We start from the raw sequence: 257,306 nt of genomic DNA, 5'->3' as shown, positions 1-257,306 counted from the left end.
CAATATGGTCGGTCGAGAGGGGGAAGTTAAAACCAACCTTGTTATGTGGGAGCCTCTGAACAGGTTTATGATCTTGCCCCTTGTCAAGAAATCTGTTTTCACTTATGAGAAACAGGCTTGGGATGCAGCTCAGTGGTAGAGTGCTGGCCGACCACGTGGGTTCAGTCTCCAGCACTGCAAAAAACGCAAAAAAAGAAACCAGCTCGGGGTGCGGTGAGCAGGGCAGCGAGACGGTTACCCTGACAGGTACCAGGCCCTCAGTCGTGCCCTCGACGCCCCACGATGGCTCCCTTCTTCAGGAGCCTGCAGGGATGGTCTGGAGAAGTCGAGAGGGAGGGACGATGTAGAGGACGGGAGGAGGGTGAGAAGGGGCACGCGCCCACAGACATGCCCAGGTTAGCTGCATGGGCACCCTGGGTGCCAAGGGCGAGCAGGAAATCTGGAGGTCCAGCAAGAAGAGCACTCTGCCTCCAGCCGAGCAGGACCCCAAAGCGACAAAGCCCTGGAAAGGCGCTCAAGGCCGCTGCTCCTGGACCACGGAGTCCCTGGCAGTCTCCTCTGTGCGGGAAGGACCAGCTGGGGAGACCGCTCCGCAGGCACGCGGCTCAGCGAGCCGGCAGGCAGCTGTAGGCACAAGAGCCAATCCGGACCCCGCAGGGTACCCCGCCCCCCCCAAGCCACAGTGATTGGCTTTGGGTGATCACATGACCTCAGCTGAGTCAATCAGAGTCTGTTCCTGGGATTGGGTGGGTGGGGCTAGCAGCCTTCTTGGAGGTAGCCTGGTGAGGATGCTGCAAACCTGGACACTTTAGTGGTCGCCTCCTGCCTCCGGTCTTCGTTTGGTGCTGGGCTCTGGCGGCGACCAATCCCCAGACTCCCAGATGGCATGGCTGAATAAGCTACAGGACTCCTAGTTTAATTTTAGTTTCGAGAAAGAAGAAGAAATTTGTGGTGCGTGTATTCCATGGAATATTTAGAACATACTCATACTGAAAAATGATTCATTCTTTTATCTGAAATTTAAATTTAACCTGACATCTTGTATTTTATTCGCTAAATCCAGCAACCTTGAAACCCATCTGTCCAATAATAAACTAGGTATTCTGCAGCCCACCTATCAATAACCAGGTATACCAGCTGTCCAGCTAACAGAAAGGATGGATACAAAAGAGGCCAAGTAGTTGCTGGACACTGAAGGCCACTGGAGCCCACCTCTGTCATGTTGACCTTCCCTCACCGAAAATTCAATGGCCCCTCAGAAGTCCAGCTGAGGGGCTGGGGATATAGCTCAGTTGGTAGAGCGTTTGCCTCACAAGCACAAGGCCCTGGGTTCAATCCCCAGCAGCACCAAAAAAAAAAAAAAAAAAGTCCTGCTGATCAAGGAGGTGGCAGCCACGTTTGCAGACAGCTCTCTGTATAATGTTGGCAGTACCTCAAGTGCATGACTGAGCCCTCAGAGCCCCACTTTATAGCACAACCCTCCCAGGATACAGAACATCGAGCAGGTGTCTCCACGGCGAAGGTCAGTGAACGCTCAAGCAGTGCCCGACCCTCTAGTCAGACTCGAGGGACTAGGAATGAGCAAATGGCAGCCAAGTGTCAGGCAGGTTCGAGGTGGAGAACATCTTGGGCTGTGCCCAGCTATGAGTGCCCACGCGAGCGTCGCAGGAGGCCCCACTGCCAGTGAGTGCTTAATAGTCAAGTGCATGACCCACTTGCAACCTGGAGCTTGCCCGGGACTTGTAGGTCGGGAGCACAATCACGCACAGGACCCCACCATGAGACTGCGTGCCCAGGGCTGGCTCGGATCCCTACTGACAGATGTCAGGAGCCAGGACAGACCTTGATTTCCAGTTGTGGGGTTGCTGACCATTTTGGATACCCACGTCGTGGCGCGGGTAGCAATTTGTCCTCACCAAGAGTGGACTCTGGATTTGAACGTGCCGGGGACCTAGACAACCTAGGCCTGCCCCTAGAACACACCCCGCCCCTGAAACCCAGGAGCTCATTTCCAAGCACAAGTTCAACAAGGAGCTGAGCTATGGCCCTTCACCACCCTGCCCCTGCCCTGGCATCCAGGCTCCAGGGCCTGGCCCACTGAGGTGGGGCAGAGCCTGGACCAGGAGGCAGAGCTGGGAGGAGCTGAAGCCTCCCACTGTCACACAAGTGTCCTAGACTCTGCCCTGTCCCGCCTCAGACCTGTGCTGCTCTGCAGTGTGGTACCACAGGAGGACAACCTGCCAGTCCAGGGCCTGGGAGCCACGATCATTTGGCCATTACAGGGAAGTGGGAGAAAGAATGCAGGCCACCAAGATGGACTGTGGCTGGGCAGGGGGACATGGGTGGAAGTGGGGACCTCAGGAGCATTCCTCCTCAGGTGTTATTGGGATAATAAACTTTTGTGACCCTGGGAGGCCAAGAGCCACAGGGGCTTTCTCGGGAATAAAGGTTGGGTTGCCCCAGCAGGGGAAGAACCCCCCATGCACAGCTTTGCCTGTAGGAGGCAGCAACATGGCAAAGGCAGCGTGGGCTCAGCCCTGGAGGGACTGCAAAGATCCACCTGTCTTGACCCCTCGGGATGAAAGGAGGGCACCCGCTCATCATTTCTTGCCTGGGCCAGAGGCTTTTCATTTCCTCCTTCCTCCCCCTGCCCACTGAGGGTTATGAGATGGGCTGGTGGGGGTAGTGAGGACTCCACCTTGCCAGAACTCAGGAGATGGACGTGTCTGGAGAGCTGGCACAGGCATCACCTCCCACAGCCATGGTCAAGGCCTCGGTCAAGACCTGGGGCCAGGGCAGAGTGATGGTGACCACTGGACAGCTGCACAGTGCTAGGCCAGCCCCCAGGAACTGAGGACGTGAGCTAAGGGTGAGCACGTGAGCACACGGCTGTAGGTGGTCCCTGCCGGCGCTGATCTGCTCCGGAACCTCCTGCTCACTCGTGTGCGTGTGCACACGCACGTGTGTGGCGCTGGGACTGAACCCAGGGCCGTGCACATGCTAGGCAAGTGCTCTGCCCCAAAGCCACCACGGGCCCCTCTGTCTACTTCTCATGGAAACAACCCCTCCCTCAGGCAGGAATTGACCTCACCCAGTCCACACGATTCTGGTCGAGCTGCTGCTCAAGACCCAGGCCTGGAAGCCACACAGCCACGTCCCCCGGCCCAGGCAGCCGGCTTGGGAAGAACCGTGTGTCCCCTCCAGGCTGGGCTGAGGTGGCCTGGCCCTGCTGGGGTCACGTCCCTATGCTCCGGTCCAGCCACGGGGAGAAGACATCTGCTGTGAGGAAAGAAGTCAGCACACAGCCAGGTCCTGGACAGAAACACAGAGAAGGGACAGCCGGCAGACAGACAGGACTTGGACACCTACGTCCCCAGAGGCCCCGAGGCCAGTGCGAACCCTAGCTGTTCTGGTGGTGACTTTCTTTTTTTCTGAACGTGTTTGAGTTGGTCTTCCATCAAGACCAAAAGGATCTTGATGTGCCAGCCCTGGTGATCAAGTGTCGTGACTCCTCCATGTCACAGAGCAGTGACAGCCTGCTACAGCTATTGGTGAGTCCACACCCTGAGCACCTCTGGGCTTCTGGAGCCCCACAAATACTCTGGTAGCAGGTGGGGCCGGGGGGAGCCTGATGAAGGAGAAGGACCCTCACCCGAACACCCACACACCCACAACGCAGGCACCTCCTGAGCAGTGAGGTCCAGTCTCATGTGAGTGGCAGCTCAGTGCTCAGCACGGACTCCTGGGCCAGGAGGTGAGCGAGGCAGCCGTAGGAGAAGAGGTCTGTGTGTGGGGAACGTCCAGCTGGGCCTGGGCAGGCCTGTCACCTCTGCTGCCAGGGAGACCGAGGCAGGCGTGGCCTTGAGTGGGAGAGGAGACCCTGCCTCCTAAAGGAAGAAAGTGGGGAGGGAGGGAGAATGAGCCCGGTAGCCGCTGCGTGAGGCCAGCCTGGGGCCTGCGGGCACTTCATAGTGTTTGTTCTGGTTGTTCTCTGCAGTTTTTTTTTTTTGAGACAGGGTCTCGCTGTGATGCCCAGGCTGGTCTCAAAGTGGAGAGCTGCATGGAATCTCGCCTCAGCCCCCCGAGCACCTGGGACTGCCCATGCGCACTGCTGGGCCGGTGCCCTTCACCGTAGAAGGGTCTGGCATGTGCCCTTTTGTGAGTTCTAATGCAAATGTCAAGGCAGTAGGACAGAACAGAGCAACTGCAACCGGGGGTCAGGCTCAGACCCCGCTCAGGCACTGGGGGCCACTGCCCTTGGCCTGAGAGGAGGTTGAGACCAGGGGAGAGCAGCATGTAGACCCCCTTCTCTCTCCGCCTGGCTCCCGCTGTGTGCCAGGAGGGCTCCCAATGCTGAGTGTGCACCTGGTCTTCCAGAGTGTGGCCTCCCTGGCTGTGGTCCCCTGCCTTGCTGGAGGTGCCCAGGGCAGAGGGGAAGACATTTGTGGCCAGGCCTGCGTCCCATATAAAGAGGTGGTGCTGACGCCCGGCTGTGGAGGGACCGGAGAGAAGGAGGAACTGGGGAGGGAGAGATGGGACCCCTGAGCTCTCAGGGCAGAAGCTCTGACCTGCCGTGGCAATGCTGTTGCTTTGGCCTGCCTTCTGGCTGGGGGTCTTTGGCAGGCCCTTGGCTCCCTGGGCCTTATTTCCTTGTCTGTGAAAGTGAAGAGAGAAGCGTGTCAGGGTGAGGACACACCCCAAGGAGGGATGCCTCCTGCCTCAACCCCAGCCCTTCCTCCTCACCTACCAGGAGGACCCAGGACCTACACTATCCTTTGTTCTCAGTAATAGACCCCCAAGTCATGACCATCCAGAGTGAATTGCATTTCCCAGTTTCCCTTGCAGCTACACGCAGTCATGTGACTGAGAGTGAATGCAATGCCACACAAGATGGGAACTGTCCTTATACATAGGGACTGTGTCCTTTCTCCCTTCCTGCTGGTTGTATTGTAGGTGAAATGGCTGGAGCATGAGCAGCCACCTTAGATCATGAGAAGAAAGCCACATTTGGGAATAACAGAGATACAAGACAGGAGCCTGGGTCCTGGTGATCATGGAATGACTACAGTTCTGTAGAGTTTCTGCGGTGCCTACATTCGATCATGGCTGATGTGTTGGGCATGATTCAGTCCAGCCCCAGTCCATGGCTCTCCTTCTATTACTAGCCCTGCCTGTCTACATTCATTATTTCCACTCTCTACTTTCCCCACAACCATTCCCTCTGTCCAGATCCCCCTGTCTTTCTGCTGGGACACCCCATTAAGAGTCCCCAGGGCACTCTGGTCTCTGAGGCTGTAATTCCCCCTGTTTGATGTCAAGGCCAAGGCAGGCCCTCCCCCAGCACAAAGGGCCCATCACAGCCTGAGTTACTACTGGATTGCTGCCTTCCCAGGGCTGTCATTGGCCTGAGGGCAGGGCCACCGTGCTCACCGTGTTGTCCCCAGCACCCAGCTCCAGGACAGGCGTAGCAGGTGTCCGTGAGCACTCCCAGGTGGGCCTCACAGTGACATCCACCCTGCACATCGTCCCCAGGTGAGCCTCACAGTGGCACCAACACCCACCCTGAGCATCGCCGGGGCTCAGCCCCGTTCGGGCTGCTTCTGTAGCCCACAGCCTTCCTCTCCTCCGCCTCCTCCTGACCTGTGCTGTAGGTCCAAGCCTCAAGGCCTTCCTGCAGCCCACACCAGCCACATCTCACCTTCTGAACTCTGGTTCCAGACTTGAGGAAAGAAATGAGGCCCGAATTCCAGAAGCAGCCCCAGGCTTGCAAATGGGCATAACGGGGCCCCAGCGAGGTGCCCTGTCCACAGGGGCATTGAGAATCAAGGGTGGAGCATGTTCCCCTGGCCCCAGATGACCAACAGGAAGGGACAGACAGTCCCAAGTGCTGATATGGATGTGGGGACACCAGAACCCCCTCCCCGTGCTGCTGAGGGAAGAAGTGGCGGGCAGGACGGTGGCTTGGAGGAAGGGCAGTCTGCACTCCTGCTGGACGTTCGCCTCCCTGGCAACCTAGCTACTCAAACCCAGAGACACATCGGAGCGTCCATAGCAGCACTATTCATAAACTCTGGGGATGGCCCAAGTGTCTGTTAGCGGGGTAAATACGCTGTGCGGCACCCCTACAGTGGAAGACAGCACAGCACGCAGAGCCCAGCGCAGACCTGCAGAGCCCGAGGGGAAGCCGCGGCATACACCACGCAGGAGCCTTGTGCATGGATGTGGAGGCCAGGCAAGATCCACCCACGGGGCGTCCTGCCACTGGGATGGGAGAGGCACAAGGGAGCCCCTGGGGGACTGAAGGTCCCCGGATGATAATGTAGTCACACGGGTGTAAATTTAGAATTGGTGCACTTACCTCGAATTTTTACAAATTTTTAAAACAAGGAGATAAGGCTGGGGGCGTAGCTCAGAGGTACAGAACTTGCTTGCTTGGCATTTGGCAGGCACAAGACCCATCCTTAGCATGACAATAAAAAAAGAAACAAAAAGAAAAAGAAAGGGGGTGCAGCGTGGGACGCAGAGTGTGGTCCTGCAGGCAGGCTCACCACCCAGCCAGCCCTCACTCTCCGCAGCCCCTCTCTGTTTAGGGCAGCGTGAGAGCAGCTTCCTTGAGATGGCTCTGCGTCACTCCCCTGCCTGAGCCCTCTGTCCCTGACTTCTGGCGGCTCCTTCTGGTCCATCCTCTCTCTTCAACCTTGATGTGGCCTCCCTGTCTGCCTGCAGCATGAGGGGCTGTTCCAGCTGTGCAGAGCACGCACACACCCTGAACCCCTGAGCCAGGGCTGCTCCTGTTAAGGACAGGCTTCTGAAGCCTCTCCACCGCACTGTCCAGGTGCACCCTGCCCATCTGACTGAATGCACTTCCAATCAGGAAACAGGCTCAGAGAAGACTCAGACCCGAGCCGCGGGGTCCAGAACCAGCACTAGTGATTCCAGGCCATGAGATCCCAACTTCTGACTGGTCTAGTCAGGGGTGGCAAACAGGGTCACCTCTGTGCCAGCTGAGATTGCTCAGCAGGGACTGCCTGGAGACTGCTGTGGATTCTGAGGCCGCTTCCCGGTGCTGCAGGACAGAGTGGCCGATGGACTATCCAGGTCTGCCACATGACCTCCCTGAGGCCCATCCTCCCTGGAAACCCTCTACTGTCTGCACACAGGTCGCCTGCATCCCACCTCCCTGACCACAGCAGATACCGATGGCTCACGTGTGCTCACCAAGCCTGTAATCACCCGGCAAAGACAGTGTGCCACACACGGCATGCGGGCCCTCGTCCAGCCTGCCCAAAGGACCCATTATTATCCCCAGATGACAGGTGTAGAGGGGTGGCCTGCCAGGGCCCCCTGACTCCCATGCGGCAGAGGCTAGCTGTGCACACAGCCAGACTCCACTGGATGCCACATAGCTGGAGGCCCTAGCGTCACCTCCTTGCCTCTGCCTTTTCTCACCTTCACCACCCAACTCCTATCTGCCCTTCAAAGAGCCCCCCCCTTCCCTGTCCTTCTGCAAGCCCTCCTCCTCCTGAGCCTCCCAGGGCTACAGCCACTGCAGCCTGGACCACAAACCTCTCCAAGCCTGGACTGCACCTGTCCCTTCCTCCCTGGGGCCCTCATGATTGAGCCCAGGCTGGCACAGAAGACCTCTCCAAAAAACCTTGCTGAGGTAATCAACGCCCCCTGCCTCGGAGGGAAACCCTCATTTCAGACTTTGTGCAGGCAAACTCCTGGCTCTTCTTCCTTATGTGCTGAGTGCTTAGAAAAGCAGGCCCTGTGGAGGAACAGTGAGCAGGATTCACCCTTGCCCTGGGACTTCCCGTCCCAGTGGTGCCCTGGGACACACGATGAGCACCTAATGAAAAATGGAACATCCAAGAGGGCCACCTGGAGGCGGAGCAGCCGGAACAGCCCTGTCCATGTGCACTTACAGGCCAGTGCTCCTCATCCACTGTCTGGCTCCTGGTGCGAGTCCTCACTGAGGGGGATGAGGACCCCTCCAGAGAAGGCCGCCTTGGTCTAGGGAGGCTCCAGTGGTTCTGCAACAGGAGGGGGCTCAGCCTAGCCAGCCAAGTCACCTCCAGGCTCCAGTATAGGATGCACATCTTTCCACTTGCATTGCAAGGTGCCACCCACAGAAACAAAACTAAACAGCGACATGTCCTAGGAGGCTTTTATTCACACTTCATGTGCTGGTCACCCTCCCACTGTCCTGCCCCAGCCCCCTGCCCTGTGCCCTAGAAGCTGACTGCAGGCGCCATACCAGTGGGCCTTGCTTTTTCTTCCCAGGTTCAGCCAACGGGGAGCCCCAGCAGACAGGAGGAAAGTGAGTCCGTATGTCATCAGGCTCCTTCCTGCCAGGTCACAGCGTCCCCTCTCCAAGGTCACAGCTCCCAGAGAGGGGCTTCTCCTGCTGCCGCTGTCCTTCAGGTCTGGGGTGGTAACAGCTCCCCTTTGTTGCTGGCCCTGGGTATTGCAGGTCTCTCCTTAAGTGCATGTATTTCCATTTATTCAACTCTCCTCAAATGCCCCGTCTGAGGGCGCCATAAAAATGTAAGGCCGTGTCAATTGCCCATATCAAAAAACATTCTTGTATGTTCCACTTGGAGTAGTTTAGAGGGGAGACTAATGGAAACGGGGGGAGGCTAGACCCCAGGCCTCCGCGGGGGCCACTGCTATGTGTGTCCCCAGGGCATCAGAGGAGGTGTCAATAACCCACTCCATCAATGAATGAACTGATCCCTCCACAGCGAACAGCAGGACAGCTTCTTCGTTCCTTCCATGCCACCCGCTTCGGCCTCCCGGCCAAGCCTAGGCGGTGCTCCGCTCCTTCCCCTGGTTCCGCAGTTCCTGGGCGCCTGTCTCCCGAGCGTGCAGGGGACCGCCACCACGCCGGCCGCGCCTGGGAGCCGCAGGCTCAGCGCTCCGCCAGCGCTCTGGAAGCTCGGCACCGCCTGCGGGCCCCGGGCGGCGGGTACGCTAAAGGCGGCGCGGGTCCTCCCCGAGCCCCCGAGCGCGCTGCGCGCGGCCGACCCACGCGCACTACAGCCCGCATCCGCGCGCACCACCCCACGTGGGGCCTCACAGGCTCGCGGTCCGGGTACTCGATTGGCCAATTCTCAGCCAATCAGAGTGTTCTGGCTGCAGCGGTCGCGCCGATTGGCTGGACCTGGCCGGGCCGGGCCGGCGGGACGGGGGCGGGGCGCCCTTTTGTTCTCTGCGCCCGCGCCGCCACCCTCCGGTCCGGGGTCTGTCTGCGCGCCGCTCCCGCACTCCGGCTAGCCCGCACTCGAGAGCGAGAACCAGCTTCCTGAATCGCGCAGGCCCTGACCTTGGACAAGCCCTTGCATTCTCTGTCCCCAGTTTCCTTACACTGGTTTTATCCCTGTCTTCTGGGAATTGTGGCGAAGAGCTGTCCCTTCCAAATGAGCTTCGGATCTTTCTAAAATCTAACATTAATGATAGAAGGGCTCTGAGCTTTTCCTGAGAGGGGGCACACAGGAAATTGTCTAGCAGGGGAGACGCGGTTTCCAAGTTTTCCCAACCTGAGCCTGTCTTCAGGGTGAGTTCTAACCATGGCGGTGGGAGGCCACTTCTCCCATCCCAGGGCTGGATGGGAATAGGGCAGAAGCCCTGCTTCAGCCTGGCCAGCTGTGCAAACTCTCTCTATTAAATCATCCCCTTCTTCAGTCATCCTCTCAATCAGTGGTAGTGGCCTCCCTCTGAGGGGGAAAGTAGTGGCCCCAGGAGCCAGGGGCCCTCACAGGGAACAAGGGCTCTGGGCTGGGCTGGAGGGTCAAGGGTTCAAGTCTGGATCTGCTGACCTCAGAGTCCTCCACCTTCCCCTAGAAACTGCCTTTTCCCAGCAAAGCTGTAGTCAGAAGTGCTGCCAGCTGTGGACACAGGCCCCCAATCTCCCCAAGGGGGTATGCAGGCGAGGAGATCAGGGACTGGGAATCCTCAGTCCCCCTGCCAGCACTGATTTACCTGGAAAAGCCCCCACGTCTTAGGGCTTTGGTAGAGAAGAGTGAGCCCTGAGGCTCAGGGCCTGAGATGGCAACTTGGCCAAACTCAGTGTCAGCTCCAAGGTCACCCTCCCAGACCTGGGAGTCTATGAGAGAACCCGGCTCCCTGAGTATGCTGTTTGAATCCGGGCAGCATTCAGGATGGCTGCGTGCTGTGGGTGGAGCACGCCCTCAGCCACAGGGTTCTCCTCAGCTCTGGTGAACTGGGCCACCCACCTCAGCTCCCAACAAGCAGCATGGGGACCAGGGCCTCCCCTGCAGCCTGGGCTAGTGGCCCCTGGAAGGACTCCCAAGCCCCAGGGCCTTGGCAGGTGTCTGCCGCTCCTCAGGGATGGGGCGCTGGGAGTCTGACATCTGTGGAGTGTTTTTACTGTTGAACAAATTGAATCAATTAAACAGGCCCCATCAGGGTGGCTAGGAGCTGGGGGAGCAGGAAGGAAGAGGGAAGCAGAGCCAGGGCGGCGTGGCTGGTCTGCAAGGGTGTCCTCCACCCTGTGAGGGTTCAGACATACTCCCTTTCCCTGCTGTTTGTCAGCCTCTGTGCTGACAAAAGGGAGGCCACATTACCAGAGGTGGATGGTGTAGGAGGAGACTGGGTGGGGACTGGTGCCCCCGATCACACGAGGCCCATTTCTCCATCCAGGGGGCAAGCAGCACTGGGCCTTTCAGCTGCCTGCCTCCTTAAACCTTTTGGGGCAAACCAGGCTCCCAAGATACCCCAGCCTCCTTTCCAAAGGCATCTTGTTATGCTTGCATGGAGGACTCTGGAAGCTGGGAGGCTCCACTGGGGACAGGAGGTTGCCTAGGGAATCTAGAGGAGGAGAGAGAGGAAAAAGGAAGCAGATTGCAGGACTGATAGCCACGGCCAGGGTCACCCACGAGGAGCAGAAGCTTCCCCTCAGGCAGACTAAGAATGATTTAGGTGCCTGCTGCTGTGACCCAGCTGACCAGGGTGGCCACTGCTTGGGAGCCCTCGCATCTGCCGCAGCATCCCTCCTGCCCAAGCGGCTCCCAGGCCCCCACTCAATGCACAGGCAGCACAGCCACCTCCTCAAATGCCTTTTCCAAAAAATCCAGGGCCAGTGGCTTCTCTTCACACCGCTTGCTGTTCAGAGCGAGCAGGCCAAAATCCCCATCACTGGCCACCACATTCAGCCAAAGAGCCATCCTTATTCTCAGACCAGGTCTGTGCCTTGATGTCAAGTGGCCATTACTGGGTCACCTGGGAGGCACATGGTAGTCTCATCAGCAAGCTCCCAGGGCAGACAGAATGGCCAGCAGGAGCCTTCATCTGCAGCACTCCGGAGCCCCAGGCTGGGAGACTGAGAGAGGGCATTGGCCAGCATGAGGTCAGGGGCTGGTTGAGGTTCCAAGAAATATCTGGGAACCAAGGCTAGAGAGTGCCACTGTCTTCCACGAGAGGCTGTGCAGGGAGCCCCTGCAGGTGTCCTGTCTGTGGCCATGTGGATGCTGAGCTCTTTCCTGGCTACCAGGTTCAACTGCTGCAGGAAGATATACACAGGGAGGAGCAGTGCAGAGAGACAGGGAGTGGTGAGGAGTGGGACCACGGTGCTCTAAGTTCTTGTTTGGAAGTCACCAGTGAGGACCACACCTCTGCCTTTGGGTTTGGTGTCGAGGTGTAAAGGGTTGGGGTGAGTCAGATGGCAAGGAAGGATGCCTGGGCCATCCCGCAAGCCCCCAGAAGCAGGATGCACTCATACATGTTGGACGTAACTCCAGCTGCCCATAGAGGGGTGGGCACCAAAGCAGTCCACAAGTAGGTACCAGGTGCTGGGAGAAATGAACATGTACTGTTAGTCCATGGGACTATTTCTATATTTTCTCCCCATCTACTGACTTGCTGAGCTTTGGTGCAGCCTGGGACTTCCGGTGGCCACAAGTGAGTCCAGCCTTGAACTCAATTCGACTCTGCAACCTCCCGCTCTGGCCCTTCAATTACAATTCTGGCGTGAACCAGGAGATCAACTTCTAGCACCCCACACAGGGGTCCTCCCGCGGGAGCCGACCGGCCGGTAGGAGCAGTGCTGGGGCGCCCTCCAGCGGTCTCATTAGGGATGGCGAGCTGGTGAAGGGTAGGCGTGCGGGCCTCGAGACTCTACCAGCAAGGCCCGAGTTCCTGATTGAGGCGCGCGCTTCCTGATTGGAAGCGCCTGTGCTGCGGAGGAAAAAGCAAGAGGTCTCCTGAATGACCTCATTGGGGTCCCGAAGGGGCGGGGACAGGAATGCAAGCAGCACAATGCTTGGCGGGTGGGGGTGGGAGGGTCACATCAGGAGATGGCTGGAGCTGGGAACACTGGGTCAAGAACTGGAGGAGCACCGGGTCGAGAGCTAGGGAGCATCAGGCCAGGAGGTCGGTCTGGTTTTATCCCCATCACTTGGAGCTGTGAGTCCTGAGGAAAGCCACGCCTTGTGCAGCTGGGTCTTCCATCTGTAATAGACCCCGACTCCGCATGAAATTTCCGAAGGAGGCATCCTGCCCTGTCCCACAGCTCAGCCTTGGCAGTTGGAGCTCAGTAGCTGCTACCCTTTCTCTTGAAAGGAAGCAACTCCCCGACCCATCTGAAGTGATCACCCCCTCCTGGGAACCAAATCCTGCCACACCCAGAGCCTGCTTGAAGCAGAGACTTGAAGCACACACTGCTTCCAAAATGATGGCGGTAAAGTTTGTAATAGCTGTATGGAGATGGAGTTCGCACACCTTAAAATCCATCCATTTAAAATGTACGGTTCGGTGCCCTGGGCATATTACATCGTTCGTTTTCAATGAAACGAAATTGTGGAGCTAAGTGTGTATATTAACTATTTTACCTGCTTTTGCGTGTACAATTCAAGGACATTAAGTACATTCATGGTATTTGTTGTACACTATCACTGCTATCCATCTGCAAAACTTTTTGATCATCTCAGAAACTTAGTTCTCATTACCCAATAACTTCCCATACCCCTGTCCCAGCCCTTGGCAAGCTCTCTCATCTACTTTCTATGACTTTTCCTATTCTAGATGTTTCAGATAAGTGGACTCATACAGTGTGTGTCCTTTGTCACTGGATTGTTTTATTTAGCATGAGGTTTTCAAAGTCATCTTGTTGCAGTGTGTGTCAGCATTTCCTCCCTGTTAAGGCTCCTTCATTGTGTGTATACTCCACATATGTTTATCCATTCCTCTGCGGATAGACTCGTGGATTGTTTCCACCTTTTCGCGGTTATGAATACCTGCAATGCACATTGGGAAGACCAGTATCCAGGGCTCCGCTGGAGCCCTTTGAGTGTGTGCCCAGGAGTGGAATTGCTGTGTCACACAGCCATCCTATGTTTAGCTCTTTGCGAACAGCCAAACTGTTTTTCACAGCGTGCACCAGCATTGCGGGAGGGTTTCAGTTTCTCCATATCCTCATCAACACTTGCTTTCCAGTTTCCACTAGGAACAGCACATTCGTTGAAATAATTTACAAATCTGATGAATATCTGAGCGATGACCACTGCTAATTTTGGGTGACACTTTTCCACAAGCATAGGCTGGCTTTTACCGACTGGCAGGACAGACGCAGGGAGAGCGGAGGAGACAGGCAACCACGGTGAGCCCGACGAGGGGCAGGCAGGAGGGGTCTGGCCCAGGGGCCGGCTTTGCTACTCGCGCACTGCGGTTGTGTGCACCAATCCCTCGCGGGGGGCCGTGAGGATCGCAGGGGCGCTTGATCAGAGCCTCACCGCCCTACCCGCACGGCTCCCGGTCGGCCAGCGCAGCTTTCCACGCGGTCAGATCCTCCTAACGACAGCAGCAGCGTGCCCATTGGCGGAGAGTGCGGCCGCCGGAGCCAATCACAGGGCGGCGGCCAAATGCCCAATGGGAGAGCGGCAGGCGGGAGGCGCGCGCGCGCGCATGGGCCCTGCGCGGTCCGCCCTCCGCCCGCGGTCCGCCCTCCGCCCGCGGTCCGCCGAGTCTGCCCGACTCCTTCCCTCAGCCCGCAGCCCTAGGCGTGACCCGACGCCCGCATTCCAAGCCCCGGTGCCGTCTTGCCCCGGGGACCCTGGCGTGCCCTGCGCCCCCACCCGCGACTCGCACCGGGCTCAGGGAGCATTTGATTTGCCGTGGAACTGGGGTCACCGTGAGAATAAACATCTCTGCACAAAAGCGAGGCGCAGAATTCACGAGGCAGGACCCCCGAGCCCGCGACGGCTGGCTGCGGCCTTCTGCGAGCTCGGCTTTATCCCAGGACAAAAGCCAAACCGCTGCGCAGCCCTGTCGGCGCGCGGCTGCGAGACTGCGCGCTGGGCTAACCCCGCGCCTTCCTTCGCCCGGCCTTCCCGGCCCTGCCCCAGCGTCGCGGCCGAGCAGCCAGGTTGCTCCTTGGAGCTTTCAGGGCCAGAGACGGAGCGCGGCTGCGACCACCGCCCCCGGAGGCGATGCTCGGGTCCGCAGAGCGCTCAGGGCAGGGTTTTGCGGTTTTGCTTTGCGCCTCCTTTCCTTCTTTCGTGTGTGTGTGTGTGTGTGTGTGTGTGTGTGTGTGCGCGCGCGCGCGCGCGCGCTGGGGATCAAACCCAGGGCCTCGCGCGTTGCTAGGCAAGTGCTCTGCCACGGAGCTACATCCTCAGTTCTTGGGCCGCCCTTTGAGGAGTGTCCTGGCGCCGCTGCCCTCTCGTGGATGCGGCGGAACACATAATCCCCGTTAGTCTCCTGGCCTCTGGCCTCCACCAGTGGCCCAGTCTCGTTTGACCCAGAACCCCGACTGCGACCATGAGACTGCGTGGGACCTCCAAGAGGGTCAAGGGTTATGCAGAAACCTCCAGGAAGGGCCACCCGCTGTTGTCCCCAACGCCACTCGCTACTCGGGGAGAAGATGGAGGTGGAGCCTTATGGAACCCAGCTGAATGCGGGCACTCTGCACCCCAGGGCAGTAAAGGGAGCCACCCTTCAGGAGCATGCATGAGAGGACAGTAGGGACCCAGGGCCACCAGGCCCACTACCTCCTACCAGCACAATGTAAAGAACTACACCACCCGCTCCCATCACTACTACACGGTCCCTTCCCACCTCCCCGCATCCCTGTTGCTCCCTTTGGGACAGAAAGGGACATTGTTATAACCTCACTAGTCTAGACAGACAGGTCAGGAACCCCAAGTTGTAGAGTGCAGGCAGGGGCAGGCAGACCTATGGACCAAGGCTGGGCTGTAAGTAAGCTTGAAGGTCCCTGAGCATCAGGTGGGGAATCCTGCTCACCTGCCTGCCTTACCCTGCTGAAAAATGTCAACCTGTCCACCAGCACCCAGAGAGGGCACCTGGGAAACCAGGGCCCACCTGCCTGCCTCCCTGTGCTGTCCCACCTACCTCTGCGTCCTCCAGGCCTGGAAGATGCCAACTGTGCTCACCTTGGGATTTTTGCACTACTATTCTGGGTTTCCTCCTCTCCCTGCTGTCCAGGACCCCCCATTGAAGGATGTGGAAAATAACAACCTGCAGGGAGAAAGGAGAACAGTAGGCCCCAGGGAACTTCCCTTATCTACAGCTGTTGCCCTACATGCCCTCCGCGCCTCGCCCTAAATGAGCCCACCACCAGCTGTCAACAAAATTCCTGCTATGACCTGGCCCTGCTACACCTATAAACCCAGACCCTTGTAGCCCGTCGCCATTTTCCCCTTGAATGCAGCATCCCTGGTCCGTGGAGGTCTGCCTGCCCTTCTTTTTCTTTTTGTGTTCTCTTTCACTCGCTTTCATCCATCCCCTCTTAATCTTTGTACGAGTGTCCTCCTCAGGGCCTTCCCCACATACTTTCGATGACCCGCAGTCCTCCTGTCCCCTCTGGCAGCCCCCCGGGTTCTCCCTGCAGGTGTTCCTTACCCAGTGCGCAGGTGGCCTGCCGGTCACACACTCCTTCCCTCAGCTAGGTTCCAGTCCCTTTTGCCCTTTTCCTTTCCTGCTGTATCCTGCCTCGTTCTAGGGAAGCTCCAGGGAAGTATTTGTGGAGCAGTGGATATAAATCCATTATAAAATTCCACCTGAACATGAGGGGATCTCAGGCTGGGGTCACCTTCCTCCTAGCCCCATAGTCGGGCCGCTGCTGCGTTGGGTTTCTATTCCAACATTCCAGAGGGTCCAATCAGCAGGGAAAACAGATGGGAGTCCTTCCATAGGAAACAGGAAAGACATTCCAGTGGCTGCAAAAGAAGGAAAAGAGGTACAACCCTTCAAAACCCGAGAAATGCAAATGCAAACAGTCCCAGAGGCTTGGGAGACTGAGGCAGAAGGATCATAAGTTCAAAACCATCCTGGGCAACGTTGTGAGACCTTGTCTCACGATAAAAATAGAAAGGGCAGGCGGTGTAGCTCAGTGGCAGACCACTCACCTAGCATGTTCAAGGCCCTGGGTTCATCCCCAGTACTACCAAAAGCAAAGGAAAAAACCCAACCAGCAGGTGTAATGGCAGGTATTGATGGCGATGCTGGGGAAGTCACCCTGGGAGAGAGGGCACAGGCTTAGCAGCACAGTCTGGCTGTGCAGGGCTGTGCAAAGTGTCTCGCTAAGGACGGGGAGAGCCGCAGACCTCGGGCTCACTCAGCCTTGGTGTGACTGTGTCGCCAGGCCCCTTGAGCTCAGGAACCAGGACAGCTCCCGACCCCCGCTGGGCCTCCTTGCTGTCTGTCCCCAGTGCAGTAGTGACAGTCCTGAGAAATCAACTGGGAGGAGCCTGGCTCTGAGGCTGACCAAGTCAGCATGGGAGGCTGGACTCATGACCTCCATGGAGGGGCCTGCAGGCACCATGTGGTCAGCCAGAGGAAGCCAGAGCAGCCCCAGGAACACTGACCAAAGAGCCCATAAGTCACACCTCCACCTGCCTCCTCCCTGACCCTCCCCTCTGCATTTCTGCCTGAGTTCTTTTTCTCCCAGAACCAGGGTTGGGACCTCAGCCTTGCACATGTTAGGCAAGTGCTCTTCCACTGAGCCACACTCCCAGACCTTATTTTTATTCTGAGATAAGTTCTTGCTAAGTTGCCCAGCCCCTGCTTAAATTTGCTATCTTCCTGCATCAGCCTCCAGAATATCTTGGATTACAGGTGTGAGTCACTATGGCACCAACATTGGTTTATATTGATGGATTTATTTATTTGCAGCACTGGGGATTGAACCCAGGGACACTCTTCCACTGAGCTACATCTCCAGCCCTTTTTTAAAACGTTGAGACAGGCTGTCTTTCATTAAGTTGCCCAGACTGACCTTGAACTTGTGATCCTTTGCTTCAACCTCCCAAATTGCTAAGATTTACAGGTATGAGCCACTACACCTGGCTAATTTATCTTTAAAAATGGGCAAGACTGGGCTGGGTTGTGGCTCAGTGGTAGAGCATTTGCCTAGCTACATGTGAGGCACTGGGTTCAATCTTTGGCACACGTAAAAATAAATAATGGTATCGTGCCCATATACATTTTTTTTTAAATAAGCAAGACTGCTTATTTGATTTCCATAGAGGCTCTGTGAGCGAGAGAGCTGAAAAGTTATCTCCTGACCCTGGGATGGCTGATATCATGGGTCCCCTGAGTTGAAGGTTAGCTCTGGGATGCTCCTATGTTTGGTTCTGGGCCATTACCCCCCCCTCGTGCAGTGGTGTTAGTGTTATTATCAGGGTGTCCAGTTGGGGTCCAGGTCCTTGGTGTCCTGAACAAAGAATTGAGCAAGACACACCAAGTGACAGGCGAAGCTCAGATTCATTGAAGGTGAAGGTGGAAGGAGCTCTCCATGAGGTACAGTGGAGTGGTCCAGGAAGAGAGGCCAGCTCGAGGCTGGCGAGTGGAAGCCAGCGCCTCATTTGCTGACCTATGTGACCTGACTGGAGACTCACCCATTTACCTCCATTGGTTTCTCTATGATACCTGATCCAATTTCCCCCATGGGCTACTGTAGAAAACCTAATTAGAATACTGCCCACTTTACCCCCATTGGTCATTTTAAAATACCGAACCTGTGGCAGGAGTTGTCATGGAGATAAGTCCTCGGTGGCTGTGGCAGTTGTCATGGCAATGGGACTTCTCCTCATCAGGGACAGGACTCCTCTTCCTGCCTTGTCCTCCAGTGGCATCCTTCTTACCTGCTTCCGCCATCTTGGTGTCCGGGACTCCTACCCAGCATTAGCTGGTGCAGCCCTTGCCCCAGACTCCTTTGCTCCCAGCCAGGATGCCTGTCAGCCCAGGACACTCTTGGGCCAGCATCGCTTTGCCCTTGCACCTCCATTCCACACCACAGGGACCCTTCTTGGCCTGACACGGAGTGGCCATGGCTCATGGAGACAACTTAGATCCTGCCTGTTCCTTGTCTACATCATCAGGACAGGCAAGATCTGAGAGCATCACAAAAAGGGTTCTATTTGCAGCAAATATGAGTATTTTCAGAAAAAAAAAAAATTGAGAGAAAGTTGTCCACGCTGGAAAGACTGAGCCTGCAGGACCTCCCAAGAAGGGGTTGGGAAGAGCTGAGTCTGTTCTCTGGGTGTGCCCTTCAATCTGCTGCAAGTAGCTTGAGGCTTCTTAACAACAAAACTGGCTAATTAGAGATTAAAGAAAACACAGACAGGCAGACACACACAGAAACAGAATGGCAGCTACCCAGGGCGGCCAGCCTCCAGGTGCTTCCGCCCCTGCCCTCCTTCCCACACCGTGGGCTCCACCTCTTCAGGCCCAGCCCGCACACCATCACACTGGGGTGCAAGCCTCCAACAGTGAAACTTGGGGGACCAACCACACCCAAACCATAGCACCATCCAAAGAAAACCTGGAGGGCCAGAGGCCACTACAGGAGGATGGCAAGTTCAAAGTCAGTCTGAGCCACTGAACCAGACCTGTCTCAAAATAAAATGTTTTAAAAGGGCCGGGGAAGGGGAGAGGAGAGGGGAGGATGGAAGGGAAAAGGCCAGGATCACGAACCAAAATCGATTTCCATGCAGTATGAGTTAATCAGGATGAACCCAACTACTGTGTATAACCATAAAGTTCTACTAACTTTCTTAAATTAAAAAAATAAAAAGGGCTGGGGAGCCAGGCCTGTAATCCCAGCAACTCAGGAGGCTGAGGCAGGAGAATCACAAGTTTGAAACCAACCTCAGCAACTTAGTAAGGCCCTAAGAACTTAGCAAGACCCTGTCTCAAAGTAAAACATAAAGCGGGGCAGGGGACTGGGCTGTGGCTCAGTGGCTAAGTGACTCTGGGTTCAATCCCTGGGAAAACAAGAAAACAAGAAAAAGGCTGGCGTGGAACGCAGAGGCCGAGCAGGCGCCTCGCAGGCGCCTCACAGGCGCCAGGCCTGGGTCCGTCCCCAGCACTGCGACAGGGTCCACTTTATGCTCTGAGTGAAGCCCTTGCTGCCGTCACAGCAACTTCTTTCTTTTTCTTTTTCTTTTTTCTTTCTTTCTTTTTTTTTTAAGGTTGCTAGTTATTCAGAAGGGAAAGGCGGGAAATACCTTCTTTTTTATTTAATTTTTTAGTTGTTGCTGGACCTTTATTTTATTTATTTCCTCGTATGTGGTGCTGAGAATCAAATCCAGAGCCTCATACCTGCCAGGCCAGCGCTCCACCACTGAGCCTCAACCCCAGCCCAAGAGCAACTGGCCTTTACGATGGACGAGTTTCTCTTCCTCTCTGCCCGCTCCTCCCCAGCCTCTCCCCCTCCCTAATCTCAGGGAACACAGGATCACCCTTCCTCCCATCCTAGGCAGAGTCCCCTGTCCCTGAGCACACACGCACCATAGGAAGGAAGCCACCCGGGCGTTGGGGATGGTACCAGAGATCTCAGAAATGACTGTCTCCCACATAACAAGTGAATTACAATCCAACGGGGAACACGTGGACGGTAGCCTTTGAGTCACTGTTTAAGAGCCCCCGTGCCTGCCGCTGGGCAGAATCACAGCCCCTGGGACAGGAGTCGCCTGTGCGTCTCCTTTGCTAGCAGAGCAATAAACCTGCTTTTCCTTTTTCTCAGAACCTTGTCCTCCTTATTGGATTGACATCGGGGACGAGGACTGAGCTTTCGGCAACAGTACCAAGAAAAAGAAAATAAAAGGTTAGAGGAGATATAGCCACACACCCATCAGGAGCTGGCTATAAATCCAGGAGTGGGGGAAAGAGGAAACCCGGGCGCAGGCTGAGGGCCGCTGGAAGGCTGCACTTGGGCTCAGAGCCCCAGGTGACAGCCTCCACCCTGTCCCCATCTCCTGCACCCAGTCCTTCAGGAGTCTTCCGACCAGGGCCCCCAGGGTCCCTGCATGTACCAGAAGCTTCCTGCTCACCTCCAGGGCACTTACCCCCCCCCCCCCCCAGTGGAGCAGGCCTGTGTCACCCAGTCTCCCCCCCAGGCCAGCCTGGGGCTAAGCAGACAGGGGTGGGGTGGTAGCACTCGGTTACACAGATCGACTCCGGGGTCCCCAAACCCGCCTGATAGGCAGATACCCAGGAAGAAGAAACAGGCACAGAAAGGCTGGGGGCAATGGCGCAGCGCGGCAGAGCCGGGATTCACATTCCGGCCCCGAGCCGGGTCTGTGCTGGGGCGGCCGTTCATACTTCCGGACCCAAAAACTCAGGCTGGCTGGGGCTGCAGGGAACACCCACACCCTCCGCGCCAGCCCAGGCGCGGGGAGCACGCGCCAGACGGAGCCTGCCCCGCACCAGCAAGTGGGATCCGTGCTGCCCTCCGGTGTGGCTGCTCAGCCAGACCCGCCCGGTCAGAACACGGTTCTCTCCGCAGACCCGCAGAGCGCTCGGGCTTTTGTTCCTCCAGAGCCGCTGGGTGGTCCGTGCAGCTCTGGAGGCGCTGCAGTTACTTCGCCGAGCCAAGCTGGAGTCGGGCCGCGCGGGCCGGGAACACGGGAGCCCCGGGCTGGGGATGCAGTTCAGAGCAATGTGGAGTCCTGAGCGACCCGTGCCTGCAGCTTCTAGTGGTTTGATGCCAGTCAAACAAGGCCTGCTTCTGAGCCCAAAACGGGCGACAGTAACAGCCCACCAGGCAGCTGAGCCCGGCTCAGCAGATCAGATGTTTTCATGAGACTGAATCTCCTGGCTGGGGCCAGGGCTCAGTGGCGGAGCTCTTGCCTTGCGTGTGTGAGGCACTGGGTTCGATCCTCAGCACCACATAAAAATAAACAAATAAAATAAAGTCATGCTGTTCATCTACAACTCAAAAAAAAAAACCCAAAACAATTCAGCAGCACTGAGAACTTTGGAGTCCACAGCAGAGGACAAAGTGCAAGGAGGACCCTGGACTGGGCTGTCCTTCGTGCAGGGTACTTCCTGCCCACCTTCTGAGGAGTGATCTGCGTCTCCCAGTGTCTTAAGCGGGCTGCCTGATCTCATCCCCAAGTCCACCTTTTCTCACTTGGCTTGAGTGCTGGTTGCATGTCACCAAGAGTTCTGCGTGATTTCTGCAGCCCGTGTCCACGGGAAGCACAGTGCACACGCCCGCATCTGCCCCAGCTTGCCCAGCTGCACCCAGGTAGGCGGGCAGGACTAGCCGGGAATGAGCTTGAGTGCAGGTGACACAACACCCAGCTGACAGGAGAGTCCACTCACAGGGCTTGCTTTTCTCATTTAACCAGCCTCCCGAAGGTGGGTGGTCCCTGCTGGGGATGAAGACCCCTCAGTCTTTCTGTCGCGATGTCCCCAGCAGGAGAGCGCTGGTCCTCGTGGTGTGCATGGGGCTGCAGGAACTCCACACACACCTTCAGTCACAGCGCGTGGAAAGGACAAGAGACTCTCTCACCCTGCGCCCTCAGGTTGGTCCCCAGAGGCAGCGCTGCCACCTTGGACCAGAGCCGTCAGCCAAGACAAGCCTCTTTTCTTTATAACTTTAAGAAGTTCTCTTTGTGACTTAAAAAGGAAGGGGGTGAGGTGGGGAGGAAAGGAGGAAGAGCCCCGGCGGGTCACCTTGCTCCCCTCCACGGGGAAGAAGCCCCTGCCGTGGACCCCACCCGCCTCCTGTCCAGAGCAGCTGCCCACGCCACGAGGGATGCCGAGACGGGGAGAGCCCAGCTGTCCAGCTGGCCCTGTCCACCAGGGCTGGCAGCCCCAAGAGGAGTGCTGCCCGCAGCTAGAAGGTGGGCCGTGCACTGGGCGGGTGACAGGCCTGCCCACCGCAGGCCGCAGGGTGGGTGCGGAGGGGCTCACCGATGGCCCGGGGGGAGCTCTGTGCCACGGTTGTATAGCCCGTGGTCCTGCTGCAAAGCCGGAGAGCGGGACCTGCCTGTGCTGCCCCCGGCTCAGCCACCTCAGCTAGGGCAGGGGTGCCACTGACGCGCACTGGGCCACTGCCGCCCGCTCTCAGCCCTGCCGCCCCGTGGGCAGCGCCGGTACTGTCCGTTCCTGCTTGGTGTGCGCCAGGTGCCCTTTCAGTTCCAGGTTGGAGACACACACCTGATGCGGGGAGCCCGGGCCAGGCATGGTCCCAACAGCAAGGGATGCGGAGGGAGTGTCCTGCATTTTCCTTTTTTCTTTTCAGCGTTGGGGACTGAACCCAGGAGCGCTCTGCGCTGAGCCACACCCCAGCCCTTTCTTCTTTTTATTTTGAGACAGGGTCTCTCTGAGTCGCCCAGGCTGGCCTCAAACTCGTAACCCTCCTGCTTCAGCCTCCCACGTCACTGGGACGACGGGTACACCACCACAGCTGGCACGTTTCTTGGTTTTGCACTAGAAGACAGGTTTCGCCTCTTGACTAGGAGGTGACTTGAGGTACGGAGACTCCTCGGGCCTGCTAGAAGCCTCAACCGGCACAACTCTAGGGGGAGTCATTTGGCAATGTGTAAAACCACCAAAAAATGACTCTAACCCGTTGTCCAGGACTCGCGTCAGGTCGTCTCTCCTAGGGATGGTGGAGGGAGGTGGGTACCTGACACCTGTCATCATGGCAGGGTGGTCGTAAGCGCAAAGGAGTGACAGCAACTGATGTGCCCTGGGGTGGGGAGGTGAACCTGGGCCGGGCATCCTGCAGAGAACCTTTAACAAGTCAGGGAAGTGTCAGGGCTACAGCAACAGGGCGAGGGCAGGAGGGCTGTAGTTGTCTTGCAAAATCTTACAAGGTGTTAGTTACTGAAAGCAAAAACTTTCTTGTCGGGCCAGCCTGACAATAAGTTAGCCAGGAAAAATGTACGGAAGATCCCAGTACTAGGTAGCCATGAAGGCTAATGTATGTTCACAGATATATGTAAGCTCTTTATGAATTTAAACCCATGTTCACGAATATAAAAATATGAACATAATGAAGATAGAAAGGAATGATATCAAGGAAGTCAAATGGAACTTGTAAAACTAAAATATCTGAAATTAGAAATTGACTTATGTACTTCACAGTGGATTAGATAAGCAAACCAAAAATCAGCAAACTTGAAACACAATAACAGAAAGTATCCAAACTGAATCACACAGAGAGAGCAACTCCAAAGAATGACAGGCCTCAGGGACTTGTGGCACCTGCCAACCCACCGTCCAGACCTGGGACTGGAATTCCAGGATAGAAGGCAGAACAGGTATTGAAGAAAATTACTGTTGAAAACCTCACAGATCCAAAAACTTGACAAAGCACAAGAAAAATAAAGAGAAATAAGACCATATGGGGGCTGGGGATCTAACTCGGTTGGTAGAGGTCCTGGGATCAATCCCCAGCACCACCTCCAAACAAACAAAAAGACCATATGAAGTAACATCCTAAAGCTTTGAAAACCAGTCATAAAAAGCTTAAGAACCAGCCTCAGGGCTGGGGAGATAGCTCAGTCGGTAGAGTGCTTGCCTTGTAAGCACAAGGCCCTGGGTTCGATCCCCAGCACCGGGAAAAAAAAAAAAAAAAAAAAAAAGAACCAGGCACAGTGCCATAGTCTTATTATCCCAGCCTCTTGGGAGGCTGAGCTCAGTAGTGGAGCAACCCTTGGGTTCAATCCTCAGAACTAAAGAGAAGGAGGAAGAGGAGGAAGACTAAAGAGTGCTGTGGTTCAGGCAAGTGTCCCCAAAGGCCCTGTGTTGAAGTCTCGGTCTTCAGCCCTGGTGCTGCTGGGAAGTGGACACTCTGAGCTGAAGCTTAGCTGGAAGCCTTGCAGTCGCCAGCCAGGGCATGCCTCTGACGGGGACGTGGGCCGGCCCTCCTCTTGCTCGCTCTGCTTCCTGGCTGAGCACAGGCTCCCCACCAGGAGGGACTGTGCTGCCACAGGCCCAGAGCAAGGGGGCCAGCGGGCCACGACTGGAGCCTTCAAACCCCAGCCAATACAAGCCCTCCTCTTCGTAAGTTTGTCCTCCCGGCCATTTCATCACGGCAACGAAAAACTAGCACCGAGAAACACTAAAGCAGCAGAGAAGAGGTCGTTTTACGCTCAGCTGAAGCTGCAGCCTCTCAGGGGCCAACCAGGAAGGCCGGCAGGCCGAGGCACCTCCACGCCCACGCGCGCAGGGCTCCCCACCATTAGGACGTCGTCCTTCACGCTGGACTGTAGACTGACTGTATTCTAATCAAAGTCCCAGGAAGCTTCGTTCGTGGAAAGTGACAAGCTGATTCTAACAGTCACATGAAGTGGGAAGGACTCAGAACGGCTGAGGTGATCTTCTGTTTTGATACGCGGTCTTGCCAAGTCGCCGGGCTGGCCTCGACTCGGGCGCCTCCTGCCTTGGTCTCCTGAGCAGCAGGCGTGACGGGTGTGCACCGCTGCACCTGGCTTGTGAGATCACTTTAAAGAAGGAACAAAGCTACTTTACCTCCAGGTGCCGCGAGGCCACGCGGTGCCAGCTCAGGGATGAGGCGCGGGCGCGGCCGAGCACACGCTCTCCCACGGGACTACACCACCAGCCCCCGGCAGGTTGCTGTTTGCCGAAATAGCTTGATGGGGAGGGGGAGTCTTCAACAGGCACTGCTGGACCGCCTGGACATCTGCTTTGGGCTAATGAACACTCACCTGGCACAAAATTCCACCTCCCCTGACCAACTCTAACCAAGTCATGGCTCCAGCTGGAAGTCGCAACTGTGCAACCTCTGAAAACACGGGAGAACGTTTCGCTGGCCTTGTTACGGGACACAAAAGGCACAAAGGATGAAGACGGGTGCGGTGGCACACTGCTGTGGCCCCAGCCCTGGGGAGGCCGAGGCTGCAGGGTCGCCGCGGCCCAGGACCTAGGCCAGCCTGAGGCCAGCCTGGGCAACACTGTGAGACCTCATAAAAAAAAAATGGTATTTGACTTCAACAAAATTTTAACTTGGTGTGTTTGAGGCCAGCCTTGGGAACTTACTGAGATCCTGTCTCAAAATTAGATTAAAAAGCCTGGGGTATGGTTTTTCACACGCAGGTCCCACAGTGGCTGGCTTTGAGCGCGACACCCTGGCGAAGCCGCTGCCCCAGGGCAGAAGCTCTCCCTTCTCAGGTCCCCCTACCAGCTGGACCTCATGGACTGGGTGCTGCCACCCCCTTGGGGAGACAGTCTTCTTAGTCGATAGATTCGAATGCTAATCTCTTCCAGAAACACCCAGAAATCATGTGCTGCCAGCCATTTGGGCCCTTAGCCCAGTCAAGTGGGCACATTAAAAATAAAAAAAAACTTCGCCATGGGTGAAAGACCCGAGCAAACTTCACCACCGGAAGGTCTAGACTGTGCCAACGCACACGTAAGAAGATACCTACTGTCATTATTCACCAGGAAAATGCAGATTAGGGCCACAGTGAAATACCACACTGACCTCGCTGAGGGCGTCTGAGATCTAGGTGGCTGACAATATCGGGCGCTCAAAGGCCGCGGGGCTTCTCCTGCCTCTCCAGAATGAGCGTGAAGCGCTGTGAGCCTTTGGAAAACCATCCGACAATTTTTTTAGAAAGTTAAATAACCACCCACCGCGTGATCCAGCAATTCCAGTCCTAGGAACTTACCCAAGAGAAATAAAGTGTAGGTTCACGTAAAGACTTGCACATAAATAGTCAGATCAGCTTTCTTGTCAAATCCCAGACTGGAAACAACCCCCGAATCCATCAGTCACCCCGTGGGTACCTCAGCTGTGGTGGGGCTCCACGGTCACAGCCAACTGAGTCTCGACAAAGATGCGACGGACAAAGGACAATCTGAACACACAGTTCTGGATCCACTGACTATGCAGACGAGAAAAAGAAAAAGAAGCCAGGCTCAGACCTGGCTTCCACCAAAAAAATAACTCAAAACAGAGACTATAGACTTCTAGGTGAAAGGCAAACTCTAAAACTTGTGCAAGGAAACAGGAAAAAAAAAATCTATGTGGCCTTGGGTTAGGAAAAATGAGCTTTTAGGTACAATACCAAAATCATGATTAATGACAAAAAATTAAGTTGTACTTTATTAAAAGTTAAATATTTTGCTCTGTGAAAAACACTATTAAATAAAAAGAGGAAGTCATAGACTTGAGAAAAAAAATTTTGAGACAATATCTCTGCGCTGCACAGGCTGGTCTTAAACTTCAGGCTTCAAGCGATCCTCCTGAGTAGCTAGGACCACGGGTGTGCACCGCGCCCCCCTCAGACAGAATTCTCTAATTATTTATTATTTTTGCAGTGCTGGGAATTGAACCCAGGGATACTCTACCTCTGAACTACATTCCAGTTTTTTTTTTTTTTTTTTTTTTAATTTTTTTCTTTTTTGTACCAGGGATTGAACCTAGGGACACTTAGCCACTGAGCCACAACCCAGCCCTTTTTATGTTTTTTTTGTTGTTGTTGTTGTTGTTTTTGTTTTGTTTTGTTTTGTTTAATTTTGAAACAGGGTCTCACTGAGTTGCTTAGGGCCTTGCTATGTTGCTGAGGCTGGCTTTGAACTCACAATCCTCTTGCCTCAGCCTCCAGAGTAACTGGGAGTATAGGCGTGAGCCACGGTGTCTGACTCTGGAGAAAATATTTAAATCACATATCTGATGAAGTTCTTGTATTCCAAATATACATAGAATTCTTAAAAATTGGACTAGGGCTGTGGCTCAGTGGTGGAGTGTTTGCCTTGCACGTGTAAGGCACTGGGTTCAATCCTCAGCACCACACAAAAATAAACCAAATAAAGGCATTGGGTTCATCTACAACAACAACAAAAAGTTTTAAAAGGAATTCTTAAAAATTGACAATAAAAACGTAGCAATTCATAACCAAGTAGACAAAAATCTAAACAGACCCCTGGCCAAAGAAGACACGTAGAGTAAAAGTAAACACAGGGAGGCATGCCCAGCCCGGGCAGCGCTAAAGAAATGCAAATTAAAGTGAGGAGGGCTCTGGAGAGGGGCCTCCACCCAGGACAAGAGGGGCTCTCAGAGTAGGGAGTACGTGATAGGAGAAGACTCAGCAGGCGCCAGTCAGAGCTGCAGATTTACTTAGGAAAGCAGATGCACACTGGGGGGGAAGGCAACGTGGGCTATCTCCAGAGAGAGCTTTTGGATTAAAGAGATGCACAGTGACCAGGCACGCTGACACACACCTGTGCTCCCAGTTACTCAGGAGGCTGAGGCAGGAGGATTGCACGTTCAAGGTCAGCCTGGGCCACTTCGAGACCCTGTATCAAAATAAAAAGGACTGGGATGCAGCTCAGTATGCATGTTCTGGGTTCAATCCCCAATACCAAAAAAATAATAATGATAAAAATAAAAATAAAAATAGAATCACCATGTGATCCAGCAATTCCATTTCTGAATATATACCAGAAAGAACTGAAAGAGGGTCAGAGGGACATTTGTACACCTATGTTCATTGTAGCATTTCCACAAGAGCCAAAGATGGATGCGACTTAGGCGTCCAACCACAATGAATGGATCAGTCAACTGTGGTCTGTTCAAAGGGCGGAATATTATTCAGTCTTAAAAAAAGGGAAATGGGCTGGGTGCATCTCTATGGCAGCCTGCTTACTTGGCAGGCTGGCTTTATCCCCAGTGCAGGTGCGGGGAGGAAATTCAGACTCACCTCCAGATGCGCTCAGCGCAAAGGGACCACCACCTGTGTGTTCCACACACGTGCTGTGCACAGAACAGGCAAAGCCAGAGACAAGAAGGAGCGTGGGGTGCCGGGGCAGGGAGGGGCTTGCCGTTTAAGGCACAGCCTTTCAGTTTCCCATGAGGAAGAGTTCAGAGGTTGGGGGCAAGACAGTGGGAAGTACTTAACAGGTACTTAATAGCACTCGCTGCACACTCCAGAGTGGTCGAGGTGGAAGATTCTAGGTTATGTTCTAGGTTATGTGCATTTTTTTTTTATTTTATTTATTTATTTTTTAATTTATTTTTTTTATTTTTTTTATTTTATTGTAAACAAATGGGATACATGTTGTTTCTCTGTCTGTACATGGCGTAAAGGCATACCATTTGTGTAATCATAAATTTACATAGGGTAATGCTGTTTGATTCATCTTGTTTTTTTTTTCCCTTCCCCCCACCCTTCCCGGTTATGTGCATTTTACTGCGGATTTTCAGGAACCTGTCCACACCGGTTGCTCGCAGGGCGTAGAGCACCAGGAACTCACTCATTGCCGGTGGGAATGTAAATGCTGTGGTCACTTGGGGGACAATTCGGCAATTTCTTGCAAGGAGAAACATATCCCACAGGTCAAACCCAGACACTGTGCCCACAGATGTTTTACCCAAGTGACCTGGAAACCTAAGTCCACACAAAAACCTCCACAACAATGTCAACAAAAACCAAGGGAACAAGACGTCGTTCAACAGGCAGCCGAGCTCGCAGCGGCTCTGCCATTGCAGGGGTCACCAGTCAGTGAGGAAAGGACGACGTGGCACCCAGCACCCACACAGAACCCAAGGAATTGTAAACACACATCTTCAGGGAAGTCAGCCAGCTGGTAACGCTACCCAGTGTGTGATTCCACTTGTGTGACATTCTAGAAATGGCAAAGCTACAGACAGGGTAGAGATCAATGGCTACCAAGGGCTTGGGGTGGAGGGCGAATTGAAAAGGTGAGACAGGATTGGTTGATTGATTGATTGAGGTCTGGGGATTGAACACAGAACCCCACACATGTGAGGCAAGTGTTGTGCCACTGAGCCACACCCCAGCACTTTTTATTTTCTATTTTTGGGCAGGTCTTGCTAAATTGCCCAGGCTGGCCTTGAACTTGTGATTCTCTTGTCACATCCTCCCGAGTAGCTGGGATTGCAGGTGTTCGCCCCCGTGCCCGGCACATGGAGGATTTTGGGCGGGTGGTAAAAGTGTTCTGTGTGACGCTGTGATGATACAGGTACTTGACCACACGCGCTTGTCAAAAGCCATAGAGTTTCACAGCGGAGCTGGGCACGGTGGCCCACGCCTGTGAGCCCAGTCGCTCAGGAGCCCCAGGGGCACAGCTGCCTCCTGCACCTTCCTGGTGTTGGATCTGTCTGGGGCTCTGAGCAGGGCTCCTGGGGCTCTGCCTTCCTGCCTTGAAGACAGCACTGCACCTGCGAGTTCCTCCAGACTCTTGGGTCTTTTCTAGGAGGTCCTGGTGAGCAGGGAAGAGAAGAGGACACCACCATCCACACTGGCCCTAAGCTCCTACCCTCTCTCGGTTGTCTGAGATGTGGCCCTGGGCCAAGCCCACTGTCAATGGGAGACGGCAGTGTAGCCACCCTCAGCAAAGGGCAGTCTCCCGAAACCTGCAGGACCCTGGGAACCAGGATGGAGCAGACTGGCCCACAGACACCCAGGGAGGGGCCCCAGCAGGAAGCTGGAAGGGACCAAGCGACAGGCCATGGGCAGATGGGAGAGGCAGGTCTTTGTCCTGCTGCTGTCCACCACGCAGGGCACTCCATGGCCAGTGGAGGAAACACTCTCTGCAGAAATGTTCTAGAGGTGAAGGAGGAAGAGGAGACGAGTCCCATGTGCAGCCCTTCGTGAGACGTGCCAGTGGCTGCCCACTCCCTCCGACAGGTGGCCGGCCCCCTGCCTCAGTGCACGGGGTCACAACGCCACCTGGTCGTATCCTTTTTTTCCCAGTACGGGGGATTGAACCCCAGGGCTCTCAACCACTCATCTGCATCCACAGCCCTTTTATTATTTTTCATTTTCAAAAATATTTTTAGGTGTAGATGGACACTAAACCTTTATTTTTGTGCAACCCAGTGCCTCATACGTGTGAGGCAAGTGCTCCACACCGAGCTACAATCCTAGCCCTTTGTTTTGAAAATGTGGTTTGCTAAATTGCCCAGGCTGGCCTTGAACTTGCAATCCTCCTGCCTCAGCCTCCAGAGTTGCTGGCAGTATAGGTGTATGCCACCGCACCCAACTGCCTGGTCAGATTCTTGTTAAAAATAATTAACCTGAATTAGGCTGACCAGTGAAGACATTGAAAGTCAGACCTAACTGGAGGTTTAAAGGGAATACCAAGTACTGAGAAGCAAGGCACCCAAGCATGCCATCAAGGTCCAGAGTGGAGGAACTCTCTGGAGTAAACATCTATGGTCTGTCAGGTACAGTGGCGCAGGCCTGTAATCCCAGCAGCTTGGGAGGCTGAGGCAGGAGGATGGAGGGTTCAAGGCCAGCCTCAGCAACTTAGCAAGGTCCTAAGTAACTCACTGAGACCCCGTCTCTAAATAAAATATAAAACGGACTGGGGTGGGCTGAGGCTGTGGCTCAGCGGTAGAGCACTTGCCTGGCATGTGTGCGGCAGTGGGTTCTTCCAGAGCGGAATGTTCCAGGCTTGTCTGTCGTGGCCTGTGCTGTGCTCCTTTAGGGCTCCACAGAACCCGTCCTGTGACAGATGGAGGTTGCTTTACCTGCTCACGGGTTGCTGGTGATATTCGCACCGTTTGTTTGAACCACTGTTTTGGTTTGGGGGAGTACGGGCCCAGAGTGGAAAACTGCGAGTTGCTGTCCCCAGTGGTCACAACGCCTGCTGGCGGGCTCTGAGGGCGCCCACCCTGGCCAGCTGCTCTTCTCCCTTTCTCTCCCCACCCCACCCCGCCCCCATACCTGGGTTTGAACCCAGGGCCTCACCTGTGCTGGAGTGCCCCACACTGAGCCATGTCCACACCGACCCCTTCTTCTCCAAGGGCCGTGGCAGGGGCTTGGATGTGTTCCCCTAGGGATCGGTGATGGCACTGGGTACAACCCAGGGCACCTCACACCGAGCTAGACTCCTGGGACCCCGTCCCAGCCCGAGGTGAGCACCGTGGAGCCCCGGGGGCCCTGCGTGGGGAGCACCAGGCCAGGCCTTCCAGAGCAGCCTCCCTGGGACTGCATGCCCGTTTAGTTGAGGTGAATAAGTGCTACCTAGCAGAGGGCCACGTGCTGTCCTCTGACATCCCAGGAGACTGCAGTGCGCACCTACCAAGCAGGAGCGACATTGGGTCGACATCTCAACGTCTCAGAACTCCACAGCAAAGTCCAGTGTTCTCCACTGCAGCCTCCAGAGGGAGGCAGCCAGCCGGAGGGGCAGGGCTGCTTTGGCACCTGCAGGCTGGCCTTCCTGTCAGCCAGCTCCCAGTCAAGAGCCAGGACAGGTGGTTGGGGATGGGGCCCAAGTGGCATGGACACCACTAAGCCACCTCTTGTTCCTGCCCACTCCCCTCCACAAACTGCTTCTGCCCAAAGAACCCACCCACAGGACAGGTCAGACCTCCACTACACAGGGCGGGAAAATGTTTTGCTGGGGCTGTCCCCGAGGCTGGGAGCAGGCAGGGGTCCCAGCGTGGCAGGGACTTATCTTAAGCATCCTGCCTGCCTGCCTCTGGTTCCTGATGGGCTGATAAGAGTCCCTTCCCCTCTTGGGTGAAATTTGCTTCCAAACAAAACATCCCTTACTTTCAAATATGGATCCTTACCTTTCGACAATCCTCGAACTTTCCCAATAAAAAAATTTTTTTGGGTGCCAGGGATTGAACCCAGGGCATCAGGCATAGTAAGTACACTACACTACAGCCCAGCCCCAGGTTTGCAGCTCTGCCTTAAGAGCACGTTTTGCTGGCTCTTACCTGGGATTCAGCTGGGATCGGTCTTCAGGCTCACTTTGCAGGCCCCAGGCCAGAGCCCTCCCTCCTGGACAAACCCTAGCACCTTCAGCAACAATCCCTTGGCTGCTGCTTAGCCAACCAGAAGCAGCCTCCAGCCTTAGTGCCGTGCTGCCTCAGGTGCCTGGCGGTGTGCAGGACCAGACACACCAATGACTCCGAACCCCAACATCCAGCCTGTCTAGCAGAGGCCCCATCTCTGGTCTGGAATAACTGCCACACCCACGACGCACACCCCAGCCTCCAGGCCCGTGTCCACCCACCCCGCCCACCCCACACAGGAGCAGATTTCCATGTACTGCAGCACTTTATTTTTCCTTACTCAATGAAGTGTTGCTGGGGCCTAATGTTCTCACATAACAGTAGAAAACCAAAAATTTGTCATCTCGTAAAGAATTGAGTACAAAAAACCTTACATAAATTAAATGAATAAATTTACAGGTGTAAATGCAAACCGTTTCCAACTCAAGGCAAGTAATAACCAGTGGTGGTCAGGCGGGAAAACATTGGTAAGAACGGAAACTGGGTCCTAAGGCTCGAACTGTCCCACCCTGTTAGAACAGGGAGAAGTGACAACTGGTCCAGGAACTCTTGCCAGCCTGAGCAATCCTGGAACAGCCTGTCAGCCGACACAAGAATACCCTGCACAAGCACTGCTGTGGTCTCAGATTCGCTAAGCCACAGACTTTCCTGTATGCATGCTCCCACCTCAGGCACCAGGTGAGTGAGCCACATGGACTAAGGGCTTAAATCAAAGATATGCACAGGGCATCAAACACATACCAAGGAAACAGTTAACTTGAATACAAGGTCAAAATCAGCAACAAGCTCTACGATCCAGTGCTGACATCAGATACAAGCTTCAAGGACAAATTTCTTTTCAAAGGCTTATTCCAGTTTCATGAGGCTAGCATGAGGTGTATACATTTGCCAGGGCAAATTTATACTTCAGAATCAGCTCATGCAGCAGGTGCCTGGCACCTGCTCAGTCCATCTAGAAGCATTTGCGGTGGACGATGGAGGGGCCCGATTCGTCATACTCCTGCTTGCTGATCCACATCTGCTGGAAGGTGGACAGGGAAGCCAGGATGGAGCCGCCGATCCACACAGAGTACTTGCGCTCAGGGGGAGCAATAATCTGTAGAGGAAGGACAATCGTGAGTGCCCCAGATGCCACACTGCTCCCCACTTCCTGGGGGCCACACCAAAGCAACTACCCTCTCCACAAGAGCCCAGCCCCCAGCCCCCAGCCCCCAGCCCGTCCCCGCGGGACCCGGCCTGCTAAGGCTGGGTGGACGCGCACCTTGATCTTCATGGTGCTGGGGGCCAGGGCCGTGATCTCCTTCTGCATCCTGTCTGCGATGCCCGGGTACATGGTGGTGCCACCGGACAGCACAGTGTTGGCATAGAGGTCCTTGCGGATGTCAACGTCACACTTCATGATGGAGTTGAAGGTGGTCTCATGGATGCCGGAGGATTCCATACCTAGGGAACAAAGCTCTCCCTTAGTGGCCTTGGGAGTTCTGTGTGGCTTGATCCTCCCAGACAGCAAGGTCCTAAAGCCTGCACCCCATCTAGACACCTACCCAGGAAAGAGGGCTGGAAGAGCGCCTCTGGACACCGGAACCGCTCGTTGCCGATGGTGATCACCTGCCCATCAGGCAGCTCGTAGCTCTTCTCCAGGGAGGAAGAGGATGCGGCGGTGGCCATCTCCTGCTCGAAGTCCAGGGCGACATAGCACAGCTTCTCCTTGATGTCACGCACAATCTCCCGCTCGGCTGTGGTGGTGAAGCTGTAGCCGCGCTCTGTCAGGATCTTCATGAGGTAGTCTGTCAGGTCCCGGCCAGCCAGGTCCAGACGCAGGATGGCGTGGGGAAGGGCGTAGCCCTCGTAGATGGGCACTGTGTGGGTGACCCCGTCACCAGAGTCCATGACAATGCCAGTGGTGCGCCCAGAGGCATATAGGGACAGCACGGCCTGGATGGCCACGTACATGGCCGGTGTGTTGAAGGTCTCGAACATGATCTGGGGGGACAAGGAGCAGCTCAGTCAGAGGCGGGAACCCAAGGCCACCCATGCCCACACACTACATGCCGCATGCCACAAATGTGATGTGTGGAAAAAAGAACAGAACGCAGGCAGAAACAAACAAGAAACCTGGAGGCCTCAAGGAGGAAATGCCAGGAGAGGAACAGAGCCCTGGAACAGCAAAGAAACACTTGACCGTCAGGAAATGAGGCTCAACGGAAAATGACTTGTGAAACGAGGGCACCAGGCTGGGTGCTGCCCTACCTGAGTCATCTTCTCTCTGTTGGCCTTGGGGTTCAGGGGGGCCTCGGTCAGCAGCACCGGGTGCTCCTCCGGGGCCACGCGCAGCTCGTTGTAGAAGGTGTGGTGCCAGATCTTCTCCATGTCGTCCCAGTTGGTGACGATGCCGTGCTCGATGGGGTACTTCAGGGTCAGGATGCCCCGCTTGCTCTGGGCCTCGTCGCCCACGTAGGAGTCCTTCTGGCCCATGCCCACCATCACGCCCTGCAAGGGACGGCCATCAGGCTCTCCCGCCCTGCCGCGCACCTGGGGGCCGCGGGGGTCTACGAGCCAGGGCCCGGGGGCCGCGACTCACCTGGTGGCGGGGGCGCCCGACGATGGAGGGGAACACAGCCCGGGGGGCGTCGTCGCCCGCAAAGCCAGCTTTGCACATGCCGGAGCCATTGTCGATGACGAGCGCGGCGATTTCCTCTTCCATCGCGATCTGCTCAGAGACGCGGCTCATTCAGGGGACCCTGGCGCTCGGAAACGGCCCTCCCCAAGGGGCAGCCTTCCGCCCAGAGCCGCAGGGCCGGCGCCGCGCCGCAGCAACCGTCCGCAACCGGCGGCGGGCGGAGGGCCGCACTGCGCCGCCCCGCCCCGCCCGCGGGCCCGGGTCCCGGCCCTTTGTTCCCGCGGGCCGAGCTGCGGGGTTCCCGGGCGGCGGGCGGGCGCTCCGCGGAGCGGGGTTGGGGCGCGGGGGCCCGGGGCGCGGGGCGCGGGCCGCTTACCGGCGGAGGTCGGGCGGCGGAGCGGCGGGAGGACGCGGAGCGCGGGCGGCGGCAGCGAGTGAGACCCAGCGCGGCCTCCCCCGCCGGTACTTAAGCGGGCGCGGGGCGCGCGCGGCCCCAGAACATGTCCATATATGGCGATCTTTCCGAAAGCCGGGCGCCCATTGGCCCGCCCGACCGGGACACGTGGGGCCCCGGCCCGGCCCGCGCCGCCGCCAACCGCCCCGCCCGCGCCGCCCCCGCGCGCCCGCGACCCTGCGCCGGCCGGCCGGGCCTCCGGGGGTCGCGGGGAGGGCCGCGCGGCGGACCGGCCGGCCCCGCCCCGGCACTGCCGCACCGCGGGGAGGGCCGGCCGCGCACCGGAACTGCCGGTCCCGGGCGAGCCGCGCCCCGAGCTGGGGTGAGTCCCTGCGGCTCCGGGCCCGCGGGGGGCCTGGGGCCCCTGACGCCCCCGCGGGCTTCCCCCCGGGTCCGCGGAGAGCCGGGTCGCCGGCTCCCGGCGGGGGAGGGGGCGGCGTCCCCAGGCGCGCGGAGCCGCACGCACTCGTGGTCGCAGGGGAGGGGCCACTGGTCCTCGGGCCGCTCGGCCGCGAGGCGCTGCCTGGAGGAGGGCGCGCCCGGGGCTGGGGCCGCTCCGCCCCGTCCTCCTCGCGGGAGGCGGCGTGCAGGGTGCTTCGCTTCCTTTGGTCACCTGTGGCTAGTCTAGGGAAACCGAGGCAAGGATAAACCCGACTTGTTCCCTTGGGCCCCCTCCGTTCCCGGGCTGGCTGGGCGGGCGCCCTCTCCTCTGTTCACGGTGCTAGGAAAGAGCTGGGTCGGGGCAGGAGTGGGTTTGGGCGCCGAGCGAATCCACCCCAGGAACCCACGCCGGAGGCCGGTCACCTTTGACTGCGACTGGCCGCACCTGCCGGCGTGTGTCCCTGATCACGCCCGGAGGGAAGCGGGCACCGTGGTTTCCTCGGGCTTACGTGTAAGCTTCTGGGCTGTTAGGGGTAGAATTAGCCGCACAGGCGGCCGAGCGGGAGAGGCCGGCAGTGGAGCGAGAGACCAGCCCAAGGTCACGGGCGCCCAGCCTGACCCCGGCAGGTAGGGGGGCGGGGCCGGGCTCCCCTGGAAAGTCCCGCACTTGCTATCTCGGCATCTTTGGGCCAGCAAGGTCGGATCGTGCCCCGCCCGACATGTGGACACGGGACTCGGGGCCAAGCAGCCGACACAGCTCACCGCTGGCGGAAGGACCTGCGCGGACGGCCACCGTGCCTAGCAGGGAGGCTGCCGAGAGTGCGAGCCCCCAGGTTTTCCAGGGGCACCGGCAAGGCTACCAAGTGTGCCCCACCCACGGGAGGAGGTGCGGCTGGACCGCCAGAAAATCCACCCTGACGCGGGTTGCGGGGCAGAGCCGCGCTCCGGCCTGAGCCCCGCCGGAGTCTTCCACTTGCGGAGGCCCAAGATGCAATGTCACACACAAGAGCCCTGGGGATGCGGGACGTAGCCCTAGGTTCGGCCTGGGCGCACCTGTGCCGCCTCAGACCCCAGCCTCCTCCTGGAGGCCTTTGCGCAAGCGAAGCGGCGCCGCGGCTCCCCAGGTGACTTCCGACGACCTCTGCCCCGCCACGCCCTTCCTCTGCCCACCTGCTGGCGGCGAGGGACTGGGGGGGGACTGGCCGTTCCCTACGGGGCCGCCTGCCCCTCCCTTCCTCTCCCCCGGGCGCGCCGCGCGGCAGAACCCAGGTGCGCCCAGGTGTGCGGGCGGGAGGCGGTGGCGCGCCGCGCGGCCTTATTTGGCGAAGTCGGCCGGCGCCCCGCCCGTCGCCGGGAGGCCCGCGGCCACCCTGAGTCACCGGGCGGACGTAACGGACGGGGCACCCGACTGCGCTCCTCGCCTTATTTAGTCAAGCAGGCTACCCATTGGCTCGCGGGACAAAGGGCGGCGGCGGGGAAGCCCGGGAGTGGGCGGGCAGCCCCCCGGCCCACCCGGCCCCGCGCGTGCCCGAGACCCTCAGCTGCGCGCAGCGGGAGCGGTTGGTCTGCAAACTGAGTGCCCGCGGACTGGAGCTAGGGAGGGAGGTGCCGTGTGTGCAGTGATTTTTCTGTTTTGCATCTGGGCAGAGGGAGACCTCGCTCAAGGTCACGTCCGGACGTTCTGGACTGTGCTCTGGAAGCAGGTGGTGCAGGAATCCCCAACCCATATTGGAGCTGGAACCTCCCTGGGAGGGGACCCTGTATATGTGGCAGCCCCTGGCTTCAGTGAGCTGGGAGGCCCTGGGCAGCAACTGCATTTCTGCCAGAAGTGGGTGTGTCTTCCCATTGTAAGGAGGAAGATCTGTTCAGAGAAATGTTGTGATTTATTTTTATAGTTCTGTGCTGATTTTAGGGGCTTTTTATTGTGACCTTGCAGTGTCTCATTTCATATTTCACCTGTGTAGGGGATGAGGAAGCCATGGCCTAGGGAGGTGGCCTCTCCCCACCTCAGGGAGTGTGGCAAACCTGAGACAACTCAGGCCGGTCCTGCTCTGCCCTGGTCCTTCCTTTGTGTTCCTCTGCACAGGCTCAGCTTCTCATCTCCCCGTCTCAGCCTCCAGGGATTCTCCCTGGACTCCAGGCCACCTCCGCCCTGGTACCACCGTGCCCAGCACACACCTCAACGCTGGCACCTCTCACCACCTCCCACAGCAGACAGCAAGGAACTTGGTAATGAGATGCCACCTCCAGCTTTTGCCTCTGGGTTGAGTGCCTTTCCTTCTCCCACCCAGTGCAACCGGGATCTTGAAACAAAAAAGACATTGGAAGAACTGGTGAAACTCAAGTGAAGTCTGGAGCTTAAAAGTAAGTCCCGTCGTTAACCTCTCAGCTGTGACAGTCATGCCATGTTTCTGTAAGTTGTCAACGTCAGGGACGCTCATTCTGCCTTTGCAACTTTTCTGTAAATCTTAAATTATCCCTCAATAAAATAAGTTATTAAAAATCCAAGGAAACTGAACTTTATCTCCTCCTCACTGACTTTCCAGTTCTTGCAGACCTTTGCAGACAGATCAAAATCAAGGCAATAGTCCTGTTTCCTGAAGCCCTTTCCAAGGTCTTCCAACAGCTCTGATAGGGACCAGGGCAGTTCTTGAAGTGGGCTCTGCCCGTTTGGAACAGTAGTCCCAAGGGCTGCCCTGGTGGGCAAGACCAGCTTCCTATGGCTTGGCTTGGTAGTCAAAGGATGAGGCCATGGTCACTCACTTCTGTCCCCTGGCCCGGGTCCAGCCAGGGGCCCCATTCTCCTGCCACCACTGCGCAGACTGAAGCCCAGCAGGCCCTGCTGCCTGGAGGTCTCTGCATTCCAGAGACTGGGCGTTAAGTGGGTGCTGTGTGTCTGTCCAGGCCCAGGAGGCATGGGCTGGGCCTCTGTCGACATTGTCTAGTCCCAGCTACCTGTGGAGGCTCCGAACTGCCGGAACACTCCTGGCTCACGATGAGCCCGAGTGCAGGGCCATCACATCCTTGGGGGTCAGAGGTTCTGGAGGGTTGTGTGGGTACCCCACATGAAGTTGGGGGGAATGTTGGCCAAGGCCCCCACCCCCACCCAGTTCCAGGTCTTTGGAGGACAGAATGCCCACTGGAGTTTATCCAAGGGGTCCCATCTCCATGCCATGATGCTGCAGGATCCAACAAGGCCCCTAGAAGAACCCTGGGCTGGGAGTTGGGCCACCTCGGCTCTGTGAGGGTGTGTGGCCCAGCAGTGGCTTGAAGCTGGGAAGTCTTCCTGCATGGACAAGAGGTCTGCATAGAAGGCCACCAGATGGCTCAGAGAACCTTCCCCAGGCCTCTGGACTTGCTGTCTCCAGGCTCTGTTCTGTGATGAGTAAGCATTTAGCATCTCCATGTCAGACCTGAGCCTGAGCAGGGGGGCCAGCTCCTCAGGCTGCTTTCAAGGACACACCTGCAGGTCAGGTGCTGCCCTCAAGGAGGATGGCTCACTGCCTGGAGCCTTGTTTCTCTGTTGACCTCACAGAGTGCCTCCTTGCCCCAAGATTGTCCACGTCTCACTTCGTTGCTGTGAAGTGCACATGGTAAATACGTAACTACCAAGAATGATTAGGAGGAAGCCACCCTGCTCAGGCCGGGCTATCCAGGGCCGGTGTCTCCACCTCTGCTGGGACCGCACCTGCAGGCTTCGACAGGAGGCCCACCCTCCGACAGCTGCACCCCACGTTTTCCACTTTGGGCACGTGGTGGAGCCAGAAGCCAGCCCCACCCGCCCCACTTCTCAGACTTGCCCCGTCTGGGCCCGCTCCCAGAAGCCTCATCCTCGCACAGGCTGGGCGTGCCACCTACCATGGTTTCTGTACCATCAATCCCCCTGTGGGAAATCAGACTCCAGCTGCTTCCTGGCCAACCACTACCTGTGGCAGAATCTGCCTCCCCGACACTATTGCACCCTTGCTCACTGCCCTCTGCCTCTGGCCACTGCCAGGCTGTTGCCTTTGCCCCCAGGTCCTTCCTGCTGGCTGCCTCCTCCCCCGGCCCTGTACCATCCACAGTACTTCTGTGTCCTTGCTTCTCCGCCTAGTACTCCCTGGGGCAAACAGCCCTGCCCTCCTTGGTGAACCGGTCCGCACCCAAAGCAGCGCTGACAGGTGGGCGAAAAGCCTCAGCGGAGGGGAGGCAGAGTGAAAAGCAGGGTGTCCCACCTCCGCCAGCCGGAGGGGCTGGGGGCGAGGAAGTGGGGCAGATTCAGTAATACCCCGACCCCTGGGCCTGCAGGAAGGGTACGGTCTCAGCCGGGAGAGGAGTCTCAGGCTTGGCTCTTCCTAGGGACCCTCCTCCTGGCCCCAGATGGCTAAGTTTCTCCTGCTCTCCCAGCTGCCGCTATGGCAGGGAACATGGGTGGAGGGGTTGCATCCTACTCTGGCGGCAGGCTACATGAAGCTCTCCCAGTGAGATAACAAAGCTAGACTAGGCAACCCCACACACCTGGTAGGATGCCTAGCACCAGGCCAGTGGGACAGCTGGACAAGGCAGAAGGGTACTGCTTCTGGACGCTCCGTAGCCCTCGCCTCTGTCCCAGGGGCTGCGGCTGGTGTGCACAGTGTTGGGAGGTAGGGGCCAGGCTGAGGTCGACCCGGGATCGCTCTGACCTGGACCTCCCCTTCCTGGCTCCTGGTACACACCTAACCTGAAAGGCGGCTGCTGAGCAGGCTGGGCTGGAACCAGCGGGCCAGTGTGCAGGGGCGTGGCCAGGTGGGCACCGGGAGGGGTGGGCATTACTGCCCTCTGCCCAAGAGTGAGTCTGGCCTTAATGACACGGAGAGACCCCTCTGGGTGAGCCCCTGGTGGCCTCGCCTGTCGGGCTGGGGCTGCACCCCTTAACTTATCCTGGGGCCCTGCGGGGTTTGCGGCACAGCTGACTGCACGTCCTCGTGGGCTGCCCCACTGCGGGGAGCCTGGTCCGCCACCTTCAAGCTCTCCCCCGCTCCCGTTGAGGTCAGTGCTAGTGTCACCCGGGGAAAGAGTTGTTCCCCGAGGACTTGGTGGGCACGAGCAGCAAACCTACGGGCGGCGGGGTGTGTGCGCAGAGGCTGCGTGGGAAGGCGCGAACCGGGCCGAGACCTGGCGCCCCTGGCGGGCCACCATTGGGGCACTTGTGCGGGCCACTCGGCGCCCGCTGCCCCTGGCGCTGGAGCCCCTCCCCAGCACGCTTGGCGCGGTCGCCTGGCTAGGTGCGGGCGGACCAGGGCGGCGGAGGGCGCGGGACCCTCGAGCCGCACCCCGCTTCCTGGGATCGGGCACCTGGGGCCTTTCGGCGGCCGGTGGGTGCAGGGCTCCCACTGCCCACAGCTCTCCCGGCGGGCGCAGACTGGGAGTGGGGACGCTTCCCGGGGGCCGGCAGATGGCGCCCCTGGCGCGGGCGCTGAGACCGAGTGGCTGGCCGGTGTCGTTCCCCGACGGGCCGCCAGGCGGATCCGGCTACCGCCGCAGGGCGGCCGGGTCAGGAGCGCAGAGCCCGCTCCGCGCCGCCCGCAGGGACCCCGCGGCCACTGGCAAGGCTCGGCCGGGCTGCGCTCCCGCTGGCCGCTGAGTCGCTGCCCGCCGCCGGGGTGACGGAGACAGGGTTGCGGGGAGCGGCCGGCAGCGGCCGGTGGCCTCGGCCAGCGCTGACGCACGGGAAGGAGGGGCCCGGGTCGCCCGCGGGCAGGGCCCAGCCTGGCCAGCCCACCGAGGGCCCGGGCAGCTGTGTCTGTGGCTGGCACTGGGGCGCTCGGCCTCCAGCCGCGCCGCCCTGGGTACTTACTGGGCACCACCCGGCTATTTCGTCCGCTCCGCCATCCAGCAGAGGACCGCCGGCGACCACCGTTCGGGTCCCGGCAGGGAAGCGGGGCTGGGCGGGGCTCAGTAGCCTGCTCCCTCGCTTCTCCCCTTTGTCTTCTCTGCGGGAAGGAGTTCCCCTTGACTTCTAGGCTTTGGGTGGAATGTTTCATTTCAGTTATTATAGTTTTAACCTTTGTTTTGAAATAATCCCAGGCGTGCCTGGTTCAAACGTTTTGCAGCACTTGCTCATCATTCTCTTTGTCTCTGCTTCTGAGCCATTTGGAAGCAGGTTTCAGGCACGATGCTCTTAGCATTTCAGAGCCTTTCTTCACAAGGCGTCATGCCATCTAATACAGTGCAGGGATCAAGAGCGGGCGATCCAACACCAGGCCAGCAGTGTTCGCTCTGCAGCCCGTGTTTCAGTGACCACCCTTGTTCCTGTACTGGATCGCGTTCTCCTGACCTAATCCAGGATCATGTGTTGCATTTTATTGTCATAAGCTCTTGTTTTTAATTCCCAAGGCTTCACTCTTGTTTTCTGGACTGTTTATGGAATTAACTGTAGGTGATGAGACTTTTTTGGACAGCAGACCAGCACACTGTGGGGCTGAGAAATGAGGCACGCTCCCATGGGAACAATGACAACCCATGACAGTGGCCAGGCTCTGAGCCTGTGTCACCCTTTCCGAGCGAATGACTCATGTCTGTCCTGTCCCAGAAGTCAGAGGCTTCCTTTGTGAATCCCCAGCCGGGTCTGGCACCCAGCAGGTGCTTGCCAAGCGCCAGTGTGATACGGGAGTCTGCTCTTGTGGGATGAACTGCGTCTCTGCGGACAGACGTGGTACTCTGCATCCAGGCACATCTGTGCCTGTGTGAGCATGCGTGTGTGCACGTGTGTGTAGATGCTCAGGATGGGGTCGGCAGAGCTGTGCGATCATGGCTGTCCCCACCAGGTGTGGACACTCGTATGTCTGTGAGCCCAGGTGGGGATGAACAGCCATCTACCTCTGGCAGGTGGTCTGGCCCTCACTTCCGCCCCACGTGGTCGGGGGGTTTATGTGATGACTCCTGTGAATGCTCCCTCCCACCCCAGGAATGGGTGCAGTCCTAGGGTGTGTGCAAGGATTGCCCAGCGACATGGGCGTCTGGACGGCTGAGACACCCTCAGCCCTGCCCTTGTGCTTGCTCTGGGGACTTTTAGCTGTGCTGGGGCCTGGGTTTTCTGGTAGAACCTGGGGCCTCTGTCTCCCCTCCCCGTTTCTTGGCTTCTGCAGGTGCTCAACCTTGTGGTTTTACAGGAGACTGCGAAGCTTTTGCTTGAAGGACTGGGGAGGACCCAGCATACTTCAGTAGCTTCTGTGAGCAGGCAATGCTGGGCATGGGGCCCAGGGCCTCGGGCTCTGCCACTGAACTACACCCCAGCAAAAGCAGCTCTTACACTGAGCCACCCTGCCAGTGGGCGGGGGGTGGAGTGGGAGGAGGTGCACACTGCGCACTCTGCAACTTGGGAGCGCCCAGCTCATACTCTTCATTCCAACACAGACCCCCCTGCTGAGCAAAGCCTGTCACTCTAAACCAAGGCCCGTAGGCTCAGTAAACCTACCCAGGCTGGAGTAAGAGAAGCATGGCCCCTGGCTGGCCCTGTAAGTAGAACTGCAGGGAGCAGAGAGCTCAGCCATGAAAAAATCATGAGGCCACCAAGCTGGCGACTGCCTCAGGAACAGCACAGGAGGCCCAGCCCTGGGTGCCTGCCAAGCTGGACCCCAGGTGGGGGAGGAGCTGGCGGGACCCAGGGGCGGGGAAGTCAGAGCCTGGGCCAGTGCCCAGCAGCGCTCCAGCGACGGGAGGAACCTGGGGACAGATGGCCAAAGGGATGCCCTTTGACCGTGGGACGGGGCAGAGCTGAGGACTGAGGTGGGGCCCTGGGAGGTGGGTGGGGTGCTGGGGCTTCCCCATGACCTCTGCAGGGAGGATGCCGGGGCCCTGGAGGACGGCCCTCAGCGGCAAGGCTGCCCTGGCTGCATCTCCCAGTTTCCAGGGCTCCCGGCCAGTGGAGGAGGGCGCCGCCCTTTCCCCAGCACACACAGGCCCACGCCAGCTCACAGCACCAGCGTCAGCGTTGCCCGGGCACCCAGCCTAGCGCACGTGCCGGTCGCCATGGCGTTAGGCAGTGTGCTGGCAGGCGTCCAGCCTGGGCTCTGGCGGCCTAGGCCAGCAGTCCCGACAAGACAGGTGGTTATCTGTCCCCGGCTAACCCCATGGTGGGGAGTAGAAAGGAGGCCCTACAGTGACCAGGGCACCCAGCCCACAGCATCCTGAGAGAGCAGCAGCTTCCTGAGGGCTTGAGGGTGGGCACCAGAGGGCTGGGGGCAACAGGGCTCTCTCTGCTCTAGCCCAGCTGGGCCCTCACTGAGAGGGGCAGGGACCGAGGCTCAGGCCTGGCCTTGTCCCCAGGGGATCCCACAGGGAGGCAGTCCCTACCTTCTGGCCCACCTGCAGCCAGCTGCTCACTGAGTAGGGGCTTGGGGCACTGCTCACCCAAACGGCCTGTCAGCACCCATCAGGAAGAGATGGCCCTCTCTCAAGACAGACATTTAGGTTGGCGCATCAGATGGCCTGACTTCTGTGTCCAGGCCCGCTCAGTGCAACAGCCATGTGTGGCCATATACTGGGCACACACGGTCTTCCACCTGGACTTAGAGGTGGGCTGTGCAAGGGCCTGGGGCTCCCAGAATGCCAGGGCTTGGGTGTTCCCAGAGCACAGCCCGGACAGGCCACAGCGCAGACAAACGTGTGCACTCCTGGTGGGGCTTGCTCAGAAGCGAAGCTGGAGGACCCAGGCTGGGCCTGCTGTGGGCTCTTGTGTGTAGTATACATCTGGCGTGTGACTGGCATCCTAGAAAGAGGTGTCCTTGAACAGTGCACCACCTGGTTACCCTGCTGAGCAGCCCTGAATGGGCTCTAAGGCTGGGCTGCACAGTAGCATCTCCAGGGGCCGAACTGGATCAGCAGGCAGCAGTGAGGCCCAGCCCCCGCCTCAGGGGACCTGAACACACACAGAGACACCCGTGTCCAACATTCCACCTTACTGCAGAGGCTCAGCCCATTGCACGAGAAACAGACCCCATGTGGAACAGCCTAGGCGCACTACCTGGTAGGTACGTGTGAGCACCTACCAGGAGCCAGAAAGCTTGCTGGACCCAGAAGGAAGCTCTCCCTATCAGGTAGCTGGCTGGAGCCCTGGGGCTGCGGGGGAGGCTGGTGTGGAGGGAGCTGGCGAACTGCCTCTCTTCCCTGGGACCCAGCAGTCCCCTGGCCAGCGCTCCTGAGTCGGTGCCAGCCCCCCGCCCCCCCCCCCGAGCTGTCGGGCCACAGAACTGAGGAGGCACTGCCACTTCTGGCCCTGCCACCCGGAGGCTGCCCAGAGCCAGGACGCTTAGTGCCTGGCCACTGCGCTGCTCCTGAGGGCCTGCCAGCTCCTGTCAGTGCTAAGGAGGCCTTCCTGTCGGTCCCAGGGACACCACAGCCATCTCCAGGCTGAGGCCTGGGACAGTGGAGAGCAGCCAGTGTCCACACCTGGAGGGCACCGTGAGCAGGGCCTCCCCGCCTCACTCTGACTGACTGAGGGGAGGCTGGGGTGTGGCAGCACCACTGTTTGCACCCCCACCAGGGGCATGCCCCACATGGAGGCTGGGCCTGGAACGTGAGGGGCATCATGGGGGGCTGGCACACAGCTTGGCACACAGCCGGCCACACAGTCAGGCCTCTCAGCACCTGTGGCTCACGGGGTGGTCACACTAGCCTGCAGGGGGAGTGCCCACGGCCGGGATATTCACTTGACAGTCTCCGTGAATCCTGCCCGACCCTGTGGGGGGACAGGTCCACTCCACATCCTCAGCGGCTTGGCCCGGAAGGACCCGTGGCACTCTGTGTACTCCCACAGTGGACCGCTGTGCCTGACTGCCCTGCGAGGGAATGGAGGGCCCAGGGGACAGTGGAGGGACTGGGCGTGGTGGCTGGAAGTGCCCCATCACTCTGTTCCTGGTCCCTGGGGAGACCCGAGGGTCACCGCTGTCATGAGGAAGAGGACACCAGGTCTGGACCCAGCCCAGGTTGGGCAGCTCTGGTTTCCCCTCTTGGCGCCTGGCCCCTGAGGCAGGTGCAGGAGACAGGCAGGCAGTCTGAGCAGGGCCAGCCCGTGGGTCCCACCCTTGGACAGGTACCAAGGGGCACCTTTGGGAACAGGAAGCAAACTTCACCCCACAAGGCCCCTGGACCTGCGTCTGTAAAGACCCCAGTCAGGCCGTTCACCCTGGCGATTCAAGTGGCAGTTACTAGTTCCCAAGCCCACCCTGCAGGTCTGCTGAAGGCTACCTGAGGCTGAAAGTGAGCAGCCTCATGGCCCCAAGACTTGCCCAGGGCACTTGGAAGCCTGGACAGGCGGGGCCTCTGACCACGGGACAAGGGAGCTCCTGCACCGTCCTCGGTGCAGGGCACTGGACTGGCTCCCCTCCTGCCACCTCCCAGCCACCCCAAGGGAGCGTCAGTCGCCAGGACTGCGGGCTAGGGTGGGAGCAGGGTGGCCCAGGTAGCCCAGGACGCGCCGCAGCCAGCGGGTGAGGACCCTGCCTGTTGGGGCCTTGGGGCTCCTGGCAGCAGGAATCAGAGGAGCAGTAACTGGATCCTGCCAAGGACCTGGCGGCCACTGAGGGTGGAGGGCTGCGATCGGGTTGCGCCCGTGCTGAGTTTTCCACTGGGTGGCTTTTTCTACCTTGGGAAGGACTGGGCTGGCCCAGAGGTGGTGGACAGGAAGGAGAGAGGCCAAGAGGTATGGACATAGGGTTCCTGACTTGGGCCCCAGCAGCTGTGGGAGAAGATAAGGTGGCTAGCCTGCTGTCCAGTCCTGCAGGGCGTCCGGCTCCAGCCCCCGTGTGAGCCAGGAGAGGCTGCAGCCCCAGCCGGGGTGACGAACGGCAGCCGCTGCCACTAAGCCGGCACACTTCCGACACGCCCTCCCCACCGCCCTCTACTGCCCACTGGCCACGTAAGAGCTGCCTGGGTGGCCAAGCTGCTGGCCAGACGGTGTTGGAGCAGGTAGCAGGGTCCATGACGACAGCGGGCCCTGGGGGCCAAAGGCCAGTGGAGCAGAGCTGGGCCTCTGGGAGGCCCCGGGGCCTGTGAGCACTCAGAGAGAGCTTCCCCAGCCCCTGCAGAGACCTGGCCAGCCTGGAAGATGCCCACCAACGGCCTGCACCAGGTGCTCAAGATCCAGTTTGGCCTGGTCAATGACACTGACCGCTACCTGACAGCCGAGAGTTTTGGCTTCAAGGTCAACGCCTCGGCACCCAGCCTCAAGAGGAAGCAGATGTGGGTGCTGGAGCCAGACCCAGGGCGGGGCACGGCCGTGTTGTTCCGCAGCAGCCACCTGGGCCGCTACCTGTCGGCAGGAGAGGATGGGCGGGTGGCCTGCGAGGCAGAGCGGCCAGGCCCTGACTGCCGCTTCCTGGTCCTGCCACAGCCCGACGGGCGCTGGGCCCTCCAGTCAGAGCCACACGGCCGCTTCTTCGGAGGCACTGAGGACCAGCTGTCCTGCTTCGCCACGACTATCTCCCCGGCTGAGCTGTGGACTGTGCACCTGGCCATCCACCCACAGGCCCACCTGCTGAGCGTGAGCCGTCGGCGGTATGTGCACCTGTGCCCTCAGGAGGACGAGATGGCCGCAGACGGCGACAGGCCCTGGGGTGTGGAGGCCCTGCTCACCCTCATCTTCCAGAGCCGGCGGTACTGCCTCAAGTCCAGCGACAGCCGCTACCTGCGCAGCGACGGCCGACTGGTCTGGGAGCCTGAGGCCCGTGCCTGCTACACACTCGAGTTCAAGGCCGGGAAGCTGGCCTTCAAGGACTGTGATGGCCGCTACCTGGCACCCATGGGGCCTGCTGGCACGCTCAAGGCTGGACGCAACACGCGGCCCAGCAAGGACGAGCTCTTTGACCTGGAGGAGAGTCACCCACAGGTGGTGCTGGTGGCCGCCAACCACCGCTACGTCTCCGTGCGGCAAGGTAGGGCAGAGGTGGCCGCCCTCTGCACGTCTGCCGGGCTGGTGTGTGTCTGGGGGGACACGTGTCGGGCTCTCAGGCAGGGGTCCAGCTAGGGCTGTGAGGAGCGGTGGGCAGGAGGCCACGGAGGCCCTGCCACCGCCCTTCTGTTTCTTCTTCTTCTTTTTTAATATTTTTTAGATGTCGATGGACCTTTTCTTATTATTTGTATGTGGTGCTGAGAATCGAACCCCGGGCCTCACACACGCCAGGCAAGCGCTCCACCACTGAACCCCAGCCCAGCTCCTCCCCTGGTTCCACCATCCCACTTACTGGACCTTAAGGAAAGTGGGGTGGGGGCCGGGGCAGGGTAAGAAGACAGCACAAGGGGAGTAGGGTCAACAGCTCCACGTGCCCCCAGGAAGGGGGTTTGGGCCACCTGCCCCAGACCTGGCTCCCCAGTGGGATGGCACTGCCTCTGTTCCAGTGGCTGTCCCCATTCCCAGCCACTGGTCACCTGTCTCATGGGACCCCCCAGCAGCCTGGGGTTGGACACAGCAGTTCCCACCTCCCTGTGAAGGAGCACTGTGCTGCTGAGAGCAAGGCCCTGGCCCAGGCCAGCCTCACCACACTACTTGAGCTCCCAGTCCATGCACCCCAGAGCGGCTGGGCATGCCCGAATCTGGGGTCTGAGTCAGGGGAAGAGGGAAGATGGGGAGAGCTCCTCCTTACCTGCTCAGGTCCTGCCAGGCCAGCACTCCCCAGGCAAGGGCAGCTACCATGTACCACCAAGTCCCTACCCTGTGAATGGCAGTTTCCCTGGGCACCTGCCTCACCTTAGGGATCTGGGCACCAGCTACCTGGACCAGATGGCAGAGGTAAGCCATGCCCAGGGGGCCTATGTCTGCAATCAGAGCCCTCAGGCCAGTCAGGACAGCAGTGGTCATTAGAGGCACCTTGTGAGTACTGGTCCTGGCATGTGACCAGAGTCTCTGGTGGACAGGCAGTGATGGTCTTTCCTTCCTGCCAGTCCTGAAGTGCAGACACACCACTTTCTGGCCTTGACCAAGGTCCATATGTTTGCAGTCCTTAATTAGTAATATGAGTTAACTAGGAGAGGGGTGGAGAGAGGGCTTCCTGTGGAATCAAGGGAGGTGCTGGGCACCAAGCACTTGTGAAAGAGGCTCATGGTGCGTGACAACAGTGGTGTTGATACTGATGGCATGGTATGGGGTGGCAGTGATGTTAATGAGAGTGTGGTGGTGGAGGTGAGGGTATGGTGGAGGCAATATGGAAGGGTGGTGAATGTGGAGGTGAGGGTAGAGGGATAGTAGAGCTGGAGGTGTTGATGGTGAAAGTCTTACAGAGGAATGGTGGAGGTGGAGGTGATGGTGGAGATGGTGGTGATGGAGTTGGTGGTTTAGTGATGGTGGAGGTGGAGGTGATGGAGGTGGTGGTTTAGTGATGGTGGAGGTGGAGGTGATAGAGGTGGTGGTTTACTGATGGTGGAGGTGGAGGTGATGGAGGTGGTGGTTTAGTGATGATGGAGGTGGAGGTGATGGAGGTGGAGGTGATGGAGGTGGTGGTTTAGTGATGGTGGAGGGATGGTGGCCATATGAATCAGGTTAGTCTCGTCCCACCCTGGATCATCACCTGCCTCCCTCCCACTTTGGGAGTGGGAGGCACCTTGCAGTAAGAGTGAGGCCACCTGACCCGTCCCACAGGTGTTTCAGACAGATGTTTGGCAGCCAGTGGTGGGAGTGTGGGAGGAGAGGCCAGGGAGCGGGTGCCCGACTTCCAGGTAGTCGCTGCAGTGAGTTCTGCCCTCTCTTCGCCCTGCTGCTGTCCTGTGTCAGCTCCTGGCCAGGCAGCCCCTAACCCTGTCTCCTTGCCCCGGAGGTGTGTGAGCTCCCAGTGCGCGCTTTTCTCCTCTAATGAATTCCTTTCCCGCCTCCATCAGCCAGCCTGTCTGCCTTCCCTGCCTCACAGTGCCGGTGGGTAGCACAGCGGTCAGGTCACTGACTAGGATCGGAAAGACACTGATCATCATGTATAAATGAAGTCCAGCAGCCTCAGGGAAGGTGCAGTTCCTGGCAGGGCATCATGGTCAGCTCTGTGGTGCCACTAAGGGCCTTTGTTCTTACCTCCTCATTGAACCACTCTCCTGGGTCAGTGCTGACCTTAGACTGACACCTTTATGTTCACGAAATAGCTGCTGCATCTCCAGGCCTCACATCCAGACAGGACGAAATCCAGAGGAAAAGGGTCACTGGCTCTTCATATGCTTTCTTAGGAGTAAGAAAATTTCTCCCCTGAATCCTAGCAGATACCTCATTCACACTCATTAGTCAGAACTGAACACTGCCCAGCCCAACGGACCCCTCCAGAGTAGGGTAAGACAGCACTGCCCAGACCAATTTGAACTCTATGTCCTTCCCACTGTGAAGTTGGCTTCCTCAGCAGGCAGCTGTGAGCCCAGGAAGGTGCTGGACAGCATCTGCCTGAGAAGGGGTGTGGGGTGAGGTGGACACATCGCATTCCTGGCCAGGGAGACAGTAGCAATGGCCACTTGGCATGCCCAGCCAGTCCTCCCTCAGTCCCTGCAGGGAGGCCAGCTGCCACCATCTCCCACAGTGGCCCTCGACACTCAGTGGATCTTGTCCTCTGCCCAGCAAGCCCAAGCATGTGTGGGCAAGGGCCATGGTCTAACTCACGGCCAGTCATGGGCCAGGAACAGCTCAGGGCCAGAGGAGCTACCCGTTCAGTTCAGTGTTGGTTGCTGGGATGATGGAGCTGGTGTTGGTGGGTGGACAGTGGCAAAGATGCTGGACCCCTTCCAACTGCTTCTCTGCATCAGAGTGGTGACCCCCCAGTGAGAGGGGGAGACCCTGACCTAGGGGCCACCTTTGCGCACCAGTGAAGGGAAGAGATCCCAGGCTGTCCCCTAGGGGTTGCTGCCTGATGCCCTTCTTCCCATGGGCAGGACTGGGTAGGTTTAGTGGCCCCCTCAGACCCTTGTAGGGCTCTGTCTGCCACTACCTCCCATTCCCTAGCTGGCCACACTGGAACTCCTGGGCCTCATAGGGTCTGCAACCTGTCACACCGAGTGCCCAGTAACCATGGAAACAGGGATATAGTTTTCAGGAGGGACCTGGAGATGCCATGAATGGGAAGATCCTGGGGAGGCTCCAGGGCCTGCCTGCTGTTCCTAGTCCCAGGCATAAGTGCCCACTCCCACCCTCTTCTGAGAACCCCAGGCACAGCCTCAGGCAACTCCGACCTCCCCTAGGGCTTCTGGGAGAACAAGCATATATGCATCTGGGGTCCTATCTGTCCCTGGACCCTGGCCGTGACCTGGGTCCACAGATAGGGTAGGGCAAAGACCCTGCTATGCTCACCTGGCAGCTTAGGGGTGAGTTATAAATAGAAGCTGGTGTAAGTCCTGGGTCAAGAGAGCAGGAGCAAGCAGATTACCCACTGATTAGCAGGAGTGGGAGATTTGCCAGCACGGAAGGATCTCTCTTCCATGGAAGAGCGAGGGGCCCTGAACCGGGTCCCCCTGGACCTCATGGTCCTGGTAGGTGCTTTCCAAATCTTCCCAAATCCAGAGGTTCTAGATGAGACTGTCTGGCTTTGGGGATGCCCCAAAGCATGCCTCTTTAACCCCGTCCCCCCAGGAGAGTTGTGAGGGCTTCCCCATCTCCTCCCTCTAGGGGTCAACGTCTCAGCCAATCAGGATGAAGAGCTAGACCACGAGACCTTCTTGATGCAAATTGACCAGGACACAAAGAAGTGCACCTTCTATTCCAGCACTGGAGGCTACTGGACCTTGGTCACCCATGGGGGCATTCAGGCCACATCCGCACAAGTGTGAGTGCCCCACGTCCTGGCCCCCACCACCAACAATGCGTCCATGGGCCCCTCACCACTTGCACACCACCATGCCTGCCATCGCTGCCTCGACTGCGACCCAGTCAGGGAGGAACGCCTGCTGGGTGGGGCAGCTCCTAAAGGTGGTGGGTGTGTCAGTGGAGGGCCTGGAACCTGGTGGGGAAGGGGAGGTGGACCCTGCACCCCCATATCTTGCCCTGTTCCCTTCAGTTCTGCCAGTACCATGTTTGAGATGGAGTGGCGTGGCCGGCGGGTGGCACTCAAAGCCAGCAATGGACGCTATGTGTGCATGAAGAAGAATGGGCAGTTGGCAGCCACCAGTGACTTTGTGGGTGAGCATTCCCGCTGCTGGGCGTGGGGGCAGGCTCTCCACCCAGCACCAGTGCCTGCACTCAGGCCCTTCTCCCCCTCCCAAGAAACGCTGCTGCTGGGCAAGGCACCTAGTCTAGATGCCCACCGGGGGACAGCTAGCTCCCAGAGCCTCCTGTGTTCTTCATTCCACCTCTGGGCACCCGGGAGCCTCTTCCACTCTTGCACGTGTGGAGACTCCTGGGCTCCACTTTGGCAGGCACCCTGCCAAGTCTGCACACCAGGCAAGGGCAGATCCGGGCAGGTTCAGGACTGTGCTCCCAGGGCGCTGTGGAGCCGCCTGCACAGCAAAGAGGGTGGGAGGGCGGCTCCACAGCGCCCTCTCCTGCAGGCGAGGACGAGGAGTTCATCCTCAAGCTCATCAACCGGCCCATCCTGGTGCTGCGTGGCCTGGACGGCTTTGTCTGCCACCGCCGAGGCTCCAACCAGTTGGACACTAACCGCTCGGTCTACGACGTCTTCCACCTGAGCTTCTGCGACGGCGCCTATCAGATCCGAGGTGCGCAGGAGTGAGTGGGGGACACCGGGGTCGTGGGCGCACAGGAGTGGGGGGCGCGCGGCGGGTGGCCCACGCCGACGCCCCGGTCCCCGCCTCAGGCCGCGGCGGCGGGTTCTGGTACACCGGCAGCCACGGCAGCGTGTGCAGCGACGGTGAGAGCGCCGAGGACTTTCTCTTCGAGTTCCGCGAGCGCGGCCGCCTGGCCATTCGTGCGCGCAGCGGCAAGTATCTGCGTGGCGGCGCCTCGGGGCTGCTACGCGCAGACGCAGACGTGCCCACGGGGGTCGCGCTTTGGGAGTACTGAGGACCAGCCGCGAGCGTGCATTAAACCGCGTCTGACAACTGCTGTGAGCTCTGGGTGCCCCCTGGGTTCAGAACGGTTGTCTCGCAGGATGGCTGGGCTACGTTGCTGAGCACTGGGCACTTTTGTCCCTGGGAAGACCCTGGCCCGCTGCAGCCCCTCCCTGCATCCTCTGTCCAGGGACTCCTTCCTGCAGTGGGCCACTCACCCTTCCTTCCATAGCTGGGAGTCCAGAGAGAACCCCCCATTCTGGACAGTCACCACCCTGGTCCTCCTCTGGTTCCCTCACCTGCCTTGGGTGCTGTCATGTCTTGGCACACAGACCCTCCTTCAGGAGAGACACCCCAAACCCCTGCCGCTGACCTGGGCAGTCCCCACCCTTCCCTGGGGCCTGGAATGTCCTCCAAGGCAGGTGATGCCCAATGAGGGATACGAATCTGGGCTGAGGGTCCCCTAGGGCTGGGATCTGCCCACTGCCTGGAACAAGAGTCTGCCCTTGGCTTCTCCAGAGGGGTTATCCCTGGGGTGAGTGCTGGGCAGGTCAGTTAACCCTTGGAGGGCCAGACATGGGGAACCTGAGTGGGCCAGGAGGGGCAGGTAGACCCAGCGTGTCCCATGGCCTGACCCCATGGTCAGTCAGGCTGGAACCAGGTGGCTTTTGTCCCACTGTCCTTCCCAGGTAACTGAACAGTACTGATGCCTCAGAGAACTTATCTTTAAGAATGCCCTCCAGGGCATCGGGGCTGGGAGGGGCTTCAGCCTGCACAGTGCACAGGCATTGCACTGGCTCCACAGGATGGCAGACCAGTGCCCCTGGCCAGGTCTCATTCTGGGTCTGTGTGTCATGTCCAGCTAAGGCCTGACAGCATCACTGCTCTAAGACAGCGGCCTCTTGGAACATCTGCTCTGGCTCCTGAGACTGGCTGGTGCCTGCTGGGGAAAGGGGAGCCCTGCAGGCAGCCCAGACCCCACCATCTCTGGGATCCCCACAGCCTACGATGGCAAGGGAGGCACTGGGAGGTGTCAAGTATGACAGGCAGAAGCCAGCACAGCCTAGGACATGTCACCTTCTCCAGGGCAGATGGACGCAGGCCTTGCATATCCTGGGGGCTGGACTGGCCTCTTCATCCTTGCAAGACACAGACAAGAGCACTGGACAAAAGCTGGAGCCAGAGGCTTCCACCTGTCCTGTTGGGACAGCTGCGATGAGGTCCTGGGCATGCCAGGCCAGGCCAGAGCTCCTTCGAAGGCCAGCCCTTCCCCAGCCCTGGAGCAAGTGGCTCTCCCTGCAAATGCCTGGCCTTGTTACCAGGGCCATGTCTGGTGGAAACGGGGGCTCTCACAAAGGCAGACCCGCTCCACCCTCAGCCTCCCTCCCTGCAGAGCCCTCTTGGCCCTCCAGAGATACCACAGGGCAGACCCTCAGCAAGAGCAGCCCTGGTTGAGGGTAACTGGGTGCTGCAAAAGATGCCCTTCCGCAGGGAGTCCCAGTCGAGGGGCCTCCTGCTGGCCCCAGGGCCATGGAGAGAGCAGCTCTGGCAGGGGTCCAGCAGAGCAGGGTGGGTGCTTCTTGGAGGGTGCCGAGAGGTAAAAACCAGCCAAGGCCCAAGCTCAACATAAATGGTCACTTGTCAGCAAAGCACCTCACAGCACCTGCTGTGCCCATCGCCAACAGTGCTCACAACAGGAGTGGGCACGCTCCACAGAAGTCCAGACACACAGCCACCCTGATAGCAAAAACAGCACCAGCAGCTGGGCACTGCCCGGCTGAAGGAAGAGGCTGGGGGCTGGGCTGCTGGGCTGCCCAGGTTTGCAGTCCCTGGCCCCGGGTGACCCTAGAGCAGCACAGTGCCGGGTGCGGCTCAGGCACGGCACCTCGCTGTGAGCACCCTGGCATGCGCCACCCTGCTAGCCCTTCATCAGTGAGGCAAGAAGCCACTGGCACCTGTAGGAGCCCCACGTCTCTGTGCTTTGGTTGCAGGGTACCCTCCCACCTGGTGGCACCAGAGGGGCAGCTGGTGCTCCTAGGGTGTGGGGGGAACAGCAGCAAGTCATGAACCCACCCCAAGTCCCAAGCCCAGAAGCTCCTGTCCCTCCACGGACTGCCTGCTCCTGCTGGGGCTTCAGAACTTCAGGGGATGAGATGCTGCCAGGCGAGCTTCAAGGCCTGGGCAGAGTGCCTAGCAGTGTGGCAGGGTGCAGCCAGCTGCTGGGGAAGGGAAAGCGTGGGCGTTGGTGGAGTCCAAGTGCAGACACCCCGGACTGCTTCCCACCCACTTCCTGGTGCCACATGCAGGGGCGGGGACAGTCCAGGTCTTTCTCCGAATAACCAGCAAGGGTCCACGGGTTGCTGGAGAGGGCTAGAGGAGGCCTGGACTCACCTGCTCACAGCAGGACGAGGCTGGGGCTGCGCAGCTGCTTGTACACCTGCAGGAGCCTCTGCGCTGTGGCGCAGGAGCTGGCTTCATCTTCTGTGCACAGCCGGTCACGCAGGGCCTGCACCTCCCGCAGCAGTACCTACGTGGGCAGCACAGCTGGGTAGCTCTCAGCATCCGTCTGCACAGGGGCCTGCCAGGGACACTCCTCCCTGCCCAGGCTGGCAGGACAGCCTCCCACAGGTGCTCACCTCATGGTTGGCATGGATCTGGCGAAGATACTGCATGCGGAGGTCCGGTGGGCTGGAGTTCTGGGCAGCCTGCTCCCTGACCATTGCCTAGAGGAGACAGTGGGGGCTGAGGGATGTGGAGGGTGCTGCCCACTGTCTGTCCTAAAGGTGTCTGCACTAGCAGGCCCTCATGCCCATCGGGCAGGGTGAGGCCTCCCCACCTGCCCGCAGCCGGCTCTCCAGCTCATCCCCCCTGCTCTGCCCTGTGCAGGACCGGCCCCGACCCCCACTGTTTGGTGTGACCGTCTTCTCAGAGCCGCAGCGGCATGTGAACCCCACCCGATAACCAGTTATTGACAATAAATTTCTATTTGGTCCTTCTCCTCCACTCATCCCTAAGGAGCTTTCCTGTGCTCAGATCCAAAGTCCCCTCTGCCCACTGTCCTTGGCTCACTGGCTGTAGAAGCTGCACCTCGGGCAGGCCCCACTCGGCCATCTGCCATGCACTCAGCAGGCTGAGGGTGCTGGCAGCCAACTCCCGATTTCTGAAGGCAGCCTGGTGTGCCACGTGCCTGAGTGACCAAGACAGCGAGGCCCCTGCTGCCCTTTCCAGAGGTGAGGGGGGCCCGAGGTAAGGTCTCCACCTGAGAACACCCCAGGCGGTGCTGGCCTGCAGTGGGAGTCGTCCCCCTGGTCAGGGTTCTGAGAGCTCTGGCCAGTGGATGTGGGGGTTGGTGTGTTGCCACAGCAACACTGAGCCCCATCCGGGGAGAGTGCACTCTCCCTGTCCAGGCTGGTTGTGTTCTCCAGATGTACACGTGGAAGTCCTAACCCCAGCACTTCTGAATGCCATGGTTTTGAAATGGAGCTCTTTCAGATGACCAAGACAAAACCCTTAGGGTGGCTCTAACCTCACATGACTGTGTCCTTATAAGGGGAAATTAGGACATGGCTGACAATGTTCTTGGGGACAGGGTGGACCGTGGGAAGCGCCTCCTCTGATGGGTGGCAGCACTACCCTAGAGGCTACCCTTCCTGTTCACGGTGTCAGGACCAGACTCCTGCACTGCAGCAGAAGCCACCCCATGCACCAGGGGCCTGCTGCATGGGGTGAGCTCAGGGTCATGGCACGGCACTGACCACTGGAGTCACATGCTGAGATCACCAGGTGATCTTTCTGAGCTCTGATGGCAGCTAACACCTCCTGCCTGGCTCACGGTGCATCTTGGCACACTGTGGATCCCAGCTGCCATAAGGTAGCAGGTCCTGTTCTCAGGGAATGTGCTGCTTAGGGATAGGCAGGGGTGACAGGTTCCTGAGAGCCCACAGTGGGCCAGAGCTGAGAGCCTGCTTAGGACTGGCTTACTAAGGCTACTGCAGACTCAGCAGCAAGGACCAAGCTGCACAGCCAAGACAGGTGGAGAGGGGTCAAAAGGCTCTGGACTGAGCCGCCCTGCTCTGGGCACCAGTTAGACTCAGTGGGAATATGGGAGTTTCTCAGAACTGGAGGCCACTGGCCGAAGCAGCCTCGGCACAGCACCAGCACATGTTTCTGCCCAGCAAACTGCTACTTGGCATGGGCAGACACCGTGTCTGGGACCCATGCCCATGGTGTGCCTGTCCACACAGTCTCTGCTTGAGCAGGGGAAAGAGGAAGCCTCAGGATGTCCTGGAAGCCATGTGTGGTGCAGGCAGGCCTTGGATTCGGGGTGACACAGGGCTGATGGCACAACTGGGTGGTCGTCTGCTGAGTGCTCGCCCACACGCCTCCCAGGTGCCTACATGTGCATAGCACTGCACCTGCCAGCAGAGGCAGTGGTGGTCACAGACCACGTGGCCTGCGGCCGCACGGCACCATGCAAAGACCTCAGCAAGTCTCCACCACCCGCCCACAGCCCTCACCAGCCCACACCAACCACTATACCTGCATGCGCCCAACAATGGCATGATGTGCCCTGCACATGTCTGCCAAAGAGGAGCTCTCCACTTGGATCTCCACGGCCTGGATGGGCCCCGCTGGGCACAAGTCCGTCACAGCCACCTGCAACACAGAGAGGCCTCAATGCCAGCCCCTGCGCTGCCCTGGAGGGCTCAGGCCACACAGAGCCTCCCAAGGTGCCAGCATGTGAGGCCCTGGGTGGCCCCAACTCCCTGCCTGAGTGCCCCTCTACACCCTGAAGATGGGCAGGGCTACAGTCAGAAAGGCCCTGGCCTAGGAACAGTCAAGTACTGATGGCAAAAAACCTGCCTGTCTGGGCACAGATACATCCAGAAAGACCCTCAGGACCCAGACCTGTGGAAACCACCTCACTGGGGAGCTATGACCAGGCCCTGTACATCTGGGCCATGTTCATGCTCTTGAAAGCCCACTGTAGGCCACTCCCCACCCACACTGGGTGCCACAACCCATCTCTGACAGCAGGGCCAGGGGTGGAGCCTGTAGGACGGCCAAGTGCCCTCCCAGAAGCTCTGCCTGTGCCAAGCTGGACAGCCAGGAGCTGGTACCCCAGACATGGACATGAGGTAACACCTGGAGACTGGGTCACTGTAGGCTCCTCCACAGGACAGAGCTATTGCCTGACCCCAGGCTCAAGTTGCAGGGATGCTCTGACCCAAATGCTGGTCCACCCTTGGCCTGAAGGGGCCATACAGTGGGCAGCAAAGAGATAGCATCTGGGAGACACAGCTCGGTTCTAAGGGCCCTGAACTACTCAGCAACAGTGGCAAGTGGTGCCTGAGGGTCTGTTGTAGGTGACTCTGGCAGGCAGGGGAGGAGGGCAGGAGAGGGAAGGGCAGGGTGTCCACTGGTGGTCTAAGGGCTCAGCTTCTCAAAGCCCTGTGGGCCCCTGCCTGCTACAACTCCAGCAATGTACCGGAAAGGGGACCTGGTAGTTGAGTTAGTGGGATTGGTCCTCAGAGGGACCTGGGCTGACCCTTGTCTGGGTGACCCAGGAGGCTGGTTCCTCTTGAACTTCCTAGTGCTGCTGGTCCAGGGACCCCCTTCTGAGAGTCCCTGGCAGACAGGCCAAATCCCCATGGACAGGTGAACTGACCCCTGCTTGCCTCACGGATGATGAGGTGGATGTCAGTGCCACTAGGGGCCACTCCCTGGATGGAAGAGAGTGCCTGGGCCTTCACGGTGTCCACAGCAGCATTCTCAGCAAGCAGCCACTGCAACGTGGCACTGCACAGGGGGACACCTGGAGGAGAGAGGCCCGGTAGGGAGCTCAGGCGGGTCCTGCTAGCCAACACCGGGTGGCTTCCTGCAGTTTACCCTTCTCAGTGCCATCTGAGTGTCCCACCATCCTGCAACTCACCCAAGCAGGGGGCCAGGGCAGCTAACCGAGAAGCAGCTTTCCAAGGGGGAGGCAAGGAAACTGCAGTTAACTGAAGTCAGAACCTCACTCTGGAGGAAGCCCTGCCAATGCTCAGCCATGTAGCCCTGAGAGCTAGCAGCTCTGCTGCAGCAGACAGAAGCTCCCCGCAGGGATGCCTGCGGCGGGGTGGCTGCTGCTCCCCGCCCTGTGCAAGACAGCCCCAGAAGCCATCAGACGCGCGCCAGCAGCAGAACAGAAGCAGTGACACAGGGCACACGCTGACAGAAGACCCAGCATCAGACACCGTGAAGGTCCACAGCCAGCAGAACGCAAGGCAGAGAAAGCAAACGAGAGCTCAGACAGTCCTGCCAAGCTGTGCCATGGGCTTTGGGGCTGGGCTGGCTGGTTCCCTGGGTGCTCGCCATGCAAAATCTCCCTGGTGACACCTCTGCCTCTCTGTCCAGGTCATGCTTCCACACATGGTGTTCAAGAAGCACAACGTAACAGGACAGGACTGCTGCAGGGTGCAGCAGAGCTTGGAGGGACAGGGAGGGACAAACATAGCCAGGGCCTCTAGGCCCTGAGGCCAAAGCGCAGCCAGTGAGTGCCACCAACCTGAGCGAGCATCCTCCAGGGCCGTCCTGAGCAGCTCAGCTGACACCTGGACAGAGGCCACAGGTGGGGGCAAGTACTTGGCCCGCAGGGAGGCAAGGCCAGCCGGTTCGCGGCTGGGTACACGGCAGGTTTCCAGGAAGGTGTCCACAGGGTCACAGGCCGGACTGAGCAGGCAGGGCGCCTGCGCATGGGGAGAGGCCAGGCCAGGAAAGCGCAGGCACTGCAGCATGTCTACCGTGTGCCTGCTCAGAGGCAGGCAGATGCCCTCCTGCTCGGGAAGGAGGTCAAGGGCATGCTCCTCCAGAAAGGGGTCCTCCAGGGGGTCTGAGGGGGCCAAGGCCCCGCCCACCACCTCCCTGAGGCTGTAGAAGAGCGCGCAGGACACAGTCACAGGCAGGTCAAGCACACCGCTCTCAGTAGGGCCCAGGGGCAGCGTCACCTCCCGCTGACTGCCAGGGCCAAGCCTGTCTACAGGGATGGTGTAGCTGACAGCTGAGCCAGCTGCGTCCAAGTCTAGGGCAGAGGAACTGGTCAGCACCTGAATACACAAGGTCCAGCCCCGGTCCAGGCTGAAGTCACCGCTGTTCTCCAGCAGGCAGGTGGCTGTCAGCACATCCTGCAGGGGCAGGCGGCTCCAGGAGGTGGTGGTGGTACAGGAGATAGGCCGGGGGCCCTGCCGGCTGGACAGCAGGGCGCAGCTCAGATTCATGGCCTCATTGAGGCTCGTCAGGGCCTTGTTCCGTTGATCGACTGCCTTCTTCAGAAAGGACACTCTACAAAGGGCAGATATGGTACCCAGGGAAGGGAGGAGACCACAGCAGAGGGAGCCACATCCCTGGACTTCAGGCGGGGAGAGGACCCAGAACCTGCTTCCACAAGCTGGCAGGGTAAGGGTGTGGGCCAAGTCTAAGGAGCAAGCTGTCCTAGTGAGCATCTCTCTCCTCATCCCACCCACATTGAAAGCCCTTGGAAGCTGCCAACTTCTCCTCTTCGCCACTGGACGCAGGGCATATGATGGAGCTGGTAAGGTGGCAAGTGCTCTGTGGGGCTGGGCCAGCCCCCCAGTTCAAAGAGGAAAGTTTCCCACCCACTCAGCGACTCAGAGTCATGGCTGCAATGGGGTTTGCCCAGCCTGTCCTCAGCTGCCCTAGATGTTCCTAGTCAGTCTGTCTCCTTTCCGGTGCTCCAAACCACAGTGACAGGGGGAGGGGGATGCAGGGCACAGGAACCTGGAGCCTACAGGACATCTCTAGGACCAGAGGAGCCAGGTGAAGACCAGAGGAGCCTTATAGACCCTGGAGTGTGCCCTCGCCACATCCCCTGAGCTGGCAGTAATGGTGGCTTTTTGCTGAGAGCAGGAAGGCAGAGCCCTCTGAGAAGGGGAGTCCATAGGGGTGGAGGGCTGAGGAAGTGGCATGACGTCTCCTGTGCCCCCTAGTGGGGAAAGGGAGTGGGGCATGACCTGAGAAGAAAGGGTCTGGCTCGTCTCCCAGAAGTCTCCTGTGAACCTCTAGGGCTCTCTTCTGGGACCCACAGGCAGAGTAATGGCCCACACAGACCACAGCCAGTCAAGGACATTCCCAGTTCAGGACAGCCCCCGAGGATGCAGCCTCTCAGGAGCAACGCCAGCTCACTGGGCCCGAGATCCTGCTCACCTCTCAGAGACATCACCAATGCCAGAGAGCAGCTCCTTGATCTTCCGGTCCGCGCTTGCTGCGGTCATTCTGGTGGGGCCAGGAGTCTTGCAGCTCAGGCTGCAGGTCATCAGGCGCCCTTTGGCAGACAGAGCTAGGAGCAAGGTCTCACCTGACAAAGGACACGGGTAGGGCTGCTCAGCAGTTGGGCAGCTGCAATGACAATCAGCAGTGTTTGTGCCAGGTGCCAAGATAAGCATTGGCAGAGCACCAAGGCAGTGTCCAAAGTAGGAAAAGAAGGTCCTCGTGGTGACCTGGGAGATGCTGCCTGTTGGTCTTTGACACATTTTGAAAGGCCTCCCTGAGATGGGCCATCAGCCCAACACAGAAGGGACACCATGGTGTCATTAGGTCCCATTGGACATGGATAGGAAATAAGGGGCTAAAGAAGGACACTGTGTGCCACCATATTTTCTGGGCACAGTCTGACCTTTAACAGGCCACAAAGAGCAAGACTGCTCCAAACTTTTATAAATGCCCCATGGGGGCCAGGTCCCCACTCACCCTCCATCCTCATGGGGCTTCTAGACAACCAGAGACCATCACAGGAGACAAAGGCTGCCTCTGCTGAAGTCAGACTGGCCCTGCCCCAACACTGGGCATGCACAGCTAAAACACTTCCTGGCTCAAGAGCTCTGCCTTCAGTCAAGCGGCCCACAAGCACATGGAGGCTTGAGTAGCGTGTCCCTGCCCTCGGAAGATGCGTGCAGGCATGCCCTGATCTAAGACCTGATGCGGGAAGTGCTCTTGCACTGGCCACTGGGGGCCACATGCTCTGAGTGGCCACTCCAGTGAGGGATGGAAACCCACCCAGGCAGAGCAATGGCCTGCTCAAGTCCAGGAAGGACACACACAGCCACTCCTTGGCTCTATGACGGCAGGCTGTGGCTGATGAGGAAAAGCCTGTGCCTGCCAGTTTAGGAGCTGGAAGAAGCCAGGGAAGAGGACAGGCAAACCCACAGGGAGAGTGCCAAGAGGGAGCCCCTGACAGCTTCGGCTCTCCACATGTAAACAGCCACTCGTACCTGCAGGCGCCCTGGGTGACACAGACACAGTGAGGACGCTGCAGATGCTCAAGCTCGCTGGGCACAGTGTGGGCGGCAGGCCTCCAGGGGCTCTGTTGGGCTGCTGAGGGTCCAAGGGGATGCTTCCCTGAGCCAGATCCACCACGCAGAGGTCCAAGGGGGTGCTGTGATATATGCGGCCGCCACGACCACAGGCAGCACAGAGTACAGGTCCTGGGAGGCAGTACTCTTGAAGCTCCGGCACCAGATTCCCTGACTCGTCCCAGCTGGCCTTGATGGCCAGCGTCCGGCCATCATGACCAAGGGCTACTAGGCAGTCAGAGTGGACCTCCTCACTGGGCAGCTCACTCTCCACAGCCTCCTCAGTCTGTGGCTCTGTCTTCAAGGCCCCAATGAAGATGACAGGTTCCTCCAGGTGATGGAGGATCCTGACAAGGGCCTTCGGGTTACCAGGGGCTGACTTGGAGGTGACCAAGGCCCTCAAGACCACACAGCAGAGCTGGCCATCAGGAAGACCACAGAGGATCACAGGTGACTCCAAGAGGGTGGCATCAGCTCCAAAGAGTAGCCCAAAGAGGGCCTCCTCTAGTGTGAAGGCCCCGCAACCCTGAGGGTGACCATGTGGTGCTCTGGAGCCTGGCAGTGACACACAGCACAGCACTGGCAGGAAGCAGGGGGCTGTGGGCTTCCCTGGGATCCCAGCTTGGGGCGTGTAGGTGGACAACTCCACCTCACCGACCTGGCCTGGCTGGGGGTCTTCCCCTAAACGGGGGCGCTCAAACAGCTGCAGCTTCCACTGGGTAGGGCCCTGAGCCAGGGTAACAAGCAGGTCATCCAGCACAGTGAACGCACAGAGAGTGGCATCCGGGAGGACGCAGGCATCCGGGTCCACAGGGATCACAGGGTAAGGGAGTTCACCGTCTTCACTGTCCTTGTTGGCCTGGCTCACAGACCTTCCGAGAACAACGGAACTAGTCAGGATGGGGTAGGGCAGACTGTTCACCAAACCTGCCTGGGAAGGGCTGGGCAGGGGTCTTTACCAGGAGTGCTGAAGGGCCTCCACAGTGACTGTCAGCCTCTTAACAGGCCATTGGCCACACAACCTCCCAACTCCCACAGGCTGCTCAGGACACGTTTGACAGAGTTCAGGTCTAGACACAGGGCTCGGATAGAACCACCTCTCAGAGCGGGTCTGCGGGCTCCAGGCCAGGCCGTGAGCTGCGCGCTGCTTCACATCACCCGGCAGCCGCCAGACCTAGAGCAGGCCTGCTACCTGGCTGCAGACTTCGCTCCTGAACCCCGCTAGCTACGGACTCCCTGCGAGCAGGGGGCTCTTGGAGAACGCGGCAGCACGGTGCTGGGTGTGAGGGGCTCCAAGTGTGGCAAGGACCGGGGCGAGGCTTCAGGGCCACGCACAGCCCTCTGTCCCCAGTGTAGTGATGGTGGACTGTCTCTCTGAACCAATCCAGGCGCAAAGTGCGTGCAGATCACAGAGGGATGCGTGAACAAGTCGACGCCGTGCAGGCCACACCGGCCCCACCGTGGACAGGGACGCGCAGGGCCACGCCCACCCCTCACCTGCTGGGGGTGTCCAGCGACAGGCAGTAGATGCCCCTCCGGGCGCACAGGACGTAGAGCGCCCTGTGAGGGGCCAGCAGTTGCAGGTGCCACACCTGGCCCGGGAACCGGTACACCGCCTGGACGCCGGGGGAGTGCGGTCAGGCCAGGCGCACGTGCGGCCCGGGTCTCGCTGCTGAGCCGACCCGACCCCCGCCCGCCGCCCGCCCGCTCGCCCGCGGCCCGGCGCTCACGGTCAGCAGCCCGCCCTCCTGGTCGTACACGTAGACGAACTCGCTCCCGGTGGATAGGAAGACCTCCGCCTCGTGGCACAGCACGCGGGGCTTTCCCGCCTCCAGGCCACCAAGCGGGCAGCTGAAGCCCGCCAGGTAGTGGACGCGCGGCGCATCGCCAGCCATTGTGCGGGCGGGCGGCCGGCCACCGCGGAGCCCGGCGGGGGCGGTGCCGCCTGGGGGCGCTTTACGGCCGCCCACGGCAAGGCGCGGCCTCCACCGTAAAGCGGCAATGCGGGGGCGGGGCCGACCCGGAGGCGGGCCTGTTGTGGGCGCGGGCGGGGCCTGACGGGGCGGGGCCCGACGGGGCGGGGCCCGGGCTCCTCGCTGGCGAGCTGAGGCAGCTCTTGGGTGCCGTGGCGCGCAGGATCGGCAGCAGCCCGCTCTTCCGCGCGTCTTTGCGCGGGTTTTGGTGTCAGCGCCTCGTCTCCAGGACTTGGGAGGGCCGCGAGGAGTCCGGCAGCTGAGAGAGGGTGGGGGCAACGCCACCTCTCGTCACGGCCCGGCGCCCTCTGCTCGTGGAGCGGCCCCAGGCAGGACCCCTTCTCGGCACACTAGGTGCTTTGTCAGAAAGCGCACCACTCCCCTCACGTTTCACGCTTGAACACGTGGGGTCAGAGAACAGCAAAGGAAATGACCGGCTGAGACTTGGGGGAGGGATCAAGGGTGAGGCCACTTCCCCTCCTGGCAGCTCTCCACTTGCTCCAGAAGCTGCAACCAGGGCCCAAGAGACCCACTCTACACGCGTCCCTAAGTGAAAATCCAAGACCCTCCACCCTCTCATAAAGCCCACCTGAAGCAGGGCAGAGTGGGTTTCCATCCCACTGAGGCTGAGGCATGATCACTTGAACCCAGGAGTTTGGGGGCAGATTTAGCAACACAGCAAGATCATACCTCTTATACCTCTTATAAAATACTACTACTAATAATACTAATACTAATAATCATAAAGAGTTCATCTGAAAGGTTCTGAGGCCACTCAGGAGGAAAAGAAGCCATCTGGGGTATGGCAGGCCTGGCAGTGGAAGGGCCAGCTGGACAATGTCCAGAATGTGCCCCAGGCTGAAACATGACCCAGTCCTGGTGTACTTGCCAACATGATCAATGGCCAAGTCCCGACCCCACAATGAATAGGGCGTGGGCCAGCTGCCGGTATACCCACGCCAGGTGCTGACCAGACTTGAATGTGGCCCCTGAGTTCTCAGCTCACTCTGCACTCCTGGGCTGGTCTGAAGGTGTTTTGCCTGGAAATGCTTCCCTTGTTGCTGGGGAGGGCGGCTGTGGGTATGAGAGCTGAATCTGACTCTTGTCAAATTACCAGCTCACATGCCTCAGGCTTCCTGGATCCCACCAGGTTAACCAGGTGGCTTCCAAAATAGAAAACATGCCAAGACTGTTCTAGAAGCAAGTGGATGTGGGAGGTGGGCTGAGCTGAGCAGGACTCATGACGGCTCCCTCCAGTCTAAACATACAGTAGACCTGGATACCTGGGTTGAGGAAGGCACAAGGGAAGGGCCCAGGACCATGCCCAGCCCCGCTCTGCCAGTGGAGTGGACGGTGCACACAGTCCTTACTGCAGAGCATGCCACTGGAGGTCACAGTGACTCTGCCAAACTGGGGGACTGCTGCCTCCCAAAGGACAATTACAGGGGCAGATGCGGGAAGAGAAACTATGGAGCGTGGAAACTGCCGGCTATGCCAGAGGTGCCAAAGCCCAACTGGAAAACCTGGCAGGTGGAGGTTGGGACCTGGGGTGCAGGAGCCCTCATTTCTACTTCCAAGCAGTGTGATTTGACTTCTTTAGGTGGAGACAGGGAGGAGGGCACATCCCAGAGCCTGGTGACCTGTAGCACCCTGGAGGATGAAGGCACCTGGACTCCCAGTCCCTCTCACAGGAACTTTCTTCACAGGCCTCGTGTGAAGGCCAGCTGCTGGTCAGACCAAGCAGCCTATGCCCCACCAAGGGAGCTGTGGGTGATGAGCAGGATGCTCAAAGAGCCGTGTCACCTGTTGGGAAGGGCCCTTTCAGACACAGCTGTTGTGCTTTTTAGTGCCATCCCAGGGTGCAGCTGAGTCACTCGCCTGAGGACTGGATGGTGCTGAGCTGTGGATGTATGCTGGTACCAAGGTCAGAGGAACATGTTAGAGCCTCTCTGGCTATCCAAGAAGATGGCAGTCAGCTCCAGCCCTGCTGCTCACTGTACCTGTGGTTGTGTAGACATTGTCCTTCACCTGCCTGTCCATGATGCAGACTCACAGGCAGCCAAGTGGGGAAGAGAGAAAAGGTGTCTCAGGGAAGCTGGGCAGCTCCCTTCCACCCAGAAGCGAACTTGGAAGAACAGTGCTCAGGAACCATGCAGGGTAGCAATGGGCAGGGGAACTGAGTCCCAGTGTGAAGTGGTCCAAACACATCAATGAGAACAGGACAGTCTTGGGAGCAAGCCATCTAATCACCTCATCCTGATCAGATGCCAGACAGGGCCTGTGGACAACCATTCAGCGCACAGGAAGGACACGCTGGGAACGGGCAGTCACTTCAGGCGCTTTTTATTAGGTTCCACTGCAGGGCTGGGGTCAAGGCAATGCTAGTCCAAACCCAGGTGACGCACACCTGTGAGCCCAAAGCAGAGCACCTATGTCCCAGGAACAGACTGGTTGGGGGTGGGCTGGGTGGGCAGGGCCGGGGCCAGGAGGGGACCTGGGCAGCCACTGTGTTCACCTGGGTAGGTGTGTGCTCAGGCACCCCACTCTGGAATGTGGTGCCTGGTGGCATGAGGCTGTGTCCACAGGGATGAAAGATGGGTCACTCCTGAGCAGGAGGTGGTGGCTGGGCCTCTCAGGCCTGAGCTCTCAGAAGCTCATCCCAAGCCAGCAGCATGAGCATGACTCTCTTTGGACAATAAAATAAAGTGCATTACTGAACAGAGTAACTCAAAACCATAAGCAGCAAAATCACAACACTTTCTTTAGCTAAAAGACAAAAGAAAACATGGATTGTGTGGATGCCAGAACCGCAGAGTGATAAAAACTATTCGTCGAGGAGAGGAAATTAGCTCGGTGGATAAAGACGAGAGCCAGTGGAGAGGAAGCACAGGTGTTGGGGCAGCGAGTCTCCACAAGTCTGTGCTGTCCAGTGTCTGCCCGGGCTGGGCAACAGCACTGGCGTGAATGGTCCTGGAAACAGGTAAGTAGCTGGCACAGCAGCGCCCAGGCCGTTCAGGTTCACAGCTGATTGATCTCAGGGACCAGAAGAGACAGGGAAGGCGAAGCCACAGCCAAGATGGCTCCCAGGAGGGAGACCAGACAACCCTCCAAATCTTCTCCACAGTGTGCAGCAGATACAGGGGAGACCACTTGCTTTACAGCCCTGCTGTGGCCAGGCCAACCCAATGGGCCCACAGCCCCAAGGTGGGATGAAACCTGGACCTCCCAGTAGGGGTGCCACACCAGGTACACCTGAGGGTTCCAGACACAGCCCTGCCATGAAAGAGCCCAGCAGGCAAGCATTCTGTCTACAGGGCCAAGGATGGGGAGGGCTGTGTGGGCTTGTCCTAGGTGACACACAAGCCTCCTGGCAGTCTGTGACCGGGCCAGCCTTTCCCTGGGTGCAGCACAGCTGATTTGGCTCATGTTAAGGCAAAGAGGCATCAAGATGCCCTCAGCTTACCTGGGGTGGGCCTGTGCCCCAGTCCTATTGTGGAGGACACTTAAGAGACTACTAGGACCCTATTGTGGACTGCCTGGTCCTCACACTGTGTGCATGCCATCAATTGTCCAGGTTCCACAGAGGTCGTTTCAAAGGCCAAAGCACTATGCCAAACCGGGGTGTGGCAAGGCTGTGGGTAGAGGAATGATGCTGGGGGAGGGGACCTGGGCACTGATGCTCACCCATTCAGTCTAGAGAGGCTGCCCGCCAGGCAAGGGCCACCACTCTGCTCCTGCTCAGCTGCCCATATCACCAGCTGCCACAGCTGTGTGACTTGGTAGAAAAGTCTCAGGCACTGAGGTTTGCTTCATAGGAGGACTAACAGTGGCCCCCATCCACTACCACCCTGAACTCCCAGGAGGGGCTGCGCTGAAGAAGGGGAGGAAGTGGAAACTAGTCTCTCACACCCCTGTTGTGCAGTTTTATCTTAAAAACAATAAATAAAAGTCTTCTGGAAAGGAATTGCTGAAAACTGTTATTGCAACCAGCGCAGACTTTAAACTTCCACCTGGCGCTGGGTGAGAAGGCGCACTAGCCTGCAGGCTGAGCAAGGAAGCTTTGGCCGGCACAGGCAGGGCGTCTGCCCCAGAGCAACAGAACACAGAGGCAGCCAGGCACTCCCAACCAAAAAATCGAGCGGGGGACAGAACAAAAAGCATTGAAGAGGAAGGAAAAGAAAGCTGGGTGGCAGCAGCAGCCTTCCCTGCACCGCCAATTTCAGGCGACCGTCTGGAGGTGCCCAGTTCTTCCACGGTGGGGGCTGTTAACTAGGTGAGGCGTGTGTGGTGTTCTCAGGCAGGGCCTCTCTTTCCAGTCGGCGTTTACTTAGCCCCAGCACACTAACTGAGCTCCCTCTCTCTAGGATCGGTGCCAAGAAGCTTCCCTGGGTACCAGGGTGGCAGGCCCCGCCTCTCAGGGCTGTCAGCTCTGAGCCTTACAGAGAACACCTCGCGCTCCTGGCTTTGGAGGGCTGGGCTGGCCCAGTCCCACCCAGCAGAGGGCCGGAGCCCTAGGTCCTGGGGAGGCTGCACATCTCGCAGTGGCCAGTTCCTGGCTGGTTCATGAAGGTGCAGTGCTGGCAGGCCCACATGGCAGAGGTGGCAGCATGTGCGGAGCCTCCGACGGCACCATACTCTTGGAGGCCCGGGAGCTGCACACCAACGGTGCCTGCAGGTGGGAAGAGAAGCAAGCACTCAACACTTGTGCAGAGTGGGCGCTCTGCCTGGCCTGAGCTCTGTACTGTGGGCAGGACAGCTTGAGCATGCCCACTCCTCGCACCAAGGCTGCCATCCTGCAGCTGTGGTGCACATGGCCAGCAAACACGATCCTGCTCTGCATCTGCATGTGTGGTTCCTCTCTGGTGCTGAAGAGCACTCCTCTGTGAGGACCGTCATGCCTACTGGTGGATATTGGGTGGTATGCAGTTCTGAGCTATGAGGGCAAAGTTGCCATGAGCATCCTGCCCTCCTGTGGACCCATTTTTACTTTTTCTGGCAAAAGTCCAGCAAAGGGAAGTCTGGTCAAGGGTGGATGCATGTTGAGCTTCCTGAGACTTGCACCTGGCCTTCCTCTTTTGGGGGACAGGGGGGTACTGGGGAGTGAACCCAGTAATACTGAGCACATCCCCAATCCTTTTTATTTATTTATTTGTTTATATTTTTTTTGCAGGGCTGGGGATTGAACCCAGGGCCTTGTGCTTGTAAGGCAAGCACTCTACCAACCGAGCTGTATCCCCGTCCTTTTTATTTCTTAAGACAGAGTCTTGCTAAGTTGCTGGGATCATGGGTGTGTGCCACTGAGCCCAAACTGGGCATCTCATGTTTTGTAATGCTTTTATAAACGCATGCTATTATTCCATTGCCAGTCCTAGGCACAGGATTGGACAATCCCACATTCAACTTTTTAGCAGAGTGCGTATTGAGCACAAGGAGCTCTAGGGCACAAGCTGCTTCAGGTGAGGAATCCAGACCCTGTCACCTACTGCTATGGGAGTTGGGTTTCTTTTTATACCATCACAGCATAAGGGGTTGTGCCAAGTGCCCCATAAAGATGGCAAGGATAGGCTAGGTGATCAGACAGATCTTTTCCAGATGGAGGCTCCTGGGACACCTACAGCTGGGCGTGTCTGGCCTAGACAGCACTGTTATTACATCAATGAACACAGCACTGTGCCTGGCAGGTAGGCCCTGTCTTGTCTGTTCCTTATCCACACCACATCCCCAGTGTGCACCCAGGGCCACGAGTCCAGGGCATAAGGGGCAAAGTGTGGGGCACTTACTGCAAAGTTGCTCAATAGTGGCCCACTGCTCAGACTTCTTCCACGTCTGTGCCAGCTCCTCATTCCTGGTCCTCACTGCCTCCAGCAGAAGGCTGATGCTGTCCTGCAAAACGCCAAAGGAAGGTTCATCTTGCCAGGTTTCTCAGACATCAAGACACATTTCAGGGCTGGGGAGATAGCTCAGCTGGTAGAGTGCTTGCCTCGCAAGCACAAGGCCCTGAGTTCAATCCCCAGCACCGCAAAAAAAAAAAAAAAAAAAAAAAAGACACGTTTCAGAGGGAATTTAAAACATTGTATAGGCCGTCACTATAAAATGCAAAATGCTGCTTAGGTCTATGAATTCATGTGTTGAAGCAAGTTGGGATTTCAATTCTTCCCAAAGAACTCCAAGGGGCTCCTGTGCTTCCCTGTGCCATGGGCTGACAGTGGGCCCAACAGCCCAGATGACAGAAACTCACGTCCCTGGTCCCGGGTTGGGACCAATACTCCTCCCTCACACTTCACCCTCTGCCTCCTCTTCTCCATCGTACCTGGAAACTGCACACTATATCCTAGGTTTCCAGGTCGACACAGAGAACTGAAGTAGCTTCTGTAGTGAGAGGCTGGTAAAGCCTTCAAGGGCTCTCTTCCTCTAGAAAACGTGACTATAAAACAGTTTACAAGCAAGGTGGCCCAGTGCAGAGGGAGCCTCACCTGTCACCCATCTCAGATGGCAGGCTGACCCTGAGAGAGGAAGTACAGTGGGACCCTGAGAGAGGAAGGGACAGTGGGAAGAGCCACATGGTTCCTGAGGTTGCATTTCAGACTGGGTGGTTGGGACGACAAAGAGAAGATAAGTGGAGCAGCATGCAACAACAGCCACAGCTGCCCGCCACAGCGGCCTGGGAGGGAGGGCTTCACTGTCTCCTTGGGGAGCGCTACTGGGCTCAGAAAGACTCCTCCCTCCTTGTGTTCCTGGAGGTCTCAGGCAGAGAAGAAAAGGTCATTGGAGGCCAAGGAGGCCAAGACATGTGGCAGGACCTGCTACCACCCCCTCAGGGAGCCCCGCTGTATGCTCGACACCTACCCCTCCTCCCCACATGGGCTTGGGAGCCAGCCAGGCTTCTGGGCCAAGGCAACATGCCAGTGTTGACTCAAGAGGCGGGAAGGGAAGGTAGGCTGAGATCCTAAAGCTGTCGGGACTGGGGCTGTCTCAACCATGACCCTCAGGACTGTAGGCCAGATGACGGACCACATTTGCCTTGCTCTCCAGGTGGTCACAGCCAACAGAAGTCTCAAGGGAGACAACCCTGCACACGAAGCTTCACCCCAACTCCCCACCACTGTGGCTTAAGGAAAGTGGGATCAGGGAGGTCTCCTCAGAGCCACGCCCTACCTGTAGAGGCATGACTTCATTGGTGACCAGAAACAGCAGCAGGTGGAAATCCGAGATGGTATCCAAGAACACAGATGAAGTATTCTGGGACAAATAGGTGGCCAGACTGTGGAAGTCCTGGGGCGAGAGTGGTAGGAGAGAAGGGAAAACGGAACTATCTCAGAACCAGAGCTGGAACCCCCCACCCCACAAAATGCTGAGACATCCCACCTCTCTTCCAGAACCACCGAAAGGGTACAAAATGAGGCACAGAGAGCTGCAGGTGAGCTTCTTCTGACCCTCCTGCCCAGGGGAAGCCCTTGGCACACCTCACTGATGGTGGCACAAAGAGCTGGTGTGTAGACTGGCCCAAGGGAGACACAGACAGACACATGGAATCCACCCCTTCACCTCAAGGTGGAAGAAGGCTGAGGGAAGGCCCACTGGGGAGACCCATCTGGCCCCTAGGCTGGACCAGCGAGTACGGAAGAGGAGTGGGGAGGGCAGCAGGACAGAGAATGGGACAGAGAATAGGACAGAGAATGGGCAGCAGGACAGACTCCCAGAAGGCAGTCTGGGAACCAGTTCTGGGTCTGGCATGCATCCCATGTCCATTCCTGGGCAGATGGACAATAAGCAATCACAGTACCAGAAGAAAGCCTCAGTGCAGACACTCCTACCAAACCACTGTGAGTACAGACTGTGCGTGCAGAGAGCAGAGGGTCAGGAGAGAAGGCGTGAACACAAGCCCAGTGGCATGACACGCCAGGCCCCTGTGAGACCCACAGAGCCCTGATGGAGCCCGAGGGGCCTGAGAAATGTAGTGGGGGCTGGAGGGAGACAAATAGTAGAGAAGCAGACCATCTCCACTGTTCACCTCCAAACCCACAAACCAGGAGAGCCTGCTGGCAGAGGACACAAAGCGACTGACTGAGAAGGTGCTCCTAGCAAGTCTGTAGGCCCATGACTCAAGGTTACCTAGCACCTGGCTTGAGAGGGTGCCCTGACCCCCTTGTTGGTGGGGGTCTGGCTCTGGTGGGCTTGTTACAGGATGTGGGAGGAAGCTACGAGCATGGCACATTCTGGGAAAGCAAGACTGATGCTGGACAAACAGGTGACTTAAAGTGGCTTCTGAGACAATGAACTTACCTGTGTCTCACCCAGCACGTCCCGATTTTCAATAGGAAATGGATTTTGCGAAATAGAAAAAGTGTAAACTGGATCCTTGGGGAAGGTTGTTGTGATCTAATGAACAAAAACACAGACTGGTGAACTATGCTGAAGATGGGGTGTCCCTCCAGCCAGTCCCAGCGCTCAGCACGTCCTACAGTGCTTCCCAGAGTCCTGCAGGCTGGGTATGGAGGGGCAGTTCACTGTTGGTATCAGATCTACTTGGGAAATCTGAAATCTCTGGCACTGGGGAGCAAACCGAAGCACATGTTTTTAAAGTGCACACATCTGGGCAGCTCCTGGCACTGCAGCGCAGTAGCTATGACACCTAACTGCTGCGCCAGGACAGCCTCAGAGTCTTGCTGCTATGCTTGCTCTGCCCATGAACAAGAGGCTGGTCTGCCCCTGGTGCAGGCTAACAGAACTAAGCACAGAGAAGGCCTGAAGGCTTGTGTGCAGTCAACCAGTGCTGGGTCTAAGAAAATGACCCTCTGCTACAAGTCCACTGGGAAACCACCCTCTAGAACCCATGGGCTTTTCAGGCAGGTGAGAATCACAAGTAACCCCCGCTCCCTCGGAGATGAGCAGACTGCAGTGGAGAGCTTCCACCGAAGGTGAGCCAAGTCTTTCATTGGCTCTGACATGCCTTAGGAACAGCAGAGGGCATCTGAATCAGAAGCCAGGTACAGTGGTGACTGCGCAGGAGCGGAGGCAGACAAAGGCTTCGCTCCTCCTGGCAAATGCCCTCCATGGGAGAGCACCCAGTGTGAGCGATAAACTACCTCTGGCTGACGCAGCTCCCTCTGCATGTGGCACTAGCAGCACTGGGCCACCCCCTTCCAGATTCAGGGTAGCCAACATGGCTCCTTTGGGACTACTTCTAAGGAATAAAAGCATCATTCTCTTCTGTCTTCTGTGTCAGCAAAGGCAGTGAGCTATTTCTGGTTTCCAGCATCAGCACTCTGGAAGGCGAGCTGAGCCACTGGAAGTGCCCTAACCCAAGCTGGCCAGTCCTTTGCAGACAAGCTTGTGCAGCAGGGGCCAAGGCATAGAGCTGGGCCCAGTGTCATGAGCTCATCTGGGAGACAGATGATGGGAGGAGCACATGAGGCACTCAGTCCTAGCTGAAGTCTGGCTCTAAGGGTGGACAGTGTGTCCACATTGCAGAGACAAGGGCCTGGACTACTTGGGTCCCTTCTTTTGGAAAGGCAGCAATAGGAGTGAAAGAGTGACTGAAGAACACTTACCAGTAAATAAGCTAGTACTCTCAAGAGAGGTATTTGTTAGCCTTGTAAGTGGGCCCTGGAGAGTGACAGAACCAGTCTACATCAGCCCTGGATGACCAGCCCACCTCATCCTGTGCTAAAGCCCTCTCTTTTCCCAGACCGTCTTGGGGTCACCAACTGGACGATGCCTAAAACCTGCAGAGGCCCAGAAAGTGCTGGCTCACACTTTCCTTACCTGCAACAGCTGCCCCTCCCTAGGTTCCAGAACAGCACTCAGGGCCTGTGGACCAGCCAAGGAGACTTTTGTGGGCACCACCTCTCAAGGGATTCCAAGGCTCACTTCCACAGGGACAGAGCCTACTTAGGGGTCACAGGGCAGCATGCTCCCCAGCAACTAAGCAGTGCTAGAAGAGGACACACTGGCAAGAATTTGACTTCCTATGTGAAAAGAAAGCAGGGTGGAGAGGTGTAGTGAGGGAGGAAGCCTTAGAAGCAGTACTAAATCATGCCGACCCTTCTAAAGTATAGGTCCCATCAATCTGTTTTCATCTTAATTATACCCTAGGTAGTCTAAAAAACAGATGCCTTTATGGCCTGGGTAATAAATATGTTCTTGAGAGCTGTCAATGGAGTGGAGCATCGATGGGTTTGGCTCAGGGGACCCTCTGCTTCAAATGCAATGATGTTTTACTGCCTGACTCACATGCCCATCCTCAATCCAATGCAGTCTGCACAGATCCTGGTATAGCAGCAGCATACCCATCACCCCCAGACAGAGCTCTGGCAGGCAGCCAGCTGCTCAAACACAGGCTTTGTTCTATGGCACTTGCTGCCCTGTGGTGGACGGTACAGCCATCTCTGTGACCATGTGATGCCTCCAGAAATGAGGAGGGCTCTGAGAAGATGCAGCAGAGTCAGCCTCTCTTGTTTTCTGCAGTTCCACCCAGGAAACCATGCTGACCCTCCCTACTCAAGGACATGGAGTCACAGGTATGTTCTTGAAACTGGGTAGGACAGAGTAGCCCCCAGGGCACTGTGCCTGTAGCAGTGTGCTCCGACCAAGGCAATACCTGCACAAGCCGGGCAGCAGGTAAACCACCAGCCAAGCACAGTGTCCAGGGCAATCCTGCTCAGACACCCCCAAGGACTGGGCCTTCTAGAAGTCCCTGAACAAGGGTTGGGGGTCCTTTAGAACTTATTATTTTTAAAATCTTTTTAGTTGTAGATGGACATAATACCTTTATTTTGTCTATGTAGTTTTTTTATGTGGTGCTGGGGATCAAAGCCAGGGCCTCACACATGCTAGGCAAGAGCTCTACCACTGAGCCACAACCCCATTCCCTCCTTTGTACTTTAGTATGCAGAAAGTTAACCCCTAGGTTGTTTTCAAGGACATAAAAAACCTGAAACAAAAAGAAGTCATTAAAATTGTGAGCTTTCCAAGGAACACCAGGGGCTCAATAATAGAACAGACACCCCCAGCACTACAGAAGAGAGTGTGTGGCCAGGCCCTCCCTTTCCCCAGAGTACTGAGCTCCTGGGCCTTGGTGTCAGGGTCACCCGTGCAGGATGAGTGGGGAGCACTTACGTCTATGATCAGATACTCCACGGGCAGGGGGCGGGCCAGCTGGGTGATCTCATTGCCAAACTTGTCGATGTCCTGAAAAGTCAAAGGTGCGTGGCTGCTGAGTGAAGGCGATAGTGACAGTGCCCTTTACAAACATCTCTCACCTTTTAAACCACCCTCACTCTGCTGAGGTGCATGAGAAGCAGATGGGGAACAGTCACGTTGTGGCCACCAATCCTCCTTGCACTGAGGAGAAGTGCTCTTACGCCAGGACCTGGGAACAGCTGTGGGGCACCTCCCTGGGGAAAGCACGTGGGCCCCGCACCTCTGCAGGGCTCAGTCTGGCACCAGGGCCCAGCTGAGACACGCAGGTAGCATGCTGACCTGTGCCCGTCCACCCTCTCAACCACGCAGATGACACAATCTGAAGGCCAGTTCTCAAAAATCTTACTCATACCTCTGAAAACCAGACTCTGTGGGAACTGAGTATTCACACATTAACAAAACAGACATGCACAAATGAGCGCGCGCACACACAAAATATGCAGACAGGGAAGACCCCCACCACCTATCTGTCAAAGTCTAAACTTGTTTTGCTCTGTCAGATGAGCAGGACATAAAGTTTAATTATGGGGAAAAATGGCCAGCATATGTTCATTAATCATGAGATGACAACTAGGTCTGATTTATGTCAGACGTGCTGCTGAGTTCCAACAGGGCTCTCGAAGTACATTCCTTAGAACCCATGCTTTCCATTAAAGATTATGTAAGAGGGATCGTACTTTCCTTCTAAATCATCACTTAACATTATGTGAATTACTGATTGAACCATACATAAATTATACATCCATAATTTCCAACACAAGGCTTTACACAAAAGTCTGGTCTATGTAGGCTCTCAGGCATGAACTGGTTGCCAAGCACTTGTCCCCAAGAAGTGCTGTGAGGCCACTACCAGCACATCTGCACCTTCTGGGGACACAGAGAGCAGTGTTGTCTTTTGACAGTCATCACAAGCTGGTCCTCAGTCAAACCAAGCCCATCACCCTAACAAGACGTCACTGGCCCAAATGACTCTGTTCCTTGTTTAAGTATGCCACTGAAGGACTTGCCCTTCCCCTCCAGAACAAGTGGTCCAAACGTATCTAACCAGCCCGCTACTCAGAAAGCATTAACTCAACTCCATTCACAGGCTGCTCGTAGGCTATTCCCTACCGTGGCAAACACCATGTCCCAGCGAACTTAGGGCTCTGTTTCAAGAGCCTCCTGGAAGCTGAAACACCTCTGCACCCACCAACCTGAGGAAGGATCCCTTGCTCCTCCCCACATGGTAACTATGCAGTTGCGGCAGCCTCCACATCCCATGGCTCTTCCAGACCACAAAAGTGTGGGCCTGAGGGGTGGAGTCCTAGGACCTCGAACAGGCAGGAATTAAGTCCAATCAAACTAAATTACCATTTCCAAAAATTCATGCTTGCCCCTACAAGAAATAACCTGAACAACTCACATATAATTAGCCCATCTGGAACTCATCTTCAAATCTAATTAAGCGCTAATATGCAGAAACATTTCTGCAGCACCTGTTCACTTGAATCTCCCCTCCAGGGAATGCTCTTGTTAAATGCCCTCTCTCTTTTTTTGTGTCGTGTTATTCTCGTTCAAATTTAACTACCCAATGCTACTTTTTTTTCCCCCTAAGAAAATAAAGGTGCTGTATCTCCCTTTTTTCCCTGGGGGAAAAACAGGTACCGTCTATCTCTCCTAAGCCTTCACTCAGATGTTTCCTCCAGACAGTCACTATCCCTATACTCCACTCTTGACAACGATTACTTTTTACGGTGTTAGCAAATGTCAGGGAACATGTGAGGAGGAAGCTGTCTTGATTCTGAACCTGGCAGCTGCCAAAGTGTCAGCAGTTCTGATTCCACCTGGAGCAAGACACCAGGAGAGTCAGAAATGGTAGCTCTCGATGCTTCACTAGCCTCACGCCAGGTCTGGAAGCAGGGCAGCGTGGTCTTGACACTGAAGGGAAACAAAGGACCATGTCTCTGTGGGCCCACGGAGCCTGGACTTTGTGGGCCTTGCCTTAGAGAAGGTGGCAAAGCCCCCAGTGTGATGCTTTTCTGCTAAGAACTGGCAGGAGACAAGTGGACTCGGCACTGAGTTCTCAGCACAGGTGTCAGAGCAGGGCGTAGTCCATGAGCGTCCAAAGGATACCTGTCAGAGTCAAACTGAAGCAACAGCTGGAGTTTCTCAGGCACTCGCCATGCCTGCTCCAGGCTGGATGCCACGTGCACAGGCCCATCTGGCCCTCACAACTGCACAGGTCACAGGCACTGCCACTGTGCCTAGCAAATGCTGGGGAGTAACGGGTTAGTCGTCCCCAAGACCTGGTGGCCGGCAGAACGAGAGGAAGGCTACAGGGCAAGTTCAGTCTCATTCACAGCCAGGCTCAGTCACACCCCTCTCTGACGTCACTCCAACACTGGTGCTTTGAGGTCAGGCACACTCAGACCTGACTCCTGTCTGTGTGGACCTGAAGGCTCAGGCTCTGGCCCCAACACTTCCACTGGCATGGAGGGGGAAAGAAACACAAGATGACAGGGACCACAGACACCTCCTCCTAGACCAGGACCACGCCACTGTCAAGACCTAGGGAGACATGGGCACTGCCATCCTGGGTCAGGTGCACAAACGTGGAGAAATGGAAAACTGGTCTCTCCTCTTACAACAAAACAACATAAACAGCTTACAGGTCTTAAAATAAAATCAAACCACAGTAGCACCAAAATAAGACATGAATAAAGACAGAGCTTTGGGGTGAAAAATTACTTTGAATTTTCTGATCATATAATTTACAGTGCTGGGAATTGAACCCAGGGGTGCTCTACCACTGAGCAACATTCCCAGTCCTTTTTATTTATTTCTAAATTTTGAGACATGGTCTCACTATGTTGCCCAGACTGGTCTCAAACTTGCAATCCTCCTTGCCTCAGTCTCCTAAGCAACTGGGATTACAAGCGTGGCCCACTGGGATTATTGCCCAGTACCAACAGCAAAATTATAATGAAATAGATTAAGGTATTTTTGAAATAAAAAAATATTTCAGCTCCTTTAAATACAAAATACGAAGAAAATAAAAATCTGGCATGTGTTTGTGACATATGACAGAGTCAACACACAATGACCTCACAAATGATGCAAAAAACGATGAATCACCTTATAAGCATCTAACACAGGAACAAGAGAGTCGCAAAGAAAACTGCTGACAAACACAGGCCTCCCTGAGAGTAAGCCAGCAGAGATTGTGAGCTGAGCGCGAGGCCTTGCCTGACAGGCAGCCCTGAAGGAGATCTCAGAGAAGGCACACAACTGTTTAAATATATGGTGGCATCTGACAAAGTAATATCAGCTCCATGAATTTGTCCCAAGTAATTAGAAATACACACAAAGAACAAGTTAAGGACCGTTCACCAGACACTGTTCCCAGCAGGTGCCAGGTCAACCTGCATCCTGCTGAGAAGAAGCTGCCAGCCTCAGGACGTCCCCTCTCGTAGAAAGACCGACATTCTCCTACAACATGTGGAACTCCAGCACCGTGTGGTCCTCGCCCAGGCTGCTGGTCAACACAGCTGTCAGGGCTACCAACCTTAGCACTGTCCCTTCCTGCTGGGACATCAACTTTGGCCCCCTCTGTGACTGGCCCCTGCTGGGCAGCATCCTCAGGGATTTCAGTTTGTCTCATCTATGGCCAGGTCTTTGATTTGGACGTTCTATGAAGACCGACGGCCTCGAGACTGACATCACTGACCCACTTCTCCTGCCAAAGCTTCCCAGTCTCAGTGACAATTGACTACCATTCTGTCACTCTCGAAGGCACCTGGATTCACCTTCCTCCCACAGACCCAGTGCTCTGCTCTGGCACCACAATCTACCTGTTTACCCGGAGACGTTCACCAGAATGCTCCCTGCACCCTGCTGATCTCTGCGTCCCTACAGGTCACAGGAACCAAAGGTGGCAGGACCCTGTCCAGCACGCCCCAACTCTATCTTGCACCCCAGAATGTCAGTGCCTGTACTGGGTATGGGTTCTACCCTACCCCACCCTCTGACCTACTACCCCTCCTGACTCAGGCCACAGCAAGGATGCCTGGACCATCGCCAAGCCTCCTCCAGATCACTCCTCACATCACATCCATAAGGAATGTTCCAGAACTCACTTTCTACCCTCTCTCCAGCTTCCTTGCCTACCGTGCCCACCGCCACCTGCACTGACTTGACTGGCACATACTATTCCCTAAAAGCCTGGCTCAAATGGAACCCACACCACAACAACTGAACTCATGCCCTCAAGTCTCCACTAGGGCCTGCAAGCCCAACTCACTCAGCAGTCAAGGCTCAGGGCCAGTGGAGTGCCTGGGTGGAAAAAAGAGCAAGTCTAGGGAAACAAGAAGGCTGTGGCCCAGAGCCCTCTGCCACAAACACAGGTACAGGCAGCAAGTGAGGGGCCACCCAAAGGCAGGTGAGGGTGCCTTCCAAATGCTGGTCCCAAAAGCCTCAGAGCCCTCTTGTCCCTGTTCTGGCTCAACCTGCACACTAAGCCTCAGGAAATCCTGCCTACCTCCAGGATTTACCCAGACTCAGATCATTTCCTCCACTTGCACTGCTCATAGCCTGGCCTGCCTCCTGTCACTACTGCTGCTCCACCATGTCTCCTTAATCCACTCCCAACCCAGCAGCTAGAGTGACCTTCTGCACCCCAGGCCTGAATGCTGTGTTCTGTCCACCCCACTCAAAGTGGTTCAGGATGTCACATGCCCCCTTGCATCTATACCAGCAAGACCAGCTCCTCACTCATCACTCTGCATGCTTGGAACAGGCTGCTGCCTTTCTAGGATGATCAGCCCCAACCCACAGGGCTGATTCAATTGACACTTCCTCTACCCTTGACAGCACTCCTGACCTGTCAGCCTGCCCACTTTGGTTGAAGGCTGCTGCTCTCTGCCATAGCACTCTCCATAGTACAGAGCCCTATCTTATTCTCACTGGCTCTAAGGCTCCCCAAACAGCCAACAGTACTTCCCACGTATCCCCTATGCACAGAAGTGGTCTTCCTCAGTAATGCATGTCAGTGCTGCCACGTGCTGGTGGTGACACAGGCCCAAGGGAGAGGCCTAACTTCACCAATGTCCATGGGGCTGAACAGAAGCAGACCAACACCCCAGCTCCAGGGCTCTCTAGGGCAAGGGAAGGGGAGCAAGCCAGCTCAGCAGCTCACAGTCAGCACTGACAGCCGCAGGAACAACATCTGCACCTGAGCAGGGCTGTGCCTCCAGTGCAATGGAAAGCTGGGGAGATGCCACGTGGACCTGCAACGCTGCAGGCAGATCTGTGGGCTGGATATCACCCAGCTCTGGGTCTGCCAGCTTGTTTTCACCAAAGCCAAAGATTATAGCTTAAAGGAAAAGAAAAGAACCTTTTTAAAACAAGTCAACAAGATCACCATGTCACAACAGAACTGAAAGCCAGTCCCCTTGTGACTCACTGTCACTTGTTTTTGGGTGGTTCCTTTTAAGTCCACCAACTAGTGACCCCTGCCTAGTGCCCCTGCCCTGGAGCACGTTCTGCTCCAGACCAGACAGGGGCAGGAAGGCTGAGCACCCTCACAGAGGAGCCACCAGTATGTGAGGCACCGCCCGAGTCATGGATTCAGATTCCATGGGGAGGGCACAGTCTTATATCCTGAGGAGTCAGACAAAGCTCCAGAGCTTGAGCCATCTTGCGTAACATCTCCAGCACACACACACCACACAGTGCCTGGGAGGAACATTCCTGGAGCAGAGGCTCAGGAGCCCCCCTTACCTGCCACATGGTAAGCAGCTCCAGCTCTGACACCCCTGGGGACATGCAGGCACAAGGTGGGCTCCTATGCACAGAGAACACACAGGGGCCAGGAAGCCTCACCACATGTGGTCTCCAGCCAACAAGTCTTGGTGAGGGCAGTCCTTCAGTGCCACACCCACCAGAGCCCCAGCATTCCCCTCAGGCTGCTGCCTCCTGTCCAGAGATGGGCTGCTAGCACAGCAAGAGGTGACAGGATGGGTGTCCCTACGCAGCACCTCAAGACACTGGTCCTGGAAGCAGAGCAGCAGAGCATTCAAAAGGTAAATGTGAAGCCTGGTGCATTACACCTGCAATTTTAGGGTTAGGGCATAATGCAAAATAAGGGGTATTCAATCAAGTTTCCCCTTAGGGGGCAGCTACATAAAGTGGCTGGTTGTGTGACCTAGAGCTCTAACTGTATCATCTTTACAGGGAAAGGCAGGAGACAGCCAAATACTTCATACCTGGTTGTATAAATCTGGTCTACAAGTGGAGTGGGTTTTGTTACACTTGGAAAACAAATAGGAAAGAAGTCCAGGCCACCCAACAAAACAACCCCCAGACCAACCTGGGGCCTGTAGGAGGCTCTGCAGCCAAAGCCCTCAAGGTGGGTATGTGGAGTAACAATCCCCTCCTGATCTAAGGATTTCCTGATCTAAGGCCAGGTGTCCTGCTTAAAAGGACCATCTGCCATATCTGCCCAGCCTATGTGCCATCAGAGCAGCTGCTGTCACAGGCACATTAACACACCTATGTGTGCACTTAGAGCTGGAATCTATTTTAATGTTTTTTTCCTAATTACGAAAAGAAATACTGAAAATAAAAAATCTTAAAAAAAGAAGAAAGAAAAACTAGTAGGACCTGTTAAAGGGCAAGGTGGGAACATCTGTCATAATTCAGAAACCTTTAGGCACAGTGGCACACACCTGTAATCCCAGCTACTCAGAAAGCTGAAGCAGGAGGATTGCAAGTTCAAGGCCAACCTCAGGGACTTAGTGAGATTGTCTCAAAATAGATATTAAAAAAGACTGTAGATGTAGTTCAGTGATAGGGTGACCCTGTGTCCAGTCCCCAGTACTGTAAAAAAAAAAAAATACAAAAATTAAAAACTCAAGAAACCTAGTGCCCAGTAATTCTGCTTTGAGGACATATGCATGAGGGTGTAAGACTGGCCACTTTGTAACAATAACCAGAAATAATTGAAGAAGCTATCAATACTTGACTAATTAAATACATTCTGAATTGGTCATTTACTGATAAATGTATTCATTTATTCTGCAAGATTATAAATTCTTTTTTCTTTCTCTCTCCTTTTTTTACTTTAAGTACAGAAAAGAAATGTCCTCCTCCTATTTTTCTGCTGGGAAACAAGTGTCCATAACAAATGTGTGCAGCTATTTTCCAAAGACAAGAACTCCCATGGAGAGGAAAGGCAGCATGGAACACAGAGGAAGCCCCAGCCTGAGCATCTGAGATGAGTGGCAGCAGTCCTCACTCCTCAGGGAAAGCCATGTCTCCACACAGCCTCATGTGCACTGATTTTCAAGGCGCACACATGGGGTGCTGTACCCCTAGGCCTTCAAAGTCCTCCTTCAGCATAACTCTGTCCCACCTCTTCTCCTCCTGCTTCAGTGGCTGCAGAGGACAGAGGGGTACGCAAATATGCCTCCTGTGGCACCCACAGGCTTCCCACTCTTACCTGTGTGAAAGCATACATATATAAATACCTACACATCCTAAAAAACAAAGTAAACTGGGGATTGGGGTGTAGCTCAGAGGTAAAGCATTTGCTTAGTACAACCAAGAGGCCCTGGTACCATCATCCCCAGCACAGCAAAAATAAAATAAATAAAATAATAAAATGGGATTATACTTTACAGATCCATTTTAATCTCACAGCACAAGTCGCAGCCACATCTCAGGTCTCTAGTGCCACACACACAAAGCATTCTGCCATGCATGCACCGTACGCCAGTGTCCCCAAGTTACCAGATGCTTGGTTGTTTCCAGTTGGCATAGGTCTTGTTTAAAACGCACATTTTAAAGTCAACCACAAAGTCCACAGGAGGACTAAAGGCTCACTTATATATTTGCTTTTTTTTTTTTTTTTTTTTGGTTGTAGATGAACACAATACCTTATTTCATTTATTTATTTATATGTGGTGCTGAGGATCGAACCCAGTGCCCCAAACATGCTAGGCAAGTGCTCTACCACAGAGCTACGACCCTGCCCAAATATTTGCTTTTAAAATTCATAATTCTCATTGCTCAGACTGATGTCTTCCTGGAAGCCATGATAAATGTTTCAAACAATACAAGACTATAAAAATTTCAGATTCGCTTTCTGTCTACTCTCATAAGTGGGCAGCTAAGCACTCTATGAAAGCAGCAGGGTGATTAAGGGAATACCACATATTTCAAGACAAAATAAAACTCAATTCTTAAGTGCAAGAAATGTGCAATGAGGACTGGGGGGTGTGACTGAGGGACTGCATCTGCCCAGGAACTCAGGAGGTTGAGGCAGGAGGATTGCAAGTTTGAAGCCAGTCCCAGCACTCTAGTGACACCCTGTCTCAAAACAAAATACAAAGACTGGAGATGCAGCTCAGTGATAAAGCACTGCTGGGTTCAATCCCAAGTACTGAGGGTGGGGGAACAAATTTCCAACCTGATAAAAAGGCACTGGGCTGGGGTGTGGCTCAGTGGTAGAGTATTTGCCTAGTATATGTGAGGCACTGGGTTCAATTCTCAGCACCACATATAAATAAATAAACAATAAAAAGGTCTATCAACATCAAAAAAAAAATTTTTTTAAAGGTATTTAAAAAAAGCCCTCCAGCAAACTCAGTTACTGACAAAACCCTAAAAAGCAATTAAGATGAAAAGCTGGTAGCCACTGCTGTTGGCACTGTGTGGGCGATTACAGGGAGCAGGTAAGCCACAGGAGAAATAAGGCTGCCGTGAGCAGATGACTGCACGCACAGAAACCCAGGGCTGTGCCACCAACGGCAAAGTTGCAAAGCAAAGTCACCTGCCTCCTAGGACCTAGGAATGACCTGACAGACAACAAGAAGCAAGACCTCCTCAGAGAGACCCTGTAGCCTCCAGAGACAACAAAGAGCACAAGTGCAAGACTAGAAAGGGTCAGAAGCAGAGGAAGCCCTGGGGAGGTCCAGTGAGGCCCCAAGGAGGATGTCCTTTTCGGAGCCACCTGGAAGGCTGGTTCTGGAACACTGGGGCAAGGAGAGTCAAGCTCCTGAAGCAGCAGAGAGCAGAACAGCCAGCAGTCACTGTGGTAAGCCCCGGTGCTGGTTTAGGAAAACTGGCCAACAGGGTCCAGGACCCCATCCGTGACTTGTGGAAATAACTGAGGGCTGAGAGATCTCACATGCTGACAGGGAAAAGAGGGAGGGTTTCCTTCAACAAAAGGGGCTCAGACAGTTGATCATCCACACGGAGAAACTAGAGGAAGGCACCTAAGGGACCTTCAGCGGAAGCGTGGTTCTTCACAGGTATGGCTCACTCTGAGCCTGCATAAGGCACAAGCAGCTGAAAATGGGGAGGAACCACCACCAGGAAGGGCCGATGGCAATGGGATGAAAGTCCTCTCCCTGCTGTCTGCAGAGGCCACAGCAGGAAATGCAGGCCCAACAGACACTGTGGCTGCTGCGCAGGGATATAATGAGAGGTCAAAGACACAGGGTTACACACTTGCCACCATTGAGATGTCAGCAAAATCTTAGGGTGCACAGTGCAGGGTGCCCACCATTTTAGCTGTGGGAGACAGGAGCCAAACCTAAACTAATTTTTTTTTTGGTACCAGGGATTGAACACAGGGGTACATAACTACCAAGTCACATTTCCAACCTTTTTTTACAATTTTTTATTTAGAGACAGGGTCTCACCAAGTTGCTTAGGACTCACTAAATTGCTGAAGCTGGTTTTGAACTTGCAATCCTCCTGCCTCAGCCTCCCAAGCCACTGGGATTACAGGTGTGCACCTCACGACCAGCCAAACTTCAGGTACCTCCCATAACTTCGTCAGGCCAAGGAGACAAAAGCTTTAATGTGGTTTAACACCTTATAAGTTACCTGAGAACTTGCATGCCTAGAAAGTGGAAAACCTGGATGACCCCACTCCAGAGACAGGGATATCTGATGGCAAAACAACTGGGTCTTACCAAATCCAAGTCGCTGGAAAACATCATGGTAAGTGAATTAATAAGCCAGATACAGAGTCAAAGGTCAAAGACTTTCTCTCATGAGCAGAAGCTATTCCAAAAAAGGTGAAAAGGCAGAGGGACCCCATGAAAATAGAGGGGAGATATGTGGAGTACAGAAAGGGGAGGAAGTAGGGATGGGAAAAGGGAGGAATGCCACTGACCAAACTATCCTATGTGTATACACGAATACACCACAATACATTCCACCTGTATGCATATCTACACAGCACTAATTTAAAGAAAAATTATAAATAAAAAGAAGGAGGACAAGTAGAGTGGAAGGAAGAGAATAGGGGGAGGAGGAGGAAGGGAAAGGGGAAGCACTGAATCGGAGCAAATTATATTCCCCACTGGTAAAATTATGGCAAAATGAACCCCAATGTTACATATAACTACAATGCACTAATTAAAAAAAAAACTGTTGCCTTTAACCAAAAAACAACCAAATCAGACTGAGCCAGCCATCTGCCAAGGGAATGGAGGTGACAAGCTACCACCTACTTCACCACAGAGGGGAGCAGAGCCCTAGCTGCAGGAAGAGGCCCTGGAATTTCTGGCTTCTTCGTATATAAGGAGCAGCACATAACAAATACCTCCACGAAGAGGGATGACAGTGGCCCACAGAGCACATAACCAGAGACTGGACCCACAGAGCCATGGCAAGCACGAGCAGGGCAACTGTGCAGGAGAAAGAGCAGCAGAGCTGCTCCCAAGTGACAGACAACAGCAATCACAGATGAGGACACCGGAACAGTCCTCAGAATTGTATCTGCATGCTGAGGAAGTGGAAACAGGGAAGCATAAAAACGACAAGAAGCTGGGCATGGTGGAGCACACCTGTAATCCCAGCAGCTCAGGAGGCAGAGGCAGGGGGATGGCAAGTTAAAGGCCAGCCTCAGCAACTTAGCAAGTCCCCAAGCAACTCAGTGAGACCCTGTCTCTATATAAAATATAAAACGGGCTGGGGTGGGATGAGGCTGTGGCTCAGTGGTAGAGCACTTGCCTAGCATGTGTGAGGCAGTGGGTTCAATTCTCAGCATGGCATATAAATAAGTAAGCAAACAAAGGTCCATCAGACAACTAAAAAAAAAAAAAGAAAAAAAAAAAAAAAAAGACAAGGGAAACTTCCAGCAGTGAAAACTACCACATCCGAGACAGACAACGCACTAGACGGAACAGCAGATCAGATGCTACAAAGGTAGATTCATAAATCTGAAGACATAACAAAAACTGTCCAAAATGAAACAGAGAAAAAAGGCTGAAAAGATGAACAGCATGAGCTGTGGGACTTCAAGCAGCCAAGAGTGCACATGATGGAACTCTCCAGAGGGCAGCCAAGGACAAGACCTCCAGCATTTCTCGCCACCTTCTGTCTTTAGACACTGACAGTCCTCAGCTGCCATGGTCTGCTTTGGTGCCAGGTGGTTCCACTCCAACACCTCAGGAAGTCTGAGTGGTTAAAAACAAGCCTCAGAAGCATGACAGGTGCCTTGAAACACAAGTGGAGCTCCACCACCATGGCTGACCAGTGACAGGTTCCACCAGGCCACAGGACGAGCAGATCCAGGCAGGCTCAGAGCCTGCACCTCACGCCTTACCTTATAGAACACGTCAGGCACGTACTGCTCACTGCTGGACTCCTTGGCGTAGCCGAGCTCAGGGGCATCCTTGCATGGCAGCAGACACTCATCGCGGACTAGGGCCATGCACTGATTGGATACCTGATACCCCTCAAAGTGGACCTGGTTGTCGGGACCACCTGCAAGAGACAGAGCTTCAAAGAGAATCTTCCGAAGGACACTCAAAACCAGTCCATGTCTGCTACTCTCTTGACCACAGGAAGCAGATGCTCAGAAGTCTGTCCCAGGTAACCTGGCAGTGGCTGAAGCACCAGACTAAGCTCACTCCTCCACAGCTGCCTAGCCTCACACAAATACCACCACAACCCGGCTGTCCGTCAGAAATCCAGGCACTGAAACTCCCCAACACCCATCCCCAAAGCTGTGCTTAGTGCCATCAAGCACACAGGCTCTTGGATCTTAACAACACTGGGGTTAAAGGGCAAACTCGGTATTCTGCATGCTTTAGTGCCAGAATGAAGGGGGCTGAGAGGGGGATAAACTCACCTGGGGGCAAGGAGGGTACCAGGTGTAGGGACACAGGACTACCTTCAGTACAAACACCCTGCACGCATCCTGCAGATGCAGCAGTCTCTGCCTTACAGAGACCTCCATGGCCACACCGGGGTCACACACCGGGGTCACACACCAGGGTCATGTCCTAAGCACCGCCTTTCACACGAGGAGGCATAGTGGACACATGGCATGCTCTCGGCCCTGCACTACCCTCCAGGTTCCCTCTTTTCCTCCCTCCCAAGCTCCACGCCCTAGAACCTGAGAGTCAAACACATGGAGCACAAACGGCCAGTAAGAGGGACAACCCAGCCAGCTACCCCAGATCTCTGAAGTCTGGAGGCAGGCAAGGCCATGCAGAGCTGGTCCTGGGGCAGACCTCTGCCACCAGATGTGCTTCCAGAACCATGGCTACGCACTAGGACAGCTCCGATGTCCAGTTTTTAATCTCTGGAGAATAAAAATCCCTCAGTATTTCTATTTCACTTTAACAAAAGAGTACTTTACTGATCAGGGAACAAATCTAGTTCATCTAGCTTCCAAACACACATCAGAAACCGGACCTGATGACCAGGAGAGTGGAGAAGGTGGAAGGCACAGGCAGAGCCAGCCCCCAGTGAGCAGACAAGGCAGGCTGCTGCTGCTGCTCACCTCACACACAGTAGGTCAACTAAGCTGGCCGCAAATGCTATCTCCAAAGGCCCCACTCGGTCCAGAACTTTCTCGTATTCCCTAACACCTTGGTGGCACACACCAAGCTCTGTCTGGTTGTACAAATGTTGCACCAAGACAGAGCGCTGGTTCACGAGGCACAGAGGCAAGGGATGGAGGAGTATGGAGGGGCCACCTGTGCATGCCTGCTTATGCTCCACTGTGGGCACTGTAAACCCACACTGGATTTTACAATCATCCAAGTGTGGTGGGTCATTAGAGGAAGAAAAACATGGCCTACTGAGAATGAGAAAAATGCAAAGCTGGATTTGCAAAACTGAAGCCTGTTTAAAAGGCAGCCTCAGGCCATGAGTGGCATCCAAAGGTCATTCCCTAGAAGGGACTGCAAACAACCCCTTCCCCATGAAGCAGGAGCAAGACAAGACCCTCCATGCCCATAGGCCATGAGGCTGCCCTCACCTGCACCCCACAGGGCCAGGAAAGGGGCAGTGGCAGAAGGAGCTGAGCTGCTCTTGGACTTTAGGTGCATTTCTGCCTTCTGAAACCAGACTCAGTTATCTTCACAGCCCAGGAGCCACATGTGTGTCAAGTGATGAGATCACAGTTTGGAACTCAGATTCGGGCTCCATGGGGCACTCTTTCCACATCCTCCTCAGGGTTCAAACTACCACAGTTACGCCACAGAGGCTGTGCACAACTGCAGGGCAGAGGAACAGCAGGCAGAGGCAAGGGCGCTGGGCTTTGCCTGCAGAAATGCCAGCCCCAAGCCACAGGGGGCTCAGCTTCTGGGAGGTTCTCGCCCTGTCATCTGGCAAGGGTGCATTTTCCAGCAGCTCCACAGGGTCCCCACTAGCCCTCTGGCCAATGGTGGGAAAGCAGGGGAAGAGCACACCTTAGGGAGGATGTGCAGTGCCACAGGCAGCCACGCCCCTGAGAGTAGGTGACACCACAGCCCAAAAGAGAGCAAGCAGCACCCAGATGCAGAAAAATCCTGCCTGTAGAGTTCGCTGTGACTGAGACAAGTCATTGGCCCATAGTTCCAGAACGTTCTGTAAGCGCCAACTCCTGAAGCAAAAACTTCATGGGTGATCTAGCTATATAGTTTCCAAACTCTCAACAAGAGGTGGACTCTATGAATGAAGGTGGCAGACCCCAATCTGGAAACCATAACTTTAAAAAAGGAACAGTTCCTGCCAGGTGTGGTGGCACATGCCTGTAATCCCAGCATCTCTGGAGGCTGAGGTAGCTCGAGGATTCCAAGTTCAAAGCCAGCCTCAGCAACTCAGGAAGTCCCTGAGCAACTCAATGAGACCCTGTCTCTAAATAAAATACAAAAAAGGGCTGAGGTTGTGGCTCAGTGGTTAAGTGCCCCTCGCTTCAAACCCCAGTACCGAAAAAAAAAAAAAAAAAAAAAAGGACCAGTTCCTTTGGCCCATAGGACAATTTTCCAAGAGAACAGTAATTACAAGAGCTGGGTCATCACGGGAGCTCCTGAGAACCCAAACAACAAGTTCCCAGCGACAGTGGCAGCCCTGGAGGCCTCTGAGGTGTTTCTGGTTCTCACTAGTGGGGTACCGCCAGCCTGTCCACACAAGCTGTGTGGGTTGGAGCAAAGATGCCAGGCATCTTGCCAGGCACGGGGGTATCCCACACAGCAAGATGTTCTATTCATATGACCTTCAGTGTCCCCTGTAAGCAGGCAGAAAGCCTTATTATCATGATCTGAGACTGAACTCAACACTATTTTATAAAGAAGCACCAAAACACACGGTTTCACCCACTTAATTCTCCAGGGCTCTAGTACTGTGCCAGCTGAGGGAAGGACACGCTGCTCCTCTGGGGCAGAGCAGCACACCAAGGGCAGCACCAGTGCCTCTGTGTGGACCTCGCCATACCTCCCAGGCACTGACACTGGCGGGTGGCCCTCCCGTAACCTGTCCTCTTGGGTCTCCCTTACATTACAGTCAGGTGTCACTGCTTGCTCACCAAGCTCTGTATAGGCAGGCTATGCTGCCCATGAAGTGTACATGTGCAGAGCAAAGGGTGTCACAGAACATTCTAGAAAGGGAGGCTGAGAAAAATACATACATAGAAAGGTAGACCTTAGCCTAGAAAAAATAGTGATAGGCTAGGATTGTGACTCAATGGTATAGAATGCTTGCCTGGCATGTGTGAGACACTGGGTTCGATCCTCAGCACCACATAAAAATAAAGCTATTATGTCCATCTACAACTAAAAAAATATTTAAAAAAAAAAAAAAAAAAAAAAAAGTGAGGCTAAGTCTGGCAAGTGTGAGAACTACCGGCCTCTGCCACTGAACCAAAGCATGGACCTGAGAGCAGGGCGATAGGAGGCAGGGACAGAGGCAGTACCTTCCTTCCCTTCTTCAAGGGCAGCCAGCTGAATCTGGCCATGCCTTCACTCTCTGTTCAGCAGTTACCAGCGTCCCTCCCATGAGAAAGAACTCCCTGTGGGTCTTTCGTCTCCTTCAATCCTAGCCCAAAACCTCAACCCTCCCCTTCTGCACTTGACCACAGCAACAATTTAGAAAATTCATGTGTGTGGGACTTTTTTTTTGTGATACTGGGCATTGAACTCAGAGATGCTTAACCACTGAGTCACATCTCCAGGCCTTTTTATTTTTTGAGACAGGGTCTCAGCAAGTTCCTTAAGTTGGCCTCAAACTTGCAATTCTTCTGTCTGTCTCAAATTCCCAAATTGATGGTTTTACAGGCATGCACTGTGGTGCCCCATGTATGTGACATTACTGCCAGTGTTGCTCACTCCTCATTCACTTTTGAAAAGGTGCCTGTCAATCCAAAGGAACCTAAATCAAGGATCTGCAGTTTGCTAACATACAGCAAACCTTAAAAATTCTGTCAGCGATGGTCTGAGGTGCAGTTTAGCACTGGAGCACTGGACTACCATGTGCAAAACACAGGGCTCCACCCAGTGATGCAAAATAACCAAATTCTGGCAGTGTGCACGTCTTCCTAAACAAGGGTCCAACAGTAATGGAAACTGGATTTAGTTCTTTCCTTACGTGACACATGGGCTGGTGTGTTACATGAGGATGCATCTACGTAACTAGGAAAAGGGTAGTTACTAAGAAAACTGGATTATCATGTCTCTTTGAGGGCAGAGACCAGGTCTTCACAGGATCAAGATTAGTGCTGAGTTCTGACCAAGAGCAAGGTGCACCAGTAACCCCAGTGACTCACAAGGCTGAGGCCTGGGAAACTGTGAGACCCTGTCTCAGAATGAAAATAAAAGGGGTTGGGGATATAGCTCAGTGGTAGAACACTTGCCTCGCACATGCAAGGCTCTGGGTTCATTCCAAGCATTGCAAAAACAAACAAGAGTAAACCTGGACTTGTAAGGAGAGTGCTGGACGGGGGGAAGCTGTGCTGAGGTTCCAAAGTTTTGTCAGTTCTGCAGAAGCTGTTGCTAGGTTCAGCATTGTCACCATGAAACAAAAGGAGGAATCTATGTCCCTCAGGTCTATCAAGAACCCTGTGACAACTAAGTTAGGGATGAAAAGCAGCTGGAGAGAGGGACGAAACATGTTACCAGGGCAGTAACGCTCACGACATGACTCTGTCCCATCCACACCTGTGGCCACTGCAGTCACAAATTTGGACCCGAAGTGCCCATCCGGAGAGAGCCGGCAGGCGTTGGGGTGTTTATTCTGGAAGTCTCCTGCAGTGATGCACTCTTCTGAGCTCAGGAAGTAAGTGTCCTAAAATGAGAGGAGCGGCATGCCAAATCTTACAGCATCATGTTAAAATAAGTTGTTTATTCTTTAGGAAATAATAAATGCTAAAAACTATATGTCTCCAAAACCATAGTGACACACACCCATGAATCCTAGCCACTTTGATTCCTTCAAAACTACCAGGAAAGTCAGAGGCACTAGAACCCATCCCGAAAGGTCTGTATAACTAGTGGGTTTGGCCCTATGGGTCAGAGTCCACAGACCAGCCTTGATTTACCGAGAAGGTCACGTTGAAAACTACTTGACCTAGAAGCTCACAGGAGCTATTCAGAGACCCTGAGATGCAAGTCAGCACCGCCTGCACAGAGCTCTGAGGAAAGCCAACATCCCTGTCTCCTCACCTTATTCCGACTGTATCGGACTGTACCCTTTCTGGTATCTTCCGAGACGAGGTCTGTGAATATCCAGCCAACCTTAACAGAACAGCAAAGTGTCTTAAAAGGTCTCCATGCCACAGACAACAACAGGTCCCCAGTCCCACCCAGCGAACTTGAGGGGTCTTGGGTCAGTAGCTGTCCTTCCTCCACCCGGAGTCAACCCTATGAACCACTCCCCAGTCAAGTTACCAAGCCACACCACAGTTTTCACAACCCACTCAGCAGAAACTGGTCACCTCCTCTGGTGCTGCTGGTTGGGCAAATGCAGCGCTCACTTCTTTATCTGTTAAAAAAGTTCTGCTAGGCTGAGGGCATAACTCAGTGGCAGAGTGAGCACATGCCCCAAGTTTGATCCAGAACCACAAAAAAAAAAAAAAAAAAGCGGGTGGGTGTTACGCTCAGCACCAACTGTGCTCAACACTGAGCAAGAACCCAATGTGAATGAGACCAACAGGATGGGGTGGAACAGAGGCCAAGCTCCAGAGCAGACAATGAGAAGCACTGTGCAGCTTCTGGGGCTAGACACCTCTGAGAGGTGAGCAAAGGACAAGGTCGTCCTGGAAAGAACTAGAGGGCACCATGATGGGTACTGCACTCATGTGCCCAGAGCACCAGGACAGGTCCAGCAGGGGCATCTGCCGGCATAGCATCTGGAAATCTGCCACTGGGAAGCCCAAAAGGTCAGTCCCAGAGTTCGGGCAGGGTACAGTTCCTGCAAGTCCTATAGCAACAGCACCTGCCTGTTCTAATCTAGGCCCACCTTGGCCTCCTGGGTCGCAAGCCTGTGGGAAGTTGTCTGAGCAGCACCAGAGGCCAGGAACAGTGACCACCTCCACTCTTGGGAGTCCCCAGGGACTGTCACCATCATTAGAATGCCCCAAAACAGCCCAAGCAACAGCAATGAAGACACAGAGATCAAGTAACCAGGCAGCAAATAAAGCAGCTAAAATCAATGGAGGCTATTGAGGGAAGAATGTGTTCTGAGAAAGGCACTTAACTCTGAGACTTTCTCCTACCATGAGGTTATCAACAAATGTTACAGCAAGCACAAGCCAACTCATAGGACCGGTTTCTCTTTAAAACAGAAGAAACTTCCAGGATTTGAACTGAACTCTAACCCTACATTGAGAAATTGACTCCCATTGTTTTTTTTTTTTTTGGGGGGGTGCTGGGGATCGAACTCAGGGCCTTGTGCTTACAAGGCAAGCACTCTACCGACTGAGCTATCTCCCCAGCCCCCTCCCATTGTTAACTGTAGGACATAAGTGCCCTGTGACCCACATTTTCTTTAGATCACATTTTCACTCTTCCCCCTTTATTTGTAGAAAGATAAAATAAAATAATCCACAGATTTTCTCTCTCTGTCCAAGGTGACTAGGGATAAAGGGTAACACTGACACAGCTACTAAGACTGAACTTCCAAGATGACCACAAATTCAGCTCAGTGTCTGCAAATGCCACTCTCCTGGGAACCTTATCAAGGATTAAGCCAAACCATCAATAGACTCTGGAAAAGTCCCATTCTGCCCTCTAACTGTCCTGGAAACTGAGCGGACTCTAGGCTCAAACGCCTGAGTCGCAAGCAGGAAGTCTGCTGATGGACAAGGAGTGTGAGGATGAGGATAGCCACGCTGTGTGGGACAGGAGCTCCTCAGAGGCACACGCAGTAGGGCTGTGCAGCTCCCGCCCAGCAGTCCCCAGGCAGTGTGGCTGACAAGATTGAAGATGGCTCCTGTGTTGGGGTCACACTTTCAAGTTCAAAGAAATATTCCCACCTCATTCTAGGTGAGAGGATCACACAAGCTACCAGTACCCAATGAACACAAGTGATCTTTCAAATGGGTCAAGACTGCACCTGACCCTAAGTGGGTGGGGGCACTCTGTCCCAGACCAGACCTGGCCACCCCACCCACCTAGATGTCCCCAGTAGAGGGCATGAGCACCCCCAAAGGCCACCTCGTTGATAGAAGGCCCTGTACCTTCCTCAGGCCAAGCTTGGCAGCGATCTCATCAACCACCTCGGCTTTCGGGTCTTCAAGGAGCTCCAGGCTGTTCTGTGTACCGATCTATGGGAATCACAGGGAGAAGATGGAGTCAGAGGACAGGGCTTAAAGAGAGCACCTCCACTGCTGTCCTAGGGGATCACAGGCATGCTTGTCTCCTCCCTGCTGGAGATGTATAGCCACTGAAGAACACAGTCCATTCCCTTTCTAGGCCTTCTGTCCTGAGGCTGTGATGTGCTGAAACCTGGTGTGGTCTTAAGGTGGGAGTGCCACCAAGTTCTGAGTCAAACGTGTTCAGGATGTAGGAAAGCTGTCTATGCTGTCTGAAAAGCCCCTTCATAAGAGAACGAAGTCACTTTTGAAAAGCAGTTCTGCTGGAGATGGATTCTGCTGACAGACAAGACTACAGCTGTATGGTGGCATTCATCCCTGCACCAGCACTGGAACATGCACACACCAATCCTGTGAGGATGACATTCAGTCCCACAGCCAAGACCAAGTCAGAGGGTCAGTCTGGCCCACAGAGCAGCAGACACACCACAGGAAATACACCCTCTGCAGCTCCAGGTCCCATCTGCAGACCTTGAAACACTCATCCCAGCAGTGACTGCCAGACATCTTCCCCAGCTTAAGAGGCAGGCTGGCAAGGAGTGAGGTGAGAACAGCAGGCAGGAGAGGGTACACACAGAGAAACCAAGGGGGCGCAGCACAAGTCTGCAGGCCTGCACACCTGCCTACATTAAAAAGTCAAATGCAGCTGGGGGCAGGGCGCACGCCTGTAATCGCGGAGACTCGGAAACAGGCGGGACACGGCAGGTTGGACGTTGGCAAGTTGTCTGGGCAATCTCTTGAGGCTCTGTCTCAAAACAACATGAGTTGTAGATGCAGCTCAGTGTTAGAGCACCTCTCGCTTCAATCCCCAGTACAACAGGGCGGGGGCGGGGGGAGTTCAAACTTTAGAAGTCAGGCCAAAAAGCCTTTAAAAATAAGAGGCAAAAAATTAAAAAAAATAAGAGAGAGAGAGACAGAACCAGGTGAAGAGGAATACACCATTTTGTAAACCTGACTCTTCAACTGTGCAAATGGTTTTTATTTTGTTTCCAACTTTTGCTTAATAAAATCTCAAATCCTTTGCAGCCCTATCTTGGTGGTAATTTTTCAGTGATTTTGGTCCCTGTGAAATGGGTCCCTATCACTCAGAGGATGGCCACACTGCACAGAGGTGAGACAGAATCAGAGAGAAGAGCTGCAGCAACTGCAAACCTGGATCGCAGTGGCAGGTGAAGCACTGTGATTGGCTCCACCTGCCTAGTCAATACCACACTCGCCCATCAGAGTACCCACCACGGAGGAAACTCAAGTGACCTTGCTCTCCAGTAATTCAGATGATGGAGCCTGTGCGCAAGGGAGTGCATGAAGAGGCAGGGAGCACCAGTGACAAAGCACATGGAGCCAGTCGCCAGCTCTGGGAAGCGTCGTCCACAGCACTGACACAAGCCCAGCCTTGGGGACTGCAACCCTGCACACTGTACCTGAGGAGGTTCATAGATTGCAGCCACCTCGGCCCTGATGCCCAGGGGAATATCCTTGTGCTCCGTGTACCGTCCATACAAGTACCCAAAGTGCTGGTTCCCTGTCTTCCTCCAGAAGTCAAGAAAGCGGTCAGCAACGGTGTGGTTCTCAAACATGATGTTGTCCACGTGCCTGTACTTCTATAGAATTAACAAGGGGCTAAAGTAAAACATTCCACCAAAAACCAACTGTTTTTTTTAAATCAAACCATCCCAAAGTGTTTTTTCCCTAGTTCTTTAAAAAACAAACCCCAAGTTTTAAGGACTTGGGCAAGGGGTGGGGAGTGCGGCGGCGGCTATCAGTCAATAAATTCAATAAATTCAAATTTATCTCACCAAGATTTCACCTAAAAAGGAGATTTTAACAATCTCTAGAGCAAAAAGTAAAAATTGGTTTTCAAGAGGGAGTAAAGGAGGGTGGTTTCTAGAGTCAGGAGGCATAGCCCTCTGTGAGGGGCTCGGCGTGGGCAGGGTGGTAGGGGACAGATGTAGCGGCTGCTCTCAGGGCACTGTGCCGAGTTACAAGGCCAACAACATTCCTGAGCCAACTGCACAGGTGCCCTGCTCCGTCTCAGGAAGGCTCCCGCACCAGCACCCACACCTCCATGGAACAGGTGCTTTAGAGGCAAAGTCACTGAGCATTTACCAAAATTTCCAAAACATTCCACCACTACGGGAGCCAACAAAACACAGAATGAAGTTTGTGCACCAATGCCACGAGCTAGAAGTTCTACAGATGACATCCTCAGCACATGACTCCCACAAGAAGGCTGATTGACAAATCAACAATGCCTGAGGATCTGCCACACCTAACACCCTCTCCCAGGGAACATCCACATCTCAGTCACGAAAATCAAGCTCAGGAACACAAGCCATCTCACCTGCCTGTTCAGCGTGATGGCACTGGGCTGGCACTTGGTACAGATGCCGTTGGGCCACGGGAGGTGTCCCTCACACCCGGACTTGATCTTGCAGCTGATGTTTTCAAGGGCAACGAACTTCCCCCTGAAGGAGAGTGACTCAGTTAAGCTGCTGGTGGTGAAGTCTGGCAGACGAGGATGGCACGTGAGCCAGCTTATTCTCACCTCCTGGGCAGCGTTCCCAGGGGACAAGCATGCAGGGACGAGCCACCACCACTCTAGTGCAAGTTCCTAAGCCCAGCTTGTCCTACACGGAGACCACAGCTCTCTTCCTGCAGAAGTGCACGTTCATTCAAAGATCTACTCAACATCCCTGAGGCTTTCAAGAACACAGCCAAGTCGCTGTTGATCAAACCAGTGCCACTCAGAAGCAGTTCCATCAATTTATTAACAGGCGGGATGTTATCAGCCCAGTATTTACACATCTGTAAAAAATTCTGACTCAGGAAAAGCCCGATTAGGGTACAACACCTTCACACTGCTTTTAGTTGGGGAGGGAAAAAAACTGCTGTTAGTTACTTGTCAGTGAGAGGTTCTAGACTGCCCCAAACTTTGGGTGAATCTGTGTGAGGACTGTCTTCTCATTCACACCATGGTCTAATAATTCTTTTCCTTCTTTCCCCTCCCAGCTTTACAGAGATATAACTGACAAAAAGTTATACATGCATTTCACAGGTACAGTGTGATGTTTTCTTAAGCAAATAAAAACTACATTTTTAGTATTCTTTTTGTGTATGGTACTGGGGATTGAACCCAGTGGCAGGGCACTCTGTCACTCAGTTACAACCCCAGATCTTTTATGTTTTGTTTTGAGATAGGATTTCCCTAAGTTACTCAGGTTGGCCTCCTACCTCAGATGTGCCACCGCACCAACTGGTGTTCACAATTTCTCAAATACATTCACCTTGAGGAATTGCTAGGTAACATACACATCACCTGCTCGCCGATCTCCCTACTACCACAAGCACAAGCCTGATGACTTAGCAGCTGGGCAGCATTATGGGCGAGCCCATGACTCTGACAGACAAAGGCTGAGCAGCTCCACTCACCACAGTGACTCTCCACCCAGAGCCCAGCAGAGGGAGCCCCATGGCTTTCCCACTGACAGGCAAAGTATGTTTGTGGTGGATTTTATTTTCTGGCCTAACACTTTTAAAAAGTCATTTTAGGATGTCAGCAGGTTGTCAGAGAAAAGCTACAATCAGGAGAATGGAATATTCTTCACAAATGTTGCTGACTTGGGTTTAGCTACCATGCCCTCATGTCACATTGACAGGAATGACAAAGCTATCCTTGCGGTCCACTGCACCCTGCTGTGGCGTACAGAGTGTACAGAGGGAGCTGCACAATTGAGCACTCGATGTAGGCTAAAAGAAATCAAAATGCTCTCAGTTTATCCCTTTCTGACCGCTGCTGCTGCCCAAACTCAGGAGATGAGAGAAGGCTGCCCATTCTGCCCACCTGACCAAGACTGTGGACCACAACTGCTACAGGTCTGAAAATGAAGCTGACAGAGGACCCCGGGGAAAAGGCTGATGGCCTGATACAGATGAGCTGAGACTCTCATAGGGAAGTCATCTCTCTGAAAAACAGAAGACGACTCAGGCCCACAGGCACAACAGGCCACCTCCACCACACACTCAAACCCCCAGGGTGCTGTGCACATAGCAAGGTCAGTGGCAGGATCCATCCGCAGCCAGGTGTCTGTGCTCTGAGCACAGTGGGCAAGTAGAAGGCTATCGGACTCTTCACGCCCATTTCTAGAATCAACAAAATTCAGCAGTCCCATGGCTTGTGCCCTGCCTGATTCTCATTCCCACACCCGCTGGCTATAGGCCACACTTGGAGAGACACAGCAAAGAACGTGTGAGCCAGGGCCACAGTGGCTGCTTACTTGTCGGCCCCGCCCTTCAACTTGCGAATGTAGGCGTGGAAGGACATGTGCTTCACAGGGGGCTCCAGGTGGTTCAGGTAGTCCTCGTCAAATGGCTGCCGAAACACAGGAAGCAAGCAGTCACACGCCTGCCAGGGGAGGCAAGGGCACATGCACGTGGGGGCAGAAGGGGCAGCAAGCCTCTGCAGTCAGGTCCAAGGTAGACAGGAGCTGGTCCAAGCTTTTCTTTGTGTGCTAGTCATCTTTTCTAGGGGCGGGCATATAGCCTAGAGGTAGAGCACTTGCTAGCGTGTGTAAGGCACTGGGTTCAAACCCCAGAACTACAAAACTAAAAAATAAAGTAAAATAAAAGCTTACTAAAACACAAATGCACCAGGCATGGGAGTGCCAGCCTGTACTCCCAGCAACTCAGGAGGCAGAGGCAGGACAATCACAAGTTCAAGGTCAGCCTGGGTTACTTAGAGACCCTGATTCAAAAAATAAAGGGGCTGGGGGTGTAGCTCAGTAGTACAGTGGAATTAAAAAAAAAAAAAAAAAAAAAAAAAAAAAAAAAATTAAAAATAAATATAAAATACAAAATGCTTTTTTTTTTGGGGGGGTGGGTACTGGGAATTGAACTCAGGGGCATTCAATGACTGAGCCACACCCCCAGCCCTATTTCATATTTTATTTAGAGACAAGGTCTCACTGAGATGCATAGTGCCCTGCTGTTGCTGAGGCTGGCAATGAACTCGTGATCCTTCTGCCTCAGCCTCCCAGGCTGCTGGGATTACACCTGGCACACAAAATGCTTTTAAGTCAAATAAGTTTCAGGAGAGTTTTGCGAAATGAAAAGCCCCAAGGGGGCTGGGGAGGTAGTTCAGTGGTAGGATGCTGAAGCCCTGGGTTTGATCCCACACCACCAGAGGAACAAGAAGACAACCATGAGATGAAGCCAGAGGGGCTGCAGGCTGGCCTTGCTGCCCTGAGTTCAGTGTCTCTAACATCACCAGTCAGCATTATCATGGTAACTCTCAATCTCACCAGGACACAACGGAGACGTGAGATTCACGACATGGTAAATCAAAACACTGACAAGCACAAACCGACAGCCAGCTCTATGTCAGATTTTAAAAGGACAGTCCAGGAGCTCCTATGCCTGCTGCCCCTTCATCAAAGCAACACAAATGCGTTGGTCATTCATAATCCACCACAAAGGTCACTCCCATAAATACAGGCTCTTTGTGTTGCCTGTTCAAGCAGGCACAGCAGGACTAAGACAGTAATAGATATGTCCTTCTAACCACAACACCCGAGTGCAAAAACTCAAACTGCTTGGACAGCACTGTCGTCAGTGGTCAGCTGGCAATTCTCTCTGCATACTCACCTCCAGGGGGACGCAGTGCACACACTTCCCCAGGGGGCCATGGCGGCATCTGAGGAAAACAGGCAGAAGAAAGGCACAGTAACATGCAGGTTACTTGCTGTTAGTGCCTCCCAACATTCTTCACATTAATAAAGTGTTGCCCCACCCAGGAGGAATTACTTTAGGTGGCACATGAATATTTTTAATAGTTTACTATTTATTTTTATGTGCTTTTAGAAAAAATTGACCAGCACATCAAATCTGTGATTTCATGGATATTAACCACTTAAAACAGCACTAACGAAAAATCAAAGTAATGCTTGGAATCCCCAGGACACACGCATGTGCGTGAGCACACACACACAAATGAAAGGATTTAAAGCCAACTTAAATTTTTAAAATGTTAATAATAAAAAAACTAATACTACACAGATATGGCAAAAACCCTAAGAGTGGTGCATTAACCCAAGTTGGTAAAACACCCACTTCATGCACATTTGGAAAAACACAAAGGATGCATGGCTCTGGACATTTCCAGTCAGAGACCTCAGAAGCTCAACATGCGTAACACGAAGCAGAGACGTGCTTGTTTAGGAGGCGGTGATGAAGTGGCTGGCACAGCCAAACTGTCCCCCAGGGGCAAAGCCAAATTCCACTAACGGGGTCAGGAATCTGGATGCGTATGAGCTCTGCATCTCAGAATGGAGGAGGCCTCAGTGCCTCCCGACAGCACGTTCTTACTGATGACAGGTCAGAATTAACACACTCCATATGCATATGCTAAAAGATCCTAAACAAAGCCATGAGGGCCCAGATCCTGAGGGAGTGAGCGCTGGAAAGGAAAGCTGGAAAGGGCATGCTGGCCGGGGCCACGGGCACCCGCAGCTCCAGGTCAACTGCAACTGAGCAGCATTTGTGGCTTTCTCACATAAGACACAAAAGCTGCTAACGCAGCATCTGGAATCCCAATATCTCAGAGTCAGCACCCTACCACATTTACAGAGTGAGGCATTCAAAGACTCCACAGCAGAGACAAACAGCCTTCACTCAGATAACTGTATATCACTGAATATAAACTTAGAAGTTTGTTAATGGTTTCTTTTAAAAGAATCACAAAAATTCTAAAGCAATGTACACATGCATCAGCATTTTACATAACCCTGGGAAAGTATACATTCACAGAGTGGCACCCTCTGCAAGTGGGGTGCTCTCCCGAGGCTGGAAAGCACCCACAGGCACACACCACCAAGGCCGCTGCTGTCCCTGGCAGACATCCTTCCCTCAGTCACTTGGACTGTTCACATCTCTATTGCAAAGGGTCACAGGATCACCCCCACCCACCCCTGGACACCTTTAAATCTCTCAAACATTTAAAACATTTTACATGGAACATATTCTGAGGTTTCAACTGATGAAACACTAAAAAGATAATATGAAGTGAAATTGAATCTCAAGGGCTGGGGTTGTGACTCAGTGGTAGAGAACTTGCCTAGCATGTGCGAGGCATTGGATTCGATTCTCAGCACCACATAAAAATAAATGAGTAAAATAAAGGTCTATCAACATCTAAAAAAAATTTAAAAAATAATAATAAATTTAATCTGAAAATACATGGTCAAACTCAAATCTTCCCTGTCTTTACCAGACACTCACACCAGACAGCATTTCCTTTAATGACTCAGCAAGACCATGGGCTGGAGTCGGAGACAGGGCTGGGAACCCCACAGAGCACTTACAGCTGAGGGTCTCGGCTTCTGTAAATCTTCCCATCCTGCTTGCTGAGGTACTGATCGATCTCATCCTCCACCACGTTGGGGGCTCCAAAGGCTTTTAACCCTGGTGGGGTCGACGTCTCCATTTCAGATGAGGGTCCAGCAAGGCTCGAGGGAAACAAGAACAACAGATCGCCATGCCTGTTCAAAAGACAAAAAGTGGAAGTCGTCCTGTACGCCACCCAGCTGCACACTTCACCCTGGAAGAGCGAACTCTGACTCCTTCAAAACGCAAATGCCACTGTCCCAAACTCCCACATCACAAGGTTTCTAACAGTAAGAGACAGCAATTCTCTTCGTGCTTCTTGTCGTCAGGAAGATCAGCAGCAGAAACTCTGTAATGAATTTCCCATACCACGTTATTTATTTATTTTATTCTTTTTGTGGTGCTGGGGATTAAACCCAGGCCTTGTGCTTGTGAGGCAAGGACTCTAACAACTGAGCTGTATCCCCAGCCACACCACTTTATTTTAGAAGTGGTAACACATACACACGTGCCTGTGTGAATCCACACCCGAGAATGCAGTCAGCACTGTGCTCGCCCAGGCCTGAGGCAGCTCCTCCTATTTGTCCAGTGCAGCCCCCAACTCCCCTTTCACCTCAGCCCTCTGATCAGCGGCCCGCACACCATCTGCCCAGCTCAACGTGCAGACAGACCTAGGGGAAAGGTCACTGCTTTACAAGAGGGCAACGCAGTCATACCTTGCTCTTCACACCCAACACCCCTCACAAAAGATGCCGCTGTCTGATCGTGACCCGAGGGCTGCTTAACACTCTGCGTGACATGATGAGGGACACTTCTGCCCCCCCACAGCACCCACAGATGCCCACAAACAGAAGCTGTGTGCCTCCCCTCCCACAGGAGAGGATTCCAGAAGCAGCCCTTTCAAGTCTGCTCCCGAGGCTGCTGCCATAAGCCTCATTTCCAACGGCAATGGCTGGTGTGCTGTCACTGTGTGTAATGGTCAGATTCACACGGTAACCGGTAGAAGCTGAATGGAGGGACCAGTGAACATTTTCACTCATAAGCTGTCCACAGCTGCACTGTGGGTCACGTGGACCAAGGTGCCTCACAACACTGAAACAGGGCCAGTCCTGGAAGAAAGGCTGCAATGGACCACTTGGCAAACACATGACCATCTCAAGGAGATGTACACATGGGAAAGAAGACTGATGGGTGGCCAACCACAGTACTGAAGAGCAACCTGAAGGGAGAGCGGAGGCCAAGACAGCAAATCACAAGGACATATGCATGGCAAGACCCCAGGTCACAGCCCTTTCACAGAGTTGCTCTAACTCCTTCTTGCTCCATAACGCAACAGTGACAAAACTGCCAAGTTGTAATCAGAGACTTCTATTTCTAACAGCGGATTAAATAGTCCCAAAACAGCCTCCAGCTACAAAACCTTGGCACAGACTTGAGATAGATTTTAACAAATACACCCTAAAAACATTAACTGAGCTCCAAAGAAAGTGAAGGAAATCCTCAGGGGTCCATAATCCAGCAGTAGAGTCACCAAAACCAGGAGACACAATTCAGAGCTGACGCAGGGCCAAGGCTGCGATCAGGAGCTCAGGGTTTGGGGCCTACAGTTGTTCACTGAACAAGAGACAAGGCCAGAGCCTCCCTTCCCAGGCAGGCTGCTAAGCCTAAAACTCCCATGCGAAACCAGAAGGCTGTCTGAACAGCTGGGGAAAGCCTCCATTCATATCCATTCACACCGTATGGAAAAAACCACCTCCAAGGTCTGAGCAGGGGCCATGCATCCTGGAAGAAACCTAGGCCAAAACTCAAAGGCAAGAGTTGGGAGGAGTCCGGGCTCCACAGTAGCCCTTGTACCCACAGAAATAAACATGAGACTCTTCTGTAGAAACATTAAACCCTTAGGATGCCCCAAAATGAAGTTTGGTCAAACATAACCTCTAAAAACCAAAAATCCCCAGAGGCACAAAGGAAACAAGCCACTTCGAGCAAGGATGGTCAAAGACTACAACACAAGCACCGAGAGGTAGGCCCAAGACTCAGTGCTTGAATCATCACACACAGAAGCAAAATGCAAAGAGCAGAACAGAAATCTTCTAGGAAGGAGCTATGGACAGAGTGACCCGGACTGCTCAACACCAAGAGCCAGATGGGAATGGAAACCAAACTTTGAAACAGAAGTGAAAACGGCCAGGCACGGTAGACTACCTACAGTCCCAGTGGCTCGGGAGGCTAACAGGAGGATGGTTCAAAAGTCCAGGAGTTTGGGGCCAGCCTGGGCAACAAGAAAATTCTGTTTTAAAAAAAGGTTGACACCCTGTCTCAAAATTAAAAATAAAAAGGGCTGGGACTATGGCTCAGTGTTAAACAACCCTGGGTTCAATCCTCAGTACCAAAAAAGAAGTAAAAAGCAGACACCCTCTGGTCCCAGTGAAAAGGCACACCACCCCTTGTTTTTGCTAAGGGCCTGGCCCAAGCCCATCAGGCCTCTGCACCTAGCATCTGGTCAGCACCCCACACCCACAGCCAGAGTCCTTCATCACACAAGTCTTAAGAAAAGGAAAGGGTGGAAGGGGGAGCTAAAGACCAAGAGATATAAGTCAAACAAAAGATTTCTATAATCAAGGCCACACCATAGCATCCCAAGACAGACATTTGGTAATGAAAGGATAGGAAATGCACAAGACACATGACGACTGCAGAGGCCAGAGCAGCGGGCCTTTAAGGAGCAGGCAGCCCCCAGGCGGCACTTAAAGACAACACATCAACACACACTGCCTAGGCTTCAGCACCTGCCTGATTCAATAATAAAAAGGGGAGCGGCTGGGGATGTAGCTTAGTGGTAAAATGCTTGCCTAGTGTGGCAGGAGGCCCTGGGCTCAATTCCCAGCACCATTAAAAATAATAATAATAGGGGGCTGGGGAGATAGCTCAGTCGGTAGAGTGCATGCCTTGTAAACATAAGGCCCTGGGTTCAATTCCCAGCACCCCAAAAAAATAAATAAATAAATAATAACAATAAAAAGGGGAGAGGAGAGAAACACCAAACAATGAAAGGTAAGGGAGGTGGACAGTGGCACAGGCAGGACAAGACTGGCTGTGAATTAATCATCCCTCAGGCTGAGGAAGGGAAATAAGGATTTCTCCATGTATTCTGTTTACTTTTACATATGTTTAAAATGTTGCATATTTTTCAAGTTGAGCTTAGAGCTGAGCTCAGGGCAGAGCGTTTGCCTAGCTAGCACGTGTGAAGCACTAGGTTCAATCCTTTGCACTGCATAAAAATAAATAAGTAAAACATTTAAAAAAAAAAGTTGGGCTGAGGTTGTGGCTCAGTGGCACAGCGCTTACCTCACACACATGAGGCACTGAGGTGTATCCTCAGCACCACATAAATAAATAAAATAAAGGTACTGTGTCCACCAACAACTAAAAATAAAAATAAATAAATAAAATTTTAAAAGTTGATCTTGGACTGGGATATAGTTCAGTAGTAGAATGTTCACCTAACACCTAACATGCAGCATGTGGGAGGTCCTGCGTTCAATTTCCAGTATTTTTCCCACACACACAAAAAGCTGATCTCATAGAAGCTGACAGTAGAATAATGGTTACCAGACTCTGCAGGGAGCAGGAGGGAGGGATGGGAAAGGTTGATCAAAAAGCCCAAAGAAGCCAGGTGCACGCCTATAATCCCAGCAGCTTGGGAGACTAAGGCAGGAGGGTTGTGAGTCCAAAGCCAGACTCAGCAAAAGCGAGGTGCTAAGCAACTCAGTGAGTCCCTGTCTCTAAATAAAATACAAAAAAACAGGCTGGATGGAGAATGTGGTTCAGTGGTTGAATGTCCCTGAGTTTAATCCCCAGTACAAAAAAACAAAAACACCTGAGGAAGGTATTTTAAAGGTTTTTTTTTTTTTTTAGTTGTAGATGGACACAGATTTATTTTATTTATGTATTTATTTATTTTCATGTGGTGCTGAGGATTGAACCCAGTGCCTCACACATGCCAGTTGAGCTCTCTACCACTGAGCCACAACTCCAGCCCTAAAGGTTCTTATCATAAAGAAATCACCCATGTTTTGAGAAGATAGGCGTACTTACCTGACTTGAATGTAACACAATATATATGTATACCAAAACCATACATTTCATAAGTGTGTACAATGTTTTGTATTAACTTAAAAAAATTTTTTTTTTAAAGTTCTACATTTAAACAGTCAGTTGCAGGGCTGGGGTTGTGGCTCAGTGGTAAAGAGCTTGCCTAGCATGTGTGAGGCACTGGATTTATCCTCAGTACCACATAAAAATAAAGACACTGTGCTCATCTACAAGTAAAATTTTTTTTTCTTTTTTGTGGTGCTGGGCCTTGGGCTCACGAGGCAAGCACTCTACCAACTGAGCTATATCCACAGTCACTAAAAATATTAAAAAAAAAAAAAAAAAAAAAAGAGGGGTTGGGGAGATAGCTCAGTCGGTAGAATGCTTGCCTTGCAAGTACAAGGCCCTGGGTTCGATCCCCAGCACCCAAAAAAAAAAAAAAAAAAAAAAAAAAAAAAAAAGAAGTTAGTTGCAGTTATGCACACCTGTAATCCCAACAGCTCGGGAGACTAAGGCAGGAGGATCTCAAGCTCAAAGCCAGCCTCAGCAACTTAGAGAGGCCCTGAGCAACTCAGTAAGACCCTGTTTCTAAATAAAACATTAAAAAAGGGCTGGAGATGTGGCTCAGTTGTCAAGTGCCTGTGGGTGAAATCTCCAGTACCAAAAAAAAAAGCAATCAGAAGGAGCGGGACATGGTGGTTAGCATAACTGTAATTCTAGCTACATGGGAGGCTGAGACAGGAGGATCACAAGTTCAAGGACAGTTTCAGCAAATCAGCAAAACCCAGCCTCAAAATAAAATTTAAAAGGCTGGGAATGTAGCCCAGTGGTAGTGTGTCCCTGGGGATTCAATGCCCAGTAGAGTCAAGGAAAAAAAAAAAAAATAGCAGCAAGAAGAACAAAAAATATATACCAGCTAGAAAGGAACACCATTTAGAATCACAATGCACTGCTAACCAGCAGAAATGGAAGGAAATGGAGGAAGATCTATAGAGCCCCAAGAAAGTCAAGACCACCATTAGAAACAAGGATGAGGCTGGGCATAGTGGCACATATCTGTAATCCCAGCGGCTCAGGAGGCTGAGGAAGGAGGATCACAAGTTCAAAGACAGCCTCAGCAATGGCGAGGTGCTAAGTAACTCAGTGAGACCCTGTCTCTAAATAAAATACAAAATAGGGCTGGAGCTGTGGCTCAGTGGTTGAGTGCCCTGAGTTCAATCCCTGGTACCCACCCCCCCATTCCCCCAAAAAAAGAAACATGGATGAGGCACACAAACTTCAGATAACTATTCTAGCAGTAACAGAATCCAGTTCAGTTCATGTCCATGTCCATGCTGGCCAACAAGAGTCACAAGGCCCTCTATACACACACAGGGCATTTGAGGACAGTGCAAAGGCAGTTCTCTCCAGTCAGGAAGAGACTCCACCAAAAACCATCCAATGGTACCAGGGTCCTGGACTTCTAGCCCCCAGAATTGTGAGAAAACAAATTTGTTGTTTAAGCAAATAAATATCACAACTATCACTAAAAATATACGCTCTAGGATAACTCTGCAGAATCCGTGCTCCAGTCGCCCTCTAGTCCCACACTGGCAGCACAATACCACAATCTCCTGGTTTCTGTGTCCACCCTTCCTGGTTTCAGCCATGAGATCATTTCTTACAGTGCTCAGTGGAGGGGTGGGATGTGCCCACGCGATGGAGGCACCATTGCCCTCTCAGATAGGATCCAGCATCTTCCCCAAGCTCACGGTCCATAAGTGCAGTTTAAGTACAAGTGCACATAACATTCATGAAAAATGATTCTCAGGATGCAAAACCCAAGGAACGCTGCCTGGGTCATTCAAGAAATGGTCACAAACATTAATGAAAGGCATAAACTAATTATAGGATAGGAAAATAGTGGGCGCTTGATAAATCTTTGTAGAAGAATAAATAAATGCTATAACTACGTATTTTTCCTAGATATTCTAACTTGTGATCAAATTGCCAGACCAGCACACTGATACCCAGGCATGCAAGCAACCAGAGGCCAGGCCCAACCTTTTAGCCAACAGCCACAATATGTGCCTACAGTCAAGGACTCCGAGGCCCACAGCCTGAGCAATGAAAGCCCATCAAAGACTCTGCTCACTGACGCACCAGAGCCCATATGATTTAGATGGGAATCATCAAGCTTGCTCTGTAAAGGGCCAAAGAGCAAATACTTTCAGCTCCACAAGTCACATGCTCTATCACAATCACTCAATGCTGCCCCTGCAGTGTGAAAACAGCCACGGATGAGGTGGCATGGCTGTGTCCCAATAACACAAACACAGGCCACAGGTCACAAGTCTCTGCATGCTGGAAGCTCCAGCACGATAGATCAACTCAAAGGACTGACGTGGGTCACCACGTCGTGGACTGCCTACACAGAGCTGCCTCCAAGATCCTTCCCTCCAGACAGGCAGCTGAGTGTAGACAGGGACCCAAGACTACAACCCTCTCCTTGATGACACACAACCCGAACCTGCTCAACAAAACCGGCTCAACAGAGCCCCAGAGCAGATGATGGTGCCTGCCTCCTGAGGCAGGAGGATGGCAAGTTTGAGGCCAACTTGAACAATTTAGAGGGACTCTATCACAAAAAAACAAAAACAATAACAAACCCATTCAGGCAGACCCAGTCTGAGTGCTTCACACCTGTGGAGCAATACAATCACCTATACTGTCAGCAGTCAGCAGGACTATAACTGAAGTGGTAAAAAAACAGGCACAATCTGGGCAGCCTCAGGGGGATCACAGGTGGTGATTCCTCCTGTTCCCAGGGTTCTCCTAGGTGGGCACTTACTTGATTTTTAGCAAGTGGAGGGATTTGCTGGACGATGCTGTTATCTCCCCAGTCTTGTTTCTATTGATGTACACTGAGAAGCCATTGTTTTGGAAGCCAAACTCCTTTGCAACCTACAACGAGCCCCAAAACAACAGAGATTTTATAATATGTTCAAATATCACTATACATATTGCAATCCATCAAATACCACTGGAAGAGTCTGACACAGTGGCACACACCCATAATCCCAGCAACCTGGGAGGCTGAGACATGAGAATTGCCAAGTTCAAGGCCAGCCTCAGCAACTCAGTGAGGCCCTGTATCAAAACAAAAAATAAAAAGGGCTGGGGGTGGGCAGGGGGTGTAGCTCAGTGGCAGAGGGCTTGCCTAGCACATGTGAGGCACTGGGTTCAATTCTAAGCACCACATTTAAATAAATAAAATAAAGGTCCATCAACAATGAAAAAATATATTAAAAAAAAAAAAAAAAAGGCTGGGTACTTTCTTTTGGTTCAGTGGTAAAGTACCCCTGGATTCAATGCCTAGTAACAAAAAACAAAACAAAAAGAAGTTTGAAGCAAGCAACAGTCACAGTCATGAGTGAAGAAATTAATTTCTACTTGGGAATCAATTATAAAAACTCAATTGTGAAACCAAACAGAGAGAAAATAACAGTGCAAAATACTGCAAATTCAGTAAGAAATGTCCACTAAGCCAGGCATTTTATGAGATACTGGGAACACTGAATCATTTGTTCAACAAAATATGTAACATTTCTACTTCTGAGGCTCTAGAGTTCTGGATGCTGAGAACACAACACTGAATTTAAAAAGATGAGGTCCCTACCATCAAGGATCCCACCATCAGACAGGGCAGATTTAGTTAAGGGGTGACACAAAAGGAAGAGAAAGGAACCTTTCCAGAAGTGACATAAACTACACAATCCAAAGATGAGATTAGAAAGAAAACCAAACAAAACCTGAGGCAACCACAGGACAGTGACAAATGATCAACAGGAAAAGAGTGAGATCAAGGCAGAAAAAGCTCAAAAGAGTGGACATCAGGAGGAATGGTGCATGTGGGGACATGGCTCAGTGGTAAAACACCTTTGGGCTAAATCCCTAATACCTTAAAAGAGAGAGAGAGAGAGAGAAAGAGAGAGAGAGAGAATGAGAATGGCCAAAAACCCAAAGTTAAAAACCATTAAACAATAAATCCAGGAAGTTCAGAAAACCAAAGCAGGATAAATACAAAGAAAATCATTGCCGGGCAGGTTAAAGACAAACCAGTGAAAGCCAGAGACCAGTGGGGACCAGAGAATGATGGAACAATCTCCTCAAATGTCAAATGGGAAATAAAACCTGGCCACTCCAAATTCTCCATCTGGTGAAAAGTCTTCAAACAAAGGTAAAATGGAAACATTTTCAGGTCAACAAAACCCGAGAATACCTCCAGCAGGTCCACATACATCAGGCTGAGGAAAAACACCAGACAGAAACAGACGAGAATACTCTGGGAAAGCAAGCAAGGCAGGATTGAGGATAACTCAGAATACACACATGGAACCAGCACATTAAATAAAATGATATGTGACTGGTTAAAAAAGAGTCCACACAGAAATCCCAACCAAAAAATGATGCAGGTCAGGAGTGACACCAGGCAGGAGCTGTACAGGCTTCTCTGAGTCAGCTATGGTCTTGTCCACAACTAATACCTTGCTGTGCCTGATGTTCTTTCCCACAATCGACATCCTACCACATGCATATGTGTGTGTATATATATATATATATATATATACACACACATATATATATATACACGTGTGTGTGTGTATATATTTATATAGAGGTTTTTTTTTTTGAGATGAGATTGATGTTGTCCAAGCTGTTCTCAAACTCCTAGGCTCAGTTAATTCTCCTGCCTTATGCATGCTACTGTACTTGGCTTTTAAAATAGAATTATTGATATAAACTTAATTAGGACAGGCATGGTGGCTAGCACCTATAATCCCAGCTACTCAGGAGGCTGAGGCAGGAGGATCTCAAGTTTGTGGCCAGTCAGGACAACTTAGCAAGACCCTAACTCAAAATAAAAAATAAAAAAGGGCTCGGAGTGTAGCTCAGTGGCGGAGCACATACTTATCATGCATGAGACCCTGGGTTCAATCACCAGTAACACATACACACACACACAGACACACACGATTAACTATAGAGTGCTAAAGAGCCCTTCATGCTTTAATGTACATTTAGTTTTTGAGTGTTTTTGGTGGTGCTGCTAGGGATTGAACTTAAGACCTCAGACATGCTATGCAAGTGATGTACCACTAGATTAATCCCCCAGTCCTACGTTAGATATTAAGCAATGACATAAATTAGTTTTGTTTATGAAATTTTTGCTCATGAAAAAAATATATAAATCTTTGATCATTACAAAAGTAAAACCCACTTGCAAGAATTCAAACACAGAAATGTATTAAATAGGGGTTGGCGAACTTTTTCTGGAACAAACCAGACAGTATTTCTTGCTTTTCACAGGTCACACAGTCTCTATACAACACTCAGATCTGCTCTTGTATCTCAAAAACAGCCACCATAGTTTGCTGACCCCTGGCATAAAAAGCATAAAGCAATAGTCACTCCGCCTACTTGGGTCCTCTGGTCCAGGGTTGTCCACTTTGGATCTGGTTCATGTCTTTTTTTGGGGGGCAGTACTGATGACTGAATCCAGGACCACGTGCATACCAGGCAAGCACTCTACCACTGAGCTTGCCCTTTCTTAACAAGACCCCATCTCAAAATAAAAAGGGATGGCCCTTTTTTACGTTTTGAGATGGGGTCTTATTAAGTTGTGCAGACTGGCCTTAAACTTGTGATCCTCCTGGGATTGTGATCCTTGTTGGGGTCACACCCAGCTCTTTCACATCACCCTCTGTGCTCATACAGAAGTGTGTGAGGCTTTAATTTCCCCGAAACAGAGTAGAGTCATTCTATATGTTCTTAAAAATTCCCTTTTGAAGGACAACTAAAATTTTCTCCAGGCCAGGTGCAGTGGTGCCCAGCTGTAATCCCAACATCTTGGGAGGCTAAAGCAGGAGGATCTTGAGTTCAAAGCCAGCCTCAGCAAGAGCGAGGTGCTAAGCAACTCAGTGAGACCCTGTCTCTAAATATAATACAAAATAGGGCTGGGGATGTGGTTCAGTGGTCGAGTACCCTGAGTTCAATTCCCAATGACCCCCAAAAAAGAATTTTCTCCTAATTTTCACTTTCATAAATACTACTCCTGCAAAATACTTTGGCTCTTGGTCCTGCATTTTAAGGAGTGATCAGTTTGTGACCAATATCAGATCCAGCAGCAATTCAGCCTGACCATACAAAGAAAAGCCATTCAAGAGACAACCTGGTTAGACTGGGGTTGTAGCTCAGTGGCAGAGCGCCTGCCCGCTTGTCTAGCACGTGCAAGGCACTGGGTTCAATTCTCAGCACCACATGTAAATAAATAAAATAAAGGTCCATTGCCAACTTAAAAAAATATTTTAAAAAAAGAGAGAACCTAGGCTAAGCAGTGGCATACTACTGTAATCCCAGCAACTCAGGAGGCTGCAGAGGAGAATCATAAGTTTGAGGGCAGCTTGAGCAACTTAGCAAGACCCTGTCTCAAAAAAATAAAAAAGCTTGACGGTGGGAGGAGAGAGAAAAGGTGGAAAAGAAAGAAAACAGATGGGAACAACAGCTGAGAGTGAACAAGACCTTGGACCTTGAAAGGTAAATGCTTTGTGTGGCAGCTTAAGCAGGTAAATGCTCACACCTTTTTCAAAAATGTTGCAGCAGTTTCTCTCTTCGTAGCTGTGATCCGCTTGACCCCATCAGGAGACTGGACACGGATTATCTGTTAAAAATGACACAGATGGTTAATGTACAGCCTAGTGAAGCCTGACTTATTACTAAAACTTACATCTGCAGTTTTTCAACATCTGGGTCACTGAAACTGAAAGTCAAACTCCAAGTTCCCCTCTCAATACCCAACTCAAATCTTTCTAGAAGAAGCAAAGGGATGAGGTTTAAACACAAAGAGAACAGTCTAAGAGCACTGTGCTGATTCAAAACTCTTACAGTTTCACCCCAAAAAACACAAGTTCAATATTTAATCTTTATTTATAAAGAGTATATCTGAGCTGGGGTGGGGTTGTGGCTGCTGGGCTAGGTGTGACTCAATGGTAGAGCGCTTGTCTAGCAAATGTGAGGCACTGGGTTTGATTCTCGGCACCACATAATAACGAAATAAAATAAAGGTCCATTGACAACTAAAAAAAATTTTAAAAAATAAAAAATTTAAAATAAAGAGTACATCTGAAACCTTTACTTTCTTTCTTTTTTTTTTTTTTGTACCAGGGATTAAACTCATGGGGCACTGGACCACTGAGCCATATCCCCAGTCCTATTTTACTGAAATCCAGTCCAGGATTTCACTGAGTTGCTTAGCACCTCGCCATTGCTGAAGCTGGCTTTGAACTTTAAATCCTCCTGCCTCAGCCTCCCGAGCTGCTGGGATTACAGGTATGCACCACCACGCCTGGCTTGAAAGCTTTTCTTTCTTCAAACTTACAAAAACAGAAAAGAAAGACCCACCAGGAATTATGAATGACTGGATTCTTTTTTTTTTTTTTTTTGGGGGGGGCACAATACCTTTATTTTATTACTTTTTATGTGGTGCTAAGATTGAACCCAGTATCTCACACACAGGAGACAAGCGCTCTACCATTGAGCTACAACCCAGTCCCAAATGACTGAATTCTTTCCAAACGATCTTACTTTGCTATAGGCACAGACATTAGTTAGACTGACATATAAGAATCACAGAAAGCCTAATTTATTTGCTTTTAACAAAAAAAAAAAGAAAAAAGAAAACAAAGAAATAAAGGTCTTTAACATCTCTGTAAACTTTAGTAGATATTCAAACATTTTCATAGCAGGCCGGAAAAGGATGGCAACACCGCAAGGCTACTGGACAAAGGCATGACTTTTTAGGACCTGATTTTTGTGTCATCAAGCCCTTCTGAGGGTATGTTATGCTGGTTACTGTGCCAGCTCCTGTTCTAGTCAGGGAGCATGAATTGGCATGCCCTGGTGTAAATGGGGCAGCTGTTGCCAAACCACCTGAGGGGTGGGAGGGGAAACATAGGAACATGACAGAAAACGCAAACCTTGCATTCTTTCCTCTTTCTTCTCAGCAATTACTCATGGGGCACTGTACTTAGAACAACCCCATGCAGATGAAAAACGTCACAAGACATTGTTCAAAAAAAGATTCCCAATGATACTCTACAAAACATCCCAGGGGATTAACTTCTACTGAACTCTGTCTACTCAAAGTAGTTGAAATGCTCTAGATTCTCCTATAATAGAATGACCATGACTCTCATTTTTTAATAGCTTTCATTTGGTTTTGCAGCATCTGAGTTTAACAAAAAAACAAACAAAACTTGTACTGAGGATTGTGCTGGCTTAGCCTCTAACTACAGAGCAAAATACATAGGAAGAAACAGACTTGGTCACAAGAACACACAGTCTCTAGTAACTTAGGTTTCCCTATTTGTAAGAAAATTTGGCTGAACTTGGGGGCACATGCCTATAGTCCCAGTTGCTCAGGAGGCTGAGGTAGAAGGAACACCTGAGCACAGGAGTTCAAGACCAGCCTTGGCAACACAGAGATTTTTGTCTCAAAGAAAAAGAGGCAGACAAGGTGATACACCCCTATAATACTAGTGACTCAGGAGACCAAGGAAGCAAGATCACAAGTTTGAGGCCAGCCTGGGCAACACAGCAAGACCCTGTCTCAAAATAATATAAAAAGCACTGGGAGGCTAGAGTTGTAGCTCAGTGGTAAAGCACTTTCCTAGCACATGTGAGGCACTGGGTTCAATCCTCAGTACCACATAAAAATAAATAAAGGCACTGTATCCAAATACAAGTTAAAAAATATATTTTTTAAAAAAGTGCTGGGGGACTGGGGTTGTGGCTCAGTGGTAGAACACTCGCCTACCATGCGTGAGGCCCTGGGTTCAATCCTCAGCACCACGTGAAAATAAAATAAAGGTATTGTGTACACCTACTACTAAACAAGTTTTTTTTTTTTTTTTTTTTAAAGCTGCTGGGGATGTAGCTCAGTGGTAGGGTACCACTGGGTTCAATTCCCAGTACCGCATTAAAAAAGAAAAAGATAAAATCAGCCCAAAAAACCTCATACAACTCATTATCCCTACAGGGATTTTCGAGAGACTTTGTCTAAATTTAAAAAAAAAAAATTTCTAAACTTCTAAAATCAGTTTCAGAAGAAAGGTCAGTTTTAATCCCTCACAATCTGAAAGATTCTATCACAGAGACCCAAGGCTGTCTGTAAGAGCACAGACTACATTCACTAGTGGAAATTGGTCTTGCCCAGAACAACTCACTGGTACAAGGTTGTTTTGACTCAGTAAAAATTTAATTACACTAAATAGAAAGTTTGAAAGCAGATCTGAGCGCTGAACTCTAACCTATTTCTAGGCAAGTCACCAATGACAGCAAAACTTTATTCTTAAAAGGAGTATTTGAGGTTTCCCTTGGGACACGAACTCATTCACCATCTACAAGCAGGGAAACACTGAGAGGGCAGGAAGCCCTAAAGCGAGCCATGAGGGAGGAAAGGAGACCCTTGGAGAAAAGCCTTATATGCAAAAGCTGGATTTTCTTGGAGACCGAGACATCCAAAAAGAAGGACCGCGGCCCTTCGGGGCACCGGCAGTTAGCTGCAGGGGCGTCCCAGGGGTGAAGACTGAATTCGGCTTTGCCGCCCCCAGAAATCCCAAATATTCCTTACGGTCGACCAAAACTCTGCCCACCGGGGCTGTAACCTACGCGACGGCAACTCCCGACCCCGGCCACATTTACGCAGGGGGACTCGGCTCCAAGGCGACCGGCGACGTCGGCCCGGCTCCCCCGACTTCCCACTGACACTTTTCACTTTCAGAGGTAGCGGGCCTGGCGAGCCCTATGTCGGGCAGAAGCGCAACCACCCTTCTTCTCGCTCCTGCCGGGCAGCCAGGCCCGGGCGCTCCCCCCGCCGCCTCGGGCCCGACTCTCCCCGAGCGGCCCGAGAGGGCAGGAGGGGCGCATCCGCGGGCCCGCGGGGTCGCGCCGGCCGGGTCTCCGGAGCGGCCTGCGCCCGCCGGCCTCCCCGGGCGGCCAGGGCAGGGCCGGCAAATCTGCTGCCTCATCCCGGCCGCTCCCGCCCGCCACACTCACGATGCTCTCGGCCATGGCGGCCGCTCCTGCCTCCGCGCTCGGGCCCCGGGCCCCCGCCGCCACCGCCGCCCCCTGCCGTCCCACGGGCCTCGCAGCCCCGGCCCCAGCCTCAGCCCCGGCCCCGGCCTCCCGCCGCCGCCGCCACCGCCGCTCCAGCTTCGCCGCCCGGTTCCGCCAGCCGCCGACGTCCGGTGCGTCGCCTAAGGCGCTCCGCGGGGCGCGCAGCCCCGAAATCGGGTTCCGGCCCGAACAATGGCCGCGCGCATGCGCAAGCAGCGCCGCCGGACTCAGGCAGCGTCACGCAGCAGGTGTCTGGGAAACGTCACTGCGGGAGGCACAGAAAAGAACCAGAAGAGACGCACACCCGAGATCTCACCCAAAAATAACCCTCATTGGGTTGTACTCGGGGAAAACAGCATTCCAGAGAATTTAAACTGCATTTTAGATAATGTAGATGCCCCAGGACCAGCGTCAGTGCGATCCACCTGCGATCCTTCTGCCGCTCCGAGGGCTTGGGTCTTGATTTAATGCTCCGTGTTGACACTCAGCTTTCCAACCGAGAGATCCGCTTTTTCAGATGCACTGGGCCCTGCGAATTTTGTAGCTGGTCTCGCGTATGATTTTTTTAAATATTGTTTAAGTTGTAGATGGACACAATGCCTTTATTTTATTCATTTTTATGTGGTGCTGAGAATCGAACCCAGTGCCTCACACATGCTAGGCAAGCGCTCTACCACTGTGCTATAGCCCCAGCCCCTCGCGTATGATTTTGAAAAATAAAAAAAGTTACGAATCTCTGAGAGCTTAAAAGATCATTTCTTTTAGCCTCATGGTTCAATTTCTGATTGTATTTATTTAAAAGATATTCTCCTTTCCTCCCCACACCCACCTCTTAATTCCTTGATTTCTCTAACCTCCACTTCAGTAGTTATCTGCTGCTTATTTACTTGTCTGTAGCGTGACTTTTACACTAGTGATAGAGCCGAAAAGAGATAGACCTCTGTCCTGGTAGGATTTACCAGCAGGAAGATCACCATGCCAATCTGTAACGTCAGGTTGTGATACTACCAAAGCAGGTAGACTGAGGAGAGTGACATGCTGTTTGAAATAAGATGGGAGTGTAGTTCAGTGGTAGAGTGTTTACTCAAGTCCCTGTGTTCAATCACAAGCACCACAAGGGAAAAAAAAAAAAAACAAAAAAGATGATGAAGAAAGACCTCTCAGGAGAACTTTGAGCAAGATCCCAGGTGAGGTATGCTTTGCAGGAACCTGGAGAAAGAGCAGTGTGGGATGAGGGGGAAGCACATGTGAAGCAGCCTGAGATGTGCTCGGGTGATCCCAGGACAAGGGGGCCAGTGAGGCAGGAGTGCAGTGGAGTTGAGGGGAAGCATATCAGGAGGAGCGGGGTCGGACATAGAAAGCCCTTGGATTCTATTCTAGGCATGTTGAGAAGTCTTTGGAGGGTTGAGAGACTTGCTTTCTGTTACATTTTTTGAGGATCTTTCTGGAGGCTAAATGGAGAATGGACAGCAGGGGAGGGGCAGAAGGCTAATGCCCAGAGGACAGATGGTGGGGCAGCCAAGGACCAGAGGTGGCTGGACCCAAAACAAGCACTGGGATTTGCCTGAGAGGCAAGTACAGGACTGCCTGGGAGGCACCAACTGAAAGACCAGCCAGAGCCCAGCTGTGTATGATGTTGGGATTCCTACTGGGAAGCAGCTTTGTGGGCTCTAGATGTGGGTGTAGTCAGGACGGAGGACACATCTCCTAAGGTACTTTGTCACAATGCTGTGTCAAGTCTTAACACAAAGAATAGATTTTTTTAGGTGCTAGGGTTGGAACCCAGGGCCTTGAACATACTAGGCAAGCTTGCTCTACCACTGAACCGTGGCCCAGCTCAACACAGAGAACGATTTTGAATGAAGTCCATTTCATTTGAACAATGGCATAATTCTCCACATTCTCACCTCAGCCACCTAGAATCTGTCTTGGCCTGTCCTTGCCTGTTCTACCTCAGGTAAGGCATTTCCCACCCTCTCCTGCCAGATGCAAATGCCTCCACCTGGTGGGATTTCCCGACTGGGTCTTTTGCTCAGACACATCCCTCTCCTTCTGTCCTGTTCTTACACTTCACAGCCTGTGATCTTTCTCCATCTCTTACATGCAGACATTTGTGATGCAGAAAGGCCAGCTCTCTCTGCCTAAGATACTCCTAGCATGGTCCTCAGTGTCTTGTGCTAACCCTGCAGGACAACATCCTGTTATACCTTGCTTGCCTTTGACTCTCCTTTGTGCTACTGAGGGATTTTAAAATTATGTTAATTGGTTAAGTTATGTTAGTAGTTGTATTCTTTTTGCTAGAGCTGCTATAAAAGAAATACCAGAAGGGCCAGGCACAGTGACGAATGCCTGTGATCCCAGCAGCTTGGGAGGCTGAGACAGGAGGATCGCAAGTTCAAAGCCAGTCTCAGCAAGGGTGAGGCTCTGAGCAACTCAGTGAAACCCTGTGTCTAAATAAAATACAAAATAGGACTGGGGTTGTGGCTCAGTGGTTGAGTGCCCCTGAGTTCATTCCCCAATACCAAGAAAAAAAAAAACAAAATACCAGAGCGTCTGGGCATGGTGACACATGCCTGCAATCCCAGCAACTTGGGAAGCTGAGGGAGGAGAATTGCAAGTTCAAGACCAGCCTCAGAAATTTAGTGACCTTGTCTCAAAAACCTAAGAGAAAAAAAAGGTAGAGGAAGTGACTCAGTTGTAGAGTGCTTGCCTAGTCAAGCACAAGGACCAGGATTCAATCCTCTCACCCCCACCCCAAAAAAAGACATGACTTTTTTGTCTAGCTTATGTCTAGCTTATGTCACAGTGTTTTTAAGTTTCAACCATGTCATAATGTGTCAAGAACTCTTATTTATTTGTTCATTTATTTATTCTGCAGTGCTGAGAATAGAACCCAGGTCCTTGTACATGCTGAACAAGTGCTCTACCCCTGAGCCACACCTGAACCCAACAGTCCCTGTTTTACATCAGTGGAATTATATAAAATATGAATGGAGCTGGACATGGCCGTGCACACCTATAATCCCAGGGACTGGAGGAAGGATGGCAAGTTCAAGGTCAGCCTCAGCAACTTAGCGAGACCCTAAGCAACTTAGCAAGACCCTGTCTCAAAATAAATAAAAGAGGTGAGGGGTGTGACTCAGTGGTTAAGCACCTAGGTTCAATCTCAAATACCAAAAGAAGAGAAAAGAAAGATATGACAGGAGGGCAGGCTACTGCTCCCTGGACTGTGGAGGAGGACTGCATGTAGGAGGTGGTTTGAAGCTGGCTGAGAACATAGAGAGCTCTTGCCGATGGTGACAGTGCAGGACGGGTACTTGAGGGGATGGCGAAGGTCAAGGCAGGTGCAGCCAATGGGGCCAGCAAACAGTCAGCTGAGCTGGATTGTAAAGTGATGGCCAAGAGCAATGGCAGTGGACCCTGGGTTCAATCCCCAGTACCTCAAAAAAGAACAATGGGCGGCTGGGGTTGTAGCTCAGTGGTGGAGTGCTTGCCGAGCGCCTGTGAGGCACTGGGTTCAATCTTCAGCACCACATAGAAATAAATAAATAAAATAAAGGTCTGTCAATATCTTTTTAAAATTTTTTAAAAAGAACGATGGTGGATCTAAAGCTCCAGGAGAGGAGGGGCCTTGAGTGGCAAAGAAAGAAGTCGAGGGTGGGGAGGGGCTCGGGCATGCAGCAGACCTGCAGCCGCCCTTTTTCTTGCCATAAAAGCACATGTGCAGAGGGCTTCCTTGACATTCCTCCCCTGAGGCTTCCAGAGGACCTGGGTCCATCACGATGACCTAGATACATTCATGTCCACCTCCCACACCCCAGACAGCCCAGGGAAGCCAGGGGTGTGCCCAGAGCTGGTGGTAGGTGGGGATCCAGCCTTGAGAGCCTCAGAGCATACTCTTGATCCACATAGTGGCTATGTGACTGGGCTTCTCCCAGGCACAAGGACCCAACAGTGACCATGACAGAGTTCTGCTCCTGAGACGCTCATAGGGTGGTATCCTAACCCTGGTACCTCAAAAACCAAGAAGGATGTGGTCTGGCAGATGGCTCTCTCATCCTTGCAGGGCATCCACTGGGGAAATAAATCAGAGTGAACAAGGTCTCAGTGCAGTCAGACAGCTGCTCCCTGGTAGGACCAGGTTGGAATGGGATCCCTGTCTAGGCACCTGGCCACAGCTTCTTAACTCACCAGCAGAACTGGACACCTGTAGGGCTGCCCTCACCTGCAGCACTTCAACTGGTTGTGCATTGGGATTATTGTACTATGAACCAATTTCTGTGCATCTGATTCCCTGGGGAACTGATGAAGCAGCCACTGAACCTGCAAAGCTGAGGCCCATACTGGACCCTGGGTGCTGGCCACAAGGCACACACTCCAACAGCTCTACTCATGAGGCCCCTGAGCAGGGCTGAGGAGATCCACAAAGCCAGGCCAAGAATTCCGAGCCAAGAAGAAGGCCTGTCTGCCTGCCTACAAGCAGGGCCGCCCTAAGCTCTAGAGTGTGACTTCTCACATGATCCCACTGTGACTCCAGCAAGCATGTGGGGCTTGCAGCTCCCAGTTCCTGGACTCTACAGCTTACAGAGTAGCCCAGGACCACAGCAGGGTCAGCCAGTGGGCCTAGCGTCTGTGCTGAGGGCTTTTCCTCTCCGCATGGAGGATGGAAGAGGGAGAGAGGCGCCCCTTGCTGTCCCAGGTAAGCCAGTGCCCTGTGGCCTCTGCAGGTGGGAAAGGTTCCCTGCTGTGAAGCCCCACCTAGGGCCCTACCAGGTTGCCCAGTCCCGGCTCCCCCCAGCCTTGTGTGCTGAGACTTGCCACTGGGCAGATGCCAGAGGACAAGCTGCCACGTTTGGGGGTGGGGGTTTCACTGTTGAGGTGCCAACCCCTCCTCACTGCTGTGGTTCTCTCGGTCTGCCAGCCTCTGGCAGGTCTTGTGGATCTGGGGTCCACTCTGGCCCAGGGCACAAGAGAAGGGGAAGATGAATATTCCGGGAAGACAAATATTCCTGGAAGCCAATGGTGGATGCCCACTGCCTCAGATAAGGCCAGTCCAGCCTGCGGGGCTCTGCCAGCCTGTCCCTTTACTCCTGCTGATTAGCAGGGACCCCAGGGGAGGGGGTGGCTGTAAATAATTCTCCTCAAGTTCAGAGTGAACAAGGTCTCAGTGCAGTCAGACAGCTGCTCCCTGGTAGGACCAGGTTGGAATGGGATCCCTGTCTAGGCGCCTGGCCACAGCTTCTTAATTCAGGCGTCAGCAGAACTGGACGCCTGTAGGGCTGCCCTCACCTGCAGGAAACCCCTCTCACACCTAGCTGCTTGGCTTAGCATCTGGCTAGAGGGCAAGTGTCTCTTGGAAGGTGCTGCCTCTTATAAATGGCTCCCCAGTGTCCTGACTACCCCCTCCTTGCTCTAGAAGCCAGGCAAACAGGGTCCTGGCCAGTCCCCTCCTGCATCTGCCACCACAGGGCCCAGCTAGCAACCACATTTGGTGAGGGTTTAGCTGATGGAGCAACCTTACAGTTCGTGGGATGAAGGATGAGTTTCAGAGGAGGAGGCAGGAGGGTGGCCACGTGGACCAGCCCCTCTCCTGGCAGGCCTGCACCTCCTAGCCTGGGTGAGGAGGCCCCTCTTCTGACTACACAAAGTCACTGCCAACCTAAACAGACCTGTTTCAAACACAGGAAAAACAGCCTTGCCTGCCATGTCCCTGGTGTACAAAGGTCAGGTCCAGGCAAGGTCAAAGTCAGCACCTGCATTGCACAGTTATGCAGTGAAGGGGAGAAGGTGCATTTAATGAGCACCACCCTGCTTAGTCTTTACCGCAGACCTTGCAGGGTATGGTCATTGCTCTGTCCAAATCATTAGGCAGGAGACCAGGACCCTTACTGTCCCTTCGCTGTCCAGCCAAGCAGGACAAGCCTAAAGGCCCCCATGCCCCTTCTCATCCCCTTTCTCCCTCCACCATCCAGCCTCCTTCCATCCCACTGATCCTCCTGGAGGCGGTGAGGCCTCACCTCTGCTGATCGTCATGAGGTCTTGCCAGCAAGCCACACTGGCTCCTCTTCCCTCTGCAGGATGCTGCCAACCAGGAGCCTCCCTTCTCTGTGAAGAGTTCACTCACCACAAGTCATCCTGGTCCACCTAGGGAGGACCAGGTGGGGGCCTGGAGTTGCTGCTGCTGTCCTTGTGGGGTCAAGCACCAAGCCTGGACGGAAGGCCTGGGGGGACGCCTGGCCCCCTTCCTCCCCTGGGGGACCAGTTGCCTCAAGTATCTGACCTTTCTCTCCAACTTCCTCTTCTCCTTGCTGGCCCTTCTGGCCCTGACTGTGGGACTCTGGGGCCTGGCTGTCAAGGGGTCTCTGGGGAGCTATTGGGAGGATGTCCTGCCCCCAGACCCCATGCTGGTGCTGGTGCTGGGGGCGCTGACAGTCAGCACGGTGAGCCTGTTTGGCTGCCTGGGAGCCCTCTGCGAGAACAGCTGCCTGCTGCGCTGCTTCTGCAGGGCTGTCATCCTCTTCCTGGTGCTCGAAGCCCTGGCCGGGGCCCTGGTGGCGGCTCTCTGGGGCCCACTGCAGGACAGCCTGGAGCACTCCCTGCGTGTGGCCATCACCCACTACCAGGACAGCCCAAACCTGCACTTCCTCCTTGACCAAGTCCAGCTGGGGCTACAGTGCTGCGGGGTGGACTCCTACCAGGACTGGCAGCAGAACCTGTGAGTCCTGGCATGGGCGAGGGAGCGGGCAGTGGCCGGGCAGGCTCACACCCACCCGTGTGTGCTCACTTGTGCCCACACACTTGTGTGCTCACACTCACATTCACCTGGCACATTCCTGGGTGTCCTCACAAAACTCGACCACACACTCACCTCCAAATACGTTCACACACACACATGTGCACACCCACCCATGAGGTGCAGGGGTGTGTGCCCCCCACTGGGACACTGGCTCACTGGGCCTTCTTGTGCCCAGTCCAGACAGGGCCTTGCAGACACAGGGTCCTCATGGAGAAGCCACACCAACAGACTTAGAAAATCACTTTTTTTCAACAGTTGACCATCTCAACATCAAATGAAAGTAACTTTGAGGTTAACTCAGGACTCACAGCTTTCCCTCCACTGTGTGTGTGTGTGTGTGTGTGTGTGTGTGTGTGTGTGTTTGTGTGGCATTATGCCAGATGTGGTGGCAAAGTCCTGTAATCCCAGTGACTCAGAGGGCGAAGCCTAGAGGAGCTCAAGTTCAAGGCCAGCTCAGCAACTTAGTGAGACTCAGTCTCAAAGTAAAAAGGGCTGGGGATCTAGTTCACTGGTAGTGCACCTCTGCGTTCAATCCCCACAAAATATAAAGACAAAAAATAACCGCCTGCCTGGGGACGCGGTGTGCTGGGGATGGAGCGGCAGAGCCTGTGTGCTCCCACCGAGCGCACCCCAGCCCTTGATGCAGTGTTCTGTGTACTGCTCCAAGGTACCTACTTTGTAGTTTCCCCAAGTGCACAGACACCCTGAGCAGTGCCTGTCCTCCCTGAGATACCCAGGACAGCTGGCCACAGAGAGGGACTCAGAGGAGACTCCAAAACTGGCCATTTGCTCTCAGGAGTTGCTAGGACTAGTTGGGTCCTTCAACGTCACCGTGCTTTGCAAAGTTCCCACAGGCTGCTGTGAGCTCTCCCTGCAGCGAGGTGCCCTCCACTGATGGCTGAGTTAGCCTGTGAGCTGGTGTGGGTCCCCCGTGGGGCTCCTCAGCAGGGGCCAGATAGATGAGGTCCAGCCCCACCAAACCAGGCCTGCGTGCAAGTCTCTGGATACCCATGGGAGGCCTGGGGCCCTTGAGGACCCCCTGCAGCAATGCTCCCCAGCTGCCTGGAGCTCCTCAGAGCCCCCTGCCCCTTGTCACTACTCAGTACTGCCACTTCCCGTGAGACATTCAGACCATCCTGGAAGCCTCTGTCCGAGCTCTGTCCACCTTCTGCTGCAACTCTGCCATCTCAGATGAACTCGCAGCATCTGTAGTAAGTCTCCTCAGCCAGTCCTCATCAAACGTTGTCTGCCCCTTCAGCCCTCTCACTAAACACTTCCCTTCTGGTCACACAGCCACTTCGCCTACCCAAAAGAGCAGGGGGCCGTCAGGCACGGGGATCCAGGAAGCCGGGTGCCCTGCGTCCGCGTGTGTGCGTGTGCACATGTAAGGGTATGCATGTGTTCATGTGTGGGCCTGCATTCTGGTGCATCTGCCTGTGCGTGTGGCCTGAGTTTGAAAATGGGCAGGAGATAACCTCCTCAGGACTGAGCTTTGTGCACCTTGCAGGTACTTTAACTGCAGCTCTCCGGGGATGCAGGCCTGCAGCCTCCCTGCCTCCTGCTGCATCAACCCCAGGGAAGATGGGGCTTCGATGAACACCCGGTGTGGTTTTGGGGCACTGCGCCTGGATGAGGATGCAGCCGGGCGTGTTGTGCACCTGGAGGGCTGTGGGCCTGTGCTCCTGCGGTGGCTCCACAGGAACGTGCCGGCCCTGGGCGGCTGTGCCATCGCCATCGTGCTGATCCAGGGGACTGAGCTCCTGCTGGCCACCTGGCTACTGAGGGCCCTAGCTGCCCACAAGGCAGTGGAGGCCACAGAGCCTGCTCCTCTGTGAGCACAGATGCCAAGCAGGGCCAAGGAGAAGCTGTGGTGCAGATGGGATCCAGGTCTCCCTCACCTGTAGGACTGGGATCAAAGACATACCCCCTCCTCCTCTGCCAGGCCACTGCTCCCTAGGCCTCTGGCCTCTGCCACACCTGTCATCCCAAGGGCCAGCTAGACTGGCCACCTGCCCGACAGCTCTGACTGCCTGAGGACCCACCTAAATCACCCTGCTCCAGGCAAAGTCTGTGGGGGTCTGTGTCTGACCATGTCTGCCTCCTGTCTGGCTGGTGGGAAGAGCATGGGGTGGGTGTTCCTGCCTCCCACTTCTGCCTCCCAACACACCCCACCTTGTCTCTGCTCAGCCCCAGACCCCATTGCCTCACTGCTGGCACTTGCCTGCCCTGAGGGCCACCTCCCTCTTTCTGGTCCTTGGTGCAAGGGTGAGGCCCGGCTCCTCCTGCCAGATGTCTGTTTGTGGGGAAGAGTAAATCACTTGTTGAGGGGCCTTATTCGTTCAATAAACTGCCAATCTCAAGTGGCTGCGTGAGGAACTCTCACACCACAGACCACCACCTGGTCAAGACGGGAAGTCCCAGTCACCCAGACTCCCCCGTCTGTCAGCCCTGCTCTGACTTCATCTCTTCTTTTTTTCAGTCCTAGGTGGACACAGTACCTTTATTTTACTTTTATGTGGTGCTGAGGATCGAACCCAGGGCCTCATGCATGCTGGGTGAGCGCTCTGTCACTGAGCCACAACCCCAGCCCCTGACTTCATCTCTTGAAAGTGGAATGACAGAGGGCACTCTGAGTCACATGCAGCCATTGCTGTGGGGTGGACCTCACGACCCCCAGCCCTCCCGAGGAGGCATGCAGTGCCACCACCCAGCCTCTGGGGCACACGTGCAGAGTGCAGTGTGGCCCATGCTGCTGTGCTGCTAGGTGGAAGCTCCAGGTCACGCTGGGTGTGTGCTAGCTGTAGTGGGCACAGTCCAAGGGTGGGCTGGGGTCTGGGTTTCCTCCCCTGTGAAGTGGAGACAGAGCGCCTGACTCGTGCTGTCTGGCACCTCCTTCTTGATGAGGCCCGCTCCGACCATCCACATGCTTCACTGACTAGTCCCTAGGAGTGAGGGAGGCAGGCTGGCTTGCGTGTCTGAGGCTGCTGGGGGCAGCTCTGTGGGGCGGTTGTCCGTGGGTCATACCCCTCCACCTGGCCAGCCCCTCCTGCCCTGCCCAGGGCCCCGAGCGTCCCTCCAGGCATTCCTGCCAGCACAGCCCGCACCCCAGGGTCCGACCCAACAAACACACCCAGACAAGCAAGGACATGCTCATTTTATTGTGACATGGGGACAAGAAGGGTGGGCCACGTTGGAAAGGCTGATGATGAAGGGCCTCATTCACTGCACGGCAGGATTCTCAACACCCACCATGGCCAACCCCTGGTCCAGCTGGAGTAGCTGAGGGGAGCAGCACAGGGGCTGGGAGTGGGGGACGCTCCTGGTCTCCCTCTGTTCCAGCCATGAGGAGGGGAAGGCTTGGGGCCGGAGCCCACCTCCCCTCTCCCTGCAGACCTGAGGGGGTGGGCCAGGGTCTCCAGGAGGTCAGCAGGGTATCTTGGGGTAGGTGGTGTGCTCCTGGCAACTACCATCCAGGGCCGAAGATCACCCGCCCTCAGAGGTCAGGGGCCAGCTGTGCTGGGGCCCCTGGCGGGATGTTGAGCAGAGCTCACAGTGGGCAAGGGGAGGGTCCAGGACCCCAGAGGGTCTGGCTAGATGATGCCGTACTGGGCCAGCTCGTGAAGCTCCAGGTGGTTGAAGGCTTCCCAGGGGCAGATGACTGTGATGTCTGCAGGAAGCACGTGGTCAGGAGGATCCATGGCCCAGGAACCCCGCCCCTGCCCTCCTGTCCCCATGCCAGCGCGGATGGCTGAGGGGGAAGGGCAGCAGGGATCTCATTCCGGCGCTTAGTATATGTGCGCCCCCATGGGAACAGCCCCACTCAGTGGGAAGTAAAGCTCGATGTTGGGGGAAGAAGCGAGAGGCAAGCCAGGGGGACAGTGGCCTAGGTAAGAAGCTGGGGGAAGCTGGGGTTGCCGGGCTGTGGGCCCCAGGCATGCCTGGGGGGACCTGGGAAAACCCTCAGGACAGCACTAGCCATGGGGATACCTGTTCCCAAGCCTTCCATTCCAGGGATGTCATCCCCAAACCTGCAAGGACAGAACAGTCAGGAAGAGTGGTCCAAGTTCAGGACCTAGCCCTCCCAAGAGACCAGGTGCAGGCTGGGAGCCCAGTGGACAGAGACAGGTCTCCTCCCCAACCTCCTGCTGTGTGCCAGGCAGGCCTGAGGGTTCCTTCCAGGAGCACAGGCTGAGCCCAGCAAAGGGGGAGTGAGCGGGTGGGCAGGTGTATGCCTTTGCAAGATTGCAAGAGCACAGCATGAGGGCTTCTGGGTGGGTAGAGAGCAGTGTGTCTGAGTGTGCTGCTCTGGTTGGAATGTGGCTTGTGCTCGAAGGTTCAGTACTGGAGGCTTGGTCCCCAGAATTTAGTATGGAGAGGTGGTGGGTCTTTAAGAGGTGTCTAGTGGGACATGATTAGGTCAATGGGAATTAGTGGGCTATAACTCCGCAGAACAGAGTGAGGCTGTCATAAAACTTGAGCCTGGTGTCCCATCTCACCATGTGATTTGTCCCTGGCAGCCCTGCCATGACACCATCCACCATGCTGTGATGTAGGCATGGGGCCCTAACCAGAGGCTAATCTGATGGAGTGGCTCCACCAGGGAGACTCAGCCTCCACACCTGAGCCAAAGAAACCTCTTTCCTGCATCAAGTGCCAACCTTCATTATAGCAGCAAAAAGTAGCACTTCTCCGTGTGCATGTGGGTGTGGCCTGTTTGTGTGTGCACAGGGAGTACAGTGGTAGGGTGCACACACATCCCCAAGTTGAGCCAGTAGCTGGGGCTCTGACTGGCTCAGACCTTCAGGAGCTGCCTTTCCCCAGTTACAAGGTGGCTGAACTCCTCCCCAGGCCCTGCCTCCCCACTTCCTGGGCAGCCCCGGGGACTGGCTTTCTGAGGCTGCCCCCGCTCTGCTTACCCTTGGACGCCCTTCTTGGGGGGCTTGCTTTTGAACTGCCTGGTTTGCCGCTGCTTAAATCTGGGTGGTCCTTTCCTGGGAGTGACGGGTCCTCCAACCACCCTGGTAGCTGGTCGGATCTCCGCCTTGGGTAGCTCCAGGTTCATGGTGAGGCTGGCAGAGACACTATGGTAACCCTTGGCTTCTGGACTTCCTCAGAGTGGCCCGGACTCCTCATATGGCTGGGGTCAGACCACCCAGGGGTTCTGGTCAGCCCTCCTGCTCTGTTGGGGTTGCAACCCACAGAACAGAGAATCCAAGACAGCACCACCGGCCATCCTCCAGTGTGCCTGAGATAGCAGCCCCACCCTGGAGAACGCCTTCCAGCTCCACTTGGGTGCACCCCCAGAACTTTCGTTTGCCACTTGGCCCCCAGAAGGTCCCTACTGCTACACATCACTCAGGCCGTCTCTCTGCAACCCTGGTGTCTCTGGTCTTGCTCATCCAGCCTCACACAACCAGTCCATGCCAAACCCATCCTCCTGGCCCCTCCATGTCCTAAATCAGGGCCCCTCACCTCCTTGTTCTGTGCAGGTGGCTGCCGGAGACCCTTGAGGCCCATACCCCTCCCCCTTTGCCCATGACTGACATTTAATCCAACCATGTCACTCTGTTGAGAGCCTTCCGGGGGCTCCTGCTAGAACTGGGATGAGACTCAAATGAGGTCCCCTTCCAGGCTTTGCAGGTCGGGCTCAGCAGCCTCTTCTTGGGCCACACTGGCCTCTGGTCTTTCCTTCCTGACAATCTACCCTCAGGGGCTCCAGTTCCCCTCTTGGGAAGGCCTTCCCTGCCCCCTGCCTCACAGTCACTGTGCTTCAGGCCCTGATTTATTTATTTATACCATGACTTGTCCATGTGATCCTGTGACTGACTGTACTCATAGTGATGTGCTTACTCTGTTTATCATCTGCCCTTGGGACATGGGTTTGGGACATGGAGAGTTAACAGTGGCTCACAAAGTGGGCGCTCTGGGAAGGGCCCTCTCAGAACCAGATGCCTTTATCCTCCTGGCTCCATTTCACGGGGGACAATGGCTCTGGCGTTGGACTCGGCTGCTGATGACACCCCTTCCCAGAGCCACTCCCTGAATGCCCATGTCCCAGTGACCTTGGTCAAGGGCACCTCAGCTTTCTCTAAGCCTATTAGCATCAGAGAGAAACTCCTAATCTCCCAGGGAACTGCATAGCCCACATAGAGCCAGAGGTGCTGAGGCTGTGCACATGACATGGACAGAGGACACTGCCCCTGACCCCAGGTGCCCCAGGGTCTACCTTATGGGCTCCTCTTTCCTGTCCTGCCATTTTGTGGGGTGGGGTGCCTGACTGCAGCCTTGGGCTGCTGCTGGCTGGAGCACCGGGGTGGAGACGACCATGGCCTTGCTGAGAGGGCATGGCAGGGTCCGCCCAATCCCAGGGGCCCCACTTCCTCTACACAAGGCCCTGTCCCTGGGGCCAGCACCAGTCTGGGAGGAACCAGGGCTCAGAAGCCTGGTAGTGCTGGCTGCTCGACCAACCTCTGTGGCACCCATCCCTCACTTTCCAGACACCCCAGACCCAGCCGGACCACCTCTCCAGCCCCAGGCCACGGGCAGCTTGGGCCTGAACAGAGCTCCAACTATGCTGTTCCCATGGTAATACCTCCTGAGTTGTCCTAGCCCGGCTTAGTCGGGGGCTGGTGCCAGTCAGCTGGCTGGTCACTTGGGGCCCCAGGCTCCCAGGCCATCACTGGTCTTAGGAACACTGGCACCACCATTCGACACTGGTAGGCTTCCTCTCTGAAGGACAGGGTGGGGATGGACTCCTGAAGACACAGAACTCAGCCTTGGGGGTGAAGGCCCATCATCTCTCCCCACCCCAGGGCAGATGGGCAGATGCCTGGCTGCCGGGAAAGGCAACTGTGTTAGTCAGTACTCACCAAGTGTTGGTCAGGTCTCAGGGAGCCGCAGGTGCCAGGGGCTGAACCTGGGTCAGCAGGGTGCTGGTCCAGCCATTTATCCTGCTGCCTTTGAACGGATTATGACTCTCCTCTCTGACACACACTAATGAGATTGGGGATCTGAGAAAGAAATCCTACCAAGGACTCCAGGGGTGGGCAGAGACACTTAGGTGCAGCCAAGGGCCTGAAGACAGGACACCCAGAAGATGGCCAGAGACCAGGAGGCCAAATGTGGTCCTAAGCAGCCCATGGGTGGGACTCTGTCTCCAAACACCACCTGCCCGTCTCTGGCTCGGGCCATCCCCATTTCAGCCCCAGCCTCTGAAGAACCTGCCTTCGGGGCACCCAATGCCTGTGTGGCCTGGTCTGATCCCTCTCCACTTCTTTGATTTCACCATTTACCCCCGCCTCTTGAGCCCAGGATCATTGCATCTGCTCCTGCTGGCGCAGTTCCTGTGCCTCTCCCCTTCCCTGGTCCTCCCTCCTGGGCCTCTGGATCTCTGGGCCCAGCACCCCTTCTCAGGCAGCCCCTCAGGCTGGACCAGGGGCCTGTTTTGGCTAAGACTTGCCTTCCTCATACATCTTGTATTTATGTGTTGAATGGTTCTTGTCTTAACTTTTGTCCTCACACTGGAGTAGAGGAGGCCGGGTGGATTTCTGTCAGTCTTGGGGGCCAGCCCAGTCCTGGGCACTTCACGGATGCTCAGCAGGTACCTGTAGACTGAAAACTGAAGACAATATCTGAGTCAGTGTGATAGTCTGTAAGTTCTCCAGGAGAGGTTTGGCCTCACACTGGGGGCAAGGCCAGTGACTTCTCTTTAGGGATGACTGAATGGTCTGCATGGTCTGATCAGCCTGTCATAGCTGCAATTCCAGAATAGGCTGGTTTTGAAAACCTGCGGGGTAGGATGTATGTATGCATACAAGCATGTATGCATACATACATGTGCACAAATGTGAAAAATAAAGGGACCTCTTCATTCATGCATATATATTTTTTCTTTTTTCTGTTTGGGCTCTATCACTGAGCTACATCTCAGTATTTTTTACCTGAGACAGGGTCTAAGTTGCCTAGGTTGACCTTGAACTTGTGATCCTCCTGCCTCAGCCTCCTGAGTAGCTGGGACTATAGGCAAGCACCACCCTGCCAGGTGTTGCAGGCATTTTTTTTTTTTTTTTTTTTTTTTAATTTTGGGGATCAAACCTAGGGCCGTGTACTGGCCAGGTAAGCACTTCACTACTGAGCTACATCTCAAGCCCTTTTTGTTTTTTGAAACAGGATCTTGCCAAGTGATTCAGGCTGGCCTTGAATTTGCCATCCTCCCACCTAAGCCTCCCAAATGGCTGGGATGACAGGAGCATGCCATGGTGTCTAGCAGACTTCTTGTGTCTCTATTGTGGAGACAACTCCCCTCTATGTTGTCCACTACCACAGGGCCACCAAACCCCATGGTGCTGCCCTGTCTCTGGGCAACATGTTTCTTTTTCTGGGCTGACTCTCACTCCATACAAGGTCTGGGTTAGACCATGCATTTGCCAAGTTTAGGGCCTAATAGTCATGCAGTCACGTATTTCTGAGTCCACACAGGACTTGGTGCTTTTGGATGGTGCACATCAGTTGTTCAAGACACCAGGCTGCCCCACCGGTGTGGCACCCACCTTGTAGCCTCATAGTCCTGTTGCCACAGATCCCTGTGTGAAGCTGGGATACAGAACAGCTATGTGCAGCTCTGTATAAGCCTAGCTTTCCCTAAATGATAAACATACACACTCAAGCCCAGTTCTGACCTGGCCACTGGCAACAAGAGCTTGGAACTGCTGGCAGGAGAGGTTGGGGTGGGGAAAAGTTCCATGGAATGGGGAGGGAAGTGGGCAGTGAGGACCCCAAGATCAAACCTTATCCTTGGCTAAGGTCCAGTGGCCAGGATTGCAGCCAAGAATCAGGCTGGTGCCTGGCAGCTGGCATTGGAGCTGATGCCCCAGGTCTTCCAACTGCCTTGGCGGCCTCAACCTAGTGAGTTTGGAAGGACTGGTTCCAAGCAGAGCTTAGGCTCCTGTGGGTGCCCACAGCCTCTACCTGGTAGGACCCAGCAGGGGACTATGAGCTGCTGGAGGAAATGGCTGCCTCCAAGGACCTGATCACAGACCCTCACAAGCCCAAATAGCCTTCCTCCTCCTGCACTGGGAGTATTAACTAGAGCTGGCCTTCAGTAGGACATGGGGGATGCTGGAACCCAGAGGGAGCCTGTCACTTGGGCACTCAAGTTGATGGGGTCTTATTTCACCTTGTGGGCTAGGGAGGTTGCTTGGCAGAGGTACGGTACCAACACCTGCTTTCTTTTTCTGTTTGGAGCAATTCCAAGATATTCACCACTGAGTTGCAACCCTGACCTTTTGTTTTTTCTTTTGAGATAGGGTCTTGCTAAATTACCCAGGCTGGTCTTGAACTTGCTATCCTCCTGCCTCAGCCTCCCAAAAGGTGTGCACCACCACACCTGGTTGCAACTGCTTTGAGAAGGCAATGTAGGCCTTGTAAAAGTACAAAAGCCTCCTGTTCAACCACCATCAGAGATTTTATTTATTCTCAGGGAAAGTCAGTGAAGAGTTCCTCCTAGGCTTGTAAGATGTATCAAACCCAGACAGGGAGTGTGAATAAAGGCAACTACTGCTGCTTTCTGAGCAGAAGCAGGACTGGCCTCTCTGTCCAGGGTGAGGGTGTCTGGGGCAGGATGGTTCAGTCTCCACTTCGCGTGCGGAGCTGGATTTCCATCCTGAGGAAGGCTTTGAGGTTCTCATCGGCCACGTGCTCCTCCAGGGCAGCCAGGGCCCGCTCCCCGCCATCCTGGTAATGCCGCAGTAGTGCTTCTGCATACTCCACCCACACGCAGTTGGGACAGCCACTCATGCAGCAGTTTGTGGGAGGCTGGAGCTCAGGTGGCAGAGGGTATGGGGGTTCTGAGGGGCTCCGACAGGGCAGGGAGGCCTTGGACTGTCTGGCATCATCTGCACGTGCTTGGGAGCTCCCCTCCATAAGGTCAGTCTCCAATTCTCTGGGGCCATCACTGGCTCCCACTCGGTCATGGTGCCTGTGAAGGATGCAGCCCGCGCCCTGTGGATGCAGATAAGCATGACTGTGCAGGAAGCTGGTAAGGCCTTGCTGTCCCAAGATACTCACCACTGGGAGGCTGGGAATACAGCCTGGGGAGCTTTCAGCCTTCCTGTCCCTTGACAGGTGGCTCCATGTCCTTATTAACTTCCCCACTTTCTGCATGACCTCAGACAAATTATTTTACCTTTCCAGATTCAGTTTTCCCACTCATAAGACCATTAGAATGGTTGGTGTGAGGACTGAGTTCAGGGTATGTGCTCCACCAGATGGGGTCGGGGGGCTGGGGACCTCCAGCGCAGAAGACTAGCTAGATGAGAGCTCCCGGACAGGAATGAGGAGGTCCCCAAGCTCCTGGCCATGCGGATACCCTCTCCTTCTTCAACCAGCGTGGTAAAGCCGTGCCCCTCCTGCTAGACCATCTCGACTAACCACATCGCCCTCATCCCCGCGGGCGGCCCCCCCCCCCGCCCTGGTGCCCCAGCCCTCGGTCGGTCCCTCCCCCGCATTCGCCGCGTGGCACTGGTCACTGCCTGGCACTCCACACTGGCAGCCTGCACTTATTTACTAGCTCCTCCTGCGAGGCGCATCCTCACTGCTTAGCCCCAGAGCCCGGAGGGTTCCAAACAGAAGGCGCTCAGCGGACGCACGGGACAGCTAACCAGAGCCCTCGGCCCTGCCTGCCTGCCCGCCGGTACTTGCCCAGCGTCGGATGGTGGTGCCCAGGGCGCGATATCCCGGGGCCACACTCCACAGCAGCATTGCCGCGGCCAGGCTGAGACGACAGCGACAGCCGCGCCAGCCAACCCCAGCCCTCCAGGGAGCCGCGCCGCTCCAATGAGCGTGGGACCGGGTGCCGGAAGCGGAAGGGGTGATCGTAGGGCGGGGCTAAAGGAAGGGCGGAAGTGGCTTCACTCGAGACGTGCCCGGAGTGGCGATGGAGGGAGCTGAGAGCCAAGCTGCGGCGTCCGCGGGGTTGTCGAGGCTTGGCGGTCCAGGGCGATCACAGGCGGGGCGGCGCGGTCAACAGCAGCCGCGCGGGTCGCAGCGCTCGGCCCCGCGGCTGGGGCAGCGCGGGTGGGTGCCGTCCTTGGGGTGGGGGCCCAGTCCGCGAGCTTTTCCGCGTGCACTGGGCGACCGGGCCTGGGTCCTGGTTGCATGGGCCCCAGCCACGCGAAAGTCAGTTGGGTGAGCGGGCGTGAGTTCCTGGCTTCGCACTTGTCAGGTCCCGGCTGTGAGGCCGGCCGTCGGCCTTCCAGGGCTCTCGGAGCGCCTTCCGTCCCGGTCGCCGCAAGAAGGCTGTCCGGGATAGCCTCAGCGCGGGTGGGAGCGCAGGCTTCCTCCCTGCCGGGTGGCTGGGCCACACCTCTTCACGGGCCGGGCCTCCCTTTCTCTGATTCTGCTTACCCTGCTCTTGGGACGGGTCTCATCCCCGGATTTTTCTTACCAGCAAAAAAAAGAAGAAGGTAAATTGCAAGCCCCAAAACCAGGACGAACAGGAAATCCCTTTCCGGCTCCGGGAGATTATGAGGAGCCAACAGGAGATGAAAAACCCCCTCAGCAACAAGAAAAGGAAGAAGGAGGGTATGTGCAGGTCCCTGCTGGGTGGCAGCAAGCTTAATGCTTGAGGTTGCCCAGTTGTCCCACGTGGGTGTGGGCGTTTCAAACAGGAAATTCACCCTAGTTCCCTAGTGTTCTAGGGGCAGGGCCTGGGCAGGAGGACTGAGCGGAAGTCAGTGTTGCTGGGACCAAAGCTGTGGCTGGTGGCAGCGTAGTTCCAGAGGAGACTTAAAAGGAGCTTGGAGCGGGTTCAGGGAGCTATGGGAAGGAGTGTTAATATTTCTTCCTAAAAGTAATGGAGATCCATCATAGGGTTTTTAAGCTGGAGTAACCGGTCAGATATTTTGCCTGCCTGCCTGCCTGCCTCCCTCCCTCCCTCCCTCCCTCCCTCCTTCCTTCCTTCCTTTCTATTGAACTCAGTGGCACTTAACCACTCAGCTACATCCCCAGCCCTTTTTGTATTTTATTTGGAGACAGGATCTCACCAAGTTGCTTAGTGCCTTGTTTCTGCTGAGACTGGCTTTGAACTGACTATCCTGCTGCCTCAGCCTCCTGAACTGCTGGGATTACAGGTGTGCTGGCCTGGTCAGATTTTATTTGAGAGCGGATCACCAGAGCACTGAAGCCATGGTGGAGAGAAGTGGGTGGATTTGGAGCATAAGGAGGAAAATTATACCCCTCTGAGGAACTTGCTTTTGTCATCCCCTGCTCCCATTGTCTGGGTAGGGGGTCCACCTGGCAGCCTTCTACCACTATGGGAAGGTTGGAGAATGATATTCATCGTGTTTGTATTTTATGTGTACACACATTTGTTTTCCAAACATGGGGCTGATTTTACAGTAGCGCTGTTTTAGAATTTGTATGTAAACTTCAGACTTTTCACCACAGGATGGTGAAATAAAGAGGTAGGAAAGGGGAACAGGTAGAGGAGGTTCTGGCCCAAGTCGAGGTTGGCAGTGCTGGGGAACCACCCCAGGGTTGCATGGTAGACAAGTGCTCTACCACTGAGCTGTACCCCAGCCCACGATGGCACATGTTGAACGGGGCTGCACTGCGCTGGCTTTTTTTTTTTTTTTTTTTTGGCGGTACTGGGGATTGAACCCAGGACCTTGCACATCCTAGTCAAGCATTTCACCATGGAGCTATGTCCCTAGTCTTTTTCTTTTTTTTTAATATTTTTTTTAGTTGTTGACTGACCTTTATTTTTATGTGGTGCTGAGAATTGAACCCAGTGCCTCCTGCATGCTAGGCAAGCACTCTACCATTGGGCCACAACCCCAGCCCCCTAGTTTTTTTTATATTTTGTTTGAAATAGGATCTCACTTAAGTCACCGAGGCAGGCTTGTGATCTTTCTACCTCAGCCTCTTGAGTATCTGGGATTACAAGTGTGCACACCACTTCTAGCTGTTAGATTATTTTAAAAATAAAAACTCAGGCTAGGTGTTGGGTATATATCTGTAATCCCAGCTACTCAGGAAGCTGAGACAGGAGGATCATGAGTTTGAAACCAGCCCAAGCAACAGTGAGATGTGTCTCAAAAAAAAAAAAAAAAAAAAAAAAAAGGAATATATTTAAGATATAGTTTAATGGTAGAACATTTTCCTTGCAGTTGTAAATCTTGGTTTGATCCCTAGCACCACACAATATGCAAACATAAATTTATAAATAAAGACTGGTATCATAAGTCAGCAGTAGTACACTTGCTGAGCATGTATAAGACCCTGTGCTGTGAAAGAAATATACATGTGCAAGTTTCTCATCTTGCACATAATATATATGCATGCTCACATACGTGGTAAAGTCACATAGCTCTGCAAGAGGTGTGAAGTAAAGTGTGGACCTCCCTCCCCTTGAAGGGAACCACTGTTCATTTTCTGTCTAACCCCTGGAAACATCTATCCACCTATGCACATACTTACATGATGCAAAACCTCTGATTTCATCCTGTACTTTATTTTGTGGCCTACACTTATTTACAAAGGATTGTATATATCTCTCTACATCCCTCCACATAGGTCTCCTGGACTTGTTTCAGAAGTTTGTAGGTGAGCAGAGGGTAGTTCATTCAACCAGACAGCTTTGAGTGGATATATAAGTTGTCTCTGACTTTTTTCATCTGTGCTGTGCTGGACCACCTGACATGTACCAGCAGGCTATGGGGTTGCATTCCTAGGGATGACCAGGTTGGGCATTTTAGGTCCTTTGGCGGTCTTCTCCTCCTGTAACCCTGGGAGGTGAAGTGAGCTTGGGCACCCTGACCCTTGGGTTCCATTCCCTCTTGGCCTCAAGACATGCTTCTTCTGGTGTCTCCCTTTGTCCTCAGCTCAGGTGGCCTTCAGGAGGACTTTAGAGAAGGAAGCAAAGGGAATGGAGCCAGACATCATTGTCCCCAAGTTCAAGCAGAGGAAGGGGGAGTCTGATGGATCTTACATCCAGCGCATGGAGCAGGAGGCTCAGTACGTGATGTTCCTCAGTAAGAACCAGGCTAGCCGTCAGCCAGAGGTGCAGGTGGCTCCCAAGAAGGAGAAGTCTGAGCGGAAGAAATCGTGAGTTGAGGGATGGCGGGGTCAGGGTCACCCGGTGGCACCAGGGAAGCAGGGCTATGGGTTCCAACAAGTGTTCTGTAGTGACAGCATTTCGTTGCCATGGTCAGGTCTACCCACCTGCTGTGATTTCAGAAGTTAAAGCCCTGGTCATAGCAATTTCTTAACATGGGGGAGGGGACTCTGGACTTCAAGAAGATCTTGTTTTGTTTTTACCTTTTTCTGGGAAAGCACGAGAGAGGTCCAACAACCAGGCTAGATCCAGGTCCAGGCCCCCCCACCTGCTGGTGAGCAGGGAAGTGACTTTGAGATGTGTAACCATAGCTTTTCTAAACGAACCAGCTCCAGCCTATTTTCCCTCTTTGCTGGTACAAGGAGGGCACCTTTGTGTTTTGTTTTTGAGATGGAGGTATCACTATATTGTCTGGCTGGTCTTAAACTTGTGAGCCCAAGTTCTTCTCCTGCCTCACCTTCTGGGTAGCTGGGACTACAGGCCAGGAGTTCACCACATCCAGCAAGTCATACCTTTTGATTCTCTAAAAGCTGCAAAGGCTATATAGATTGTTTCTGGGTTATATAGAGTTTTTCTGCTTCTGAGTTCTTGTAATACTTATAGTCACGTTAGCCAAAGGAAATCACATCACAGAAAATCTAGCCCAGATGCAGCCTAACACTTCAGTGGTTTCCAGAACTGTCCTGAAGCCTTAAGGTTCAGGGTCACAATGAGGTGCTGTGTCCTGTGTCAGCACTTTCCTGTCTTACGGACCGCTGACACCCTCAGGGTTCTCTTCAGTGCTGCTGTCCTGTCCATTGTAGAGTTTCAGCACCATCCCTACCCCATCCCAGGGTGGCAACTCAGAATGTCTGCAGACGTGGCCAAGTGTTTCCTGGGGCTGAGAACCACTGTTGAAATCCCTGAGAGGCCTGGTGGGTGTAGAGCAAGCACTGGTGGTGGCTGTGGATTGGGGGTGAGGAGGGAATGGGAATCAAGAGTGGCCACCTGGTCTCAGCTCTGCCACCAGGCACCACCCCTAAAGGGCAGAGTGACCTCTGCCTTCTCAGGCAGACAGAGGTTAGGAACCTGGACAGCATCATGCTTTCTTCCCAGTTTCCAGAAGCGGCGACTGGATAAAGTCCGGCAGAAGAAGGAGGCAAGGGCAGCAGATAGACTGGAGCAGGAGCTGCTGCAAGGTAACTCTTCCCAAGTGGCCATGTCCACTATGGTCCCCACAGGGCTGGGCCTGGACTTGTGCTCTCCTGCCAGGTTCACAGCCAGAGAGCAGGCTAGTGAATGAGCCTGTGTTCTGTGTCCTGGCCTGTGGGGGAGAGCAGGCAAGAGGGCAGGGACAAAGGGCTGTGGTGGTTGTATGGGCAGCAGACTTCTGTCTACTCTGCCCCTCCAGATACAGTAAAGTTTGGAGAAGTCGTCTTGCAGCCCCCAGAGCTGACCGCCAAGCCCAGGAGGAGTGAAACCAGGGACCAGGTATGGGGTACCAGGTACGTGGGGGAGGTGGAGTTGCTGGGTTTGCATGAGGTCACAGGGAATGAGAGCCCAGACCCATGGGTGCTGGCTCCATGGGGCCTCGTTCAGGACTTCCACACTGGATTTGGAGCTCTTGGACCAGGTGTGACCTTGGCCATCTCCTGAGCCTGTACCTCAGCCTTCCCTCTTTTCCTCAGCCTGGCCAGAAGTCACTGATGCTAAGGAAGCTTTTGACCCCCAGCAGTGTGTGCCAGCCCCTGACCACCTCACTGGCCCGGCAGCGAATCATGCAGGAGGAGCGGGAGCGGGCTGTGCAGGCCTACAGAGCTCTGAAGCAGCAGCAGCAGCAGCGGCAGGGGATACTGCCTACACAGCGGCCTGGCCGCACCCAGAGGACACTTGAGGCACAGCCATGATGGAGAGATCCAAAGCCTCTGTGAACCCCTAAAAACTGGCCTGGGGGTGCTGAATCTGAACAGAGGCGGGCTACACGAGTCCATTTCCCTGGACAGAGGCCTGCAGGCCAGCTTGCCATGCAGGAGAGTTCCCAGGTCTTTTCTCTTGTTCTTCCCCCTAAGGACTGTCCTTCCAGGATTGACCACCAGTGTGCTGATCACAGGATTGCCCCCTAGATTGGGGTTGATACCTATTGAGACACAGCCAGTGGGGCCAGTGTCTCATTGTTCCCCTGAGCCTAGCTTCATTCTAAAATAGAAAAGTCCAGACTGAGACAATCCAGGGCCACTTTAGGGTGGGCCCGGTCCCATAATCCTGACTCTAAACACCAGTTATTTATTGAAACTGCTGATTCAGGTCAGCTCAGAGTCTAAGAGGCTCTGGTGGATTCATCAGCACGATACAAGGCAGGGGCCAGGCTGAGTTAGTTAGCAGGCCAGACCCGGGGCAGGGCTGACGGGCAGCACCTAGACCACTTACAGGGTCTGTAGGTGCCAGGACCCCTGCCCACTTAGTGCTCCCCACAGAGGCAGGGGAGCCCCAGCTCAGGTGTGGTTTGGAGACAGATGACTTCCCATGTGCCAGGAGAGTAGAAGCAGGTTTGACCCACAGGATAGGTCTTTGGGAAATGGGCTGACCTCTAGAGAGGGCTCTGACTCGGATGAGAGCTCCCACGTAAGCAGGATCTTGCCAGGTTTGAATCTCCTGTTGGCACCAAAGGAGGGAGCACCTGACTGGCAGTTCCAGGTGGGTGTGTGTCAAGGGAGGCTTAAAACTCAAGTCAGGGCTGAAGGTGCAGTTCAGTGACAGAACACTTGCCTAGCATCTGTGAGGCCCTGGGTTCCACCCCCAGCACCTCCTTGCACCCTGCTGGGAAGTGAACAGGCCTTCACAGCTGCACACCTCCCTGTCTGCCCCTGGTGAAGTGGTCCAGCGAGCTCAGCAAACGCCCTGTTGGCCCAGAAGCACTTCAGAAGTGGTGTGGTTGTGTGTTGCCCTCCCCAGGCTTGCATTCTCTAGAATAATGTTTATTAAAGTTTTCTTTTCTTTGAAATTGGGTTGGGGTTGCTGCCTTCTTGAGTGGTTTTGCCACTTTTTTTTTCCTTAAAATGTTTTTTAGTTGTCGATGGACCTTTATTTGTTTTATTCATATGTAGTGCTGAGAATCAAACCCAGTGCCTTACACATGTGAGGCAAGTGCTCCACCACTGAGCCCCACCCCAGCCTGTTTTGCCACCTTGTCGACTCACTGGTGGCCCCAGATTGCATCATGGTGACTCGGGGTAGGTGGCTATACTTGGAGATATACCTGGCAGTGCTGATAGCCTCAGGCAGTCCAGAGAAGCACAAGTCAAACTGTTTGCCACCTGATTTCCTAGTTTGCATTGGGACACTAGAGCCAGGCACAGCTGGTTGCAGGCTTAGACTCTGAATCTGTCGGGAGCAGCGTGGCCTTCCACCTAATGTACATGATGGGCCCTTTCAGCCACTGTCTTGGATTAAGGAACTGTTTATCTCTGCTTTCCTTAAGCCTTCCTCTTACAGAGACTTTAGCAGAATCCTGCTCCCTGTACCTGGGCCAGGCTGGGTCAGGCTGTCTGGCAGGTTTTTCTGCTCTTGCCTTCTGGACAGCAGCTGGCACTCTGCCTGTACCAGGGTTAGGGCTCTGTCTTTGCCCGAGTACTCCTGCTGGTAGCCAGGTGGTGGCACTGCCACTTTTTGATGGTGGGTACTGGGATTAAACCTAGGGACTCTACCACTGAGCTATATCTATCCCAGCCTTTTTTTCTTTTTTTTTTTTTTAAGTTTACTTTAAGACATGGTCTCAATTGCCCAAGCTGGCCTTGAACTTGAGATCCTCCTACCTTAGCTCTTGAGTCTCTGGGATCACAGATGTGCCATTGTGCCCTGTGCAACGACACCTGGAGATGTTAGTACTGACTTGGTGGGTGCCCCTGTGGTGTCTACCTGGAAATCTGGGGTCTGGGGGTGGTGGGAAGTACAGGGTACCTACGGCATCCTCCAACTTCCCCACTGTGTCCTGGCTGAAAATCAGAGCACCTTGACCTTGTGTGATCAGCCAAGCTTGAACCTTCCCAGGCACTGATAAACAAAGCATCTTGTGTGTGTGTGTGTGTGTGTGTGTGTGTGTCTGTAGGGGTGTCACAGGAATGTGTCACCATGCCCTGCTTCCTGCGCATAGGGTATTACACTCGTAGGCACAGTGATCCCTTTAGCAAGGTGCTAATGCCCAGCCAAAGGAGCACCCTCAGACTTAAGGAACTGTGGGTTAAAACCTCAGGCACTCCAGCAGAGGTAAACCCTCAGCCCTTTTTAGAATTCTCAGGTTTCACTAAGTTGCCCAGACTAGCCTCAAACCTGCATCTTCCTACCCTGAGCCTCCCAAGTAGCTGGGATTGCAGGTGTGCACCACCACACATTTAAGAAACATCAAAGCACACGTAAGAATGCTGTGACCATGTGAGCAGTACATGAAGCGGGAGCTTCAAGCTTGGTGACCTGGAGGCTTTACACCACCCACCTGAATAGGAGGTGCCCTGTCCTCTCTGGACCACTCATGCTCTATGGCAGAGCTGTGAGGCAGAGACCCTACTTCTTTTTGGTGACACCTCACACTCAGGCCACACTCATCTGCTCAGAAGATTCTTCCACTGCTGGGGGCACGACTGCAGAGTGGCCATGGTCTCACTACGCCCTGCCATCAGGTGGGCTGGTTGACTACTGGCTAAGACGACAGGCCCCTTGTGCCAGAGCACTAGGGTCCTGTGGGGCCTATTCGTGAGCTCCTTGGCAGTCCTGGCCCCAGCCTATTTCTGAAATGCTGCTACAAAGCCCATGTTGAGTCAAGTGAGCTGTAGGTTGGTACTGGGAGGGTCTGGAAGGACTGAGGGGCCCTCTGGTCTGCATGGGCTCAAGAGCTGCCTTGGGGAGGACAGAACTTACAACTAGTGATCCCTCCACATCTGGGATCCTCATACCCTCAGCTAAAGAATAGGACCAATTTCACTTTGAAGAGATGCTGCTAATACTTGGTGATTTTAACTAGGCTTTGCCTAAGTCCTCTGAAAGTGGGAGACCTCTGAAAGCCAAACTTGGACTCTTAGTTTTTTGTTGCTGTAAGGAAATACCTCAGGCAGACTACTTGTGAAGAAGAGGTTCATTCATAAAACTATTTTGGTACTGTCACCAGCTCAATTTGGTGAGGCCCTCTAGGAAGTGTCACACGGCAGATGGCAAAGTAGCTATCTTCAGCCAGGACCTGCCGTCATGGCTCACAGCAGGAGAACCCAAAATATGGCGCTGAGTACTTTGAGGACCAGATCTCACCAAGTTGCTAAGGCTGGTCTCAAACTTGTGATGGTCCTGCTGCTGCCTTCCGAGTCACTGGGATCACCACACCTGTCCCGTAGCCCTTCATTTGAATAAGGAGCCCTGCCCAGCAGAGTGGACGACTGGACTTCTGCAGAGGTCGGGCTCCCTCTGCTGCTTCCACAGCTCTGTGCCAAGGAGGAGGCAGCAGGTCCCTGGGACCCTTCTGTGGTTACAGGAGCCTGAAGAGCCAGCAGACAGAGCCATTTTCATAAAACTCACAACCACACTCAGAACAGTTTTATTCAATTATTGTAGGTTGAGTGGTGGCCCCAAAGGTGTGGCCAGATCATAGCCCCAGAATAAGTAAAAGTGACTTTACTTGGAAAAAGGGTCTTTGCAGGTGTGACTATGCATCATCCTGGATTTCCAGTTACAGATATCCTAAAGAAGAGAGAACACAAACACAGAAGAGGAAGACAGGGAGAGACCACAACTCATAAAGACCAAGGACTGCAGCAGTACTAGAGAAAAGAGGAAAGGGCTCCAGAAGGAACCAACCCTTCTGACACCTTCACTTTGGAGTTGTGGCTTCTGAACTGTGAGAACAAATTTCTGTGGCTTTAGGCTCCCCCAGATGGTAGTCATTTGCTTAAGAAGCCCCAGAACACACTGATGCACCACTCATCACAGTAAGCATTCTCCCACAAGCTGGCTTGGCTGAGGTGACAAGCCCCAGCAGGATACCAAGACCCCAGGCCTCCACCCCCTGTGCACCACCTGGCCCTCACCTCCTGTCCCTGAGGGAAACAGTGCATGCTCTGGGCACCCCAGAGCAGTAGCCACTTGCTGAACAAGTGAACCAAGCTCGTTTGTAACCTGGGCTCACTTTGTCCACTATGTCATGCTGTCTGTAGGGGACATGGTCAGGGATTAGGAATTGGAAGACTGGAGCTTGTACTGCAGGCAGGAGACTAGGTCTCAGTGGCACTGTGCAGTCCAAACACCCTGGGGCAAGGAAAAGGTGTCACAGCACCATCCAGGATGGCAGCAGGATGCCAGTCGCCTGCAGCCCTGGAGAGTCTTTTCTTTTAGAGGCCCATTGTCAGGAGCTGACCCACTGCTGCGCCTCCACACCAAGCCCTACCACCTGGGCCACCCTGCGGGCCCCCATGAGAAAACACCAGCGAAGGCAACAGTGCTATCCTCTGCCTCTGGGCGCACTTGTCCACTGGTCACCTGCTGCTTCGGGGTTCATCCTGGAGCCACTGCAGCACCTTGGCCAACCCAGTGCCTTCCCGGGCGCTGATTTCCACTGTAGTAATGTTCTGCTTGGCACAAGCAATGATGTCGGGGAGCCTGATTAAGGACTTAATCTCCTCCATAGTCATATAACAGGGTAGGTCACTGTAATTAAAGAACTGCCTTGTTAGAATGATGGCCACCGCAAACCTGCCTGTCCCCCAGGTGCACCTCCTCATGGGACCCGTGCCACATCCTTCTCAGCAAGTAAACCCATACATCTTATTGAAGAGTATCAAGACTGATGCTTCTGCAAGTTGTTCTGAAGAAAGAAGACCCAAGAGCTGCACACAGGAGGCAGAGAGCTGAGTGGGGTTGGAGGCATCCATCATGAACTGGGGAAGAAGAAAAGTATCAGTAACACCCTGCTTTGAAGACAGTTCTGGCCACATTTCCTTGCCTGGGGGTTACAGGCTTATGAAGAGCACCACCATCCCTCACCCCCCAATACTGGGGGATTGATCCCAGGGCCTCAACTGTGCTAGGCAAGTGCTCTATCACTGTGCGACATCCCCTCCCCCCACGATGACTTAAACAGAGTGCTTTGGAAATAGGCAGAAGCAGAGGCATAGAGTTGTAGGACAGATAACTCTATGTCATTTGTTTCTATTTTGATCTACATGGAAATCCATATTCATGGGGTGATCAGTTCCCCATCTTGGAATTTGGGCACAGGTCTTGTCAGGATGGGGCCAACCAGAGAATGTGGAAATCAGATGTGCATGTAGGACACAGCCAGGGACAGGAGCAGAAGACAACAGACGCGGCCTCAGCAAGCCATGCCGTGCTCTAATGTCAGTTTTGAGCACAAACACCAGAGAAGAGATTGGTGCCCTGCTTCTTTGACTAGCACAGTCGCCAAAGAAGCCAAACCCCATCCTATGCCAAACCCGGTCCTATGCCAGGGACCTGAGGGCTCTAAAGGAATTTTAAAGCATGCTGACCCACCAGGAGGGAATGGCAGTTTCCGCAGTAACTGGACCAGATAGGGCCCATGCAACCCCCGAGCTCCCGGATGGTAATCTTTCTCTGGGCCACGATGTCAGTAAGGTTGGTACCCACCTGCGGGAAAAACCACCAGTCACGCAGGCACTGTCCTGCGTGAATGCCCGGACAGCGGTGCGCCAGCTTTACCCCGCAGGCCCGAAGCAGGACCAGCTGCCAAGCAGGGAAAAGGCGTTCCCTGGTGGCGAAGGCGACGACGGTCCCTCCGGAGGAGGGGGGGAACGTGCCCGCCACGGGACGGGCCCCGAAACGCTCCGCTCGGTCCTGTGGGGAGTCCCTCTGCCGGGTCGGTGGGCTCTGTCAGTTGCAAGGTGACCCGCTTCAGTCCCTCTCGCGGCGGCCGACACCTACCGTGGGCCGCGTCGGCGGGGGCTCCCCCAGGTCGCCCTTGCAGTCGCGGGCGCTCAACTGTGCGGGAGGTCAAGGACCCGAGAGCGGCGGAAGGCGGAGGCCCAGCGCCGGGCGACGCGGCAGCCCCCCGCCCGAGCCCGAGCGCCCCCGCCCGCCCCACGGCGTGGAAGGATATTCTGCAGGCGTTTCACTAGCAGCGTCTTCCCGACGCCCGCGGCCCCCAGCAGCAGACACATCCAGACCCTGCGCCGGCACCCGCGGCTCGGCGCCGCGCCGCCGCCGGGCCCGCCTCCGCCCGCTCCTATTGGATAGGCCTCGCCTGCTGGCTGCTCATTGGTTCTCTGGGCTCACGCCGCCGCGGGCGCGGCCCAATCGTCGCCCAGCGTCCGCGGCCCCCGGAAGGCCTCGCCTCCTCGCGGTTCCCTGGAGCGTGCGGCGACGTGCGTGTGCGCGCGCTGGAGCTGGAAGACGGAAGCGGAAGTGGGGGGCGCGCCAGCTCGCGGAGGGGGAGCGCCCGCGGCGTCTGTCCGGAGCGGGGTCGCCATGGGGCGAGGCAGCGGCACCTTCGAGCGTCTCCTAGGTAACGCGCCCGCCCGGCGCTACCCCCAAGACCCGAGGGCAGCGGCTGGCCGCCCTTCCGCTGCTCCCGGCTGCGGGCCTCGGGTGTGGCCGGGCGCGTCCCTGGGCGCCAGCGAGCGCGGCGCCGCGAGAGTGGACGCGGGGCCTGGCTTGGGTCCCCTTCCGCCAGCGCGGGGCAGAGCGGGCCGAGCCTGAGTCACCGAGTGGGTGACGGAGCCAGACCTCACGCGGGGCCTCCGACCGAATGTCGGCCCGAAGGTGGAGCCCGGGGTGCCCTCCCGGGACCTTTCCAGCCCGGTTTGCCCGCCCTGAGCGCCCGCGGCTTGGGAAGGCCTTTCTGCTCGGGCGGGGCGCCCGCGGAGCCCCCGAGCCTCCTGGAGATGCCAGTTTCAGGAGGGAGTGTTCGCGTGCATGTTCCATCCTCCCGGTGAAATGCGCTTGTCTGGGGACGGGGCCGGTGCTGTCACCGTTCGCCCCAGTCCGCCTCCTTCTGAAGCGTGCTTTTTGGGGAGCCCTCAGGTGCAGCTTTCCTTCCTCCGGACACGCAGACCCAGTGTCTCATCCTTAGGGGTTGGTTCGGGACTTCACCGTTGAATTCAGAAATTTGCTGAATCAGTGCCCAAAGTGGACCCCTCCGTGCTGGGGGAGGATGATGCAGGGAGTTGAGTGGTAGCTCCTCATTCGTGGCCTGAGGCCGCACGGATGTGGAGAGAAGAGGTTTTAACTGGAGAATCCTTGGGGGGGTCCGTTCTGCCTTCATCTCTCAGAGCCCTTGTAGAGGCCTGGAGTCCATGTTACATGTCTCCCCAAGGCTTGCCCCGCTAATATCTAGCCGAAGGGCTAAAATATCCGAATGACAGGGATTCTGAGGGACTAAGTGACAGACTTTTGAGAAGCAGCAGAGCTTTGCATTTCAGAGTGATTCCCAGCTCTGTGTGTGGCATGCTGTAACTTATGGCAGTGCCCTCAGCCTGCTTGGGTTTTTTTGTCTGCATGTACATAGGTAGTGCGTAGCTCAGAAGGTTGTGTGGGAATTGGTTGAATTAATTCCAGTGTTTGAAATGGCACCGAGTGTAACAAGCATGTAACAGCCGTTCTATATCATTTCCATTTGCATCTTGTTTGGAAAGGATGGTATTTCCATGGTGTGCTCTGGAAGGATTTTCATATGGATTTCCATTCAGTCTAGGTGTCTTAAAGGGAAGGGGAGAGTTCTCTTTTCCTGTTACTGAGCTGGGGGCTGCCTAGGGAATCACAAACAGACCTCCTGAATGGTATCTCTTTCCCTCAGACAAAGCCACCAGCCAGCTTCTACTGGAGACCGACTGGGAGTCCATCCTACAGATCTGTGACCTGATCCGTCAGGGGGACACGCAGTAAGTGATAAGAGTCTGTCCTATACAGCATTGAGGTTGCATAGTGCCCACTGATCCTCCAGGCTTCAGCTGACCACATGAGACCTCATGTGGGCAGTCACATGGTCCTGGGAGTGCTGATGTCTTTTAACAAATAGGGGATTTTCCATGCAGCTTAGGGACACTTGGTTACGTTAATGTTTGCTTAGAGTATCTGAGGACCAAAGCAGTAGGGCATATCCCCCATCTTTCTTGCTGAAAGTGTTTTTTCTCTCTGTTGCTACCTATAGTCTTTTTCTTTCAGAGCAAAATATGCTGTAAATTCCATCAAGAAGAAAGTCAATGACAAAAATCCACATGTGGCCTTGTACGCCCTGGAGGTAACTGGACCCCTGCTGCTGTTCTCTGGCTTCCAATCTCAAGGGTTCCCACCTCCCAACATCAGGCAGGCTTGTTCCCGTCCTGGGCACACAGCAACCCGTGAAGCCTCTTCTAGTCTTGAGTGCAGTTGTGAGCAGTGCCACTGAGCTTGGTCACCTGAGGAGTACAGGGGAAAAGTCATGCCACTGGTACTCTGGCTGTAGTCCGTAGGCGAGCCCTGACTGTCAGCTGTTGGTTGCAGTTCATGACTATAAGACATGATGTTGTAGGGGCCATGGTATGTGGGTTTGCTGCCTGTCACTGAAACTGCTGCTTAGAGTTCCTGACAGGCTGGGTGGTCTGAAAGGCCTTCCCATGGGGATGTGGGTCCCTCCAAGGGGAGGAGAGGACACTGCCTTGACCACTATAGTGACCCTTCCCTTCCTTGGGGTCTGCAGGTCATGGAGTCTGTGGTAAAGAACTGTGGCCAGACGGTTCATGACGAGGTGGCTAACAAGCAGACTATGGAGGAGTTGAAGGAGCTGCTAAAGGTAGGTGTGCCCAGGAACCATGAGGCTGGGTTTGGGGGCAGGTGTAGTCACCTGCTTTTCCAGGTGTTCATTGGGCATCTATGACAGGAGCAGCACTGGATGCAGCAGAGGGTGTGAAGGCAAGCACTGGTGGTCCTGCTCAAGCCTGGGCTCAGGCCTGGGCAGACAAAGGCTCTTGGTTGAAGCCCAGTTGTGTCCAGAGCACAGGGGCGACATCTGATTTTTTTGAGGTGCCAGGGAAGGCCTGTCAGAGCCAGGGTGTGGAGCTGAGTCTTGGATGTCAAAAATGGTGGTGCCAGTGCTGTGCGGGCAGATGCCTGGAGAGGAGGCTTAGGGCAGCAGCCATGCGGGCGTGGGAGGGATCTGAGCAGGGGAGAGACAGTCTTCTAGCCATGTCTCTGGGAAGAGTCAGGAGGGCAGACAGCAGGTGAAGGAGCTGCCTTGGAGAGGGTGGGTTTTATACCTTCCTTTGTCAGAGAAGGAAAGGTCTTTCAGATACCTGGGAGGTTGTCTCCAGGACCACCTTCAGGGATTGTGATGTGGGTGGTGATGCAGAGTGAGGGTGCTGTGGCTGTTGTTTGAGGTGAAAGGATGTCCCACCGAGGTAAGGCTGTTCCTCCTCTGCTGTGACCCAGGGCCTGGCCTTGGTCTCATAGGAGACTCCAACCTGGACCCATGCTTCCCAGAGCTCACCTCCATGTCCAAGCTGACAGCTGGGCTTTTGAGAGGCCATCACTGGTACCTCGACCAGTTTCTTATGTGGCCCTGGCTGAAGGAGGGGAAGGTGTCCTTGTATGGGCTGCTCTGTTCAGTTTGTACTATGGGTGCTCTGCTGGCTTGCCCCTGTACTGGGAGGCAGGGTGGTGATGGGGAGGGAGTGACTGCTGGAGGACCAGGTGTGGAGGAATACTCGAGTCCTCGTGTGAGAGCTGTTACTGTGTCTTCTGGAAGCAGCTTTCTATCCTTTGTCCTCTGTGTCGATGTCACGGCCTCCCTGAGAGAGCACCAGCCTGAGGCTTGCCTGCGTGCTCACTGAGCGGGGATGGTGTTTCTGAGGGTTTGGGGCCCCACTGTGTGTGGAGAAGCTTCCTGGGCGCCTGCCCACCTGCATTTCCCAGTCTGCGACTGGATGGGAGAGCAGCCTTTATCCTTAGTCCTGAGGCAGTACTTCATGGCAGGGCCTAGTTGACTCTGGCCCTGTGAGACTGTCAGGAGCCTGGGACTTCCATGGCCGGCAGGGACTGGGGAGAGGGAAGGAGACACTCAGCTGTGGGCTCTCAGACTTGGAGCAGTTTGACTCCAGGGAATCCCTTGGCTCCTTGTGAGGTTTAAAGAGTCATGGTCTCAGCAAGTGTCTGCTCAGGGAACCTGGGCACAAGTTGATGCCTATCCTATACATCCTACCAGGGGATCTCCCCATACCCCACCTCTGTGCCACTCCTGTCTGCTCAGGGCAGCTGCCTCCTCTTGCTGCCTCTCAAGTATCCTAAGGCCCTTACCACCTCCTCCCTGCCTCACAGAGACAAGTGGAAGTAAACGTCCGCAACAAGATCCTGTACCTGATCCAAGCCTGGGCACATGCGTTCCGGAACGAGCCCAAGTACAAAGTGGTCCAGGACACCTACCAGATCATGAAGGTGGAGGGTGAGTTGGGACGGCTCAGGACCCCGTCCAAGGCGAGGAGCACTGCTCCAGAAGCCACAGGGCCACCCTGCTGGGCATTCATGCCAGCTGGAACCAGAGATGCAGGGCGAAAGAGGATAGGCAGGTCCTCACCGAGTGATTGGCCTTGGGAGCAGGGGAGGTGGTGTTCTGGGAACTCCAGAGAGGCCCCATTGTGGGAGAATGGACTTCAACAAGCTCCTCTTTTCTGGACCTACCACAGCAGACAGTATAGGATAAAAAGTCAACAGACAACCATGTTTTGGGGAGCAGCGTGGCCCTGGGGGCAATGCAGGATGAGTGGCCAGGGAAGACCTTGTAGGCGGCTGCCCTAGGTGCCAAGACCTGGGCATAAGAGGGAAACAATAGAACTCTTAGATTCTGAGGCCCTGGGGTCAGAGCTCACTTGGCTACTGAAGGACAGAAAGGATGGCACATGCCCAGAAGAGAGCTAGGCCAGGTTTAGTATAGCTCTCTGCATGGCAGTCAGCAGTGGGCTTCAGCTCTGGCCATGGCTGCTGGAGTGTGTCAAGGCCCCTTTTCTGCATCCCTCTTGCTGTTATGGTGACCCTGAAGAGCTGGTGGAGTGTGGGAGAGAGAGGGACAGTGGTTTGAGAGTACATTTAGAGGTGTAAACTGGGCTCTGGGTTCTGAGGGCTCTGGGTGTCCTCTGGTGGTTTTGTCTGGTGGGGAAGAAGATGTCAGGGTGGGACCTAAAGGTGACTGCAGCTTCCTTTCCTAGGACATGTTTTCCCGGAATTCAAGGAAAGTGATGCCATGTTTGCTGCTGAGAGAGTGAGTCCTGGGTGGGCCACTGCCAAGGGGTCTTGGAGTGTAAAGAAGCCGGGAGGGAGGGTCTTCCTTCTGTCTTATTTACACCTTAGTGGGTAAGAACTGAGAGCATCAACATTCCTGGAGCACAAGATGTAGCCATGACTTTGCAAGATGAGATGGAGATGTGTTTGTGGTGTTACTGGGAAAGAAAGGACATGTTAGCAGAGCTGGAGACCTGTGGGAAGTGTCGCTGTCATGTCTTTGGCAAAGGAAGAAGTCTAGGCTGGGGTCATGGTTCAGTGCTACAGTGCTTGCCTAGCATGTGTGAGCCACTGGGTTCGACTCTCAGCACTGCATGTAAATGAGTAAAAGTAAAGGAGCATCAACCACTGAAAAAAAAAAGAGGTCTGACTGGGGGCTTCCCATCTGAAGCAGTTCAGCCATGGGCCTTATGGCTCAGGCCAGGAGGAGGGCTTAAACTGGTGCAGCTGCTCTGGCCACACAAGTCTCTGGGTCCTTTTCCTGTCCGTGGGACCTTGGGTGGCTCTGCCACCTCTGGGAGCTTGGCCGGGGCCAGGGAGTATGGGCCTGAGTCTTGCTGTCCCGCAGGCGCCTGACTGGGTGGATGCAGAGGAATGCCACCGGTGCAGAGTGCAGTTTGGGGTGGTGACCCGCAAGGTGAGTGCCTGCCCTGTGGGCTAACGGGGTTCTGTGGCCAAGTCCCCGCCAGCTTCACGTGTCACCAGGCAGACGTCATCACTGTGTCCACTGCCCCATTGGCATGGTTCTGTCCTTTCTACTGTAATGTGGTAATTTTGGCAGCCATGTGCCAATGCCCTCCACCAGAGTTAGCCTTATAAAGGGCCCAGACCTAGAGCCACAGCCCTGGCTAGGTCTGCTCTTCAGTGTTGCTGGGACTGAGTGACTGACTCAGTGCCTCAGATGAGAGCCCATGTGGACTCTGCCCTGAGGCCGTGTCCTCACTTCCCACAATGCCCTGAGGGTGCCATGGGGAACGCTAGGGGTCAAAACAGCCACTCTGGAACAACACACTGCACTCGGAGCTCATGTGTCAGGATTCCTGCGCCTTCTGTTCTTAATTCCCCTCATTTCTCCCAAACTGGTGACTGAAGTTGAGTCTCTTGAGAGTGTGTCCTATTTCTCCAGGGCTTTCACGAAAGTCCCTCTGGGCATTTGTTCTGCTTGTCCTTGTCTCCTCTTTGCTCCCAGACTGAGGCCCAGCCTCAGCATTGTCCAGGGTGGTTCTGGCCAGTGGTTGTGGTGGGTGCCCCAGGCCCGTCACCAGGCTGTCCTACCCACACACAGCACCACTGCCGGGCGTGCGGGCAGATCTTCTGCGGCAAGTGCTCCTCCAAGTACTCCACCATCCCCAAGTTCGGCATTGAGAAGGAGGTGCGCGTGTGTGAGCCCTGCTACGAGCAGCTGAACAAGTGAGTCCCCTCATGGGATCCGCAGGCCACCTGCCTGCCTCCCCTGGCCACAGTGCCCCACAGGCCTAGGTAGGCCCCCAAATGCCAGCAGAGGGCTTAAGGGCCAGCCCCAAGGCCAGGTGGGCAGGCCAGCAGGGCAGCCTGACGCTAACCCAGCAGGCCAGTTGCTTGTGTTTGTCCTTGGTTTATTTGTACTTTAAATTTTGGGGATAAAACTTGGAAAAGTCATAGGCTAGTGAAAAGTCACAGGTGTACCTGAAGAACACGGGCAGGTGCCTCTGCCTAGACGCCTCCGTTGTGACCTGTGCAGGTCTCTGCAGTGTGTGCTCTCCCCTCACCCGCGTGCCCACGTGTGCACGTGTTCACGTGACTGCAGTGAGTTGTGGCCCGCATGTCCCTTTGTGCCTGAGCGCTCCCACATGTCTCCTGGGGAGGAGGGTTCTCTGAGGCAGGTCAACACTGCTCTCAGTGGGGACATCTGACCTTGCTGTGGCACTAAACCTGCTCTGCTGAGGCGCTCCAGTTTTGCCGTCACTCCAGGAGGCCCTCTGGCTTCCCATACCTGTCAGGGCCCATTGGGGCCCACACTGCACTGTCCTTGTACCTCCCTAGCCCTGACCTGGAACACACCTTCAGCCTCCGCCATCCCTGACAGATGCTGCTGCAGTGCCGGCCATTGTGGCCTGTCTCACGTCTCCCGAGTCTGAGTTTACTTCCTGCTCAGGTTCTGTAGGTTTTTTGTTTTGTTGGTGATACTGGGGATTGAACCCAAGGGTGCTTGACCACTGAGCTCTACCCCTACCCCTTTTTTATTTTGAGGAAGAGTCTTGTTCAGTTGCTCAGGCTGACCTCAAACTTGTGATTCTCTTGTCTCGGCTTTCCTAGTCACTGGGATTACAGGTGTGTGCCACTATGCCTGGCCAGGATTGCTCCCCTATTGTGTTAGTTTGTTCTTCATCACTGGTTAAATACCTGAGAAAAACACAACTTAGGGAGAATTTATTTTGACTCACAGTTTCAGAAGTTGAATCCATGGTTGGCTGGCTCCATTGTCTTGGGCTTGTGTGACAGAGTAGCCTGGCAGGGAATGTGTGGTGGAGCAAAACTGCTCATCTCCTGGCAGCCAGCAAGCAGAGAGAGAGGAAGGAATTTGGGACCAAAAGCAGGGACCTGCTTTAGGATCATGTTTTCATTCAGAAAAAAGTCAGGGCTCACTCTGGGGAGGGGTCTGCTCGTGCTGTTAGAATTGTGAATGTGCTGTGTGTGGCCCTCGGCCTGCTTGCTCTGGAGAAGGTCTTTGTGCTCCAGGTGGAATTCTAGAAAAGGCCTGAGCTGGCTCTGTGATCACGAAAGGTCTTGCAGCCTTTCCCAGCACCTTGTTGGGGTGAGGCCTGTTGCTGGTCACGGGGACACTGAAGGCAGTGTTCCAGGTGTCCTGGCCAGCTGGGATTTTGAGTTGCTATTTCCAGGAGAGGGATTGGGCTTAGGCTGAGTGACCCACCCATGTCCTGAGTGACCCACCATGCCACAGCCCCTCCTGCTGTTCCCTGGACCATGGCCACTGGGCTTCATCCTCACTTCATGGGAACAGCATGAGGGAAGCTCTGGGTGGTTGACAGCTTTGGTAGGGATGGGGCAGGTGTCAGTGGGTGGTCACCTGCAGCATCCCATCCTGCCTCCAGGAAAGCAGAAGGAAAAGCCACCTCCACGACTGAGCTACCCCCGGAGTACCTGACCAGCCCCCTGTCGCAGCAGTCGCAGGTACCCAGTCCCCCCACAGTCCCCAGCATGCCCCTCCCCTGAGCATCCCTCACTGGCCTTGTGTCCTCAGCTGCCCCCCAAGCGGGATGAGACAGCTCTGCAGGAGGAGGAGGAGCTGCAGCTGGCCCTGGCCCTGTCACAGTCAGAGGCAGAGGAGAAGGAGAGGCTGGTGAGTGGTGGGAGGAAGGAACCTCCAACTTCCCTGGAGATGCTGGGCAGTGCCCACATGCCTGGGGCCCACCGCTGTGTGCAGTCTCTGCCCTCCTGCTGTGTCTCCTGCTCCCCCAGTGACACCGTACCCCATTCTGCTTCAGAGACAGAAATCAACATACACTGCACACCCCAAGGCAGAGCCCACACCCCTGGCGTCATCGGCACCCCCAGCTGGCAGCCTGTACTCTTCACCTGTGGTGAGCCTGCCATGTGACCCAGCCAGCCTGGCTTGACGCTGCTTGTGGGAGGTGTGGGGGCAGGTGGGAGGACACCCAGGTGCCTGACTGTCCTGGCTCAGGGCTCCCCTGCGGGGGCAGAGCACATGAGCACAGGCCCCGTAGGTTAGACCCCTTGCACCCTCAAGCACTGAAGCACTTGGTTGGGGCCACCTCACTCCTCCAGCCAAGCCCCACTCTTAGTAGGGCAGGCTGCAACAGGTCTAGGAAGTCACATCACATGCAAGCTCTGGTGGGCTCTGTAGAGTGGCTGGGCCACGGTCAGGCCCCTGGCTAGGAGCAGCCCTGCCACGTGCCAGCGGTGCAGCCTCCCTCTTTCTGTGCTGTCAGCCGGGCCCCCACAGTGCTGTGCGGGCCACATGGGGTGCCCTGTTCTGGCCTTGACCTGTGCTGGGAATTCATGGGAGTGCTGGCCAGGTGCCACTTGAGCCTTTCATTAATGTCACAGAGCCGTGGTGTGTGACGATGTCAGAGCCTTTCTAAGACCTTAAGGTGGTGCCACCCCACAGAGGAGAGTGCTGGCCTTGGCACCTGCACTGCCAGGAGCCTGTGAAGCCATGGCTGTGGGCACCAAGCAGGCACAGACTGGGACCCAGGGCCACGTGGCACCATCTAGGCTCCTGCCTGAGTCACTTGGGAGCCGGATGCTGCTCCCCTCTACTGTGTCCCCTCAGGCCTCCCTTTGTCTCCCCAGAACTCTTCAGCGCCTCTGGCTGAAGACATCGACCCTGAGGTAAGGGTCCTGTTTCTGCAGTGCTGTCCTTTCACGCTTCCCAGACCACCAAAGTGACCCCTTTGTTGCTGTGCAGCTTGCACGGTACCTTAACCGGAATTACTGGGAGAAGAAGCAGGAGGAGGCTCGGAAGAGCCCCACACCGTCTGCTCCTGTGCCCCTAACGGAGCCAGCCACCCAGCCCGGGGAGGGGCATGCAGCCTCTGCCAGTGTGGTGGAGGTGAGAGGCCACTATGCTCCTGGTGCCTGTGCCTGGGGGTTGTGTCCAGGGCAGACTGGATGGAGGCCCCTCACCGTCTGGTCTCTTACAGGCTCCCCTCCCAGAGACAGATTCTCAGCCTATAACTCCCTCTGGTGGCCCCTTCGGTGAGGTAAGCTGGGTCTCCCTCCCTGGCCGGGAAACACTGCAGAGCCTGTCCTAAGCAGCAGTCCCACCAGAGTGCCGACGCTGCTGTGCCCATGTGGCTTCTCAGAAGAGAACGGGTCTGCTCTCTGTGGACCTGATGTTAACCCCACATTCCAAGCAGCCCAGGCCTACTCAAAGGCACTTCTGCTTCTCCTTGGGGCTTCTGGCTTTGTCTGCCTCAAGTCAGACCAGGCCCATGTCACCAGGGCAGGGGGCTTCCAGTCAGCTCCAACCTGAGTGGCACTGAGGATGAAAGCCAGGCCTTGGACCTCATTGCTTTGTCTGTGGACTGGGGATGCTAATGGCCTGCCTTGTGGAGCTGACTGAAGTCCCAATTGATGGTCTGCTCCAGGCTCTGAGCACAGCAGGCATCATCCAGATGCCCATGTGCCACTTTGCAGGGAGTCTGCTGAGACCTTGCAGACTGGCCCGTGCCCAGGGAAGGCTGGCCTAGCCAGCATCATGGCCATGCTCAGCCGTCCGCCTGGTCCCCAGCAGCAGTACCATAATGGAGGATCGGAAGAGAGCCATGAGCAGTTCCTGAAGGCCCTGCAGAACGCGGTCACCACCTTCGTCAACCGCATGAAGAGCAACCACGTGCGGGGCCGCAGCATCACCAACGACTCGGCTGTTCTGTCGCTCTTCCAGTCCCTGACCAGCATGCACCCACAGCTGCTGGAGCTGCTCAACCAGCTGGACGAGCGCAGGTGTAGGTGCCATGGCCGGGCCCCTCAGGCAGGCTTCCTGGGCAGCACTGCATGCTCAGCCCTGACTGCTGTGGACATGGGCTGCCCCAGGAGAGCTGGTGCTCCTTTTCTGTCCTTCCCTGAGGCGTGGGCTCTGCCCTTCTGTACCCTGCCCAGCACAGGACCCTCCACCCCTCCAACCCAGGTCCTCAGTGCCTGCAGCCTCAGGAGGTGGGCTGGGTGGGTGAGACCAGCTGGAGATGCAGGGGCCCACACGGACTGGGCCCCATCTGTGCTGTAGCGGTCAGGGCCGTCCTCTCCTCTCTCCACAGTGTACTATGAGGGGCTGCAGGACAAGCTGGCACAGATCCGGGATGCCCGAGGCGCTCTAAGTGCCCTGCGTGAGGAACACCGTGAAAAGCTGCGCCGGGCAGCAGAAGAGGCTGAGCGCCAGCGCCAGATCCAGCTGGCCCAGAAGCTGGAGATCATGCGGCAGAAGAAGCAGGTGCGGCGGCCAGCCCAGCGTGTGGGCGGGGGGCCCAGGCCTGCCTGACCCCGCCCTGTTGCCACCACAGGAGTATCTGGAGGTGCAGAGGCAGCTGGCCATCCAGCGCCTGCAGGAGCAGGAGAAAGAGCGACAGATGCGCCTGGAGCAGCAGAAGCAGACTGTCCAGATGCGCGCCCAGATGCCCGCCTTCCCCCTGCCATACGCCCAGGCACGTGCTGCCCCGCCTGCCCCCCCCCCCCCCCGTCTGAGGCCCTCTCTCACCACCGTGTCTTCTCTGTCCCCAGCTCCAGGCCATGCCTGCAGCCGGGGGCGTGCTCTACCAGCCCTCAGGCCCTACCAGCTTCCCTGGCACCTTCAGTCCAGCAGGCTCCGTGGAGGGTTCCCCCATGCACAGCGTGTACATGAGCCAGGCAGCCCCAGCTGCCAGTCCCTACCCCAGCATGCCTGGCACCACAGCAGGTATCCACAGGGCTCAGACAGCCCCAGACCACAGCTTTGGTTTTATTTTAGCCCAATTTATAGAAAGTTAAGAGAATGACACAAAGAATTTTTTAGATTTTCTAAACGTGAACATTTTCTCAGGTTTGCTGTTTCCATCCTCCACATGCACACACACTTACCTTGAGAGTAAGGGGCAGGTAACACCTGCACCCAAACACCTCTGCTAACACTGGGGCATGCACTCAGGCCAGGAGGTCATCACAGAGTACCATGGTGACAGCTCATTGCATGTGGCCCGCAGGGCCCCTCCAGAACATTCCTCAGGCACGGCTGCTTGGCACTGGCCTGTGAGCAGACTGCCCTGTGCAAGTTTGTTCTGCCTAAGGAGCTCTGGGCTGCACTTTTGGTTAGAATGGCATGGAGGGGGCTGTTGTGGGGACAGTGTTGCTTTGTCCCAGCACAGCAGCCTGGTTGGGATCTGCATGCGTCTCTGCAGACACCGCCTGTTCTTCTGTCACCAACAAGTGTGTTAGGAGAGAGAGGTGCACTCTTGGGGCTGGGGTGATAGCTCAGTTGGTAGAGTGCTTGCCTTGTAAGCTCAAGGCCCTGGGTTCGATCCCCAACACTCTTCAGGTGTCTGTACTCTTCCATCATTTTGCCTAGCCTCAGCAGTTTTTGCTCAATTTTGCCTGAATTTATGATTGATTGTTTGCAATGAGGTCTAGCTGTGTTGCATGGGCTAGCCACAACTCCTGGGCTCAAGCAGTCCTCCTGCCACATCCTCTGAGTACCTGGGACTGCAGGTGTATGCCACAGTGGCTCTCAGTTTGTTACCTTGCCAGGTAGCACCTAATTGTGCCATTGACTTCCCAGTGGAAGGAGGGGCTCTTCCCTCTCCACTCCTGTCCTTTATGTCAGCGTGGACGCACAGGCTCCTTCAAAGAAGGCAGTCCTTCACTATCACTGTTGGTTTTGCTCACATTATCTCGGGTGGTCCATGGGAGCCCTTGGCTGGCTCCTGTGACTTTGACCAAGGTGGGTCAGCTGGACACTGCATGACCTGTCCATTCTTGGGCAGCCTGCTTCCTCCTACTGGAGGGTGGCCTTCACAAGCCACACTTTTGTCTTTTGAGAAGCTTGTGCTTCTCAGTCCTATGGGCAGATGAACCTGGAAGTGTGTACGTCACCCTCATAGGTGTGCTGTGTGGCATGTGAACGTGCCCTCAGGTGTAGGACCGGAAGCTAACGTATCCTAGTGTCCCCCAGTCCAATAGTGCGGGCTTTCTTCTTTGTTCTCATTTGTCCGTTCCCGCGACACAGAAGGCTGGACTGCAGTGGGAAAGCCACACCTGGCTTGAGTTGAGTTCATCTGTAGATCCTGTTGTCTGTGACCCGTCAAGGTTCTAGGGTCAGCTCCCCCAGCCCCTGCAGTGTGACTGGCACTCATTTCAAATACAGTCTGGCTCATTTGTTGGATTTCATTGTGTTTTAGAACCACCTCTCATCCTTATTGGCTTTATTTTCCTTTTTTGAAAATATGAAACATAAATGAAGTTCCCAAAAAAATCACAACAAAATCTCAAGAGGCAGGCACAGTAACACATACCTGTTAATCTCAGCTTCTCAGGAAGCTGAGACAGGAGGACTGCAGGTTGAAGGCCAGCCTGGGCAACTTAGTGAGACCCTGTCTCAACAAGTAAAAAGGAGCTGGGCACAGTGGTACATGCCTGTAATCTCAGTGACTTGGGAAGCTGAAGCAGGAGGATCACAAGTTCGAGACCAGCCTCAGCAACTTAGCAAGGTCCAAAGCAACTGAGACTCTGTCTCAAAATAAAAAATGGTTGGGGACGTGGCTCAGAGGTAAAGCACCTCTGGGTTCAATCCCCAGTACCCCCTGCCCCAAAAGAAAGAATACTGCAGAGAAGGGTGTCCAGCCTCCCTGCATGCCCGCTCCTCAGAAGTAGCTCATCTATCCTATTTGTCACAGATCCTAGCATGGTGAGCGCCTACATGTACCCAGCAGGGGCCCCTGGGACACAGGCAGCCCCACAGGCCCAGGCTGGGCCCACTGCAAGTCCCGCCTACTCGTCCTACCAGCCCACTCCCACCCCAGCCTACCAGGTATGTAGACAAGACTGCTTCTCCCAGCTGGGCACAGGCCCTGCCCATTCCCCATTACACCTCTTCCTTCCACAGAATGTGGCCTCTCAGGCCCCGCAGAGCCTCCCAGCCATCTCCCAGCCTCCACAGCCAGGCACCATGGGCTACATGGGAAGCCAGTCAGTGTCCATGGGCTACCAGCCATACAACATGCAGGTATGGGGCACTGGGCAGGCTGCTTCTGGTGTTGGGCTTTGAATTGCTCCAAGCCAGGAGGCCTGACATCTGTCTGGTCACAGGGCTGTCCTCTCAGTGTCTGGCTTCATCTTACTCTCCACAGAATCTTATGACCACCCTCCCTAGCCAGGATGCATCCCTGCCACCCCAGCAGCCCTACATGACAGGACAACAGCCCGTGTACCAGCAGGTGAGCCCCTCCCTGTCCACTCCCTCTGGTGTCTACTGACAGGCTTGGGCTTTGTGGGTTAGGGACGAGACCCTGACTACTGTGGGGCCATCCCATGCTGCATGTCCCATGGGGAGACAAGTTAATGCTTAGGATCTCAGCAGACAAATTAGGACGTAAAAGTACAGGTGGACAGGTTCACGTGTGGACAGGAGACCTGTGGAGTCACGTGGAAGGTGAGCTTCCTGGGCTCCATGCACCAGTGTTGAGCTTCTGCAGTTGCCTTGTATGGTGGTGCAGCATGATCCAGATTGGCCTTCCCGGAGAGCCATGGCTCACATCTCTGCTCTCCTGCCCCACAGATGGCGCCCTCAGGCGGTCCTCCCCAGCAGCAGCCTCCTGTGGCCCAGCAGCCCCCTGCACAGGGGCCTCCGGCACAGGGCAGTGAAGCCCAGCTCATCTCCTTTGACTGACCCTGGGCTGGAGATTCAGACCATCCACAGTAACACTACGTTCATCCGCAACCACCTGTGTCTAACTAGCTGTCTCCCTTGCTCCGTGTGACCTTCCTAGCCCCAGTTCTCCTCCCCACCCACAGCCTGAGGCTTCTGTCACTGGCTCCCAGCTTTGGTCCTGTCTTGGTCTCTGACTTCTTTCCCCAGGGCTGGGCCTCGGGGAGGGGAGGGGGAGGAAATGACCTTCCTCGGGAATCCTCAGCTCTGTGTGTTGGAACCTGCAAGAGTGGGGCTGGAGTGGGGACTCTCAGCCCTGAGGTAGCCCTCCGTGGTCCCACTGTGATGGCAGTGAGCTGTCCAGGCCTGGCCCCCCATTCAGCAGGGCGAAGGCTTCAGGCTCTCTGGCTTCTCTGCTTTTCAGCTGTCCTTTAACGCAGAAGAGATAATAAAATGTATTTCAAAAAGAATCCGCTGTTTGGTGGCTCAGCTCCAGAGGCAGATGGGCCGTGTCCCCATGCGCTTGCTGTGGCTATAGCAAAATACCTGAGGCCGGATAGTTTGTAAAGAACTTATTTCTTAGGATCTGAAGGTTGCGGGGAGCTTAGCCTTATTGCAGGTGGGGACCTAGGGCGTCCCTCTAGCGCAGGGCATCACGTGGCAGGCGCATCCGAGACTTGCTGCAGTGGCGACCCACTCGGGATGAGCCGTTATCCTGAATGGAGGTCCCACCTTCAATGCCAAAGTGGGGCTAACTCAACCTGGGTTTTGGTTGCGGCGTCGGAGCCACCGCAGGAGCTGCGGCCTGCTGTGAGTGGGCTCCGCGGCGGGTCTTACGCCTCACCTCTCGGGGAGACGCCAGCTGTCAGGCAGGAAGTCCTGGAAGTCGCCGCGCGGCTCTGCCGGGCCCCAGCGGGGTTAAGGTGGCTGCGCGCCTGCGCGCCGCGCCGCCTTATGGGTAATCTCGGGGCCCGCCGAGGCGAGAGCGAGCGGCGGCTAGAGTGGCCGGGCCCAGCTCGAATGCCCGGAGGCCTGTCGGCTAGAGCGGCCGCCCGGCTCGCCTACTCCTGGCTAGAGCGTCGCCTCTGCGCAGAGCCGCGTGTGACCTTCCCGCTCCTGGAGCGATGCTGCCGGCGACCGCCCGACGCCTGTGGGGGCCGCTCCTCGGGCTTCGGGGCGCCGCGCTCCGCCTCGCCAGGTACTGCGAGGCCCTAGGTGCCTGGACTGGGCCGGAGGGTGGGGCCGATCGGGCGAGGGGGCGGCGGGCGCGCGGCCACCCTCCCGGGCGGGGCCGCAGGCGTGGGGTCCGCTCGGCCCGGGCGACCTTGGCGTTCTGGTCCCCGGGGTGCGGTCAGTGCGGGTGGCGGCCCGGCCACAGGCCCGCGTTCTGGAAGGCTTCTTGCAACGAGTGCCCTGGCCAGGTGATGGAGTTCGCTCCAGAAGCCCGCCGTTGTGGGGGGTCACTGCACAAAGTATCGTGGGTTCCTCAGAGCAGCCCGAGGTGGCCCGGAAGCCCTCAGCCTGCCGGGCCCAAGGAGCGAGGTGGTCTCCCGTCCCGGTGGTGGTCCTGCTCGCGTGGACCGCCCGCCCGTGCCCTGGTCTGTGAGTGCCCCACTCCCTTCCGGGCTTGACGGCTGTTTGCATGGGGACTAGACAACAGGCGCCGGGTGTCTGCGCCGTGCGACACATGAGGAGCAGCAGCCGCCGACGGGGTGAGGCGCTGGCTGGGGCACCCCTGGACAACACCCCCAAGGAGTACCCCCCCAAGATCCAGCAGCTCGTCCAGGACATCGCCAGCCTCACGCTCCTGGAGATCTCAGACCTCAATGAACTGCTGAAGGTAATGGCGGAGTCAGCACAGACCACACACCGGTGAGGTCCGAGGGCCGTGCCTTGGGTCTCTTTTGGGAGTCTGGTAAATTGTCAGTAGTGTGCTTTCGGGTCAGCCATGGGGGCATATGCCTGTAACCCCAGCTACTCCGGAGGCGGAGGCAAGTGGATCACAAGTTCAAGGCCAGCCTGGACAACTTTGCAAGACCTTGTCTCAAAATTTTAAAAAGGACTAGAGATGTGGCTCCAGGATAGAGTGCTTGTCTAGCATGTGCAGGGCTCTGGGCTCAGACCCCAGAGGTGCTTTACCAGGTCCAAGGACCAAGCCAGGCTTTCCCCCCAGTAGTACACTTGGGGTGTGACAGCCATCTACTGAGACTGTTCTCTGTCCCCACAGAAAACGTTGAAGATCCAGGACGTTGGCCTCATGCCGACCAGTGGAGTAGTACCTGGAGCCCTCCCTGCTGCGGCAGTCCCTGAGGTGAGCCCTGGCCGTTCTGGGCAGAAAGGCTGATGTGTCCCATCATCTCCAGTCTCATGTCATGTGGCACATTTCTCCTGTCCTCATCTTGTTCCTGTAGCCGCCATCCTCGGCGCCCTACACCTCTGTAGGGTCCCACTGTGGGCTTCCCTGCCAAGAATGTTTGCATCACCTAGTAAAATGGGGCAAGTGCTGTGGAAAAATCAGGAAGAAGCTTGAGCTTGGGGAATATTAAGATTTCAAGGAAGTCCTCCTCAAGGAGAGGACATCAAGGAAAACTGGGGGGAGTTGAAGAAAGAGTCCAGGCGTTCCCAACGGGAGAGGACAGATACGAGGGCTCCCAGGCAAGAACATGACCTTCTGTCCCCTGGCAGAGGGGAACAAGTTCCTGTCTGAATGGAAGCCAAACCCAGCCTCTGATGGGTGGCTTGGGGGTCCCTTGCTCTACAGAGGACATGAGGCCAGTTCCTGCAGAGCATCCCATGCTCAGAATGGGTGGTGCTTCCACGGGGACCATCCTCACACTGCCACTCGGAACTGGGAAGTGGCTTTAAAGGCTCCTTCCTGGGGTGCAGTTCAGTAGCAGAGCACCTGCCGGGAATGCAGGCAGCCCTGGGCTCCATCCCAGCACTGGAAACACAGAAAGCCTGACAGATTCAGCCAACACTTGAAGCAAGGGTAGGACCGTCATATGATCTGTTGTCCAAACTGGAATGCTTTTGAGAATGGACAGTGCTGTCGATGACCTGGCAGCAGGCCCAAACCAGGCAGCCCAGGCTGTGGTACTCACAGTGGCCCTGGCAGTTTGCGCTGCTGCCCGTCGCTCCACAGTCTTGCTGGGTGAGAGTAGAGGTCAAGGCAGTTGGCTTGTCGTGGGCCTGTGCCCGTGCTCAGCCAGGGACTCGAGTGGGACTGCTTCCATGGAACCCTGGAGTCTGCAGAGCACTTCGGTGTTGCTCCCCCTGCCTCATGAGGACGATTTTTTTTTTTTTTTTTTTTGGTAGATGAACAGCATGCCTTTGTTTTATTTGTTCATTTCTAGGTGGTGCTGAGGATCAAACCCAGTGCCTCACACATGCTGAGCAAGCACTCTGCCACTGAGCTGCAGCACAGTCCATGAGGAGTGTTTTTATGGGCAGTGGGTACTGTAGGTGTGTGAGGCAGGCTTCAGGGTGATCTGTAGTGGAGTGTTTCTAGGTGAGGAGCCAGGTCCAAACCCTGACTAATGTGTGAGGGAGGAAATGCACCTGCTGGTCCCGGCATCAGCCCTAGGCAGCCCACCTCCGACCCAGACTTTGCTGGGGCTGGAAGCTGAAAATGTGCGTGTTCTTGCCTGCACTTCCCACGGGGGCGGCCCAGCAAAGATAGCTCTACCTTCGCCCCATTCTTTCTTACCTTGCCTGCTTTCTTCTTCCCTAAGGCGGCAGAGGAGGAAGACCTCCCGAAACAGAAAGAACAGACGCATTTTACCGTCCGCTTGACAGAGGCAAAGCCTGTTGACAAAGTGAAACTGATCAAAGAGATCAAGAACTACATCCAGGGCATAAACCTTGTCCAGGTGGTGCTTCCTGTTCCTGGACCCTCTTCCCTGGGACTGGCATGTGCTGACAATTGTCTGGGGTGGTCCCTTCCAACATGGGCTTGGTTGTGGTAGCCTAGGGCCCACAAATCTCCTAACTTTGCTGTCTGTCTCTGGCAGGCCAAGAAGCTGGTGGAGTCCCTGCCCCAGGAAATCAAAGCTAATGTTGCCAAAGCCGAGGCAGAGAAGATAAAGGCAGCCCTGGAGGCCGTGGGCGGCACTGTGGTTCTGGAATAGCTCCCACCTCTGAGGACTTACGGACTGGGGTCCCTGGGACCCAGGCGAGGCCCTGCCTGCGCACTGTACCCCCAGCACCAGGCTCCCAGATGAAGATTCCAGGAGGCTGGAGTTACTGGCCATCAGTCCATCTGGGAGGAACAGGATGGACCTGCTGTGGTGGGGGGAGGGAAGCCACTGCCTGTGCAGAGCACGGGAGGCCACCTAGGAAGGTACGGGGTTAACAGGAGCTCCTCTGGTGGCTGCTGAGAAAAATAACACTGTTGAGGCTCAGGAGTGTGGAGTGGTGTGCCTCGGTGGGTGGTGTGGAGGGCCCCTGGGTGGTGTGCCCAAAGCTCCCCAGGGCTGGTCCTGCTGCTTCACCCTCTCCACCAGGGTGCCCGCGGGTCTGCAGACATGCCTCCACTTTCATGTGCAGATAGGCCTGTGGTTAAAGGGACTGGCAGTACCCTGGCCAAGCCTGGAACACAGGAGCTGGTGTTGGACTGGCCTGGCCCACCCTCGGCTGCAGGCCCCTTGCTGCCTCTGCTGTGGGGCTGGCTGAAATGGCCAGGGCCCCTGCTCTGAGGACCCTTGGCCTCCTTTCCTCAGACAGTCCCCTGTTCAGCAAGCCTGGGAAGACAGTGTATATCCTCACTGGCCCTAGATAGGCTGACTTCCACTTCCTGGATGGCCCTCAAGTGCCTCTTTGGGGAACAGGATGCCTGGGCAAAGGGCCCCTGGGGGCCACACCTGACTCTCCTTAGGTTTGGTGTTGGCCAGAAGAGGGCACTGTGTTTGGGAGCACTGCCCACATGGTGGGAGGCCCCTCCCAAGGACCTTCAGTGTCCCTGCTCCCCTGCCAGGCTCCACCTGGAGGTTCCCTCTGGCCCTGGCAGTTCCTCAGGTTAATGATTCTCCAGCAGCACATCTCTGGCTTCACCTCAGCTGAGGTGAGCTGACAGGCCTGGGTGCAAATAGACACCCTGCTGACGCCGGGGAAGGCGGCGAATGCCTCGGCCCAGGGATGGGCCCCTTCTGCCATCCGTCAAGCCCCTGCATCCTTAGGGAGCTGGGAGGGTGACTGCCGGAAGGTGGAGATGACCATGACCCTGGTTCCACCTCTCCAGGTGGATCCATCCACTGGGAGCTGGTACTTACCCTCCAACCTGTGTCTCCTGGACACCTTTCCCCTGATCACTCCTGGCCTCAGGTGGCTGCGTGGTCAGGCCCTCTGGTTGTTCAGGCCTCCCCAGCTCCCTTTCACCTGCTCCAGACTGTGAGTGGCCCATAAGGAATTGTCGTGCGTCTGAAAATAGATGTAATGTGACAACTCCTGGGTAAAGTGTGTCCCCAGGGTCCCTGGAGGTCTCTTGGCTTTGACCTTTGCACCTAGCATCTGGAGGTGGGTCTGTGGGCATCCTGAGTTCGCTTCTTAAGGACCAAGCAGAACTTGATTGATCACCAAGTCCTGAGAGATGAGACAAGCATCAGGCTTCAGGCTGGCGAAGGCCTAACTGGACATTACTGACCAAACCCGCTTCACAGAGCACTGCTCAGGGACCCAGTGACTACTTAGGCATCTGCTAAGCTGCCTGCATGGCCCCATCCCCCATGCAGGGCACCTCAAAGTGTGTGCCGAGGGACCTGGCACCCCATGCTGTGGACACAGCATGGTCCAGAGCCTGGCTGGGAAGTCCTGTAATTAGCTTTGTCTACGCCTCGGGCCCAGGACACGCATGTTCAGTTTTGAGGATCTAACTGAATTCTCACCGGTGGGTTTGCCAACCCGCAGTTTGTGAACTGACTTCCCTTAGAGCTTCTAGGCTCAGGCGCATTGTTCGCCCTGACTCCTCATCTGTGGGTCCCGCTTACCCCAAGGCTTTTGTCGCCCTTGCTTCAGCTATGCGTCCTACCTGTGAAAGTCACTTCCACGTCTTGGCCCCTTCCTGGGCTTGGCCTGGGTAGCGTTTTTCACTCATCTGGCTCCCCACACACAACTCCTGTCACTTCCCACAGCCCGGCCAAGTACACCTGGCACCTCTGTGTGGGCAATACTCCCAACACACCTGGAAACACCACAGGTGAGGGGCACTTGACTGGGACATGGACCCCAGGCATATTTACTGATGACCTCAGGGTCAGAGGCCACCTGGAGTTCTACAGGACAGTCTCCTCATCTCTGGGTGGCCACTAAGCATAGGCATGGTGGGGTCTGCATCTGCTGCAGGATCACTGGGTCCTCGGGCAAAGCTGGTCACCTTAGTGGCTGGTCAGCAGGCTCATAGCACCAGGGTAGAAGTGGCATTAGTGGCCAAGCCTGAGCCCTAAAGCAACCTTGGATTTCATCTTCCAGCAGGTGCACCTTGGGCCAGGAGCACACCTGTATTTCCTATGAGGAAGTATGATCGGGTGGGAACCGAGATGTGCTGGGGCCAGGTCGATTCAGAGCACCTTCCAGGCGCCTGCATCCCAGCGACGCTGAAGCTTGTACAGCCCAGAACCCACCTCCCAGCCTCCCCCAGGGGGGCTGCCTGTGGTTGACTGGTCAGAGCAAGGTCTGACTTGGACTTGCTGGGAGCGCTGGGCGTTGGGGGTGGTGCGGTTGTCTTAGCTAATTGCCTTTGGCCCTAGATTTTACTTAATCTGCAAGCCGGCTCCCAGGAGATTTCCTGTTCCTTTGCACAGCTGGGCGGGGACTGGGCCCTGGCGCAGCGGGTAGGTGGGGGCGAGATTCACTGCCCTTGTCTCCCGACAGGGGCACATGCGCCGGTGCAGGGCGCAAGTTCAGACTACGGTTGAGGCCAAGGCGCTTGCAGGGACCAGGCCTCCCCGGGCGTGTGGTCTGGCAGTGACTTTCGGAGCCGAATCCTAGGCCAGGATCTGGGGAGCGGAGGCGGTCATTCCACCGGCGCCGGGCCCGTTCGGTTTCGGTGGGGCCCAGGCCCGGCTGCTCACCGCGGCCGCTTTAAGGCGCTGGGCCCGCGGCCGAGACGTGGCCCGCCCGCCCGCTCTCGCCGGGGCGGAGTCCCGCAGGCCCCGCCCCCGGGCCGCGCGGGCGCATTGGCTGCGCGGGGCGCGGGCGCGCGGTGGCACTTTGAACCGGTCGCGGGGCGGTTGCGGCCGGGGTCGCGGTAGCTGCCCGGGTCGGACCGGGTCGGGCGGGCCGAACCGCAGCGGATCGGGCCATGGCGGCCGAGGCGCGCGTGTCGCGCTGGTACTTCGGGGGCCTGGCCTCCTGCGGGGCCGCCTGCTGCACGCACCCGCTGGACCTGCTCAAGGTGAGGCCGGCCGGGCCGGCGCCGGCGGGACGTACGCCCTGGCCGCACACCCAGTGATTGTCGCAGCCGCAGGACGGAGGCGCTGGCGCGGCGGTCGCCATGCGCTGCCCTCAGGGCCTGGGCCTGCGGGCCGGGCCGAGTGGAGGAGCCCTGGGGACCCTCTGCAGGTGGCGGCCAGGCCTCGAGAGGCGGCCGCGCTCCCCAGCTTACCAACTGACTCCCGGGTCCTGGCAGGGGACCGTCCAGCTTTGCGCTTTAATACCTGAGTGAGCCGGGAAGGATGGCACACACTTGTGGCCCCAGCCACTTGGGAGGCTGAGGCAGGAGGATCACAAGTTTGAGGTCAGCCTCCGTGATTTAGCAAAACTCTACCCCATAGTAAAAAATAAAAAGGACTGGGGATGCAGCTCAATGGTAGAGTGCCCCTGGGTTCAGTCCCCAGTACCCTGGGGGAAAATTGGAGGGTTTGGGGGTTCACAGGTGTCGGGTCCTACAGATCTGCCTGCACCGCACACCTGGCCCAGGGCCAAGCTGCTCCCAGCCTGGTGAACGATAGAAGGGAAAGGAAATGAGGGCTGAGGCCTGGGTTAGTGGGGTGACCCAGGCCCCCTGGCCTGGGCTAACACAGCCCCCTGGAGAGATGCCAGGAGCCCCTGCATCCACACGGCTCCCAGCGAGTGGCGTCCCTGCCCAGCAGTATACATGCCTCAGTTTTTCCTTTGAAAAAAGTGCTTATGGGACAAGTGAGGACAGAGCTCCCCTTGTTCCCTGGGCCAGCTGGAGGTGGTTTCTGACCCTGCCTCCCAGCAGAGAACAAAGGAGGGCCCGAGACCGGACCCAGCCTGCCTGGGGGGCTCTGCCTTCGCCCCGATCCAGAGCTGCTTGGGATTGGCCCCTGTGGCCTGGCTGGCGACCCAGCCGCAGGCTGGATCCTGTGGCTGGGTGTCCAGGCCCTCGCTCGGCCTGCGCACCTCTACTTTCTCGAGGGGAGGTGGGTTTTGTTAATTAGTAACAGGGCTGGCCACCCATTGCAGACAGGGGCTGACACCCACGTGCCAGAGGCGCCTGCACAGGTCCAGCCCCAGGTCCAGCCCCAGGGCCAGGAGGCCAGCAGAGGGAGCAGCAGGGGCGGGGCTGGCAAGGGCCCTCCTGGGGCTGCTGCCTCTCCTCCTCCAGATGGCCACAGTGCCCAAGCCTCTGGTGTTGATGGACGGCGACTTGGAGTCCTCACTCCTGTCCCTGGTCCCAGGCCCTTCAGGGCTCACTGCCCCTGCCCCTGGCCCCACCTCGGTGCTTTCTTACTACAGAACACTGCCTGGAGCCTGGGGAAGTGTGAAGGGTGGACAGGGGCAGTGCCCCACCGCTGGGGAGGAGTGGCCAGGGCTTTCCTCTGAGGGCTACCCACCAGGACCTCAGGGTGTGGCCACTTGAAAAACTGTTTTGAAATTCCTTGATCTGTCCACTCTGCCTGCATCCCAGCGTGGTCCTCTGGTGCTTGTCACCTGAACAGGGACTGCTGTTCACATGGCCACTGTTCTGGGGTCCAGCCTTGTCCTGCCTGGGAGGACGGTGTTGCTGCACAGGTTCCTGGCCCTCCCTCTGCCCCTACCCATGTTGGCTGTTCCGGGTCCTCTTGGGGACTCCCCTGAGTAAGCTTTAGGGGGCCCATACTTGACTGTGGACAAGCTCCTTGGGGTCAGTGCTAGGGGTGGGGCCTGGGAAATGGGATCAGGGCCTGGCTGCTGGCCCGTGGGCCCTGCTTCTGCGTGAAGTATAGGCCGTCAGCAGGAAGATGGGGGAGGCCCTGCGAACATCCCCAGCAGGGGACTCCACTGCCCTGCCTTCGAGATGGGGCACTGATAGTGCTGGCTGCAGGGACACTGCTGGGTCCCCAGGTGGCCATCTGGAGAGGTCCTGGAGCTGGCCCCAGGCCACTCCCTCACAGCCTCCTTGCCTCTGCTCACTGCGCCCAGGTGCACCTGCAGACCCAGCAGGAGGTGAAGCTGCGCATGACGGGCATGGCGCTGCGGGTGGTGCGCTCGGACGGCGTGCTGGCCCTCTACAACGGCCTGAGCGCCTCGCTCTGTAGACAGGTGGGCGCGCAGCTGCTTCCGGCCTCTTCGAGGTTCCCTGGGGCCAGCCTCCCGGGTGGGGTGGGGCTGGACCCCAGGCTGGGGGGGCAGCCCCTGGTGTGTGGACGGCCCCACACTGGCTAGCCCAGTGGCCTGGGGTCAGCGCTTGCATGTCCCGGCCCGTGGGGTGTTCGCCATGCCTGCTGAGGCTGGTGGGGCTGCCCTGCTGGCTGAGCTGGCCTCTTCCCCAGATGACCTACTCGCTGACTCGGTTCGCCATCTACGAAACTGTCCGGGACCACCTGACCAAGGGCAGCCAGGGGCCTCTCCCCTTCTCCAGCAAGGTGTTGCTGGGTGGAGTCAGTGGTGAGCGCCGGGCGGTGAGCCGGGGTGGCCTGGGCTGTCACCTCCAGGCATCACACGCTGTGGCACGGGTTGTGTTGCCCCAGGTTTAACCGGAGGCTTTGTTGGGACCCCAGCGGATTTGGTCAATGTCAGGTTTGTGGGTACCCCCACTCCCTAAGGTGGGGGGTCTCCTGTCCCCAGACAGCCCAGGGCGTGTCCTGGCGGCTTGTTGGGGTCTGCAGCACACTCACCCTGGAACAGGCCCCGGAGTCCTGGGAACGGGTGGGGGCCTTACTTCACCAGGGCCTCCCGGGCCTCGGGGGCACATGCATCCTTTGGCCCACCCACCCTGCTCTTTCAGGATGCAGAACGACATGAAGCTGCCCTCAAGTCAGCGGCGCAAGTGAGTAGCGGGTGAGGCTGTGCCGGCAGGGCCAGGCTGGTCGGGCAGGACTCCAGCAGGCTGCATGGCCCGCGGGTCCCGTAGAGCCCGTGCTGGGGGCTGATGGTTTTTCAGGAGCGGACGTCGTACGTGGCTGGTGCCACTTGGGTGCTGGGAGTATCACTGGGTCCCCGGGATCTCTGGGTTCCTTCCCCGTGGGAAGAGAGTTGCTAGGTTGAAAACCGTCCCCAGCCTCTGACACCTGCCCACAGCTGGCGATGGCTGAGGGGCAGCCACACCCAGACGTCCCTGTGTGTGTGTGTACGGGGCCCAGAGGCTCCCGGGCGGGCATGCCCTCCCTGCCCACTCCCAGGGCTCCTGGCTGCAGGGAAATGGGTCGGGTGCAGCCACTCCTGCTGCAGCAGCCCGCTCCTTCCCACCGGCCTCAAATATCCCTGGCCAGGGCCCGAGCCAGCAGGCACTGGCCTCCGTGGTAGGAGCTGTACTGAGCCTGGGGCTCTCTGGGGAAGACAGGACCTCCCCCAGGACAGGCAGGGCAGGGTGGCTGAGCTGGCAGCCCCCAGAGGGCCCAGCATTTCCTGGGCGGACCCCCAGGAGTTAGGGAGGAGGTGAGCCTCATGCCCATTCTGTGTCCCTGGCAGCTACGCCCATGCCCTGGACGGCCTGTACCGTGTGGCCCGTGAAGGTGAGAGGAGCAGGCTCCCGGGGCCCCGCGGTAGGGGCTGCAGCGGGGGAGTGGGGTGCAGGACTGGGCGGGGGCTTGTGCTGTGGGCCCTGGGCTGGCTGTGTGCTCAGGCCCGCCTCCCCCTGCAGAGGGTCTGAAGAAGCTGTTCTCAGGTGCAACTATGGCCTCCAGCCGCGGGGCCCTCGTCACCGTGGGTCAGGTAGGGCTCCTGTGCAGGGCGGGGCTTATGGGCAGCCTCCCTGACCTTTGCTGTCCTTGGGGGTCATGGGTCACCTGCTGTCCTGTGGATGGAGGCTGGAAGGTGGGGACGGAGGCCAGGGCTGTGGCCTGGTCTGGGCCTCACCTGTCCGCCCAGGTGTGGCTCCGGCATAGGTGACGGGCAGAGCAGGTGCCTCGTCAGCACCCTCTCCAGCCAAGGGCTGTGCTTGGCCTGACCACCCTGCCCCCACCACAGCTGTCCTGCTATGACCAGGCCAAGCAGCTGGTCCTCAGCACCGGGTACCTTTCTGACAACACCTTCACCCACTGTGTCGCCAGCTTCATTGCGGTCAGTGCCCAGCGTGGCAGGGGCGGGGTCCCTGTGAGTCCAGAGCCGGGCGGAGGCGTTGGGTGAGCCCAGAGCTGCCTCTCTGGGCCACACAAGAGGCTCCAGGCTGGCGCGGGTCCTGATGACCCCTGAGGCCCTGGAGCCTGCACCCTCTCGGCGAGGGCCCGTTGGTGACAAGCCCCCTCCCCAGGGTGGATGTGCCACGTTCCTGTGCCAGCCCCTGGACGTGCTGAAGACCCGCCTGATGAACTCCAAGGGGGAGTATCAGGTGAGGCTGCGGGCGGGTGTCCCCTGGCCTGCCTCCCAGGCCTTTGCTTTTGTTTTAGATGGACGTCCCTCAGGCGGCCTGTGGAGGCGGCCTGCTCTGCTGGGCCTCCTGCCTCAGGCTGCTCACCCCTCCCTCCTGCCAGGCCCTCCTTTGTCCTCCTGGCCCCACCTCCTCCTGTGCCACCAGCCCCTGAGGGCACAGGCAGCAGGGGCCTGGGGCCCTGGCTTCTGCCCCCACCCCCCGCCCGCGGGCGCTGACCTCAGGCTGGCCTGGGGCCGGGTGCCAGCCAGCGCTGGGCTCACCGCCGCTCTTCCCGCCGGCGTCTCCTGCAGGGTGTGTTCCACTGTGCTATGGAGACTGCGAAGCTCGGACCACTGGCCTTTTACAAGGTGGGCTGGGTGGCGGGCGGCAGGCGGCCGTCACGCCCCGCTGGCCCTGCTGGCCCTCACGTCTCCGTCCCTGCCCAGGGCCTCTTTCCTGCGGGCGTCCGGCTCATCCCTCACACTGTGCTCACCTTCGTGTTTCTGGAGCAGCTGCGGAAGCACTTCGGTGTCAAAGTGCTGACCTGATGGCCCCCGGGCTGCTGGGCAGCAGGGCCCCAGCCACCGGCACCAGCCCTGGGAAGAGGCGGGCTCCTGTCCTTCCCAGCCTGGGCCCACCCTGGGCCACCTCCACACTGGGGCTGGGGGCCTCCCAACCCTGCCTGGGCCAGGGCTCCCTGCAGGGGCCTGGCCCCCTCTCTGAGCCTCCCCACCCCCACGGGTGTCTCCCCAGCCTCTCCCCCGACAGGGGCCGGTTCTGGGCTGAGGCTGGTCCCCAGCCCGCTGGTGCTCCAGTTGCTGCTGGAGCTGGGGTCCTGTCGCTGCCCCACCCCCATCTGCAGAGGTGCGCTCCATTCACCGGTCGCTGCCCGGGCCTCCAGCAGCCCCCAGCCTTGAGTGGCAGGTGGGGCATGTCCGCCAGCCACGGAGCATGTGCACTTTCAGGTCACCAGAGGGCTTCAGCTTTGGTGCCCCCTCCAAGACCTCCTGCTCCCTGGAGAGGGGACAGGTGACGGAGATCACCAGCCGGAGCCAGGAACCAGCGCTGGTGGCCCCCTTCTCACGCCCAGCTCCAGCTGCTTTAGTGGTTAGTTTTGCCAAAACCTCTCAGCGCCCACAGGCCGCTGCTGCTTCAGGGGTTGGCCCAAGCCCACCTGTGCCCTCTCCTCCCTGGCTTCCTGGGGACCAGCCCACACTGGCAGCGATGGGTGGCTGGGGCATCCATGGGCTGCAGAATGTCCCCCAGGGCTTTCTTCCCTGTGTGGCAGGTGGTCACCTCACAAGAGCCCCACAAGAGCCAAAATCCATCACCAAAGCTGCCTGTTTCCCCCAAGTGGGGTTGGGCACCTATCTGCCTCCTCTGGTCCCTTGGCACTGGGCCCAGGATGGAGCTAGTGGATCCAGGGGTGCTGCCCGTGCAGCTCTGCAGGGGACCTAATAAATGACAGACCTGCTCCACGCCTCGTCCCTACACAGACCACTGGCAGGGGCAGTGGGGCCCCCTCTGCACCCTGTGAGGAGGGGGCAGGACCACGGCCTTGGGGGAAGGAGCTTGGTCCTGCCTGCATACATTTGGGCAAAGAAGTTGGGGTTGGGGCAGCCTCCCCAGCACAAACGGGAGGGAGGGAGGGAGTTAGGGTTAGGGTCTGGGCTAGTGTGGAATCCCTAGAACACTGAGCTGATTCCAGGCCAGGTGAGCTGCTCCAGGTGGTCTCTGGGGTGTGCCCACCTGTAGCCAGCCCTGGGCACTGCCCAGGTGTCTGGCAGACCCAGAAGGTACCAGGGAGACCCTGGGAGCTGAGAGGCAGGGGCTGGAACGATGGGATGAATCCCCGAGGCCAGCCTGGGCTGGGTGGAGGGCCTGTACCCAGCCTTCAGAGCACAGCCCCAGAGGCTGTGCTGGACCTGGGGCGAGTGTGCAGGACCCCAGCTTCAGGGGAAGTGGGGTGTCCCAGCGCCGCCGGGCTCCCGCAGTGTGCGTCTGTGGTCCCGGCCTCCCAGGAGGCTGAGGCAGGAGGATCACTTGAGTCCAGGAGCTCAAGACCAGCTGGACAGCTCAGGGAGACCCCATTGATCTGCTGTCCTGTCACTTACGTGCAAACGCTTCAGTGCACGTCTCTGTAAATGGCCCTCAGGGCAGGTTTGCCATCGCTGCAGCAGCAACCTCAGGTGACACGTGACACTGGCTCTCGCCTCAGGTTCCCAGCCAGGGCTCAGGTCCCTGTTGCCGCACATTGTGAGACCTGGAGCCTGTGGGCATTTCTCTTCCTGTGGCCTGCTGGAATCTGGTGCTGTGCGCAGCTCCTACTGTCAGGCACAGGGTGGTGTCCTGGACCCTGGGGTCTGCCAGGGTCCAGGGGGGCAGGAAGCTGCCACACTTCCTGGGTCTGCAGTGGCAGGGTGTTCCAGGTTGGAAGCCCGCCTTGGACGGGTGGTGGAGAGGCACTACCCCTAACCCCTGGCAAGATCCAAGGCAGGCCTGGCCCACCGTCCAAGACCTCACCGTGGGGGGAGGTGGTTGGGATGAGAGTTGCTGGTCACACCAGGGTGTCAGGGCCCACCAGGAGACCGCTGTCCCAGCCTCCTCAGCATGGAAGCCAGCCCTGTCTGGACAGAGCCTCCCTGGAGGCAAGAAAGTGCCCAGTCTGGTTTGGTGGGGTGGCCTGGCAGCCATCCCTGCAGGGCAGGGTGCAGAGGTGGGGTGGGAGGGAGCCCCAAGCCAAAGGGAGGCGCTGGGTAAAGTACCCAGCGGGGACCTCCTGGGCAGGTCTGAGGGCAGCCGCTGTGTGCGGTGCCACCCTTTGGGGTCAGCGGGCAGGTACAAGTGGGCTGGCCCACACCCGGTCGGGTTCCTGCCTCACCGGCAGGTCACATGGCCCCAAGGCCAGAGCCAGCTGACTTCCCACTTGGGCGCCGGGTATAGGTCCAGCCCTGTGCGGTCAGCATGCCCTCCCTTGGCCACAGGTCTTCTAAAGTGACACCACAGTTTACCAAAAGTCACAGCGTAGTTGTTACTGTCAGGCGGCAACAGCAGGGTGCCCAGACGTTCCCCCCACGGAGAGAACAGCTCTGGCACCGGGAGAGCGGGCGCCCCTGCACAGGGACAGTGGACCTTGCACCAGCTGTACGCAGGAGGTCCCTGGGGCTGGCCCAGACCCACCTGTGTGTGGAGGCCAACTGGTGGGAGCTGAGGCCACCCAGGAGACTACGGAGGCTGTGCATCCAGGGCTCTCCCTGCAAGTGGGGCAGTCAGAGAAGAGCAGAGGCTTTGAAGTGGACGAAGGGACACTCGGGCGAACCCTGCGTTGGGCCTCCTGGGCATGGCTCAGGAGCACACCAGGCTTGCTCTGGTTGGTCCTGAGTCGGAAGTTGGAAGGAAAGGGACTGGGGGAGTGCCCACCTGGCATGCAGGAGGCCCTGGGCCCATGCCCAGCATCCCAAAATACTAAGGAGCTGCAGGTTAGCAACCGAGGTGGTCACCTTGGGCCAGCTGCCACAGGGCAGTTGGCTCGCGACCGGGATGCTGCAGAGCTGGGTCAGAGTTCTCTTCATACACGCTGAGCTACGTGGCGCCCAGCACACACTAAGCGCATGCTTCACCTCTGCACTGCACCTCAGCCTCTCCCCAGACTGAGGGGCTGCTGCGTCCGTCTGTCGCCTCCCAATATCTCAGGACCACATATTCGGCAAAGGGTTCCTAACGTTGACACCAAAACACAAGCATCCAAAGAGAAAACAGGCACCATGCACTGTGTCAAAATAAAAATGGCCTTGGGTCTCCTTCTCTGGGGCTCGGACAGCACCTTGCTGGGATGGGGTGTCCTGGGTCCATACCTTTGTGGTGCCTTGTGACAAATGGCAGTTACCAACGGCAAGACAACTTTGAATCTGTATTCCCCGCCTCATTTTCTACAGTAAGATACTAGCTGCTTAAGAAATAGACACTTTAATTAATCTATTGAACAAATTGGAAGAACATTCCAAGAGATGCAACCTCTTTAAAAAACAGGTCAAATTATTGAACTCTGTGCTAGATATGGTTGTAAATGAACCAATGGCATGAAAAAATAAAATGTGCTTCAAAGAACACTGTCGGGCTGGGCATGGTGCACATATATGATCAAATGTCTATCTTTACTGTATGGGTTTTTATTTTGCTGTACCTTTTAAAGGACAAGCCCCTTCATCAGATCAAGAAATCACCCTTCTATGCGGTGATTCACACCTGTAATCCCAGTGACTTGGGAGTCTGAGCCAGGAGCACCACAAGTTCAAGGCCAGCCTCAGCAACTCAGTGAGACCCCGTCTCAAAATAAAAATGGAGAGTGCTGGGGATGTGGTTCAGTGGTAAAGCGCCCCTGGTTTCAATGCCAGTACCAAAAAAGAGAAAGAAAAGAGCCGAGCTGGGCACAGTGGCCACGCCTATAATCCCAGTGGCTGGGGAGGCTGAGGCAGGAGGATTGCAAGTTCAAAGCCAGCCTCAGCAACTTAGTGAGGCCCTAAGCTACTCAGCGAGACCCTGTCTCTAAATAAAATACACAAAAAGGACTGGGGAGGCGGCTCAGTTGTTAGGCGCCCCTGGGTTCAATTCCTGGTACCAAAAAAAAAAAAGAGAGAGAGAGAGAGAGAAAGAAAGATGCCCTGTGCTTCATGGTGGGTGTCAGAGGTCAATGGACTGTAAGTGACACATCTCGACTGGGAACCCCAAGACCCCAGAACGGGGCGGCTCTTCCTGGTATGGAATAGGGTGTGTGCTGGGTGACTGGGAGGAGGAGCTGGTTTCCAGGCAGGGGCTGAAGGGGCAGGGAGGAGAACAGCAGTGGTCCTTCAGGGCTGCTTCTAGGGCAGGGACGGAGAAAAGCAGCCATTGGCTGACTCCAGGGGATCCCAGGGTCCTTCCTGTGAAGGGTCAGGGCAGAGGCAACCCACAACCGTGCCAGTTGACACTGGCCTGGTGGGTTTGGCGGGAAGGTCAGGTGAGCAGCGTGGCTGCTGGCCATGGTGGGAGCTTTAGCTTGGGCATGTCCTTTTTGGCCTCAAGCTTGGTCCAGTGCGGAGTTTAGTCCCCCCCGCTCCCTTCCTCCCGCCCTTCCTTGACGTTCCTCCTCTTCCTGCTCTCCTGCTGCTGCCTGTCCATCCCAAGCCTGAGGCTGCCCAGGAGCCAAGCTCAGAGTCCAGCTCCTTGGACAGGGTAGAGCTGAGAGTCGGGGCCCCACCCATGTGAACAGGTCAGGAGGAAGTTCAGAAAGACCACCTGAATTTTATTACAGCAGGCTTACTGAGGCATCATCCACGTACAATGAACCACACGTGACCGTAGTGCACTGGGCACATGCGTGCTCCACAAACATCACCCCAGTCCAGAGTGGGCACACCTGGCCTCCCAAAGCCAGGACTCATCCCTCTGCCCCTTCGCAGCAGAGGCAAGTGATCTACCACTGAGCTACACCCCCAGTCCTTTCCGTCTTTCTCTTCCATACAGGGTCTCAGGAAGTTGCCTGAGCTGGCCTAGAACTTGCAATCCTCCTGCCTCAGCCTCCTGTATCACTGGGATCACTGACATGTATAGTCATGCTTGGCTGAGAGAGAACATTCTAAAAAATATCACATATGGGATGACAAGAGAACCCTGCAAACAACTCATGCCAATAGGTTTGAGCGGCACGATGAAATGGACGGTGTTCTAGAATGAAGTCGAGAGGCTGCAAATAGAAACAGACAGCGGCGGGTGTGCTGAGGGACTCAGAGCCTCTGCTGCACCAGGCCCAGAGCAGGCAGGACTTGACCAGTTGCTGACAGCCTCCCTCATTTTTGTCCCCTCTTCCAACTCAGGACCTACCAGAGAAAGCCAACCCCACAGAGCCGCACACACTGGCAGCAAGCCACCTCTCGCTGGGCCCCTGGTGCAGGGCTCCTCCATGGAGCTTTCTCATGGCCTGCCTCTAAGCCTCAGTCAAAGGGACTCCGCAAAGCAGGCTCTGAATAGAGACGCTGGTTCTCATTTGCATGGTCTTCACTTATGTGATAGTTGGTTTTCCGTCTCTGTGACCAAAATTCCTGACAGGAACAATTTAGAGGAGGAAAAATTTATTTTGAGGTCAAGATCTCAGAGGTTCAGTCTGTGGTCAGTTGACTACATTGCTTTGGGCCTGAGATGAGGCATCGTGGCGGAAGGACTGGTGAAAGAAAGCTTCTCAGCTCATGGCCATCAGGAAGCACAGAGGAGCCAGGGACAAGCCATAATCCCCAGGGGCACACCCCAGTGACCTATTTCCTCCAGCCACCGCAGCTGCCCACAGTGACCACTCGGAAATCCACTCACATTCTTAATCCATTAAGTGGATTAATCCACTGATGAGGTCAGAGTTCTCACAACCTGATCATTTCACCTCTGGACATTCCTGCATTGGAGATCATGTTTCCAACACACGAGCTTTTACAGGAAAACTTCATACTGAAACCATAACAACTTACATCCACAGTGTTACCAAAATTCACACCCGCCCCCACTCAACTCCAAATGTAGCCGGTTTTGTCACAGGACATGGGTCTAAGGAGGTCCCTCCAAGGGGTCAGTGGGTTCTCAACCCAGCCTTGGGGGGAATACCTCCTGAAAAGAACTCCAAGCTGCATCAGAAGCAAGGCACAAGCAAAGATCCACCAACAGGCGGCAGAGGTACGTACACCCGAGACGCGCAGTGGCCCTGGCCTCTCAGAAGGGGAGTGCGGCCCGGCCGCACTCCCTGACCGTGCGTGCGGCTCTCAGGCAGGCCAGTCACTCGGCATCGGGTTGGGGTGTCTGCTCCTGGCTCGCCCGCCCAGCCGTGAGTCAGCCGTGGGCGTGCGGTGCAGGTCTTTGGACCTGGCCACGTCTAAGTGGACCATGCTACTGTTCTCATGAACCTGCTGCAGGCACACACCGCAGGCCCGTTTTGGCCGTGCTGGGACCTGAACCCAGCCTCACTCCACCACTAAGCTACATGCCCAACCCCGCCCACGAGGGCCGCGCCGGCCACGCCCACCCCGCGACCCGCCGCCGGGCCCGCCCTCCGCGCCGCCGCCGCGGCTGGCCCCGCCCAGGACCCGCCCACAAGAGCAGCGCCGGCCACGCCCCCTGCCCGTCCCTCCCTTCTGGAAAGGAACCCAAGTCCCTTGGCGCCCCTGGGGGCGCCTGCCCCTCACCACGCCTTTGCCACCGCCCCAGGCCCCGCGCCCCTGGCCTACCCCACGCCCAGTGGCAGTTTCCTTGCTCGCTGACCTGTGCACCATACGACTTTATTTTTAAAGTACACATCTTGGCTGTTTACCGCGCTACAGAGTCCGCGCGAGGAGCACGGCTGGCTCTGTCCCTTGAGCACCGAGGCCGTCCTTCCTCGGGTCCACCCCTTCCAGGGCTTGGCAGAGCTCAGCCGTCCCCTAAATGAATGATGAATGAATGAGTGAGCGTGCAAGTCTGCTGGAGTGGCCCGCGGAGGGAGGGCAGCCTGCCATTCCCCGTGTGACCTCTGGGTGGCAGCCGCGTGGCGCCAATGGACTGGGAAGGCTTGGCGGAGACAGGGTCAGGGGCCGGTCTGGGAAGGGCCCCGCCCAGCGGATGGAGGTGCTGCCCTGCCAGGCTGGGGCGGGGGCTCCTGATGCCAGGCTGGCCCTGGGCGAGGACGTGGCTGTCCAGGGTGAAAGGGGGGCCCATGCGGAGAGTCAGACCGCCTGGCAGAGGGTCAACCTGTTACAGCCGGTCGGTGGAGGAGCCAGCTAAGGAAGATTGGCTGGAATGTTTTCCAGGTTTGGTTGGGAACATTTATGGCCTGGAAAACATAAACTGCCAAACTCTGGGATGTGGATCCAGTCCTAGCCGCCTGCCTGACAGGAGGGACCCGTGGAGCTCCAGAGAGGGCGGGCCAGGCCAGGGGCTCTAGAACTCAGGGCACCCGCTCCAAGCAGCCTTCCTGTAGACCCACGACCTTCCTGGACTCACCAGCCCCAGGGACAGGGTGAGATCTGCTTTCACAGGCCAGGTAACCCCATCCTGGTGGCCATCATCACCAGCACCCAGCATTGGCTGACTTGGTGACAGACACCAGCATGCCACTAGGCCAGTGGGAAATGGGAAGGCAGAAGAAGGAAGGGGTCAGCTCTTCAGGGTGGGCCAACCAGGAGGCTCCCAGGCATGCCACTGGTCCTGGAGGGAAGGAAGGGTCAGGCCTGTGAGGCCCAGGCTGTGAGGCCATCTGTCCATGTAGGATTGTCCTGTATGGGAGACCTGGGGGAGCAGCGGCAACAGGGTTTACAGCAGAGAGCCCAGCAGATGCGAGTGAGGAAAGGAGGTCAGTAACTGGGGGTGTGATCATGGGGTTCAGACAGGGCATGGAAGGACCAGGGGAGTGGCCAGTGCAGAGGAAGCCATGCGGGAGGGCCTGGCTGCATTTCCAGTGTGGGCCCAGGGCCTCTGCATCCCTCCAAACTCCCAACCCACCCCCTGACCCATGGGGGTCCCTCACCCTCAAACACTCAGGTCCAGCTAGACCTCACATGCCTGGAAGCTCGGGACCTTCCATCCCCCTCAGCGCCTGATCCTGAGAGTCCCCAGGGACAGGAATTGAGGACCTGCCACCATGACCACTCACGGTCAATGCAGGGACCACACCTGGTGGCAGGGATTCGGCAGGTGGCCGCACCTCTCAGAACAGGTCCTCAGAGCCCTGTAGATCCTGGAGCCCTGTGGCTTTGTGGGACACCACCTCCTGGAGGAGCCACCTGCCCCTGGCCAGGGTCAGGACAGACTCAGGGACCCCCCTTTCTCCTCCTGTAGGACTCAGAGCTTCCTCAGGGAAGTCCACACTTTTGGGCCTGACTTGTGCTTTCAAGGAGTGTATTGTCAGGATGTCCAGTTGGGGTCCAGGTCCTTGGTGTCCCAAACAAAGAATTGAGCAAGACACACCAAGTGACAGGCGAAGCCCAGATTCGTTGAAGGGGAAGGTGGAAGGAGCTCTCTGTGAGGTACAGCAGAGTGGCCCAGTAAGAGAGACCAACTGGAGCCCAGCAACTGGAAGCCAGCACTTCATTTGCTGACCGGAGGCCTTCTCTTCCCTATACGACCTGACTGGAGACTCACCCATTTGCCCCCATTGGTTTCTCCATGATACCTGATTAGAATATGGTCCAATTTCCCCCATTGGCTACTGTAGAAAACCTAATTAGAATACCGCCCACTTTACCCCCATTGGTCAACTCCTGTGGCAGGAGTTGTCATGGAGATAAGTCCTCGGTGGTGGTGGTGGTGGTGGTGGTGGTGGTGGTGGTGGTGGTGGTGGTTGTCATGGCAACGGGACTTCTCCTAAACAGGAACAGGATTCCTCTTCCTGCCTTGTCCTCCCGAGGCATCCTTCTTACCCTGCTTCCGCCATCTTGGTGTCCTGGACTCCTACCCAGCAGGAGGAGGGCGCTGGCCATCACCCTGCTGCGGCCCCTGCCCCTTCCTCAGGGAGAGCTGGGGTGGAGGCCACATGGGACTGGCCCCCAGAGGAGAGCGGCTGTCTCTGCTGAGTCACCCTCTTCAGCCTGCGGGCTGCAGGCGGGTCCAGTGTCTTCCCAACCTTTCCCCCAGCAGGGAGTGGAGCTGGAGCCTGGGAACCGTGGGACAGGATTCCCTGGTCCACCCCCTCCCCGCCAGGACACTCCAGCAGTTTGTGTTCCCACATACCAGGCCTCCTGGGTGCCTCGGGTCACAGACCCTGGGATTTCCCAGCCCTTGACCAAATCAGCAGAGGACACGAGACCTCCGCTAGTCCAACCCTGGGCGACTCGGGACCTTGGTTTGATGTCTGGGGTAGGGGATGCTCTCCCTCTTGAGGGCGTGCGTGGCAGGCAGGTGCTGAAGACGAGACTGGCAGCAGCTGAGGGTGAGGCCAAGAGAGGCGGGCAGAAGACAGAGAGCCCAGAGACCAGGAGCCAGTGCCCTGATCAGGCCTCTCCTGAAGTGCGGTCAAATCAAGGAGAGCTGCGATGGGTTTTCTCTTCAAGGCAGTTCCAGATGAGTTTCCAGTGGCTTACAGTCAGAAGATCCTAGACGAGAGGGCACGCGTTCCAGTGTGGGCGCTGTCAATGACAGCAGGGGCGTAGACAGGCCACTAGGGCCCAGTGGGGTGACACACACCTGTAATCCCAGCCACTCTGGAGGCCGAGGCAGGAAGATCACAAGCTCAAGGTAAGACCCTGTCTCAAAATAAAAAATATCGGACTGGGATTGTGGCTCAGTGGTCAAGCACCTTTGGGTTCAATCCCTGGTACCAAAAATAAAGTAAAATAAATGGGCTGGAAGTGTAGCTCAGGGGGTAGAGCACTTGACTCGCACGTGCCAGGCCCTGGGTTCACTTCAAAAAAAAACCTCGTCACCAGGGCTCGAACCCAGGCCTTGGGCACACTCTCCCCCTGAGCTGCACCTCAGACCAGCGTTTCTTACTGTGGTAAAATGTTCATACAGTTCACACTTTGGCCATTTTAAGATCTGCAGTTTGGCGCGTTACACAGAAGCGCATCACTGAGCCGTTTCACCACCGTCCAGTCCCAGAACACTTTCATCTTCCCAAACTGAAACTGTCCCCGTTAAAGGCCCACTGCCGCACCCACCCCAGCCGCTGGCCACTTCTGCTTTCTGCTTCCTGTCCCGGTGGCTCTGGGCTCCAGGGACCTCCCCACAGGAACTCTGCGGGGTGCGGGTCTACGCTCCCGGCTGACCTCAGGCTTCACCAGGTGGCAGCCTGTGCACTTCCATCCCCTCCCTGTGGGTGGACTCCTGGGCCACCACGGCTCCCGAGAGCGCAGGTCTGACCCTGACCTGCGCTGGTCCTCGGGCGGGTACCAGAGTGCAGCTGCTGCATCAGAGGGTGAGAGTCTGACCCCCGAGGGGCCTGTCTGGGGTCTCGGAGGGTGACACCATTTCCCGCAGGAAGGCCTGATGGCCTCAGCGTCTCCGTAGCGGCTCCGGAGGTGTCCGCATGGTCTCCTCTCTGCCGTGTGCGGCTGCCCGAGAGCTGCCACTGGCCTGGAGTCCTGCTGAAGGATCACCCTCTCTGGATCTTTCTGGGGACCCTGCCTGACTGCCCAGCCACAGCTCCCTCTGTCCAGTGCCGTCGAGGCTGGGCCTGACCCACCCGGCGCTGACACCCTTGTGAATGGCCACCCTTGGGTGTGGACGGCACCTGCCTCTGATAAGCAGACTGTGACTGAAGCAAGGGCTGCCCTCACACTACCCCGGGGGCTGCAGGATGACCGTGGTCTCCAGCCCCAGGCTGTGGGCTGCCGACAGAGTGGCCCTGTGGGCAGAAACTCTCCAGCAGTGGCCAGCAAGGCCCGAAGGCCCACGGTGGCCAGGGGACAAGCTTGGAAGGGGCCTCCAGAGTCAGACCTGGAGATGCCCACAGCCCAGGCCAGCACCGGGTCCCAGACTCCTGACTCAGAAACTGCAAGATGATCGACTTTGCTGTTGGGCTGGGCTGTGGTTCAGCGACCTGCACGCGTGAGGCACCGGGTTCCATCCTCAGCACCACATAGATACAAATAAACAAAATGGAGGTATTATGTCCACCTGCAACTAAAAAATTTAAAAATACACATTTGCTGTTTAGGGGAAGGGCTTGGGAGGAACTCGTTACACAGCACCAACAGCAAATCTAGTCCCAAGGACACCAAGTCCTGCTCTGGGCCATGCCCGACGCCCGCCTCCTCGCCTACTGAGGGGTCAGGAAGGACACTGAGCGTCTCATGAGTCTGGTGGCCCCTCCCTGGAGTGTTCCTATTGCTTGGTGACAGGAGTGTCCCTGGGGCTTCCCAGGGAAACTTGGCAGCTGCAGGTTCTCTGATCTTGTGAAGCAGATCCATCCCGGCCCTGCTGCCTCTCCCAGCTCCTGGCCCTCCCTCTGCCAACAAGGCTGTCCACACAAGCCACGGTCACCCGCCAGCCGCTGGCAGCCACCCTGCCTTGCATTAGCACAGCTTTCAAAGTCCTTATCAGGGATTGGGAAGTGCCTGAGTGTAGAGCTCCCTTTTGCCCCAGCACCCTCCACACCCGCTGCGCCTGCTGTCCAGGTCCGGCCGCGCCCACCTGCCCCCAACTCCTGTGGTAGACCAGCCTTCCCCACCCTGGGGGGCACCACCCAGTGCACGCAGGCCTGGGTCCCCCTGAAGCACCCTGCGCACACACGCGGTCCCCTGCCCTAGCGGCTGGCCCAGAAGCACTGAGAGGCAGGGCAGACTCGGGGAAGACCCCCCGCCAGGGGAAGCCTGCATCCAGGTCCCCCACCTGGCCGGGCTCACCGCTGTGGGGCTCCACCAGCCCGCGGTCAGATGTTGGGCCTGGTTTGCCACAGGCCACCTCTGTCTCCAGGGAATGAGGTTTCTGTTTAATTTTATTTTTGAGAGTCTGGGGAGTAACCCAGAGCCTTGCGGGGCGGACCTGACGGTTTTTTCATAGTTGTTGATGGACAGAATGCCTTTATTTATTTTGATGTGGTGCTAAGGATGGAACCCAGTACCTCACACATCCTAAGCAAGTTCTCTGCCACGGAGCTACAGCTCCAGCCCCCTAGTGACCTCTTTAAAGGCCTCATCTCTTCACCACTGAGGTCCTGGGGTCAGGACTTCATATAGGACTCAGCCCACAAAGGGCCTCTGGGACCTCGCTGCAGGGGGATCTGAGTTTCTCGAGCTGCAGGCCACGGATGCCCAACCTCACCGCAGCACGGCCATGTCTCCCGAGTGCTGCAGGCGAGGCAGGCCAGTGTGTCCCCATCCACCTGGTCCAGGCCAGTTTCCCAAGTAAGCCCACGACCACACAGCTGCCGCCAGAACCCCAGAGGACGCAAGTTGGAAAACACCCCACCAAGGGCACAGGCTCCATGCTGCGGCGGGAACCACCTGGATGGCCAGTCCAGCCTCCCAGGGCTTCTGTGGTCTTCACCCAGCCCCCTCCCCATCTTCCCCAGCCTCCCTCCACCCCTCCGCCCCCGCTCACGGCGGAGGGAGGACAGTGTCTCACCCCTGGCCTCTGTCATGCCCAGGCTGGCTCATTCTCTGGGGCCACATCACCTGGCATCCATTCCAGCTCTGAAGACCAGATGGGGTGCAGGGCCTGACTTAAGGAAGCCATGTTGGTGCCTCCTAATGTGACCTCACAGTCTAATGACCTTGGCAATGGCTCTGGGCAAGGGGTTGCTGGGACTCAGCTGCTCAGTCACTGTGGCCTCCCACTTTGCACAGAGATGAGTGGTCACTCAGGAAAAGAATGGGAGGCCTTCCCCTGCGACAGGCCACCTCACTCCAGAGCCTCGGGTGTCCCATCTGTGGCGATCCTGGCGTCCACTGTGACCAGCTTCTGGGCAGAGCCACTTTCTTGTCAAGCATGTGGGTTGTGGCTCTCGTTATCACTCTTGCCAGTGTCTTTGATCAAGACCGAGTTACTCAACTTCTCTGCCCTCGATTCATCTTCCTAAAACAGGCCCGTCGCCTCTCCCACCCATTCTGGGGGGACTCAGGCGGCCATGAGTGGGGTGGGCAGTTTGGCCCACAGGGGGGTGGGGAAGACTGGGGTCTCCACAGCCCTGATAGGAGATGTTGGGAAGGGCAGCAGCCTAGAGTCCAGGCCTGCCTGGACCCAGGAACGGGGGCTGAGTGCAGCCACAGGGAGCCAGGCCCTCTCCCCTGGAGCTGAACTCCAAGTCCATCCGGGCTTCAGGCATCGGAGGGTACGGGACCCTGTTCATCTTGGAGCTGCAGATGGAGGCTGTGGGGAGTTTAGGTGGGGCAGGAGCTGCCTACCACCTGCTTCATGCAGTGGTCTGTGGCCTTGTGGGGAGCAGCCATGGTGACCAGCAGGACAGGTGTGAGTGGTCGAAGCCAGAATGAAGTCCTCAGCACAGTGACCGCTGCCAAATTCGGGTGAGAAATCATGCGCTCGGCAGACTCCTGAGCTGGGACCACTCAGGCCCCCGGCTCAGCAGGCAGCTGCCTCTCACCCACAATCTCATGATCTCTTTCAGGCTGGGTCGCTGAACTTCACTCGGCCCCTCTGGCCCCTCCACCTGAACCCCAGGATCCCAGCACACAGCAGCCCTCAGGCCAAGGGGCTCAGTGAGGTTGACCCCCAGCTCCCTATTGCCTGTGGTTCAGAAACCCACAGACACCCATCCCGGGCACACAGACACACGCACAGAGACCTTCCCTGCCAGAACAGCGCTGTTACCCAGGCAGCGCCAGCTCAGGACCTTCCATGCAGGCACCGTGGCTCTCGGCTAGCAGAGGTTGGCTGCAAAGCTGAAGAGTCGGCTGGGAGGAGCTATCCCCCAAGGAGTCTCTCCAAGTCCCTGCTCCTGCCAGGAGCACTGGCTGGGACGGGAGGGTGCCGGCTGGAGGCGCTCTGGGGGCAAGGCAGAAGGACCTCCGACCCCCTGCTCCCATCTGTGAGATGCAGCAGCGAGCCTGCCCAGGGCACTGGAAGTCGGCAGAATCATAAGGAGCATCTCAGTGTCTACAAAACAACACTATCTCCATTGCAGAGATTGAATTTGTAGCTAAAAACCCTCCCAGCCCAGATGGCTTCCCAGAGAACCCACCAACGTCTAAGGGGTAAGAATATCAATTCTACACAAACCCACAGATGGAAGAGGAGGGGACGCCTTCCAGCTCGGGTTGTGGGGCCAGCAGCACTGACACCAAAACCAATTTCCTCATTACGAGAAAATAAAATTACAGACTAATATCCTCAAAGAACATAGACACACAAAAAAATCCTTAATAGGATACTAGCAAATCATGCCCATTATTACCAAGTGAGATTTAGCACAGCCCAGAAAGGCTGGGACAACATTTCAAAATCAGTGCAATTCACCATAGTAATAAACTAAATTAGAAAAATTACAAGATCATCTAATCAAAAAAGAAAAAAGCAGGCAGGATGGCACTTGCCTGTCAACCCATCTACTTGGGAGTCCAAGGCAGGAGATCTCAAATTGGAGGCCAGCCTGGGCAACCTAATGAGTCCCTGTCTTAAAATAAAATTTAAGAAAAGAGGAGTCTGACCAGGCCTGGTGGTGCTCGCCTGCCATCTTAGCGACTCGGGAGGCTGAGGCAGAAGGATCACAAATTCAAGGCCAGTCTCAGCAACTGAGTGAGTCCCTAAGCAACTTAAGAGACCCTGTCTCAAAATAAAAAAGTTCTGGGGTATAACTCAGGTAGAGAACCCCTGGGTTCAATCCCCAGTACCAAAAAAAAAAAGAAAAGAAAAAGAAAAGGAAGATAGAAAGAAAGGAAGAAAGAAAGAAAGAAAGAAAGAAAGAAAGAAAGAAAGAAAGAAAGAAGGAATGGAAGGAAGGAAGGAAGGAGGGAAGGAAGGAAGGAAGGAAGCAGGCCTTGGGATCTAACTCAGAAGTAGAGTACTCCTGGGTTACTCCCTAGTGCTGCCAAAACCCCTAAACAAACAGAAAGATAAAAAAAAAAAAACAGGGCTGGGGTTGTAACTCTGTGGTAGAGCGCTTGCCTAGGGTGTGAAGCCCTGGGTTTGATCCTCAGCACCACATAAAAATAAATGTCAATGGGCAACTAAAAAGCCCCCCCACGTACCACACTTCATTCTTCATGGTGAAAAACGGTGCTCCCTCCCCACCCGTGATGCCCGTATCCACTCTTGCTACCACGTTAAACGGTGTACTACAGGTCACCACTCATACAATGAGTTACAAAGAACAAATAAAAGACACACAGACTGTAAAGAAAGAAAAACCCTTTATTGCAGGCTACATAGTTGTCTGCATGGAAAAACCTGAAGGATCCACAAAAACAAGAAACTAGAATGAAAAGTGGGAGTTTGAAAAATCCTAAGAAGTGAAAAACAATCAGTTATAATCAATCAATCAGTGTGTGTGTGAGAGAGGGAGGGAAAGGGAGGGAGAGGGACAGGGGTCGGGGGAGGCCTGATCAAGCCAACCCGGGCCTGAAACAAGCCACATCCCCAGGTGGGTGGTTTATCATTCACTATTTATTTATTTTTGTGGTGCTGGGATTGAACCCAGGGGCGCTTAACCACTGAGTCACATCCCCAGCCATATTTTGTATTTTATTTAGAGACAGGGTCTTCCTGAGTTGCTTAGCACCCCGCTTTGGCTGAGGCTGGCTTTGAACTTGCCATCCTCCTGCCTCAGCCTCCCGAGCCACTGGGATCACAGGCGTGCACCACCTCGCCTGGCTCTTACCTTTTCTTTCTCTCTTTTTTCCCTGCCAGGTGCTGGGGATGGAACCTGGGGCCTTGCACGTGCTGGACGGCCACGTTACCATGGAGCCACGCCTCCGGCACTCCCCCCACCTTTTTCTTTTTCTGTTTTTGTCATGGGTTCTCTCTGCTGCCCAGGTCCGCCTCGAGTGCCTGGACTCCAGAGTCCTCCTCCTCAGTCTCCCGGGAGGCTGGGCCACACTTGTGCCCCGTGTTGGCAGACGCTGTTTCTGGTTGGCAAGGGGTGCTGGGACTGACTGTCTTCCCCACTCTTCAAGGGTGAGCAGGGGTGGAAATGGCCACGCCCCCTGCTGTGCCGGCACCCGCTGGCTTCCCGCCGGTGCCTCTTCTCTGCTTGCCTCTCACGCACACTCTTCCCACTCGCGAGCGAGGGCAAGGCACTGGGCGCGGCCTGGACGCCCAGGCCCTGGGCCTTGCGCTTTGCACCTCTGTTGGTCCTGCAGCCTGAGAGTGACTGAGCGAACCTGCTGCACCCCCAGAGCACAGTACCAGCCGCCTGGCCAGCACCACGGAGACAAGTCCTCAAACTTGTGAGGGACGCTCACAGGTTGCGGGGAGGAAAGCTGGCTGCAAAACCATAGCAAGAGATCTAGCGTGCAGGCATGGGGCGCACGCCGTGACCCCAGAGACTCGGGAGGCCGAGGTAGGAGGATCCCAAGTTCAAAGCCAGCCTCAGTGCCTCAGCCAGGCTCTGTCGCAAAGTAAAAATGACGGATTGTGTCTCAGGGTTGGAGTGCCCCTGGGTTCAGCCCCAGCTCCTAAATACAGAAGTGCCGATGTGCTAATGCACTTCAGTCCTGGAAGAAAGAGCCCCCCAGGGACACCGGGTCCAGGGGCTGCTTCACTGCCCTCTTTCTGTCCCCTTCCCTAAACGTCCCCGTTTGCTGGGCCCTGAGAACATTTGCAGCTTGCCCCGAGTTCAGCAGCAGCTCACCTCCCTGGAGGGCCCCTTCAAGAAGGAGGAAGGGGACTTGTGGAGGGCAGGCACGGTCCCTGTCCCCAGGCCTCAGGCTCCGTGGGAAGGCCCAGCCGCCCTCGTTCCCAGCTCTCCCTCTGTTTACGTCTTTCGAAAGTGGGAGAAACCCAGAGCAGGACAGTAGCCACACTGGCAAAAACAGATTTTATTCAGGCTGTAGTGGTAGGGGCAAAGAAATCTCAGTGTGCACCTGGGCTCAGAGCACAGCTGGCCAGTGGAGACTGACTGCCCAGGGCAGGTGGGGGTCAGCGAATGGAAAATTCCAGCCAGGAACACAGAAGGTGAGGAGAATTCTGGCTAACCTACTAGGATTCTTGCTGCAGGCAGGCGAGGGCAATGGGACATCAGCAGGGGTGGAGGACAGGGAGTGGGGTGGGGTGGAGGGCTTCCCCTGACTCAGCAGGGTTTTTTTCCCCCAGAAATATTCTTGCTAAATCTGGATTTTACAGGCTGGCATGGCCTAGGGGTGCTTGGAGACTGACCGTCTGGGTAAGCAGAGAATCCCGGACGTGAGGTCAGCTGCGTCCATGGCATCCTGCTGAGTGTGCTCTCTGCAGGCATGCCACATGGCCGCTCCTGCTGTGCCCCACCGCTGTCCTCAGGAAACGAGGCCCAGCGGGAAGACCCTCTTGAGACCCCTCCTCCCCAACCTCCAGGAAGAACCTGCCCTGGGTAGAGGAGGGTGGGAGCACAGCCCCAGAGCGGGAGACCCCACTCCCTCTCCCCCAGCTGTGGGGGCCAGTTCCTCCAGCTCCCCGACACGGCACTGCCCCACCGAGCCTCAGCCAAGGGGTGGCCCCGTTACCCCACTTTCAGGGACAGATCGGGCTGCAGGACTCAGTCCCCCAAGAGCAAAGCTCGTGATCTGTGCCCCAAGAAGGGTGGGGTAAGGGGCACAGGCAGCCCACCAGCAGGCGGAGACCTTTGCCTTCTGGCCATTGCCTGAGCCCAGCTGTGCTGGGCCCCGGTTGCAGACCAACTGGCAAGAATGGGGTGCAAACTGCAAGAAGTGCCCCAGGAGCACCCTGTCCTGAGCCCCAAGCCTGGCTGCAGGGCAGGCCTGCGAAGGTCAGGGAGGTGTCCGAAGCCCATGACCTGCAGCACCTATGGGGCAGTGAGACCTCAAGGGTGGAGAAGCCCATGGGGGATCTGGGGTTCCGATGCCCCTAAACAGCACTAGAGTCCTGGAGAAGGGCCCCAGGACAAAGGACTGACTCGGGTTGACCTGTGAGCTAGGGAAGGTGTCCCAGCGGGTGGCGGCCAGGACAGGGGTGATATGGAGAGAGCAGAGAGATTCCAGAGAAGCATGAGAGAAGCACGTGGAGATGGACTGGGCTGCCTGAGAGCAGGCCTTGGACCCAGTGCCAGGTGTCTTGAAGGTGAGGGTAGAGGAGAGGCCCTGGAAGGAGTGGTCAGGGGAGAGGGCTCTCAGCGGGTCCAACGACATGTGTGTGTGTGTCGGGGGTTCTCTGGGAACTATGGAGGCAAGACAGCTCCAGGAAGAGGGGCGAGGAGGCTGGAGGAGCCTGTTCTGGAAACCCTCACACAGAGAACTTCCTAGAAGACATGACCGTCAGTGTCCAGAACATGCAAAGCCAGGAGAGCTGAGGCCCAGAAACACCAATGGATTTGGTGACCCCGAAGTCGCTGGGCAGCAGCAGGCCCTGATGGTGTTGGGGCATGCTTGGGCGGAAGGGTGGTGAGTTAGTGCTGAGGGTTGACGCGGGTGCTGCAGAAGGGCCACAGCACCTTGGACGTTGGCTTTAGGGGTCAGTTGGTGGGGGTGAAAATGTACTCCTCCCAGTGTCTGGCTCAGCTGCTGTCAGTCCTCAGGGGAGGAGGCACCTGGGGTGGCACAGTGGCAGGGTGCAGGCTGGGCAGCCAGCAGGGGCTACAGAATGGGTATGCTGGAAGAGGGTCTGAGACCTGGGTGTGGCACAGAAAGGGTGAAAGGGGCACCTAGGGGTCACTTGGCTGGAGACCTCCTGAGCCCCACATTCTGGCCCCCAGGAGTCCCCATCTGCAATGCAGGATTGGTGGCAGAAGGTGTCACCCAGGAGCTGGGTGGGAGTAAGTGTGTGTCACTCCTTCCCAGAATCAGGAAGGTAACCAGGAACACAGTGGTGAGACCCTGGGAACACAGATGAAGCAAGAGGAAGGGGTCTCAGCTAAGGCCCGCACCCCAGCACGCCCCCGCGCACTGACACACGCGTCCCTGCGGGCAGCTGAGACCTGCCCGGCCGCCACCTGCCGGGGCCAGGGTCAGCGGGCGGGGATCAGTGGGGAGAGCCCACAACACCCGCCCGTATCCACCAAACAGGGTCGGTCCGTGGGGTCGAGGGTCTACAGGACTCGATGCGCGGGATCAAGGTCTGCGGGGCCAGGGTTCGCGGGGTCGCAGTCCGGGTCAGGGTCTGTGCCCAGGGGTCCGCCATCAGGGTCGAGAGTCGCGGGTCTAAGGCGGAGGTCGGCGGAGGAGAGGCCCTGGGGATAGCGCGGGCAGGGTCCGCGGAGCGCGCTGCGAGGGGCCGAGTCCGCGCTCGCCGCCGCCCGCCGCCGGTCAGCCGCGCTGGGCGCGGGCGGGGACCCTCGGCTGCCCCACCCGGCGGGCCGCTCCCGCCCGCCCCCTCGCCGCCCAGCGTCGCCGCCAGAAAGTCCGAGCGCAGTAGGCGCGGGGCTGGCGGGGGCTGGCGCGGACCCGCGCGGGGAGGAAAGCGGCTGCGGGCGCGGAGGACCCAGGGAGCCCGGCGGAGCCGCGCGGTGAGCACCTGGCCGGGTCCCCAGGGCGCGGGCGCGGGCGGGCGCGGCCGGGGCGCGCGGAGTAGGGCATCGGGAGCCGGCGGTCCTCGGGCCCGGCTGTCGCCGTCCGTGCCCACGTCGGACACATCGTTTCCCAGCCCAGGGATGCGCCCTCAGCGCTTGGACGGTAACCTGGTCCAGCACCGTCGGCTCAGGAGTCTCAGGGTCTCCCCGCGAGCTCTTCTCCCCTGGGGGACCTGGGTGAGGAGGGCCGCAGGCGCTGGCACGCGCCCTCCCTCCAGCCCCTCGCCCTTCGGCCATGCACGCCCACGCAGCACCGCGGCTGCACCCCAAGGCCCAGAGTCCCCGGCAGCTCGGGCTTCCCGCCCTGGCGCGTCCCTGCTCCCCAGGACTCCCCAGCAGCACCCGGGTTTCCCAGGGTGGGTGCGGGGAATCGGAACCCTGCCGGACTGTCCTTCCACTTGTGACTTTGACCCCGGGGCGAGTGCAGGTCACTGCCCTACCCTGCCCTACTCCAGCCTCTCTGGCGGTTTTCCTCCCTCTTCTGGGTCAGGGGGATCTATGCCTCGCACCCCAACTCAGAACAGTCGGACCCCTCCCCTCTTGGCGGCTGCCGTCCTCTGAGGACCAGCCAGGGCTGTTTTGCTGTCCTTCTGCGTTGGGGGTGGATCTCGGCACACTCTGGCCTGCATCCCAGGCTTGCCCAGCACTGTCAACAGCCTGTGGCCCCAATCCCACCCCCAGGCCATGACCTTCCAACTACTTGGGTTCCACAGAAACATCCCACCTCCCACCTCCCTCAGCCTGAGGCGCCCTCCCTACCCCTTTGGGTCCTGGGGCACCAAGGGCAGTCTCCTGCCTTCCTTGGTTAGTGGGTCACCCACTGGGGTCCCTCAGCTACCCCCAGTGGAGATCGGTGTGACATTGGCCTTGCCAGAAACACCTGAGTCATGTGTCTTGCTGGAACTGGCATGGGGGTTGTGCCAGCCACAAGTAGTGGACCAGCCAGGTCAAACCCAGGTGGCCTTGTGGCCAGAGAGTTTGCTGGGGAGGAGGTGAGGAGGGAGGGGCCTGCTGGTAGCAGGGCTGGGGAGACTGGGTTGCAGCTTGGGGGCGTCCCAGCATCATATCTAATCCTCGGCTCACTTCCGACCCTTCAAGTCTGGAGCCAGAGACGGGGTTCACTCACCTGGTCCAAGAAGAAGAAGGGTAGGATGCTTGTCTGGTCTGCCATCCGGTGTCCCCCACCCCCACGTGCTCCTTCCCAGGGAGGTGATAAGGTGGAAAAGGGCGGGCCAGGGCTCTGGCCAATGGGAGCCCCTGGAGTGCACATCCCCTGCACCCCAGGGTTCCCGCCCACTCACTCATTTGACAGCTGTCTATCTTGGCACTGCAGGGCTGTCTCTGGGGTCAGTGGTGCCCCACAGTGGGGGCCTGGACACCACTCAGGTCCATCAGTGCTTCCCTGTAGGTGACAACCCTCTGCCCCCTGGAGGCCGGTCACCCTCAGGGATCCCGACTTGGGAAGTTAAATTATTTGCCTTGGCCCGGGCGGTGTGTCTGCCCGCTTCCCTGGGACCAGCCTCCTGCCTGAGAGCTCCCAGCAGGAGCTTGGGGAACCTCGGCCTCACTCACGCAGCTGGAAGTTGGGCCACACACCCCTGCCACTCCTTCCCAGAACAGAAGAGTCTGGGGATCTGCCCACACCCCCTTGCCACCCCGCAGGTGGAGGGCTTGCTGACTTTTCCTTCCCCAGTTTCTATCAGAGATCCAGAGCTGGATTGCCCAGGCCTCTTGTATTTTGAGGAGGGGTCGGAGGCTCTGACCCCCAGGGACCTGGAGCCCAGGAGTCCTTGAACCTGTCTAGCCTGTGGCCTGGGACGCTGAGCAGCCCTACCCTCCTGACCTGTGGGGTGGGACGGGGGGCATGCAGCGTGCTTCCCTTGGACAAGCGGCCACGTAGAAAGCCCAGGGCCCCAGGGGGCCCAGAGCAGCAGCCCCTCGACCCTGCCTCTGGACCCTGCTGTACTCTGGGTTCCCAGACCGATGGAACCTGGTGGCCAGCCCTGGCTTGAGCAGCCTCTGGAGTGGACCAGGCCCAGTCTTTCCCACAGTCAGCTTCAAAGGTCCTCATGGCCCTGGGAGGTCAGCAAAAAGGTGTCAAAATGCTCCCATTTTCCCAACAGGGATTTTGGAGTGAATTTGGGTTCTGGGGCCTCGGGGTCTCCTCACTGGCCGTCCTCCCACAGTGCCTGGGCCACATCCTTCCTCCTGTGCCCCCTGCCTGTGACTTCAGGGTCTCTCCACCCTGGCCATCCCTGTCACTTTCCCCCTACCCCACAAATATGCCCACCCACCAGCCCTTCTCCTCCAGGGCCTCTGGGGAGCCCAGCAGCTCTCAGGTGGGGGCTAGACACAGTGGACAGGAGGCTTCAGATGGGAGGACTGCTCCTGGCTGGGCTACTCCCGACCCAGCCCGGCTCCGTAGACTGGCGGCAACAGCAGATAGGGTTGTTTGATGAGAACCAGAACTAGGGACACCACACTCCCCCACCTACCTGCCAGTGCCCTGCCCTCAGCAAGAGTCCTTCCTTGTAGTGGGCGGCAGGGCGCACCTGTAATCCAAGCTGTTCAGGAGGTTGAGGCAGGAGGATCCCAAGTTCAAGGCCAGCCTCAGCAACTCAGTGAGGCCATAAGCAACTCAGCAAGACCCTGTGTCTAAATAAAATACAAAAATGGGCTAGGGATGTGGCTCAGTGGTTAAGCGCCCCTGGGTTCAATCCCGGTACCAAAAGTAAATAAATACATATTTTCAAAAAGAGTCCTTCACTCCGTGGGTCGCTCCCTTGACCCTGAGCCTGAATGTCTCCCCAGCTGGGTCAGGGACTGAGGACCTGCCACTCCTGGGTCCTGCCTCCCACAGGCCCTGCATGACTGAAGGTTCCAGCTGGGTTGGGGAGTGCCCTAGCAGGCTGTGAGCCAGGGCTGTGCAGAGCAGCAATGGCTGAGTGCCACCTGTCACCGGGCTGACCCCCCCAGGCTGAACTGCGTTTACTGTGAAGGGTTAGAATTCAGGCTTCCCCTTCTCAACCAGGTGCCCAGGCCCACCTGGAAACCCCTCCCATAGCCACAGCCTCACCCCTCTCCTTCCCTACTCCCGAGTCTTCCTGGCACTGTCTTCCAGCTAGCCATCTGTCTGTCCATCCAGCTGGACACTGCTCCTCCTTTCTGGAGTGCACGGGGAAGGGCCCGTCACGGTCTTGGGCTTGCAGTAAGGCCCACCGAGCCCTGCAGGCCCCAGGGAGCACCTCTGGACTCGCCCTCAGGACTCTGTTGGGGCAGAGAGAGCTCTGCCCATCTGCAGGGCTGCCCGAGCTCCCCGGGACAGATGCTGGGCTCTCCAAGCCCCGCAGGCAGCAGGTGGGGGCAACCCTTTGGGCCCCCCCCACTGGCTATGCTAACCTCAAAAGAATGTGCTGCCAGCCAGCCTGTGGTGCCCCAGGGGACCCAGAAGCCCAGCCTGAGTCTCGGATGAGGGCCATGGGGTCACATGGGCATGCTGGTGCTGGGAAAGGTGGCATGAGTGTGGCAGAGACCACCTGAGCATGTGTCCCACACACCTGGCCCCTGGCATGGTGGGGAGCTGGCCTGGCACTGGGGTGAAGTGATGGATGGGCCTGGGTACCCCACCCTCATGCTTGGCACCCCAAGCAGGTCAGTTTACCTCATCAGCCTGCTTTCCCGGGGCTAAGAATGCAGGGAGGACTGGGCCCAGCTGAGGCCACCAGGCTGAGGGAGGAAGTAGACGGCTGGGGCCGGTCCTCCTCCATGAGCTTTGGGTGGCCACATAGGAGGGTGGGGGGTGGCTGCCCCCCGGGGCTCTGGAATTGTCAGAGTCACTGGACAGACAGCCGCAGTGGGGGGACAGTCCGCTGCATCTCCTCCCAGCCCCACACTGGCACAGACCACTTCTGCTTCCCCTGCTGCAGCTGCCACCTCATCAGTAGCCCTCCGAGGCAGAGGGCTGGCTTTAGGGGCACAGGACACCCCTGGCCAGGCCTCTCTCCAGACCCCACTGCTCTGACCCTCTGCAGTGCAAGGAGGCCCCTGAACACCCCCAAGGACCCACTTGTGCGGCCTCTGCCAGATGTAGGGGACGGCCACCCAGCGGCATGTCCCCCACCTGGCCCTGGCGTCCCCTCCTGCTGCTGCTGCTGGCCTGCCAGGTGAGGGCTGAACAGCCACCATCCCCTGCCCAGGGCCCCCAGCCTGCCTGTGCTGACCGCCACTGGTTCTCTGTCTCTGTTCTGTCTTTCCGGCTGCTGTCCACCCGTCCACCAGCCACAGGCCCTCTCCGCTCAGGTAATGGACTTCCTGTTCGAGAAGTGGAAGCTCTACAGTGACCAATGCCACCGCAACATGAGCCTGCTGCCTCCCCCCACTGGTGAGCCCCCTGCAGGCCCCCAGCACCTGCCTGACTGTGCAGCCTGGGGCTTCCTCTCAGGAAGGCTTCCCAGGTGTTCAGGTGGCCCCCACGGTTGGGAAAACAGAAGGGGCAGCACTGCCCAGGACTGGTGTGCTTCGCTGCCCTGCCTGCTGCTGTGCTGCCCCGTGCTCAACGGAGATGGCTGGCAAAGCCCCCAGACAAAGCAAGTGGGAGGGAGAGGGGCCAGATGCAGACCCTGGCTGGTGGTCACTCAGGGCCACACAGTGGACCCTGAGGCCTACCATTGTCAGATGAGGAAGAGCAGCCTATGGTAGCTGTAGGGTTGGCTCTGCACGGAATTGGGGCTCAGCCCCCAGAGGAAGATGCTGCAGGGAGGTGGGGGTTTGGGACACACTTGAGACAGAGATCTCCAAGGGAAGGTTCTCTGGCAAGGCCAGGACCAGGCTGGGCTGGAGACTGGGTGGGCGTGGTAGGGCTGGGGGAGGCAATCAGGTGGGGAGGTTGCAGCTCTGGGCTGCAGGTCTGGAGAGGAGAAGGCAAAGCTCAGGAGCTTCCAGGAGGAGGTGTGAAGGGTCCTAGCCTGCAGGCTCTGCTGAGGAGCCCCCGCACCCCACCTCTGCAGACCTGGTCTGCAACAGAACCTTCGACAAGTACTCCTGCTGGCCAGACACCCCTCCCAATACCACGGCCAACATTTCTTGCCCCTGGTACCTGCCTTGGTATCACAAAGGTAACTCTGGAAGGTCTGGGTGGCTGAGGGGGCTGGACCTGGGGCTAGACTGACCAGAGCCTGTCCCCATGCCCTAGTGCAGCACCGCCTGGTTTTCAAGAGGTGTGGGCCGGACGGGCAGTGGGTGCGTGGGCCCCGGGGACAGCCATGGCGCAACGCCTCTCAATGCCAGATGGAGGACAAAGAGATCGAGGACCAGGTCAGCGGAGGGTGGGCAGGCACTGTGGGACTGGGTCAGGGGCAGGGAAGTATCTCCCAGCCCTGACCTGCCACGTGGTTTGCAGAAGAAGGTAGCCAAGATGTACAGTAGCTTCCAGGTGATGTACACCGTGGGCTACACCCTGTCCCTGGGGGCCCTGCTGCTCGCCCTGGCCACCATGCTGGGCCTCAGGTACGCTGTGGCCCATCACCTGGACAGGGCAGCCCTAGGGGCAGGTGGCAGGCACTGATTCACTGTCCCTGCAGCAAGCTGCACTGCACCCGCAACTACATCCACGTGAACCTGTTTGTGTCCTTTGTGCTGAAGGCCAGCTCCGTGCTGGTCATCGACTGGCTGCTGAAGACCCGCTACAGCCAGAAGATCGGGGATGACCTCAGTGTCAGCCTCTGGCTCAGTGATGGGGTGAGTGCCCAAAGCAGACCACCTGGACCACCCCATCTCAGGCAGGCAGGGTGGCCTGACAGCTGCCCGCGCTGTGCCCGCCTAGGCGGTGGCCGGCTGCCGTGTGGCTGCAGTGATCATGCAGTACGGCGTGGTGGCCAACTACTGCTGGCTGCTGGTGGAGGGCGTGTACCTGCACGGGCTGCTGGGCCTGGCCTCCTTCCCAGAGCGGAGCTTCTTCACCCTCTACCTGGGCATTGGCTGGGGTGAGTGAGCTGCGCTGGGATCGGGTGGGCTGGTCAGCAGTGCAGGGCCACAGCCTCTGCCCCCCTACAGGTGCGCCCTTGCTGTTCATCATCCCCTGGGTGGTCGTCAAGTGTCTGTTTGAGAATGTCCAGTGAGTAGGGGCAGACGAAGAACGGGCCATGACAGCCGGCACGCTTGGTGTGGGCTCCTCGCGGGGCCTGGGGTGGTGGGGCGGGGCTTCTGTGCACACCTCGTGTCTGGGGAGTGGGTCACTGTGGCCTTTCCTTCCTTTTCCTGAGGTGCACATCAGAGCCCAGCGCCACATATAAGTAACGAAAGATCCACTGACAACTAAAAACAATATTTAAACATTTTAAAAAATTCAAGATGGGGGCTGAGAGACTTGCAGGGGCTGTGTGCACCCCAGGCCATGCGTGGCTGTGCCCACAGGTGCTGGACCAGCAATGACAACATGGGCGTCTGGTGGATCCTGCGTGTCCCAGTCTTCCTGGCCATACTGGTGAGGAAACCGGCTCTCCTTGGCCTTCTGGAGACTAGGGGGCACCCTGCCTGGGAGGAAGGGAGGGATCCAGCACTCACCAGGACACTGGCCTGGGCTGCGGGCAGGCTGCCTTCCTTGGCTGGATGCCTGCCAGCCTAGGAACAGGTGGCTGTGGCCCATCCGCTGGGGCCCAGTGGGGGCCATCAGCGTGGCACCCTGGGCAGCCGGGACCCGTGCCCTCCTCCCAGATCAACTTCTTCATCTTCGTCCGCGTGGTTCACCTTCTCATTACCAAGCTCCAAGCCCGCCAGATGCAGTACACCGACTACAAGTTCCGGTGGGTATGGGCAGCGGCTGGGGTTCACCGACATGGAGAGGCCAGAGACGGGGGCCCCAGCCACGTGGGCGAAGCTGGGTCTGTGGGTACTCAAGCGCCACCCCTGCAGGCTGGCCAGATCCACCCTGACCCTCATCCCCCTGCTGGGGGTCCACGAAGTGGTCTTCGCCTTTGTGACCGACGAGCAGGCCCAGGGCACCCTGCGCTCCGCCAAGCTCTTCTTTGACCTCTTCCTCAGCTCCTTCCAGGTGAGCCCAAGGCCCCGCCCTCCCCTGCTGCGCCCAGGGCCAGGCTTCTGACCACCCTTCCCTTCCAGGGCTTGCTGGTGGCCGTCCTCTACTGCTTCCTCAGTAAAGAGGTAGGCAGGGGCCAGACCCGCAGGTGATGCAGATGCCCGCCCACCCTGTGTGCTCTCCCCTTCCTCCCACAATCACCGAGATGGTTGCCATGGCATTGGGTGTCAGGACACCAGGGTCCTCAGGGAACACAAGTGTAGGGGTCTCTGGGCTCTGCAGGCCCTGGCTTTCCCTTCAGTGAGGCTGGGGCTGAGGCTCATGGCTGAGGCTGTTCACTTTGGAGGCCCACCAGTTGGGCTGGGACTGTGTCTCCTCCCCCACCAGGTCCAGGCAGAGTTGCTGCAGCGCTGGCGGCGCTGGCATGAGGGCAGGGCACTGCAGGACCAGCGGCGCAGCAGCAGCCCCTCGGCCCCCGCTGGGCCTCGCCCTGGCCCCTCCTGTGAGGAACTCCGACTTGTGAGGTGTGGCAGCAGCAATGGGGCTGGCCAGGACCCCTCTGCGGAGACCCCCTTGGCCTGTGGCCTCCCTAGGTTGGCTGACAGCCCCTTCTGAATCTCCTGGGCTCAGGCATCAGAGAGGGCATCACTGGACAACCCAGAACTGGACACCTGATGGAGTCGAGAGACAGCAGCTCCCATTGTGCATGTCACCCCTGGGGCAGGAGTTCATGTGGTGGGAAGTTGGGTCATGAACTGCAGGCCTGTGTCTGTCCTGTGCATGTGGAAATGTGTGTCCTCCAATAAAGAGCTGGAGTAGTGGCCGGGTGGGTGTGGGCAGTGTGGAAGGGCGCAGGATGCACCCCCTCGAGGGGCCCCTTCGATTGCAGTTTCACAGAGAGTGGGAGGGGTCCCCAAGGTGGCTAGCAGTGCCTGTCCCGCCTCCCATCCTGGGTCAGGTCAATGACCCCTCTGGAGGCTTTGGCCTCACTGCCCTGGCAGGTCTCTACTCACCAGCAGTGTGTGAAGGGGCAGCGGTGGCTGAGAGAGGCCACGTGGACAGAAGCCCCCACCTGGAGACAGCAGGACCATGGACGCTTGGCTCAGGCCTGCTCTTCCGTAGAGACCAACCTCTGCCCTCAGCTTCAGCCACCCAGCAAGTTCTGGGCCATGCACTGTCCACAGCAGAGAGCAGTGGTTCCCAGAGTCGCCATGGGTCCAGGTGCAGAGAGCAGAGGCCCTGCCCACAGCAGTCCACGCTCCATCCTGCGGTGGGTGGGCACACTGCCTATCAGGTGGGGGTGGGGCTGACACCAGCCAGAAAAGCGCTCCCCCACCAGCACTGAGTGCAGGAACAGCCAGAAGGTCTTCGGGGCGGGAGGCCCCGGTCAGCGGGGGTGCACCCTGAGTCTAACTTGAGGCATGGTGTACAGCAGGAGGGTCTGTACCCCCAAGTTCAGATAGGCCATCCAGGACCACATTGCTGGGCAGAGGCAAGTCCAGAGTGGTAGCCCATGAGGGGACTGGCCAGCCTCTGGGGTGGCCCACGCAGTGGGTACCATGACGCCTGGTGGGATGTGTGCATGGGGTGGAGAAGGGACCAGGCTGGTGTTCCTGCTGTGCAGAGCTGGCGAGGTGGCCCTGAGGCTCTGGGGGAGGGGTGCCCACAGCTGCTGGAGCACGTGGGCTGGAGCCACTTGGGCAGAGCTGGGCTAATTGGAGCAGATGAAAGGACAGGAGGCCTCTCAGGAAAGGTAAACAGAATTACTCACCCGCAGGTGGGGGCCCTCCCCGGGAGGCCCTCTCCCCCACCCAGCCATACACACAGGCCTGAAGCAGGGCAGGGAGTCGGGGGCACAGACAGAAGACTGGTTTAGGAGCAGCTATACCTGCTGGAGGCTGAGGCACCTGACCTGAGGCTTTGGCCAGCTCTCATCCCAGGTGCCCAGGCCCAGGCCCTGACTCTATGGAGCCCTGGTTGCTTGTTGGGCACAAAGCCACACTGAGTTAGCACAGGAGCAAATTCTCCTTCACGCCAGCTGAGCTCGGGGTGGGGACTGCCTTGGGGGACAAGTTGCTCTCCTGGGGCCTCCGGACAGCCCTCCCTACCCCAAGTCCCTGCCCTTGTCCTCCTTCACCCCTGCCCCATCCCCATCCCCAAGGGAACTGGATGGAGCAGGCTACAGTCAAGGGTGGAGGTGGGGGCAGGCTAGGGCTGGACTCACCCGACCAACAGACAGGCAGTCCTGCAGGTGGGCAGTGGAGGGACCCTCCTCAACACAGCCAGGTGCCCACACAGCAGACCTTTGGGAGGAGACTCCACCCCTTCCCTTCCCATCTCTGCAGTGCCTCCCACCTCCCCTCAGTCCTGCACCTCACCCGCTTCCTAGAGTGTGTGAGGGAGTGTGCTGCAGAGGGAGCTCCTGGGCGTGCAGGCGCTCCGGCCCAGAGGGATGTAGTCGTGTGCCTTGTGAGCACCGGAACCTGCACTACCAAAGGAGGGTGGACCTCAGCGGTCAGGATGGAACCTGGGGAGGGCACCTGCCCTTGGCAGGAGGCTCAGGAGAGACCCCTTGAGGACATGGAGGTGACTGAGCACACCCAGGGGAGATTCAAATGACTAGGCAGAGTTCAGAACTTATTAGGAACTCCAGGAAAACAGAGTTGGGCGGAAAATAGAAAACAAGCCTAATTTGCCTTATGGCTCAGTTCTGAATACAAACAGACACAATGTAAGCACTCAACACTGATAAAACCAAAGTTATGGGGAAAGAGCTGTCTAGGGGAGGTGCTGGAGGCAAAAGCCCAGCGGGTGCTGCGGGCGCGGGGACAACCTGAACAAGGTATTTAGAAACAGGAACCCAGGACACCGGGCTGTGGCTCAGCAGTAGGGCATTTGCATGGGCCAGGCGTTGGTGCAATTGCCAGAAGCACAAAAATAAAAAGTAAACTTAAAAAAGAGAGAGGGTTGGGGTCATTGCTCAGTGGTAGAGCGCTTGCCTAGCATGTGTGAGGCACTGGGTTCCATCCTCAGCATTGCATAAAAATAAATAAAGGTAATGTCCATCTACAACTAAAAACCTTTTTTTAAAAAAAAAAAAAAAAAAAAAAAAGGGAGAGAAGAAATAGAAACCCAGCCAGGCACGGTGGTGCACACCTGTAATTCCAGCAACTCTGGAGCTCGAGTCAGGAGGATCCAAGTTTTGAGAACAGCCTGGGCAACTTAGTGAGCCCCTGTCTTAAATTAGAAAATAAATTAAAAGGGCTGGAGATGGGGCTGAGGTTGTGGCTCAGTAGTAGAACACTCACCTAGCAGGTGTGAGGCCCTGAGTTGTTCCATCCTCAGCACCGCATCAAAATAAAGGTATTGTGTCACCTACTAGTAAAATATATTTCTTAAAAAAGGGCTCAGTCGCAAAGCACCAAGTTCAATCCCCAGAAAATAAAAAATCAACAACTAAGTTCTTAAAGGGATAGACACTTAGGGATGGGGCTGGGGTGTGGCTCAGTGGTGGAGTAGTTGCCCATCATGTGAGAATGTGACGTCCTGGCTTGATCGCCAGTGCTTAAAACAAAAAACCCACCACTAAAATTCCCTTGAAGGTCACTGTTTCCTGATTTGTAAATCAGGGTAGTAAAACTTGGACCATGGAGTTGCCAAGGGTGAGAAGTGAAGCGTGTGGATTCCTGTGCAGGCTGCCCAGGCAAAGGGATGGACCGTGACCCCCAGGATGCTCACTCGTCTCCCTTGGCCATCCCCACGGAGCCGCCAGCTGGATGAGGGCCACCAGCACCCCAGAGGAAGACAGGGGCTGGCCTGTGGGAGGCTCCTGGGCCTCTAGGAGCTGCTGGCATGAGGGTGGACAGCAGGCTGGGCACTGCTCCGGTGCCTGCACTAGCTCCCCCTGACAGCCCCATTGTGGAGCACTGGCCCCCATGAAGTGGACTCAGCTCTGCGGTGGTCCCTGGAAGCCCTAGGTGAGGAAGGCAGGCGAGCCTGCTGTGGGGTTGGAGTGGATTCCAACGGGTACATCTTGGTAGGCCTTCCAGGTAGGCCTTTTCTCCCGCCCCTGCTCACCCCTGGTCTAGGCCACAACAGCTCTTACCCAGGGACTGTCCCAGTGCACTGGGCTCTGCTACAGGAGGGTGCGTAGCAACTCCCTCCTTTTGGTGTTCTTGTAGACCATGCCCAGGACTCCAGCTGGCAGGGAGTACCAGGGAAGAGACCATGAGGTGTGCGAGGAAACGCAGGCATGCGGGCCCAGGTGGCTGGGTTATACCTGAGGGAATCCAGGTGTGGCCAGATGCCAGAGCAGGACTTGGAGAAGGCTGGGGCCCAAATCAGCACTTCTGCACAGCTCAAGCTGTCTCTAGATCATGTCAAGCACTAACTGGGTCCAGTGGCCACCACAGCTCCCTCATTCTGCATGTGGGAAGCTGAGACGGGCTCATGGCAAGTCGATGGCTGCAGCACAAGATTCCCACCTGAAGAATAGTGGGTGGAGATCTCTGCAAGGCCCTGGTCAGCCACCCAGGAAATGGGCACTAACCAACACCAAAGAACCTGAGGTCAGAGACTCAGCAACTTGCCCAAGGACCCCTCTGCCTCTGGGAAAGGTCAGGAAGTCCCCAGCGAGCCTCACATGCAGGTGGACCTCACCTTGCCCCTTGCTGGCCCCAGCAGACACCAAGGGGTGGAAAGTACACCTGCTGGGGCCTTGCTTACCCCTACCCACAGCCTTGACCTGGATGCTCCAGGGTGCTCTGGAGTGCTAGTGAGGAACCCAGTGAGCTGTGTGCCCACCCCTCTCCCTTGGAAGCAAGCTAGGGTGACCCCAGCTTTGGTCACTCAAAAGCCTCTGTGGAAGGCCTTGCAGGTCCCCAGGGCCTAATGAAGCCACATGTTCCAGGGGTAGCTTGGCACCTGGCTCCCCCGAGTGCCACTGGCAGCAAGGTGCAGCTGATCCTCACAGGCACTGTCCTCTCCCATGGAGACCTGCCCAGCCCAGCCCACCCCCAGGGGCCCATGGGGCCACTTGAGCCCCGGAATACTCTTCTGGGAAAGGGTGTTCCTGAAATAAATTCCAGTTTGGCTCTGTCTCAGGAGCAGAAGCCTTCCAGGGCTGTTTCCATGTTTGAAGGTCAAGTGCAATTGGGGCTCTCCAGGGGCCCAGCAGTCATCCCTTCATCTGGACGATGGAGGAGCCAACTCCCCCACACCAGTATACCAGGCCATAGAAGATGGGTCCAGGGTGGCAGATGGTTGCCCACTGCCCCCAGGGTCCCCACCCCCCAAAGGGAATGGCCTTGGGGAGCCTCTAGCTGGAACAAGGGCTGACTGTCCAGAGCAGCTCACCTCTCCCCCAGAACACCCTCAAACCCCTCCCATGTTCCCTGACCCACACTCAGAAGCGCTAGGCAGGGTCTCTAGGAGGGCTGGGGTACCCAGCCCTGTTCAGGTGTGTGGGCTGTAGGGTGGAGAGCTGAGAGACTGCGAAGGGGCCAGTCCCAGTGCCACCCAGGTTTATTCACAGACCCCCAGGCTCCAGGGCCACACAGACACTTGACTTCCAGAAGGTACAGGAAGAAAAAGGGGCCCTGGTGACCCTCCCACACACTCCAGAGAGCCAGGACAGGCCCAACAGCACCACTTCAGGGTCAGTCTCGGGACCCCTGGCCCACAGGTGCCACTGTGGCCACAGGACTGTAGGCACCAGGCCAGGTCTGGTTGCTGGGGACCCCTTCAGGAAGGTCAGCACTGTCTCAGGCCCAGGGACCCGGTGCCATCCTGAAGCTGAGGCAGAGAAGGGGTAGGCTGGACAGTGGGGACTGGAGGCTCCCCAAGTATCGAGGCCAGAGGAGCAGCAGGGGTCGTGGGGCCCCAAGCTGGGCACAGGGGCAGTGGTGCTTGTCCCACTTCCTGGTCATCTCAAGGACAAAGCGAGTCAGTTCCACCAAACTGGGAAACAGGCCCCCTTCTCCTTCCTGCTCCTGTAGTGGCCAGGACCAGGAGGGAGGGGCAGTGGCAGGTGAGAAGGGACAAGGGTCAAGGCCTCTGGGGGAGGGCAGGCAGGGTCAGACCCCCCTCAAGTGACAGGGGCAGCCTGAGATTCCCAGGGAGAAAAGGAGAGGACGCAGAGAGGAAAAGTGGCCTCAGCCATCAATTCTGCTGACCCTGGGGTTTGTAGCCCACTGGAGCACAGCCCCTCTCTCCTCCTGGGAGTGGGGCCCACAGGACAAGAGGAAGCCAACATCAAGTGCACCCTGATCTTCCAGAGGCCAGGGGAGGGGCACTGGCACTCTAGGACTTCTTGGCATCCTGCGTGTTCCGGCGCTTCAGGTCACTTAGGTCAATGGGCTTGAAGGCTGCCAGGGAAGGTGTGGTCAGCGCTGGGGCAGGCCCCTTGCCAGCACCCACCTCTGGAAGCAGGTAGCTTTCCTGCCCCAGCCCCACCTCCCAGGGCAGCCCCACTCACTCTTCAGGCTGGGGTTGGGGACCTTCTCCACGTACTCCTCCACCAGGCCCCGCTCACCGCCCGACAGCTGGCTGCGCAGGTCTCGCTCCACACCCTGCCAGGCTGGCACAGGCGGAGGGCAGTGGGGTCAGTGTCAGGCAAAGGTCAGCCAGGAGACCACCCTCTCCATCTTCCAGCACCCAGCACTCCCCACCTTGGCGGGCTGGCCCCTCAGTGAGATGCCCATCTGACCCAGCCGGGATTCTGAGCAGTGCTTGGTCTTAGCTCGGCCTTCCTTCTGCGTCCTCCACCGACCCCTTCTCTGGGTCAGCAACTGCTGGGGGCACCCATCTTCCACACCTCCCTCCTCCCCAGCACCCCAGTGCTGAGGACAGGTTGCAGACGCCACCCTCTCCTCTAGGGCTATTAGAGTATCCCCCAACATTCAGAAGGACTCATGGGGTGGTGCAGTGGAGGTGGAGCATCAAGCTGAGCAGGGAGGCTGACTGCTCCCAGGAGGAGCCAAGTGGCACACCCACCTTCATAGATGAAGCGCACATTCTCCTCGTGGGCGGGGGTGAAGATCTCACTGCTGTTGGTGGGCGAGCGGGGGCTGCTGTTCCTCTTGCCGTTGTAGACAACTCTGGAGACGGGGGAACTGGGGAGGCCAAAGTATGAGGTTGGGCACAGGGCAGACTGCCCCCCCCCACCCCCAGGTGGAGGCTGCCCTGCTGCCCAGAACCCACCTGGTCATCGCTGGGCGTCTGGTCCTAGTGCTCTGCTGCAGGATCCCCTCAGCCTCTGAAACAGGAGTGGGACAGAGCATGACTCCTCCAGCAGAGGCGAGGGAGCGGGTACGTCCACTGCCTCCCTGTAAGCAGTGATCAAACTGTGTGGACCTGCCATCATCCAGGGGACCCCGCGGAGTAAGGCCCAGCCCTGGGTGGTCAGTGGGCTCCAAGCAATCCTGGGCAGCCAGGTCAGCTGGAGGGTGTTAGGGGCATCAGCTGGTCAGACACCTGCAGGACGCAGTGAGCTGGCCTGTGTGCTCTGCCCCATCACTGTCAGAGGGCAGGGGCCTCTCTCAGCATAGGGTCCAGTGCCCCCCACAAGCTGCAAAATGGGAATGAGCTTCCTGATGGTGAGGAGCCTGGCATATACCAGAGGCCCCAAGGCTGCTTGGTGTCAGGCCTGGATTCCTGGTCCCCTGGGACCAGGCTGGGGTGTGAGCAGAGTTTGTGCCCCAAGGATAGAACCTACCAAGATGGGGGCAGAGGGAGCTGCCAGGTCTGATCAGTAATTAGGACTGAGGGAGCACTGCCAGTTTAGGCTCAACTCAGAGGATTTTCACAGCTTGCACCTATTTTGAAGGTGGGGCTTTCACACTGGCCAGCTCTGGACACATGGTCCACACAGGGTGCAACCCAGGTGCTGGGCAAGGGAGTCCCAGAAGGGGGCTTCTAGTACAAAACTCTCCATGCCCATCCCCAGGGCCAAAGGGCTCCACACAGCCCAGAGCACACAGCTGCAGCCCCTCACAAAGGGCAGGAAGCTTGGCATTCTGGGCTCTCCCTCCCTGGCTGCTGAGCTATCACATAACGACCCATCATTTGAATGCAATACAAGCAAATATAAGTCCACCGCCAAAAGCAAGAAAAAAGGCACAAAGTCAGCTGAGGGCACTAGGACCCTGTGCCCTCCCCATGTGCTCAAGCTTTCTTGGATCCCAGGGGCTCTCTGCCCAGGGTCCTCTAGGGCTGCTCGCCTGGGAAGGCTAGAGCATAAGGAAAGGCCTATGGGACCTGATGAGGCAGCAGGACCAAGTGAAGACCCTCAAAGAAGGGAGGCACTCAGCACCCTGCCTCAGCTCTCAGGGCCCAGAATGCCAGCTCCCAACACCAATGGTTCCATTAGGGACTCCTGCCTCCAAGCCCACCCTCCTCAGGTGCCTTCCTTCCCAGGGCAGTCTCAGCAGCCACAGCCTCCAGCGGCTGCCTGGCTTTCACGAATGCCATGCCCTCAGCCTGGGTCCCCCTGCTGGCACCAGCCTGGCTGGCAGTGATGTTTGTGTTTGGCTAAGTAAGGACAACCTGAGTATGTTTACTGGCCAGGACAGAGGGAAGCATGACACCAGATGAGCAGGGTCCCTGAAGCAGCAGACATGAGGAAGCCCAGGACCACAGGGATGGAGTGGGCTGGGGAGAATGGCTCAGGCCAGCAGAAGTGCCAGAAAGCATGAGAAAACCCCCAAGCTTCAGACAGCCATCAGGTTGCAGCCTGTTGCTCTGCAGCCGAGGTAGTGAGTGGTGGCCGCCAGGCAGACCAGAGGACAGGGAAGGGTGGAGGGAGGCACTGTTAGTGGGCAACAGGGAGAGCATGCAGGGCAGCACTCCAGGCCTCACCCCATGGGGCCAGCCCCAGGCTCGGAGCAGGTGGACACCACCACCCCAGGTCCACACACCTTCCTGCCTTTGTCCTCTCTCTTCTCATAATCATGTTCTCAATACAGGAGCTCAACACCTCAGCCTACATCCCATCAACCTAAAATACTTCTTTAATATGGTGCTGAAGACTGAACCTAAGCTCTCACATGCTAGCCAAGCATGCCACCACTGAGCTACAGCCCCAGCCTTTGGAAAAATCTTAACTTCAAGACAGGGTCTCAATAAGTTGCTCAGGCTGGCCTTGAAATTACAGTCCTGCCTCAGCCTCCCGAGTAGCTAGGATTCATGCACAGACCACACAGCATTCTAAAATACTGCTCCCTCATGACTTTGAAATTGGGCTGCATATAGCAGTCGCTAACATGTCAAAGTGTGGCAGTGGTTTTTTTCCTTCTCCACGGACCCACAAAACAAGGGGAACCTCACGATGGCAGTGTCTCAGACCTGAGAACTCAGTGACGGTCTTCCCACCCAGGACCTCCCACCCAGAGTCCCTCCACCAACACACTTTTTTCCATCCACGACCCCCACCTTGCTGACACCCAAGTCCAGCCCTGCTGCATCGGCCTCGCAGTTGTGTGAGTGCACACCCTCCCCCTGCCACTCACCAGCAAGCTGCCAATGGCCTCTTCTGCCATCAAGCCCACTGCCCAGGTGTTTCATGTTCTCTCAGGGGTCACTTCCTGCTACTCCCCAACCCCCATTCCAAATGCAGCCTTTGCCACAGAACTGCCTGCGAACTGCCACCCCACAGTGCAAGTGAGCGTTCCGTCTATGTGCTGTGCAGGACTCCACTGCGTGCGGTCTCTGACTGTCCACCCCCCTCTGCCGCCGGCTCCAGGCAGGCCGGCTCGGCCTCGGCTTTCTATCCGAAGTCACGCAGGAAGCCCCTGCCTCCAGCAAGGTCTCCATGGCTCCTTAACCAGCTGACGCTCCGAAGGAAAGCGATGCTGCTGGTTACGAGCACACACCAGGCGGCTCTGGGCGGACTGGAAGGCCGGCCACCCGGGCAGCGCAGGGTCCCGAGGAGGCCGCCGCTGGCGAGGAGGCCTGGCAGCCCCGCTCCAGGGCCGACCCCGGCCCGCTCCCGCGCAGGTCGGCGGCTGCCTGGGCGCTGCCCGACCGAGGAGCAAGGCAGGGTCCTGGCCTCCGGGACGGCGCGGTCCCCGGCCGCCCTGCGGCTCTGCTGGGACGGGGGCGCCGGGCACCCCGGGCGGCAGGGGCGCGGCCCCAGGTGGTTCTCCGGTCCAGCCGAGCGACAGCGGGTCCCGAGGGAGCGGGCGGTGCGCGGCCGCGTTCCTTCCTCCGCAGCTCCTGGGCCGCGCCGCCCCTCGGTGTCCTGCATCCTCTCCGGCCGGTGAGACCTCGAGGGCCGGGCCGGGCCGAAGGGCCGCCGTGAAGGCGGCAGGCCCGGCGCCCCGCCTGCACCGCCCGCCCGCCGCGCGCCTCGGCCCCGGCCGCTCGCTGCCCGCCCGGGGGCGCGGCGGGAGCAACCTGGCAGCGGCTCCGGCCGCCGGCCGCCCCGCCCCGCAGCCCAGGCCCGCCGCCGGCCGCGCCCGCCTCACCTGGCCCGCCGCGCCGCCGCCTCCCGAGGGCCGGCCGGAAGTGACGCCGCGCAGGCGCAGTGGGCACGTGACCGCGCCGGGTCGGGCGGGCCCGCGAAGCCGGTCGGGGCGGGGGGGCGGTCGGGCAGGGAGCCCGGGAGCCGGAGCGGGCCGCGGGCCGGTGCCAAGGGGGCCCGGAGGCGCCCCCCGGCGAGGAGCGTGAGCGCCCGCCCTGGTCCCCAGGAATCGGGCCACCACCACAGGCTTGGGAATCACGTTTATTGAAAAAGTACAAAGTGTCACAATAAAAAATCACCTAGCGGGCTGGGGACGTAGCTCAGTGGTGGAGCACTTGGGAGCACTTGCCCACCACGTGTGAGCACCTGGTTGAGCCCCAGCACCACACGAGAAATTCACCTGGTGAAAAAGCCAAGCCAGAGACATGGATGTAGGGGACAGGGGTCGCGCCCCAGGACCAGTCCTGGCCAGCCCAGCGGCAGCCCTGATCCGACAAATGAAGAATGCCCTGTTCCTGGAACGAGCGCAGGAGCCCGGGAGTGCAGGCCTGACTCAGTTCATCCTGGTTCCTTTGAAGAGCTCCACCAGGTCCTTGAAGTCTGGGTCGATGAGGTCGGAGGGCAGGTCACCGTCGTCATTGGCTGCCTCTCTGTCTGCCCCCAGGGAGATGAGGTACCTGGGGTGCAGAGAGCAGCCGAGGTTGAAGCTTGCTGCTTGTCCCCGCCCCAGTGCACAGGCACAGAGCCCTGGGTCACCTGTTTGTTTTTCCAGGCAGTGCGAGGAGGAGGAAACCTGACCCTTTGGAAGCTGCAGCTAGCTTTCCAGTTTGTTCTGGGCCACAACAGGACAGAAACTGGGTGCCAGAGGACAGCCTCGGGGTTCGTGCCTGCACCATTAGGGCTGTGCTGTGGGGACCCACACCCTGGAGACCAGTGGAGGCCTGGAGAGTTTGGGACAAGGCCTCTGCACCCCGTCCGGCCCTCTCACCTGGCAATGTCTGGGTACCCATCGCTGCAGGCGATGTGCAGAGGCGTCCACCCCGTCTCATCGCGCTGGTGTATGTCAGCCCCGTATTTGACCAGCAACTTCACACACTCCAGGTTTCCAGAGAGCACTGCTTCATGCAGAGCAGCCAGGCCTGGGCAGAGTGGGAGGGCCGGGATTAAGGCTGGAGTCCTCCACATTGAACTTCCCCAGGAGCCCCAAAGGCCCATGACCAGTCCCTCTGGGGCTCACTCACCTGAGGGGTGGATTGTGTCCAGGGAGACTTTCCGAGCCCGGATGAAACGCCCTACCTGCTCCAGGTCACCCTGGCGGATGTGGTCCAAGAAGAGGACGTCATTAGGGAAGCGCACACTGCGGTCAGCCAGCAGCCGCCGGCGCCGCTGCCGGGGGCTATAGCGGGTATAGCGTACTGTTCTGCTGGGCATCCTGGGGGCTGGGGTGGGTCCCTACACTGGGAGGAGGAGTGTGCCGGCCAGACCAGGCCAGCCTGCAGGTTCTTCTGATGGAGACCCACGTCCTGCTTATATAGTGTCTGCAGAGCTATATAAAGCTGCGCAGTCATGCTGTGGACAAGAGGGGCTGAAACCGAGCTGCTCCCCTCCCTGTGCACCGGATCATGTTTGGTGGCTCATCTTTCAGCCCACCTGTCGTCATGTCCGGCCAAAGGGGTCAGATCCTTCCTGGCCACCGCTCCCTGCCCCACAGCTGGACCTAGAAGGTGCTTTAACAGAGGGCAGGAGAAGGACAGGGCCCTTGAAGAAGGCCTCAGTTGTAGACTGAAGGGCAAGGTAAGTGCCACAGTTATAAAGAGGCCTGAGCACCTGGGATGACTGGCCTCTGCCTCCTGGAGAAGGAGGGCCTCCCCACACCCCAGGAGCACTGGTCTGTTAGCATTGGGGAGGCCAGGCCCAGCCCCTCCCACCTGTCACTCTCACCTGCATCATAGCTTCTAGATGCTGGGTGGCTCTGTGATTGCACAGACCTGTTCCCCAGGCTGGACACTGCAAGACCAGGGTCCTGCCCGGCCCTGGGGATCCCCTCTCCTGCCATTTCCCCTCCCTGCCACACCTTCTCTTGGTTCTGGGTTCTGGACATGCTGCCAGGACCGTGCTCACACTGAAGGTGGTGTCTAGCCTGTCTCCCATGTCGAGAGACCGTATGGAGAGGTGTGCCCTCAGCCTAGCCCTCGAAAGCTGGCGTTACCAGCAGCCCTCGCTGTTTTTTTTTTTTTTTTTCCGGTGGTGGTATTGGAAATTGAACCAGGTTGCTTTACCTCTGAGCCATTTTTTAGTTTATATTCTGAGATAGGAGCTCAGTAAGTTGCCGAGGCTGTCTTGAACTTTGATCCTCATCCTTATCCTCCTGTTTGCTGGGATTACAGGCCTGTGCCACCACACCTGGCCACATCTCCTTTTCATAAGGACAGAAGTCATAATGGATTTATGGCCCGCCTTACTCCAGCGTGACCTCATCTTAACCAATTACAGGAACTGCGACCCTGTTTCTAGATAAGTTGTCATTCCAACTGGGCACAGTGGTGCACATCTGTCATCCTAGCCTCTCGGGAGGCCAAGGCAGGAGGATGCAAGCTCAAGGTGAGTCTGGGCAATTTAGGAAGACCCTGACTGAAAAAACAAAAACAAAAACAACGACCGAACACGGCTGGGATGCCGCTCAGTGGTAGAGTGCTCCTGGGTTCAGTCCTTAAGTCACATTCCAAGGTCCTGGGGGATGGGACATGAATCGGAGCAGAGCTCAATATCCCATTGGCGAGATGCTCCAGGTGGCCTCTGGAGGCCTGAATTACAGGACCTGGACTGGCCAGCCCTGCAAGCGGGGTGAGGGAGGGAGAGCTGGCGTGTGAGCAGAGGCCCTCCATCATCAGTCAAGAGTCCAGCCAACAAAGTCAAGTCAACAAGCGTGTCCAGCGCCCTCAAGGTGCAAAGCCGTGGCCGAAGGCTGCAGGAGAAAGCCCTGTCCCCGCCCTGCCTGGCAGCAGCCCCTGCCTCAGTGCCCAGGTGCACCCCACTGTGGCCTGGGACCTCACACCCAGGCTGCTCCCTCTGTGTCTCACACAATGTGGCAACCCACGCAGCCTGTCTAGGCCCGACCTGCAGGGACCCTGCTGGGGCCGTGCTGTGTCCTGCATTTCCAGGGACTCGGGGAAGTGCTGGTCTGTCCTGTAAACTCCTGGTCGCTTGGGAGGAGTCAGTACAGTTACTTGCCCCTTGTTTACAGGAAGCCAGGAGCCTAACATTAGGGGATGCATCCTCTGCTGTGAACATTGCCTTTTCTTCCCTTGGTCAAGGACCAGGGTTCCTTCCCTGACATAGAAAGAAAGGTGGGGGTGGGGAGAGAAAGCTAGTGAACTTGTGAGGTGAAGCTGCCTCCTGACCAGCACTGACCAGGACCAGCAGAACAGCCCTGTCTAGCAGGCTCTGGGCTTCAGGCTGGACAGGACTAGGTAAAATGGGTCAGATGAGCCTGTTTGGCCACCCCAAGTGGCAGCCCAAGTGGATGCCCATCCTAATACCAGCGACCTGAGGGAGTGGAGGACTTTGCGCCTTTGGGGTTTTTGTGTGGATCAGAGAAGGAACTGGTCCCCGAGGCCTCTTAGTCTCCACAGGTCCCCTAGATGGGTGGACATGCTTTTGTTGGAGTTGCTGGAAATCGTGTCTGCACCCTGAGCAGCAGATGCTACCTGGAGTACCTGCTGACAACTGTCGGCAGTCCTCCCTGCTATCCTGGGTGAAACAAAACTTGTATTTTGGTAGCTTTGTCCCTGATTTGTCTTTGTTGGTATGAACTTGTGACAAAAGTGAGCTGGTCTGCATGATTTTTAGTTTCTATTTTTTCAACATCAAAGTAAACATTTATGCAAAAAGGTTACCATCTGCCAGGCATGGCAGTGCATGCCTGTAATCACAGTGACTTGGGAGGCTGAGCAGAAGGACCACAAGTTCAAAGCCAGGCTCAGGAACTTAGTGAGACCCTAAGCAACTTAGCAAGACCCTGTCTCAAAATAAAAAATTAAAAGGACTGGGGATGTGGCTCAGTGGCAAAATGTCCCTGGGTTCCATCCCCAGTACCAAAAAGAAAGAAGAGTTGGCAGAGGCATGCTGGAGTTTGGCCAGCCAGGGCCAGGCCCCGCCCCGGCCCCTCCCTTCCAGGAAGGCTCTGAGGCCAGAGGACCCTGGGGGCAGTGAGCCCAGACTGGCATCTGCTTTTTAGGTTTCAGTAGCTTCTGGTCATTTAGGGAGAGGGAGGGAGGGAGGGAAGGAGAGAGAGAGAGAGAGAGAGAGAGAGAGAGAGAGAGAGAGAGAGAGAGAGAGAGAGAGAGAGAGATTGGGAAGTCCCGGGCTGCTAAGCCTTCGCTGCCTCCCCCAGAGCCCTCAGACTTGCCTTGCTAATCCACTGGCCCCGTCAGGGTTTTGGACACCACCCCACAGCCTCCAGCACAGCCTGGCCCGGGAATGCACTCATCAGCTGCCTCTGTGAAGGGGAAAGGTATCCGTGACTCACTCCCTGACCAGGAGCGCGTGATGGCAGCCGCCTGGTCCCAACATTCTATCCAGAGGCCAAGCATCTGCACAGCTGGGAAGCAGGGTCACCCACACCCTGTCCTGTGGGCAGGGAGCACAGTCCACCCCTGTCAGCCATGGCTGGAGATGGCCCTCTGCTCTTGGCCTTGCTGCATTCCTTCCCCTGGAGGCCCTGTGGCTCCTGCAGGGGCCACAGCTCCAGGGCCTCAGCTCACACTTTTGGGGGCAGAGCTAGTGTCCTCTTACCCAACGTCCAGTTCCCTGTGCCTACTGTAACGTGGAGACCACGCCACTGTGTTGGCAGGACCCAGGCATGATGTACAAACGCTGCTGAGGCCCTTGGAGTTCAGCTGGCTGGAAACCATCCCCAATATGGGCCACCTGGAAGCCAGCAAAGTGGACGAGCTGGAGTGGGCAGTGTCAGGACCATGGGAGCCTGGGCAAGCTGGTGCTGCCCCAGGGTGATGCCAGTCCTCATCACCTGCCGGCTGTGTGCTGCACTGTGCAGGGGCAGCCCTGGGCTTGTGAGGGCCTGTGTGGCACTGCAAAGGTAGGCATGGGGGTACGGGTACTGGTCTCCCTTCAGGCCCCTGGGTAGGCACCCAGTGAGCCCTGCATTGGTCCGACAGCCAGGTCTGCACCAGTGGATCTGAGGGCTCCTGTGATCCTGCTCTGGTAGAGCAGGAGGGGCCCAGGAGGTCAGTGGTGTTGGAGGTGAGGCTCCTTCTCCAGGAGGCCAGTCATCTTTCCAGTGTGGGAACCAGCCATCCTGCTGGTGGCTGTGTTGGGCTCCTTTGGATGCCTGCCCCTCCTGTGTGGTCACCATGGGACTCCTGATGCATCCCAGTGCGCAGGGGAAGACGCCGGCTCAGGAGCTCCCTCGCCTGCATGGCGTCATCTGTGGACTCCAGTTGTCCTTTTCCCCATGCGCCCCACACGCGAGTCAAACTTTTTAAATTTAGTTTTGGTACTAGAGATTAAACTCACGAGTGCTTGACCACGGAGCCAAATACCCAGCACTCCACCTTTTTAAGAAATCTAGACAGGGCCTGGGTAGGTTGCTGAGGCCGGCTTTGAATTTGCACTCCTGCCTCAGCCTCCCGAGCTGCTGGGACTATAGGCATGTGCCACCTCACCTGGCTCAGCTTACATTTTAAAACCCAGGAAAAGCCTTACTTTTAATACCAGTCTTACTTCCATCAAGGTTTGGTCGACAGTCAGGGCGAGCTGTTCGTTTGACCTCTTCTTGAGGCTTGTCAGACCCCCAAGGTGATGGCACGGGTGACCCAGCAGTGGCCAGGCGCAGCCGCGTCCAGTCCACATGGTGACACCAGGCACAGGCAGAGCAGCAGCTGGCCTGCCGAGGGGCACGTCAACACGCCCTGCAGGGCGGCCCGTCTGCTGAGGGCTGGGGTTCCCAGCCCGCACACAGGCCCGAGTGACGCTGTGTGGCCGTGTGTCTGTACTTTGTAACACACTTCAACAGAGGTCTCAGTGCCAGTGACCCCGCAGAGCTGGCGGATCTTCAGTCCAGTCAGTGGGAATCTCAGTCCAGCTCCTGCAACTTGAAGAAATGAAGCAGAGGCCACGGTGGGTAGTAAAATTTCAACTTTATTTGGCCAATGTGTTCAATTCCCATGCTGTGGTAGAAACGCCTGAAGAACGGTCAAGATCTGACTCAGCCGCAGTGTCCCTGGCCGTCCCCCGGCCTGGGAACCAAGGGTCCTGGTTCTGCCTCGTGTAGGCCTCGGCCGTGCTGGAGGAGACCCCGCAGCCAGCGTGCAGCGCCTGAGACGGTGGGGAGCCCTGGCCTGAGGAGGAACAGGTGAGCTGTCCAGGTCTGTCCTGGGCCTGCAGCCAGCAACCACAGGGCCTCCTCTAGACGTGGGGCACCCCTGACAGGGTCCAGAGGTCTCCATGTAACCAAAAATTGTTAGAACCATGTGCAGTCATGGCCACACTGGCACGAGGTGCATGGAGAATGACCACATCCAGTGGACCCGTCCCTCCCCACACAGGGCACAGGGGTCTCCAGGGAGGCCCGGCCAAGGTGGAGCAAATACCCTGACGTCGAAAAAATGTCTAAAAGTCCCACAGATGGAGAGCACAATCCTCTCTAACAGGAAAGAGAGTACCAGTGTGAGATCCCAAACATTTTAGCGAGCACTCGGGACAAAAACCATGTACAAAAAAGTACATCACAATTTTAAAAAAAGGAGCCCACCCAGACGGGCTGGCCTGGAGATAAATCCCTTTCCAAACATTGAAAAGCAAGAGGAGACGGTTAGGTGCACACGCGTGTCAGGATGAGTTCCCTGGTCTCCGAGGAGGCTCCCTGCGCAGGTGGGGCCGGCTCCGGAGGCCTGGCTGCAGGGCGGCCCCGGTGCTGGACTGGGTGGACTGGGGTGCCATGCTGGCCTCTGCGTCACAGTTCGTCTTTCACAGCTTTCTGCTCCTCCTCCTCCTCCAGGTCTGGCTCTTCGGCTTCTTCCAGGTCTAGGTCCTGGGATGCAGGAAGAGAGGGGCAGTCACAGGGCCGTGGCCACAGGCCACCAGGATCTGCCTGCAAGACTGGATGAACCAGGGACCCCAGGCATCCTGGCGGGAAAGTCCTGGCAGGAAGTCCGAGCACAGCGAGCACTGGGTCCCACTCAGTCCTCGGGTCCCTTGTTGCACGGCCAGTGGTGACGCCCGGCGCCTTGGTCCAGACCCACCCCAGCAGCCACAGTGGCCTCAGGACCTGCTCTCACCCCTATCATACCCTGACCACACCCTCCACTCCCTGCCCGAGGCCACCCAGTCACCTGCTCCACCCCCAGGTTCTCTTGACTGCCCTCCACCTTCCCCAGAACAACTACGACCCGTCTCTGGCTACGAGCCGAGGTGGACAGGACTGGGCTCCTGAGGTCCAGCCCATACCCACATGCAGCCTGGGGCCAGCAGGGTGCCCCACACAGAAACTACCAAGTGTCACATTAGCAAGCAATGGTGGGCTTTAGCCAGGGGTGGGACTCGAGTCCAGTCAGTAGGGATGTGAGGGCCCGTGGCCCGCGTCTCTGAAATCACCCTGCAGGAGGCGCATGGCCCCCATGCTGCGGTGGGAGCACCTGTCCCCAGGGCGCCTGGGTCCAGGCCTGGAGGCACAGCTACGCCTCCCACGTGGACGGAGGCCTGTGTCCCCAGAAGCCAGCCCAGGTGTGTGACCACACTCACATCATCATCTCCTGCCCCGTCCTGGCCACCACTCTCCAAGAACTTCTTAAAGCCCTCCAGGGTCCGCTCCCCGTTGTAGTCGATGACCTGTGAGACGAGGAGCGAGGGCATGGAGCCAGCCTAGACCACCAGACCCCAGGGGCAGCAGCGTCCCTGTGCTGCAGACAGGTGAGGCTCCTCAAGAGGAGCCTGCAGGCCTCTCCCACCCAACTCCTTCCTGGCCCCAGGGGAAGTCGCACCGTTCTGTCTGCACGTGCAGGGAAGAACTTCAGCGTGGGGAAGCTGTGCACCCTGACCGCCTCCACCTCATTGGCTGTGGAGTCCATCTTGGCAATGACGATGTTCTCATGATCCCTGTACGTCTCTCCCAGTTTGTCCCAAATGGGGGCCAGCTGCTTGCAGTGGCCACACCATGGGGCATCTGAAAAGAAGGCCATGATGAAAGGTCCACACTGGACCAGGAGCCACCTTGACTGCTGGCTCTGGGCTCTGAACGACTTACAAATTGCTCTGAGGGGAAGACAACCCAGGACCTGAGACGCTGCACTCACAGAATTCCACAAAGACGTTCTTTTTCTCATCAAAAGCCACCTCTTCAAAGTTCTTCCCAACCAGCACTTTGACGGGTTGCTTGTCCCAGTCTTCAGGAAGCTCCTGGCTCATCAGGTGGGGCTAGAGGGCAAACAGACCGGGTCAGAGGGAGTGCTGCCCAGGGGCCCACAGCGCTCCCCCCACACCCAGCCCTGGCCTGGCCGAGGCACACGCTGTCCTCAGAGGCCGCCAAGCCGGCGGTGCCAGGCACCTGGCGAGAGGAGAGGAGCCGGCAAGGTCGGCCCAGTGAGAGAACACGAGGGCACCTCGCAGCCTTGAGGCCACTGCCACGCATGGCGGGGCCACTCGCAAGGACGGCAGGGCCCCGCTGCCAGTGTCTTCAGACTCTGAGGGAAGCCGCAGACGCCGGGGACGCCGGGGCCCAGAGCCCAGGAGCAGGGCCCACTGCCGACCTTGATCTTGCCCTCCAGGAAGCGGTGGCAGAACTCCGAGATCCTCTCTGCCGTCAGCTCCTCTGACTCGGGCTTGTACTTGGTCATCTCCTCCTCCAGGGTGATCAGGCGCACTGCTGGGCACTCCTCCTTCTTCAGGCCAAAGAACTCGAGGATGCGCTGGTTGTCAGCGTGGTCGCTGTCGATGAAGATAAACAGGATCTTGGGGGAGAAAAGGCACACTGAGACAGGCCCCGCAGCCGTGGCAGCAGACTCCGGTCCTGGAGCTGCTCTCTCCTCCCAGCCCTGCGGGCGACCGCCAGCAGGCCGGGCTGGCCTAGGGGACCCCCGTCACCCAGACCCCAAGGGGAAGCTTGAGGCCTTGACCACCTGGGGAAGCCATACGTCCCCAGGTGGCCCACCTTGCCCTTGAAGCCCCCGGCGGCTTTCTTGAAGTTGCTCAGTTTGCTGTCATAGTCAGACACACTCTTGGGCAGGAACAGCAGGATGTGAGTCTTGATTTCACCTCCAAAGATCTTCGGGGCTGTCTGTGTCACAAACAGAAGTTCCTGGGTCTAAGCACAACTCATCTTTGACAGAATGCTCTGATGACAGTGACAAATGGACCTCCTGCACACCCGGGGAGCCCACCTGCACCACTGACCTCCACTCAGGGCTGCAGGGGACGCACCTGCTCAGTGAACTCAATGACCAGGGGCAGCTGGTTGTGCTTGATGAAGTCCAGGAGGTTCTCTTTGGTGATCTCCCCTTCAAAGTTGTTCCGGCCCTCATCAAACTGTGGACAGAAAGTGGGTTGTGAGTTTTGCTGCTATAAGCCAGCCTGCCACAGGCTTCTAGGCTCAGCCAGGCATGTCTGAGGACCCCAGCAACGGGGACAGAACACACTTGCTCCCTGTGGCCACCAGCAAGTCTCCATTTGTCCACAACTCAGGCGTCATAGCTCCAGGTCCTCTAGCTGCTCCAAAGGAAGCGCGTGTGTGGCAGGACAGTCACAGAAGTGACTAGATTCTATCCCTGTAGGCCAGACAAGGCTAAGAAGTCACTGCAGAGACCCACTGCTCAGAAGCCCATGGAGTGGCACAGGATGGAGGCAGGCGGCAGCCCAGGGCATCGTAAGGAGACTCCATCGCTGCCCGTGGGCTGAGATGCTCCAGTTGCTGAGTATGAGGGAGTCCGCCAGGCTCACCAGCCTTCCTCATCTCCAGCTTCCTGAGGCAGCATTCACAAAGCATGGCCCTGCCCAGGTCCCCAGTGTCAAAGCCACCTCCGTCACCAGGCCCTGTGGCTCTTTGTGCAGGGAGGAGAGGGGTGGCAGGTGTGTGCATAGCCTGAAGGCACAAGAGGAGGGCCTGCAGTCTCAGGCTGGTCTCTGAGAGTTGCAGAAATCTAAATACCACTCTCCTCGCTAAAGTGCTTTTGTCTGAGAAAAAATAATTTTTGTAAAAATGTTTTTCATTGTAATGTGTAACAGGGCTACCATTATCTTATTTGTATTTATTCTGAGACCAGGTCTTGCTGAGCTACCCAGGCTGGCCTGAAACTCCTCAGCCCAAGGGATCCTCCCACCTCAGCCTCTTGCTGGGAAGACTGGCCTGAGCCACCAAGCCTATCCTACTCCTGAAGTTTTTTTTTTTTTTTTTTTTTTAAAGCATTCTTCTTTCTTTAACCTTTCTTTCTTTACATTTATGTGGTACTGAGGATCCAACCCACTGCCTCAAATATGTGAGGCAAGTGTCTCACTGAGCTACAGCCCTGAACTCTTCCAGGTGGTTCTGATCCAGGCTGGGTAGACTTGAGGATGTGGAGCTGACTGGACTGGCCACTTCCCACTCCCAGGGTGGGTCACACCCAGGGCAGGTCTGTGGCAAGCAGACCTTCTAGCTCAACCCTGGCCAACTCCACACCGTGGGCTGCTCCCTACCCCAGCCAGGGTGGCAGAGGCTTCCAGGCCTGCTCTACCTTCCCCAAAGCAGCAAATGTGGAGAGGATGATGGGGTGGAAAGGCACGGCCAGGGAGCACTTTGAGGGTGGGCGGGGCCTGCTCTCCTCTCCTACTATGCCGAGCCACAGGGCACCTCAACCTGCAGAGGGAAGCTTCTGCTGCCCCCAGAGCACCAGGCATCACGTGCACAACCTCACACTGAGAGCCGAGAGCACAGCTGATGAGCATCTGTCAGGCATCTGTCAGGCTGCGATCCTGCTGGTCACATGGCCACTTACACTTGGTCACTGTCTACTTCCTTTCTGTTTTGGGGATACTATAGGGGAACCTTGAGCCACATCCCCAGACTGGCTTTGAGCTTGTGCTCCAAGCACTGGCATCGCAGGTGTGTGCCACCATGCCCAGCCCACGCTTTAGTCTACTCTGGTAAAGCTCCTGTTCAGCTGGGGGCAGCCGCCAAGAGGCCTGCCACGGGGCCTCAGGTGAAGGCCACTATACCTCCACCTACATCTCAGGCTGGACATCAGTCCTGCCAGGTCACCATGACAGGAGTCACGAAAAGGCGGATGCTGCAGGTTGGTGGAGGCCCCTGACCCCATCCTTATCCCTAACTCCTAAGACAAAAAAGTGAACATCAAATAAACAACAGGACCACAGTCCCAGCCAGGGCCTCCCTAGCTTGGATTTTCCCTGACTTCCTCCAGGGAGGACAGGAAGCAGGCAGCAGCTGGTTGCCTCAGAGCCTGGCCTGCTGGAAGGTGAGGCACCTGTCCCCACCAAGCCAGGCCCAGGACAGTGCCCTGGGCAGATAGCAAGACCCAGTTCACTTGGCAGAAGTGGGTTTAGCAGCCTGAGGAGGAGGAACAAAGGTAAAGAAAATAAACCTGACAGAGCAGGGAAGTGGGTACTGCAACACCAGAAACCTGAGATGGACTCTAGCACCATCCTCCTGTCTGTCCAACCTCAGATGTGCCCCGCTGCTGACCCCCTTGGCAGGGCTGCCAGGAAGCAAGCCCTCGGCTCTGGTGCAAAAGAAATCACCACCCACCAGCCAGCACCAGACCCAAGGGCATGCCCAGCCCAGTGGAAAGCAGATAGCTGAGGTACTAAAAATCACATACAGTTAGACATGGTGGTTCACACCTGTAATCCTAGCAACTCAGGAGGCTGGGGCAGGAGGATCACAAATGGGAGGCCAGCCTCAGCAACTCAGCAAAGCCCTGTCTCAAAAAAAAAAAAAAAAAAAAAAAAAAAAAAAAAAAAAAGAGCTGGGGATGTAGCTCAGTGGTCAAGTGGCCAGGGTTCCATTACAGAACAAAAACAGAAAAAAACAAAACAAACAAAAACAAAAAAACAAACCCCAACCAAATCAAAATACTAACTACACACCAACAGCCTAAACAGGGACCTACCTTAATGTACTTCATGCTTCCAAGGCAAGAACAAGAAACTGTTGTCCTAGCCTACAAGGATATGTAACTGCCACAACCATCCACCCAACGTGCACATGGCTACTCAAATGCAGCATGAGGGGCAGACTGGTGGACGGAACTGAAAGTGGCGCCTGCAGGTTCCCATGGGCCTCAGAAACTGTCCCTCAACCTCGGCTTTAGGAGATGGGCAACCTTCTCTCGCACTCCAGAGTCTTGGTTCTGTCTGCTTCACTTTGCACTCTCAGGTTTTTCTAGGCAGTTATCTAAGATTTGCTGTGGGCCTGTGCAAAGACAAGTGGCGACCCAGCGGCTCTACCCGCGTCAGGCATGGAGGGGAGCATGTCAGCTGGCTGGGGCTCTGTTGAGGAAAGAGTAAGGGAAATGGCTAAAAGCCAAGAGCAAGGGCACTCCGCCCCACCTCCTGCGGTGTAGCTGCCCACCGGGAGGGGCCCTCAGTCCTCCGCCCAGTCTGGAAGCGCAAGGAGCTCAGCCCCCAGCCTGAAGCTGCTCGGGGTGCAGCACATACACAGAAGGACCTCACTGAAAAGCCAGCGTCACTGCCAGCCGGGCAGCCTCGCCCACCAGCACTGCGTGCTTCCTGCAGTCTGCTGCTCTGTGGGGTTCCTTCTGCTGGGAACAGAGCAGGACGGCACTCCAAGACCCCGCACTCCAACTGAGGACACCGTCTTGCCCGGCTCCTTTGGTCTTCCTTTTCATAGAGCTTCCTCTCCCTTTTCCTTGTGCAATTTGCCACCTGGACGGCACTAACCCGGGAGCACACACTCCCAGGCATGGCTGTGCTGCAAGAGCAGGGTGTTCTGTGCCAGCCCGACCTCTAGGGAGAAGACCAACCCACAGGCCCACAGGCAGCAATGGGCAATGAGGAGACTGCTATGTCCCTGTAACAGGCAGAATCAGTGAAGAGACACTTGGCTTACAAAGAGGAAGGACAGCAGGGTCAGACTCAGCAGTTTCCAAGGTGGAAGGCACAGGAACTGTAGCTTTGCCCACCAGTGGGAACATACCCAGAGAGTTCACACTCTAGAGTTTCCATTTGGGGAGAGGAAAATGTCCCGAAATAGACAGGAGTGATGGTGGCATGGCAGTGTGAATGTGATGAATGTGACCAAATTGGTCACTTAACAATGCTGGGCATGGTTAATGCCGGGTATAGTGGAGGCTGAGACAGGAGGATCTTAAGTCTGAGGCCAGCCTCAGTGATTTTATCCAGGCCCTAAGCAACTTAGTGAGACCCTGTCTCAAAAATTAAAAAAAATATAAAGGCTGGGAATGTGGCTCAGCAGTTAAACGCCCCTGGGTTCAATTCCTGGGACCAAAAAAAAAAGTTAAGCTAGCCAACCTTGCCCCAAGTGGGGGAAAAAAAAAAAAAGTTACCAGTCCAAAGTGGCTGCCCTTGTGTCCTTTAGGAGGCCTAGCACATTGGCTGTCACAGGAGGCTGGCCATAGGCCCTGCACTCCAAAGTCCAAAGGCCACTGAGTGACTCCTGCAGTCTGGCTCTGCCAGTCGGCGACACCCTGGACAACCCAAGCCTCCCAGCAGTAAGAAAAGCAACACCACCCCCTGCAGACCAACATCTGTCCTGCCCTGGGTGCAGCTGTCCGGGGTCACTCACCTTCTTGAAGAGGACCACCCCATCTTTGCCGAGCTGGTATTTGGAGAACACATCACTGTTGGACGTGATTCCAAATGGTATGTCATCGATGGCCTCTGCTGCCAGCAAGAACTGCTTGGCAAAGTCCGACTCGACGTCCTGGGAAAGGAAGGAAGAGCAGAGGTGGCTGCACCCCAACACCAAGAGCCCACCTGGCAGAGCAGGCAGGCAGACACTGCAGTGCCCAGGCCACGGGAACCCTCTCTCTAAAGTGATAGCAGACTGCAAGTTCCGAAGCTCTACCTTGAAGAAGCCAATGACAGCCACTTCGCTGGACTCTACCAAGGACTCTGCAGCAGCACCATCGGGCAGCGCGGTGGCAGCAGGGCCTGTGCGCTTCTTCAGCCAGTTCACGATGTCATCAGCTTCTCTGCCAGCTGTACCCCAACAAAAGTAGGTTCCAGAGTCAGGGGCCTCATCCTGCTGGCACCCTCTCGCCTGAGCTCCACCCAGCAGGCTGAGGACACCTGACTGACCCCTAAAAAGAGCTGTTCTCTCCACGGGGAGGTCTGCACCCTGGCCACCCACCTCCTGACTCCAGCACGGGAGGCCACGGCTATGCTGAAAGGCGGGAAGTGAGTGTCATTCTTGGGAGATAAGTTTTTGTTCTCAAACCCCTTGCATTTTCTAAATTTTCTTGGACAGTAAAATTGATAAAACTCTGCCAGGTGCAGTAGCACATGCCTGTAATTCCATCAATTTGGGAGGCTGAGGCAAAGTTTAAAGTCAGTCCAGGCAACTTAGCAAGACCGCATCTCAAAAAGAAGAAAAAAAAGAAAAGGGCTGGGAGGTAGCTCAGTGGTAAAATGCCCCTGGTTCAAACCCCAGTACCAAAATTTTTTTTTGCTGCTGCTGTTTTTGGTACTGGGGTTGAACTCAGGGGCACTCGACCTCTGAGCCACCTCCCAGCCTACTTTGTATTTTATTTAGACACAAGGTCTCATTAAGTTGCTTAGCACCTCACTTTTGCTGAGACTGGTTTTGAACATGCAATCCTCCTGCCTCAGCCTCCCGAGTTGCTGGGATTACAGGTGTGAGTCACCACACCCGGCTCAATCCCCAGTATCAAATATTAAAAACAAAACAAAATTGTTTTTTCATTATACTCACACACACTTTCTCCCCACAGCACTCATACCAAGCAGAGTTGTGGAGATGTAGTTAGTTATGTCAATCTCAATGCCAGTTCTCCCTCCTTGAAAACAGGCTCAACTTGACTTTCTGACACTCCCAGGTGGGCCAGCTGTTTCTAAGTCCAGTCTTACCCACTTCCTGGACTGGTAAGAACTAGAGAGGATGTGCCTGCCTGCCACCCAAAGCAGACAGGGATAAGAAAGAGGCCTGCCTGCTCCTTCCAGGTGGAGCCAACAAAGCTGTTCTCCACTTCTTTCCTGGGGTGTGACTACCTGGGCCAACCAGGAAAGCGATGCCCCACCCCAGAGTGACCAGGATTCTGCAGCCAAGTGCCTACAAAAAGCTGAGTTGCCAAACCAGTGGATGCAGGAGCAGTTGTCTCATCTATAAAACCCAAGTGTTAGTAGGGAACCATGGTGACTTTGGACAAGGTGCTCCCTAGTCCAAGACTAAACATGAATTAAACAGTGGGGACCAGGTGCTGGGTGGGGTGAAGCACACCTGTAAGCCCAGCAACTCGAGGGTGAGGCAGCAGGATCCCAAGTTCAGAGCCAGCCTCAGCAACTTGTGAGGCTGTAAGCAATAATAAAAAGTGCTAGGGCTGTGGCTCATGGTTAAGCACTCTTGGGTTCAATGTCTGATACCAAAAAAATAGTGGGGTCTACTAGTGAGGCAACCAGAGTGGCTGATGCCGATTAGGACATGTCTGTTCGAAGGGATACTTCTGCTAACACTGGGATGGGCAGCCCTGACAGACATTCTGAGGAACTCATCTTAGAGACCAGAAAGCCTTCCTGTGCTGCCAGTCATTGATTTGTCTTGGAGGTGGAAGGACAGCAGCTGGGAGCTTGCATTTGGGACCTGCCTGGAGACATCACACGGATGCTTGGTGTGGTGGCTGGCACACTGCAGGCAAGTCCACATGTGCCACAGATGCACAGCTGTTCTTGGAAGCGATGAGAACCTGAAGCCCTGCCAGCCAGCGGCAGCTCCAGATAAGCCCTGCCAGCAGGACCCCCAGAGGCCACCAGACACAGTGGGCTGCACCTGAGGATCTTCCTCCAGGGAGGGAACTTCCTCACAGGACCCTAAGACGTGGACTAGTTGTGAACACAGTCCCCCCCAAGAGTCCCTGAAAACGGGCCCCCACCTCAGATATACTACTGGATGAGCTTTCAGCTAGGTTCGCCTCCAAGGCCTGCACTGTGGTCACACCTGTATACTCCTTGGGGGAGGCGGTGTCTCCATTCTTGAAGAACTTGATTGTGGGGTATCCTCGGACGCCATACTGCTGGGCCAGGTCAGATTCTTCAGTAGCATCCACCTTTGCCAGTCGGATCTCAGAACCTTCTGCCTTCAGCTTCCCAGCTGCTTTGGCATACTCAGGGGCCAGTGCTTTGCAGTGACCACACCAAGGGGCATCTGGAAAAGAAAGTGGGACTCTGGAAAGCAGTCCTTGATCCAGTCCCACTGCTTTCCTTGCTTTCTCTTTTGCCCTTCCCTTCATAAAAACCTTATCTGCACACCAAGATAAGACCTCTTAACCCATGAGGCTGAGCTGATAACTGCTCTCTTGGGCAACATCAGGAGAGAGGCCATAAGTGACAAACCAACACCACCCCCTGCTCTGCTCCTCACCACCAGCACTGGAAGACACACCCTCTAGGTTGGTAACTTCCTGTAAGCTGCAGGTGGTCAGGGCCAGTGTGTCCCTAGGATTTCCCTTTAAGAGCCCAGGACAAGTTAAGGGGTTGATGACCCAGCTTATAACAACCAAAAAATACTTGAGCACGTAATACACATCTGTGCAGGGTCCAGCATCTGCTCAGATTCTCATCTAAAACCTTTCTTTACAGGTGGGAGTAACACAATCTGCCAAGGAAGGGTAGCAGCTGTGGTGGGCAGAAGATTTCCCACTGCGGACACAGTTGGAGCCCAAATACTTGTTAACAAGCAAAAGCCTCGGAAGGGCTTGCTACACGACAAGAAAGCTGGGGCAGGCTAAGGGTGGCGCGGGCAGGAGCTGGGCATTCTGGGTCAGTCCAGCTGGGTAATTAGCAGGGCTGGACCCTGGCTTGCTCGTCTTCGGCGGCCCGCACAGGTCCGTCCTGCTTCTCCCACTTAAGAGAGGGTTCCTGCCATGTGGACGTCGGGCACAAAGACAGCTCCCTGGCTCTCCGCCCGGCAGTCACCCTCGAGGAGCCGGGACGCGAACCCTTCCAATTTAGGCAGGAAGGATGCCCTCCGGGCGGCCGGGGGCAGCGAGGCTGACAGCAGGCGCGCCCGGCCAGGCCGAGCTCGGCGGGCGGCGGGCCAGCACGGCAGGCAGCCCCGCCGCCCCGGCCCGACGCGCGCAGGGCCGCAGGAGGCGGCGCCCCCAGCCCGGCCGGGCCCGCCGCACTCACAGAACTCCACCAGCAGGTACTTGTGCGTCGCCAGCGCCTCCGCGAAGTTGCTCTTCTTCAGCACCAGGACGTGGTCCTCCTCCTCGGGCGCGTCGGCGCCCACTCGGGCAGCCGCGGCCAGGGCCAGGCACAGCAGAGCGCGGCTCAGCATGTCGGACGCCGGAGCGGGCGGGGCGGTTCGGTTGGGGCCGCCAGGACAGCCGAGGCGACGAGAGCGCGCGCCGGCCCCGGCCTCGCCTTTATAAATCCTGTTCCGGGGGCGCGCCCGCTAATCCGCCGCGCGCGCCATCCGCCGCGCGCACGCGCCCCTAGGGGCCCTCGGATTGGCAGGCGAGCTGCGGGGGCCTGCGCTCGCCGCGCACGGATTGGACGCCCACGCTAGGACCGCCCCGGAGTCGGAAACGCTACGGAAGCCTTCCTCGCCCTCCTCCGGGATTGGCCGCGGCGCTCGCGCTCGCTCAGCTTCCCATCCTCTGATTGGCTCCGAGCGGAGAACTTTCTCTCCCTCGACTTCTGACTGGTGATATACATCCACACCTTCCGCGGGGCTGGAATGGCTGCTTCTTTTGTCTGTGGTTCCTGATTGGCCAAGATTTGCGCGCACCCTGAGCGTCCCTTCGTCGAACGTGGCAGTGGGGCGGAGTCCCTGGCCGGGGGGTGGAGCTGCGCCTGCGCCTCCGAAACCCCTCGTGTTGCATTCTGACTGGACCGCGTATCCGTAACTGGCACCGCCCCCTGACTGTCGGTCGGAAGTCTGGCTGACGCAATTTCCGTCGCGCGTGCGGCTCGTGCAGCGCCTGCATGGGTGCGGGGTCCAGCAGGTGGGCAGCTCTGGCGCTCTGCGCGGTTTTGGCCGGGTGGGCCAGGCGGGGTTCGCGGGGCCTGTGGCGCCTGCGGGTTCAGCGGGCGGTGGCGCCCCCGCAACCTCCGAGTGAGGCCTGGTTGGTGTCAGACTTGGATGCCGGGCGGACGGAACGCGGCCGCATCGATGGCCGTCCGTCGAAGTGATATTTTTCTTTATTTCCGTGGATTTTGGGAACTTAAGTTACACACGAGGCCCGCGTTTTGACTGTTTGCCCGCCGTGGAGTCCTCCGCCTCCCGCGAGCCCTGCCCTCTCGCCCCTGCCTCCCTTTCGCGTGCAGGGCTCTTCTTAAGGCTCACCAGGAAAGGGAAGCGCTCCCCACTTAGAGGTGCACGTTGACTGTAATGTCGTCCTGGTTTTCAGAAATGGCAAAATACAGAAAGAAATGTTCTTGTTCTGAGCGTTTGTGTGTTGGGACTTTGTTTTGCGGTACTGGTAATGGAACCCGGGGCCTCCCACATGCCAGGCAAATGCTCTACCACTGAGCTACACCCGCAACCTTTTTTCCATTTTATTTTGAGACAGAGTCTGGCTAAATTGTCCAGGCTGAGCTCGAACTTGTGGTCCTGCCTCGGCCGCCCACTTAACCTGGAAGTATAGGTGTGTGGCACCTTGCCCAGAGAGAGATCGTTCTTGAGAGAGTGCACTTGGAATGTGAGTTCCTTGCCTTTGAGACCCAGTGCTACCAGCTCCGTACGTGTAATTACTGCAACTCTGGGAGCTGAAACAGGGATTGCAAGATGGAGGCCAGCATGGGCAACTTAGCTACACCCTATGTCAAAAGGACTGGGGATGTAACTCGATGGTAGAGGCCCGTGGAATCAGTCCCCAGCTGGGGGTGGGAAGACACCAGGTGCTATGAGCCTCAGCCCTCACCTACATGCAAACACACATACTGCTGGTAGAGCAAGGGTCGGATACCGGTGGTACCCGCTGGGAGACGTGCCTGTTTCCCAAGTTTGACTTTTCAGGTCTAGAAGGACTATGAACCAGTGTCCTGCACCAGCTCAGCGGGACTGACCAGGTGCTTGCCCACTGAACTGCATCTCTTCTTAATGTCACAGTGGAGTGGTGATTGCTTCAGATTGGCTTCATTGTACTATTTTTGTGCTTGCTTTGACTTGTTTTACAAACCACAGTTTGGGGCCCAAGACAAAAGACTTTTGAGGTTAGATTCCTAAGTATGGAGGCTTGTGTTTTGTTCACTGATGGGAAGTGAGGGGATATAAGGTTCTGTTGTGTTGATTAGCTTTTGATGGTCTGAAGGCATCTTGTCCCACAACATAAAAAGTATGAGGAAGTGTTCACATCTACATCCCCAGAATCAAGCAGAGGCCACTCCAGGTGCACAGATCAATGGTCCAAGTAGCCGTGGTAGAGTCTAAGGTTGGCTCTGGCCCTCCAGTGGCTTATGCCAAGGGCAGTGGAACACACTTCAGTGCCTGTAATTGCCTCACCAAAGTAGCAGAGAGCAGGGCTGCTGTTCTCTGGCCCAAGTGGCTGTGGCTAAGCTGATGCTCTGTGAAAACCAGGGTAGCCAGCAGCACTCTGTCAGGTGTTCACACTGTCACGGCTACCCTGGCAGCTCTTCCAGGTGCCTGGCCCTTCCTGAATCTGCCTGAGAAGGTACAGCAAAGTTGGTTCTTAAGAGGCCAGCAGGAGGCCTGAGAGACCCCTGGATACTCTGGGTGCATCCCACTTCCCTGGATACTGGCCAACCCATCTGAACACAGATACCTGTGGACCTCAGCCCTGAGGGGAGGCTGATGTCTGTTTCACATGGTAGAGGAGCTAGGTCACTCAACCTGTGCCCAGGCCTTCAAGGAGTGTGCCCTTGGTTGGCCTCCCCAGAGGCAGTGACTGGCATTTCTCTGGGCCATAGATGCTTCCATACATCTTCCAGTGTCACATTCAGAGTAGGTTGCCTGTTAAACATGGTTTCCTGCAGAGTAATCGTGTTTTGATTAATATTACCCTTGCCAGGTACAGTGGTGCACACCTATAATCCCAATGACTCAGGAGGCATTAGTAGGTGATGGCAAGTTCCAGGCCAGCCTGGGCAACTTAGTGAGACCTGATCTCAAAATAAAATCAGAAGGGTTGGGATGTATCTCTGGTAAAGTGCCTCTGGATTAATCCCCAATACCAGGGAAAAAAGCTACTTTCACCCCTGCTGTTTTTGTGGTATTGGTGATTGAACTCAGGGCCTTGTACACGCTAGGTAAGCACTGTGCTACTAAGCTGAGCTACATTCCCAGCCTCAAAAATATTACTTTCAGAATTGGAGTTCTTAGAACATAACTTCCTTTCAGCCTGCTCTCATGCTGCACTTGTAAAGGGGTGACCAGCAAGTTCATGGACACCCAGAGAAGACTCGGGGCTACTGGCTGCAGGTTCTCACCATACTAGACTTCTGTGCCCAAGTCTGAGGCAGGAGTGCGAGGGAGAGCGGGGTTTGAAGCAGGGCAGTGGTGGTACCTGGCAATTGTTTGGTCTCATCCAGACCTGACCTCATTAGCTAGCACCAGTTATGGCCTCCTCAGGGAAGCCATAACTTCTCCTGTCTGGGAAGGCCAAGGAGATGGAAGCTTGGGGATTTCTGAGGGCCATGGACAAAGGGAGGTGACAAGAGGGCACTGGTTGTGGAGCTGGGAGGCCAGCCTTGGAGCAAGAACCAGGCTGCACAACAGGTCAGGGTGGGACCCGGAGAATCAGGTTAGACTTGGGACATGAGAGACACGTCATGCACCTTTTGCAGGTGCCACCTTCCTCCATCAGGAGCTAGAGCAAAGTCCTGGCTGTTGGCCCTGTGCCTGTACAACTTGGCACTCAGGGTCTGAGTTCACATGTCTAACAAGCTTGGAAAATCCCAGAGAAAAAAGATTAAGCCTCTTGGCCCAATGCGAGCCTCAGAAGCCCTTGCCCAATAAACAACTGCTGGCAATGAGACGGGACCTTTTAAGGAGGAGCTGGGAGAGGTGTGATGTGACCAGCAGACCCAAACTGCTGCCTAGGAGCCCATTCCTTCTGCACTGAGGTGGTCAGCCTCAGGGCACTGCCTCACCCTGCCTGTCCCTTGACTGGGCCAGAACCTGATCTGAGAGACTGGGTAGGGTCACTCCTGGTCTGGCTGGGCCACTACTGCTCACAGGCTATGCTGAAGGCCAGCTCCAGGTTAGCTCTGGCTCTCACAGGAGCCTAGCAAGGATGGCCAAGGTAGCCAGTGGCTGGAGGGATTTGGTCTGGCCTGGGTGGGTCTCACTGCACATCTGGACCAAGTGGCAACAAGCTCCTGGCAGGGATCCCCTACTGCTCAGCATACACTAAGTGGACCTATGAAAGCAGAATCAGATGGTTTTGTGGCAACCGCCTAAGCATGGAGCCACCTCTCCTGAGCAGTGCAGACTGCAGAGGGCAGATTTAAAGACCTGGCACCAAGCCATAGGATAGGAAGTGTCTGGAGAGATGCCTGCCACTGGTTATAGTTGGTCTACCCCTGCCTGTCCAGGGCAGGTGAATAGGATGTCACTGCAGATGGGAAGGTTCTGGTAGCCTCTCAGGGTGCCACCAGCTCACCTGCACCTCTGTGCAGTGTGATGGTCCCTTCCATCCCACACAGCCTATTTTATCCACCCTTGGGCCCCCAGCCCTCCCATCTCGGAGGACCCTAACCACAATGGGGGCACTGACATCCTGCATCAGCCTCAGCTTCCCGCCCACACCTGGCTGGCCCATACGGGGTTGTGGTCTCTCTGGGGTTCCTGGTACTCCTGCCAAGTTCCCCTTTAGTAGAACTGAACATTTCTTGAGATGCCCAGATGCCCACATGAGCAGCACAGGGCCTCAGTGGATGATGGAGGATGCACCAGAAGCAGGGTGAGCTAACACCATGTTAACAAAATGCATGGTCTAGACCACCCCCCATTCATCTTTCTTAGAGGTTCTAGACTTGAGTGCTTGGTGACCATGAGTCACTCCACCCACTGAGCAGGTGTGATAGAAGGGGAACTTTATGTTCATTTCTCATTAAATAGCTGAGAGCCAGCAGCTATGGCCTCTCAAGGCTGAGAATGGAGAACCTCAACCCCAACCCCTAACAAAGGACCATGACCTAAGGGGCCTCTGCTCTGCTTTACCTCCCTGCTAGGGTCACACCACAATCGCCACAACCTCAAGACGAGCAGCAAATCCACAGGCTCCTTCAAGGGTGTTTATTTCCCGGTCAGAAAAGAAGCAGGGCAGGCTTCTCTGCCTGTTGAAGCCTGGGCCTGGCAGACACCACACGGGGACCGGGGACAGGGAGGGGAGGCACAGGAGACAGCTCCCAACTTTGTGTGCGCTTGGTCCCGCTTTTGTCCTGGCTGGGTCCGGGGAGGGCCTGCCCAGGATGGTGGCACTGAGAGCCGGGGCAGAGGCAGCAGGCAAGTCGGCCCAGAGGACGGCACAAATGGAGGCAATAAATACTGACAGGCCAGGCACGAGGTTCCAGGCCACCGGGCCCAGGTGGGGCAAGTAAGGCTCTGCCGCTGGCTTTATCCCTCAAGGGCACTGAGCACTGCCTCCTGGGACAGAGAAGGCAGAGGTGTGAACACACCTGCTTCCCAGATGGGGCCGGAGGCATTGCGTTTGGCAATTTGGCCCTCCCCAAGCTGCTGGAGTCACCTCAAGCCCTAGCCCAGAGAGGAAAAGGGCTGCCTAGGCCCTGGCAGGCTGGGCAGGGGCAACAGCAGCACACCCCAGGCCTCCCCGGGTCACCAAGATCACAAACAGGGCAGGGACAGGGGAGACCACATGCTCATGCAGACAGGGGAGTTAAGAGTTAGCGAAGGCCCCCCAATACACGTTCCACATGTTAAGGCATCATGGTTAGACGGTGACTGACAGCGATAGATGAACTGGCCAGGGAGTGGTGGGGCTGGAGGCCAGTTGGCTGGGGCTTGCACTGTGTACCCCAGTTCAACTGGGCAGAGACAAGGTGGGCTGGGCAACCTGGACAGTGCTCCACTCCCTAAAAGCCAGGATCTGGGGTAGGACGGGCAGAGAACCTGGCGGGACACAGAGGGGGCAGAGGCCTGGGTTGAATGCCCCCCGACACTGCACAGGCAGAAGCAGCAACATGATACTAGAGACCACAGGGGCCTGCAGGCGGGAGGGTGGAAGAGGAAGGGTTGAGGAGCTTCCTGTGGACCAGGTGGGATGGTGGCAGGGAAGGGGCCCTGTCAGCACTTTGGTTTGGGATGGGGAGGGGCATGGGGTGGGACATGTGCGTCCGTCCGTCCGTCTGCCCTGCCTGCCTGCCTGCCTCCTGGCAGGGGCTCAGTCCTTCCACTCCTTTTTGATGGTGAGATTCCACTCCCACGACAGATGGTCAGTCTTGTCGTCATCTGTGAAGCGGGACTTGATGTTGTAACTGCCCCGAGCCAGCATGCCCTTGGGTGCCTCCTCCATAGGAGTCAGGAACTCATACTCCTCCGCCCGGGGTCCATAGCTCCCCACCATGTAGTCAGTCTTGTCAACTGCAGAACACAAGAAAGGGTATGGTCACCAGTGCTAATGGCCCTCTGGGGAAGACTGAAGCTGCCCCCCACCCCCAGTCCTGGGAATTGAACCTAGAGGCACTTTACCACTGGGCTACACCCTTAGATTTTTTTTTTAAATATATTTTTGTAGATGGACACAATACCTTTATTTATTTTCATGTGGTACCGGAATCGAACCCAGTGCCTCACGTGTGCTAGGAAAGCGATCTACCACTGAGCCACAACCCCAGCCCCATTCTTAGATCTTTATAAAATTCATTCTGAGACAGTCTTGCTAAGTTTCTGAGGCTGGTCTCAAATTTGTGATCTTCCTGCTTCAGCCTCCTGAGTTACTGAGATTACAGGTGAGCACCACCACACCTGGCCCCTTACTTACTCTTGACGCCTTTCCTGTACGTGTGCTGGATGTACTTCATGCCTGACACGATCTCTCTGTTCACCTGTAGGGACCCCGGGTGAAGTCAGCCAGGCTCTCCAGCCACACTCCCACAGTGCCTCCCCAAGTCCTGGCCTTACCCTGAAGGAAATTTTTATCCGATATTCCACACCTTCCTTCAGCACAAAGGACTGCTTCTTGAAGCTCTCCAGATCACCTGGTTGGGGAAGAGGCTCAGCTGAGTGTCCCGCACCCCCTCGCCCATCCCCACCCTCTTCAATCTCCTCCTCCAACACAAAGCAAAACCTCCAAGGGCACCTGACTGCACTTCCTGCATGCCCCACCAGAGGGCCCCTGTGCTACAGGAAAAGTATTTTTAGGGGCAGTGGAAGGGTGCCAGCCAGCCCCACCCAGGGACCTCAGTGTACGCCTCCCGGCCTCACCTGTCAGGTCCAGCTCCAGGGGGCCCGGGGCAGTGCTACACACCAGAGTCAGGCGAGTCACGATGACGTTGGGGACGTTGGGGTCTAGGGAATGACAGCAAGTTAGAGCCCCACCCCCTTGGTTCTCCTCCCTCAGACAGCCAGGAAGTAGAGGGGGAGCAGAGGTTGAAGGAGAGTGACAGGTGTCCCTGCAGGAGAGCTGCTGAGTGAGCTGGGGCCCCCGGCCTCCTGCTGAAGGGCCACTCACCAGCAGAGACAGCCACGCGGCCCAAGAGGGCTTCCTTGTACTTGCGCAGGCTCTCATCATCCTTGTCCAGCTCCTGGATCTCCTGGATGCTCTTCTGGGCTGGGGGTTTGTAGTTCACAGAGTGCTCATCTTCCTCATTCTCAGCTGCAATCTGGGCTAGCTGCTCGGCTGTGGGCTCCTGTTCCGCCATGCTCACCTCTAGCCTGGGTATGGGACACCTGTGGGTGGGCAGGACTGTGACAGCTCGGACAGTACCAGGCCAAGGAGAGGGTCCCCTTCTGAGTAGCAGAGGCCCTCCTCAGACTCACTAGCCACCTGGCCCTTCCCCCTCCGGGGGGATTTCTGGGCTGTCTGAAAGGGCCTCACCCTAGGTATAGAGACCGAAACTAAATGGGAGCACAGTCTGTTCCTCAGGGAGATAATGGCGCACCTTTTCCTTCCCGGGCAGAGGCGCCAGACCCCAGACCCAACTGGAGGGCCAATACTAAACCCCTACTACTGTCCTGCTGTTGCCTCTCAGCTGCCAAGACCCTCACCCAAGGGATCCCTACTGAGTCCTGAAGCTGAGTGTCCCTGAAGAGGAATGCTCCCTGCCAGAGCCACGTGCAGGACAAGGGTCTGCTCTGGTTCATCCTGCCAACTGGTGCTGTCCTACAGCTCCGATGTCCGGCCGTCTGGGTCCCACAGGCCCAAAGAGGCACGAGGATGTCCCCACTTGGGTGAATGTGTGGCTATAGCTCGGGGCTGCTGCAGACTGAGGCTTCTCAGGACCCTCGGGGAAGTGGCGCAGCCGCCGTGGGCGGCGCCGACCAAGCAGCGACAGCGTTGTCGCAGACAAGCCCCCTTCCCCTCGGCACCGATCAGCTCCCAAAGACCCTGAGCACATCCAGGAGCCCACACGGATATCGCCGGGCGGTACCGAGGGGTCGGAGCACAACCCAACAGACGCGGCCAGCGCCTTTTTCCGCTGGCCCAGGGAGGGGCCGGTCCAAACGCCCGAGAGAAGGGCCGCCGGGCCCCAGGAGGCGGGGGTGGCCGCCGGGCCCGAGCAGGCCGCCGCTTCCTGCGGGCGCGCCGCTGGACGCCGCCCGAACGTGACCGCAGGCGACAGCATCCCTGGGCGCGGTCCGCGCTTCCGCAGGGCCCGCAATCCGGGCGGGGCGTGGTGGGGCGCGGCCGGCGGCGGGAGCTAGCGGCGGGCGCCCACCCCGGAGGCCCGGCGCGCAGTCCTGGGGGCGCCCCTGCACCAGCCTCCGCGCGGCGGCCGGAGCGAGGCGCCCGCACGGGTGGGGCCTGCGCGGAGCCCCCGACCCGCCCCGCCCCGCGGAGCCGTCGCCGCCGCCGCAGGGCCGCCGCCCGCGAGACCCTGCGCGGGCCAGGCGGCGGCACAAAGGCAGCCCCTCCCCTCGCCGCGCGCCGCCGGCCACTCACCGGAGGCTCGACCGCCGCGCTAGCGCTCCCTCCCGCAGCAAATGACGAACGTCGTCGGCCGCCCGCCGCCCGGACGGCTACTTCCGGGGTCACGCGACTTCCGCTCCCGCGGGTGGGGCCAGCGCGCATGCGCAGAGGGCGGTGCGCCCGCCATCTTGCGGCGGCTTCGCGGGCTCGTCCCGCGTGGGCGGCAGCGGCCAGAGTCCGGGTGGGCGGTGCTGGCTGAGAGCTGCACGTTCCGCCGTGGCCGGGAAGGCCTGACGCCCGCGCTCAGGGCCCGCCTTCTCGGCTCGTCCCGTCCCGTGGTTGCGGTGGCCGCGACTCTCCCATTGTCCCGCTCCCTCTGGGGTCAGCCCGACGGGAGTTCGGCCCTCTTGAGGCCGCACAGCGCCTCATGGGCACTGGTTCCCTGCGGCTCTGCGGTGACGCCCACGCCCCGGCAGGGTCCCCGAGCTGGCCCTGAGCGGCCACAGCGCGCGACTGCGTGATCTCTCTCGGGAAGGGACCAGGGGCGCGCTTGGCAGCCCGCTGCCGGACGGAGCCGCGTGGGTGGCCTCGCTCTCCGCTCCGACGTTGGGTGAGCGGCAGGAAAGGCCGCTCTCCCCAGCCCGGTGCTGTAGAACCACCGCCCAGAACCTCTGCGGCGACTTCAAGCACACCGGTCAGCCGCCGCCCGCCACATCACACGGTCCAGAGCATCAGGGCGCCACTGTCGGCTGGGACGTCCGACCTGGGCTGCGCAGGAGACCCCGTTCCTCCTGAGGACATGCACCCAGGCTTGTGGCCTCCTTGTGAGGGGCCTGACCACAGAGCAGGGGCTTCCCCTCGGCGGGCCCCGAGCCGGGGAGCAGCTCCTAGACGGGTCATCACTTGTGCCCTGCTCTGCTGCCCACACCGACCTGCCCCACAGAGCGGGGGTGGGGGACGGCTCTGGGCAGAAGTCGCCCCTTAACCGAGGTGGAAGGATGGTATCCGGAGCCCAACGGGCTCACCACCCGCTGCCACCTCCTTTCCACGTACACCCAGCAGCTTTGGAGTGTCTGGTGTCCTTTCTACCTATGCATTTCGGCATGCATTTTTATTCCTAAGGGGAAAGTCCTATTTTGGTAAATAATCGCCGATCTTAACCTGCTTCAGGTATCTGCTGCTCTGTGACAAACCATTGCAAATAGCGGGAACCTTCTTTAATTTTTGAAATTTCTCTTTTTTTTTAGTACTTGAGTGCTTTACCCCTGAGCTATGTACCCTAGCCGTTTTTAAAATGTTTGTTTTGCGGCAGGGTCTCACTAAGTTGCACAGGCTGCCCTCAACCTGAAATCCTCTTGCCTCGGCCTCTGAGTAGCTGGGATTCAGGTGTGTGCCATTATGCCCAGTTTGGAGTTTTTTACAGAACAACAGGTACCCGGTTTAGCTACCAGGAATATTAACAAAAATCTTAAATGTCTGGTCAGTATTTTCCTTGATTGTATTGTGAATTCTTTAGCTACCCCCCCCCCCCCGCCCCTTTTCTTTCTTTGGCACTGGGGATTGAACCCACGGGAAGTATACCACTGAGCTACTTTCCCAGCCTCTTTATTTTTTGAGACAGGCTAAATTGCCCAGGCTTGAACTTGTAATCCTTCTGCCTCAACTTTCCAAGTAGCTGGGATTACAAGCTTGTGACACTGTTCCAGGAACTATTTTTCCTTCTTTTTAGTTCATTTGTTGTTTTTCCAGCTTTTTTTTTTTTTTTGGCACTGGGATTAAACCCATGGGTGGTCTACCGCTGAGCCACACCCCCAGCTCTTCACACGTGCCAGGCAAGCACTCTGCCACTGAGCTACAACCCCAGCGCACCCCCGGCCCCAGTCCTTTTCATTTTGAGATGGTCTTGCCAAATTGCTGAGGCTGGCCTTGAACTTGCAATCCTCCCGTCTCAGCTTCCTGAGTCACTGGGATTACAGGTACACACCATCATGCCCGGCTCAGGCATTACTTTTTGTCTGAATCAGAATTTTAAAAATTCCAGGGTCGGGTATTTAGCTTAGTAGTAGAACACTTGCATACACAAAACCCTGATTTGATCCCCAGCACTGCAAGAAGCAAACAAAAGTCTGCATTGCAGTTGGCTGCTGTGTCTCCTAATCAATAGACTTGATCTTGTCTTAGTCCATTGGGCTAGTTGAACAGTACCTTAGACTGAATAGCTTAAACAACAGACATTTAATTCTCTTGAGTTCTGCAGGCTGGAAGTCAAGATCAGGGCACTGGCAGGTTTGGTGTCTGGTGAGGGCTGCTTCCTTCCTCAGGCAAGTATCACTCCCAAAAACTCCACCTTGAAATACTACCACCTTGGGAGCTGAGATTTCAACACAGGCGTTTGGGGAGGACCTATTGAAAGCACTCAGGCCTCCTTTTGCTCCTCCTAATGTCAAAGGATCAGTGTCTAGTGCTGGAGTCTCTGCAATCCTGAGCTGAACATGCTCCTGTCTGCCCTATGGCATGGTGTGTCCTTGCAAGGGGGATTGCTATTTTGAACTTTTTACCAAAATAGCAAAAGAAGGGGGAGAGATATAAGTGCAGAACACAGGAGCTGCCACACTCAACCGAAGCAGCAGGGCTCACACCTCACCTGGGCACGTTTGCCTGGTTCAGTGAGGTCTCCTTCAGGGATGCATCCTGAGGAACAGGCCTTGGAGGTGGAGAAAGGTTTCATCAAGAATGTTTACTGCAAGGGGTGGGGTTGTGGTTCAGCGGTAGAGCACTGCCTGGCATATGCGAAGTTCTGGGTTCGATCCCCAGCACCGTGTAAATAAATAAAGGCCCATCAACATCTGAAAATGTTTTTAAATATGTTTACTGCAGTGTTTTGCCACCCTAAGTGTTGAGAAGGACTCCCCATAGGCAGAGGCCACTGCTCCACTGGGACCTTTGAAGCTCTTGACGTGTTGTATAAAATGGCAATAGCAGGGTGTGGTGGCCCATGCCTGTAATCCCAGCAATTTGGGATTAAACTTTTCACGTGATTCAGATAAAAGTACTACCCCGCCCTTCAGTACTGGGGACTGAACCCAGGCCCCAAACATACTCCTACTTCCCCTTTGTTTCTTCATTTTGAGAGAGGGTCTTGCTAAATTGCTCAGGCTGACCTGAAACTGTCTCAGCCGCTGAAGTCTGTGATTATAGGTATCCACCACACTTGGCTTTAGTCTGTCAGTATTTTTTTTTTTTTTTTGTAGTACTGGGGATTGAACCTAGTGCCTTGCACATACTAGGCAAGTACTCTACCACCCAGCTAAGCTTATGCCCAGTCCTGGAATGGATTTTTAAAAAATACTTTCATTTACTTACTTATATTGGTGTATGGAACCTAGGGGTACTCTACCACTGAGTTATATACATTCCCAGACGTTTTTTTTATTAAGAATCAGGGTCCAAGTTGCCCAGGCTAACCTCAGACTTGTGATCATCCTGCTTCAACCTCCTCAGTAAAGCAGGTATGGCCTCTTGTGTGAGGTGCTGAGCACTGGACCCAGAGGTGCTTTACCACTGAGCTACATCCTGAGCCCTTTTTACTAAAAATTTTTATTTTGAGACAGGGTCTCACCAGATTAAACTTGGGATCTCCTGCCTCAGTCTCCCAAATCACTGGGATTACAGGAATGTACCATGGCACCAGGTAGGAATGTTTTATTGACTTATTTTTAATATGTTTTTCTAAGTTGTAGATGGACCCCATACCTTCATTTTATTTATTTTATGCAGGGCTGAGGATTGAACCCAGCACCTCCATGTGTGAGGCACGTGCTCTGCTGCTGAGCTACAACCCCAGCCCTGGAATGTCTTATTTTTAACCTAACAATATCACACCTAACAAAACCGACTACTTTCTCCACAATGCCCAAGTCCCTGACGGTTTCCTGGGTCTCAGAGCTGCCTTGTTCCAACTGTTGACAAGCAGCCCGGTGTGGACCAAGTTCACACTGCCTACCTGGTCAATCCTACTTCTCTCTCCTTTGCTGTGCCTGAGCCACTTTTGTCAGGGAAATTAGGATGACTTGATGCATTGCCCACATTCAGGACCTGCAGAACTAAATCCCCAGGAGTCCTGCATGTCTTCTATACCCTGCACTTCTCAGGTGGGACAGAGGTGGTGCTATGGGCACTGCTTCTCCTCAGCACAGGGGTCTTCCTGTCCTATCTGTGCTGAGGTTCCAGAAGTCAGGCTTGTCTACGCTCTATCAGTGGGGACTGAACCAAGGCATGCTCTTTACCACTGAGCTATATCCCCAGCTGCTTTTTAAATTTTGAGACAAGGTCTTGTAAATTGCCCAGGATGGCCTGGGACTTTTGATCTTCCTGCCTTGGCCTCCTCAGTTGCTGGGATTACAGGTGTGTGCAACCATACTGGCTAAGATTTTTTTTTTTTTTTTTTGCAGTGCTGGGGATTGAACCCAGGGCCTTGTGCTTGTGAGGCAAGCACTCTACCCACTGAGCTAGATCCCCAGCCAAGATTTTTTTTTTTTAAAGCACTATTATGAACTTGGATGATTACATATTTGACAATGATTTTTTTAAAAAATAGTATGAATCATGAATGGTAACTTGAATGGCTTGTTTTAGAAACCAGAAGTAGATCAGGAGCTCCATTGAGGAACACGAAGTGTAGCCTTTTATAGGGCAGATGGGGAGATAAAGGAAGCATTAGACTGGTTAGTTAGTTATACACTGGGCTACATGGTAACCCTAGTTATCCTAGTTATATAACATTGTTGGCAGGTTCAGAATGGCTGAAATTAGCTGTTTTTCTTTAACTTGGGCAATTATAAGAAATAGCCAAAATAAAGTTCCACTTAGGTTAGTATGGCTTTGTTTACCTACAAGGCCCAGCTGTTTTGTCTGCTCAGGAAAGCAAGCCAGGATGAGGGAGAAGCTCACTGTGTGCAAACCAGAGCCATGGGCGGAAGGAAGAACTCGTCGAGGGGACGCTGGACCCTACGAGGCAATACAGGAGCACCAGTGCTCCAACACTGTGGTAGCAAATGCCCCTCGCCGGTTGGCCTGCACTATGAAAGCCAGGGGCACACCAGACACTGAAACTGTGCAAGTAAACAGTGTGGCCAAGGGCCAGGCTTCTGTCAGAGAGGAAACAGACAAGAAAAGGGGGCGCTGGGCATACAGCTCAGTCAGTAGAGTGCCTCGCATGTACAAGGCCCTGGGTTCAATCCCCAGCAACACCAAAAAAAGAAAAGCAAAAAGGGCAGGGCAGGACTACCCAGTGGCACTCGGGTGGTCAGACACCTGTAGGAACTCATGGTTTTCCAAAATGTACACATCCAGCCGTGTGTAGATGGTTTTTAGCACATGCTTCCTGTGCTGTGCCTGAGGGTCAGAGTAGCAAACGTGGCCAGTGCTGAGATCCTGGTTGCTAAATGCCAGTCTACAGGGAAAGGGACCAGGGCTCCTTGGAGAAAAGAACACGTCAGAATGGCACAGGCCACCTAAAAGAGCTCTACTGCCCAGAGATAAAGCCATTGGCGCAATAAAGCCCATCCTGACAACTAACCAACCAAATAAATGCTCGAGAAGGGACTGCTGCTTCTTAGATAAGAATTCTAATTAATAAGGGTCAAAGGAATGTGGAAAATATGAAAAACTATGACAATATCTGCACCCAAGATTCAGTAGATGCTAAAATTAGTGGAAAAAGATTGAAGTAACACAGATATTCACCTAAATATCTCATATTTCAAGATATTTTTGTTGTTGTTTTTTTAAAAAGGGCTCAGTGGTAGAGCATCCCTGGGTTCAATCCCCAGTACCTAAATAAATATATCTCACAGAAAGATTTTGGGATAAAGTTGCCTGTCTGCAGTCTTCTCTCAATTCATTCAGAAAAAGGAGAGAATAACAAACTGTGGCAAATCACCATCTGGGAAGTCTAGGCAGTTATACAGGAATTTTCGATAAATCTGAATACTAAAATTACACAGCTCTTCAAACATTCAGTTAAATAAACAGGCTGACATCAACAGAAGCATTGAAGAGAGATGCTAGATCACATCTCCAGCCCTTTTTATTTGAGAGAGTGTGTAGCTAAGTTGCTCAGCTGGCCTTGAACTTGGGCCCTCCTGCCTCAGCCTCCCAAGTAGTTGGGATTATAGGCATGTACCTTTGCACCCAATGAGCCACCTTTTTGTATTAAATTTAACAACACTGCACTTTCCTATACTGTGATAAAATACTGGACACAACATAAATGAAGGAAAAGTTTATTTTGGCTTCCAGTTTGAGTCTATGAGCTGTTGGCTTATTTGGGTCTATGGCAGCACAGTTTAGGATGGCATCCATAAGTGAAAAAAGAGGCCAGGGTCTCAAAATCCCCTTCAAGAATGTGCTTACAAAAACCTAATTTCCAAGTAGGCCCCACAGCCTAAGGTTCTACCAGCAGTTAATTGCACAACAGACTGGAGTACAGGCATTCATCAATATTCAAGATCGATTGTCTTCTAGGACCACAGGTGAAGGACACCAGGCCTGGCAACAAAATCAACATTTGAATCTATTTTGTTGCATTGATTAACACCAGTGGTGTTTAGTCCCATGAAGGCCATCAATGTTCCCAAGTGAAATCCTCTTAAGTTTCCAAAAGAAAAGTCTTCCTATAATAATTTCTATCTTATCCAGATTTGAAAAGGATTGCCAGGCACGGTGGTGCACGCCTATAAACCCAGCAGCTCAAGGATTACAAGTTCAAAGCCAGCCTCAGCAACTACTAAGCAAGACCCTTAGCAACTGTCTCAAACAAAAACAAAACTATTGTAAACGCTACTAACATTGGTCTAACAGCCACAAAGTTGAAAATAATTAAAATGCACATCAATGAACGAATTAAAAATGTGCATATTCAGGTCAGGCACAGTGGCCACGTCTATAACCCCAGTCTATAACCCCAGTCACAACGTTTAGGAATGAAGGTGGCACATGACACAACATGAAGAAACCTTGAAACATGTTGTCAAAGCAGCTAGATACAATTATTTTGATTCATTTATATAAAATGTCCAGAACAGGCAAATCCAGAGATGGAAAGTAGATTGCTTAAGACTGGGGAAATGTGGACTGACTGCTAGGGAGTGATGGAATGTTCTGGAATCTGACAGTAGTGCTAGACATGAGATCTGTGAATTCAGTGGAACTATATCACCTCTCAATAAAGTCCCTTCCAAGTCCGCCTTGCAGAAGGGAACAGCAAGACTTCCTTCCCCTGGGGAAGGTGGGAGATGGCTTGCTTTACATCCTCACCTTTTGTGCTGCAGCAAGGTTACTTCTTTAATTAAAACTCTACGATTTTTTTTTTTTTCAGGTTGAGGCAGTAAGATGGCAAGTTCAAGGCCAGCAACTTAGCAAGACCTTTCTCAAAATGAAAAAATTAAAAGGGGGGAGCGGGTACTGGGAATATAACTCAGTGGTAATGCACCCCTTGGTTCAATCCCCAGTACCCCACACCCCAACCAAAAATAAAGAACTGGGAGTATAGCACAGTGGTAGTACATTTACTGAACTTATGTGGATCCCTGGGTTCAAATCCTTGGGGCTAGGGACATAGTTCTGTGGTGGAGTGCTGTCTAACATGCATAGGCCCTGGTCTAATAGCCATACATGCAGCTCTTCCCCTAGCCAGACTGCACCCCTCTGGCTGGTGTCCTCACGTTAATGCCTCACGTCATCTGCTGCCCCCTACAACACACACACAGGGATCCTGGGCTGTTCCCACTCTTCCTGTGTTCTCACGTTGGGCCTTTTTACTTGCTATTCAGCCTCTCCCCGTTAGCTTTATTTCCACTGTCTGCAGGGCTCACAACTCCCCCTGTAGCTAGCTCTAAGACCAGCCAGGTGTTAGAGCGCCCTACCGTACCTTGCATGGTTTTCTTCCGTGGCCTCATTGGATACCCTGTACTTCACCTCCTTCCACTTTTTTTTGCAGTGCTGGGGATCGAACCCAGGACTTTGTGCTTGCAAGGCAAGCACTCTACCAACTGAGCTATCTCCCCAGCCCGCCCACTTTTTTTTTTTTTTGTTCCAGAGATTGAACCCAGGGGCACTCAGTCACTGAACCACAATGCCTAGCTCGTTTTATTTTTCATTTAGAGACAGGGTCTTGCTAAGTTGCTTAGGGTCTCACTAAATTGCTGGGGCTGACTTTGAACTCACAGTCCTCCTGCCTCAGCCTCCGGAGTTGCTGGGATTACAGGAGTGTGCCACCACACCCAGCTATCCTATTTTTTCTCTACTAGAATGCACTACAGTTCTGTTAGGCAGAGATTATTATTTTGTTCAGTGCTGTTTTCTCTGCTACCTGCAGCAGGCACTCATATTTTTGTTGGGCAAGTTAATAAACTTCATTTTCTTTAAATTCTTTTTTTTTTTTCTTTTGTGGTGCCAGGAATCGAACCCATGGCCTTGTGTTTGCAAGGCAAGCACTTTACCAACTTGAGCTATCTCCCCAGCCCCTTCTTTTAAATTCTAAAGTGAAAAGATCATATCACCAAATTCTTGAAAGGATGAGAGAGCTACAGAGAACACTGAGTAGAGTACAAGGTACAGGCCAGGACCTCAACAAGTGCTTGACAACTGCAGCTTGTAGCAGAAGTGCTGTTCAAGTCTGCCCCACACTGTGCTTCCACTTCCTACTTCTCCTCTCATTACCATACATCTCACTGTTTTATTTCCTACTTAAACTACCAGCTTGTTGAAAGCTAGATCAGAACTAATTTATAAGATGACCCTTTTGCAAGGTATAGACAGCAAAAGAAGCGATTATAATGCTGTCTGCATACAGCAACTGAACCACTGAATAACTGCACCCAGGGCCTGCGGTCAGGTCAGGTCTAGTAGGACTGGAACTCCAAAGGGAGGCGCCCCTCCTCGGTGCAGGGGTCTGGTAGGCCTTTGCTCAACTGCTCATGCATGCACCAGAGAGCCACCTCTAATGCCTGGAGTTGATGTCAGTGCTAGGTGCTGTGAAGTACCCCAAAATCTGGACTTGCTGTTTCTCCCCATTACTGGCCTTCCCTTCTTTCAGCACATCTGAAAGCCCAGTCTCACTCTTGCCCTGCCTGAGTCATGTGCCCTCCTTTGGGTCAATCACTGTAGTTCTCATGCAGCCCACAGGGCGACACAAGAACTGGGTCGCCCTGGGCAGCTGAAGGGCTCTGGCAGCCAACCAAACATCTGCAGCTCATGGTCTGAGGGAGGAACATAAAGCAGAAAAGCATGCAGAACACCAAGTTCATCCTTTCCTCCGACATTGTTGGGGTCAATGGTTCCCTCCTCCCGCTCCAGGCAGGAAACTGAGGCAGCACCCTCCAGATGACCTAGACTACTGCATGCACCTTGGTTTCCACTGCTCACCAGTGCATGCCACAGAAGAGCCCCAAATCTTCCCTGAAAAGCACCCAGGCTCAATGGCCCAGAGTGCACACGAGGGCTTCCTTGTGCTGCAGACTGGGAACACAGGTCTACTTCAGCAAGGAGGTGATCCAGCTCTTTTGCTCACCACTCACGGAAGCCAGTGGCCTCCAGATTGGCCCCACTAACAATAGTTACAAGTGGCCAGCCCTGTCACCCCCATGCCACCATCCTCTACCTCCTGAACAGCACCCATGTCCCCAAGGCACACACTAGTCACTGCTTTTGCAGTGTCATCTTCCTTATTTCCGCTTCTTCCAAAATTTCCCTCTGGGCCACTTCCACTTGCCAAACAGCTAACACAGTAAAGACGTCCAGTTCAAAGCAGATTCTCATACAGGACACCTGGATGTCTCTGCCCGTCTTCCATGTCTACCACATAGCCAGTCAGTGACTGCCACCTTCAGCCTGCTCCTTCCTGGGACATTCTCTCCACTGACACCCACCTACAGCACTGAGGCTGCACCTCACAATATGTCTTTCTTCCTTCCTCCCAAGAATGTCACAGCCCCCAGCCCTCCTCAGTCCTCCGCACTGGGCGCCACTCACCAAGTGCTCCTCTGCCTGCTGGGCAGGAGGTAGCAGGAAAGGTTGGTATGGCATGTGCCTACTCAGGTCTGCTCCAATACTCGGGACCAGCTGAGGCCACCTTCTCAGGGACAGCCTCACTCCCAACTGCATGAACTGCTTTGCCTCTCATTCTGATCCTCTGCCCTGACAACTAAAGTCAGACATGCAGCAGTCCTTCCCTGTACTGGACTAGGCTCCTCAGAGGTCCAGGATGAGTCACCTTGTTTGGTACTAGTAATGGCCCTGCCTGGCACAGGAAAAGGCTTTTCAAGTGGCTGCCACTGATTTTTAGTAGCATCACTATCACACGCACACACACACTTTCACACATGACTCAAGTCAGTCCAAACTCGAAAGCAGAGGTGGTCTGGGGCATGTGCCCAACAGACCTGCTGTCTACAGCAAGAAGCTTCAGTTCCTTAAGTGAATTCCCTCTCTAGCTTCAGTCTTCACAACACTCACCCATCCCTGGTCCTCCCGACCTCCCAGCAGAGTAAGATCTGAAACTGCCATCTCCATGCCCAACCCATTCTCAAAATGCTATCACCAACTTAGCATCAAGGCTATCCCTGTTGCCCTGCCCACTATTAAATGGAGGTTAGATTCTGCCTTGGCTTCCACTAGCTACTTGATCAAATACAGCCAGCTCTCCACATCCTGGTCCAACCACTCAAGGACGAAGATACTCAGGACCATTGTGAGTGCTGCCACAGATGCTGGATCACACGCAACTTTCTTTCCTAGCATTACAGGATGACAACCAGTAACAGCATTTGCCTTGTACCGGGCACAAGGAGCCTACAGACAACTTGGAAGTCATTGGGAAAATGTGCACAGGATCTGTGCACGCACAAAGCAACTGTATAAGAGGGACTTAAGCACCCTTGGATTTGGGTATCTGCACAACAACTGTACAAAATTAAGGGGGAACATGTATGTCCTGCTTACGAGGAGACCACACAGAACAGTCAGAATCTCAGAGCCCAGGTTTCCCTGCTACAGTGCAGAGAGGGGAAAGAACAGTCCAGCAGCATGCCATGGAAGAACTCGAACTGCACAGATGACCCACCCACCCTTCAGCTTGTGGCACAGGCAGAGTAAACAGGCAGCTCCAGGGAAGGGGCCACTGCTGCTCTGGTGTCTTCCCATCTATTGATTTAGGAGTAGTTAGGAAAGGTGGGGAAAGGGACAGGAGAGTGGCATCCACCACCTCCGGAACATTAGTTCCAACCCCGTGCCAGGCACCACAGATGGCTCTACTCTCCCTTTCCATAGGGCATACACCCAGCACTGCTAGGCAAGGGCACAGCAGCAGTGGGATGGATCAGACAGTTCCAGGTCTACACACATTTCTATTTTATTATGGCAAAGGTGAAAAACGTCACCTTCTCCACAACAGCAACCAGTAAAATTTATCCCAAAAATAACTTGGTACAAAACAGGTCTGTTTCAGAATTAAAAAAAAAAAAAAAAAAAAAAAAAAAAAAAAAAAAAGAAAAAGGAAAAGAAAAACCTTTACATGAGTTTTTAAATCCTATTTTAAAACATAAAAGAAACAAATCCGTCATTGGCTGCACAGCCCAGTTGCCACCCCCTCCCACCAGGGAGCAGGGACGAGACGTCTGGGTCCTGTTCCACGCGCGGTTTGCCCGGCTGCTTAACTGGTGTCCATCTGAAACAGAGGGAGGAGGTTCACTCAGGAGGACCTGGCCTCGGCCCCTTCCTAGCTTTGCTAGCCCCAAAGGACTTACTCCCCCACTGTGGCCTTGGTGGCCTGCTGGGACTCACCCTCGCATTATAGGCATCCAGCTGCGCGTCCAGCTCCTCCGCAGAGAGCTGTTGCTTTGAGTTCCTGCCGGTACCTCTGCCTCTTCCCCGGCTACCTCCACGGGTCCCTCTCCGGGTGCCACCACCACCAAAACCTCCGGAGCCACGGTTTCTAGTCATGCCACCTCTGTTTATGCTGGTGAGGAAAAGAGAACTCACTGACCTACCTGGAAGGCCTTGAGGGGGACGTGACCATACAACTCAAGCCAATCTCCACAGACCCTAGAGGCCATGGAACTCACCTCTGTACGGGTCTCCGCTGTGTGTCAATCTGTGATGTGACAAGCTGGATGTTCATGGGGCGGCCTGTGGCAAAGAACACAAGAAGGCTCACTCCAGAGGCTCTGAAGCCAGCCCAGGGGGCACCATACCCTGGTCTCCATGCAAGCTCTGGAAAGGGCCTTTGTGCGTCTCCAATGCCCCCAACAAGGGAAATGGCCTGGAGAGTCTGGTGGGAGAACAACGAATTGGCAACAACAACAACCCCACCAACACCTCCTCACTCCTTCTCAGTCCAGGCTAGGTGGGCTGTTTGGTCAGGTGTCCAGGGTGCTCATGGGTGGACAGGTGTGGGTGACCTGACGGAAGAAGAACAGGTACCTTTGTCTTTACGACTACAGCCCCGCACTCAGGTGTACTATGGCGGTTCTGAGAAGGCTTCACAGAAGTGAATCTTCCGGAAGGAGCTGAAGGAGGGGAGGGATGTAGCTTGCTGGATGGGGGTTCACAAGAGGTTGGTCCAGATGTGTGGGGCAGCATGAGAGGTGGCAGAATGGAAGAGAGAGACAAAGGGGCAAATGCAAAGTGTCCTCAGCCAGAGGGGCAACCCATATTCCTACAGGGACAGGTGCCAGCCCCAAACTCCACGAGCCCCACAGGCATCCTGGGCCCAGCCCCAGACTCACCATCCAAAGGGACACCGTTGTACTGTTTCATAGCCTTCAGGGCATCTGCTTTCCGTTCAAAGTGCACATCTGCTGTCCCTAAGCTGCGGCCAGAGCGATCATAGTGCACAGCCGCCTTCTTCAGCGTTCCAAATTCAGCAAAGAGTTCCTAGGAGTCAGAAAGGGCAGATGTTGGCAAGGCAGCTACACTGCTTTCCTTCTAGTGGCCCAGGGACAGTCCCTGCAAGTATGAATGCTTTGGGGACGCATCCCTGGCAGCCACCTACAAAGGGGATGGGGCAAAGGCAACAGGAACCAAGGGAAAGGATGGGCCAAGAGAAACAGCAACTTTGAAGAGCACCTGGGTCAGGAAGACTCCTGCCCATCTTGGGACCTGACATTTGTACCACCATGCAGGTAAAGGAAGCTACAAAGCTCCCTAGTATAGGGATTAAGTCATTACCTTTTTCAACAATGGTAAACAATGGTAAAATATGCCCAAGGGCTGTTTCACAAAACAGCAGAGGCCAAGAGCAAGGGAAACTGTCTAATAGACCAGGCCAGCTCAAAGTGCCCACTGCTTCTGGAGCCCTTATCCCAGCCCCTCCCCCAAGGGCAGATTCTGGCTGCTCACCTTTCCCTCTCCTCCTACTCAAGCCTGCCTCAAAGTCTGAGGTCAAGCGCGCCATGGAAACTGCCCTGACCTCAGGCAGGCTGGGAGTTGGAGAGGGAACCCAGAGTGTGGGGCTGCTCCGGCTGCAGGCACACAGCAGGGAAGTGGAGTTCACCAAAAGCGGTTTCCAGTGGATGCCAGAAACCACCTTAAAAAAAGTGTTGAGACACTGTGAGTGCTCACTGGCCTTGCTCTGTCCTCCCATGGCAAGGTCAAACAGCTGGGCTCTGGGAAATGGAACCCAGGGAGGCCCAGTACCCCAACCCAGCCATCTCCAATACTCATTCCTAAAGAGCTGTCTCTTCAGCAGAAAAACAACTTTACTTATTTATTTTGCACTGCTGGAGGTTGAATGTAGGGCTTTGCACACACTAGGCAAACACTCTACCACTAAGCTACAGCCCCAGTCCCACAAACAACTTTGAATGACTTTGAAGTCCAATCAAAAGGAAAAAAAAGTCTTCAACCAAAGATGGGTTTAAATGAACCAAGCTACTGACAAGATCTGGGAAAGATGATAAGACACAGTGCTCGAGGCAAGCAGGGCCAGAAAACACGGCTACCACAGCTTCTGTGCTTTGCTGGTCAGAGAGGAAGGACTTTCTTCTCCCCTTAGCTCAGTACCGCAGGCACGAGCTTTACGAAGCAAGCAGCCTCCGTGTTATCAGTAACGCAGGAACCCCGCACACTCGCCCTGTCTCTGTGCCCAGCAGGAGCTGGACGCCCTGGCGGAGGACTTGCACTCAGAAGCTTCAGCAGGAGAATGGGGCGTCCGGGTCACGCAGGGGTCCGCCTTCCCAGACTGACCCACGCGTCAGACGCCTCTGGGGTCCGCCTGCTAGACTGCCCTCACCAGTACAGCCGCTGGCCTTTGGGCAGCTGAGAAGGCGCAGGTCCAAGGCGGGAAGGGACGCGGGGCCACATCCCAGAAACCAAGTGTGCGTGCGGGGGAGCAGCGCGCGTCTCCTACCTGAATGTCGGCGTCTGACACTCCGAAATCCAGATTTGACACCAGCAGCTTCCCACCCGTCTCCACGCCGGCACCGCCCCCGAAGCCGCTGTCGAACAGGTCGTGCTGCCACTTGTCGGGAAGCTGTTTCGGCTGAAGGAAAAGCGCAAAACGGAACAGACCCGTGAGCCTCGCGGCGGGCGCCCCGGGCCGCTGCGCCACCCCGACCCTGCTTCGCGCGGCGCCGCCGGCGGGCGCCGAGGCGGGCCCGGTCCCCGCCAGAGCAAGCCCGGGACCGCTCGCCCATCTTCCCGCCGCCGCCGCCGCCACGAGGGCCCGTCGGGATCACACAAAGCGGCGGAAGAGCCCCCGCCTCGGGGCCGGGCCTCGCGGCGCGACTCCGTCTCCGCCCACCGCCCCGCGGACCGCACTCACGACTGCCGGGCCGCCCGCCCGCGCCCGCGCGGCCCCGCACTCACCCTGCTGTAGGGCGCCGGCCGGTTCCTGCCGCCGCCGCCCGCAGCGCCGCGGGCGATGGCCGGCCGGTTCCGCATGAGTCCGCCGCCTCGATTCACCCGCGCAGCGGCCTGCGCCCCGCCGCCACGGCCGCCCTGGGAGCCGGCCCTGCCGCGGCCCCGGCCCCCGCCGCGGCCACCTCGCTGGCTCCGGTTCAGCTTAATGATGTCGTCCAGAGACATGTCCATTTTGTCGGCCATGGCGGGCGCGGAATCGGGCCTCAGCTCCAGCCCGCGCGTCAGCACGCTGGCGCGTCACTTCCGGCGCCCCGCGCAGCCTTCCGGCGACGCGACCCCGGAGCGGCCGGGGATTGGCCACGGCGCGCGCGGGGCGGGAGGGCGCGTGCGCACTGGCAGCGGGGCTCGGCGGGCGCAGCTCTGGAGGCGCCGGCCGCGGTGCGGTCGTTTTTATACCTTCCCGCGCGGACGCCGGCGCCGCCAACGGAAGGGCGGGGCGGCGCGTGATTAGGCGGCGAAGGTGCGAGGGCGCGGGTGGGCGGGGCCTGGCGCCCCTCCCTGCCCGCGGGTCGGGGTCTGGGAGCGCAGGCCGGGGAGGGTTGCCCTCGGGCGACGCGCGGCGGCCGGGCCCAGCCCGCCTCCCTCAGGCCTGCGGAGTGAGCGACCACCACGCCTCGCCGGCCTCTCCTGTTGGAAACGCCGCGCGGCGTCGTGGCGACTTAAGGAGAACGGGCGCGCCCTTTCGCGGGCGCGGGTCTGACCACTGCCCAGGCGAGCAGGGCCGGCCTGCAGGCCCGTGCGCCCTGCTCGGTCGGGACGCGGCCCCCGGAGCTGCCCGAAGCGCCGAGCCCCGACCCTCGCGCAGCACTCCTACCTTGGTGCCCAAACGTTGTAGCCGCGCAGAATAACTTTATCCAGGTCATCCTCTTCCCTCGGCCCGCAGGCCCCGGCGCCATGAAGGTGAAGATTAAGTGCTGGAACGGTGTGGCCACTTGGCTCTGGGTGGCCAATGACGAGAACTGTGGGATCTGCAGGATGGCGTTCAATGGCTGCTGTCCCGACTGTAAGTGTCTCCTGCGCGCCCTGCTCTGCTGGCTCACCCGGGCCTCGAAATCCCTGGCTTTAGTCTCCTTTCCTGAAAACGGTTAGGCAGGTTGGGATCACGTCGGTATAAAGACCCGGTCAAAAGCCGGTGTGGTTCCTATCTGGTCCCTACTCCGGAGGCTGAGACAGGAGGATCGCTTGAGCCCAGGAGCTGGAGACCAGCATAGCAAGACCCGGCTCAGGAAGAGGAATAAGGACCCTGCCAAAAGTTGCCTTTTTTGCCTTTTATTGTAATCAAACTCAGACGCTGAGCATGTGTGGAACGAAGATAGAGATGTTTTAAACATTTTGTTTGAAAATTCTCGAACAGTGGAACAAAGACAGATACTTTGGACTGGGGATGTTGCTTGGTAGTAGAGCACGTGACTACCATGTGCAAGAGATACCCTGTGATCCAACCCCCAGTACTTCCCAAGAAAAAGGACACCCTTGCCTACCACTTTGAAGTGAATACCATGTTTGCTTTTTTGTGGCTAAGTATTTTATTTTTTCAGTACTGGGGATAGAACCCAGGAGCTCTTTAGCACTGAGCTACATCCTTAGTCGTCTTTCTTTTTAATCGTTTTATTTTGAGACAGGGACTCACTAAATTGCTGAGGATCTCACTAACTTGTCCATGCTGGCCTCAAACTTGTGATCTTCCTGCCTCAGCCTTACAAATTGCTGGTATTATAGGCCTGCACGGCCATGCCAGGCAGTGATGTTTTTAAACTATAAACACTTTAACCTTGTGTCTCATTTAACCACTATTGTAGCATCGGACAACATGACTGTCATTTTGGTTCTTGTTCTGTCATCTGTAGCTATTTATCCTTTTACCGTTGGGTGTTTTGAACGAAACATTTCAACATTGCTTCATTTTTCAGCCATTTAATCTAGAATAGCCCCTGTCTCTTACTACACTGCTACATGTTGTCAAGGTCTTTGGGTCATGGGGTTGGAGAGGTAGCTCAGTCGGTAGAGTGCTTGCCTTGTAAGCACAAGGCCCTGGGTTCAATCCCCAGCACCCAAAAAAAAAAAGGTCTTTGGGTCTTAAAAGTTTGGTGTGGTCCTTGTAGATGTCCCACCTTCCAGGCTTTACCAGGGTTTTTTTGTGGTATCATTTGTGTGTGTGTATGTGTGGTACTGGGGATTGAACCCAGGGGTGCTCTGCCACTGAGCCACATCCCTGACCTTTTTTACATTTTTATTTTGAGACAGGGTCCCCCTAAATTGCCAAGATTGTCCTCAAACTTGGTGATGCTCTTGCTTCAGTCTCCCATGTCACTGGTATTATAGGTGTGTGCCACCACACCCAGCTCTAGACTTAATTTTTACATCTGTCCTGGTTGAAAAGAAATTCCATCATCCAGGAGTTAATCCATGCTGATTTAATCAAATAGGTGAAATGTATTTTAAAATTGATTGGGAGTGTTGGCACATGCCTGTAAATCCAGCTTCAGCAACATAGTGATGCCCTAAGCAATTTAGCAAGACCCTGTCTCAAAAACTTAAAAGGGCTTGGGATGTGGCTCAGTGGTTAAGCACCCCCCCTGGGTTCAGTTCCTGGTACCAAAAAAGAATTTGTAAGCCAGGTGCAGTGGTACACTCCTGTCATCCCAGCTACTCTGGAGGCTGAAGCAGGAGGATTGTGAGTTCAAAGCCAGCCTCAGCAACTCAGCAAGACCCTGTCTCTAAATATATAAAAAAGAGGCTGGCGATGTGGTTCAAGACCTGGGGTGTGGCTCAGTGGTAGGCCATTTACCTAACATGGGAAGTAATTTATTTAAAAATATTTGCAGTAACTTCTGTGCCTTTTCTGGCCTTCCCCACAGGCTGGGCATGGGCAGTTGATCCTATGGATTGAAGATGGCTATTGAACCCAGAGCTGCTAGACCCCACAGGGATGGACTCACACATAGCCTCAGAGCCCAGCCTGCAGCATGCCAGGGGGGGTCCTTGACTGGGGCATGCAAACAAGGTCTTTGCAGTTGAACACTCAGCATTTCATGCTTGCGCAGTGTGCTGAAATTTTGTTAAAACAGGGCCAATTGACTGTAGACAATAGGGAATTCAGTCCAGTGCTTGGAGTTGTTGATGGTTAAGTTAGAGGGAGCTGATTTTAATGTGCAAAGTGTTTGACAAGTCTAATGTGCTTTCTGGATAGGTTAACTAGTGCCAGATTTCTTGCTAAAATTGAACACCTGTGGGCAATCCATAGTGACTAAGGCAGTAATAAATCTGCACATCCCAGTGGGGCCTGGGTTAAAGCAGTCTTGTTGAGAGATGTTTTAATTAAAAATACAATTTCATCAGGACACTAGCAGGCCCCCACGTGAGTCATCCTCTGTACATCCAGTCATCAAATGCCCAGCAGGCTTCCTACCAAGATCTCACTGGAAGGAGCAGTTCCTTCCTCCACAGCAGCCCTCCCACCAGGGCCAACTGGGTGCCCACAACTCTAGGCTCACAGGCTGTAACCCTAATTTGAAAGGGGTGACCTTGTGGAAAATTCTAATGTTGGACAAGGCACTGTGGGGAGACTGGGAGTAGGTGTGACAGAACTGGTACCAGAGGGTGGGTTGAGGGCAGCGAGATTTAGCTCCTCATTGCCAGGCTAATTGGGGCAGGACCAGAGAGCATTGCTGTGCTCTGATAGAACCTGCACTTCAATGGGGTTTCCCAGGTCCTTAGAAATCAGGACTTCTGTTTCTCTTGATAGGGAGTGTCCCTCTCTGCACAGGGGAAGCATTTCCAGGCCCACAGGTTGGGTGTCTGCATCCTGTTCCCCTATCCTTGGAGCTGCAGGTGGGAAGACGAGCTGGCCCTTAAACACCAGTGTTCCCAGGATACGTGTAGCTCACTGAATCCCTTAAGTCTAGGGAGGGGATCTAGGTCCCTGCCCCTCCTGCCTTGTTAAAGACAAATAGCTCACTACTCAGATTGTCTTCTTGGCACCTTGACCAGTGATATTCCTTCTGGGTATCACAGTGGGTCAAGAAGCCACAGATGGTCCTCAGGGCCTGTGAGATCAGATGTTGCCCTTTCTGCCCAACCTCTAAAGTCACAAGGGTCCTGGTGGGCCAGCCAGACTTCTTCCCTCTGAGGGGGTTGCTAAGCTCCTCTCTGCTTCACTTGGGGAGGGGGTCTGTTGCTGCAGCACTTGGTGAGGCCTGCAGATCTTTGTAGGGATGAGCTGTGTGAGAATGAGTCTAGTCACATTCCTGATTTCTGTTGTTTTGCACAGTGGATTGAACCCAGAGGCACTTAGCCACCAAACCATATCCCGAGCCTTTTTTTAAATTTTTTTTATTTAGAATCAGGGTCTCACTGAATTGCTTAGGGCCTTGCTAAATTGCTGATGCTGGCATTGAACTCAAATCCTCTTGCCTCAGCCTCCCAAGCTGCTGGGATTACAGGCATGCCTGACCTGATTTCTGTCTTTGAAACACGAGACAGGAGAGGTTCTGGTCTGGGGCAGGAGCCACAGCCTGATGTCCTGGCACCCCTGCCAGGCTTGCCACATGCTCTGTATAGCATGCCTGAGAATGCTGGGCCCTCCCTAATGCTGTACCCTCCTGGCCCTCCCACAGGTAAGGTGCCTGGCGATGACTGCCCGCTAGTGTGGGGCCAGTGCTCACACTGCTTCCACATGCACTGCATTCTCAAGTGGCTCAACGCACAGCAGGTGCAGCAGCACTGCCCCATGTGCCGACAGGAGTGGAAGTTCAAGGAGTGAGGCGCCCATGCTGCATCTGGAGCCCCTTTCCCCCAGTGCCATGCCTGGGCTTAGCCCTCTTACCCAAGATGGCCTCTGAGTCCCCTCTTCACAGTGGAGCCTGATGGCCATGGTCTGGGGACAGTCCTTGGGCTGTGACAGGGTTGAAACAAGGACTGGAACCTGTTATTTTCCATCACAATGCTGATGCTTTTATTCAATAAGTAAAACTCATTAAAGTACCTGAGCCTTGCTGGAGGCCTTGGTTGCCTGTCTTCTTGGCATATTGATGAAGCTGCAATGTTTTGATATGAAAACTCATGAATAAACATTTTGATGAAACACCCTGAAGCCCTCATGGAACCTGAGTCACAGTTCTGGGAGGAGGAGTAGAATCATCAAAGAGCCTGAGGCAGGTTGTGCCTGAGTAGAGGCCCTGGAATAAGTCTGCACCGGCAGGGGAGACACAGGCCATGGCCCATCAGTGGGCTTCTAGGGGGCAGGAAGATGTCTCTGAACAAGTTCTGGTAGTGTCCAGATGGGCTGCAGATTGCCATGGTATTCTGTTCTCATGGACCCTTTTCCTTTGTTCAGACTGAAGGCCAGGTCCAGTGTAGGCCCTCAACATCGGGATGTCTTTAGGTGTCACAAGGAAGGATAGCCCTCGGGAGGCTCCTCTGGTCCCCACAGCTAAAGTTCAGCAGCCATGGCGGGGGGGGGCAGTGGCCCAGCCCTGGAATGTTGGGCAGCTCCTGGGCGAAGGTGAATGTGGACTGCGTTCTAGTAGCCACTGGAATCCTTCCTGTACTGTTCTTAGTAACTCCTACCTTCATGGGCTAGGAGCCCTTGCCCAGTATGAGCCAGTATGGTGCCTCGCTTCTGGAAACCTAATCTAGGGAACCTGCTCTTCTGTCCCTGTCCTCTGAGAAGCATCTTCTGAGACAGGAAGTGGCCACCTCAGGCTCACATTTGGGTTTCCCCTTGTTATCCCTGAGTTGCAGTTGGGTCCTTTCCTCAGGGTCAGCTCCACCCATCTCTGCTTTGCTCACCAGACCTCCCAGAATGTTGTTTCAGGAGATTACAAACCTAGGATTCACCCTGAGCCCATATTCCCACCCTACACACGGGGCTTTAATTCCTGCCCTTTTATCCCATTGTTCTGCTGCCTGCCTTCTGTCAGAAAGTCAAGACCCCTGCAAAGTCCTCATCAAACCCAGTATGTGACATTCTCTCCCTTAGCCCTCTGTCCAGGAAGGCAAGAAACTCCTGTGGGAGGGTCACCCCACTGGTCTTCAGACTCTTCCCAAGCATCCCCTCATCTCCCTGGGGGGACCCCTTCTTTGTCCCCCACCTATTCTAGGCAGGGACTATGTCCTGTTCATAGCCTTGGCCCTGGCATGTTCAGTACATGTCTTGAGCTACTTCTGGGCAGTCTCCGTATCTAGTGTTTGAATATATGTTTGCTGAATGACACAGAGAAGGCTCCAAGTGCACACACAGGTGGAAGTATCTCTGAGGCCACCATCCAGGGTCAGAGCTGGGCAGGGAGGGGCCTGGGGTCTGTAATCCCTTAGTCTGGTCTTCCCAAAGTTGGATCCTGGCCTTGCTACCCTCCTTACAGGATCCAGCCTGTAACAGAACCTTCCACAATAGACATGAAACAGACCGTAGTCTCCCATGCTCGACCCAGGGACCTTGATGCTTGTGGTCAATAATTGTCGCAGGGGGTGGGGGGAAATCTAGCTCAGTTGGTAGAGTGCTTGTCTTGCATGCACAAGGCCAGGGGTTCAATCCCGTGCACACACACACACACACACACACACAAAATTGTCAGTTCCTCTTGAGAGGGAGAATTTGCCCCTTGAGTACTATGCAGGCGTAGCCTCGGGAGTACTGAGGAGTTGGTGGGGGTGACTCTTTGGGTCATTTGGGGGTTCAGTGCAATCAGCCCAGGCTGGACGAGGTCAGTGGGAGGGTCAGCGCGCCTCAGCACGATGCGGTGTTGGGGCTCACCGAAGCCTCCAGCGTGCCGTATGCCTGCGGGGCGCTGACGGGTCCTCTGAGCGCACAGCGCCTCAGCCCCGCACCTCGGGGCCCCTCCCACCCCGCTCCCCAAGGTGGATATAAGGCGCGGCCAGGCTCTGCAGCTACACCCCGCCGCCCCAACCTGCCCGCCGTCCGCATCCTCATGGCCCCGCGCGCTACGCTGGTAGCCCTGGCCCTGGCGCTACTTTCGCTACTGGTGCCGCGGGGCCTTGCCTGGTACAAGCCGGCGGCGGGGCCCAGCCATTACTCGGTGGGCCGCGCCGCGGGACTACTGTCCGGCTTCCGCGGATCCCCGTTCGCGCGGCGCTCAGAGTTCGCCGTCGAGACGGGCCCCCAGCGCCGCGCCAGCGCCTCCTCGGAGCAGCGGCCCAGACTGCGGAGCCTCGTGAGTGAGCGCAAGCGGGCGGCTGGGGCCGGTGGGTGCGGGCGGCCACTTCAGCCTCCACCCCCCACCCAGGCCGTGTGCGTCAAGGACGTCACCCCGAACCTGCAGAGCTGTGAGCGCCTCCCCGACGGCGGCGGCGGGACCTTCCAGTGCAAAGCGGACGTCTTCCTGTCGCTGCGCGCCGCCGACTGCCGCCGCACTTGAGTCCCAGACCCCAAATCCCGACCTCGCTGGCCCCGGTGGGTGCCCCCAACGCCCACTGCCTGCTCCGGGACCCCCTAAGCCTGCCGCGCGGGATGGCACTCCTAATCCTCCCTCCCTGGCCCAGCCTGGCCGTGCAGTAATCAGCTAAATGAATAAAGAAGTCAAGTCAGTCTTCAGAGGGAACTGCTGGAGGGGTGGGGCCCGAAAGTCTCCTAGACTGAACAAATGCAGCCCTGGTGGCTGCCTGACCCAGTACACTAGGGTTCCTGCTAGGGTTGCCCCAGGTACTCCTCTTCTCTGGTCAAGCTGGCTGGGCCTTTCCAGGTAAGGGGTGGGCCAGAGCCCCCAGGTGCTTCAGGAGGGAGTTAGGGTA

General features: G+C 56.0%; 20 protein-coding genes, 1 long non-coding RNA gene and 1 other non-coding gene across 44 annotated transcripts; 11 read left to right on the top strand and 11 right to left on the bottom strand.

Annotated features, from left to right (window-relative positions):
* The first annotated feature begins 1,271 nt into the window (after window positions 1–1,271).
* Trnav-cac (transfer RNA valine (anticodon CAC)) lies at window positions 1,272–1,350 on the top strand. The gene has a single exon. It is a non-coding gene; the product is annotated as a tRNA-Val (tRNA).
* Window positions 1,351–32,257: 30,907 nt separating this feature from the next.
* On the bottom strand, window positions 32,258–35,164 carry Actg1 (actin gamma 1). The gene is made up of 6 exons (XM_047544525.1): window positions 35,008–35,164; window positions 34,593–34,721; window positions 34,262–34,501; window positions 33,556–33,994; window positions 33,273–33,454; window positions 32,258–33,107 (listed from the first exon to the last, which is right to left on the bottom strand). The coding sequence occupies exons 2-6, from the start codon at window positions 34,713–34,715 to the stop codon at window positions 32,964–32,966; spliced, it is 1,128 nt and encodes a 375-aa protein (XP_047400481.1). The 5' UTR covers window positions 34,716–34,721; window positions 35,008–35,164; the 3' UTR covers window positions 32,258–32,963.
* Window positions 35,029–55,382, top strand: Fscn2 (fascin actin-bundling protein 2, retinal). 5 transcript variants are annotated; one of them, XM_047544523.1, is made up of 6 exons: window positions 35,029–35,407; window positions 46,817–47,357; window positions 51,047–51,203; window positions 51,435–51,556; window positions 51,925–52,092; window positions 52,191–55,382. In XM_047544523.1, exons 1-6 carry the CDS (start codon window positions 35,132–35,134, stop codon window positions 52,394–52,396), a joined length of 1,470 nt encoding a protein of 489 aa, XP_047400479.1. In that variant the 5' UTR covers window positions 35,029–35,131; the 3' UTR covers window positions 52,397–55,382. The 5 variants fall into 5 exon arrangements, 4 of the variants coding, with proteins under 4 accessions (XP_047400479.1, XP_047400477.1, XP_047400476.1 ...); XR_007107690.1 differs by lacking the exon at window positions 35,029–35,407 and having other exon boundaries at window positions 44,450–47,357; window positions 52,191–55,011; window positions 55,270–55,382; XM_047544521.1 differs by lacking the exon at window positions 35,029–35,407 and having other exon boundaries at window positions 44,450–47,357; window positions 52,191–52,439; window positions 53,246–55,382.
* Window positions 53,115–63,706, bottom strand: Faap100 (FA core complex associated protein 100). 3 transcript variants are annotated; one of them, XM_047544518.1, is made up of 10 exons: window positions 63,461–63,705; window positions 63,228–63,346; window positions 61,650–62,602; window positions 60,586–60,736; window positions 58,931–59,703; window positions 58,062–58,198; window positions 56,923–57,039; window positions 55,020–55,106; window positions 54,775–54,910; window positions 53,115–54,602 (listed from the first exon to the last, which is right to left on the bottom strand). In XM_047544518.1, exons 1-9 carry the CDS (start codon window positions 63,623–63,625, stop codon window positions 54,779–54,781), a joined length of 2,634 nt encoding a protein of 877 aa, XP_047400474.1. In that variant the 5' UTR covers window positions 63,626–63,705; the 3' UTR covers window positions 53,115–54,602; window positions 54,775–54,778. The 3 variants fall into 3 exon arrangements, with proteins under 3 accessions (XP_047400474.1, XP_047400473.1, XP_047400475.1); XM_047544517.1 differs by having other exon boundaries at window positions 53,116–54,599; window positions 63,461–63,704; XM_047544519.1 differs by lacking the exon at window positions 53,115–54,602 and having other exon boundaries at window positions 58,052–58,198; window positions 63,461–63,706.
* A 2,323-nt stretch (window positions 63,707–66,029) lies between these two features.
* Nploc4 (NPL4 homolog, ubiquitin recognition factor) lies at window positions 66,030–115,630 on the bottom strand. 2 transcript variants are annotated; one of them, XM_047544298.1, is made up of 17 exons: window positions 115,545–115,624; window positions 112,069–112,149; window positions 108,280–108,392; window positions 101,333–101,509; window positions 99,618–99,666; window positions 98,252–98,346; window positions 96,319–96,442; window positions 95,399–95,578; window positions 93,843–93,929; window positions 91,828–91,899; window positions 91,324–91,450; window positions 86,505–86,665; window positions 74,822–74,893; window positions 71,987–72,082; window positions 70,859–70,975; window positions 69,484–69,586; window positions 66,030–68,372 (listed from the first exon to the last, which is right to left on the bottom strand). In XM_047544298.1, exons 1-17 carry the CDS (start codon window positions 115,557–115,559, stop codon window positions 68,215–68,217), a joined length of 1,827 nt encoding a protein of 608 aa, XP_047400254.1. In that variant the 5' UTR covers window positions 115,560–115,624; the 3' UTR covers window positions 66,030–68,214. The 2 variants fall into 2 exon arrangements, with proteins under 2 accessions (XP_047400254.1, XP_047400255.1); XM_047544299.1 differs by lacking the exons at window positions 96,319–96,442; window positions 98,252–98,346 and having other exon boundaries at window positions 115,545–115,630.
* LOC124979714 (uncharacterized) lies at window positions 74,127–82,757 on the top strand. Its single transcript, XR_007107671.1, has 3 exons — window positions 74,127–74,223; window positions 81,116–81,290; window positions 82,015–82,757. It is a non-coding gene; the product is annotated as an uncharacterized LOC124979714 (long non-coding RNA).
* A 4,551-nt stretch (window positions 115,631–120,181) lies between the features above and the next one.
* Tspan10 (tetraspanin 10) lies at window positions 120,182–124,746 on the top strand. Its single transcript, XM_047546436.1, has 3 exons — window positions 120,182–120,303; window positions 121,682–122,319; window positions 123,908–124,746. Exons 1-3 carry the CDS (start codon window positions 120,268–120,270, stop codon window positions 124,233–124,235), a joined length of 1,002 nt encoding a protein of 333 aa, XP_047402392.1. The 5' UTR covers window positions 120,182–120,267; the 3' UTR covers window positions 124,236–124,746.
* An 829-nt stretch (window positions 124,747–125,575) lies between these two features.
* Pde6g (phosphodiesterase 6G) lies at window positions 125,576–131,694 on the bottom strand. Of its 3 annotated transcripts, none has more exons than XM_047546657.1 (5): window positions 131,576–131,694; window positions 128,993–130,018; window positions 127,317–127,469; window positions 126,388–126,428; window positions 125,576–126,067 (listed from the first exon to the last, which is right to left on the bottom strand). In XM_047546657.1, exons 3-5 carry the CDS (start codon window positions 127,460–127,462, stop codon window positions 125,991–125,993), a joined length of 264 nt encoding a protein of 87 aa, XP_047402613.1. In that variant the 5' UTR covers window positions 127,463–127,469; window positions 128,993–130,018; window positions 131,576–131,694; the 3' UTR covers window positions 125,576–125,990. The 3 variants fall into 3 exon arrangements, with proteins under 3 accessions (XP_047402613.1, XP_047402614.1, XP_047402615.1); XM_047546658.1 differs by having other exon boundaries at window positions 127,317–127,481; window positions 129,270–130,018; XM_047546659.1 differs by having other exon boundaries at window positions 129,270–130,018.
* Window positions 130,454–133,990, bottom strand: Oxld1 (oxidoreductase like domain containing 1). The gene is made up of 2 exons (XM_047546656.1): window positions 133,099–133,990; window positions 130,454–132,399 (listed from the first exon to the last, which is right to left on the bottom strand). The coding sequence occupies exons 1-2, from the start codon at window positions 133,156–133,158 to the stop codon at window positions 132,025–132,027; spliced, it is 435 nt and encodes a 144-aa protein (XP_047402612.1). The 5' UTR covers window positions 133,159–133,990; the 3' UTR covers window positions 130,454–132,024.
* Ccdc137 (coiled-coil domain containing 137) lies at window positions 133,299–140,153 on the top strand. 3 transcript variants are annotated; one of them, XM_047546655.1, is made up of 6 exons: window positions 133,299–133,473; window positions 133,847–133,862; window positions 136,286–136,503; window positions 137,609–137,691; window positions 137,904–137,983; window positions 138,181–140,153. In XM_047546655.1, exons 1-6 carry the CDS (start codon window positions 133,334–133,336, stop codon window positions 138,397–138,399), a joined length of 756 nt encoding a protein of 251 aa, XP_047402611.1. In that variant the 5' UTR covers window positions 133,299–133,333; the 3' UTR covers window positions 138,400–140,153. The 3 variants fall into 3 exon arrangements, with proteins under 3 accessions (XP_047402611.1, XP_047402610.1, XP_047402608.1); XM_047546654.1 differs by having other exon boundaries at window positions 133,300–133,473; window positions 133,847–133,980; window positions 136,281–136,503; window positions 137,904–137,997; window positions 138,225–140,151; XM_047546652.1 differs by having other exon boundaries at window positions 133,301–133,473; window positions 133,847–133,980; window positions 136,281–136,503; window positions 138,181–140,149.
* Window positions 140,154–142,041: 1,888 nt separating this feature from the next.
* Arl16 (ADP ribosylation factor like GTPase 16) lies at window positions 142,042–144,716 on the bottom strand. Of its 2 annotated transcripts, XM_047545625.1 has the most exons (6): window positions 144,603–144,716; window positions 144,428–144,486; window positions 144,020–144,133; window positions 143,291–143,406; window positions 143,009–143,176; window positions 142,042–142,213 (listed from the first exon to the last, which is right to left on the bottom strand). In XM_047545625.1, exons 1-6 carry the CDS (start codon window positions 144,661–144,663, stop codon window positions 142,186–142,188), a joined length of 546 nt encoding a protein of 181 aa, XP_047401581.1. In that variant the 5' UTR covers window positions 144,664–144,716; the 3' UTR covers window positions 142,042–142,185. The 2 variants fall into 2 exon arrangements, with proteins under 2 accessions (XP_047401581.1, XP_047401582.1); XM_047545626.1 differs by lacking the exon at window positions 144,603–144,716 and having other exon boundaries at window positions 144,304–144,484.
* Window positions 144,717–144,857: 141 nt separating this feature from the next.
* Hgs (hepatocyte growth factor-regulated tyrosine kinase substrate) lies at window positions 144,858–159,565 on the top strand. 2 transcript variants are annotated; one of them, XM_047546520.1, is made up of 22 exons: window positions 144,858–145,007; window positions 146,298–146,382; window positions 146,666–146,741; window positions 147,180–147,272; window positions 148,793–148,916; window positions 149,677–149,729; window positions 150,318–150,386; window positions 151,035–151,159; window positions 152,842–152,920; window positions 152,991–153,089; window positions 153,235–153,330; window positions 154,064–154,102; window positions 154,179–154,322; window positions 154,414–154,473; window positions 155,007–155,217; window positions 155,527–155,699; window positions 155,770–155,910; window positions 155,987–156,161; window positions 158,131–158,264; window positions 158,340–158,459; window positions 158,584–158,670; window positions 159,012–159,565. In XM_047546520.1, exons 1-22 carry the CDS (start codon window positions 144,971–144,973, stop codon window positions 159,120–159,122), a joined length of 2,331 nt encoding a protein of 776 aa, XP_047402476.1. In that variant the 5' UTR covers window positions 144,858–144,970; the 3' UTR covers window positions 159,123–159,565. The 2 variants fall into 2 exon arrangements, with proteins under 2 accessions (XP_047402476.1, XP_047402475.1); XM_047546519.1 differs by having other exon boundaries at window positions 155,004–155,217.
* A 575-nt stretch (window positions 159,566–160,140) lies between these two features.
* Mrpl12 (mitochondrial ribosomal protein L12) lies at window positions 160,141–163,504 on the top strand. The gene is made up of 5 exons (XM_047545720.1): window positions 160,141–160,299; window positions 160,755–160,941; window positions 161,329–161,412; window positions 162,833–162,970; window positions 163,112–163,504. Exons 1-5 carry the CDS (start codon window positions 160,226–160,228, stop codon window positions 163,226–163,228), a joined length of 600 nt encoding a protein of 199 aa, XP_047401676.1. The 5' UTR covers window positions 160,141–160,225; the 3' UTR covers window positions 163,229–163,504.
* Window positions 163,505–166,028: 2,524 nt separating this feature from the next.
* On the top strand, window positions 166,029–174,930 carry Slc25a10 (solute carrier family 25 member 10). Its single transcript, XM_047546994.1, has 11 exons — window positions 166,029–166,488; window positions 168,462–168,581; window positions 168,812–168,926; window positions 169,010–169,058; window positions 169,267–169,308; window positions 169,950–169,993; window positions 170,122–170,192; window positions 170,448–170,540; window positions 170,731–170,808; window positions 171,141–171,197; window positions 171,276–174,930. Exons 1-11 carry the CDS (start codon window positions 166,396–166,398, stop codon window positions 171,375–171,377), a joined length of 864 nt encoding a protein of 287 aa, XP_047402950.1. The 5' UTR covers window positions 166,029–166,395; the 3' UTR covers window positions 171,378–174,930.
* A 15,317-nt stretch (window positions 174,931–190,247) lies between these two features.
* Window positions 190,248–198,783, top strand: Gcgr (glucagon receptor). 8 transcript variants are annotated; one of them, XM_047542681.1, is made up of 16 exons: window positions 190,457–190,474; window positions 192,026–192,073; window positions 194,959–195,090; window positions 195,206–195,308; window positions 195,934–196,041; window positions 196,119–196,240; window positions 196,326–196,432; window positions 196,507–196,663; window positions 196,749–196,908; window positions 196,979–197,039; window positions 197,339–197,408; window positions 197,639–197,727; window positions 197,837–197,975; window positions 198,044–198,085; window positions 198,348–198,484; window positions 198,591–198,783. In XM_047542681.1, exons 1-16 carry the CDS (start codon window positions 190,460–190,462, stop codon window positions 198,712–198,714), a joined length of 1,614 nt encoding a protein of 537 aa, XP_047398637.1. In that variant the 5' UTR covers window positions 190,457–190,459; the 3' UTR covers window positions 198,715–198,783. The 8 variants fall into 8 exon arrangements, with proteins under 8 accessions (XP_047398645.1, XP_047398641.1, XP_047398640.1 ...); XM_047542688.1 differs by lacking the exon at window positions 190,457–190,474 and adding an exon at window positions 190,551–190,864; XM_047542689.1 differs by lacking the exons at window positions 190,457–190,474; window positions 192,026–192,073 and adding an exon at window positions 190,248–190,425.
* Window positions 198,784–203,465: 4,682 nt separating this feature from the next.
* Window positions 203,466–208,507, bottom strand: Mcrip1 (MAPK regulated corepressor interacting protein 1). 3 transcript variants are annotated; one of them, XM_047545057.1, is made up of 5 exons: window positions 208,424–208,507; window positions 205,161–205,215; window positions 204,954–205,072; window positions 204,436–204,537; window positions 203,466–204,325 (listed from the first exon to the last, which is right to left on the bottom strand). In XM_047545057.1, exons 2-5 carry the CDS (start codon window positions 205,166–205,168, stop codon window positions 204,261–204,263), a joined length of 294 nt encoding a protein of 97 aa, XP_047401013.1. In that variant the 5' UTR covers window positions 205,169–205,215; window positions 208,424–208,507; the 3' UTR covers window positions 203,466–204,260. The 3 variants fall into 3 exon arrangements, with proteins under 3 accessions (XP_047401013.1, XP_047401012.1, XP_047401011.1); XM_047545056.1 differs by lacking the exon at window positions 208,424–208,507 and adding an exon at window positions 207,467–207,678; XM_047545055.1 differs by lacking the exon at window positions 208,424–208,507 and adding an exon at window positions 207,467–207,643 and having other exon boundaries at window positions 205,161–205,285.
* Window positions 208,508–208,662: 155 nt separating this feature from the next.
* Ppp1r27 (protein phosphatase 1 regulatory subunit 27) lies at window positions 208,663–209,938 on the bottom strand. Its single transcript, XM_047546604.1, has 3 exons — window positions 209,661–209,938; window positions 209,408–209,558; window positions 208,663–209,096 (listed from the first exon to the last, which is right to left on the bottom strand). The coding sequence occupies exons 1-3, from the start codon at window positions 209,848–209,850 to the stop codon at window positions 208,973–208,975; spliced, it is 465 nt and encodes a 154-aa protein (XP_047402560.1). The 5' UTR covers window positions 209,851–209,938; the 3' UTR covers window positions 208,663–208,972.
* Window positions 209,939–214,560: 4,622 nt separating this feature from the next.
* P4hb (prolyl 4-hydroxylase subunit beta) lies at window positions 214,561–226,034 on the bottom strand. Its single transcript, XM_047546553.1, has 11 exons — window positions 225,772–226,034; window positions 224,582–224,788; window positions 222,476–222,609; window positions 222,194–222,331; window positions 217,855–217,959; window positions 217,586–217,711; window positions 217,185–217,385; window positions 216,732–216,852; window positions 216,420–216,601; window positions 216,181–216,267; window positions 214,561–215,470 (listed from the first exon to the last, which is right to left on the bottom strand). The coding sequence occupies exons 1-11, from the start codon at window positions 225,920–225,922 to the stop codon at window positions 215,393–215,395; spliced, it is 1,530 nt and encodes a 509-aa protein (XP_047402509.1). The 5' UTR covers window positions 225,923–226,034; the 3' UTR covers window positions 214,561–215,392.
* Window positions 226,035–231,807: 5,773 nt separating this feature from the next.
* Arhgdia (Rho GDP dissociation inhibitor alpha) lies at window positions 231,808–234,792 on the bottom strand. Its single transcript, XM_047547527.1, has 6 exons — window positions 234,672–234,792; window positions 233,241–233,458; window positions 232,994–233,077; window positions 232,691–232,767; window positions 232,551–232,614; window positions 231,808–232,150 (listed from the first exon to the last, which is right to left on the bottom strand). Exons 2-6 carry the CDS (start codon window positions 233,428–233,430, stop codon window positions 231,951–231,953), a joined length of 615 nt encoding a protein of 204 aa, XP_047403483.1. The 5' UTR covers window positions 233,431–233,458; window positions 234,672–234,792; the 3' UTR covers window positions 231,808–231,950.
* An 11,419-nt stretch (window positions 234,793–246,211) lies between these two features.
* On the bottom strand, window positions 246,212–249,910 carry Alyref (Aly/REF export factor). The gene is made up of 6 exons (XM_047544238.1): window positions 249,504–249,910; window positions 249,046–249,177; window positions 247,424–247,571; window positions 246,761–246,824; window positions 246,480–246,654; window positions 246,212–246,363 (listed from the first exon to the last, which is right to left on the bottom strand). The coding sequence occupies exons 1-6, from the start codon at window positions 249,738–249,740 to the stop codon at window positions 246,349–246,351; spliced, it is 771 nt and encodes a 256-aa protein (XP_047400194.1). The 5' UTR covers window positions 249,741–249,910; the 3' UTR covers window positions 246,212–246,348.
* Window positions 249,861–254,552, top strand: Anapc11 (anaphase promoting complex subunit 11). The gene is made up of 3 exons (XM_047544241.1): window positions 249,861–250,017; window positions 250,441–250,560; window positions 254,174–254,552. Exons 2-3 carry the CDS (start codon window positions 250,452–250,454, stop codon window positions 254,317–254,319), a joined length of 255 nt encoding a protein of 84 aa, XP_047400197.1. The 5' UTR covers window positions 249,861–250,017; window positions 250,441–250,451; the 3' UTR covers window positions 254,320–254,552.
* A 1,934-nt stretch (window positions 254,553–256,486) lies between these two features.
* Npb (neuropeptide B) lies at window positions 256,487–257,097 on the top strand. The gene has a single exon (XM_047544239.1). The coding sequence runs from the start codon at window positions 256,487–256,489 to the stop codon at window positions 256,931–256,933; it is 447 nt and encodes a 148-aa protein (XP_047400195.1). The 3' UTR covers window positions 256,934–257,097.
* The last annotated feature ends 209 nt before the right edge of the window (window positions 257,098–257,306 follow it).

Source organism: Sciurus carolinensis, chromosome 3, assembly GCF_902686445.1.
Source record: "Sciurus carolinensis chromosome 3, mSciCar1.2, whole genome shotgun sequence".
Lineage (NCBI taxonomy): Eukaryota > Metazoa > Chordata > Mammalia > Rodentia > Sciuridae > Sciurus > Sciurus carolinensis.
The sequence above is the reverse complement of the archived record's forward strand: the minus strand, read 5'-3'. Positions and strand labels throughout refer to the sequence as shown.

Coding starts and splice junctions, on each gene's coding strand:
- Alyref (XM_047544238.1), bottom strand. CDS start 249,740: ATGGCCGACAAAATGGACATGTCTCTGGACGACATCATTAAGCTGAAC. Junction 249,178..249,503: donor GGCCGGCGCCCTACAGCAGG/GTGAGTGCGGGG, acceptor CTTTTCCTTCAG/CCGAAACAGCTTCCCGACAA. Junction 247,572..249,045: donor TGTCAGACGCCGACATTCAG/GTAGGAGACGCG, acceptor TCTGACTCCTAG/GAACTCTTTGCTGAATTTGG.
- Slc25a10 (XM_047546994.1), top strand. CDS start 166,396: ATGGCGGCCGAGGCGCGCGTGTCGCGCTGGTACTTCGGGGGCCTGGCC. Junction 169,994..170,121: donor GTACCGTGTGGCCCGTGAAG/GTGAGAGGAGCA, acceptor CTCCCCCTGCAG/AGGGTCTGAAGAAGCTGTTC. Junction 170,541..170,730: donor GTGTCGCCAGCTTCATTGCG/GTCAGTGCCCAG, acceptor CCCCCTCCCCAG/GGTGGATGTGCCACGTTCCT.
- P4hb (XM_047546553.1), bottom strand. CDS start 225,922: ATGCTGAGCCGCGCTCTGCTGTGCCTGGCCCTGGCCGCGGCTGCCCGA. Junction 222,610..224,581: donor CTCCCCCAAGGAGTATACAG/GTGTGACCACAG, acceptor GTTGGGGTACAG/CTGGCAGAGAAGCTGATGAC. Junction 215,471..216,180: donor ACGGGGCAGGAGATGATGAT/GTGAGTGTGGTC, acceptor CCTGCATCCCAG/GACCTAGACCTGGAAGAAGC.
- Arhgdia (XM_047547527.1), bottom strand. CDS start 233,430: ATGGCGGAACAGGAGCCCACAGCCGAGCAGCTAGCCCAGATTGCAGCT. Junction 233,078..233,240: donor CCGCGTGGCTGTCTCTGCTG/GTGAGTGGCCCT, acceptor GTCATTCCCTAG/ACCCCAACGTCCCCAACGTC. Junction 232,615..232,690: donor GGATAAAAATTTCCTTCAGG/GTAAGGCCAGGA, acceptor GGGTCCCTACAG/GTGAACAGAGAGATCGTGTC.
- Actg1 (XM_047544525.1), bottom strand. CDS start 34,715: ATGGAAGAGGAAATCGCCGCGCTCGTCATCGACAATGGCTCCGGCATG. Junction 34,502..34,592: donor TCGGGCGCCCCCGCCACCAG/GTGAGTCGCGGC, acceptor CGTCCCTTGCAG/GGCGTGATGGTGGGCATGGG. Junction 33,108..33,272: donor CCAGCACCATGAAGATCAAG/GTGCGCGTCCAC, acceptor CTTCCTCTACAG/ATTATTGCTCCCCCTGAGCG.
- Tspan10 (XM_047546436.1), top strand. CDS start 120,268: ATGGAAGAGGGAGAGAGGCGCCCCTTGCTGTCCCAG. Junction 120,304..121,681: donor GGCGCCCCTTGCTGTCCCAG/GTAAGCCAGTGC, acceptor TTCCCTCTGCAG/GATGCTGCCAACCAGGAGCC. Junction 122,320..123,907: donor CAGGACTGGCAGCAGAACCT/GTGAGTCCTGGC, acceptor TGCACCTTGCAG/GTACTTTAACTGCAGCTCTC.
- Ccdc137 (XM_047546652.1), top strand. CDS start 133,334: ATGGAGGGAGCTGAGAGCCAAGCTGCGGCGTCCGCGGGGTTGTCGAGG. Junction 133,474..133,846: donor CCGCGGCTGGGGCAGCGCGG/GTGGGTGCCGTC, acceptor TTTTCTTACCAG/CAAAAAAAAGAAGAAGGTAA. Junction 133,981..136,280: donor CAAGAAAAGGAAGAAGGAGG/GTATGTGCAGGT, acceptor CTTTGTCCTCAG/CTCAGGTGGCCTTCAGGAGG.
- Npb (XM_047544239.1), top strand. CDS start 256,487: ATGGCCCCGCGCGCTACGCTGGTAGCCCTGGCCCTGGCGCTACTTTCG.
- Gcgr (XM_047542681.1), top strand. Junction 196,042..196,118: donor CCTGCCTTGGTATCACAAAG/GTAACTCTGGAA, acceptor CCCATGCCCTAG/TGCAGCACCGCCTGGTTTTC. Junction 196,433..196,506: donor GCCACCATGCTGGGCCTCAG/GTACGCTGTGGC, acceptor CTGTCCCTGCAG/CAAGCTGCACTGCACCCGCA.
- Ppp1r27 (XM_047546604.1), bottom strand. CDS start 209,850: ATGCCCAGCAGAACAGTACGCTATACCCGCTATAGCCCCCGGCAGCGG. Junction 209,559..209,660: donor GGACACAATCCACCCCTCAG/GTGAGTGAGCCC, acceptor CACTCTGCCCAG/GCCTGGCTGCTCTGCATGAA. Junction 209,097..209,407: donor GGGTACCCAGACATTGCCAG/GTGAGAGGGCCG, acceptor TCTGCACCCCAG/GTACCTCATCTCCCTGGGGG.
- Mcrip1 (XM_047545055.1), bottom strand. CDS start 207,496: ATGGCAGAAGAGGCCATTGGCAGCTTGCTG. Junction 205,073..205,160: donor AGACGCCCAGCGATGACCAG/GTGGGTTCTGGG, acceptor TGGCCTCCCCAG/TTCCCCCGTCTCCAGAGTTG. Junction 204,326..204,435: donor CCCCAACCCCAGCCTGAAGA/GTGAGTGGGGCT, acceptor CTTCCCTGGCAG/CCTTCAAGCCCATTGACCTA.
- Pde6g (XM_047546657.1), bottom strand. CDS start 127,462: ATGAACCTGGAGCTACCCAAGGCGGAGATCCGACCAGCTACCAGGGTG. Junction 126,429..127,316: donor CCCAAGAAGGGCGTCCAAGG/GTAAGCAGAGCG, acceptor CTGTCCTTGCAG/GTTTGGGGATGACATCCCTG. Junction 126,068..126,387: donor AATGGAAGGCTTGGGAACAG/GTATCCCCATGG, acceptor TGCTTCCTGCAG/ACATCACAGTCATCTGCCCC.
- Fscn2 (XM_047544521.1), top strand. CDS start 46,532: ATGCCCACCAACGGCCTGCACCAGGTGCTCAAGATCCAGTTTGGCCTG. Junction 47,358..51,046: donor CTACGTCTCCGTGCGGCAAG/GTAGGGCAGAGG, acceptor TCCTCCCTCTAG/GGGTCAACGTCTCAGCCAAT. Junction 51,204..51,434: donor CAGGCCACATCCGCACAAGT/GTGAGTGCCCCA, acceptor TGTTCCCTTCAG/TTCTGCCAGTACCATGTTTG.
- Oxld1 (XM_047546656.1), bottom strand. CDS start 133,158: ATGCTGCTGTGGAGTGTGGCCCCGGGATATCGCGCCCTGGGCACCACC. Junction 132,400..133,098: donor GCACCACCATCCGACGCTGG/GCAAGTACCGGC, acceptor CTGCATCCACAG/GGCGCGGGCTGCATCCTTCA.
- Faap100 (XM_047544518.1), bottom strand. CDS start 63,625: ATGGCTGGCGATGCGCCGCGCGTCCACTACCTGGCGGGCTTCAGCTGC. Junction 60,737..61,649: donor GTCACCCAGGGCGCCTGCAG/GTACGAGTGGCT, acceptor GTCCTTTGTCAG/GTGAGACCTTGCTCCTAGCT. Junction 57,040..58,061: donor TCCACCTCATCATCCGTGAG/GCAAGCAGGGGT, acceptor TCTGTGTTGCAG/GTGGCTGTGACGGACTTGTG.
- Hgs (XM_047546519.1), top strand. CDS start 144,971: ATGGGGCGAGGCAGCGGCACCTTCGAGCGTCTCCTAG. Junction 154,103..154,178: donor CTGAAGACATCGACCCTGAG/GTAAGGGTCCTG, acceptor GTTGCTGTGCAG/CTTGCACGGTACCTTAACCG. Junction 158,460..158,583: donor ACCAGCCATACAACATGCAG/GTATGGGGCACT, acceptor TACTCTCCACAG/AATCTTATGACCACCCTCCC.
- Anapc11 (XM_047544241.1), top strand. CDS start 250,452: ATGAAGGTGAAGATTAAGTGCTGGAACGGTGTGGCCACTTGGCTCTGG. Junction 250,561..254,173: donor CAATGGCTGCTGTCCCGACT/GTAAGTGTCTCC, acceptor GCCCTCCCACAG/GTAAGGTGCCTGGCGATGAC.
- Arl16 (XM_047545625.1), bottom strand. CDS start 144,663: ATGTGTCTGCTGCTGGGGGCCGCGGGCGTCGGGAAGACGCTGCTAGTG. Junction 143,177..143,290: donor TTGATACTCTTCAATAAGAT/GTATGGGTTTAC, acceptor CTTTAATTACAG/TGACCTACCCTGTTATATGA. Junction 142,214..143,008: donor GATGAACCCCGAAGCAGCAG/GTGACCAGTGGA, acceptor TCTCTTCTTTAG/GATATCTGTAACTGGAAATC.
- Mrpl12 (XM_047545720.1), top strand. CDS start 160,226: ATGCTGCCGGCGACCGCCCGACGCCTGTGGGGGCCGCTCCTCGGGCTT. Junction 160,942..161,328: donor ACCTCAATGAACTGCTGAAG/GTAATGGCGGAG, acceptor CTGTCCCCACAG/AAAACGTTGAAGATCCAGGA. Junction 162,971..163,111: donor AGGGCATAAACCTTGTCCAG/GTGGTGCTTCCT, acceptor TGTCTCTGGCAG/GCCAAGAAGCTGGTGGAGTC.
- Nploc4 (XM_047544298.1), bottom strand. Junction 96,443..98,251: donor TTGAAGGGCGGGGCCGACAA/GTAAGCAGCCAC, acceptor ACTCTCCTTCAG/GGGGAAGTTCGTTGCCCTTG. Junction 95,579..96,318: donor CCATCACGCTGAACAGGCAG/GTGAGATGGCTT, acceptor TTAATTCTATAG/AAGTACAGGCACGTGGACAA.